At 41.8% G+C, this 288358-nt stretch overlaps 1 protein-coding gene and 1 pseudogene across 7 annotated transcripts; both read left to right on the forward strand.

Moving 5' to 3' along the window:
• The first annotated feature begins 64724 nt into the window (after positions 1-64724).
• On the forward strand, positions 64725-209473 carry AMOTL1 (angiomotin like 1). Of its 7 annotated transcripts, XM_019037200.3 has the most exons (14): positions 64725-64870; positions 74669-74719; positions 128512-128661; positions 132908-133832; positions 154420-154711; positions 162948-163092; positions 164346-164435; positions 183024-183169; positions 186874-187023; positions 192468-192658; positions 197663-197788; positions 198870-199096; positions 202012-202287; positions 203503-209473. In XM_019037200.3, exons 3-14 carry the CDS (start codon positions 128625-128627, stop codon positions 203607-203609), a joined length of 2712 nt encoding a protein of 903 aa, XP_018892745.3. In that variant the 5' UTR covers positions 64725-64870; positions 74669-74719; positions 128512-128624; the 3' UTR covers positions 203610-209473. The 7 variants fall into 7 exon arrangements, with proteins under 7 accessions (XP_018892745.3, XP_018892746.3, XP_018892742.3 ...); XM_019037201.3 differs by lacking the exon at positions 128512-128661; XM_019037197.3 differs by lacking the exon at positions 64725-64870 and having other exon boundaries at positions 74116-74719.
• A 36582-nt stretch (positions 209474-246055) lies between these two features.
• Positions 246056-246827, forward strand: LOC101143424 (hsc70-interacting protein-like; annotated as a pseudogene).
• Positions 246828-288358: the final 41531 nt, after the last annotated feature.

Below are 288358 nucleotides of genomic sequence, written 5' to 3' on the forward strand. Positions count from 1 at the left end.
CCAACCTTAGCCATTATGAGCTGCTACTACTCTGCTTTCCTGAAAGATTATCCTTCCAGGTGTTTCCCCTGGTTATTTCCTATTCAGCAGTTGCCTCCTCCAGGGAGCCTGTCATAATCCCCATAATCTGGGTACCCCTTCTCTAAGTTCCCATAGCTTCCTTTTGCATACTTCCCTCAAAGCAATCATCAATTGGCTATTTGCTTAGCTGTCTTGGTAATCTTGTCAGTGCCACCTCCAACATAGATTTACAATTAAATCATTCCACTTCTACTAGTAAAACTCTAGGCTGAGCCATCATCATCTCTCACCTGACGACAGCCTCACCTCAGCTCTTACTTCCTTTAGTCCGTCCTCCACATGGCTGTCAGAAAGAGCTCTCTGAGTCTAAACGAGAGCATATCACTCTGCTGCTTCAAACCCTCCATTGCAGGCAGGCAAACTACAATTGGTGCACTGAATCTGGCCTGCCAAGTGTTTTCATAAATAAAGTTTTATTGCAACACAGCCATGCTCATTTGTTTAAGTATGGTCTGTGGCTGCTTTTGACTATAATGGCAAATTGAGTCATTGCCACAGAGACCATTTGACCTGCAGAACCCAAAATATACCTGGCCCTTTACAGAAAAATTTGCTGACTCTTATTCTATTGGCTTGCCGTCTGTTTTGGTGATCCACTGTTATGTAACAAACCAACCCAAAGCGCTCTCCCTTTTTACTTCTTCCTACCTATCTCTCAATCTTGATTGATTCTGAGGCTGTCCTGAGGATGTGGGTGCTATAGATTGAATGTTTATATCCCTCCAAAATGTATATGTTGAAATTCTAACCCCTCCTAGTGATGGTATTAGGGGGTGGAGCTTTTGGGAGGTGATACCCCATGAACAGGATAAATATCCAGGAGGCCCCAGAGGGCATCCTTCCCCTTCTACAGTGCTGGGACACAGCCAGAAGACAGCCGTCTATGAACCAGGAAGCAGGCCCTCTCCAGACACTAAATCAGCCAGTGCCTTGATCTTAGACTTCCTGACCCCAGAACTGAAAAAAACAAAGTTCTGTTGTTTACAAAGCACCCAGTCTATGGTATTGTTACAGCAGCTTGTGCAGACTAGGTCAGTGGACCTAACTGAGAGCCTGCCTATGGTGTTGGGTGGTCCACAGGGTTTTGATGGTACTCTGTGGTTGGGGTCTCCACACGCTTCAGATACCTCTGTTAGTCCTAAGACCTCCCCAAGTGTTTGGATTTGTCCCAAGATGAGCTTGGCATGTAGCGTGGGGGCCCTTATGATTTATAATGGGAGAGTTCCAGGTCCTAACAGTGAGTAGCTCTGCCCACCAATGTTTGTTGAGTGAAGAATGAACATGAGGGTCAATCCCAGCCTCACCCTGGTCAGAGATTCTCTATCCTGACCCCTGGTATGAGATCCCAGCCTTTTGGCTTCTCCCACTCCTGCTTGGCCCTTCCTTTCCTGCCCTTGCTGGATGTACCTGTCTGTCTCCTCTCTGTACTGCCCCTTGCACGGGGGAACAGTGAACTCTGCTACTGGAAACCTTGGAAAAGGACAGCATACACATATGTACATTGTAGAAGAAGAGAATAAAATGGGTCAGAATATCACCCCAGGCCCTTGCTCCAAAAGATGAACAGTTTCTTTCTCCTTCAAAAAATCTACTCAGTAAGGCATAAAGCAGAAGAAACCTGGCAATTCTATTTGAAATAGAATCCTCTTCCCAAATTACCATATTTCCAATTAGAACCACATCTTCCCCCTGGCCTCTGCCCCCTTGCTCTCTCTTCTGTGCAAAGCTGTAGTGGGGAAATGTGGATTCCACTGATTAAAAGGAGCCTGTGACGGGCCTGCCACCAGTGGGTTCTGAAGAGACACATCCAATTAAAACAGACAACATTTTCAAAGACCCTAGTCAGCATTTCGTCTCCTCAGCACTTTCTCCAACATGTCAGTGTTACCTGTGGCAGTTCTTCTCGCCCCCCCACCCACCCCCTGGCAACATGAAATTTAGGTCAGTAACTGCATAATCCACAAAAGCAACCCTGGTTGCCTCCTCTCCCTCCTCCCACCTTGGGAGTTGTATGTTTGGAAATACATAACTGGCCCAGCCATTTCCCCCCAGCAGACTTCAGGGTCTGGCGTGGGAACTCAAGCCTGGCAATGCTGGGAGGCTGATGGCACCTGTGATGAGACAGAGACTGAAACTGATGATGTGATTCAAGAATGAAATAGAGCCCAGCTCCCACCCAGGGGGCCAGCTGAGCTGTCTCATTGTAACATTAAACTCTATACTCTACCTTGCAAATCAACTGTGTGACCTGGGAGAGCCACTAACCCACTCAGGGCCCAGGTTTTCATCCATGAGATGGGGTGAGCTGGCTGAACCTCTAAGCCTCCCCTGCTGCTCTAGTGCCAATACTTCTCTGCTTTCACAGAGCCTTTTGGAGGCAAATACTCTTTCTCAGGGGTAATGGGGGTGCAGGTCACCCCAGTAATCAGCTGAGTGTAAATCTGTGTCCACTCGTTTCTGGAGATGCCTTTATGAGACCTGGGCAACCCCATTTCCCAGACAGAGAAATGCCACTTAGCCAAACTAGCAGAGGGAATTGGCTTCCTCCCTAAGCATCGCGCTTGCCATTGACACAGTACTGTTTTCTCAAACAGGAAAGTAAATTCTGTGCTGGGAAAAGTGAGAGACAGAGTAGGCAGGCTGGAGCCAGCCCAGGGGAAGAGGACGTAGAAAATGTCTCCTCATACTCCTCCTCCCTGAAGCAGGCCTCTCCTGTGCAGAATTCCTGGCATTTATCAGAGAAAAGCTTTTCACTCTACATTTTTCCACAGTAAAAAATAAGAGAGACAGACCTAGGAACAGCCACCCTAGTTTTGTCTAAAAGACCATCTGACCGCAACTGCAGCCTGGAGAGGGCACACGGGGACACACTGGGTTAGGCTACGGCCATTCATCTTCATCAGTTGGGTCACACTTAGCTACAGGGACACAGAGCTGGAAGGGATCTTAGGTATTATCCAGTCCAACCTCCCCAGTCTCCAGGTGAGAAAATAGGCCCAGACAGGGAAGGTGACTTGCCCTGTTCACACAAGTTACTGGGAAGAAGGTGGACTAGGTATTCCTGACTGGCAACTAAGGTACTATCCATTATCTTACAGCCTTCATGCTATCCTTGTTTTCTTCTTCCCTGTTTGAGAATGAATGCAACTCAACAGGTATTTATGGAGCCCTTGCTTTGTTCCAGGCACCATGCTGGGCATTGGGAATGGAGAAATGAATGACCCAGACTATTACCTCAAGAAATTCACTGTGTCCTAGGGGAGATATTTATGTAGAGAAAGAAGTCTAGGTGAGCATGATAAACCCAGGCCACACCCCTCACCTGAGCTCCTGAGCAACTGCCCCTTCCTCAGTAGTTGCACTGACTGCACTGAATTATGAGTTGATTCCACTCAACCCTGAGATCCTGGAAGACAAGGGCTGGCTTATTAATTTGTGCATCCACAATGCCCACAGCAGTGTTTAATACATGGATGGTGCTTAGTAAATATTTTTGAATAAATATGTAAATGTTTCACTTAAAACATAGTAACTAGGGAAGTTATTTAACATTGCTATGATTCAGTTTCTTTGTATATAAAATAAAAATAAGTATTTTATTTTCCAACTCTCGTGGACTAGCTTGAATTAAAATAACCATGTTGCTGAGAACTATAAAAGTATGTGTGTGTATATATATATATATATAAAATATGCACACACATATAATATACATGCCTTTAAAATAACATATACATATTATTTGTATATATGTTTTAAAATTAAATATACATACCTTTAAAATAATATATAGATAAATATTATTTTTAAGTGTATTGGCAGGAAGGCAGTGATGACCTGAATTGTCAAAATCCCAAAGAGAAAGAAAATGTTACCCCAACATTTGGAACCAGTTTTCCCCCTTGATATGGTTTGGCTCTATCCCCACCCAAATCTCATGTTGAATTGACATCCTCAATCTTGGGGAGGGGCCTGGTGGGAGATGTTTGGATCATGGGGTGGATTTCCCCCTTGCTCTTCTTGTGATTATGAGTGAGTTCTGATGAGATCTGGTAATTTTAAAGTGTGTAGCACTTCCCACTTCACTCTCTCTCTCCTGCTCTGCCATTGAAGACGTGCTTGCTTCCCCTTCACCTTTCAACATGTTTGTAAGTTTCCTGAGGCCTCCCCAGAAGCAGAAGCCGGTACAGCCCACAGAACTGTGAGCCAGTTAAACATCTTTTTTTAAAATAAATTACCCAGTCTCAGGTAGTTCTTTATAGCAGTGCAAGAACAGACTGATACACCCCTCAAGGTATTTTCTGACTTCTAAGAGGCAGCCAAGAGACCCAAAAACTGGGCAGAAAATGGTGGCTAAAGAGCTGAGAAGCTAAGCAGAGCTTTCAGTGGTCATTTTTTGGAAGTTAAAAATTGGGATTAAGAGCCCACCAAGGTGGAGGGACACTGGTAAACACATGGAAGATCAACACTCCAGGAGCAATGATGAATTGGAAACAGGCTGGACATCACAAAGACTAAAGCACAGATTCAAATCGGTTCAATTACTGAGTTGATTAACTGACTTGTCTCGATCTGGATTGCCTTCAGAAGCAGAAGCAAATCCTCTCTGGAAAAACATAACATCATCCAGAGCCTTGAAAGGTCTCCACCATTTTCATGCAAAATTACTGGCATTCAACTTCAGATCATCAGATATACTAGAGATCAAGAAGAAAGGATGAAAACAAGAGAAAAATAGACAAGAGAAACGACCAATAGAGGAGCCAGTTACTGGAATTATTAGACATAAATGTTAATATACAAAACAGGTATAACAATGATGGCTACTGATGGCAGTGGTGGCGCATCTGGAGTGGCTGCTGTGAAGACGCTGGCTGCAGCTGGGGAGGCACAGCAGGGGCTACACGCTCTATAGAGCCCATGGGAGCTAGGAACAGGTGGGAGCCCTGTTCCCCTTTGGAGTTGGCTGGGTGGGAGCCCCACCCTGCTGGGCGCAGCTGCAGCCACCCAGCCATGGCTGCAGACCTGGGCATCTCTGTGCTCTCAGGGGCCTGGGAACCCCCCTCAACCCCCACAGGCTTGGAAGTGCCTGCTCCTGCTGCCTGGCCTCTTCCTGCTCCCAGTGCCTGCTCCGATTTCAGAGCAAAGTTGTGGCTGAGCCCAGGTGCTATTGTGACTCAGCTGGGTGTGCACATGCTCCGGGCAGCACTGACATGCCAGTCCCCTGCTGCCTTGGCCCTCTCTAGACTTTGGGCACCAATGATCATGGAAGGGAGGCCAAAGGCAGGGCTGAGGATAGCTCAGAGCAGGCCTGCAGGAACCCCTCAGCACAAACAGCCTGTGTGCTGTGGACAACATGTTGTTGGCAACAGGAGGCAGACAGGCTCCTGGGCAGAAAGGGGCATGCCCCATGTGATGTCCCACCTTCAAGCAAGGGATGACCTGAAACATGAGGGCTGGGCTGCCAGTTCCTGTTGGAGTTCGTGGCTGGGAGTGAGAACTTATGATGCTTTATATAGGCCCACTTATGGCTACCTATGGATACGTTAGCATGCACTTGCTCCCTTCAGAAGCCCACAAAAACCCCAGACTTAGCCAGACTCACAGAGATGTTGGGATGACCTGCCTGCAGACAGGATCTAACCACTGCAGGTCTCTTTTTGGCTGAGAGCTGGACACTAGTCAGGACGACCTGCAGAAAGGAGCTACCCACTGCATGTCTCCTGAGACCTGTTCTGTTACTCAGTGAAGCTTCTCTTTGCCTTGCTCACTCTCCAGTTGTATGTATACCTCATTCTTCCTGGATGTGGGACAAGAAATCAGGACCTGCCAAATGGCAGGACTGAAGGAGCTATAACACAAACGGGACTGAAACACTCCCCCCGGCTCACCACATTGCAGGCAATGAAAAGGAGAGAAGAGTTGCAGCCCTTCACAGAGCTCAGACCTAGGGGCTCCCTGAGCCAGGGCTATGACACCCTCTTTGGGGCTCTGCAGTCCCTGATGTCTCCAAGATTCCAGGCACCACTGTGTTCCCTTCATTCAGAAATGGGTGCCCGCAGTGGAAGCTGCATGTGGTACATCTGGTCCAGCTGGAGTCTCACATGGAGCCAGCACCTGTGCCAGCACCTGGAGCTGCCTGCTCTGCCACAGCAGTCAGCACGCCTGGATGTGCACAGTGGCCGGACCCCACACTCACTCGCCCACGCACCCCTTGCCACTCTGCACCTGGCTTGCCCTTGGCAGGTGTGGGATCAGGGCTGAGAGCGTGAGCCAAGCACAGCCTGCCAGGCTGAGTGGGTGGAACGAACCCAGTCGGTGCAAGCAATACTCAGGCAGAAGGCGCCACCAGCCACAGAGGTTTCCAGCTGGCAAAGCGACACCCCAAGGATCCCGTGACACTACTAAATGTGTTAATACGTGTTTAATGCTAAGAATAATGCCTGGTGCATAGTAAATTGATGTACTTGCTTGTTAAATATAAAAAATTATTTCAGAGTCATGTTCTGTTTGTGGAAAATATCAATCTCTTATTCAATGGACACTTATTGGGTCAGGTAGGTACTATGCTAGGTTCTATGAACAAAAATAAGGGGAGGGTCCTGACTTCAAGATGCTCACAGTGGAATGAAGATAGCAAGGGAAGATCTTAAACGGTTTTTCTAAAGAACAGAGAGAGAGTAATAATCAGACGAGAAGTATATTGGGAAAATAGATATAGGTATACAGAATAGACAGGTAAATAATATGGCAGATACTGTGGCCAAAGATATGGCCAGCTGAAGTCTGATGTCTCATCAAAGCCTTTGGGCATTGGGTGGGATCATCTCCCATTCCCGGGGTAGCTAGGACAGTACCCCATTTTATATGGCAGAAAACAGAGGCCCAGAAAGGTTAACGGATTTTCCCTGGGCCAAAGGAGATTTGGCACTGAGGCCAGGATAGCCTTCTGACTGCCAGCCAGTGCTCTTTCTCTTTCCTCATTATGGCACTACTTCAGAATATGTGACTCCAGGCCAAGGTGAAGGAAGACACATATAGCAAGAATCTCTCCAGTAGTTTTCTTTAATCCTCCTTGGCAGTGTGAGTCTATATTGCTTTTTCTAAGACTTAGCTTTTAAAAGGCTGAAGATTCTGATTACTTCCCAGCTGAGGGTCTGCAGGTGTGAGAAACCCTGGCTGAGCCCCTGTCCAGGTAGGAACCCCTCCAGGACATTGATGGGCAGCATGGCTTCATTCCAGGAGGCCAGCTGTTAGAGCCATTGACCATCTGCAGCTCACTCAAGTTTTGTAGAATGTGCCCACTGTCAGAGGGCCATGGGAATCACAGGCCCAGGCCCCTTGAGTTTTCCCCACTAGCTTGCTGCTTAGAGAAACAGGCAGATCATAACTGAAGATTTATGGTTCTTTTGGTTGGAAGGCTCCCATCTCTCTTGGCCCATGTGACCTTCCCTGTAGTTGTCTCCATTTGCTTTTGGCTTCTTTGCATGGAAAAAAAAAGGCTGTGCTCAGGAAGCTGTACTCCAAGGGAATAGATAGGACAGCTCAGAACAGCATCATGGCCCCACCTACCAGGATAAGAGCAGCATACCCCAGAATGGCATTCGTGGAACGGTAAGCCTATTTTGAGTAGATGCCTGCTGTCTCTGTGAATGCATGAGACAGTCTCCTTGCATGGGACCAATGCCAAGTCCTTTCAGGTAGTGAAATATCAAGCACAGGCTGTGCTGGAGGAAGCTCCCCTGGGAGGGCAGGTGGAGGCGACTCCAGAGTGGGTGGCTAGAAAGGAAAAGTCATCCTGTCTCTATTTAAGACATGACAGCAATATGAGATGGAGGAACATGAGAAATACCATGGGAGGTCACATGCATGACACACTTATGCCCCACACTCTGACATTTGTTGCTAGGGCCATGCTGGCCATGAAGTCATTACTCAAGTCAGTCTCATTTTCTTCCTAAGCCATTGATGAAGGAGAAGAATAAAGGGCTGGGAGAGCACTCCTGGCTTTAAATCTCAGCCTCCCTGCTCACCAGTGGGGTGATGTGAACCTTAACCTCTCTGAGTTTCAATATCCAACCTGTAAAGTGAGGATTATGATACCTGCCCTGACAACTTCAGAGGATTTTTTTTGAGGGGCAAAAGAGCTTGAACTTGTGTGAAAAGCACTTGGTTAACTATAAAGCAGTGATGTAGTCTCCTGATCTGCTGCCTGTTCACAAACGATGTTTCCAACTCACAGAAGGGCCTGGGCCAGAATGCAAATCAATAGTCACAAACACACTTTAGTTCAGGTGACAGTATTTTTATAGTAAGACTTTCTCATTTAAGGATGTAATGCTGGGGCAAATTCCTCATCTCATTGTGGATCTGGACTTTGAATAGCACTGCTGTAAACACAATACACATGGACATCTCTTGCCTTAAATTCCCTTATCCCAGGTCCCCTGCTCTCCCCTAACCCTGTCAGCCTATCCAACTGTTGAACTCTTACTCATTTTTTAAGATACAGCTCAAACATCTCCCAAGCAAGATCCCTGTAGCAGAACCAATTCCCTCCCCCTTGGGCCTCCACTGTGTGGCAATTATGAACGCAATATCTGTCCCCCAATTAGGCTGTAATGTTCTTGATGTCATCTATGTGTTCAGAGACTGGCACAGAGGAGCTTCTCAATGCGTACTTGTCTAGTGAATGAAAGTTAAATTATACAAAGTGTTGTGTCCGCTCTGCCTATTTCTCAGGTGGGTGCCACCTGTTCAGGGAGCCTGAACAGCTGCCAGGTGTGGTGATTAAGATACAATCCTGCCTGAAGGCTGAGAAAGGAGCCAATAACCCTTTGAAATTTAAAGACTTTATGGAACTTGATTCATTCACCACACAATTATTAGTCACAACCACGTGGCAGGCTTGCCATAAGGCACTGGGGATACAACTATGAATTAAATACAGTATCTGCTCTTCAGAACATGCAATACCCAGCCTACCTGTGTAGGCATATGCTCATAGAAGGTGGAGTAAGGCCTGTCTCTGGTACCCGGAAGTCCAGCATCATGTGTCCACCCCTTGATTTTGGGTTAGGCAAGCTCTTTGTAGGCTGAGGCATTCATAATATGGAGTGGGTCAAAGTCTTGATTTCTGAAGAATCCCTCAGAGCCTCACTTGCAGGTGGGAAAAAGGATTGCTATTTAGATGACAGGAGAGAGAGGTTAGGATCAAGGAAGGGCAATCAAAAGACAGGGGTCCAGCAAGGGAGGGCTCAGCCTAGTTCTCAGGCCACAGTACCTTTCCCTCGATCTTCCTGGTTACGCCTTGTCCTATCTCTAGATGCAGCTCTTGCATTTGGTCCCTCCTTCCTTTGGACTGCCTCCATTTGTTTAGTTTACATCATTCTGGCACTTACTCAGCTCCTTTATAACTATTGGTTTGTATGCCTGCTTCTCCTCCTTAGCTGTGCACTCCAGACGGCACAGACCATATTTCCTTCCTTTTATCTTTGGCCCCAAATGTGTATTTCTTGAATAAATGAATAATTATCTCCATTTATACAAATGAAGACCTAGGCTCAGAAATACTGTGCCCTCCTGACATTACAGGCTGGGTCAAGATGTGAGCTGGATCTTCTGACTCCTGTCTGGGGCTCTTTCCCTGAGGCCCAGCCACACCTGCAGGATGGCCCCACGACCATCATTGGAACACTACTACTCTACATCATCTTTCCTATCCTGAGAAGTAGAAACTGAGGCCTAAAAGCAGCTTATGGTCTAAAAGTTTGAAAATAATGGCAAAGTGAGGGCCTGAATTAAGTTTTCTAGTCTCTTAAGTCAGCAAATCTGGAAGTCATTCTTGACATCTCCTTCACAAGTCATCTCCTATTCAAATTGTTGCAGAACCCAGCTAGGGTCCACTTGCCCAGTGCAGTAAGCCTAAACATCCACACAGAGGTTTGCAGCAGGAGAAAGGAAGGCATTTATTTTCAGGGCACCAAGCAAGGAGAACTGGGCTGCTCATGCTTAAGACTCATCCTCCCTGATGGCTTGCAAGTAAGGGCTTTTAAAGGTGGGGAGGAAGAGATTACAGGCAGTCATATATCAATACACAGAAGCTATCCATTGATTTAACCTAAAAAGGTGGAACATCTCAAAGCAGGGGCTTATAGGTCATAGGTAGATTCAAAGATTTTCTAATTTGCAATTGGCTTAGGAGACAAAGCTTTGTCTAAAAATGTGAGGTCAGAAAAGAATGTTGGTTCTTGCTCAGGGGCATAGCCTTACCTCCAGGTCCCACAGGAAGAAATTTAGACCAAAGAACAGAGGTCAGAGTTCAGTTCTCAGCCCTCCCTTATCTGAGGCCTGTGTGGCAGTGGGTCTATTTGATGGGGGCCTGGGGTTCTGCAAAACAGCTCAGGGACATAAGTTGAGTCATCTTTAGTTTTTAGAGGGAACATCTCGTGACTCTAACTTCCTTGGCTCTTGTTTTAAGCTATTGTTACCTTCTAGCTTATCAAGTTGCTCATTTACTTCTCAGGACTACCTGGGTGCCTGGAATTTCCCCTGAATGAACCCAAGATTTTCCTTTATTTCCATGCTTAGATCTGGGGACAGCAGGCCTTTAAGAGGAGTCCCTACTCTGTCTCAAAATTATTACTAAATCCAGTGGATTCTGCCTCTTTCCTGTCTCTCATTTCTCTGTCTCCACTGTCACTGAATGAGGCCTTCAGCAGCCTCCTTCAGCCTTCTCCTGCCCCTTTTACCCCATCATTATCCTCCATAGTGCAGCTACAGTGGCCTTTCTAAAAGGAAAACCCAGGCATGCCCTTTCTCTTTTTGTCTGACTTCTCACTTCTCCAGCCTTCTTTTCAGCATTCAACCCCTAACTTAGGGGGTTTCCCCAGACTGCCTCCCCCTTGCCAGCTCCAGCCTTTAAAACCCTCTCACCCTGCTCTGGAGTCCCCAGTGTCAGTCCCAAGGCCTTGAAACCACATTTTCCTCTGACCAGTCCCTTTGGGTTAATAAACTGGTTGCTCATCTGCCTGGCTTTGATTATTATCTCAGACTCACCCTGATGCCTCTGACAATCTCTGTGGGTTGGTCCAACAGCAGCCTCATCCCTACCTTATCCTTACCTCACTCTCTGAGCGACTCTAGCCCGAGTTATCAGTCTGGGTCTGATCATTTTAGCTCTCACTTGTCTGGAAGGGCTCCCAGAATGAAGGAATAAATGGCTCTCTCCACTTTCTCTCCTACTTCTTACTCAGGCCCCAGGATCCTCATCCTAGGCTGTGGTTCTTAGACAGTCCTCCTGAAGCTCCCTCACTGTATACCTATCCTCTCTGAAGTGACCCATTCTCCAAAGTAATATCACCCTTCCTTTCTCTATCCCCAGACCAAAACTTCCCTCTCCAACAGGGTGGCTGATACAGAGAAAGAGTGCAGGCGTGGGCCTCAGGAGGCATGGGGTGTAGTCCCAGGTCCTGTCCCTTAGTTCCTGTATTCCTGTGTAGCTCCTGTCAGTGAAAGCTTTCTCCTCCTAGAATTGAGGTGAAGCTCAGCAAGACCATAAATGTGACAGCTCTTTGTATAAAAAGCTCATGGCTGAGAGCAAAGCTGAAACAGTGGGAGATGGATTTGCAAGCAAGGCTTTCCTCTATCGTGATGCCCTGGGCCTGCCAGTCTTCCTGAATTGAGGACCACCAATCCACTGCTTCATTTCTGTCTTTCCAACGCCTATGCCAAAACCAGGGCTGGTGTTGCAGCCCTCCTGTTAAGAACTACTGATAGAGAAAGTCCCAGCCACAAGGCTGTCCTAGGCTTACAATAAGGCACTTAGCATTGTTTTATCTTATGTGATCTTGGCAACATTTTTACGAGTCAGGCAGGGAAGGCATTAATATCTGCACTCTATAGCCAAGGAAACCAAACTAGAAAATGTGGAAATACTTGTTTACAATCACAGAACTAAATTCAATGCCAGGTTTCTTAAACCTAAATCTATATTGCTGCTCCTTGTAGACCAAAGTAATATAATTGACGAGGGGGCCTCACTCCTTCAGTTTTTCCTTTCCTTCCTGCCTTCTTTCCATTTAGTGGAATACTGGGAATAAAAAGAGACAGGCTCAGGGGCATGGGACTTAATCCAAGGTAATGAAAGCTAGCTTTAATAGAGATTCAGATCCCACAAAGAGCTTTGGGGCCCAGGGTAGGGAGCTGGGAGATAGGAACATGCATCTTTCAAAAGGACATATGAGCTCTATACAAACAAATGTGCATAAGGAGGAGAGCAATCATTACCTGGGAAGAATGTGCTTCAAGTTGCCCACTTCCATTAGGCTCTATTCTAACTCCACGTGAAAAGCTCCTAAGGGTGACAGTGACAGGGAGGTATCCATTTTCAGTCCCCTCCTTGGAGGCTGTATTGAAGAGTGGCCTTTCAGCATGGTACTGAAGGATGACTAACACCCCTCTTTTAGGCTAACTTGGAGGAATCTAGACCTGTCCCAATAGCTATGATTTAACATCCTTGGCCCTCTGTCATGCAGAAAAGATTGGGGTAGGCATGTGCAGACAGATTCCGGCAGCCCCCAGGTAGCTCTTAACATGAGCCCTAGGCACCAAAAGAAAGGAAAACGCTCAGAATTTCTCCCTTTCCAATGAATCCCCCATAGTCTGGGCCTCTCAGCCCAGCTCCCTCCCGAACACTCAGCTCCCCGCTCCTCTCTGAGAATCACCCCACCCACTGGCCCCTGGGCTTGGAGCCCCATAGCCTGACTGAGTCAGCATGTCCTACCTTCATTCATGCTTGGTTCTGAAGGGGTCCAGTGATATCAGTAGTAACCCTGAGGCAGCCACTAGCCAGCTTCACTTCATAGCTTTATCTTCAGTTTCCTCTGCCGTAAAACAAGGGAAATGACTATACCTCCCCTGCTCTTCTCACGGGCCTGTTGTGAAGATTAAATGAGATAATTCAGGTGAAAGTGTTTTGCAAATTCTGAACTATACTTATGCTCACAATTATTAATATAGTAGTATGTCCACTGCCTTATTTGGGCCTTGAGAGCCAGGGAATGAATCCAGGTGGAGTCTGCAGACCATTTGCAGGAAGTAACCCACAAGGGTCATGGGGATGTGCTGATGAAAACGCACTGATTGACATTTTAGGGATAGAGAGTGAAGGGTGCTGCTTTACTCTCAGAGAGCTATGCAAGGTAGCATTTCCATGTCTTCTGTTTAGAGGAAGAAAGATGTAATGGAAGCTCCACCGTAATTAGTTCCCTGACCACTTCTGACAATAGCCAAACAGAAAATTCAAATCAGAACTCTCCCACCCTGGATGGTGCAGTTTGCTTTTCCAGAAACACCTGAAATCCCAGAAGGCACCAATTTTTTCTTCAATGCAAGTTTGGCTGCTCAGCAGAAGCACTAAACAGCTGGGAAGAGCCCGTGTTTCTCAGCCTCCCAGAATGGGGCCAATAAGGAAGAGGAGGCTAAGAAAATGGCCATGCCCCTGGAGTTTCATTCACAGAGCTGGGCTGATCTTAACTGCTAGAACAGATTCTGTCCATACAGAATCTAGGGCTGTCAGTGTAAACGGACCTAGAAATATCCATTAGTTCCACAGCTTATGGGGCCATCTTTATGAGCCACACCAATTGGGTAGATTTAAGAACTGATTCAAAGGAGACTTAAGTTCAAATCCAAGCACTGTCTCCTAGAAAAGCCTAATAATAAGATTCCAGGATCTAAGGTAAGATACACTGAACTCAAATTCTAACTCACCCATTTGCAAGTTATGGTATTTAGTGTAGTTTTAGATAAGAAGCCAAGTGGTAAAAAGTAACAGTATTCACTTCTTTGTCATGTTGTAAAGAATGAATGAGATAATAAATGCCTGACATGTAGAAAGTATTCAGTAAATTCTTGCAGTTCTGAATTGCTTCACCTAAGAAGCTTACACCTTGGAAGGTAGATAGACAAGGCACAAGACTATAATTATTTGTCATAAGAAAATTAGTTCAATAGCCCAAGCTAGAAGCCCAGGAGTCATACTTAACTCCTCTCTGTCTCACATTCATCAAGGCCAGTAAGACAGGTCTAACGCCCAAATATCTCTCATATCTGTCCCCTTTTCAAGTTCTCTTCACTAATCAGCCATTATAATATGCAATATATATTGCAATACTAGCCTCTTTATTCAACGAAGACATGCATGCCTGACAATTAGAGTTCATCATGTGAGATAACCAGTGTTTCCAGAAGGAACCAAACAATGAGGTTCTGAGCACCATTGCCCTTGGTAAATGTATCATTTCAAATAGATGGTTAAAGCTACTGGGCATGGCTTGGAGATCCCCTTAACTTGTGATACAAGAAACCCTTCATGATCTGGCCCCTGTCACTCTCTGTGGTAATTTGCACATTTATCAAACAGAAGTATTTGCTGTTTTTTAGACAATCCATGCTCTCTCTTTCCCTCTTTGCATATGCTATTTCCTCTGCCTGATACCTTTCATCTTTTCATCTGGGAAAACACTAATAGCCCTTTGGGCTCAGCTGAAGTGTCCCTTCTTCTGGGAAGCCCACTTTGGCTTCACCTACCTCCACATCAAGAATAGGTTAGGTGTGCCTCTACTAAGCTCCTGGGACATCCTTTTAATTCTTTCATAGCACTTGTCACACTCAGTTGCCATCAGCTCTCTACTTGTCAGTCTCTCCCACTGTAGATGATGAGTGGTTTGAGGACAAAGACATCTTAACAACCCTTTGTGTACCTGCACTCAGAGCCATGCCAAACACATGAACAAGTGATGTCAACATGTCTCATTAAATGACTGAACTTTGTGGGGAGCATATCAGGTCTTCTAGAGTTCCTGCAAAGGGCTGTCTTTGTGAACTGTGTTAGAGCCTCTGCCGATTTTTTTTTTTTTTTTTTTTGAGATAGAGTCTCGCCCTGTCACCCAGGCTGGAGTGCAGTGGTGCAATCTTGGCTCACTGCAACTTCTGCCTCCCGGGTTGAAGCGATTCTCCTGCCTCAGTCTCCGGAGTTGCTGGGATTACAGGTGCACGCTGCCATGCCTGGTTAATTTTTTGTATCTTTAGTAGAGACAGGGTTTCACCATGTTGGCCAGGCTGGTCTTGAACTCCTGACCTCATGATCCACCCACCTCAGCTTCCCAAAGTGCTGCAATTACAGGCATGAGCCACTGCGCCCGGCCACCTTTGCTGATTTTTATAACCAGGGTTCAGTGGGCAACAGCAACCAAGTGTCAGTTTACAGCCAAATCAGGGATTGGACTGACTCAAGGCTGCAGTTCAGTATTTGTAAAACTAGGTCTATTTCTGAGTTGTCCCTATGATTGGGAATGGCTCTTGATTTGGCAAGTGAAAGCCTAGGTGTTTTCTAGATTACCTCCTGCTCAGCATGGTGAGATTGTGGAAGCTCTGCTTAAGCCAGCTTCTTATCAAATGCTTTCTGCTTGGTTTAGCAGCCTGACTATGTGCTACTTACGCATAGACAAATGTTTTGAGAAGAAAAATATCTCCTATTATTATACTCACTTCTTTGTGCTGCCTTCTCTCTTAATCCCTCTCTCCTTTGGTAACCTTAAGCTCCAATTATGCCCAAACCTCTGCTTAGCCACCACTTTCTGCTTGGCAGCTTAACGTCTCATCCTAAACTGATTATAAGCCAGCAAATTCCTTGAGAAGGAAAGGAGCATAGAATGTCAGGCTAGGCTCACCTCAATGAGTTTCCTTTTCTCTCAGACACTTACTTGGCCCCTCAAGTCCTGGCTTCCGTTGGTAACACTCTAATGCTTTCAACCATTTTTAAAATTAAGCTTTTCTGTTGTTTGTTTGTTAGTAGGAGGTTTGGTCTGTTGTAAATTAGTCTGATGCAACTGACACAGCTGAACGTAAAGTCAGTTGTTTCTCTTAAAAAATCCACATAATGGCCAGGCGCGGTGGCTCATGCCTGTAATCCCAGCACTTTGGGAGGCCGAGGCGGGCGGATCACAAGGTCAGGAGATCGAGACCATCCTGGCTAACACGGTGAAACCCTGTCTCTACTAAAAACACAAAAAATTAGCTGGGCGTGGTGGCCGGTGCCTGTAGTCCCAGCGACTCGGGAGGCTGAGGCAGGAGAATGGCGTGAACCCGGGAGGCGGAGCTTGCAGTGAGCCGAGATCGCGCCACTGCACTCCAGCCTGGGTGACAGAGCAAGACTCCATCTCAAAAAAAAAAAAAAAAAAACAAAAAACAAAAAACAATCCACATAAAGGTTTTTACCTAAAGAGAAATTCTAGTTAGGTCTTAAGATGATAAAAATGCAGCTGAATCCCATAGTAAAGGTTCAGTATGAAGCAAATTCAGTCACATACACTTAGGGTTAGAGAGGGAGAACAACCATTTAAATATTGTGGGAAAATCTTCTAACCACTCTATTTAATGAATATATGCTTCTGATTATCAGATAGGAGACATAAATCTTTTGTTCCCTCAGTCAGTTTCAGTGCAAACTACTTGCCATGCTGAATGTGATTCTAGAATAAAAAAAGACAGAACAATGTTTACACAACATGACCCCTACAAGCCAGTTGTTTCATCTTGTGTTTTACTTCTGTACAGTTTGTAACTCTTGGCTTGGACTTAATGAAAATGGTATTTCGATTTCCAACATGATACCTTTATAAAAGAGTTTCTATGCTATTTTGAATTCTATGCAATTTTCACCTTGCACGCTAACTCTCAAGGTCTATCTGTGTGTCCATGTAACTCTACCCATGGGGCACCCATTTTTCTGCTCTAATTACCTTGCAGTCCCTCTGCTGAAGCAAAGAACTTTTATGGGAAAAGGGTCATCATGCCCTTCTATGAAGAGTATGAGATGAGAGCCACCCTCAGGAATAAAAGGAGAGAACAAAAATCCAAAGGCATTTTCTGTTTCCATGTCAACATGGAGCCAGAGGCTGAGAAAAACAACTGAAACCTTAATTTTTGTTAATCTCTCACATTTATCTTTTTGATGTTTTCTGCCTGCTTTCATTGGGTGATTAAAATTTGTAAAGGCCTCTCTGGATGAGAGAAGAAACTCAAGGTTTGGGTAGTAGCAGTTCTGAAGAGCATCAGTAGCAAACTGAGTGTCTGGGGCCTGTAAGGAGGAAGGAAAAGAAGGAAACCTCAGCAGTAAGCCTGGGCTTCATCAGGTGGTACCTTGATATCTGTGCATTTATATTATAATCCTATAAATATGTACTTAAAAATAAAATTTGATAAGCTGTTTCAAATGGGAGCAACAACTTTATGCCTGTTATAAGAGAAATTTTGCTTTTCTCTTGAGAGGGAGGCAGGAGAAAAAATGACAGAATCATGGAGGGATGGGTAGGGGAGATGGTGAGAAAGAGCCAGCAAGGTGGAGAGAGGATAGGACAACATAACTGGAAGGACCTCTGCTACTCCATGTGAAGGTTTGCTGAAGATCATGTTTGGTAGTATTCCCTTTAAAGCTCTTGTATTAGTTTGCTAAATCTGCCATAACAAAGTACCACAAACTGGGTGGTTTAAACAATAGAACTTTATTTTATTGTCAGGACGTGACATCAGTAAGATGGCAAAATAGGAGTTCACTCACTCATATTCCCTAATAACAGCTAGAATTCTGCACCCATTCACGGACAAAAGTCTCCTTGTTGGAGCCTTGCAATTTAGTTACAGCCTACCTCAGCCACAGACTAGGGCAGTAAAGTAAAGAACCATCCAGTCATCCAATGGGAGGCTTCCCAGAGGTCTGCAGGAAGCTACACCCATCAGCACACCTGGTAATAGGCCCACTGGCTGTGAATCCTGCAATGGAGCCTCACCTTAGCACCAGCCCCAAAGACCAAGGTCCTGGAGACAGTCCAGGCCACCCAGGGGACAGACCTACCAACTGTGATCTCCACTATAAAACTAGCATCAGTCATGTGACTCAGGCCCAACCCAACTCAACCACTATCCCAGAGGCAATCTTATCAGCCCAGAGACATAACAGAAAACAAATTTAACTTGCCGAAACTAGTCTGTAAAAACTGAAAGAAGAGTTCACTTCAATTGCACAGACACCAGTGCAAAGATACATGGATATCAAAGAATCAGACATATACAACACCACCAAAGGAACTTCATAAAGCTTCAATAACAGACCCCAAAGAAATGGATATACACACATTGTTTGAAAAATAATTCAAAACAATCATCTTAAAGAAGCTCAATGAGGCTGGATGCAGTGGCTAATGCCTGTAATCCCAGCACTTTGGGAGGCTGAGATGGGAGGATAACTTGAGCCAAGGAGATTGAAACCAGCCTGAGCAACATAGGGAGACCCCATCTCTACAAAAACTACAAAAATTAGCCTGGTATAGTGGTGCCTGTAATCCTAACTACCTGGGAGGCTGAGGTGGGAGGATCATTTGAACCTGAAAGTTCAAGGCTGCAGTGATCCTTGATTGAGCCACTGCACTCCAACCTGGGTGACAGACTGAGACCCTATCTCAAGAAAAAAAAAAAAAAAAAAAAAAAGAGAGATGCAAGAAACTATAGACAATTAAATAAAATTAGAAAAATAATTCATGAACAAAGGGAAAGGTTGAAAGGTTTAATAAAGAAATAGAAAATATAAGTAGAACCAAATAGAAATCCTGGAGCAAAATAATTTAATTAAGAACTGAAAAATTCAATTCAGAGTTTCAACAACAGACTTGCTTATGCAGGAGAAAGAATTAGTGAACTCGGCCAGGCACGGTGGCTCATGCCTGTGATCCCAGCACTTTGGGAGGCTGAGGCAGGTGGATCATAAGGTCAGGAGATCGAGACCATCCTGGCTAACATGGTGAAACCCCGTCTCTACTAAAAAATACAAAAAATTAGTTGGGTGTGGTGGCGGGCGCCTGTAGCCCCAGCTATTCGAGAGGCTGAGGCAGGAGAATGGCGTGAACCCAGGAGGCAGAGCTTGCAGTGAGCCAAGATCGAGCCACTGCACTCCAGCCTGGGCGACAGAGCAAGACTCTGTCTCAGAAAAAAAAAAAAAAAGAAGAATTAGTGAACTCAAGTACAGGTCACTTGGAATTAACCCATTAGAGGAATAAAAAGAAAAGGAAAACACTGAAAAAGAGTGAAGAAAGCATAAGGGATCTACCCAACACCATCAAACATTTGAGTACACAAATTATGAGATTACTCAAAGAAGAAGAGTGAGGAAAAGGGACGGAAAACTTATTTAAAGAAATACTGCCTGAAAGGCCAGGTGTGACGGCTCATACCTGTAATCCCAAGAATTTGGGATGCTCAGGTGGGAAGATTGCTTGAGGCACAGGACCACAGGTTCAAGACCAGCACAGGAAACATAGCAAAAAATTACAAACAAATAATGAAAGAATATTTAAATAATAATGATAATAAAAGAAATCCTATTGGAAAAGCTTCAAAATCTTGGGAGAGACATATACATACAGATTCGGTAAGCTCAAAGGACCCCAAACAAGATAAATTAAGAAAATAACACTCTGAGATACATTATAATCAAATTGTCAAAAGTCAAAGACAGATAATCTTGAAAGTAGCAAAGGAGAAGAAATTCATTACGTATAAAATATCCACCATAAAGCTATCCAGATTTTTCATCAGAAACCTTGCAAGCCAGAGGGAGTGGAATGACATATTCAAAGTGCTAAAAGAAAAACAATGCCAACCAAGAATGCTATACCTAGCAAATCTATCCCTCAGAAGTGAAGGAGAGACAAAGAAATTCCAAGACAAACAAAAGTGGAAGGAGTTCATCACCATGAGTCCGCCCTTACAAGAAATGCTAAAGAAAGTTTTTTGAGTTAAAGCAAAAGAATAGGTAGCAATATGAAAATATATGAAAGCATAAAATTCACTAGTAAAGGTAAATACATATAAAATTTAGAATACTCCAATACTGTGAAGGTGTTGTGTAAATCCGTCTTAACTCTAGGATAAGAGTTAAAGAGACAAATGCATGAAAAACAGTGATAAACTTCTGATTAATAGATACACAATAAAATAGAGATAAATGGCATCAATAGTATAAAATGTAAGGGAGAGAAGTAAAAGTTTAGAGTCTTTGCATGTGATTGAAGCTAAGGTACTATCAGCTTAAATTAGGATATTATAATTATAAGATATTTTGTATAAACCTCACGATAACAATGAAGAAAAGAACCTCTTGGCTCATGCCTGTAATCCCAGCACTTTGGAAAGCCTAGGTGGGTGGATCACCAGAGGCCGGGAGTTCAAGACCAGCCTGGCCAACATGGCGAAATCCTGTCTCCACTAAAAATACAAAAATTAGGCCAGGCGCAGTGGCTCACGCCTGTAATCCCAGCACTTTGGGAGGCCAAGGTGGGTGGATAATGAGGTCAGAAGTTCGGTACTAGCCTGGCCAACATGGTGAAACCCTAATCTCTACTAAAAATGCAAAAATTAGCCAGACATGGAGGCGGGCGCCTGTAATCCCAGTTACTCGGGAGGCTGAGGCAGGAGAATGGCTTGAACCTGGGAGGTGGAGGTTGCAGTGAGCCGAGATCATGCCACTGCACTTCAGCCTGAGCAACAGAGCAAGACTCCATCTCAAAAAAACACAAACAACAACAACAACAAGCCTCCCCCACTCCCAAATTAGCCGGGCATAGTGGTACATGCCTGTAATCCCAGCTACTTGGGTGGCTGAGGGATGAGAATCGCTTGAACCTGGGAGGTGGAGGTTGCAGTGAGCCAAGGTCACACCACTGCACTCTAGCCTGGGTGACAGAGTGAGACTCTGTCTCAAAAAAACAAAAACGAAAGAGGAAAGAAAGAAAGAAGAAAGAAAGAAACAAAGAAAGAAAGAAAGTAAGAAAGAAAGAAAGAAAAGAAAGAACCTCTGATGGACACACTAAAGATAAAGAAATCAAAGCATGGCACTACAAAAAAATACAAGAAATTACAAATAAGGACAACAAAATTGGAAGAGAAGAACAAAAGAACTACATAACAGTCAGTAAAATATTAACAAAATACCAGAAGTCCTTACCTATCAATAATTACTTTAAATGTAATGGATTAAATTCTCCAATAAAAAGACATGGAGTGGATGAATGGATAAAATAAAAACCAAGATCCAACAATATGATACCTAGAAGAGACCCACTGTAGCCTGAAAAACATACTAAGACTGAGAGTAAGGATTGTAAAAAGATATTCCAGGCAAATGGTATCTAAAATAGATCAGGGGTAGCTATGCTTATATCAGAAAAAGTCGACTTTAAGTAAAACACCGTATAAAGAGATGAAGAAGGTCTTTATATTATGATAGAGGTCAATACATCAAGAGGATATAACAATTTTAAAAATATATGCATCCAACATCAAAACACCTAAATACATGAAGGAAGTATTCACAGATCTGAAGGGTGAGATAGACTGCAACACAATGATAGTAGCAGACTTCCATAATCCACTTTCAACAATGTACAGGTCATCAACACAGAAAATCAATAAGAAAACAGAGTACCTGAACAACACCTTAGACCAAATAGACCTAACATATATGTATATAAAATATTCTATCCCAGAGCAACAAAATACACATTCTTCTCAAGCACAGAACATTTTCCAGAATAGATGATATGTTAGTGAGCAAAACAAGTCTTAGCAAATTTAAGAATATTAAAATCATATCAAGTATATTACCTAGCCACAATTGAGTGAAACTAGAAACCAGTTACAAAAGAACTTTTAGAAAACTCACAAATACACAGGAATTAAGCAATATGCTCCTGAATAACCAATGGGTTAAAAAAGAAATTCAAAGAGAAATAAAAAGTATTTTGAGACAAATGAAAATAGAAGCACAATGTATAAAAACTTATGGGATGCAGCAAAAGCAGTTCTAAGAAGAAAGTTTACAGCAATAAATGCCTACATTGAAAAAGAAGGAAGATCTCAAATAAACAACTTAACTTCCTTACACCTGAAGGAACTAGAAAAAGAAGAAAAAATTAAACCTAAAATCAGTAGAAGGAAAGAAATAATAAAAATCAGAGCAGAAATAAATGAAATTGAGAGAAGACAATAGAAAAGATCAATGGAACTAAGAGATGATTCTTTGAAAAGTTAAACAAAATCAACAAACCTTTAACTAGACTAAGAAAAAATGAGAGAAAACTCAGTATCAGAACTTGAAAAAGGAGACATTACAACTGATATCACAAAAATACAAATGATTATAAGAAACTACCATGAACAATTAATTGTATGCCAACCAATTGGATAACCTAGAAGAAATGGATACATTCCTAAAAACATACAATCTACCAATACTAAATCAAGAAGAAATAGAAAATTGGAATAGATTAATAAGTGAGATGATTGAATCAATAATTTAAAAAAAACCTGCCATCAAACAAATGCCCAGAACCAGATGGTTTCACAGCAGAATTCTACCACCAAATATTTAAAGAAATAATACCAATCCTTCCAAAAAATAGAAGAAAAAATACTTCTCAACTAATTATCTGAGGCCAATATTCCCCTGATACCAAAGCCAGACAAGGACACTACAAGGAAAGAAAATTACAGGCCAATGTCTATGATGAACATAGATGCAAAAATCTTCAAACTAGCAAACCAAATTCAGCAGCACATTAAAAGGTTAGTATACTATAATCAAGTGGGATTTATCCCTGGGATGCAAAAATAGTTCAACATATGCAAATCAATAAATGTGATACATTATACTAACAGAATGAAGGACAAAAACATATGATCATCTTGAGAAATGCAGAAAGTGAATATAACAAAATTCAACATCTTTTGATGATAAAAACTCTCAGCAAATTAGGTATAGAAGGAATATATCTCAGTACAATAAAGGATATATATGAAAAGCCTACAGTTAACATGGTACTCAATCATAAAAAGTTGAAAGCTTGGCTGGGTGCGGTGGCTCATGCCTGTAATCCCAGCACTTTGGGAAGCCAAGGTGGGTGGATCACCTGAGGTCAGGAGTTTGAGAGCAGCCTAACCAACATGGAGAAACCCCGTCTCTACTAAAAATACAAAAATTAGCCAGGCGTGGTGGCGCATGCCCATAATCCCATCTACCTGGGAGGCTGAGGCAGGATAATTGCTTGAAGCCAGGAGGTGGAGGTTGCTGTGAGCTAGGATCACACCATTGCATTCCAGGCTGGGCAACAAGAGCGAAACTCCGTCTCAAAAAAAAAAAAAAAAAAAAAAAAGTTGAAAGCTTTCCCTGTAAGATCAGGAACAAAACAAGGGTGCTCACTCTCACCACTTCCATTCAACATAGTACTGGAAGTTCTAGCCAGAAAAATTGGACAAGAAAAAGAAATTTAAAAAAGAAAAGCGAAATTGTTTGTTTGCGGATGACATGATCATATATAGAGAAAATTCTAAAGGCTCCACCAAAACATTGTTAGAACTGATAAACTAATTTCATAAAGTTGCAGGGCACAAAATTAACACAAAAAATCAGTAGTGTTTCTTTACTTTAACAAAAAAATTATCTATAAAAAAATTAAGAAATCAATTTCATTCACAATAGCTTGAAAAAATACATAGGAATAAATTTATCCAAGGAGTTGAAAGATCTGTTTGTTGAGAACTATAAAATATTTATGAAAGAATTTGAGGACAACACAAATAAGTTTTGTCTGTTCATGGTTTGGAATAGTTAGTATTGTTAATATGTCTACACTACCCAAAGTGATCTACAGATACAAGGCATTCCCTATTAAAATTCCAATGTCATTCTTCACAAAAATTTAAAAAAATACTGAAATTTGTATGGAATTGCAAAAGACCTTGAATAGCCAAAGCAATCTTGAACAACAACAACAACGACAACAAAAAAACAAAACAAAGCTGGAGGCATCACAATACCTCATGTCACAAAATCTATTCCAAAGCTATTGTAATGAAAATCGAATGGCAATGGCATTAAAAACAGAAACACTGACTAATGGAATGGGATAGGAAGCCTAGAAATAAACTCACATATTTATGGTTAATTGATTTTCATCAAAGTTGCCAAGAATACACAATGGAGAAATAACAATTTCTTCAGTAAATGGTGTTGGGAAACAGGACATCCACTGCAGAATAAAATTGAAACTTTTTCACACTGTATTAAAAATCAGCTTGAAATGTATTAAGTATTTAGACATAATACCTGACACTATAAAACTACCAAAAGAAAACATCGGGGAAATGCTCCACGACATTGGTCTGGGCAAAGATTTCTTGAATATGACCCCAAAACTACAGGCAGCAAAAGAAAAAATAGACAAATGAGATTGCATCAAACTAAAAAGATTTGGCACAACAAAGGATACAATTGATGGAGTGAAGAGACAACCCACGGATTAGGAGAAAATATTTGTAAACCATACATCCGATAAGATGCTAATATTCAAAATATATAAGGAACTCAAGCAACTCAATATCAAGAAGGCAAATAATTCAATCAAAAATAAGCAAAGAAGCTAAACAGACTCTTTTGAAAGAAGATATACCAATGGTTAACACATATATGAAAAAATTCTCATTATAATTAATCATCGGAGAAATGCAAATTAAAACCACAATGAGATATCACCTTGCACCTGTTAGAATGGCTATTAATGAAAAAGACAAAAGATAACAAGTGTTGGTGAGGGTATTATATATACCACATTGGCCAAAGGAACCCTTGGCATTGTTAGTGGGAATGTAAACTAATACAGCCATTATGGAAAAACAGTATGGAAGTTCCTCAGAAAACCAAACATAGAATTGCCATATGATCCAGCAATCTCACTTCTGGGTATATACCCAAAGAAATTGAAATCAGTGTGCTGAAGAAATATCTGCACTCCCATGTACATTGCAGCATTATTTATAATAGCTAGGATATGGAAGCAACCTAGATGTCTATCATCAGGTGAATGGATAAAGAAAATGTAAGTATATACACACAATGAATATGGAATATTATTCAGCCTTAAAAAAAGGGAGAAATCCTATTATTTGCAACAACATGGGTGAACCTGGAAAACATTATGCTAAGTGAAATAAGCCAGGCACAGAAAGACAAATACCACATGATATCACTTATATGTGGAATCTAAAAATACTGAATTCATCGAAGGGGAGAGTAGAATGATGGTTACCAGAGGCTGGGGGAGAAGGGTGGTTGGGAAAAGGGGAAATGTTGATCAAAGCGTAGAAAGTTTCAGTTAGACATAAGGAATAAGCTTTAGTAATCAATTGCATGGAATGCTGACTATAATAAATAATAATATATTGTGGATTTCAAAACTGCTGAAAGAGTAGATTTTAAATATTTTCACCACAAAAAAATGATAATTATGTGAGGAATAGAATTAGCCTGCTTTAATTATTTCATACCAAACATACATCAAAACATCACGTTTTGCCCCATATATATATATACACAATTATTATGTATCAATGAAAAATAAAACTAAAAAAAGAAATTTATTATCTCTTGGTTCTGGAGGTTAGAAGTCAAAGACCAAGGTGTCAGACCAAGGTGTCATCAGGGCTGGTTCCTTCTGAGGACTGTGAGAAAGAATCTCTTCCCCTCACTTCTGGTGGTTTGCTGGAAATCACACACTCTCTGTGTTGTAGAAGCATCCCTCTGATCTCTGCCTGCATCTTCCATGGTATTCTCCCTGTGTGCATGTCTGCCTCCACATTTCCCCTTTTGACAAGGACACTAGTCATATTGGATTAGGGCCCACCCTAGTCACCTCCTTTTAACTTGTCTGCCTCTGTAAAGACCCTATTTCTACATAAAGTCATATTCTGAGGTGCTGAGACTTAGGATTCCAACACTTCTTTTTGTGGGGGGCACAAGTCAACACATAATAGCCCTACTCTCACTCCTTGCCAAAGAGCAAGGGTTTGGGGGCTGGATTTTAGTGGAACTCCCATGGCTAGGGCCATATGTTGCAGCTAGAGAGAGCACGTGCACAAGCAGGAGCTCAGAGGACAATGGGCCCACGAACTAAGAAAACTTGAGGAAGTCCTCACATGTCCACTAGCCATTGACCAAATGGTGTTATAGAAAACATTTCAGAAAATCAATTTCAAAGCACATGTCAAAGTTTCATTATAGTCTTACTGCAAGTGAAAAGGCCACTAGAAGCCCAACTCAAAGATTCAATTTTGTCAGGGACATTTTATAGGACAAGAGAATGATGGATTATTATTAAGCTAAGATGCAAAAAGAAATGATTTTTTTCCCCGTAAACAATTGCCTAAACACTGAGACAATTGACTGACAGAGCAGGTGGGTGGGTGGATGATTAGATTCCCAGAACAAATCTTAATCTCATTAAACTTAATTAGAAAATTGATTAAGTGTTTTATCAGGAAAGCTCACTTCTTCTCAGAAGTAGAGTTTGAACTATATCAGCTAAAAAGTTTCTGTCCTAGACTAGATTTAGAATGTCTTTTCTCTTACAGGGGTTCAAACCTTTTTGCCCCCTGTTGACATCTGGGCTCCATTCTAAGGATCCCATGTCCCAGTGGCATCTATTCCATAGAAGCACCACATAAGCACCTCCATAGGAGCAGCTCCTGTCCATCCTGTCCTCTCTCTCCAAGAAATGGGAACTGTTCTCCCTTTGCAAAACCCAGACTCCTTCTTTGGGCCCAGTATGATCACCCTCACCTTGTCTCAGAGAGATCTCTTCTTGACTCACTCCCCTCCATCCACATTGACCCCCTTTCTATTCTTCAGAACTGTCAAGTTCTTTTGTGTTTTGGGCTTTTGCACTTTTTTGTCCGTCTGCCTGCAGTGTTTTTCCACAGAGTCGGCTCCTTCTCACATTTGGGGCTCAGTTCAATGACACCTACTCACAGAGGCTTTCTCCAGCCAAATTACCTGTCTCGTTTTATCCTGCTTACTTCCTTCATGGCACTAAGCAGCACCCACCCATATGTTGTCACTTATTCATGCCCTTTTCTCTTGTCTGCATTTCCTACCAGATTGTTAGATGCATACAGGCAAGACATCTGTCTGCATTGTTCATTCCATTGGCCAAATGGCCTGTAGCATATAGTAGACTCTCAATAAATTGTTGATGAATCTTGAAAAGTTGAATTCATATATATTGGTGAACACTATAAATGTATGGGGGACCGTGGCTCAGAGAGTTGGGTAATTGACATAAGATCACACAACTTTAAGTGGTGGAATGAAGAAACTAATTTGACTCACTCAAAACCCTCTACTCTTCTCACTCTTTCTCTTCGTCTTGTTTATCTCTTAATCCTAGGAGTGCTCAACCCTTCTTTGTTGTTAGCTATCCTCATTCTGTGGGCCTGACCATGCAAGAGCTAGTTTACTTTGACCTAGAGGACACAAATCTCTTCTGATGCTTTAGGTCCCATGGACAGCCCAGCTGGCTCTAAGCTGATTGCCCTTCCTTCCAAAGCAACCTAGATGCTCACTGGGCAGCCCCAAAGCATCTCTTCTTCGCCACCTTAGAAGCCCTTCATTCCACACTTGTGCAACAATCATCAAACCTCCTCTGGGCCAGGTCTGTCCTAGGAGCTACGATGCTGTCCTTGCTTCTCCTAGTGAGGCTTTCTGTCTCTGCACTGCTCCATCTGATTTCCTTTTTAATTTATCTAAACATAAATAAGTCAATAACATTTTCTATCTTTTCTCTTATCAGCCCTTTTCCTGCTGAATCTCAGATCCTGCTCACACCTGCCTATTCCTGTCCCTGGGTTAGGCAGAAAACAATCTATCCTAGCTCAGTACTAGCATTAGCATATCAAAAACTCCAGGTTACATTGTGGTTACTCCCACTCAGTACAGCACCTGAGACTCAAATCCCAACAGATGTTGAGGCAAATGGTTGCATATATTAAATTTCCATATAAGGAGCCTGGTGTGATACAGACACACAAGCCCTATAACAAAATCTCCCCAAACTTTCTCTCCAAATTCCAACCCAAAGGTACTGAGGAGGCAGGTTGGACTTGCCTGGCCTTGCCTTGTCTCAGATGCTAGTCCAGGACAAGTCTAAAATTAGCCACACCCCCTCCTGCTGCTAAAACTCAGCTGGAGCAGCAGCAGCAGCACGGGGCTCAGCTACTTTTAGAAACCATTTCTTTGTGGCTTAGTGCTGAGCAACAGAAACAGGTGATGGAAACTGGGCCCGGAAAGAAGAGCTGGATCAAGTTTAGAAGCTGGAATCAGGATGCCAGATCCAGGGACCAGGGATGCAAATCCAGGCTGATGTGGTCATGGTCAGTCAAGGAGAAATAGCTCAGAAACAAGCCGGAATTGTCCATAGCTCTTATTACAATGCTGAGGTCAGGGGGAGGAGGTGAGGAGTGCAGAGACAGAAGGGAGCAGATATTTATTGGTACACACTGCGTGCCAATTGACTTATATATGGCATCACATTGAGCCTCATTAGTAGGTACTATTATTTTGCCTCTTGTACCATTAACTAAATGGAGTGTCAGAGATGGTCAGCAACTTAGCTAATGTCATACAGCTAGTCAACGGCAAAGCAGGGATTCAAACCTTAGCCTATTTAACATAAAGCCTGACATTTTTCTCTATGTTATCTCCAGGAGTAGCAGGGAAGGGGATTTCAAATGCACAACCCAGAAGAATGGCCCACCAATTCACACCATCAATATTTCTCACCTTGGATCAAATCCTAATCACCTGAGGAGCCTGGAAAAAGATACCAGTTTTTGGACCTCATCACCCAGAGGTTCTGAGTTAATTATTGGGGTGGGGCCTTGGAATAGCTATTTCACGATATTCACAGAGATTCTTTTGTGTGGCTCAGGTCAAGAATCACGCTGTATGCTTTGTTGTTGTCCAACTCTCTTGGGCAAGGTGGAGAAGTAGGGTGGCCATAGATTTTTTTTTTAATTTTTATTTATTTATTTATTTTTTGAGACAGAGTCTTGCTCTGTGGCCCAGGCTAGAGTGCAGTGGTGCAATCTTGGCTCACTGCAAGCTCCGCCTCCTGGGTTCACACCATTCTCCTGCCTCAGCCTCCCAAGTAGCTGTGACTACAGGCGCCCACCACCACTCCTGGCTAATTTTTTGTATTTTTTAGTAGAGATGGGGTTTCTCTGTGTTAGCCAGGATGGTCTCGATCTCCTGACCTCGTGATCCGCCCTCCTCGGCCTCCCAAAGTGCTGGGATTACAGGCGTGAACCACCGTGCCCGGCCAGATATTTATACTTAACTCACCTGGGTTCCACAGCAGACAGACAGAACAACTGGCCAGTGACGGCACATTTCCACAGAGGCTTCTCTGGTTGAAGGTGGTCTCAAATTCTGAAATCAGGTAAGGAATTAAAACAGCATTCCCACAAAGAAAGATCAGAGGCCAGGAACCTGGGATCTTGGGATTTTATAAAGAGGAAATGTTCAAAGAAGACAGGAATAGAATCTGTGCCACCTGTCATTCTACTGTGTCACTGTACCCCTTTCTTCAACCTGCTGCTAGAAACCTCTAAGAAAGAAAAGACTCCCTCAGTGTGGCAGGTGGGGCTCCACCAAGATGAGCCCACCTCTGATTGCACTTAAGGGTGTCTGCCCTCAGAGGCTCAGCTCACAGCTTCCATACACATTGGCACCTAATTTTGTATATTTGCTGTCCTTTGGTTTCTAATTGTTTCATGTTTAATTGCTTCAAGTACTGTCCTGTCTGAACTCTCTTGGAGGACAGGATCTGTGCCATGCAGGAGATAGAAACTCACATCTGAAAAAGCTCTGCTATCCTGGCTATTACATCTTTAGGTCCTCTTGAATGCATACTGGTGTCATCTTGGGAACTTTAAAAAACACAAATGTCTGTGTCCCAATCCCTGAGAATGTGATTTAATTAGTATGGGTTGTAGCATGAGCATGAGGACTTTTCAAAGCTCCTCACGTAGTTCTAATGTACACCTGGGGTTGAGAATGAAAATTTGAAGAATAACAAGGCACTATGTGGAAAAGATAACAATGGTATGTCTGAGAGGGAAAAAATGGGTTGGCTTGATTTATTTTTGCTAATTTTTATTCTCCATGTATCTATGTTGATTATTTAATTTTTAAAAGGGAAACTAAAACAAAAATTAGGCTGAATGAGGTATTCCTAAGCTGTCTACTTTTTCTGGGATAGATCACTGATGATAAACTATACTAAATTGGGATGGGTCCTGGTTAGACACTACTCTCACTCATTCACTATTTATTGAGTGACTACTATGTTCCACATGAGAGACATTGGGCATATAAGAGTGAATTTCACAAGCACAATCCCTTCATTTAGTGGGGAATATTAGCCATCAAACAAGCAAATATTGTACTCTTACTTCAAGGATATGTTCTAGTAGGTACAAACTTCTGAGTATTATACATTGTTTTGTAAGTAACTATTAACAAAAATTGCAACTATCTGGTCCTGTGCCCAAGGCAGGCAATACTTATTGATTATGTCACCCTTTTCTGCAGAAGCTCCATATCTTATTCAGCATTACTAGGAAAAGGGTGAGATGCAAGGTAATTCATAGCAAAAAGCTATAAATTATTTTGTGGAAGATAAACTAAGTGACTCAAAATGTAACTGGAGCTTTTGGTATGTCCATATAGCTCTTCTGAACCAAATCTCTTACAGATAACAACTATAAACTCTGGACAAAATATGAGACCAACTGGTTGAAGACACTGGAGAGAGAACAAAAGCAAGCAGAAACTAGAGGAGAAATAACAGTTGGGAGAAGAGTAAGTTTTATGAGGTGAGTTTTCTGATTTATAGCTTTTAGTCTAAGAACAGGGCCGTGTGTGCAATATACAAGGCAGAGAAGAAGCCTTACATTTCATGAATAAGCTCTGCTCAGATATCTGACTGACCCTTGAGGCACATATGTAAGGAACAGACTTTAAGAAGCCCAGGTAGGGCTTAAAAAACCGAACTGAAATTTCAGTTGCTACCAGGGGAGACAGAGTTTTGGAGTTTGTGTTCAGCCACATTAAAGTCCTAATTAAAGAAAAGTCAATACTCCTTAGGAGAGCATGATAGAATTCAGGCTTTCTACAACATATCATTCATCATAACAAGGATACGCTCCAAAATTATCCAACATAAAACAAAACAGGAAAACATGATTTGTTTAAGGAGAAAGAATAATTGACAGGGATCAACTCCAAGATGACCTACATGCTGGAATTAGCAGACAAGAATTTTTAAAAAGTCATTGTAACCATGCTCAAGTACATAAAAGAAAATGTGTTCACAATGAATATAGAAATATAGAATATGGAAAATCTTAGCAGAGATATAGAAACTATAAAAAAGAACCAATGAGAATACGAGAACTAAAAAAGACAATATCTAAAATAATAATTCAGTGGATGCTTTTGACAGCACAAGGGAGATGAAAGAATAAAGAGTCAACGGACTAGAAGATAGATCATTAGAAATGATCTGGATAGATCAGCACAAATGATCAGATTGAGAAACAGAGATTTAATATTAATAAATGTGCAAAAACTTAGGGATCTTTGCAGCAATACCAAAAGGTCTAATATGCATATAATCGAAGTTCCAAAAGGAGAGGAGAGAGAATGATCCAGAAACTAATTTAAGTAAATAATGGGCGAAAAGTTCACACATTTGGTAAAAGACATACATGTGCAGATTCTAAAACCTCAAGAAACATCAAGAAAGATTAGTATCAAAAACAAAACAAAAATAAAAACACCTAGGCATATCATAGTCAAAGTGCTGCAAATAAATCACAAAAAGAAAATAATGAAAACAGTCAGAGAAAATGACATTGCCTGAATCATTTCAAAATCCACTAACAATTATTTCTTATCCACTGATACCTCATCAGAAACAATGGAGCCCAGAAGGCAGTGGATCAACATCTTTAAAGTGCTGAAAGAAAAATAGCCTATCAATCAAAATTTTATATCCAGTGAAAATGTCCTTGATGAATAAAGATTAAATAAGACAGCTTTAGAACAATTTTTCACTTGCATGGCATGGAATGCAGGGTAAAGTAAAACAAAACCCAATAGAGACTCGATTACTCAGGAAAGAGTAAAATACATTCGATGGTAAATATGTGTAACTGTAAAGTATTATTATTCTGCTTAATTAACTTAAAATATGATTAGTTCAAGAACAAATATGACATTGTATTGTGTAGTTTATAGCACATGTAAAGAAGTACATATGATAAGGATAACATAAAGGATGAGGAGGGGGCAGTCAATGAACCAAATTGGTTGCAAGATTTCTACATATTTATGTGAAGTATACAATATTAACTCCCAGTAAACTGTGAAAAATAGAAAATATATATACATATATATATTTAATCCTTAAAAGCAACCACTAAAGATGTAATGCAAAGAAGTATACCTTAAAAGCTCATAGATAATTAAAATGGAATTTTAAAATATACTTAATCCAAAAGAAGCCCACAGGGAAAAACAGAGAGATAAAAAGCCAAAGAAGCAAGCAGAAAACAAATAGTAAAGTTGGATTTAAGTCCAACCATATCTTGGACCTCAATCCAACCATGTCGGTAATCACATTAAATGATAATTAATTAAACATACCAAATGAAAATAAAATATTATTAAAATGAAATTTTTAAAAAACACACCAACTCAATTATATGCTGCCTGCAAGAAATCCATTTTGAACATAAAACCACCAATTGTTTGAAAACAAATGGATGAAAAAATAATATTGCATGTATAGTAAGTATAAGAAAGCTGATTGGCTTAGCCGAGCATGGTGGTGGGCGCCCGTGATCCCAGCTACTCAGGAGGCTGAGGCAGGAGAATTGCTTGAACCTGGGAGGTGGAGGTTGCAGTGAGCTAAGATTGCACCACTGCACACTCCAGCCTGGGCAACAGAGGAGACTCCACCTCAAAAAAAAAAAAAAAAAACAAACAAAAAAAAACACTGATTGGCAATATTAATATCAGATAAAGTAGACTTTAAAATAGAGTGTATTAACAAAAATAGAGGGACATTTCATAATGATAAAAAGGTCAATACATCAGGAAGAAATAACAAAAATAAATGTGTATGTATCCAAAAACAGAGGTTCAAAATAAATGAATCAAAACTTCACAGAATTAAAAGGAAAAATAGAAAATGCCACAATCACAGAGAATTTAACATCCTACTCTCAGCAACTGATAGAACAATTGAACAAAAGTGCTGTGATGACACAGATCTGAGCAACACTATTATTGTGGGTTAAATTACGTCCTCCTAAGAAGATATATTGAAGTCTTAACCCTCCAGTCCTTCAGGGTGTGACATTATTTGAAGGGCCTTTACAGAGGTAACAAAGTTAAAATGAGGTATTAGAGTGGGACCATAATTAATTCTTATAAAAAGAGGAAATTTGGACACAGGCACAGGCTGTGGGAAGGAAGATGATGTGGAAGGGAAGATACTGTGAAGACACACTGGGAGAAAGCCATGTGAAGATGAAGTCAGAGATTGGACTGATGAAGCTGCAAGCTAAAGAATGCCAAGGATTGCCAGCCATAACCAGAAGCTAAGAAGGGTAAGGAAGGACTTTACCCAAAATCTCAGAGGGGCATGGCTATGTTGATACCTGATTTTGTTGCCAGAAAAGGGATTCCAGAACCCAAGAAAGGGTTCTTGGATCTCAGGAAGGAAGGAATTCAGGGCAAGTTGCAGAGTGCAGTGAAAAGAGGTGGTTTATTGAAAGCTACTCAGTTACTGAGTAGGGTGTCCTCAGAAAGCAAGCAGAGGAATACACCATCTTACCATCTTCGTTTTAAGTTTTTCTTTAACTTTTTAAAAAGTTATATAGGGGTTTTCTCTATGTAAAGACTAAGTGATGCCTACATGTAGGTGGGCTGACAGCATGACAAAATTTATTATTCTGTTGATTTAAAGAAAACTATCCTTGAAATTTTAGTGTGTTAAGTACACCAAAGCATAACTATAATTATCTGTAAGCATATATTTTTATGGGTATTGGGACATCTGGACCTTTTGTTGTTGTAGGAGTTTGTCCTTGCAGGCATTACCAAGCTGCTTCCTTAGCTGTAAACATCTTGGGACCATGGGTCATGACTGACAAGGAATGTGTCTTGCTAGTTTTAAGACGGAGTTGATTTTAAAATGGCATTACTTTGGCTCTCCCAGGCTCCTGCTTCCCTAACAATTTCAGACTTCTAGCATGTAGAATAGTGAGACAATAAATTTCTGTTGATTAAGTCACTCAGTTTGTGGCAATTATATGGCAGCCCTAGATAGCTAATACAAGTATAAATCACTTTGATTTAATTGATATTTATAGAATATGGCAGCCAACAAGTGCAGGATACATATTCTTTTAAGTACACAGGATATGTTCCTCAAGATAGATCATGATCTGGGCCATAAACTTAAAAGAACTGACGTCATACAGAGTATGTCCTCTGGCCACACGGAATTAAATTAGAGATGAGTAAGAGATTAAGAAAAATCCTAAGTTAAACAACATACTTCTAAATAATCCATGGATTAAAAATAAATCACAAGGAAAGCTAGGAAATATTTTGAACTGAAAGATAATAAAATACATTTCAAAATTGTGGAATGCAGCTAAAGCAGTGCTTGGGGGAAATTTTAGCTTTAAATCAAATAATATGTTAGAAAAGAAGAACGTCCAAAGCCAAAGACCCAAGACTTTACCTTAAGAATCTAGAAAAAGAAAAGCAAAATAAACCCAAAGTCAGTACAAGAGGAAAAGCAGAAAAAAATTAACAAAGCTGGATGGTATATCTTGGAAAAGTTAACAAAGTTGACAAATCCTGAGGTAGATTGATCAAGAAATAAGCAGAGAGAACACAAGTTACCAACATCATAAATGAGAGGGGGGTTTAACATTCAGAAATGTATGCTATTAACACTAAAGAATAATGAAGGAAAATCACATAGTCACTTCAGTAAATGCAGAAAAACATTTAATAAATTCAATGCCTATTTATAATTAAAACACAGGATATTTGAAATAGAAGGTAATCTCCTTATTTTGATAAAGAGCACTTACAAAAGGCCTTCAGCTAACATCATACTTAATTGCAAAATATTGAACACTGTTTCCCTAAAGTTGGGAGCAAGTCAAGAATGCCCAATCTCACCACTTTGTTTAACAATGGACAGGAGGACTTAAGCATATTTAAAAAATTAAAACCTGCTGGGCGCGGTGGCTCATGCCTGTAATCCCAGTGCTTTGGGGGGCCGATGCAGGTGGGTCATGAAGTCAAGAGATTGAGACCACCCTGGCCAACATGGTGAAACCCTGTCTCTACTAACAGTACAAAAATTAGCTGGACATGGTGGCGTGTACCTGTAGTCCCAGCTACTCGGGAGGCTGAGGCAGGAGAACCACTTGAAACTGAAAGGCGAAGGTTGCGGTGAGCTGAGATTGCGCCACTGCACTCCAGCCTGGTGACAGAGCGAGACTCTGTCTCAAAAAAAAAAAAAAAAAAAAAAAATTCCAAAAGGCATACAGAATGGAATTCAGAATTCAGAATGGAAAAAGTAAATGTAAAACTATCTCTATGTTAGATGACATGAGTATTCTTACAGAAATTCCTATTGTATTTACATAACAACTACTTACCTATTAAGTGAATTTAGCAAAGTCACAGGATAATAGATTAATATACAAAGATCAATTGCATTTTTATGTATTAGCAGCAAAGAATTGGACAGTTAAATTTAAAAAATAATTTTATATTAGTGTCAAAAGCAAAATATCTGGGAATAAATTTAGTGAAAGACATGCAAAATCTCTATACTAAAACAACAAAATATTGCTGAATAAAATTGAAGATATAAATCAATGGGGAGATAATCATGTTAATGGATTGAAAAACTCAGTTTTCTTAAGATGGCTATAATTACCAAATTGATCTAAAGATTCAATAAAATCATAATCATAATTCTACTATTCCTTTTGGTCAAAATTGACAAGATGATTCTAATTCTAAGAACCTAGAATATTCAAAGAAGTCTTGAAAAAAGAAATTTAAGTTGGATGATGTATTAATCTGTTCTCACGCCACTATAAATAACTACCTGAGACTGGGTAATTTATAAAGAAAAGTGGTTTAATTGAGTCACAGTTCCACAGGCTGTACAGAAGCATGGCTGTGAGGCCTCAGGAAACTTACTTACAATCATGGCAGAAGGTGAAGGGGAAGCAGGCACATCTTACCATGGTGGAGCAGGAAAGAGAGAAAAGGGGAGGAGCCACACACTTTTAAGCAATCAGATCTTGTGAGAACTAACTCACTATCATGAGAACAGCAAGGGGAAGATAAGAGGGAAATCTGCCCCCTTGAGCCAATCACCTTCCACCAGGACCCTCCTCCAATTTGATATGAGATCACATGACTCACATTGTTGGACGTCAAGACTTACCCTAAAGCTATAGTAATCAAGAGAGTCTGCAACTGGTATAAGGATCAACAAACAGACTGATGGAAAGAATAAGGAACCCAGAAATAAAAATAGACACATGCTTATACATTTATTTTATTTTCAACAAAGGTGCCAAAGTGACCTAATTGGGAAAGGAAGTCTTTTCAACAAATGGTGTTGAAATAACTACATTTTATATGGAAACAAATTAACCTTGCTTTAACTTATGCCATCCACAAAAATTAATTTGTGATGGACAATAGACCTAAATATAAAAGCTAAAATTTAAAAAACTTCCAGAAGAAAATGTAGGAAAATATCTGTATGACTTTGAATAAGGTAAAAACTAAAAAAGCAAAAATATTATAAGTTAGATAATAAAAATTTAAAGAAGTGAAAAGAAGCACAGAAACATCATTAAGAAAATGTATAGACAAACCACAGGACAGAAGAAAATATTTGCAAAACTTACCTTAAAAAGTATTGGTATCTGGCTGGGCGTGGTGGCTTATGCTTATAATCCCCACACTTTGGGAGGCCAAGGTAGCTGGATTGCTTGAGCTCAGGAACTCAAGATTAACCTGGGCAATATAGCAAAACCCTGCCTCTACTAAAAATACAAAAACTAGCTGGGTGTGGTTGCGTGCACCTGTAGTCCTAGCTACTCAGGAGGCTGAGGTGAGAGGATCACTTGAGCCTGGGAGGTCAAGGCTGCAGTAAGCCATGATCAAGCCACTTCACTCCTACTTGGGCAACAGAGTGGGACCCTGTCTCAAAAAAATAAAAAAGTATTGGTGTCCATGATATACTAAGAACATCTAAAACAATAATAAAACAATTTAAAAATTTTTTAAATGGTCAAAAATTTTGGACACTTCACAAAAGGTAATAAGTGAATGGTCAATAAACACATGAAAAACATGAAATATCTTTAGTCATCAAGGAAATGCAAATTAGAACCACAACGAGATACCATTCCACATCTACCAGTGTGGCTAAAATTAAAGGCTGACAACACTAAATGTTGGTGACGACATGAAGCAATTAAAGCTTTTATACATTGGTGGTGGGAGAGGAAAATTACATAAGAATGTTGGAAAAGATCTTGCAATTTTGTATAAAATTGCATATAGCTACCCTAAGAACCAACAATTTCACTCTTACGTATTTACTCAAAGGATCTGAAAACAAATGTTCACAGGGACATGTGCAAAAATGTTCACATTAGCTTCATTCCTAATAGCCCTAAGCTGGAAGCCCAGGTATCCATTACTAGAATACTGGCATATTCATAGAGTAAAATACTATTCAGCAATGAAAAGAAACCAACTTCTGATACAAGCAACAACATGGATGAATGAACCCCCAAAACATGCTGAGTGCACACAAATTTGCATAAAAGAATACAATTTGTATGGTTCCATTAATATAAAATACTAAAACAGGCAAAACTCATCTGGTGAAAATCATCAGAAGATTGGTTATCTCTTGGGATGTGAGATAGGGGTTTGCTAGGAAGGGACATAAGGAAACTTTCCAGAGTGATGGTTATGTTCTGTATCTTGGTAGGAGTTTGGATTGCACAGGTGTATGTGTCTAGAGGAACTTGGAAATGATACACTTAAGATCTGTGCATTGCACTGTATACAGATTTTATCTGAATAGAAACAAAGAAATTGTAAATAAATATTGAACTCTGGCTAATAATATTGAAGTATTTGGGGGGAATATACTAATGTCTGAAACTTATTTTGAAAGACAATAACAAAAATAATTAAATGAGTTGCTGGATGGATAGAGAAATGAGCAGAGAATCAACATGGGATAAAACTAATGTGGCAAAATGTTAATTGAAGAAACCCGGTGGCAAGTATATAGGTGTTCACTGCACAATTATTCTGACTTTTCTCTAAGTTTGAAAATTTTAATAGGCTTTTGAGAACAAAAAAAAAATTGAAGACAATTGGCATATTACCCATTGGGTTGAGTCCCGGCCTTAGGAAAAGACATGAGAGTCTAGCTTATAGGCAAAGGAGGCTCCTGGGGAGGAAAGGAAGCTCCTGAGTCCAGCAATTGGCCTTCTTTGCTCCATTCTAACTTTGGCAATGAACCTAGAGGCTGAGACAAAGCAAATAACCAAGTTCTTTTTCATTCTACGAGACCCACTGGCTCATGCTCTCTCCAAATGCCTCACCAACAAGATGGTGACTTTAAGCATTCTCAGCAGATCTATTCTAGAGACCTGGAATGGAAAAGGACTGACACCATTCACTCTCCTTCTGCTGAGCACCTACTGTATGGTACTCTCTTTGCTAGGTTTCAAGGACATTATGATGAACCAAATAAAAATGACTCCTGCCTTCATTGTTCTTACCATTGATGAAACGCTGCCCGTCTTTTACTCCTATCATTATTCACACCCCAAACAAAAGATTTGCAAGTTCCCTTTGTAAGCCACTTTGACATGTCTTAAATCTGTGATTTCGAAAATCTCTGATGTTGGATCTGAATACCTCTATCTAAATAAAAAGGGCATTTTTTCTTGTTTTAACCTCTTCGGAGTGAAACTTGACACAGGAAAATCTCAAAGCCTCAAAACAGCTGAGCAAGAAATTAGATAGAAGCCTAATGACCCAGAGTCACCTTATACTCTCCTGAAATAGAAGCCTGGGAGAAAGGGCAGCCGGCTGCTGAGCTCAACCCTCTGCCCCACTTCCAACAGAGATCACACTCATTACCATTCCTTTCCCTAGCACCCCAGCCAGAACTCTTGTCCAAAGTTTAGACCAAGGACTTGGCATCAAGAGTAGGTGATTGGCCCACTGGGTAGCTTGAAATGACCTTGAATCCCATGTTACAAATCTAATTCTTCCAGCCTCACCTTTAACATACAGAAGAAAAAAAATCCTGTCTCTTTCTCCAAATCCTTCTGTTTAGAACGCAGGCATGTTTTGAACTGATATGTTAATATTACAAATGACCCCATATTGAATGAGTGGCATTATGTTCAACAAAAAGAAAATAAAAATTGGTTGCATTTTTGAGAAAGGCTGTCACACTTTTTCCTATAGCAACTAACCTCCTTTTCTTAACTGAATATTTTTCCCTTTGCAAAGTCCAGTCACCTGTTTGTCACCTTTGCTTACAGATTCATAGCTCTGAAAATTTCTTAGCAATTTGGTCATTTCCAGCTTCTTACAGCCCCTCCTCCTGGCTGAAATACCTTCGCTTCTTCTTCCTCCCTGCTTCCACTTCCCCAGTAATTTTCACCTCTCAGAAAGTCTAAATATCTATTTTCCTTCCCTAGAGTACTGTTTTTCAGAGTTGGATTTGGGGGAGATAATGACATGACTCAAGGAAATAAGTGCATAATTTTTCTTTCTCTGGTGCCAGTTAAGGCAATTGGTGCCTTAGGATTTTCTGAAGCTCTTTGAAAACAACAGGGTTAGTCAGATTCCAGCAATTTACCTTCTGAAGGCTGAGCATGTCTGGGCAATGGCTGCATAATTTGGATGGAGTCATCACTGATGAAGCAGAGTTGGCTCAGCCAGGCAGCACTCGTTGCTCTTTTTAAACTCCACGGCACCAGGGATGAAGTCACCTTTCTTCTTTTAAAACGAACACATTTGCTCTGTGAGTCCCTGTCACTTCTGTTAGAACTTAGTATTTTTTCCACTGCCGGTCACCAGGACTTCTCACAGGTAAGAAAATTCTTATTTAGTGGGTTTCACTCTAGGGAACCTTAACACGAGGGGGGGACTTTGGAAGGCATCTATGGGCAGAGTTGGAATTAGATCAAGAAATACTCCATTGGGTGGGGAGGGTGGCTGTTTCCATGGCAGCTGGTCCCCACCTGGTGGGGTGGCAGACCATGGCTAGGCGAAGTCAACTTTGAGCTGCAGTCGTGGGCTCTCACAGTGGGTGTGGGAATCTAATCAGGGCTTAGTATAAGGTGCCTATTCTAAGAGGTATATAATGAGCATGTTAGTGAAGCAACTGTAAGTGGACTCCTTTGGGCTAGGGCCATCCATACCTCCTTCGCCTTCCTACTGATTGGGTAGACTCTTAGAGAGTTGATTCTTATAAAATATGTGCAGAAAAGCAGCTCTCTGGAGAGCCTTGATTTGCTGTTTAGCTGGTGTGAATGCTTCCCTTCTTTCTCAGGAGTGTAGCAGGAAAAAAAGGGGCCCAGGATGCCTGTTCTGACATGCAGGTACCTTGTTCAAACAATGGCTGTGCTGCCGCATGCAGGGCAGAAGTGTACAAACACATCTTAGTGCCTGACCCTATGAGTTCTTCCAAGAAAATATACATGAGGTCTCTGTGTGTGTGTGTGTGTGTGTGTGTGTCTGTGTGTGTATGAAGGCAGACCCTGTGCTCCTAGAGACCACTGAAATCTCCCTGCAACACTTCCTATGAGTTATATGAGTCTCTGTCACTGATTGAATCATACAACTCTTATTAGCTTTGGAAGGCTCAATAAAGACATCTTGTTTATGACAGAGGTGCCTACAGGATGATAAACGGCTTTTGGAAAGAAAGTTGAACCACTGTCAAATGAAAACGTTGAGAATTGCAGAGCCCTTTATTTCTTGGCACAGAACCCTGCCACATATAGTATTTGGCACAATCATCTATAACCTATACAGGGAGCGAAGACTCATTTAGATAAGAGATGTTTGCTTTGTTTTAAATACAATTGCATACTGGCTGCCAGTGCCTGGTTATACATTCACCTCAGACTAGACCATATCCAGAATTCATCCTCACCTGAAATCTGCGCCCCCTTCTGTGTCCCCTAGGTCTGTGAAAAGTTCCTGGTGGTAGATTTCTGGATTTCACCCTAAACACCCCTCCAAACTTCCTCACATTTTCACATCTGATTTGGGAACACATTCAGCAGATTCAAACTCCATATTATTTCTCAAATCCATCCATTTCTCCCCACCTCCACAGATATTACTCTAGTTTAAAGCCCTTATCATTTTTTTCTAGGAATACAGAAACCTCACATCTGGGCCTCCTCTCTTCAGTCTTACCTCCCAGCAGCAGCCAGAATGATGGTTCTAAAATAATTGATCAGCACCTGCACAATCCAATCAATCACCAGTCTGTTGAGTCAGTCTTCTTAATATCTCTCCAAATTGTTTACATCTCTCTACCCCACCACTACTACTTTGGTCTAACCCATCAACACACTTTGCCTGAGTTATTGCATTATCCCCTTAGCTCGTCCCCCCTGCTACCAGGCTCACTCCACTCCTAGTATAAGACATTCTAAGCTTCTTGTTTTACTAAGCTTTCTAAGGACATTTTTACCAGAGAAGAACTTGAAATGCTTATTACTCTATTTGGAGTTTAGAAGCAATAGCATTTTTATGACTCTTGTAGGTGCTTTAGGGAGAGAGGCCAGAATGCGAGAGGATAGGGAATGTAGAAAGCAGTGGGAAGGCAGCCTGAAGAATGTGTAAGCCTCAGACCTTGGAACCATGTGGGTCTTCATTTGAATCCCAGCTTCTCCACCTCCCAGTATGGCTTGGACCAAATGTCTAAACCTTCTTGAGGCTCATTTCCCTCAACTGTGAAATGGAAATAATACCTGCTTCGTTAGGTAAATAGAAGAGTTAAATGAGAACATTTATGGAAGGCTCTAAAACATAGCAATTAAAAAATTTTAGTACCTCTCCTTCTTTCCTTCACTTTTAAGGGTTATAATCTCTAACCACCACCTATGTTGTAAGTATTCATGTGTATGTGTTTAAAACTATCTGTAGTTGGCATGGTAGGAAGGAGGAGTGGCAAAGAAATACATGAGAACTCTCTTAAGAAACTTGCAGTTTACTTAAGGAAATAAAGCCAACCTAAACAGCACATCTATAAACATCTATAAAGCAAGCAATCTGTGATTGTAATGTGTGTAGTACTACCAATTGAGTATAGGAAACCAGTACAGTTAACCAGGAAAGGCCTGAGTAAACAGGTCTGCAAATACCTGCGGACAGAGTGTAAATAGATCTATATCAAGCAGTTTTAGAGTTAGGCTACTCAGAGATTTAAAAATCGTTGGTTGAAGTAAAAGTTTCAAAAAGGACTTGTGCATTTAGAGTGGCTTAAGGATGTGCAGATCAGTGTTTAAAATGACTACACACTCATTCATTAATCAAGCATTTATTGAGTGCCTACTCTGTGCCGGCTCCTAGACTATACAAATTCTTTGCTACTCTTCCCACAGGAGTTTAATGCTAATTCTCCACCTCTTAAATATAGGCTAGCCTTAGAGACTTGGTTGACCAATAGAAAGAGAAGAAGGCAACATTCTGGGACAACCATTGCTAGGTTCTATGAAGGTTTACATCTTCCTTCTGGGTTTCTTGTCTCAGTCACTTTGGCAGAAGCCAACTACCATGTAGAGTCATGTGCTAGTAAACTGGCTCTCTGGAGAAAAAAAAAGGTTCCTAATTTGCAGTGTTTGCCAATTTTCATGGTGTAAATACTCCCACCATGGCTTCCAAAATGATAGCACTGAACACAGGTTTGGGAGGAGATATGCAGAATCAGCTCTTATAAGCCAATACTATCTGGCCCAAGCCCATGACTGCCAATTACTCTGAGACCAGCATACTGTGAGAAAGTCCAAGTTGGCCACATGGAGAGGCTACAAGGATTGAATCCCAACCAGTCCTCAGATTTTCCAGCCATTCAAACTTAGCCTTCAGACATGTAAGGAAAGAAACTTTTAAATATCTCCAGCCCCCACCACTATCTGACTGCAACTATATGAGAGACCCTGAATGAGAACCACTCAGCTCAGCCCACTCAGCCCATAGAACATTGAGAGATAATAACAATTTATATTAACTAAGTTTGGGGGTGGTTTTTATGTAGCATTAGATAATGGGAACAAGGTGGTAACCTTGTTTACTCTGAAGCCGGCTGAGATCAAGCCCCTGAGATGGTGTCAGAAATAGAAGAATCCAACCAGGTAGTTCTTTGTCCTTGCATATTTCCTGGCCTTATACCACTAACTCAAATGTTTTAGTTAAAAAGAGTCGAGAAAGAGACTCATTTACTAACTCGTTTTACCGTTATAATAAAATCAGGGATTATATAATAAAACATTTCTCACACTCACACATACACTCTTCTCTCATCATCTGCCTCCATACCTACCCACCCAACTCTCCTCATACAAGGCTCTGCTGAAGATCTGCCTTGCCTGCTATATTGGCTGTGCCCCATCCTCCACACGGAATTTGTTAGGGGAAGGAGGTAGAGCAGAGACAATATGAAGTCAGGGAACTGCCCAGAGGTGCCACCTGAGGCCTGGTGGAAAGCACCTGAAGCCATGAGAAAAGAGTAGCAAAGAGGAGGGTTTTAAACAGGCTTTGGTGAAGACACATAGACTATTGGTTAAAAGTATGAATTTTGAAGTCAGATGACCCGGGTTCCTATCAGGACTCTGACATTTTCTAGTTGCTGACCTTGGGAAAGTATCTAGACATGTCTTCTCAGTTTCTTCTTCTTTAAAATCTGGATAGTAATGCCATCTCACAAGGTTCGTGTGGCGATTATATTTGTAGATGATATTTGTGGAGTGCTTAGCACAGTGCCTAATACATCTGTGTTATGTAAATGAATAACAGCTAACAGTGGCAGTAGTGACAGCATTGGAGCAGTACTAATGATACTGTTGTTGCAAGTCCCAAAGCCACAGGCTCCCTGGCAAACCCAGAGCTTCAGTTGGTCATCACTCTACAGGTGCTCAAGATAAGTGTTCAATAAATACTTATATCACACTGAATATTTACATTCTGAATATCTCTTCTACTGCCATTTTTTTTCCTCTTTTTGCTCCTAAATGCATTTCCAAAAGCTTAAAAACAATCTCTGCATCCCATCCTCTGTATCTAAAGTAATATGAATTGGGACCACATTTTCTCATTTCTTGTGAGTCCTGTTCCTACCTTCCACTCTGTAGCAGGTAGTTGAATAGTTCAGTGCTCAATATATTATAACTATTTATTACTATTTTTAAAGTTGTGTTTAAGGAGAAACTGAAGTTAGATGACTTCTACGGGGATCCAAAGCCCAAGGTACTCCAAACATTTTAGGATTACCAGTATACAGATAGATGCTACCACTTTGGTAGGTCAGGGTGAAGGATAAAATCACTCTTGAAAGCCAAATGTGAATATTAAGTTTTCTTGAGTTATTCAGACCTTGTGAATACAAAATTTTAATCTGTGTAATTTTAATATATGAATTGATGTTTGACAGATCCATCTCATTAAATTTATGGTTGGTCTAGTTGTGGATTTTGTAAACAAAGAATCATGCAAACACTCTGGCTGTTAAAGAATAGCTGGCTTGTATATTTTTAAAAAACATTATGAAATATTTATAGATTCATGAGTCTATGAGTACCCCCCTTCACCCAGCCTTCGCCACTGTTAACATTTACATACCTATAGTACAATATCAAAACCAGGTAATTGACATTGGCACAATCCACAGACCTTATCAGATTTTATCAGCTATGCATGTACTCATTGTGCGTGTGTGTGTGTTTGTGTGTGTGATTGTATACAGTTTTTGTCACATTAGCTTCATGTAACTATTGCCACAATCAAAATATCACTAACTATATCATCACTGCAAGGCTTCTTTATACTTCCCTTTTAAAGCCATGGTCCCATCCCTAACCCTTTGAGACTACTAATCTGTTGTCCATTTATATAATTTTATTTCAAGAATGTTATATAGTCATGCATTATGTAACCTTATGATATTGGCCTCTTCCATTCAGCACAATAATCTTGAGATCTATCCAAGTTGTTATGTGTATCAGTAGTTGGTTCCTTTTTGTTACTGTGTTGTATTGAATAGTATGGATGTACTACAGTTTCTTAAGCATTCACTCATTTATCCATTGGAGGACATTTGGGTAGTTTCTAGTATTTGGCTGTTACAAATAAAGATGCTATGAACATTCATGTACAAGTTTTTTGCATGAACATAAATTTTCATTTATTTGGGATAAATGCCTGAAAATGTGATATCTGGGTTTTATGCTAAGTTTTTAGTTTAAAAGAAACTTCAAACTATTAATGTTTATACAGAATGGCCATAATATTTTATGTTACCGCCAGCAATATATGAGTAATAGAGTTTCTGCATCCTTACCAGAATTTGGTGTTATTACTATTTTTTATTTTAGTCATTCTGATAGATGGATAGTGATATCTCATTGAGGTTTTAATTTGTGTTTGTGTAATGGGCAATGGTGCTGACCATCTTTTCATGTTATCATCTGTATTTCCTCTTCAGTAAAATGTCTATTTATGCCTTTTGCCCCAATAAATGGGATAGCTGGCTAGCTATATGCAGAAGAATGAAACTGGACCCCTGCCTTTTACCATATACAAGCATTCACTCAAGATGAATTAAAGATTTAAATGTAAGACCTCAAACTATAAAAATCCTAGAAGAAAACCTAGAAAATCAGCCTTGGTAAAGAATTTTTAGCTAAGTCTCCAAAAGCAATTGTAACAAAAAGAAAAATTGACAAGTTGGACCTAATTAAACTAAAGAGCTTCTGTGCAACAAAAGAAACTAGCAACATAGTAGACAGACAACCTGTAGAATGGGAGAAAATAGTTTCAAATTATGCATCTGACAAAGGTCTAATATCCAGAATCTCTAAAGAACTTAAACAAACCAAAACACAAATAACCCCACTATCTTCTAATTGGATTGTTTTGTTGTTGTTGTTGTTTTTCACTGTTGAGTGTTGTGAGTTCTTTATATATTCTAGATATAAGTCCTTTATTAGATGTATGGTTTGTAGATATTCTCTCCCACTCTGTAATTTTTTATTCTATCCTCTTGAAAGGGTTTTTCACAGAGCAACAGTGTTTAATTTTCATAAAGTCCAGTTTATCAATTTTTCATTTAATGGATTGTGCTTTTAGTGCAAAGCATAAGAACTTTTTGCCTAGCCCCAGTTCCCAAATATTTTCTACTTTTTCCTAAAAGATTTATAGTTTTATACTTCACATTTAGGTCTTTAATCTATTTTGAATTAATTTGTATATAATATGTCAAGTTTAGTCAAATTTAGTTTTTTTTTTGTTTTTTGTTTTGTTTTGTTTTTTGCCTCTGTATGTCCAATTTCTCAAGCACCATTTTTTTAAAAGGCTCTCCTTCTTTCTTTGGATTGGTTTTTCAGCTTTGTCAAGAAATCAACTGGGCATATTTGTATGACTTTATCTCTGGGTTCTCCATTCTCTTCCATTGATGTGCCTATCTCTCTGACAATACCACACTCTTTTGAGTATTTGACTAATATTATATAGTAAGTTGCATGGTAGCTTTATAATAAGCAATACACTAGGTAGAGTTCTTCCTCCCATTTCAGGGTTATTTGTCAAAAGTTTTAGAGATCCTTGGGACTTTTACTTTCCACATAAACTTTAGAATGAACTTGTCTCTATCTACAGAACCTTGCTGGGATTTTGATAGGAATCCTGTTAGACATGTAGTTTAATTTGGGGAGAAATGACATTTTTACTATGTTGAGTCTTCCAATCCTTTAACATGGAAAATTTCTGCACTTATGTGGGTCTTCTTTGTTTTTTTTTAATGAATATTTTATAATTTTCAATATACAGATTCTGTAGGTATTTTGTTAAATTTATACGAAGTACTTAACTTTCTTTGGAGCAATTGAAAATGATATTGCATTGTTATACTTCAGTTTCCACATATACATTGTTAATATAGAGAAATGCAATTAATTTTTATGTTAATATTAAATCCTGCAACTGTGTTGAACTCATTAGGTCTAGGTTTCTTCTTCTTTTTCTTCTTCTTTTTCTTTTTTCTTTGGTAAATTCCTTGGGATTTTCTACACAGACCATTATGTAATCTGAAAATAGCGCATTTTATTTTTCCCTTTCCATTCTGTATGATCTTTCTGGTTTCTTGCCTTATTGCACTGGCTAGACCTCTCAGTACTATGTTAAGTAAGAGAGATAAGACAGAAATCCTTTCCAATCTCAAAGGAAAAGCATTCAGTCTTTCACGATTAAATATGATGTTAGTTGCAGATGTTTTGTAGAGGTTCTTGATCAAGCTGAGGAAGCTTCCCTTTATTCCTACTTTGCTGAGGGGTTTTTATCTTGAATGAGTGTTCGCTTGTTACATGCTTTTCGTGCAATGATCAGTATGATCATGTGATTTTTTATATTAGTCTGTTGATATGGTGAATTACATTGAATGATTTTCAAATATTGAACCAGCCTTACATAGCTGAAATAAATCTCATTTGGTCATGGCTTATTATTCTTTTTTATACATTGCTGGATTCAATTTAATGAAATTTTGTTAAGGATTTTTGCATCCCAGTTCATAAGAATTATTGATTTGTATTTTTTCTTCTTTTGTACTGTCTTTTCCTGGTTTCATATCAAGGTAGTACTGGCCTCATAAAATGAGTTAGAAAGTGATTGCTTCTTTTCTATTTTGAAAAAGAGATAGTGTGAAATTGGTGTTAATTATTTAAATGCTTGGCAAAATTCTCCAGTGAAATCATCTGGACCTGGAAATTTCTTTTTGGAGAGATTTGTAATTATAAATTCAATTTTTTTAATAGTTGTAGAACTGTTCAGATTTTCAATTTCGTCTTGGCTGAGTTTTCATTGTGATTTTTGGGAATTAGTCCATTTCTTTGAAACTGTTGAATTTATGAGTGTAAAGTTGTTCATATATTTCATATTATTCTTTTAATGACTGTAAAATCTGTGGCAATATCTCCTGTTTGATATTGGTAATTTGTGTCTTCTTACTTTTGATCTTTACCAGTCTAGCTAGAGAGTTATCAATTATATTAATTTTTTCCACTAATAACCAGCTTTTTATTTCATGAATTCTTTCTATTGCTTTTCCTATTTCAGATTCATTTATTTCTGTCATTATCTTGATTTTTTTCCTTCTGCTTGACTTCGGTATATTTTGCTCTTCCTTTTGTTGTTTCTTGAGCTAGCGGCTTGAATTACTGACTTGCGATTTTTTCTCTTTTCTAATGTAAACCTTTGGTGCTATAAATTTTTCTTTTGCCACTTTAGCTGCATCTTACAAATTCTGATGTTGTTTCTTCATTTTTGTTAAGCTGTATTTAGTCTGTAAAAATGCCCTTTGAGACTTTCTCATTTACCTATGGCTTATTTAAAAGTGTGTCATTTAACTTCCATGTGCCTAAAGGTTTTTCTGTTTTTGTTTTGCTACTGATTTCTAGTCTTATTCCATAAGGTTAGAAAACATACTCTATTTGATTTCAATTTCTTAACATTTGTTAATAGCTGTTTTATGACCCAGTATATAGTCTATTATGATGAATATTCCATGGATGCCACCACTCCCAGCTAATGCTATTATTTTTCTTTTGTAGAACTGGGGTCTTGCTATATTGCCCAGGCTAGTCTCAAATTCCTGGCCTCAAGTGATCCTCCCACCCTGGCCTCCCAAAGTGCTGAGATTATAGGTGTGACTCACTGCACCCAGCCCCAGCCTTCCTTTGTTCTCACCTTCTTTCTGTTTGAGAGCTTCCTTTAGCCATTGTTTAATGGTAGGTCTGTTGGTGACAAATTCTCTTAGTTTTACTTTGCCTGATAATGTCTTTATTTCCCCCTTCATTCTTGAAGGATAGTTTTGCTAGATACAGGATTCATGGTTTTGGATTTTCTTCTTTCAGGGATTGAAATGTATTGTGCCAGGTCCTTCTGGCCTTCATAGTTTCAAACGAGAAATCCTCTGTCATTCAAATTTGTGTTTGTCTGTAGGTAATGCATCATTTCTCTTTGGCTGTTTTTAAGATTTTGTTTTATTTTGTTTCAGTTTTCAGAAGTTTAATTATAATGTGTCTTAGTGTGGATTTCCTTGGATTTATCTTATTTAGGTTCACTTGGCTTCTTGAATCTGTGCATTTATGCATTTCACCAAATTTGAAAGTTTTCAGCCAGTATGTTTTTTGAATACTTTTTCAGCAACACAGTCTATTTCTTCTCTCTCTGAGATGCTAATGATAAAATATTATATCTTTGTTTTGATCCTACAGAGCCTCTGAGGCTCTGTTAAATTTTTTGTTTATTTTTCCTTTTTTGTACAAGTAAATTCTATTGATTTATCCTTAAGTTCACTGATTCTGTCTTATCATCATCACTCTACTACTAAGCTCATCTGGTGACTTTTTATTTGTTATTGTCTATTTAAATTCTATTTTCTGCATTTGTTTCTTTTTTATGACTTCTATTTCTTTGTTGGAATTGTGTGTTTTTGATGTGTTTCAAGAAAATCTGTAACTGTTTGTTGAAACATTTTTATAATGATTGCCTTAAAATCCTTTTCAGATAATTCCAACATCTGAGTCTCTTCAAAGTTGGCATCAGTTGATTGTCATTTCTCATAAAAGTTGTATATTTCCTTGTTCTTGGTAAGATGAATGACTTCCACTTGTACCGTGGACATTTTGGGTATTATTTTAGAACATGCTTCATACTACTTAGATCTTTTATTTTTAGTAAGCAGTCACCCTTTTGGGGCTTAGCGTATAAGTTCTGGTCTACTTTTGTGAGTTATAGTTCCATGACAATTTGTTTTCAGAGTTCTTGCAATGCTAATAGTCTACCGTGTTCTTCTGCTGCTATTTGGGCTCCTGCTTTATTACTGCAGGTGCCTCATGGGCTGTTTGATGGTATGGTGGAAGGGATAGGTCCTGTTCAGGTTTGCTAATGCTTCGCCTGAGGATGGATTGGCCTACCTGTTGTCTTGGATATGGGATAGGTACCCTACTGATGTTGATGCAGATGGAACCCACCACCATTCTATTATTGGATGGGGTTTGCTGATGTTGACACTGAAGAGAGCGCGGCTTGCCAGCATGTGCGGGGTGGGGAATGGTTCAGTCTGCTGTGCTACTATTGCTGCTGCAGGCAGATCAGTCTCTTGGTCCTGCCACAGATCAGCATGAGGACCAGAGGATTATTTCTCTGGTAGGACTCTTCTGGGCTTACCCTTTCCCTGCCTCTGGCCAGAGCCAGCAGGCTTTTAGTGTTTATTTTTCAATGCTATGCCTGTTGGTGGTTTGGGGTTGTAAGCCTCCCTCGTGCTCAGCATGGGATATATGGGAGATAAAAAGAAAACCCAGGGAAATCACTATGGTGTCTCACATGCTGAAATCCCTAGCCAGTCAACTTTTCTTTTTTCCATATTTCAGAGTCCTTTTACAATCATCTGTTGAGTTATTTCCAGAGTATTTAGTTATATTTAGAGGAGAGGGAGAGGTAAAAGTGAGTCTGTAACATCTTATCTCACAATAAACTTTTACAATTGAAAAATGGGAAGAGACAATTTCTGGCAGGAAAAGCAATATGAGAGAGGAAGTCTAGTCATACTAGATAATTAAAGCATGTCACAAAATATAATTATTAAAGTACGGGTACAAAACTGTAGAGATCAGTGGGAAAAAATAAAGAGTCCAGAAAGAGCCAACAAAAGTGGCAATATGGTGTTTCAACCCAGTGGTATTGAGGGAAATGACATTTGGAAAAGAAAGTTAAAGCTGGATTCCTGTCTCCAAATAAATTCCAGATTAATAACAACATATATTAAATATTAAGCAATAAAAAGAATTTTTAAATTGGTAAATTATTTAATAATCTTGAATTAGAAAAGAACTTTTTAAGCATGGCTCCAAACTCAGATGCTATACAAAGAAAAAACTGATACATTTAATTATCTAAAATATAAATAAAACATATGTGATGAAAGTAGTATAAATGAAATCAGAATACAACAATAAATAGAAAAAAGATCATTTGCAACATTTATGCAATGGAGCAAAATATACTTTAAAAATTTTAAATAGTACATTCAGTACAAAGAAAGAAATTGAATAAAAATGGGCAAAGTACATGAACAGGCTGTTCAGAAGAAAAGAAATAAAGATGGCCAATAAACGTATGAAAGAAAGATAAACTCAGAATTTATAAAGAACAAATTAAAACAGTGAGAAAACTTTCTTCCTCTCATTATTTAAAAAATTACAAATTTAATAAATATGCCTTATAAAAATATATAAAATATATGGTGTTAGTAAAGTTTCCTTCTATGCTTCATACTCTCAAGCTTGAAATCTCACTCCCTTCCCTAGAAGTATCTCTATTAAAAGTCTGCTATTCCTTGAAGGCCTTTCTCTATGTGATTAAAAGTGTGCATGTGTATCTTTCTTGGAAAAAAATTGGATCCTCTTTGTAAATTGTTTTGCACCTGGCTTTTTACAATTTACAGGAAATTTGTCAATTTCCTGACTTATCAGTTCTTATAGAGTCATTTTATTTGTTTTAATGGCTATGTGAGATTTACAATATAACTATACCTTACTTTAACTATTTATTGACAGTCATTAAAATTTTTTATTACAAAAAATGTCATATTACATATAACTTTGTGTGCACTTATTTTGTAATTGCTTTCTGTAGAATAGATTACTTAGAAGTGAAATTGCTAAATCAAATGACATATGAATTCGTATATTAGAGGATGTGGGGATGTGCCAAATTGCCATTTAAAAACTGTTTTTAGCATATTTTTCTACCAAAGTAAGAGAATATCTGTTTCTTCAAATAGTCACTGTTTCTTGATATTAATCTTTTAAAACATTTTGCCAATGTGATAAGTGAAAAAAAAGATATCAAGATTGTTTTGACTCTTTGAGTGTTGCATTGAATATCTTTTTATACTTTTATAATTAATATTTGTTTATCTATTGATTATCAGTTGATAGCATTGTCTAGCTTTCTGTTGATTGTCAGTTTATTGATACATAGAAACATTTTTTAATATGGATATTAATCTTTTGTATACATGTTATAAATTTTACCTTTCATTTTCTTATTTTTATTTTACTTTTCTTTACTCTTTCTTTTTAGAGAAAATTTAAATTTGATGTAGCCTAATCTGTCTATAGTTATTTTGTGACTTCTAGATTTTATGTATTATTTAGTAAGATTTTCCCATGCCAGAATTGTAAAATTATGTCCTCTAACATGCTTAGTTTTATTGTGAAGACTTTAATTCATCTTTAATTAATTTTTATATGCTGTGAATAGGAATCCACTTAAAAAAATGAATAGACAATTGTCCCAATAATTATCTCAATACTATTTATTGAATAGTGTATCCTTTATTTCCCCACTAATTTGAAATGCCAATTTTTTTCATATACTACATCAATTCTATTGATTATTTTTTGGACTTCCTATTCTGTGCTACCAAATAATTTATTTATTCTAGTAATAAGATCACACTGTTTTAATTACTTTAGTTTTACTTCTGTTTTATTATTTGGAAAAATAAGTACTCAAACCCCGACACTGTTTTCCTTTATCAAAAATGTCTAGGCTAGGGTAGGGTGTGGGGTGTATGACAAAAAATTACTAAATAAGTATAATGTACATTATATGAGTGATGGCTACCCTAAAAGCCCTGAATGCATACAATCTATATACATACTATACAATCTATGCATGTTACAAAATTAGACTTGTGCCCCATAGATTTATACAAAAAGAAATTCTAGGCTAATAACCAAGATATATTAGTAAGACAAAAAGCCAGAGTGAAAATGTGTGTGTGTGTGTGTGCGTGTGAGAGAGAGAGAGAGATTTAAATATTGGAAGAAACACAGGCAATATTTGGAGGACACATAAAAAACTGCAATAGTTACCTCTAGGGAGTGGAACCATTGGGAATACTACTGATGAGTGAGCCTTCTCACTTTGGATAATTCCTCACTATGTATTCTTTAAAAAAAAATAAGTACGCATTTCTTTTATAATTAAAAACAGAATCTGGTTTTCTGTGATAGAAACCCAAGTCTATGTCAGGGCACATCCGGTGTATCACACTGTATTTCTCAACTGTGGCTCCACATTAGAATTACTTCGGAGATTTTTAAGAAATACGGGCACCCAAGGACCTGTCCCCAGAGATTCTGATTTCAGAGTCTGAGGGAGGGCCTGGGACATCAGCATATTTTAGAAGTTTCCCAGACAGTTTGAATGTGCAGCCTCGGCTGAGAACCACTGCTGTAGATGATGTGAGACTTAAAAGAGTCCCCAGAAGGCCACTGTGCTGAGGTATTTTCAGAATATAATTACTTGGGGATGCGATCCAAAGTAATCCATCACTTCTGTGGCAGGCTAAGTCCTGGCATGAGATTGAGAGCAAACAAGTCCAAGGGGAGATGTGGAAAAGAACTTTGCTCGAATATATATGAAAATATCCCTCTCTGTGGAAGGCAATTGTGTTGAAAGGTAGACTCACTTAGGCTCCCTCAGCATATAAAAGGATTCTTGAAAACTAGTCATGACCATGAGAGGTACAGGAATCGCATGGAAAACCAGAAACAGCGAAACAGCTCCACCTCACAAGCCCAGACTGTGGCTGGTACCGGAAGGTTCTACTGGAGCTCCAGGAATCACAGTTATTTTGAGATCTCTCACCGGAGTCTTTCAAACGTCTTTCATCTGGAGAATCACTTTGTTAAAATGAAATGGCTTTTGGAAACCTGACGTGGAAACATGATTGAGGAGGAGCTATTCCAAGCCACATACCTCCCTCACCTAAAACCCCTCCCTGAAGAAATCTGAGAAGTGGCTGGAAACCCAATATTTGTAGCTCTCTCTTTCCCTCTCTGTTTTCTTTTGTGTGTGTCTTCTGGTGCTTCTCCCTATCTGCTGATTCTGCCTCTATATTCCTGACAGGGCATCTGATTAGCCCGTCAATTGTCTGCCCTGTTTGAGTGAGATTTTCCACACGAGGTGACTACACAGGTGGAGTCATGTGTCCACTCTTGATCAGCTGGGCTAGAGAGGTGGTGAGGAGCAGAAGAAGAAATGGGGTGCCTAGGGATTGAAGGAGGAGGGTGTGCGTAAGTTAGTTTCCCTTAGAAGAGAGAGTGGATGGAACATAAACCATGATTAACCTGTCCAGGCCAAGCATTAAGTCAGCCTTCAGTGAATATTGAATTGGAGGGTAAATTTCAACAGGTGTAAAATTGCTTAAAGTAAACATGCTAAGGGTAAACCTGTTGAGAATATGTAGAGATCTCTGAACACAACAATTCCAAAAGCCTTTTCTGGCTCTAAGAATCTAGGCTTTTAAAAGATCTTAAGAGCCTAGGAGGTCAGGAGAATAAAATTCATTTTCCTTTGGGATGGGGTCTGTACCATGTGTAGCTATTGAGCATTTGAAATGTGGATAGTCCAAGTGGACATGTGGCATAAGTGAAAATAGACACCGATTTCACCGATTTTGAAGATTGGGATGGAAAAAAATCTAACATTTTCAATAATAATGTTTTATTCTGATTGTGTGTTAAAATAGTATTGTGACTAAAGTGGATTAAATAAAATATATTATTAAAATTAATTTCACCTGTACTACTTTTTTTTTTAAATGTGGTGTTATGGATTGAATGTTTGTGCTATCACAAATTCATATGTTGAAGCCCTAACCCTTGAGGAGATGGTATTTGGAGGTGGGGACTTTGGGAGGTGAATAAATTTAGGTGAATCTTCAAGGTAGGCCCCCGTGATGGAATTGGTATCCTTATAAGAACTAGGAGAGTCCAGAGTGCTCTGTCTTTCCACTACATGAGGACACAGGGAGAAGGTGGTCATCAGCAACCTAGGAAGAGAGTCCTTGCCAGGGAACAGAATTGACAAGGACCTTAATCTAGAATTTCCCAACCTTCAGAACTGTGAGAAATAAATAATTGTTATTGAAACCACCTAGACTGTGGTATTGTGTTATAGCAGCTGGAGCTGACTAACACATGTGGCTATTAGAATATTTAAAATTATACATGCAGCTCACATTCTCTTTCTAATGGACAGTGCTGGATTGGTTGGCAACTGTGATGTTTTCACCTGTTCAGGTATGGCTGTAAAGATCTATATATTAACAACAGCCCTTTGCTGTGGGGCCCATGTCAATATCCTATTCTTGGCTAATAATCAGAGAGCTGTAGCCATTTATCTTATTCGGGCTCTTTGTCTCTTTGCCTCATAGACTTCAGCCTAGCTCCTTCTCTCACATAGCAACACTTAATCCTCTCCTGGGGTTTCCCAACCTCCCACACCCAGGTGGTGTTGTTTATGGCTCCATCTCAGCAAGTCCTTACAGAGCATTCCTCTGCCTCTTCACCTCTGTTGTTCTTTCCTGACTAGTTTTTCCCCTCCCTTTCTAGAACTAGCACATATCAATGGATTCTTGTTTGCACTCTCACCCATTTTTTACACATCTTTTTTTCAGAGAAGTGTCTTCTAGCCAGCAGCTTATCCTTTGAGATAAATGACTCCTCACATTTTATTCTGTTTCTCCATGGAATGCAGTCTGCAGATGGGACAACATCACTTCCAGAAGTGTATCTACTTCACATGCTAATAGTGATAATAATAGAAACAACTACTATTGTCATTTACTTAGTTTTTATTTCTGGCCAGGATCTGTACTAGGTAAATTACAGACATTTCTCACTTAATCCCTACCATAGCCCTACAAAGCATGTGCTATGATACCCTATTACAGATAGAAAAAATTAGGATGAGTGATGTTATATACCTTGCTCACAGACCACTGCTAATAAATGGTAGGTCTAAAATTTAAATCCAGATTTGTCTCCAAAGTCCTTGCTCTCATCCACGATATATATACTGCCTCCCACATTCTGTATCACTTCCCAAGTTAAGCAAGCAAGTTGGAATTCAGTGCTGCATAGCAAGTGAGCTCTATAAGCAAATTTGCTGAAATGATAACAGTACTATGTATTTGTGCACTGCTTTGATGATCCTCCAGTTGGCATCTGATTTTCACAAAACTCAAAGATGGAAGAATAAACTTTATGAGTTCTATTTCATACCCATGAAAAAACTAAGCTCTGGGGAGATAAGGTGATTTGTCCTGAGTCATTACGTTAAAAAGCCACAAACCAGATGAGAACCCAGTTCTTTTGGAATATTTATTTTCTTTTTTCTTTGCTCATCAGTGTCCTTGGGCATTGTGCTGCCTACTGGCAGAAGTTAATGACAAATCTTTTGTTATGATTTCCGATTTAACCCTGCTTTATGTGAGGAGTTTGCAAGTATAGACTCACTTGAGTTTCTCAGCTGTAGGTATGTCAGTCTCCTTCATCCAACAAGAATTGCCTGAGCCTGAGTATGGCCATGCACCGTGCTAACAGTGGGAACGGAAGAGTGAACAAGATGTGATTTTATCCTGAGGAGACAACTTCTAATGGAAGAGTATTATCCTGCAATGGAAAAATCATTGCCCTAATGGAATATAAAAAGCTGTGAGAAGCACAAAGGAAGAAAGAAATAAGTCTGCCTGGTAGGGTTTCATGGTAGAGGAGATTTCTGAGTGTGGTCTCAATGAACCAACTTCAGAGATAAAAAGCCTGAGTCGCTGAGAGTTCTGCAAAGGACCTCATAATTTTGAAACTTCATTAGCTTCCTAAAAATATGCTTGTTGCCACAACTCCTTAGAGAGAAGATAGTATAAATTATTTATTGGAATATTTAAAATATTAACATCAATAAATTCCCCAGCAGCTTCACAAATACTCTGCCCAGTTGGATAAACCAATCTGAAATAATGGTTTCCAAGTGACTCAAACTCTTCAATTCTACAAAGCCAGTAAGAATTCTTGGATACAAACAAGAAGCCTAGAATAAATATCTCAACTCTCTAAACATCAGCCATTTTAGTCAGAGGAGGAGTCTATCCCTCTAGCATTTCATGTACTTTTATTCATGTAAAAAGGTATTTTTTTTTCTCACAGTGAATACCTAGAATGTTTTTCTATTCCAAACAAGTGTAAGATTATTGTAGGTGCCACTGAAATTTTATCACTTGAATATTAAGAGTGAAGATAGATTCTGATATGTTTGGAACTATTTGGAGCTAGAAGGAAAATAACTTTTCAAGCTTAGAAATGGAAACTCGTCAGAACCAAACCCTTGGAGCAGCCCAGGAGGAGACTTCCCTCTGTTCTACTGTGGTCCACAAGCCACTGATGATTAGGATTTTTGGATAGCTGACATAAACTAGACCTAGATCCTAGATGACAGAGATCTTAAGTATTTCTGGTGGAGAAGGAAGATCCCATTGTGTGACCTCTTCCCTCTTGTGCTTCAGTGGGTTGTTTGGTTTGTCTTCTGGGTGTGACCTGGAAGATTTACAACCTCTACTTGTAACCAAGATGGACTATTCCTTCTGATTCCTGACTCACTGAAGAAGGAGGTCTACATCTGCAAGGCTGGAGAGCACCTTTCCTTCAAGCAGCCTTTGAAGGACAGAACAAGGGGCAGGAGTTCCGGGAACAGCTCAGCAGCACTGAGGATTGCTGGCGAATATTAATATTTTGTTGAACTCTGAAAGTGAATTGTTTCACAGAAGCGTTAAAAAATGTAATGGGCTATCTGGCGAGGGAGTGAGCTCCTTATCACTGGTAGTATTTAAGTATTGGCTGAATAAGCATATACTGGAAAGTCATGCATAAGGCAAGAGTTGGACTAAAGGCCCTGAGATCCATTCCAACTTCCAGATTTCATTATTTGCAGATCCCTGGTTTACCCTGTGCATGCATCTATGCTTGTACTTAGTATGTTGTTCTGTAATGATACGTTCATATACGTGTCTCCTCCTCAAGTTTGAAAGCTACTTGAAGAAAGATACAATATTTGTTGTTTGTCTATTCCATGTGTTTAGTGCAGTGACTAGTACCTAGGAGACACCAAGTTAGTATTTATAAAATGAATGAATGAATTCATTTTTGTATGTCAGTATATATACATTTATGTATATCCTGATTTATAGTGTAAGTTACCAGCAAGTACACTTGTTTGCTGTGATGGTGTTCATATGCGTTAGAACTAGGGGTTGCTTGAACATCTGAATGATGGAATATGCTACCTGATTCCCCAGACATGGTACTTCTAGTTAATTAATTCCCTCTCTACAGATGGGGCCATATAGAGGCAGTTAAGGCATAGTCAATGTACGACCAGGGTTTTTCTGAATTTGTATTTTTAGATCAAGTCTTCAGTGCCAGAAATGGCCCTAGAAGTGGTGGTTAGAAGTTCCAGTGTGACTTGGCTGCATTAGGTGGCAGGTGTATCCTGTAGATAATCAAGCATACGGATTCATCTCAAGCTTGGGGAAGGAGGCAGGAGTATGAGTGGCAGGGACTCCAGTGGCATGCTGGGTACAAGGGCAGGTATGTAAGCTGAAGTGTGAGAAGACGTGGGGGAATGTAGGCAAGTTAGACTGGATGAGGAGGCCAGAATGGGGCCTGGAAGCATAGGCAGCTTGGGTGTGGTTTTGAGATGGAGAAATTTCCAGAGAAGCTGAGGCAATGGGTGAGGTTGCAAACAGAATACTTTTCAAAAAGACATGTTAAGCTGAAATACACTTGTGCCAAACAACACTATTCATTCACATATTCATTCATTCAGCAAATCTATATTAAGTGCCTCCCTTATGATGACACTGTGCAAATGTTAGGGTCAAATAAAAATAAGGTAGGATCTTTGCTCTCAAGTGCATAACTATGAACTAAACTATAGATATATTAACAGAAAATTGCAATGCAGTGTGATAAATGCTATAATGAGGTAAGCACAGGGAGCCTGTGGGAGCCTCTGAGGAACACAGAACCAAGTCTAAGACGAGATGTGGAAGATAAGTTGTAGTTAGCAAGGTGAAGAGGGTGGGCAGGAAGAACAGTCTTGCTAGAGCTCTAGGAATGGCTGAATATAAAAAAGACTGAAGAAGGGAGCTTATTCAGGGACTGCAAATGCCTTGTAATAATTGAGCATTATATAGCATGTTAAATAGTCCAGACTTTCTCCTGGGAACGAGTTACTGGAGTATTTTAATCCAGAAGTGACATGATCAGATGCATGCTTTAAAAATACTACTACACCTAAATTGTGGAGAATGGGTTGGAGGAAATGAAGACCAGGGACTCACTGAAGTTGTCATAGTGCTTAGTGAGAGATGATGGCAGTTCAACAAAGGCTGAGGCAATGAAAACAGAAGCAGATGGATTATTGAGACATTTGAAAGAATGAACAAAGCATAGTGATCAGTTGGATGTGAGATGTAATAAGTCAAGGATGGCCAAGTTTCTGGCTTGGGCAGCTGGGTAGATGGACCCATAAAAGAGGAGGCTGTGTCAGTTTCAGGAGAGTTCTGGTCTATGGGTTTTAACAGGAGAGTTAAACCTTCTTAAATCCAAAGGTCCATTCTGCTGGTCTGTCTCACACCACTCTATAGGTGTAGACAAATCTCCTTTGAGAGCTTTGTGAGATCTAATACCTAGGTAGAGTCTTCACCCACACTAGGCATTTATTCATCCATTCAATCAACCAATATTTATGAAGTGCCAATTATGTATTCCTAGTATTCCAGTATTCCATAGACCCCAATGTCCATCTATGCAGGTAGCTTAATTCTAAAAAAGTGATTCTCAAAGCCAGAATTACATCTGTAAGTTTTTGATAGTCTTTCCCACTCACCCACCCCAACTTATCAGGCATATTAGTATTTGTGCTGTCATTAGCTGCTTCAGCGGAAAGTATTTCTTCACTTCCTGTTTCCATGGTTGCATTATGTTTTTCATTAAATTCTCAAGGTTGCATTATATTTTAGTTTCTTCTCCATGGACTTTGTCTATGGCAGGGTTTTGACTTGGATGGAGGTTAAATACCCGATAGAAATTCTTTAGTGAGTTATTTTATATGGCATGAGGCCTGAAAACTCTTTTCTAGGCTCCAGAATCTCCTGAGCAACTCTGGGGCTTCCTGTGGCTAAAGGGAGGTGGTGGAATTTCAGTAACAGGTGTGATGGATCAAAACCTTCCTCAAAATACTTGTGTTTGATGCCATTTCATTTTACATTTAGTGCTTGGTTTTCCCAAGCTGAAGTGAAATTCAAGCATCAGAGAAACCAGCAGGGGTTGCAGGTTGAAGTTAATAAAACACTCACCATGGGCCTATGTAGTTCAGATTAATAAAATAAAATCATGGATGTGAGAGCCTAACCTCACACATCCATATCATCTTGCAAATCTGTTTCCTGGAAGCCAGAGGGTACCTAGGCCACTGGGCCAAGAGAGATGGGAATCTACTTTGAAAACCACTCTTTGGTTAATCACTAAAGCCTATTTTTGTCAAACAGAGCTCTTGGAGTCTCTATTTCACTTCCCAAAGATACTGCAAAGATTAATGAAGTGATTTTGAATTACCCGTTGTAAATAAGTGTTGCTTTTTAAGGATGTAGTATTATTGTTAATATTATTTAATAATCAGCAAAGATATAAAATGTTGGATATTTACTTCAGTTGATTAAATGATGATACCAGTGTGATTATGGCCCAAGATTGGATTTCTACTCCAGACATGTTTTTAGTTTTGCACAGAGAATGTGTCTGGTTCAATGGCAGACTACTTCTAGCCTCAATCAGCCACCTCTTGTGTGCTGATGTCTCAATTGGCTAATGGATAAATAATGCAGCTTCCTCAATCCACTGACATGGGTGGATAGGTAGCCTTTGTATACAAAAGCATATTATTATAGGCTGCAAGTCTGGGAAGCCTGAAGAGGTCTTTGCAAGAGGAAATTAAGCCCAGAGAAAGTAACTGGTTTGCCCAAAGTCATCCAGTTAGTGCAGAGTCAGGGCTAAATCTGGATTTATTGATAAGTCTAACGTTCTCACTATTACACTGTGCCATATTCACTCTGGTCTAGAACTCCCTTCCAAAATTTTTGGGTAATTGGATTCAACACAAATTGCTAGAGAAGCAGTACCCAATAAAGTGCACTACATTCTTTGGTACTTCCTAGTATTTTATTAGATATTGTTATTTGTTTGGTGCATCTCCCATAAGTATCATATTTCTCTAGGCAGATAGCCAAAAAGCAACAAGTCAATCTACCATGTCTGCAGTCTGGCAGGCAGTGCAGGAACCCGCAGGGCAACTCTGAACAACATTCTAGAGACCAAATCAAGCCAGCTGGGCTGACTACAGCAAATGATGATTGGTGCCTATCCTAATTAGGCTGACAGGACTTCTGCTGTGTGGATGTCCCACTTGCTGCATTCACAGATGTGATGAATCAGTCATGTTCAATTATTCAATCACTTTCATTTGAGAACCTGCTACATGCAGAGCGTTATCAAGATCTCTTTGTAATATGGGCAAGAGTTTGGCCATGAGTTGTAATCAGCCCAGGTACAGTTTGCATATAGACAGATTCGTCAGGCTGGCCTTCTCAGTGGTGGCCAATGGAGTGGGAATGATCTTTTTACGAAAGCCAAGAGCCCTCGTGACTGTGCCTTTCTATCATAGTTTTCAAAAGGAAAAGGAAAATTGGTCTCCACTGTCCCTCTTGGCTCTGAAGTGTTCTTTTAAAATAATATTTATTGCATACCTTTTTGAGATTACAAAAGCAATACATGTTCATTGTTGAAAATGCAGAAAATTACAAGGAAGATAAAAAGTAGTCATAATTCTAATACAATGAAAACTGCTTCTAACTTATTAGTTCAAGTTTTTTTAGTCATTTTTTTAGGCAAATAGAAGAGTGTATATCTTTTAAATAAAATTGAGATCCCACTATATCCTGCCCTGAAATTCTAGGAGTCTATAAAGTATGCACAACTAAATAGTAAATTTCTTGCTCAAAGCCTGGCATACAATAGTCATTCCACAAACATTTGTTAACTGAATGGTGAGGAAAACCTGGTTTGTGGGCTTGAGCAACTTCACACTCAGGCCATACCCAAATCTAGACAACGAGCTTTGTGTGCCAAAGGAATGAAATGAGCTAGAAACTGACCACTTTCCTTCAAGAAAGCTTCTCTTCACAAAGAGAACATCAGTGGTAATTCAAATCCCTTTTTTGTATTCATTATTTATTTCAGGAGATTGCTTCCATTTGATCTGAAAGCTATACATACAAGGGGCTAGAAGCATGGACCTCAGTGAAAAATGGACTTTGGAGGAAGGAGCCTGGTTATCCCATGCTGGAATTCATCATTTTGCCAGCACCAGAGCGGGTATGGCCGTTTTTGATGTCCCTGATAGCATGGTACTCTTCAGCTTCTGCACCTCATTATGTCAATCCACTGTACTCAGTACGTGCCCGCACTGTTTGTCTTTTCAAAAGCAGCTGAGTGGAGAGGAAAGGGAATGGACTTTGAAGTCAGACAGACCTGGGTTCAGATCCCGAATTCACTATTTACAAGTTTTATGGCCTTGAGAAAATCTGTCATTCCCTGGGCTCTAACATGAGAGTAAGAATGCCCACTTTGCAGTGTTATGGTGAGGACCATCAGCTGTCATGTAATGAGCTCTTGCCCTGGCCAGGTGGGAAGCTGGTCAGACATCTTTGAGCACCTAACATGTGTTAGGCACTCTGTTCCTGTTTTGCTCATCTCTCCTCTCAGCAGCCTGTAAACATTCAAGTTGAGGATAAAGCAACCAGTATAAACAGAGTAGGTCAGCCCTTTCCCTTCTTTATGATTATCCAATTAATGTGACTCAGCATTAAATGATGGAGATATTGTTACTTTCCTGGAGCAGAGCATACAAATATAAGAACCATACCCTGACACAGAGCTGTGGTCCTCTGTCAGGTCTAAGAGTACACTCCCTCCTCCATCCCTCAAATCTGATAGAGACCTACTTTGATGGTAGGAGCCATTCTATAGATGGACGATGAAAGGTTGCTGAGGTTAATGCACTCACAGATGTTTTCACAAGGATATGTCTCCCATTTGTTTGTTGTTTATTCATTTATTCAACAAATATTATTGAGTATCTATTTTATGCCAAGCACTAGTAATACAAGAACGAGAGCAAGATAGACATAGAGAATAGCAGACTATACTCTCTGATGTGCCCACCTCTAAAACAGGGTAACTTATATGGCAACAAACATTTGCAGACCTTCTGCACTACACCAGGGTATGTCTTCCAACCAAGACTGCTGCACACAATGAGATAGTCTCCAAAGGGAAGACAGGAAGCTTTGAGAGAGGAAATTTGGATGCATTCCACCCAAAAACCAACTGTCATTTGTTCCTGTGCACTGTCATACTGTCATTCCAGCCACTTTTTAGAAGTTCTTAAGCCAGCATCTCTTCACACCCCATGGAAAAAAACTAAACCTCCCTAGTTCAACACACAGCCCTTCCAGATCTGACCTCTGCCTGCCCCTCTAGATTCATCTCCTGCTGCCCATCACTAATAGCAACCCCCTCCTTCTCACTGTATCAGCCTCTTCCTGGATCCCTGAATACATCCTGCCCTCACATGCCTGTGAACCTTTGCAAAGGCTGCTATTATCATCTCTCTTCCACTTGGCCAGTTCCTACTCATCTTTGAAGCTTCTGCTTAAGTCATCTGTTCTGGGATCTCTTCCTGCCACCACCTCCTACCAAACCCCATCCTGGTCTGAAGGAGAGTCTCTCCTCCCTCCTCAGTGCTGCCATAGCCTCTGCAGATTCCCATGTCACAGCACGTATCATCACACTGTATTGTGCTTGCCTGAATCCTGAACAGCCTGTGTGCTTCTTGAGACAGATGCCTTGTTTTATTCATCTTTGTACCCCTTTCACTGTTGCATGGCAAATTCATGGTGTATATTTGATGGCTGGCTGGCTGTGTGGCTGGATGAATGAATGAATGAATGAAAGACAGTTGGGACCACATCCTCTGAATATCTCTGCCTTCATTGAAAACCTTTTTTGGCTGTGGGAACCTATCTGATTATACAATTGCTTCTGGCACCACCACATCACTTCACCTTGCTTTCAGCACACCTATAGCATTTGATTCAATGACCCTAGGCTTGTTACCAAAGCCTAAAGGCAGAGGAGAGAAAGAAAGTGTGGTTTTCCCACTGGTGCTTGGTGCTTTTGTAACCTAGGCAATAGAATCATCCACCAGAGAATTTTAGAACTGAAAGAAGCCTTAGGGATCACTGTAACAAAGGGGTGGCTAAAAACTCCATACTGTGACCATCTCCAAGCTCTGCCTTATCCCTCTGTGAGTTTACCATGTCATCTATCTGCAATCTTTGGGGCAAGGCTGGAACATAGGAAGGGAAAGCAGACCTGTGTCTAGGTTTGCCTAAAGAGAAGGTACTGCTTTTGGGTAAGTGATGAGCTTCTGGGGCTGAGGGAAAAGCTTAGTTCTGGTAGGCAACAGACACCATAATATCTGGTTCCAGTTCAGATAATCAGTCTATATCCTGCAAATATGAAGGCATCCAAGACAAAGCAGGGCAGTGTTGTGGTGAAGTGGGTGAAGCACAGTCACCCACTGTCAGTGGGTGAAGCACAGACACAAGGAATCAGTGTGGCTGAAATCTGTAAATCCTTGTGGGCAGCTGATACTAAGGTGGTTCTCAGAGGCCTGGGATGAGATCCAAGAAAGGTGCAGGTCCTCAGAGGACAGAGTCAGGTGCCAAAATGAGAACCTCGTGAGGTCTTGAAGTAGGATGAGGATACTGACACTCGGAGAGGAAGTATAATGTGCCAGAGCTAAGTCAGAAATGGACGAATTATAGAAAAATATTTTAACCATTTATTAGATACATAATATTGCCAGATGTTACACTAAGCCTTTTTTGTATAGATATAGACTATCTCAATTAATTCTCACAACAGCTTTATTCTGAGTTCATGAATGAAAAAATTGGGCCTGAAGAGGCTGAGAAACTTGTACAACATCATTCAGCTCACAAATGGCTGAGCTGGAATTTAAACCGAGATCAGTCCAATCCTAGCCACCATAGGCTTCCGTCCCTCCAATTCCCTCTCCAACACTCCCTACTCTGCCTTCACAGCTTAAGGCTCTGGTGGTCCATTTACAAACTTGTATTGCTGGTTATTTGCTTGTCACAGTTAAAATGAGAACTAGCCCTGAGCAGGGCCAGAAAATAAACAGTGCTGTTGTAACATGTGCATTCTCATCCAAGCTCACAGCAGGGCTCTCCCCTACAGCCATCTCAGCTCATGCATAGCCAAGGCCTTGACCCACCTGCTTCAAAGCATCTTTCCTCGACACTCCATTTCCCCACCTCACCTCTCCCCACCACTGGCTAGTGCCAGCTATTCTATCTCTGAGGCTCAATATGGGCTGGTGGGGTTTGCATTTCTAGTGGAGTACCAGGGAAAGCCCTGGAGTGTCCAAACCTCGGGGTTTTGTTGTTGGCTTCCTGCAGTCCACAGAGAATTGCATTATCTTCCAGGGAGTCTCTGTCATCCTGTTGAGTCATAGGCCTTGAGGCAGATCCACACAACATCTGCCCTTGTATTATCCTCAGAGCATCTCGGGCTGCAATTGGGTAGGAGAGCTTCCAGGAAGCTGGCTGTGAACCCAGGATGTTTGGGGGTGATAAGGAGTTTCTGAAGGAAAGTCCCTGTTCCACTCCTGCTTCTGACACTCCTAAAAATATTCCCAATGATCTGGGCCACTGGGTTTTCAAACTCATTTTAAAGGTCTGGAGCACATTTTCCAAAAGAAATCACATGCAGTCCCTGACATATGAAACAAAAGGGAGACAGTGTTTGGCCACTGTCGCATTTCTGACTGTTGCATTTCAAGTTGATTGGGCTGTTCGGCCACCAGCCATATCAAGTATGTGGGGATTTGGTACGGAAGAGGAGTTCCTTCTCAGCAAATCTATAAAATATTTCTTCTTCCTCTTATAGCTGTGCTCACTCAGCTGTTTGGGATCCTGCTGTCATCCATGCTTCCCAGGGAACTCAACCTGCTTAAGCTCCTCTTTAGGGGAGAGGCAGGAAGTCTGGGAAACACGGCCTGGCAGCGTGGGCCAGGTGCGTCATAGAAGTTCAGTGGTACTGTTCCCATTATGGTTATATAAACAGGAAGGAGCAGATTTCCTTTCTGAAGCCTCTCAGGGTCAGGGAGAGTTTTAACACTGGTCAAGGAGGAAGGAGGCAACTTTTCCTGACAGCAGTCTGTGTGCCAAACATTGCCATGTACATGATTTCATTGCATTCAAACCCTTATTGAAATCTTGTGAAGTAGTTAGTCTTATCTCCATTTTGCAGATGAGAAAACTGAGTCTTGCAAAGGCAAACTAACTAAGCCCAGCTCAGACAGCAGATTCACACTCAGGTCTTCATACTCCAGAGCTGCGTTCTATCCATTTTACTCCTGTCTGTCAGTTTCTAAGGGCAACATTACTCTGCATCTCCACCTTTCTGAGAAGTTTGATCCTTTTTGTCTATTTTTCTTGCATACTCTGTATTAAACAGATGCATATAATGGAATCCATTATCTGTGATCTCCTACTGGCACTTGTTTCAATTAGTTCCTTAAAGTCCCTCATCTGTTTCAACTGTCGTTTTACAGAGAAGAGCACAGTATAAGCAGATTAGGACACTTATTAAAGATTAGTGGCAAAAACAGGGCTACAGCAAGGTCTCCTGCTTCTCCTTCCACCACCCACACTATGCTGACTGCTAAGGCAATAGCATCTTGGGAAAACCACTTTTCTGTGAAAGAAGAGAAGCCTCTGTGTGGTCCAAGAAGACTCGATTTGCAGCTCTGAAAGAAGCAATTCCCCCTCAGGCCTCTGCCTTAGATGCTGGGTTGGAAATATAAGATCATGGTCTCTGCATTTCAGCAGAAACTCACATTTATCCTACAGATTTTGTTTTTTAATAGTTTAGTCATAGATTTCAATTGCAGCAAATGTTTTTGTCCTTAATCTTAACACTGGGTATTTTGTCTGATTTCACTCAATAGATCTGAGTGTAAGTCGGAAGCGTATGATTGTCCTCTGCAGGGACCTTTTCTTGCATGTATTTTTGGAATCGTTCTTTATTCTGACTCATGTCCAAGTACACCTTCTAGTAGCTTCTTGGCTCTGCCAGATTTTATTTCCTTTGATATGATATTGAGTGAAGATTCTTTTAAATCTTCCTCTCTGGACTATACTTGGTAACAGGAATCTGGTGGGGAAGGCAGTGCAGGAACGGGACAAATTTAATTTATTTATATATTTCCCAAAACACCTTGCTTTTGTTGATAGCACCTCCTGCGTTGATATTTGGAATTTTTAGAGGACACATTTGGCATTTTTACCAAAATGAACCATTGGCTTCCTGTCAGAGTTAATTTCATTTCATCTCTTGGTCGCTGGCCTTGAGGCAGATCCATACAACATCTGTATTGTTTCTGCTTAGGATAATGATTTTTTTTAGGTGAGATATGGTTAATTATTCTTCTTATGGAGCCCACTCCTGTCTTCTGGAAATTACGAAACAAAGTAGTTACCTGAGGCCTGATTTTCATTTAAGGGAAATAAAACAACTGTGTTTTCTTTTTCCTTTTCATCAAGTCTTATAAAGAAGTGGAGTTGTGCTAAAAGGAAAGACTATTAAATCCTAGAGAACAAGAAATGCCCATTGGGCCAATTCAGCCTGGGAGCTAATGCTTCAACCAATCAATTGCAAATTTCATTTTGATGAAACCTTACTGATAGGCATGTGTTTGTCCTTAGTTTCACCTGTTGGCTTGTCCTAGGAAGTGCAGATAAGAGACAAGGATAACAGAATAGAGTCATGCTGAGCTCAGGCAGCCTTAGCCCCTCTTCCCTCTAAATCAGTCCTGCCCATGCTTCCCTGGGAGAGGAGGGGAGGAGGAGCGGGTGTTGCTTCCCCGCTCTGCTCTGCTGTTAACTAGCAGAGGGCCTCCAGGAGACAGGCTACCTGCAGAGAAGATGATCAAAGGGCAATACCAGGAAGGAGAGGAAGGCAGAGAGATGACTCAGCTCAGCTCACTTCTTTCTGTCTTTCATGCTTGAAATTGGTGATTTCCTTGGGGGCTGGGGATGGGAAGGCCATACACACATCCTAGTGGGCCCTAGCTACTGTCTTAACTTGTTATTATGGCATTTGTGCAGCTCTTTCTTGCAAAGAGAATTAATAGCATAATTTGGCAGGATAAAGTTTCTCCCCATGTGGCATTTAGCCCCTCACCCATCTCTTGGAGAAAGAAGCATATCTGTGTGAGACTCCGCCTCTTCCTCTTCTGAACACCATCAAGTAGCTATGTAACCCCTGGGGGCCCCTTAAGTGAGAACAGCCTGTAAAGGCCCTCCTGTTGTCTGCTCCTCCAAGTAGAGCCTGCAGTCAAAGCAGACCCTGCCACCTCTGCAGCAGAGGCTGGGCAGGGGCTTGATGGCATTCCCAGACTGCTACAGGGCAGGTTCACGGCTTACAGCTGAAGTCCCTGCACACTAAGCAGAATATCTGTGATGGGCATTGTACCCCAAAAAAGTATGTAGAGTGTGCTCTTAGCTCTAGAAATGCAGCTAAGATTTCCTTTGATCCTGGCATTATGTCCAGTGTTGCTATATAACCATACCTCATTTACTGAGGAACGAGGGAGCTGATTGAGTTTTCCAGATAACTGAAGCGTTATGTGTTACCCTTTAAACACTTAAATTTTGTTTAAGATTTTACTGTTTTCTAATGGTTGATAACACTTTTCTTCTATGACTTTTTAATATACTTTCTTGCCTTCCTAAACAGAAAATAGTCATACCCCAGTTTATGTTTGGGAGTGGAGCAAAATTTCATTTAGAAATTTTTGCCTTTAATTTGGAATCCATAATAATAATATCCAACTTGTTTAAACAATTTGTATACACATTTGAATATGCCTTAAAAATTCCTACTAGGACACATAAGAAGTTGTGGATGGTTTTTAGTTTGCGGATGGAGATTAGGAGAGGACAGGAAAGGAGACTTTTATTTTTCAGTTTATACTCATCTATACCAAATGTTTTTTCCTTTACAGCAAACACATTTTATTTGTTTATATTATAAAAATAAATTTAAAACATTTACAATAATATAAGGAAAGAAAGAACATTAGAGTTAGGAGTTGGGTTCCCAGGCCAGCTGCCAAAAGCCCATCAATTCATGATATATCATGGCAATAGTAACAGTGACCATTAGACACCAGGCCCCTGTATAATCTGTTTCTATGGTAAACTTCCTCTTGAGCTCCAGAAATATTTCCACCTTGTCGTTTCCTCCCCATACGTCCCACCTCTAATAAATATGCTTCCCTAGAAACAGGGGCAGGGACTCCCTCTTGCTGTCTGCTGGGGCCATGGCAGCAGGAGGCCCACCTGCCACCTGGGATGAAAAGGAGAGCAATCTGGCATGCTCTAGCCCTCTATGTGGGAAGAAAATGAATATTTATTTATGTATGTATGTATTTTGAGACGAAATCTCACTCTGTCACCCAGGCTGGAGTGCAATGGCACAATCTCTGCTCACTGCAACCTCTGCCTCCCGGGTTCAAGCGATTCTCCTGCTTCAGCCTCCTGAGTAGCTGGGATTACAGGCACCTGCCTCCACACCCAGCTAATTTTTGTATTTTTAGTAGAGATGGAGTTTCACCATGTTGGCCAGGCTGCTTTTGAACTCCTGACCTCAGGTGATCCGCCTGCCTCTGCCTCCCAAAGTGTTGTGATTACAGGCATGAGCCACCATTCCCAGCCAGAAAATGAATATTTATTATGTACCTATGTGTGCTAGACACTGTGCCTGGTCTGTCTCATACCTTACCTATTTCGCTGCTCCTAACAATCCAGTGAGGTATGTATTATTGTTAGGAAACTGAAAATGCCCGCCACCCAATATCCACAGAGCTGAGATGCAAATCTGTAAACTTGTGCACTGTTTATTATAACTCAGTGACACTCCAGCAGAACCATTTCTTTATAAGAGACCTATAAAAGTCAAGTGTGGGTAGGCACTTTGGACATTGCCCTGAGATTCAATAAGGTCTGTCATGGAATCCCTTATTAGAAGGGCACTGATCACCTCTGTGTCTGCAGTGCCTTGCACAGCGCTGGAAGCATGGTAAATTCCCAATAAATGTTTGTTTGATTAATATGAAACATTATTGTTGGCTCTATTCTAAGCCAACAATTCTATCTTATTTTCCTAAGATAGAAAATTGGAATCATTGACTTTAGAGAATTGTCAACAGCAAATACTGAAACAAGAGAGATGTTTTCTCATTAACCCTCAGTTGATTAGGAAATTCAAATAACTAAAATGTTGTAAGGATAGTTCCTAGTTTACAAGTCATCCATTTATATGAACAAATTGAAGGCAAGTCCATTGTGAGAACAGTTTGGCAGGCTCCAGAACCTAATCACCCTGTGGAGCACAGGCAACGCTCTTCATAGGGGTAAACCTGTTGCCAGCTCCAAGTAACCAGCTTTCAAGCCAACTCTTGGAATGCAAACTAAAAGTTGGAGACAATGAACATTCCTCTAATGCAAACATACTCTGTGGTTAGTATCTTCTTTTAGTAACTCAAAATTGTTAAGGGATAAAAAGAGTCCATTTGTGTCAGCTGTAAAGGAGCAAGGCATCCAATAATAACTAATGTTTATTTGACTTTTACAGTGTGACACTCTCTCTCCTAGGGGCTCCAAGTGCATTAGTTTATTGCACTCTCACCACATTGGTATGCTAGGTATGATTATTATCTCCATGTTTACACAAAGCTAAGGCTGAAAGAAATTAAGTTACTAGCTAGTATTGGAACAGGTATTAGAACCCAGGTCTGGCTGATCCCAAGGCCTTCTATAGGCCACCTCTCTTGAGACACAAATGTTATTTGCTTGATTCTATGGGAAACCAGAGGAGACTGATTCTGCAGACAGCCCATCTGAGCCCATCCACTCATAAGATCAGCAGGTCAAAACCTGCTGTTAGGATCTAGGACTGATAATTGGAATTGGCAATGGCAAAGCCATTCTTGACCTTGACAAGAGCTACTCTGGCAGAGTGAGGTAGAAACCTATTTAGGCTGCTTGTAAGAGCAAAATGGAGAATGGGTGCTATCAGTGTAGACAATTATTTTAATGAATTTTGTTGTAAAGGGGAGATGAGAATTGGAGTAATGGCTGGAGATACATAGAGTCAAGAAAGGATTTTTAAAAAGACAGGATCATAGTTGTATGTCTGTATACTGACAGGAGTGATCAAGGACAGAAGAAAATATTAATCCAGGTGGGAAGAGGGAAAAGCCACATAAATGGGATCTGATCCATACAGGAGGCCATAATGGCCTTACATGATTCATCCATAGCAACAAGAGAGCAGGAGAGTAAATAAACAGGCAAATGCAGAGTGATTGCTGGGCTGCACTAGCTCCATTTTATTTTAGTGGTCATGAATCGAAAATAAGACCAGAGAGCATAATTTTGTCCTTTTTTTGTTTTTTGAGACGGAGTCTTGCTCTGTCAACCAGGCTGGACTGCAATGGCGTGATCTCTGCTCACTGCAACCTCCACCTCCTGGGATCAAGCGATTCTCCTGCCTCAGCCTCCTGAGTAGCTGGGATTACAGACATGCGCCACCACACTTGGCTAATTTTTGTATTTTTAGTAGAGATGGGTTTTCACCATGTTGGCCAGGCTGGTCTCAAATTCAGGACCTCAGGTGATCCACCCACCTCAGCCTCCCAGAGTGCTGGAAATATAGACGTGAGCCACCATGCCCAGCCAATTTTGTGCTTCTTCAATCATGTTTAGCTGGGTGTAGATGGAAAGAAGGTGGAGAGTTATATTTTACTAGGGTTGTTTTTTTACCAGGTAAATAGCACGGAAAGAGAGCAGAACATGGATTTGAAGGTGTAAGTAAGAGAGAAATAATAATGAAACTGGAAACTAAAGTCCATAAGGAAGGAAGGAGGGTCATGAGGAGAGTGAGGGGCAGAGAAAAGGTCATGGATAAGTAAATTATAGATGCTGGTGGGGTCAAGGACACATTGGATTAAAATAACAGAGGGGATAAGCTGGAAAGGTAGGAGAGTGGATTGCTTCACTTTGATATTATGCATGGTGTCGCTATGACAGCAGGGGGCTGGTGTGGTTGGAGCAGGTCAAGAAAGGGATAAGATGCAGATGAGTTGAGAGATCAGAGTGTGACTATGTAGATGGAGAAAAATAAGAATAATCACAGGAATGATACTGGGAAAAGTGACAGTGAATCAGATGCCATTATCTTCAAGAAATGAGGTAGAACAACCAGAGGATCCATAGATGGCTGAAATAAGTAGAGGAGGCAAATAATGCAGCCTGTTATTTTCAAGGAAAGCCAGGTATGGGTCAGAGCACGACACTGAAAGAAACATTCAGAGAGGAGGCTGAGGATATACAGATTTTGCTAGCGATGAACCATGAGTTCCAGAGGACAAATGGGAGGATTCTAGGAGTTGGGAGGGGATGGAGTGATGAGTGCAAACCTTCACCCAAACATATTTAATTCCTGGATTTGGGAGCTCAGATTATAAGAAGCAGGAAAAAGAAGAGGTTGGAGAGATAGGCTCAGCAGCTCAAGAATGCTGCCTTGCTTGGGGAGGACAGCCCCACTCTTGCTTCCCTGGGCTCCCTAAGCAATGCTGGCCGAAGGGGCTTTCTGTCCTTCATGGTGATTTGTAAACCAAAAACTGACAGTGGAAAAGCCAGAGATGGCTGAGTGTTTACAGGATGAGAGCACATTGGCTCAGATCGGGGCCCTTAGGCTGCTGCAGCTGGTGCTCTGATCACTTTGAGACAACAGAAGGCCCCCAGGAGGCTGCCCAGACTGTTGACCCTCCAATAATCCTCCAAGGATGGAGAAAGGACAACCATTTCCATACTTGTTCCTTCCTTCCCACTGACCCTGTTATGGGCCATCAGCTGCGGGGCTCTCTCTGGAGCATACCCCAAGTCCAGCACCCTCGCCCCCTTAATGCAGAGCAGTCACAGTCAGTCCTGGGGACTGGGGGGAGATACATAACACATCTGTCCAAGTTATCAGGCTACTGACTCAGAGAGGGAGGTTCTCACAGTGTTACATTAATTATTTTAGAATTTACAGCTCTCAGAGCATAACCTTGCTTCTACATTCTGTATTTGAAAGCAGTCAATCTTTTATAGAGTAGAAGGAGCACTGCTCTTCTCTCCTCTCCCACTTCTCCCTCACATACCCCTACCATAATGATGTCACGCATAAATTAACAACTTCTCAGCCTCGGTTTCCCAACCTGTGCAATGCAGCTCATATTACTTTGCCCACTTGAGCCAGGTGATCTCTTGAAGAGTAGGAAATAATGTTGGACTGGAGTTGGAATTCTGGTTCCAAAAGGAGGGGATTGGGGGGCATTTGGATCTCCTCCTACCTTTCTGCAAGCTCTGAAAATCGTCCATCTCCTCAGGAGAAGCCCACAGAACAAACGATTTCCCAAGCATCAGAGGAGGGCAGACATAACATCAACAGAGCAGGGAATCGGGTTAGAACGGGTTATGCTCTGATTTTTTGGAAAATGGGCAAACGGGGCGGGGACTAGGGAGGATTCCGCCAGCCGGGAGTTGGGAGGCCGCGCGCGCCTCTGCGGAGCGTGACGGCCACGGTCGCCTAGCAACGAGCGGGGATGCGCGGGGCGCCTGGGTGGGCGAGGGGTGCTCGCCGCCGCCGCCGCGCGCCCTCGGGCCCCCGGGACCGCGGGAAAACTTCGCGGCTCCTCGGCGCTGGGGCGTCGGCGCCAGGCCCGGCAGACAGAGCAATGTGCCCCGCGGGCTGAGGGCAGAGGATGCGGCTGCGGCCCAGGGCCCGGCCGGGGGAGCCGCGGGGTGGCACGTGGGGAAAGTTGGCGCGCGCCTGACCGCGCCTGGAAGCCGCGCGGTGCCAGGGCCGAGTTCCCCCCCAAGTTTCTGCGGCGATTTGTCACTCCCTGGGGATCTGGCGGTCTGAATCCCGCGGGGCCTCCGGCTCACGGATTCTGAGAGCTGGGAGAGAGAAGCCCGCGCTTTTCCCGGGGACCTGCGCTTGAGCTGGTGCTTGGTGGGTTCGTCCTGAATGGTAGCGATTCGAGTTGTTTTCTGCTTTTCTTCTCCCCCAGACAGTGAGTTTGTGGAAGCCTCGCCCGCATCCTACAGCCCAGACGAGTTAGGTAAGTCTGCTCATTTTGTCTTTTATTTCTTGGTCGCAATTCTGCCCGAGAACTGCGAGTTTGGGGGGCGTCCGTATGAACTCAGCTAGGGATGGGGCTGGGGTTGGACGGCGGAGGGAAAGGGTCAGGGGACACCTGCTGCCTTCGCGGCCGGAACCGGCCTTTCCTCGGCGCTGTGCTTTCGGGGGTGGCAGGGCAAGTGTCCAATGAGCCGTGTGTGTGTGTGTGTGTGTGCGTGTGCGTGTGTGTGTGTGTGAGTGCGTGTGTGTGCGTGTTCGTCTGGGGCAGTGGTGCTGCTCCGAGGAGCCTGGCACAGCAAACTTCCAGACCTGGGGCTTCTGAAACCTGCGCTCATCTTGCCGGGAGGACACAGCGGCGACTGGTTCTGTCTTGCCAAGTACCTGGCACGAGAAGGACGTCGTGTGGGTCGTCCTTACCCTGAATTTAATGAAGTCAGGGGCTGAAAACGGCGGTGTAATCATTAAACTGTAAGACCTAGGAGCTGCTTCCCTCCCTGATTTCTATTCCTCAGTTAGCCTGTAGGTGTCTCGAAATAGGACATTCCATCCTCATGCCTGTCACGGTAAGTGGAGATTTGCGATGCGTGAACCGGGACACTCTTGTCAAGAGACAGGCTGAAGAGAGAGTGAAGAGAAAGAAATGCGAATGGGCAGGATCTCTCTAACTCTTCCTGCCACCCATTCTCACTCGGTGGCTTAGTGGCTCTCTTTTTTTTTTTTCTTCTGCTTTCAAGGTTAGTTTAGCTGCTACTGGTCTGGGCTATCAAGTCTCTCCTTACTGTTCTTTCATCACTAGCCTGAATATCTTGCCTTCCTAAGATGAAATGAAAGGATTTATTTTATGATATATGTTGACAGTAAAGGAGGAGGGGAACTGTCCACAAACAGCGGTTTAAATATGTTTATCCTCAGTAACACACTCAGCTGTGGCACCCTGTCCCTGGTCAGCTTCTTGTGCTGGGAAGAATGTCCTCATCAAGTCCCACAGGACCTGAAGCAAAATTCCACCTCAACAACGACTTTCATTCATTTCTAGGAACCAAGCGCCCAAAATAGATCTGGATCAAGGTTGGCATTCTGTGGCAGGGAGGAGTACCATGTTTTATTCAGAGGATGTGTTTCTGACAAGTTGCGAGGCAATCACATCTCTATCAATGGAACTGTAGACTAAATGCATGAGCAAAACTAGCTTTTAAGACATACTGTGGTGAATCATTTTATGAAATGAAAGTGACATCTAAACCATAGCTTTGCATGATGTGATTTATTAAGAGGACAGGTACTCGATGATCTGCTCCATGCATGTAGAATTGTATGTTAATGACACCAGTATTGACACTCCACAGTGTGACGAAGCCATTTGGTCCTCTTAAATTGTACATAAACATAAGCAATGGTAGGATGAGCATTGCTTGCTCTGGGAAATCAGACTGTATAACTACTAAATTGTTTGCATTCATGGAATGATTTGTGCTTCAGGAAGGCCCAGGTATTTGACCCTTTTTCATCTCCATATCTCCCTCTGGGACTTACAGACTGGACTGCCCCCAAGAGGCACTGATAAATATGAGTATCCTTTCAAATTAGCAGTAGAAAATAAAAAACAATGTTTTTTTCTCTTCAGCTCCCCTATGGTAAAAGCCCAGTTTCTCATGAGGAGATTAGAATGTGTGTCTTAGTCCATTTGTGTTGTTATATCAAAAACAGATTGGGTAGTTTGTAAACAGCAGAAATTTATTTCTCACAAGTTCTGGAGGCTGGGAATTCCAAGATCAAGAAACTGGCAGGTTCAGTGTCTGGTGAGGGCCTGCTTCCTGGTTCATAGATGTCTATCTTCTCACTGTGTCCTCAACATGGCAGAAAAGGGCCAGGGAGCTCTTGCAGTCTCTTTTCTAAGGGCACTAATCCCTCTGGTGAGAGCTCCACCCTTATGACCTAAACACTTCCCAAAGGCCTCACCTCCAAATACCATCACATTGAGGATTAGGTTTCAATACATGAATTTTGAGGGGATATAAATATTCAGTCTATAGCAGTGTGATGGGAACCATGAGGTTCCCTTCTGGGATCTGGGCTTGCAGGGTGATAGAGAAAATAAAACAGAAGCCTGAGAGTTTGAGATCAAGGTTCTAGCTTTCACCTGCTCCAGCTTCTTTAATAGACATGTTAACTAGCCTCAGTTTCCTTATCTGCGAAAAGCGGGGGTTGTGCCCGGTGATCCCTAAGGCGTCTTCCAGTTCTATTTTCACCTCTTAAAGTGCTGTGAGGGGCTGTAAGCCAAAGGAGGTCTATAGCCATTGGGTATTCATTGTTTATATTCATGTGCTGTGCTGTTTGGGTACTTGGTGTCCCCAAGGGTTATTCTCTCCATGACAGAGCAGCTCTCTGGATTAGACTGCCTTGTTTTCATGCTATTCAGGTCAAAGACGGAGCTGTCATTTCTCCCTTGGAAAGAGTCATGGTGGTTTTTTGGTGCTTTTCTTAGACACACAGCAGGAAAAATGCCTCTTACAGCAGTTGATGAGCTTGTCAAGCAGCCATTCTTTCGGGAGCACAGATGAGCACAGGTTCACTCCTGGCCAGAATGTAAGAAGAAGCAAAGCAAAGTTAAAAGAAAATTATTTCTCTACTCACAATACTTCTTTTTTTTTTTTTTTTTTTTTTTTTGTGATGGTGTCTCGCTCTGTCGCCCAGATGGGAGTGCAATGGCATGAACTCGGCTTACTGCAACCTCTGTCTCCTGGGTTCAACCTATTCTCCTGTCTCAGCCTCCCGACTAGCTGGGATTACAGGTGCCCGCCACCATGCCCAGCTAATTTTTGGAAATTTAGTAGAGACAGGGTTTTGCCATGTTAGCCAGGCTGGTCTCGAACTCCTGACCTCTGGTGATCTGCCTCCCTCTGTCGGCCTCCCAAAGTGCTAGGATTACAGGCATGAGCCACTGTGCCTGGCCTGTACTCACAATACTTCTGACACCCAATGTGTGGGTTTTCCACACCAAGTAATTCTTAAATATTTTGCAGCCACCAACCAGATGTCCTAGAATTTAATTAAATTTTACCACTACCCAGAGTTAGCACAGGCCCTATAGGTTAAGGGCTCAGTCCTGCAAGACTATCTGCCACTTCAGATATCAATGGCAAGTGGTGGGTCCACATATTACCCACACTTATGTCTAACTTGGCTACAAATCAGGGCTTCCTACAACCTTTTTTGGTTTCTGTAATTTACTTTAATAGCTTAGAGAACTCAGGGAAGCACTATGCTTATGTTTACCAGGTTATTATAAAGGATATAAATGAACAGCTGGATGAGGAGATGCAAAAGGTGAAGTCTGGAAGGGTCCAAAGCACAGGAGCTTCTGTCCTTTTAGAGTTGGGGTGCATCACCCTCCTGGCACATGGATAGGTTCACTAAGTCAGAAACTCTCCATACCTCCTCATTTAGGGTTTTTATGGATGTTCCATTAGGCATGATTGATTGAATCAATGGCCATGGGTGATTAACTCAATCCCCAGTCCCTTTCCCCTCCCCAGAGGTCAGGTATGTGTGTGGCAGAGTGGGGGTTAGTAGGTGGGGAAGTGGGGAGAGTAGGTTGGTGGGCTGGAAATTCCAACTTTTTTTTTCCTCAATGTAATTTTTATTAATGTATATCTGTAAGCACTATTTATTTCTGCACCTACAATGGTTCCTGGATTCTAAACAGTCATGGAGTTTAAGTTTGTAACATTGGTTTAATAACAACTTTTCAGAGAGCAAAAGATGAAATTTTTCACTCCATGAAATATCCCATATTCTATGAGTCAGCACATGTAAAGCACACATAACAGAACCTGGTACAAAGTAAGTGCAAGATGAATGTTAGCTATTACATCTATGATATTAAAATGTGAAAAGATGACACCTTAGCATTGAAGAAATATGGCTTTTTAAATCAATATTATAAAGTTACTTTTAGTGTTGATTTGTTGAAATTTATTATCTTTATCCCAGGGAATGCCTTCCTTGGCTCTTGATCTTTATTTTCCTTGACCTGCTAAAAAACTTTTTTTTTTTATACTGTAAGTTCTAGGGTACATGTGCACAACGTGCAGGTTTGTTACATAGGTATACATGTACCATGTTGGTTTGCTGCACCCATTAACTCATCATTTACATTATGACATAATGCTATCCGTCCCCCATCCCCCATACATTATGACATTATGACATAATGCTATCCCTCCCCCATCCCCCCACCCCACGACAGGACCCGGTGTGTGATGTTCCCCACCCTGTGTCCAAGTGTTCTAATTGAATTCCAACCTTTTAATAATATGGTTGGTTCTTCCCACAACCAGCCCCCGTCCTGAAGCTGTCTAAGGACTTTCGGCCACCAGTTATCTCATTAGCATAAACTCAGGTATGGTTAAAAGGTATTTATTATGAATTAAAAAAAGATGCTCCTGTCACCTCTATCACTCAGGAAATTTCAAGAGTTTTAGGAGCTCTGTGCTGAGAACCAGGGATGAAAACCAAATATATGTATATTTTTTATTATATTGTGTCATCACAGAAGTCCTAAAAATTTAGTTTGAATTCTCTTGCAGTTTCTTGTGACCTTGGGCAGGTGATTAAACTGCTTTAGGCCTCAGTTATTTAATCAACTCAACTGGGACCTTGCGTGGATATGGTAACTGGTGTATGTAAAGTCCATGTATTGAATGTGCTTGGAATTCAGGAAGTGCTTTTATTTTATTGTTTTATTATTATTATTCATTTAAAACATACTTATTTCCCAAGATTGAAGGATAAAATAGCTTTTATCAGTTATCCCACCTACTAATCAAGCGGTTTTTATTTCTGGAAGCTTCCCTACAACTTACCTAGTCTCCAAAAGGAGGTAGCCAGGAATGGTGATTAGGTCAGTGGAATTATTTAGTGATTTGTCCCTGGAGCCACATGTGGAATGGTTTTTCATCTGAGGTTTTGGTGATAGTTCCACTACTTTTTTGCCTCATGATTGATAGTCCATTCCACCTTTGAATTTTTATATCAGTCTGCAAGTGAATAACTATTGGCTCCTTGGGGGATTGTTTCTCAGTGTTGCAGCAAGATCATATAATAAAATTAAGTCACCAAAAAGGGGATTTTTTAAAAGGCAGTAGAGAAAGGGGTGTATCTCTGGATGAATGCTGTATCGAAGTGTCATGATGGAGTGTCAAGAAATAAGCTTTCTTTCTTGAGATGGTGGTACCATTTTCTGAGGAGGCAAAGCCCACACCTTTCCATAGCCTTTCTGTAGTTCCATGCATAGCTAGAAGTTACGGCCATCCGAGAGGGTTAGAAAGGATGTGTGGAGAGTTGGGATGAACCCAGATGTGACCATGTCTGCCCTGTGAATAACCTTGACTGACTCTCCTCTACCTGGAGGATAGATATTTGGTTTGACATAGGAGGAACACCATAACCTGCATCACTCATACCCACTATGACATTCTAGTTGTATGGAACTATGGGGCAATCCTCTACATTCAGCTTGGTTTCCTCCACCTGGATGCTCCTCTTCCCCCTTCTCCCTTTCTCCCCTGGCTTGCTCCTATCTAGCCTTCAACACTAATCCCATGTGTCATGTCCTCCTGGTGGTTTTCCATTTTGGCTGCACATTAGAATCAGGAGGAGCTTTTATAAGTCCTGAGACCAGTTCCCAATCCTGAATGATTACATCCACATCTCTGGGATGTGGACCCAAGCATCAATGTTATTGTGTTTTTTTGTTTGTTTGCTTGGGTTTAATCACATCTCAAGTGATTTCAATGTGCAGCTAAGATTGTGAACAACTGCGCTACACTGTGGCCACCTTATTCTTCTTTGTAAATCTAGCAGCCAGCACAGTGCCCAGCACAAGTTAATCTTCAGTAAATATTTGTTGAATGACGGAGTGAGGGTGTCACCCGTGAGACACTTTATCTTTTCAGTTGTATATCTCTAAGACTGGCCTTTCTGCTTGTTGTAACAGTGCCTTGAGGACTGGATCCTTTCTTCTGTGACCTCTATCTCCTATGTTTATTCCTGGGGCTTATCCAGCTTATTTTTTATCTTTCTTAAAACTTGAAGTTTTGAAAGTCCAATTTTTAAACTTTAGTTTTTTAGTATAAAAGCAGTATGTGCTTATTTTAGAAAATCTGGACTTTAGAAAGAAGAGGTGGGGGAGCTCACTCTCACCACCCACAAGCAAACTGGTTCCTTGTTTTCTTAACCCTTCATAATTTGTTGCCCTTTGGGGTTGCTTGACCCTCTGGCATGCCTCAAGGAGCTCAGTTGGTGCTGTCTCTGCTCAGACCTGGTGAACTGGCCTATGAGTGCCAGGAGAGGAGTGTGTCATGAGAATAGCATTCTTGGGAGCCACCAGGGCTAACTCCCCTGAGGGCCAATATGCAAGGAGAAAGTGTTTTCTTGTGCTATTCTGGCCTTCCTCATTCAGGCAGGATGTATGCTGGGTCTTATTAGGACAAATTATGACATTTGTATAACTTCTTTAAAATAATAACTTAAATATTTCCCAGTCTCCTCCTACCCCCTTGTCCTCCAAAAATATGGGATGAGATTGCAGCTCTGGATCACAGTGTTTATGCCTTAGTCAGGATAGGCTAAACCCTAGTGTCAGTGGCTTAACACAAGGAAGACTGTGTTTCTTGCTTGTGCAGTGGTCAAGTGTAGAGTTGTCAGAGGGCTGTGCTTCATGTGTCATTGAGGACCTTGGCTTCTTCCATTTCCTGGCTTTACCATCTTCTAGGGGCTCAGATTCTTTCAGTGATGCTTTGCATCCATTTGTCAAGTAAGTGAATCAGGTGAGCAAGAATGTTCACCCTTGATTGCCTCAGCCTGGAGGCAAAATACTCACTTCCCCTCATTTTCCAAGGGTAAGAACTAGTCTTACAGCCTCACCCAGATGGAATGGGGTGGGGTGGAAAAATGTAGTCTAGTTATATGCCAGGAAAAAGAGGAGAAGACACACATTGGTGATCACTAGCTGACTATACCAGTCATATTTCTGTTATTGCTCAAACCATTATGACTGAGCCTCATTTGGGCCATGTGGGTGCTTGGTCTTGGTATTATTTAGGATATAGGTTGGGCTGCTATAACAAAGGCCAAAATGACAGTTACTTAAACAATATGTAAGTTTATTTCTTTTTCATTTAGAGCATGAACAGTCCAGTGCTGATCTGGTGGCTTTAGGGTGCACTATATCCTCAAAAGTAATTTCCATGCAGTGGTTCAAGGTGACTGTTTCAGCTTCTACTATCACATCCGCATTCTAGTCCATAGACGAGGGAGAAGGAAAGTGGTGGGCACAACCTGAAAGCTGCACACATCTAATGGTGTTCACTTATATTCCATTGGCCTGAACTTTAGTCACGTGGCTACCCGCAGTTCCAGGAAGACTGGGAAAACTGGGTGGGGATAGGATGGAGTCTATTATCAGAGAATAGCTGGGTAGGGTACGGGAGAAAGAGATGCTGGATGACTAGCAATCTTCCTAACAAGTTATAGGAAGCACATCTTAGTGGTTAAGAGCATGGGTATCAAGCCATACTGAGTGATGAATTTTAGCTCCACCTCTTACTTGCTTTATGACCATAGACAAGTTATTTAATCTGCATCTTCTTTTCCTAAGCTTTAAAATCATGTACTATTTTCTCATGCTTTTCCAGACCCATTTACCATCCTTTATCACTCTTCTCTGTGCTCTGAAACACTTACCTTTTGGAATGCATCACCTGGATTCCTGTTGTATTTGACCAATGAGAGGCACTGGCAGGATACAGGAGGGTGGTAAGAAAGAGAACTCAGTGTACCTACTTCCTTCCCATCAAGCTGTGGGATAATATGGCTGTGTGATTCTGCTGAAGGCCACACATAACTATAGAATGGCCTTCTCTTATAGCATCCTGTCTTGCTGGATTCTGATAACTTCCTCTTCCAGCTTATGGGTTGTATTAGGGTTCTGCAGAGAGACAGAACAAATAGGATATATATAGGTATAGTTGGATGAGAGGGAATTTATTAGGGGAATCTGCTCTTGTGATTATGGAGGGTGAGAAGTCCCGTGACAGGCTGTCTGCAAGCTGGGGAACCATGGAAGCCATGGTGAGCCTCAGTCCAAGTCTGAAATCCTCAGAACCATGGAACATGATGATGTAACTCTCAGCCCAAGGCCAAAGGCCTGAGAACCTGGGTAACCACTGGTGCGAGTACTGGAGTTCAAAAGCCAAACAACCTGGAGTTCTGATGTCCAAGGGCAGAAGAAGAGCGTCCCAGCTCTTGAAGAGACAGCAAGGATTTGCCTTTCCTCAGCCCTTTTGGTTCCACCCAGGCCCCCGGCCAATTGGATGGTGCCTATCCACATTGAAGGCAGATCTTCCCCACTCAGTCTACCTACTCAAATGCCAGCCTCTTCTGGAAACACCCTCACAGACACACCCAGAAATAATGCATTGTCATCTCTCTAGGTATCCCTGAATTCAGTCAAGTCAACACCTAAAACTAACCATCACAGGGATGGTAGCAGCTCCTCATAGTGACTAGCCCCAGGGTGCTTCATCATCATTTGCTGTTTTCCTTTAACCCTTTTGTAAATAGTTGCTTCATTAGACTGTCTTCAGTCACTCCTTTTGCACATACCATCTATTTCCTGATAGGACCCTGACTGATACAATGGGGATAATAATAGTACTGACCGCAGCCCATGGTGGTGAGGATTAAATGTATTATATGAGAAATGCCTGATTGTAGTAACCACCATTAAATGTCTTTCTGTCTGATACCTCCAAGTATGGTCAATGCTTTCTGAAAGATTTGGCATATAAGTTAAATAATACTGTCACTTATCTCCTCTTTCCTATCCTGTTTCAGAAGGATGGGTTGAGATTCAAGACTTTTGAACAAATCTGTTCTAAGACAAATGTAAAGTTTCCTCCCTCTCATTTTTATGGGGATGAAAAAGGAGACAGGAACCAGGCTGGATTCACCTACTGTGTCAGGCACTTTGTACTTTATACATATAACCATTGTACCCAGCTTATGGCTTGGGTCATGTTACCCACAGTGGTACCCCCAAATATAACAATTTCCAAGCATTTGCCTGCCCATCTTACTAAGAAATGGAGTCTTTTTAAAGGCCACCCTGCAGTTTTATGGTCCAGGAATCCTTAGGTGGTGCTTATTTGCATGCACAGAGTCAGTTCTGGCTGCTCTAGTGTCTTGTCAGGGGAGCTGGGATTCAGAAACACCGTATTGAGGCCCGTGAACACCATGATAATTGCTCCATGCCCTCTCTTCTCCACTTGACACTGGCTGTTGCTGCTGCTGCCCCTACTCACACCAGAACTTGGAGGCTTGGCCTTTGCTTACTTGAGAGCCTGACTGGTTTCCCAGGGTCCTACGCTCTCCTGGCTGCAGGGATGAGGATGCTACTCTCCTGTGCACTCTCTGAGTGGGCCCAGGTCCTTCTGATTGCGACACAAGCCTACACCTGTCCCAGGTTTTGGGATTGGGTGGGCTACGCGTGCGTAGCCTTGAGCTGGCCTCCAACTGACAGGGGCGTCCCTATCCCCTGCCTTGCTCCCGTGATGTACCCTAGATCTCTCCACCCTTTAGAAGCCTATGTATTCTGCCATCCTCCTCCTCAAGCCCTGAACACAGCTTCTGAGAGCTAACTTTTTCTCAGGATGATTGACAGTGGAAAATTCAATTCCCTTCACAGGAAACCTCACCCTACCACGGGGGTGTGGTTTGGCCTCCTGTTCCAACAAAACAATCACAGAATAGTTCAGCGTTGTTACACTTCCCCAAATCTGAGTAACTCAGTCTTTTCCATGATTAATCTTTTTGGGCACATTAGTTTATTTCATTCTCAGAACAACTTAGTGAAGCAGATGAAATTATTTTCATTTTCTGAAGGAGGAAACAGAGGCTCAGAGAGGTTAAAGGATCTGCCCAGAGTCGTTTGGCTAGAGGCAAAGATTAGATTCAACATATAATCTCTGGCTCCAGAGCCAGTTTCGGTTTTCTAGGAAGGAGAATGTACAAGTTGGTCTCCTCCTAGGGAGACTGTATTGGGAATTGAAAAAATATGTTAAAGTATCCAGCACAGGGACAGGCAGTACAATACGTGGATATTCAGTACGTATTTCTTGAACAAAAAATGACTGGTAGGCACTCAAAACTATATATATATATATTTTTATTTTTTAGACCACCAAATAATGATCAATATTATCTGAATATTGATCTGAAACAACAACCATAAAAACTCCTCTTTGCTTCCTTCATTTATTTCCTGCCCTTTCTGCCCTTTCCATCCATTCATTCCTATGTATTGCAGCAGAGTCCCTGGGACACGAAATCTCCCCTGGTTTCCCATTAGTGCTGATACTATTTCTAAAAGAAATGAAACCTTTGCAGCAGCACAATTTGGGGCGAGGCGGTAGAGGCCTAAGGAGAATACAAAAGCACAATTCAGGGCAGGTGGACTCAAACTTGGATGTAAAATTGATCACCACTCCCCTAATATTGGTTTGCAAAGTGATATTACACATTGCTCAGGAAGTGAGTTTTATTTCAGAGTATTCTAGTTGGGAGAGAGAATGGAGTAGGAAGGGGGAAAATGACAATAAATTCTGAAGATAAATGGTTATCTGCTTTGGCTAAAAAAAAAAAAAGATCAAGGAAAGAGATCTGGAGTAATGGGATAAAACATATATATGCTCAAATGCATTCGCACAGCACACACACACACACACACACACGTGCACACACGCACACACACACATAGGAAAATGGGAAGGGCATTTTCCCTGCCAAAAAGATGTTTCTACTAGAAATAAATGAAAGAGTGGCCATTCATTCCTGAAAATTAAACACAAGCGTGACTCCCCAGAAATGATATTTCATCAGTTGTTAAGCACTAAGGGATTCTAAAGAGTGTATAAATTACTAGTGTGATTTGTTCAAGGATACTAGGATTATGGTTTCTGGGGCACGTTCTTGCTGGATGATCATTGTGGAATTTATCCTGTTTGTTTTTTATTACTCTCACACTCCTCAAATCAGTTTTGCCCAGTGTGGACACATTAAATTAATTTGACATTCATGGTTTGCTCTCTCTCTCCTGCTCACCCCCTCTCCTTTCCAGTTTCTCTCCTTTTCTCACTCTCTTCTTTCCCTCCTCCATTTCTGTCTCTGTTTCCCTAAGTCAGTTGCACCCTCCTCAGCCCCCGCTCACCTCCTCTTGCTCCCTCCTCCTTTTTCCATCTTATATTGGAATATGGACAGAAAAGGCAGTGCTTGCCTTCGTAGGGCTCTCTGCCAGAAAATGGAATAGGTCAGATTATAAAAGGGGATAAAAAAAGAATGTTCCTTGGCAAAATGGGGGAAACATGTTCAGGGATGGTTTGCTGTCTCTTGCTGTCTGCTGCCTGCTGAAATATACTCCTTACAGGACCGCTGCTTATGAACATTTATCCCCATGGCACATATGTGTGGTTATGTTAATGTCAAATATGTATAAACATTTATTTCTGCTTAATTCTCTTCCCCCTGTGACCTTTGTACCCCCAAATCTAGAGTGGACAAGATTACTGATCACCTGATGGTAAGATTTATTAACCTTTTCTCAGGGATTTTTTAAAAGATTACTGGGAAGAGTGGACACTGAGACTGCTTTCAGGTTGCTGTCTAACAGTCAATAGCTTTTGGAAACTTTAGGTTCTTAAGAAAACACAGAAGGGACATGTGGGTACAAAACCTGGTCTGGAATGAATCCTGTGGAAAATACAGGGTTTGGGGCCGGTGGGGTGGGGTACAATAGTCTACTGCTGGGATCTGTAAACCTGCCAGGGCTCCTTTGTCTATCTCCCAAGGGTTTGCTGTTTACTGTCTGTTGACCATGAATAAATGTCCATTATTGTTGCTCTTGTGGTTGCTCAGCCAGAGAGTTAGACTTTAGGCTCCTTTTATAAAAATATTTACCTCTTAGCTCTAAAAGTCATTTTCCCTCAAATTCAAACGGAAACTCCAGACTGAATATTTGCTGTGGACTAAGGAGTGTGGCAGGCAGTTTTATGTCGCTGTCTGGCTGTGGTGGGGGTTAACTTCAGGTGAACACCGGCTACCTCCCCCTCTATTGGTTCCCCTCCCATCTTGTAGGCGGGTGATTAGGATCAAAAGAATTAGCACATTTAAATCATTTAGAATAGTGCCTGAAAATGACTAGCATCTAATAAATATTATTCTCATTCTACTGCTTTCCTGGTTTTTTTTTTTTTTTCCTGTCTTCCCCTCCTTGCCTTGTCACTCTCAAGTATGGCTTCTTACCCTGAAGTCCATTTTGTTTCTACTCTCTTAATTCATTTGCTGACATTGAAAAAAGATAGAAAAAGAAAATAAATTACAAATGGCTTTATTAAATACATTATAATAAAAAGAGCTAATATTTATTGAGTGCTTTTCATGTGTTAGATTATAACATTATGTCAGTCATCTTAAAACAATCCTGTAAGACAGGTACTATTACTTCCTTCATCTTACAGATGGAGAACTGAAGCTAAGACAAGTTAAATAACTTGCCAAATCATACCTGGTAAGTGGTAGGGCCAGGGCTTAAACCCAGCCCTGCTCTTCTCTATTGCTAGGATTCCTAACCATCATCTTCAGTTCCAGAGCAAGTCACTAGAACCCAAACTCCTGATTCTCAATAACAGATTCTTGGCAGAACCCTAATTTGTGACTAGGTATGTTTGACTACAAAACCTTAGCTTGACCCACTCACAATACTGCCTACAACTTGCCACACACTGCAAGCTAGGCTCAGGCATGCGAAGGTGAGTGAGACACAGTCCTTCCCTCAAATAACTGGTAACTTAATTGGGAAGAAAGATCTATTAACAGGAACATTTACAACGTGGAGTTCTAGCTCCTTCAGGCCAGTGGGCACTGATGGGCTGCATGACCTTGGGCAAGTGATCTAACCCCTGTGGACTTCAGTTTCCTCATCTGTGATATGGGAAGGCAAATATCTACTTCATAGGGTTATTGGAAGGAGTTAAGTGAGATAATATATGTAGAGTGCCCAGCACATATTTGGTACTCTATGAGCAATTTCAATTATTGTTGTTATTATATGGTGACTGCAAGGGGGACATGGGACCCCAGAGAAGAGGAACCCGACTCAGTCATGGAGGTCAAGGAGAGGCCAGGCTGGCTTTCCAGATGAGATCCATCCATCACAGTGTGACCCGAACGGCATCATGTATGCCTCAGAACAGCTGGCAGCAGCCATTGTGAGCTCTTCCTCTGGGGTCCCTGTGACCAAATGCTGAATAATAAAGTGCAGAAGAATGAAGCTGAATTTTCTCTCCCATACAAACCCAGACTTAGCATGGGAACGCTCCAAAGTGGGACTGTAACCTTGTTATCTCCTTCCTCAAATGCTGTCCACACCCTCATGCCTCACAGTGTCTGTTTTGCTTACTCTTAAGAGATCCTTAAATTTGGCTCAGTAGTATTCAGCGGGACAAAGCTGTTACACCATGCTCACTTGCATTTCACTCCTTTTTCCATCCTTATCAGTATTGCTTTTTACTACTATCAGCTTCTTATAGCTGACATTCCACACTGTTTACCAATGAGAGACTAAGGGCTCCACTAAAGGAATTTTAGGGATATAACCTAGTGTAGGTAGGTTGGTATTTGCCAGACTTAGGAAATAAAACACAGGAGACCCAGTCAAATTTGAATTTCAGATAAACAGTGAATTTTTTTTTAGTATAAGTATGTCCACTACAATATTTTGGACACATAATACTAAAATATTTTGTTGTTTATCTTCAGTTAAACAGATAATTTGAATTCAGATCCAACTGGTGTTTCATCTGGCAGCCCTAGGTGTAGGAGCAACATCTGGGGATGCTCTGCTCTTTGCATTGGATTTTGGCTTGCTCTTAGTAGGTGTGATAAATGGTGACTCAGTTCCATGTCACCAGGTATTCAGTTGCCACTTGACTCCATTTAGGTGCTTACATCGATGAGACTTGATTGCTGCTATGCATATTATTTTATCACCTCAATTAGAAAATGGATGCTTGAAATTAACCCTTCCTACAGTAGAAATCCTGAACAACTTCAGGGATTTGATGCGTGCTCCACTGTGCTCAATATATAAACACAGAAGACTGCCTACTCCTGGACTGGTTATATGGCTTCTGGGGTCTGAATGTTAAGGTTTTGATTTTCTTCCATTCTTTCTTTTAGCAGAAGCTCATGTCTGATCGACTCCATTTTGGAGAGTCAGAGCATCTTAGTGTCCTCATATGAGGGAATACCCAATGCCGTCCTCCTTAATGCACCATCACTCAGCCTCTGCTAGAACATCTTCTGAGCAGGTGTTGTATGAGTGGAGGAGTAGCTCCTGCTTCCTGAGAAAACCTGGTCTATTGTTACACAGTGATCATTATTATAACGATTTCTTTATAGAGAGCTGAAACCTGACTTACTGTTTCTTACACACAGTTGTCCATGTTTTGCCTTCTAGAGCTTTCCAAAATTTATTTTACTGAAATGGGAGGAGTTCCCGTATCCCCGTCACACGGCCTGCGACAGGGGCGTGGCTCGCTTCTTCAGTGCCTCGCTGCTCAAACTCCTAGAGGCCGCATGCAGACAGGCAGGTTGTGGGGAGCGTTTTTGGGCTCCAACCCCACGGCAGCATCTAGGGTTGACTGTTTACAGCTCCCGAAGCCCCAGTGGGTGTGTGTTACAGTGTGCTCTTTCAGTTTTGCTGTCTGCAGGCCGCTTGTGTTCATCAGCTCAGTTAAACCCTCTGCCTTATCCCAAGGACAGAGGGCTTTCTGTATCCTGAGTTCTTGCCCTAGTGTACCAGAAAAATTGGATCACACGTGGGCTTGGAGGATGGGTGCAAGGTTTTATTGAGTGGTGGAGGTAGCTCTGAATGAGGTGGACGGGAAACCAGAAAGGGGATGGAGTCGGAATGTGGCCTTCCGCTGGAGTCAGGCTGCTCAGCAGCCAGACTCTCCTCTGACTGCCCCCAACCAAATGCCGCTGTCGATGGCCTGCAGTGTTGGATGGTGTCTGGTGGTGTGCTCTTCTGCTCCTCTCAATGTCCAGCCGCTTGTGTCTGTACCCGCTAGGGTCTCGGGTTTTTATGGGCACAGGATGGGGGGCGTGGCAGGCCAAAAGCAGCTTTTTGGGTGCAAAAACAGAAATGCCTGTCCTCATTTAGGTTTGTGGGCACAGGCCCGAGGATGGAGCCCTTGCCAGGGACCCCGCCCTTCTCTACCCAGCACCTCCCTGCCCTCCTCCTGTATCATTATTATGACCCAACATAAGGATATATTTTATGTTTAGACCCACAAACACAAATACAAATATAAATATAATTAAACAGAATTTCATGGAATAGCAATTACTCTTATTCGGCTGCATCTGGTATTTCCTATTATATTCTATTTCATTTATTTAAAATGTGGGTCAGGACCCCGTTAAACTGATTTCATGACCCAAAATTGGGTGACCAACTACTGTTTGAAAAACATTATTGCTATATAGTGTTACAGAGCAAATACAGAATAAGTCTATTCCTCATTTCTTTCTAAAAGATTTTGAAATATTTGAAGGTTGTCATTATTATTATGTCTTAATCTTCTCTTTTCTACACTAGATATGGCCGAGTTTCCCCATCCATTCCCATCCTGCTCAACACCTTCTGAGTGCTTTCTAGCTGAGAAACATTTCACTTAAAATTTGGCACTGAGACATGAGCACATCACCTCACATATAACTTGGCCAATACGTGGCATTGTGGGACCATTAGACCTCTTGATTTCAACTCCCCTGCCTGAGTTTATATCAATCAGTTAATTAATATTCATTTGGGTATAGTTATAATTACTAATTTACCTAAAATACCTAACCTAGCCCTATTTTTTTCTGTTTTGTCTATTTTGGTATCTTGAAATATTTTTCCTATTTGTTGGGGTGGGGGGATGGGGAGCTTAAATCAAGATGACAATTATTCATGTTTCCTGAATCTGCCCAAAACTCAGGAAATATAAACAAAAAGAAACTACGTGTCTAGCACAGTCTAGCACAGCAATAATTAAAACTCCACGAAAATGACCATATTTGGTAAGAAAATGGCTAACAGGTTAATAATAGTTAATATTTCTAGAACACCTGCTGCAAGTTAAGCCCTGGACTAAGAGCTTTACATGTAATTTACTCATGAATTTCTCACAGTCCTGTGAGGTGGATACTATTGTAACCACCGCTTATGAAATGAGGAAAAACGGCTTTACAGAAGTTAAGTCGTTCAGCCAATATCATAGGACTACTAAGTGGCAGAGGAGGGGTGATTCCAGGCCCATCTGGCTGCTAAGTCTGTGTTTTAAAATCTGTAACTGCTTCCTACAGAGAGGAAACCACCTCTGGTGGTTTAAAAAGAGAGAGTGCCTGTAACATGCCTAGAATAATGCTTACATGGAGGCTTAATAAATAGATCTTACTGTCTCCTATAAGAAAAGGGAACAGCTTAGTAGCAAATTCAGGCCACTAAGAGTCCCCAGGAGTCTGTGAAAACTGTCTAGATTCATCACTAACCACAATGGGGCAGGCCTCAGAGTGCTTTCCAGTCGGGAAGTAAGGTCTGGAGTCAAGAAACATCTTTCTTGTACCCATGAGATGGGAGGCAACATAAAATAGTAGTTAAGAGCAAGAGCTGCTCATACCTGTAATCCCAGCACTTTGGTAGGCTGAGGCAGATGGATCACCTGAGGTCAGGAGTTCAAGACCAGCCTGACCAACATGGTGAAACCCCATCTCTACCAAAAATACAAAAATTAGCCGAGCATGGTGGCGCATGCCTGCAATCCCAGCTACTTGGAAGGATAAGACAGGAGAATAACTTGAACCAGGGAGGCAGAAGTTGCAGTGAGCCAAGACTGTGCCATTGCACTCCAGCCTGGGCAATAGAGTGAGACTCCATCTCAAAAAAACAAAAAAGGCAAGAGTTCTGCAAAAACAGACTTGAATCTTGGCTCTGTTAATTTCATTTAATTAATTTCAAATTAATTTCAGGGTTTTTTGAGGCTTTTGACACAGTTATTAGCTAAAAAATCAAATGTTCAAAGATATGGAGCAGTGCCTAATGTCTGGAGAGCAGCACTACCATTTATTCTTTCATTTATAGTTGGGAAAGTTTTTGATGGTACTAACAGAACAAAGTGGTGGCAGGAGGTTTTGGAATGGCTGGTTTAAATGGCTTCAGGAGACTTCAGTTTTTTGTTTAGCTACATGATTGAATGCGTAATAAATGCTTTGTGCTTTTGACTATCAATGCCTAGAGAAAGTGCATCAGTGAAGAGATGCAGGACGTTCAACTGACTGGCAAAAAGCAAGCTTTAGCTTGTCTTAACAGGATGCTTAATTTGCCAGTACACTTCAGACCAATGGGACAGTCATAGATGGTGTGACAGTGTTTAAAGGCAACAAAAGGCTACATCTCCATGTAGCCAGCACTGTCATGAGCCTTACTAAGCTATTTTGAAGATTTTTAAGCAATAATATATTTAAAAAAATTAGACTCCACCTAAAGTAGTACATAAAGTATAGCAGGATTTCTGTATACTCTGCAATCAGTTCTTTGAAAGAAAAGTCAAAAAGTAGAGAATACAAGAAATTTTGGGGATATAATTTGAATGACTGTGAAAACATGACCTTTGATACTGAACTCATTTGCTCACTCCTTAACTTGACAGCAAAGCCCAGTATGTACAACTGTGTTGGCTGTGGGTGGTCTCCAAGGCCACGCTGCTCTCTGAATTGATTTTGAGTTTTGTTTGTAAGATGATCACAGTCATGTTACACTGACCTGAAGGGCATATATATATACATAACACTTAAAACAAAAACACTCTGCCTCATTCTTATTTCAAGATGAATTTCTATACAGATTAGATATGTTTTTTTTCTGAAGATCATATCAATTAGACATTTTGAAAATGACTTAAAATGTTTTCCTTAATGTTCTCAGAAAACAAATTTCTTTTGTAGTTTTAACCAAAAAAGTGCCCTTTTTGTCACTGGATTCACCTAGCATTCATAATTTTTTTTTCATACAATGAATTAAAATTTGCTAAAATCATGGACTGGCTTTCTGGTTGGATTTCAGGTGAGATGTGTTTAAGGCCAGAGCTTTTCTCAATATTTGATTTTTTTCCTCAATATTTGATTTTTAAAAATATACACATAGGTGCTGCATTTATATCTGCTGGTTTAAATTCTGTCATATTTCACTTCTAGACTTTTAGTATGGCAAATCATATTTTACTTTTACTTAAGCATTTGTAGTTTGGAGTATCTGGTACTAGCTAAGAAATAATTCTATAGTTGAGTTTTCTGCTCACCATATATGGATCACTCCTCATCTATAATGTGCCCCAAATGCAGCTTCATTTTCCAGATACCTTGACGCAGAGTAAAGTTTTTCATCTTTTAGGTGCAAAAAAAAAAAAAAAAGGGCAAGAGCTCTGCAAAAACCAGACTTGAATCTTGAATCTTGGCTCTGTCACTTATTAGCCATGTGATCTCAGGTAATTCACAGGACCTCGCCTAGCCTCCGGTCCACATGGGTAACACATGGGTAATAATATCTACCATACTGATGGAATGAGATAATGAATGAAATCATCTGGTTCAGAGGAGACACTCCATATGTGCCAGTTCAACATAGAAAACTGGATTATGATCTTTCTTCTTGTACAATATCATGTGCCTGTTTCCTTATTTAGGTTGAAATTCTGAATGCATAGAAATATAGGCCCTCAAATATCCTAAACCAGTGGTTCTCAAAGTGTGGTCCGTGGACAAGCAGCATCAGCACAATCAGAGAATTTGTTGCCAATGCAAATTCTTGGGCCCCATCCAGGCCTACCAAATCAGAAACTCTGGAGCAGGGCCCTGCAATCTGTGTTTTAGCAAGCCCTTCAGGTGATACTGATACAGCTAAAGTTTAAGAACTACTGCCCTAATGGCACTGAAGATTCTGAGTCTTCTCCTGTTTTCAACAGGACTCAGTTAAAGCTCTAAAGAGGCTGCATCTTTTGGGTAGATATTGTAATCAAATACATAGACTGTGGAGTTTACTTTCAGGTTGTTTCCATTTAATCTTTTTATTGTTGTTTATCCCAAACTGGCCATTTTCTGATTTCTCTTTCTCTCCTCTATTTAATTTGAAACCCCTATTGTATATACCTTCCATCACATAGGTTGAATAGAAAGGGGCCATTCCCAGACACCCAGGTAAAGGAGACAAGTAACATTCCTAAAGAGCTTTCCTGGGCCATCCCTGCATCCTCAGCACAGGGTACCTGCAGGGACTATAATTCCTTTGCCTCCTTTAAGTTCCTGGAACTTTCTGAGAATTTTTCTGCCACAAGATCTTTGCACATGATATTTGCTTGGCCTGGAATGCTCTTCCTGCCTCCTTTATGTGGCCAAACCTTCCTGTCTTTTAGGTCTTTACTTACATATCTCCTTGGAGAAGGCTTCCCCTTTCATCCTCTCTAAATGGCCACTTTCTCCCTAATTGTTAACCCCTCTGTTATTGCAGTCCTAGTCTGCTCCTTTTTTTCATTGCACATAGGCTAGTTTGTAGACTTCTTTATATGTTTTAGTAAGACAAAGCCCATACCAGGGTATTTGAGCATCTAGCAGAGTATGTGGATTATCAATGTAATCAATAATTTGTTTTGATGGTTTTGGGGGAACAGGGTGTCATTCTGTCATCCAGGCTGGAGTGCAATGGTGCCATCCTAGCTCACTGTAACCTCAAACTCCACCACACCTGGTCAATTTTTTATTTTTATTTTAATTTTTTGTAGGGACAGGGTCTGACTATGTTGCTCAGGCTGGTCTTGAACTCCTGGTGTCAAGCAATCTTCCCGCCTTGGCCTCCCAAAGTGCTGGGATTACAGAAATAGGTCAATGTGCTCGGCCAATATTTCTGAATGAATGAATGAACCATTATAGTTCTCACATACTTTGCCTTCTTTCAAACTTTATTGTGCTTTCAGTTAATCCTCCGTTTAGGACTTAATTTTTTTCTTTTTTCTTTTCTTTTTTTTTTTTTTTTTTTTAAGACAGTCTTGCTCTGTCACCCAGGCTGGAGTGCAGTGGCATGATCTCGGCTCACTGCAACCTCCGCCTCCCAGGTTTAAGTGATTTTCCTGCCTCCGTCTCCTGAGTAGCTTGGATTACAGGCACCTGCCACCATGCCTGGCTAATTTTTGTATTTTTAGTAGAGACAGGGTTTCACCATGTTGGCCAGGCTGGTCTCTAACTCATGACCTCAAGTGATCCGCCCGCCCTGGCCTCCCAAAGTGCCGGGATTACAGGCATGAGCCACTGCGCCTGGCCAGGACTTTATTTTTTCTAGTTATTTCTAATTTTTTCTAGTTATTTTTAATTATTCCTCTGTCTCTCCCAATCCATACTTTGGACTTTTCTGAAGACTTGTACCTAGCATGATACTGGCTCTATGGCTGAGATGCAATAAATGCTTTCTGATTTCTTGATCAATAACTTATAGAACATTTGAGACATGAATTTTAACTTCTTCCCTCACTTTGAGTTTATGCTGTAAAACAAATTTTTCTCCTGAATGGAACCATCTAGAGTGTCTGGAGCCATTAGGAATGGTGAGAATTTCCCCACTTCTCTGTCTTTCCTTGGCTTTTAAAAAGGTGTAAGACCTGTTGGTCTGTAGTGCATATTCTGGAGAGAGAAGAACTAAAATTGCTGTACAGGTTGTGGAGGGGTCATTTCTCTCACTGTTCTTTCTATGAACTGAAAATATATGTTTTCAGTATAAACATCCAATAATTACTTTCAAAATGGGGATTACAAGGGTTCTTTAGGGTGAACATTCTGAACTTCAGCTATTGTGAAACTCCTTATTTTTAATAGTGGCTTTATGTTGTTTTAGAAACTCAGTATGATTCCAGTTTTAGAAACAAAAATGTGTCTATATCATCACTGGAAATCAGAGAGGAAAACATGATTAGTTTTTTTGCTCATGAAAAGAGGAAAGGGAAGCAATCATAATAGAATGATATATTATAGGGTGGATGTAACTGAAGCTGCTATTAGTATGCAATTAGATTCACCCAGTAACTCAATGGAATGATCAATATGATTAGAAGCTTGGGAGCTTCTTTTAAAGTGGGCAACATCAATTAATCAACTAACTCAGTGGTTCTCAATCAGAGGCAATTTTGCCCCCTAGGGGACATTTGGCAATGTCTGGAGACAGTTTTTGTTTTCATAAATGAAGGTAGAGGGGGTGGTTGCCACTGGCATCTAGTGGGTAGAGGCCATCCCTACAATGCACTGGGCAGTCTCTCACAACAAAGAATCATCAGCCCCAAATGTCAGAGGGCTGGGGTTGAGAAACCCTGCAATAACATCAGCCAAAAAAGTATTATGAGTTTTCAGTACTCCCAAGGTTTCCGTAGTAGTAGTAGCAAATAATGTTTAGAATAACTGTCATGTATTGAATATCTACTCCATGCCGGGATCTTTATATTTACAGCTGGTCTGTCTCAGTCCGGGTCTGACACCAGTTTGTTTGGGGCCAACGTCTCTACTCTTCTTCCTTACCCCATTTGGTACAGGTGCATTTTCTCTGGACATCAGCATATCTATCCTCAGTTTCTTGTGTTTATATAGATAAAATTATGTGTTTAGTGCATATTAGGTAATATGCTTACAGGAGAAAGCAGTCAAGCAAGAAGAGACTGGTGTGTCACTATGGGTGTGAAACTAAAAACATCCCGACAAACAGGCCTCAGATCTATAACTTAACGATCCAGCCAAACTACCTATGTAGCATGGTAGCACAAAGCCTGGTCCTCAGTAGGTACTTAATAAATATTTGTTGGGAAACTTTTTTCATAATCCACACAGAGTCCTTGATAAGCTTCAAATGGAGCAGGGTGTTCAAATGATCTCTTCTGTTGCATAACATTTTATTTGTTCCAGGAGCAGTTTCTTCATCCACAGGCACCTGATATTTCCAGAACTACACAAGTGTCGTACCTTGTGTATCTTCCTGCTTGCCCTCCACATTGTCCTCCTTTTTGTTTTTCATTCTTTCACTCTGAGACCATCTGGTACTGACAAAGGCTCATCCCCTTGCCCTTTCCTCTCCTTACGACAATGTACACTCAGTACTCTCTGCTTTAGACACTGCCAGTATTCCCTGAATTATGCTCCTGCCAACAGTTTGCAGGGCAGGGCATGTGTCAGAATCTTCAGAGGAGACATGTGCTGTGTGAAAAAGCTTATTTGAGAATATGATTTTATATTTAGAAAAAGGCAGGAAAAAACACACTAGAGTTGACCCTTGAACAATGCAGGAGTCACGGGCGCTGACCCCCTCACACAGTTGAAAATCCAAATATAACTTCTGACTCCCCAAAAACTTAACTGCTAATAGCCTACTGTTGACTGGAAGCCTTGCCGGTAATATAAACAGTTGATTAACACATATTTCATATGTTATATGTATTAATACTGTATTCTTACAATAAAGAAGCTATAGAAAAGAAAATGTTATTAAGAAAATCACAAGGCAGAGATGATCATCATAAAAGTCTTCATCCTTGTCATCTTCACATTGAGTAGGCTGAGGAGGAGGAAGAAGGGGGTGGGTTGGGCTTGCTGGTTCAGGGTGGCAGAGGTAGAGGAAGATCTGTGTGTAAGTTGACCTGCACTGTTCAAACCTGTGTTGTGCAAGGGTCTGCTGTATTGCCATTGTAAAACAGAGAACTGAAAGAAAAGCTTGGAAAAAAACTTCTCACCTGGTGATCATATAGGGGTTTATTAACTCTGGGGTTCATGTGACCATTTGATGTTTATAAAAAGAAGAAATTAAAAGAAAAGGTGTTTAGAAGCATGGCAGCATATGCTTTGCTTCCTTGTGTCCATGCCTTTGCTCGAAATATCCTCCTCTCAGCACCTGGATTTCTTGGAACCTGCCCTTTTTTTTCCTGTGCATCATTCCTCTATGCTCCCATAATGCTTTGTGTCTAATCTCTAGTGTGTTCACCATTATTTTTTATCTTTCGCATACTACACTCTGATGTAGTAAATACTTCTGAAAGTGAATTGCAGGAGCACTGACTAACCCCAGTGAGCCAGCTGGAAACCTCAATGTGCTAGGAGTCATTTCGAGTGGATTCTAGGACTGCACCTTTAAAGATTCAGAAATTTGGAGGTGGAACATGAGGAGTTTAAATTTTTACATGCTTTGGTTTCATAAGTTACACTTCAGAAAGTGCTTGAAATTGAACTTAAAAAATATCTTTACTTGTTCTAGGAGCAAAACAAGCATTTTGATCAAAGCAGCCTGGGTGCATCAAATCATTGGTTTGTTCATTCAACAGTCATTAATGGAGAACTACCAGTTGTAGTGATGGTCCCAGGTGAGGCTGTGTGTAGTAGCTGTTCCTTACATAGTCATGTTCATCCACTCTTCTTTTGCTGTTTGGCTTCTCTGTCTTTGCAAGCCCAAGCCCATTCTTAGGGCCCATTCAGTGAAAGTATTAGCTGGTAAAGACTAAATGTTTGTCAAGAAGGGGTGCTGAGAAAAGTGAGAGGGGAAAGAGATTTGCATTTTAATAGAGTATTTAAATTCCTTGGTATTTCAAATTACTGGAGAAGAGGAGGGTTTCTAACTTTTACTGAATTCCTAGATGTGCCCAGCACTTGACCTGTATTATCTCATTTAACCCTTGCAATAAGTTTATGAGGCAAATGTTATTATTTTATAGAGGAGGAAGCTGAGGCTCTCCATGTCTAGAAATAGATAGAACACGGACTAGAAGCAGGTCTTATTGTAAGGGCCCTGCTCATTCTCCTCTATCCAGATGCCTCTGTTACTTCAACATTCTTCCCACCTCTATGCTTGTTGGGAACAGCTTGGTATCACTGGAACATCCTGGTACTCGTCCTGTTTTGAGTGAAAGACTGCTCTCTGGGCTGCCCCCAAAGAGCACTAAAATTGGCCCATCATCTTCTTAACTTTCTTAGGAATGAGTAAATGACAACTTGGGTCACTTTAGAAAGGATGCTGACCTTTAGGATGAGTGCATAGATCTAAAGAAGGCACAGATGTGGACTGGTTCACTACCTTGCTGTTAGTGAAGGTGTGTTCAATTTTTATTGTAAACATACTTTGTTTCCATTAGACACAAACCAGACATCAGAATCTCCAGCCAAGTGTGCTTACTGAAAGATGTTATTGATAACTTCTTGCTAGTGAAATTCAAAGTCTTTTTTTGCAGGCCTTAGTTCCTGAACAATAGATTCAGGAACTAAGTTAAGGCCTGAAAAGATTGTTTTCTGCATTTGATGTAGAGCTTATTCACAGATAAGGAAATTAAGGCACAGGAGGGAAACATTGGTCTCCAGCAGTGTTTTCTGCCTGTGCTTCCATGTATCTGATTACTGGGTATTAATTTGAGGAGTCTAGGCTAGGTCCACCTGATTGAATCAGAAGATCCTTGAACCCACAAGCTGTGCCTAGCACTTCATTGCAGGTCTAAGAATCTGTAACATTTGATAGAAGGACCCACTTCTTAAAACTTCTCTGGCTTCCATGCCTTTACCTTTTCCCAGCTCTTCTACTTCTCCAGATTCTTCCTCTTCTACCTCCTTCTTTCCCTATTTTCCAGTTGTGGACATTCTCCTAATGAACTGATCTTCAAAGCTTCATCTCTCCTTTTCTCTACACCTCTGTCCTCCACTTCTCACCCAGTCCCTTGTTCCTTGTTTCCTCTTGCCCAGAGGATAGTAAGTCACTCAGCATCTTTCTCAAACCGTTTCCTCTTCTCAACTGTGCTTCATCTGTCATTGGTCTAATGATCCATTCTTCTAAGACTGCAAGATCTATTCTTCCTGTGGCTGGGCTCAAAGCCTAGGTTAACTTGATTACTTTGTCCTTTTCCCCAGGATAAACAACGAGTCAATGAGAAGAATAAAATCTTGCTTCAAAGATTTGATACCTTTCTTTATGACATCTGGTATCTCCAAAGATATGGTATCTCTCATTTCCTTTTTATCACCTCTGTCAACCTCACCTATCATTGCTTCCTGCGACTATCCTAGATAGTCTCTTGAAATAATAATAGCAAATGTATATTGAATACTACATGCATTGTGCTGAGTATTTTACATTTGTTATTTTATTCAGTCTTCACAACCACTCTGTGAGATGCTATTTTCTTCATCCTGCCAAAAAGGATACTGAGGTTTAGAGAAGTTAGGCAACTTGCTCAGCGTCACGCAGATACTGAATGGTGGAGCTGCAACTCAGCTCATGCCTGTTTTGTTCTAAACTTGATGGTTGTAACTTGGAAATTTTGCTGCTTCCTAGACTATAGGATGGTATCTAGGAGTGGGCAATTAGTAAAGATTGGTTTCCTTTCTTCTTTTTCTATCCATCACTTCTTCCCCAATTTGTATTAAATTCGCGCAAATGTTAGGTGAATCAGTGGTCCCTTCACTGTCCATAAGATAACCACTTCAGCTCCTAATTTGCGATTCAGGGTTCACAATGTGTAATACAAGGCACATTGAGGCAGAGGTTGTTTCTATACCTGGCTTTGCTACTAAACTTGTTCTGTAACATTGGACAAGTCATTCAGTAGCTATGCCTGAGCTTCTTCATCCGGCAAGTGAAAGGTTTAGTTGACACTTTCTTCGATTCTTTCCAGGCCTACATTTTTGTGACGTTGTTATTCTGCCTTCCCTTGTTTTCTCCTCATTTCTGGTAAAAACGCTTTCCTCTATGCCTTCTTCCCAAGCACCCAGACCTTGTCATCTCCCTCTTGGCTGTTGCCTCTGCTTGTCCAGTGCTGCCTTTTCCTCTTTCTGCTGTGTCTGAACTCCACCACCCTCCCAGGCTTTTCCTTCTTTGTAGTCAGTGCCTCTCTCCGCCCTTCCCAGGCATCTGCAGTACTTGGATCTCCTGCTTTGTTGCTTGCCTGTTTTCTGTTCACACATCTTGTCTTCTTAGACAGATAACAGATTCTTGAAGGGCTGGTCAGCTGCTCTAAGTTTCTTTTGTGTGCTAAGTTTCTTTTGTGTGCTAAGTTTCTTTTGTGTGTACCAGGGTAGATGACTTTAAATGGAGCAGGTATTTCATAAATAATTGTTAAATGATTACATTTGGGCTTTATCTTGAGAGCAGAGTTTACTCAGTAGGAGGGCCCATCAGGGGAATCAGAATCAGGACATGCAACCCACCAGAACTGATGAGAGGTAAAACTGCTGGCAGTCTAGTTAGGGAACTGCCACAATCCAGGGAGGAGTCCCTGAAGGCCGGACCTAGATAGCAGGTAAACAGAGGCAGGGAGCACCAGATAAGAGAGGCTTGGTGTGCGCTAACTCTCCCACTAACATCCTGGGCAGCAACTGCACAGTTACCTAGCCTTCTCTTCTCCAAGCAGTAGAGCTGCCCGGAAAAAGCCAGGCAGAAGTGCTATGGGGCAGGCTCGGGCACCCCAGATTAGGGCTCCAGAGAGCCGCCAGTATAAACCAATATAATGAGGTGGATGAGTAGTTCTCAGCACAGCCTGATTTTAAGAGGTGGGGCAACATTTTCCCAGAGTCGCTTACTTTCTTTACCTCTACTCAGGCAGATAACAGCCTGGGGATTTATGCCCAGAGGATGTACGGTTCTGCGAACACATTTAATATCCGAGGCTGTCAGGTCTGTTTTGGCCCTTCTGTTTGTCAACGGAGCACATAGTAGCAGCTTATCGCCCAATCTCAAGTGCGTGATGGAAGCACTGGGGCCTGGGGAATGCTGAGAAAAGTGTGGCCACTTTCCACCTGGAAATTCCACTTAAGAAGAAAAAAAACCAACCTAAGCAGATCTAGACTTTTGGGCAGATCCGGAAACAGAATTTTGGCCGGCATTGGGCTGGTGGGGAAGGAAGACAAAGTGGAGGGAGAACTGGTGAGTCTGAAATTAATCAAAACCCGGCAGCGGACAAAGCAAGGGAGGCTGTCGCCCTCCTAAGTCTCAGGGAGACACGTCAGCTTGAGCTCTGGGCAATTTCAGCCTAGCAGTCTCGCGGCCCGGGGAGGGGCGGCGGGTGTCTGCAGACGGGCTCTAGGGCCCAGCGGCCGGGCGCCACGGCGGGGGTGGAGTGTAGGGTTATAGTGACGAGCCCGGGCGACCCTCCCCGGCCCGCGCGCGGGGAGCGGGGAGCGCGGACGGCGGCGGGAGCGCGCGAGAAGCTCTAGGACCCAGCAGCGGTTGTCGGGTTTGGGGCTGGAGGTGAAGCCCTGTGTGAATGGGGTTGATTGTCCGGCGCCACTTCCCCGCGCTGCCCCAGGCCATGTCCTGCGCGCTGCCCGGCGGCCCCCTTCCCCAGCCGAGGGACTGAACTAGCCATGATCACCTCATGTGGAGGGCAAAGTTGCGCCGAGGAACTTGTGAGCCTGCGGTGAAAGGTAACCAGCCCCCACCCGAGGTGCCGGGAGGGCGTCTCCGAGTCTCCCACGCGAAGAACCCAGTCGCCCCGGGCTCCCCGGGCCCCTGCTGCTCACGGAAGGGGGCAGCTTCTGGGGGCCCGGGGCTGAGATCCCAGATTGTTGTTTTTAAGCGGGTTCCCTTGCCCCGCTCCAGGTCCAGTTGCCTGCGGGCCGGGCCTCAGCGCCTTGCCGCCCCGCGACCCACGTTGACTGAAGTTGTGGCCCCGGGGTTTGGGCCCCGGGGTGCTGCGCATCCGACGCGGGGCTGGCCTTTCCTAAGGGGCGCAGCCATATGGCCAGACACTCCGAGGCGCGCCCGCGCGCGGGTCTCGCGGCGAGGGAGGGGACGGAAGGGGGTGTCCGGTGCCGCTTTCCCCGGCGCGAGACAAAGGCGCGCGCACCGGCCCGCCCGAGGGGCTCTGGCGCTCTGGACTGGACCCTTTCTGCCCGCCGGCCAGACCCGGCTCTGGCGGGTGGGGGCGACGAAAGGGTCGCACCCCAGCCCCAGACGCTCGGATCGCGTTAGCTGCTGCTCCTTCTTTGTTCTCTCCCCAGACAAGTTTCTTTGACAGACTGGAGAGTTACATCCAGCTCCCGCTTGCCTGTTAGGGCTGCCTTTACAATAATCTGCTTTCAGGGGGGAAAAAATTTAAACTTTCCAAATGGAACTGTTTTTTCTTGGAATGTGACATTTGTGGCAGGAGGGAGAGTGGCACGTCGGCCGATGACAGCCGAGCGGAACGGGGGCCTAGTGCCGGGACAGGGACCGAGCGTGCCCCATAGGCGGCCGGGCTGGAGGACGCGGCGGCAGAGCAGACTAGCCCTGGCGCGCACCTCTAGGGCCTCCGCTACCTGGACTGCGCTCGCGGCGACGTGTCCAAGTTTCCCCCCTCAGAGCCCCAGGCCGAGAATCCCGGGTCTCTGCGCAAAGCTCCCGCGCCTCGCCCACCCTACTCTTCCTATCTTTATTGATGACTAGGAAGACTTTCCTTTTCCATTTTTGTTCGAAGATTTTTGCCTTTTTGGCTTCGGTGTTGGTTTCCTGTCTCCGCGTGGCAAATACCTTTTGGCCGGGCTAGCCTGTGGATCACCTGGACTGGGGTTTCAGAGGTGAGCCCTGAGCGTGCGGCCTCCTGAGACGATGCGGTTTGGACCCAACATTTTGTCCCCATGGTCCCTCAGCTCCCTTTCTCTGTGAGGCCTTGGTTTCCCATTTTCTTCTCCTGAGGCATGTTATGAGAACTGAGTTTTTGTACTGCTTATAGAAGGCCTTGGTGGTGGTGGGGTACGTGGTCTCGAGAGCCAGTTGTGATACCTCGAAGATGCTTTCGGCTAACCAAAACAGTAACGTGCTAACCTGCTCACCATAAACGAATTAAACCAGAATAGAGGGATATTAATAGCTACAGTTCCAGAAAATTTCCTTCCTTTTCGGGAAGCAAAAAGTCAGGGCTTGAAGTATTAAACAATCATAGCTCCCTGCTTCCAAAACTGGCCTATGGGTCACTGCCAAACTGGCTAAGATTTCCCCTGGCTGCCTACCACTCCTGGGCCCGGGCAGCTGTGGAAGTCAGACCCAGGTTAACGATTAAGGAGCTCTCTAGATTGCAAGGTCTTAAAGAATCTAGAGCAACTGACATTTACTTCCTAGTAAGGTGCTCTGAGCCTTATAGTGTGTATCTACTTTGAAGGCTCTTTATGAGAATAATGTGGGAACAGTAGTTTAATATACTTTGAACTGTTAGTAAAGGGTGGAAAAGCACTGATTTGACTAGAATGAAGGAAAACACCGATTCGACCAGAATGAAAAGGGTAGGACATAGGTAGAAGGCTTTATACAGGCTCTACTTTTCCTTATGATGGTGGTGGGGGTTGGGGGGAGGGATGAGGATGTTTAGTTCTTGGAGTGCACTTTTGTTTTTCTGTGATGCATTTTTCAAGATAAATAAGGAAACCTTTGTAAACCTGCAGGTGGATAGGAGAGAAGGTGCTGTACCTGTAACGCCCCTTTGCCTCCCCCTTCTTTTTAACATGCACAGAAGTCTTGGTCTTTCAGGTTCTTTGCAGATGATGGAGGATGTAGCATACTAATTTTCCAAAGGGCATGTGGAGATCAAAGCATTTAAAAATACATCTTTTCACGGAGGCTAATGGAGGATTTTCAGTTTCAATGAGATTTTAAAGTGCTGTCGTTAAGAAAAACACATGAATGCAGAAATGTGAGTGATTTTATGGGAAGGCACTCCGCTGATCAGACTTGAGAGTGTCTGCCCTGGGCCAGTTAGTCTAGAGGCTGTTGTGGGTAGAGCTCAGCTTTTCTGATGTCCACCCCTGTGGAAAAGTGTGGACCCAGGGCCTAGGGAAAAGATGGCTGAACTAATTGAAATGAGCAGTCTGGCTGGTGAGAGTTCTGTTGAAAGGTACAGCCTCTAGGTATCAGTGCTGCATTTCTTCATAGTAATTTGTGAAAATGCTTTGAAAATGATAAAACAAAGACTTTTGAAAAAAATAATTAATGACATGAAATGGGAATTGCTAGTGAAAATTGTAAAAGTTTGATTTTTCGGGCCAATAAATTAAAAAGAAGTAACTTTATAAGACCTGCTAATATTTCTGATATATAAAATTCCCCCAAAGTAACCTTTTCTCTTTTCTTTTCTTTTTTTGGGGGGGGGGAGGTGCGGTGTGTGGCTATCTGCATTTTAAATGCATAAGGAAGCTCAGGTCAGAAAATTCTGCAGTGTTTTGAATAATTTTTCTCCTATTTTTCATTAATTTTGGCAGGTTCTTATGACTCAGAATTTAGTAGGTAATAAAATCCTCGAAAAGCAAGGGGTAGTGTGGAGGTCAAGTAAAGGGAGATATTTGATTACAAGGTTTGTTGGAAATAGTCTGAGGTTGTTGTGGTTTTATGTTTTGTTTTGTTTTTTTGTTTGCCTAGTGATTTTTTTAAAGTTAATTTTGTTGGCTTGGCTTTGTTTTGTCTTGAAGGAGAGGTACAATGTAAATCTTGGCCATTGTGGGTAGGGCAGTCCTCTACTTTTGCTGGAAGGAAGCCACTCCTGCTCTTGGTTTATGTGTTGGCACCAAGCTGAGTTCTACTTTAACTTGTGAGGCCCTTGGCTCTGCCCTCATGGCCAGGCCTTGTGTAACCTTAGGGTATATTCATTTTGGACACTCAGGACAGGACTCCTGGACTCCTAAAGGGGCTCACACATCAGGCATTTTCCCCGCATCTTTTAGGAGAGAGTAGGAGAGTAGCTCTAAGGTGTTGGAAATGTATCCCTGTTAAGATACTGAAGAATTAGATTTAAGTTTTCAAAAACTGTCGTTCTACGGTGTGTGTTTAAACCTGTGTTTGAGACCTCACTGGCCAATATTGCAGCTATATACCTCTATTTTTTCATTTTGTTTTTAAGTAAAATGTCTGCTGTTTACTTTTAACTTTTCGTTTTGAAATGATCATAGCTTCATAGGAAGTTGCAAAAATAGTAGAGAGGTCCTGTGTACCCTTCACCCAGTTTCCCCCATTGGTAACATCTTACATAACCATAGTACAGTAGCAGAACCAGGAAATTGACATTGGTACAGTCCACAGAGCATATTCAGATTTCACCAGTTTTACATGCACATGTAAAATTTGTATTTCTATTTGTGTACTTCTACACATTTTTCATGTGTAGATTCATGTAACCACTACCACAATCAAGGTACACACTATTTTATTACCGCAATGATCTCCCTTATGCTACACCTCTATAGTTGCACTGGCCCTCTTCTCCCCATCCTCACTCTGTTGCTAAATGCTTAGCAACCACTACTCCTGTTCACCATATCTATAATTTTATCATTTTGAGAATGTTACATAAATACAATCATGTAGTATGTGAGCTTTTGAGATTGGCTTTTCACTCAGCATAATGCCATGGGGATCCATCCAGATTTTTGCATCTCTCAATAGTTTGTTTCTTTTCATTGCTGAGTAGTATTCCATAATATGGATGTACTATGGTTTGTTTAACCATTCACCTATGGGTTTTTTCCAGTTCATGACTATTTCACATAAAGTTTTTATGAACATTTATATATAGGTGTTTGTGTGAACATAAGTTTTCATTTCTCTGGCGTAAATGCCCATGATTTTGATTGCTGGATTGTATGGTAAGTGTGTGTTTAGTTTTTTAAGAAACTGCCAAACTTTTCCAGAGTGGCTGCACCACTCCTATTAGCAATGTATGAGAGATCCAGTTTCTCTGCAACCTCACTAGCATTTGATGTTATCACTATTTTTTATTTTAGTTGTCCTAATAGGTGTTCTAGTAGGTGTTCTAATCTTATCATGGTTTTAATTTGCATTACCCTAATGGCTGATTATGTTGAATGTCTGTCTTTTTTATGTGCTTATTTGCTATCCATATATCCTCTTTGGCGAAATAACTATTCATGCCTTTTGCCCATTCCCTAACTGGATTATTTATTTTACTTTAGAGCTTTAAGAGTTCTTTATATATTCTAGATGCAAGTCCTTAGTCAGATTTGTGGCTTGCACATATATTTTCCCAAGTATGTAGCATGTCTTTTTATGTCCTTACCAAGGTCTTTTGCAGATCAAAAGTTTTTTATTTTGATAAAGTCCAGTTCATAGATTCCTTTTTTCTTTAAGGATGGTGCATTTGGTGTCACATCTAAGAACATTTTGCCTAGACCCATGTCTCAGACATTTTCTGCTGTGTTTTCTTCTAAAAGTTTTATAGTTTTACATTTTATTTTTAAGTTATAGTTCACTTTTGTCTGTCTTAAGAGTTTGTATGTCTTGCTGCTGAGCTTATAAACCATCTATTAGGTCTCGAATATGCACAGATGGACTATCAGGTGTAGTTCCCATTCTGAAGTGCTCACAGATTAGGGGTGTGGCATGTGGACATTACCATGTGTTACTACTATGATGGGGACACATGTGATGTACTGTGGGTGCTCTGAGGAGAGAGGGCTCACTTTGGTCCAGGCGGTCAGGGAGGGCTTCCCTGGGCATGCTGCCCAACCATGGTGGGAATAAAATTGGTTTGCTTTTGATCCAGTGTTTAGATCTTTATTGCCATGAATTCTTTAGAGTGTGTTACTCTGATTCTTGAGCACATGCTGATTGAGTTGGCATAAACTGAGTGGTTGAGGACCTTTTTGAACAGTACATGGCATGATAGCTTAAAAGAAGGTGAAAACACAGTACTTAAAACTCAGTAACATAAACAGTATGAATGAAGTTGAATAGATTAAGAGTTATGTATATGTTAAAATGAAAAAGGAGAGGTAGTATTTTGGATTGAGAACAGGTGTATCCTGGCCCTGCCGCCTCCTTGCTGTGTGACCTCGGAATTGTACATGCTGAAGCCTCATCAGTAAAATGGGGAAAATAATAGTTCTTCCCTCATGGAGCTGCATGAGGGCAAAGTGAAGCAATGCGCACAGTGCTGGGCACGTTGAAAGCATTCAATAAATACCTGCTACCATTATTATTATTAAAACAGCAGAGAAGCAAAACACTTTATAATGTTATGTAAATTCGCATGTATCCCTCTTCTTTGAGAACCTGGATCCCCGGTTCTTACTCATGGAAGTGTTCCTTTTCACAGTTGGGAGCGCTGTGAATACTACTTAGTGAATGAGATAGAAGCTAGGATGCCCTATTCACAATCTATTACTATCTATAAAATAAACCTTTCTTTGCTTCTATAAAAGTATGATTTCTGATGAAAGAATGATTTCCTCTGTGCCCTTGAGCACAGGAGGCAGGAGGAGGTGGGTCTGCATTCAGAAGGCTAGTTCAGAGTTTATGGTGCTTGGTACTGTAGGTGCAGTAAGTCAGGGCTGATGTCACCAGGCCGTGTCTCAAATTTCATAACTGGCAGCTCTGTTTCCTTCTTGATGACCAAGTTGTTTACTTCTCAGAGGAAATTAATTGGGTCTTAGATGTACAATTCCAGGACAGTTGTTCTCAAATGTGATTGAGCATCAGAATACCCCAGAGGGCTTATTGAAACATGGATTGCTGGGCCGCACCCCTAGAGTTTCTGTTTCCTTGGTTGATTGAGGATAGGGCCTAAGACTTTTCATTTCTAACACATTTCCAAGCAATGCTGATGCTGCTGGTCCTGGAAACACATGTTAAGAATGACCATTTTAAAACACAGCCCCTTTAAATTGGGCCTGGACTGAGATGCTTACCCTTTGGAATGGAGTTTGTTGATCTATAAGTAATTGAGTTTGAAACAGATCTACTTCTAAGGTTATTAGTTGATATAGCTATATTTCTTCCTCTAATCACTCTTCTTTTGTGCCTCACTTTCCTGACCATGACTTTTTCTTCTATCATTTGTCTCTCACTCCTTGGAAGACATGCCACAACTGGGTATATGGCTACCATATTGCCTTGGTAAATCACTTAGGCTCTATAAAATAAGTGTATTTACTAAATATTTATCTTCTAAGGTTATTGTGTGGCTTAAATGACATAGTGAATGTGAAAGAGCTTCATAAGAAGTAAAATTTTGTGTAAAATAGTTTTCTTAAAATTATTTTCTGCATCATCAGTATCTTTTTGGAGCAGTGTCTCTGACTGACGGTAAGTTTCATTGCTACTTGGGGGACTTGGTAACGATTGCATAGACATATTCAGGGACCATGGACATACTCAGGGACATCATGAAGAAGGTTCCTGCAGTGGATGGATGGTTAAGCTAGGGTCTGAGGGCCTTCCAAATGGAAATGTTTTGGAGGCTCATTGATAAATAGTTGTAGTAAGGACCAAAGGAGAGCCCAGTGCTGGAAAATTGCTTGAGCAGATGTTGAAATATTAGAGATTCAGCTTCCTCAGAGTAGAGAAATATAACTCTGTGACTTTTTTTTTTCTAGCAGTTTAGGACAGATGTGATCTGGCCCACATCTATTTTTTTAAAGTTCTAGACCTACGCTGTCTGTAGTAACCACTAGTCACTTGTGGCTATTTAAATTAATGAAAATTAAATGAAATGAAAAATTCAGGACCTCAGTCCCACTAGCCACAGTTCAAGTGCTTAATAGCGATTTACATCATTGCAGCAATTTCTGTTGAGGAGTGTTGTTCTACAGTGAGGTTGGCTCTGTTTTCTGATGGCAACACCACTGGGCTTCAGATGATAAGACAGGGACACATTTTTGAATGAAATGTACCACATCTCCCTTGGAGGGCTGGTATGAACTGATTGGGAATGCTCCATTCACTTGAACCCCATTTTACCACTTCTGTTTTTGGAGGCTCATTCCATTTGAAAGCTGGGTCAGCATGGCAACTGGGTTATGCTGGCGGCAAAGCTTACCAGGCCATTATCAGGAGATGTCTGCTGTTTCTAGGGATATTCCATTCATGGGATTCTTCCAGGGATCTGGTCCTTGAGAGGAGCAAATAGAAATGCTTGGGTGGAATTAGCACGGAAAGGTCCTCCTGAAGAGGACCATCAAAGGTCATCCTGAACTTCTCCACCTTGGATCTGTTCCACTGTTGAACCAACCTTTGTCAATGAGAGGCAGGCAGCTGGCGCTTGTTCATCTCTCCAGTGTTTGCACATGCTCAGATACCATTCCACACTTCATCATCCTATTGTCTCCTTTGAAAGTGTTCTGTAAACTGTAATAAGGTTCATCTCCTTGCCCACCCTACATCCAGTCAGTCTTTAGGTCCTGCAGTTGACCTCCAAAATACTTCTTGCATACTTTCCCTTCCTTTGCATGTCTCTACAGCTAAACCAGTTTAAGGGCTAATTACCTGTTTCCTGGACTATTGTGATAGCCACTCACATAACAGGTCTTCCCACTTCTGTTTTCTTGCACCTCTTCTGACCTACTCTGTCCTTCCTTCTTTCCCTGCTTCCTCCCACCTTTCCTCCACCCTTCTCAGAATAGGCCCAGCAAGACAGGGATGATAGATATCTTGTCTTCCAAGCTTGCTTTGCTTTCTCTTTGTGAGATAGGGCTCTGCACACGCCCTGTGGCCACGTGCCAGGGAGGAAGGAGGCATCTCACATTCAGCTGCTGCTTCTCAGCTGTGAGGGCTGCTCTGGGTGGTATGACCCAGGAATGTGACCCCTGAAAGCAGATGTGAAGCAGGCCTTTTCCTTTCTGACACGGGCGGTGTTCTGGAGGGCTCTGAGAACCAAGTGTTTTGTGAGCAAGCCTCCTCTATCTGCTGGTCTTGGGAAAAGTAGAGAATATGAAATCCTCTGGTAAGGCCCTGTTTCCTGAGGGACTGGCTCCTAAATATCACTGCAGTTATAGGTTGATTACTCATCCTGGTGATGTGGGAAAGGTTGGAAGATAGAAGAAGGGCAGACAAAGAGATTAGGAAATGTGCTTTTTATGGAAATTACTGGATGCAGCACTCAGTGCATATCATTAAATTCATTGCAGAAAAACACATGTAAAACCAATCTAGCTTCTTGAAAAGAGAAATGGTCTAATGGTCTTTTTCTCTAAAAGAGCAAAGAAAATGCCTTCTGAAATCACAGTAAGCTTCAATTAAGACACCTGGGAAAGTAATTTTAAAAGCATCACAAAACCATTTATACAAACATTGAAGATAATGGCGGTGTCAGGTTTGTTTAAACTAGTAGGTTTGGTAAAGGACATAATCCTGTCAGGCTTATCTTCCCGTGGTATTGACTGGCCTGACAGATCAAAAATGAGTGGTAAGTGGCATAAAAATGGTGAATAAATTTACCTTAGCTGACTTTTAGAGTTGATCCTGTATGATACTCATCAAAAAACTGAAGAATAGAGTCTAAAAAGTCTACTTTGAGATACATATTAGCTTAACCCTGAGTTGAGGCATTACATTTCCCCAAATTCTAACATTTCTTACTTTCAAATTTCTCCAAAATAAATTCCAGGAGTTTGGAGAAAAAAATTGAAATAAAGACAAATATTTATATTTTAATGACATTTATTAAGTGACTAAAATAACTTTATTAGTTTAGGAACAAAAAATGGGTTATGTGTAATTGTTTGTTCATAAAATAAAATACTGAATTTCTTGTATTAAATTTAGTAATTTATTTAGGCAGTAGTCACAATTATGCTAATTGAATTTACTTTGAATATTTTCAATTTCTCTTATAGAAGAGACTTGAGGGAGCATGACATTTCTTATTTTGGACAGAATATAAATTAGGCAGAAATTTGGATACAGAATCACTCACTCCTTAAATATCTGTTGAGTGAATAACTCTGGTTTGTACAAGTCAATACTGAGGTGGAGAATTTGATGGGGTTACAATAAAAGGATATATAGTTCATCCATCTGATATTTGAGGGTCTGTCATGTGCCAGGAACTGGGCTAGTGTGGGATATATATCCTTTGCTCCCCCATGGAATTCATATTCTATAAAAGGAGTGTAATGTATTAAGATGTTAGAAAACAAAAGACAAATGAACTGGGTTCGTTCTGCTCTAAGAAGAGAAGAAAGGATTCATAACTGTCTTTCAAGTATTTATTTTATTTTCACTTTGAAATGAGCTTAAATCACAGATATCATGACTTCTAGAAGCTTAGAAGAGTTCTCTGCTGGGGAGGGTGGATAAATACAGATTAGGAGGATATGGAGGGCAAAGAGGCAACCAAAGAATTAATAGAAGTGTGGGGGTATCTTACTAGAAATCTGTTTAAATTGAGAAAATATGATGTAATGTCCTGCCTGATGGTGGGAAGAGGACCCTAATAGGCTAATTGTGGTGTGCCCTTTGGATATCTTTTTTTGATTTCAGTAATTATCTATGGAGCTTAATGGTTAAGACTCCAGAACTGGAAACCTGTATTCACACCCAAACTGTGCCACTCACTAGCTTTATAATCTTGGCTAAATTACTTAACCTCTCTGTCAAGTAGAATTTCCTCATGTGATATATAGGGATCTTAATTACACCTACCTCAAAAAATTGTTAGGAGGATTACATGCTAGGTATAAGAGCAATATCTGACACATTGGAAGAGTTAAGTGTTAGTTATCATGGTTGTTGCAGTTACTATTGCAACATTTTATTATGCTTACAGATTCTATGGGTCTGGACTTCAGGCAAGGCACTGTAGGATGCCCTGTCTCTGCTCCATCATTCCTGGGACTTCTGGGGCAAGAAGGCTGAGAGCGCATGAGTGGTTTGTGACTGGATTCACATGTCTGGCACCTGGGCTGGGATGACTTGAAGGCTAGGTCTGCAGACCAGAGTGTCAACAAGTTGCCTTTCCACATGGCTTGGCTTCCTTATAGGATCGGGCTAGTTAGAATCTTATATGGTGGCTTAGGGCTCCAGGTGTGAGTATTCCCAGAAATTGGATGGAAACTGCATTGCCTTTTATGATTTAATTTTGGAAGTCACATAGGGTTACTCCTCTATTTTCTCTTGGCCAAGTGGAAAATAGATATAATTATAAGCCTGCCTAAATTCAAGGATGTGGACCCACCTTTCTACAGGTGTGTCAAAGAATTTGCAGACATGTATTAAACTGCTACAGTCATCATCATTATCATGTTATCATTAGATAAAGTATGAAAAACGTAGCCCACAGTAAGTCTTTAACTATTTGGATTACCTGGAAACTGCATTATTCTGAAGATGTGAATTTCTGTATAGTTGAAGGCAAATATTTTTGGTGGTGGTTTTTCTGTAAGATTGATCCCCTCCCCACTACTTTACCTCCTGCCTTATGTAACATTTTCTTGATGGTTCAGAAAATCATTATGAACATCAGTAATATGATGTGTTGTTTGAATCAGGAGTGGGGAGAGACATATAGATAATACAAGTACGCAAGATAGTTTTCTTCCAAGAAGATGCTTTGCTTTCCATAGTCAAGATTATGATTCCAAAATAGACAGTAACTGAAGGTACAAAATGATGATAGAATTAGTATAAAATGCATTTATATGCTCTATAAGCAAGAGGTAATGGGTAATACACTTGAAAGCCCTATTTTCATAATTTTTTTTTCCCTTTAAGACATTGTACTGTGAGACCCCTGGGCACTTGTCAGGTAGAACTTGATCAACACCCACAGAATAGGACAGAATCTCCAGAAATGTTATATTATGTTCTGGTCACATTGATTTAGACATTTTTTTCAAATAATTATTGTAAATCCATTTTGAGACCCTTGATTTGGAAAAATTATCCAGTTATCTGTTGCATAGGATACTAAAGAAAATGTTACACATTATATACCTTGAAGTGAGGTTGGCCTTTTTTTAAAAAAAATTTATCGTTTAATTGGCTAGGCCATTAAAAGACCCACCGTTTTGAGGATGAAAATAGGCTTTAAATTGCCATGTATGTTATGATTCTGAAGGAATAGACTTTTCTGCATTTTTGGTAGTAAAGAGTTTTTCCTATGTTGTCAGTGAAAGGAACAGATCACTGCAAAGAAGAGATTTGAAGTTCATGTTTTGATCTCTGTCCTATTATATCAGAGATGAAATGAAAGAAAAATTATGGAACAAAGGTGCTAGGGAGAGGAAAATTCTTTTCCTCTTGTTTGTAATGCTCAGTACAGAGGACAAATCCGTCACTCCCTCCCTCAGTAACTACCCTATTGTCACTGTCTCTGAAGATGGAGCCTCTTAGGCAGCTGAGGGGTATTCAGGCTAGTCTAGTTTCTGATACCTTCTCTAGGGCCACTTAGCCCTTGACTTGCATGCCAAGATGGCCAGGTAAGGAGACTTTGAAGAACCTTTTGACAATACCATGTAGCCTTTTATTTTGTTCTTTGATGGAACTGGACATTTTAAGCTTATTTTCTGAGTAATGGTGTATTATAGGTCTTCCCTCATCCCAAATTCTTGGAAAGTTGAAAATGTAATTTTAGCGTAGTTTGTTAGCTGAATAGTCTGACCTAAACAAAACTCTAAAAGCTTTCATCTCTTTTCTGCCTGAGCATCTTGCTGCTATTCTATTTTAAAGAGCTCACTGATTTGATCGTCTCTTGAAAGTGAACTTTACGGGGTGATTCCTGTTGTCTTTTCCTGTCTTCATGAACAGAAACTAAAATTTACCGAGCACTTCCTATGTGCTTGGAACACTGTTAATAGCCCTTTCTGTTGTCTCAATTAATCTTCATAACAGCCCTATGTAGTAGGCCCTATTATTATTCTCACTTACTAATAAGGCAACGGGTACCAAGAAATTAAACCATTTGCTTATGTTCACAAAGCTCATCAACAGCAGAGCCAGGATTCTTACATTGTTTAAAAAGCAGATTTGCCAAATGAAAACAGAAAGTATGGCATGTCCTTTCTTCCTGCTTGGTGGATATTTTCTCCTCTATCTTTTTTTGTTCTTTAAATCTTTCTAATAGTGTGGTCTTTTGGCTTGACAACATCATTCTCTTTCCCCTTCAGTCATCATGTCTTAACATCCTTCCCTTTGTCCAGGATCACCTGACTTCCTGCTGGGCAAGTTATTGCAATTTCTTTTCTCTTCACCTAAAACTAATCTCATGAAGCCTTTTTTTCCCCTAGTGAAATAATCATTGTTGACTTATATTCCCCTTTATAAGAATTCCTCAAGGACCCAAAGGTGCATTCTTGTGCAGGTGTTTTCTGGGTGGGCATCTAGCTCTCTCCAGATGCATTTTATTTAACCAACAGGGGTCCATTCGCCTGACTAATAGAGTTCAAGCAGTGCTTTATATCAAAGGGCCTCTTTCAGGTTTCACTGACTTCCAGGGGCCATGGCCATCTTCCTTTGCCTGGGCAGGGAGATAACTCATTCTCAGTTACAATTGATTGTCAGCATTTTCATCTTAAAATTCTCCATGACTTTTACATCTTTTGGACTTTCCCCATGGGGGAGGCTGTGTCATTTAGAACAATGTTTCTCAAAGTATGTTCTGTGGAACCCTATGGGAGGAGGTCTCTGAGACCTAAAAACTCTCTTCATAATAAGCTGGGCGCAGTGGCTCACGCCTGTAATCCCAGCACTTTGGGAGGCCAAGGTGGTGGATCACGAGGTCAGGAGATCGAGACCATCCTGGCCAACATGGTGAAACCCCGTCTCTACTAAAAATACAACAATTACGTGGGTGTGGTGGTGCATGCCTGTAATCCTAGCTACTCAGGAGACCGAGGCAGGAGAATCGCTTGAACCTGGGAGGCAGAGGTTGCAGTGAGCCGAGATTGTGCCACTGCACTCCAGCCTGGTGACATAGCAAGACTCCGTCTCAAAAAGAAGAAAAAAAAAAAAAAAAAGAAAAAAACTATCTTCATAATAATGCTAAGACATACTCTCACCATGAATCAAGACAGTGGTAGTAGTCAGTCAATTAGTCAGATACTCAGAATAACAAAAAAGCTCATTTCCACTTAGGAACGTTCTAGTTGAGGCAGTACAGATGATTATATTAAATCTCAAACCTTGAGTATGTCTTTTTAACATCCTGTGTGATGAAATGGGAAGATACATGAAGTGCTTCCGCTGCAAACTGAAAAAACCCCTTGTGTGATGGAATTGTGATGTAAATATGAAACTAGATGCTTTTCTCATGGAATCCATATTTACTTGAAAGAACAACTGACAAACTGTGGTTATTCTGGCTTGGGCATTTGGTAGATATTTTCTCCAAAATAAATAAAGGGAACTTGTCACTTCAAGAAAAACTACTATTTGCTGAATTTGATAAAACTCAAGCTTTCAAGTGAAAATTTAATTTTGGAATTTTTGGAAACTTGTATCTGCCACCGTGAACTGGACAACTTCCCAATATGTAAAAGACTTTTCTGATGATTGAGATCCATGGTATATTAACAAATGGGATTTCGTTGATATTATATACTTGAAATGTTTCAATGTATGGAAGATCTCTATAATTCATTGAACCATTGTTTTCCAGATGACCACATATGATGTTACATTCATATGTAAAAAATAACAACTCCCTTCAAAGTGAAAGACAGGCCAGTAGATTTTAATGTAATACAGTACAGAGGAGTATCCATGAAAAGACCACGGTCAGGGTTTCATATTTTATGTTGCAATTGCCTTTAAGAAAATGCCAGTTGTTGAGTTTTGGTGTGGTTTCACAGAATAGTCACAATTATCTGAAGAGGCTATTAAAATACGCTTTCTTTTGCCAACTACATATTTGTATGAGGACAAATATTCTTCATTTACTTCAATCAAAAATTATATAACAACAGATTGAAAGCAGAAGCAGATATGAGAATCCAGCTGTCTTATATTAAGCCAGATATTAAAGAAATTTGCAAAATTATAAAAAAATTCTCACTTCATTTTAAAACTTTTTTTCATAAAAATATTTATATAACATATCATGGGTTTATTATTGATATTTTTACATGAATTAACATGTACTTTCTAAGCTTCAGTTTCAAATGCATTAAATATTGATTTAGCTCACATTAACAATAACTCATTGGGTCCTCAATAATTTCTAGAGTATAAAAGGATCCTAAAACCAAAAAGTTTGGGCACTGTTGCTACAGTGGCAAAAGCCATAGACTCTAGAGCCAGGCTAGCTGGGCTTGAATCATAGTTTTATTCTTTACTGATGGTATGGCACTAGTCAAGTTACTCTCAGTGCTTTAGTATCCTCATCTGAGCAATGGGGATAATCATCATATAGTTGTCATGGGGATTGAGTGAGTTAATACAAATTGTTCAGAACAGAACAATGCCCTCCACATAGAAAATTCCCAGCAGTATTTGGTTACGTCCATTTGCCTGTAGTTGATTTGTCCCTAGAAAATTTTATTTTCCAGCATGTTTCCCTCTTAGTCTCCCTCTCAGCATCATGGCTGATGATAAATTAGGGGTTACTACATTGGGCTTTGTAGTGAACTCCATGAAATTGTACACAAAATATATGTGCGTACAACCTTCTAGACCTAGGGAGAAGCTCTGTTGCTTTAGACAGATTTTTTAAGGGGTATCATGAGCCAAAACAAGAAGGTCAGAGAGGAGAAAGAGGTAGGTATAGCCCCAAGCACAGTTCTAGATCCTGTGTGTGTGCTTTGAGATGAACGTGGGCACTGGTATCCCAGCTCACCACTCCACACTTCCTTGATCCTGTTATTTCTGCACTGTTAGACAGTTTTCTGCTTTATGTGTTTGTCTCTCTTGATAGACTTTCAGATTTGGGTCTTATATCTAGCACTGTCTTGCCCATGGCAGATGCTCAATGTCATATATCTTTGTGGAATGAATGACTGAATGGACAAATGGATAAGTGAATAATTCTGCCTTTTGCTGCCAACGACCCATGATCCTTTGTAACTCCTGCTATCACATGTATCTGTTTTTTGTTTTCTGTTTTTCTGTGAATGCTTTGGAGCAGTCAAAATTGAGTTTGCCTCTTAGCCTTATGGCTATGAGCCCTGTGACCCAGGGCCTGTCATTCCTGTTTTTGTATAGTACAAAGGAGAAAAAGAAACCTAATTCTCAGGAATATGAGGATTACCTGAGATAATGCTTGTAGCATGTCATGCTCAGTAATGTTTCTTTCTGTGTCTTCCTTCCCTATAACTAGATAGCTGCTTGTATTACTGGGACTTTTTGGCTGCAGTTGGCCACTACAACCAACTAGTGTGTAGTTGGTTCACATTAACTCACTTAAATCCTCATAACAACTTTATGAGGATTATCCCCCCATTCTTAGCAGAGGATTTTTGAGTTTCAGATTTATCAAGCATTTATGTATGGTATGCTAGGCATTTTCACAGCTTTATCTCATCATGTTGTTGAAATGAGTGTATAGTTTTTGTTATTAATATAATCACCTTTTTTCTGTTTAACAGTATTTTAGATGTGACTGAAATAGCCATATTCTCATACCCAGTCATTCAGGTTTGCACATATAAAATATAGGACACTAAAACTACTGACTTTAAATCTGAATTTATTGAAAAGTAATAAATTATAGGAAGTATTCTTCACATTACTAAAGGAATTATTGCAGGTTGGTTGGTTAGTTTTAGAAAGAGTTTAATCTCCTTTACTTATCCATTATTTTTTGGATTTATTAAATCCAACACATTTTGTACTTAAAATGTGATTGATTTACAAAATTTCAGTTTACCACAACTTTTCAGGAGTATATATGTTTGTTGTGTAAGAGCTTATATTGGCAGAGAAGTGCAAACTTCCCAAACCTGACTGCATTCAAATTGTCTGTAAAAGATGGTCCAAAAACATCATTTCTGGTCTATACTTGTGGTGAAGCCAGTGTTGCAGGTCTGATGTGGGGACTTGGAAGTGATGTTTTTAACAAGCTCCATGAGTGTTTCTGACACACTGTAAGTTTGGGATTCATTGTTAAAGTGGCAACACAGCCATGAAAATAATGTGCAAAAAAAAAAAAAAAGAAAAGAAAATAATATGCAGCCAGATGGAAGTGATGAGGAAGGGTGGTTTCATCAATTGTCTTGGTGTTCTGGTGTTTGGCAGGGAGTGCCCTGTTATTCCCTGAAGCTTTTATAAAAAATAACACAAAGAGAATGGTTCTGGATCCTTCTCTGCCTCATACATGGAGAGAAATAAACTTTCCCAGGACCTTTCCCCTTTATCCACAAGTTAAGAACATTTCATTAAAACTCTCCTAATTTTAATCTAAGAAATTTGGTGGGAAAAAAAGACTTACAATTAGTTTGCATTTATTGAGGGGTCTTTGGAGGGCAGAGTGGTGTAGTCAAAGGAGCTTTTCTGTTGGAGGGGCAGTGTTGCTGGCTGGTTTTGTAACTCTGGGCATTATGTAATCTCTGTGAGCTCAGTATCACTATCAACAAAATGGGAGTGAGTGGTGATAAATAATATGATTTTTATAACATCCTGGCACTAATAAGCACTCAATAAATGGTAGCTCCTGCTCTTATTGGTTATACTCTTTATTACTTAAGGGATGTTTAGTTTCTTGGAGATATTGGTTGTTTTAAATTATGTAATTCATTCATGAACGCATATTGATTTAGGAGCTGGGTGAGTGTGATTAGAAGCAATGTGCTTGCCTCTTGAGAGAGTCCCAGTCCCTGTGGGATGCCACTGCCTGACAGACATCCCAGTGTCACTCATCTGCAACAATACACACTAATAGGATCTGGAAATCTGGAGGAATCCGTGGCAGACAGGAAGTATCTCAACTGCTCCTTTCTCTTAGTGGGAGTGAGAGAGGGAGCTTTGCAGAGCATAATTATACAGACATATTGTCATTTCATGTCTGGGGGGTTATTTTAAAGCTTTCTATCCTGTTTGTTTTCCTTTGTTCAAAAAATATTAAGTACTTACTGTCTGCATTGAGTATTACATGCTGGTAATACTTGTTCACTCTCAGTGGGACCACAGTGTGTGCCAGAGCCACCCAAAAGAATACTACTGTGGTCCTGAGATACTTACTTCTAGATAGGTAAAAACAAACAGGTTATGATGAAAGATTATTTAAATTTCAGTAACTTAATTAAATATAGGGTTTATTTATTAAAACTTATCTGAGGAAAAGAATCTCTGGAGTTCAGGTACTTTCAGTCTTTTTGTTTTAGATAAGTTAAGCAACAAATATATCAACATAAAATATATATTATAATGTTACTATATACAATTTGAGTCAAGATATTTAAGGACCTTTGGATTTTATGTTAAAGGCTAAATTGTAAAAATTATTTTTGTAGAGAAAGCCTTTTTATTATGGATACTGCCACTGCATTCTCACGGTGACTCTGTGTGAGAGGTGGGACTGGGAATATTCCTTTTTTTATTTATGGCAAGTGAGAAGGGAGGACTCCTGCCTCTGCCCCAGTGCCCAGACCTGCGGAGGAAGCCCAAGCAAGGGCCGCATTTAGGGCACAGTCCTGTGGGCTCAGGACCTGCCTGTGGGGGCTGAGGAGGAGGGGAGCACGCCTCTCTCTGAAGTGTGAGTTTGTGTTCAAGCTACAGAATCCCTATGTGGTTGTTACTTCTTTTTTCTTTTTTCTTTTTTTTATTATTATTACACTTTAAGTTTTAAGATGTTACTTCTAACATTATGTACAAAGCCTTTGTGCAATTGGATCACAGCACACTTGTAATTAACCTGTTTCAGCACTAGGTGGCTTTCTCTTTTTCCCCCTCCCAACAGCTTTTACCTTCGTTTCCTGAGTAGCTTGAAGGGCCTTAAAAAAGGCAAACTTAACTTTGAGCTAAGCTCTGTAGTAAGAACATGCTTATAACTAGTTATTTTAAAATGTATCTGAATATATCTATTAAGCTAATGTATTTGTTGAGTCCACAAGATGTGTCAGAAACTCTTAGGTACTAGGAACATATGCAGACGATTCATTGGTAAAATAAATACGTGTTGAGTACTTGCTGTGATCTTATTTCTGCTAGTAACTGGAGATACAAAGGTGAATAAGACACAGTCTCTGTTGTTATAAACCTATGAGTTAAGGGGGGAGGGGTGGGAAAGAAACTAAATACATAGGCAATTTAATACATTATGATATCAGTATGCATAGAATGCTTGGGGAGCACTGAGTAGCATATAGAAATTGGGGGGAGGAGGGAAAGATGACTCCCTGGAGGAAGTGGCACTAGAATAGAGCTTCAAAAGACTTTCTCATAATTAGTATATATTTTAGCATTTAGTATGTGCCAAAGTAAAAGTTTCATAGATTTGTAAGGGTAGACAGGCCCTCTAGATGAAGAAGCCATCGGGGAACTACAAGTCTTTTTCACAGGTATTTGCACAAGGTTGGTGCCAAAGATAGGTAGAGCAATGTACATGAGTTACTATAATTCCAGGCAGATAGTGCTAAGTCATGTAGTACTTAAGATACAAAACAAAATGCTGTACTAGAATGACAATCAGAACAATTGCTTAACAAAATAAGTCTATCAGAGATTCTTGATTGTAAGAAGCACAAAGTGACATTGGGTAACTTAAGCAAAAGAGAAATTTATTGGAAATATATCGGGCAGCTCACAAATTAATTGGAAGGCTCAGAAAATGGGCAGGAATCTAGGCAGATAGCCACTGGGAACCCAGCCAGAGATACGCTACTTGTCTTGTTAGGATGAGGTCACCATAGAGACTGTTGCTGCTCCTGGACTCCAGGGGATAATGCTATCGCAGGTAGTTTATCAACACCTTTTTGTCCTTGCATCATTTCCTCAAGATTCAGTGCACATCCAGTTGACTGAGCCTAGGTCGTTCTAACTGCTGGAACAGGGTTGGCTTCTGTAATGGAAGGTAGATAGAACCTGCCCCTAGACTTAGACAGTGAGTTCAGTGTTCCCTAACATTGAAAGGATTTACTTAGGTGACTATCAGGAAGGGAATATGGTAGGTAATAGTTGGAAGTTGAACTACCTAATCCCTAATTTATTTTCCAGCTCTAACATGTTAGGAAAATAATGTACTAATGCTTTTAACCCCCTCCTCCTGCCAGTAAATACTCTGGGTCTACAGGTATAGCTTCATCCTTCTCCTTACCCATAACCAAGCTACACTGAACTCTCTATTCCTTAAAGAGACGACACTTTCATAACCCAGTCCTATGCTTTTGTTTTCCCATGTTGGGCCGATCTTCCCTCACTACCACCTTCTCCATCGCCCACAGTGGATTAACATCCTCCTCATTTTCCCTCCGGTTCAATTTCAGCCCACATATCTCTTTCTCCTTGTCACTGAAGCTCTATGTCCCTTCCGTCAGTCAACAGTCAGTCCCTTCCATGATTACTCATGGAACTCCAAAGCAGTATGTTCCTTTAACATACTTCGCAATAAAAATGGGTAGTTGTGTGCACGTTGGTCTCTGGAACCAAATCGTAAAATCCTAAGGGCCAAGGACAGTCTTACTCATTTCTTGCTATTTATAGCTCCACTCACAGTGATCTCTTGGACTCAATTGTTACTTTAAAGGTTAAGCATGTGCTCTGCATTTTGGTTTATATTGCTAATATCTCAAAGATTTTTAAGTAAGCATTACAAAGTTAAACTTCAGACAAGTTTGAAGTTATTCAACACACATTCCACTTTCAGAGAGAGAGTCTAAGTTAAATAGGTGTCGGGGTCTTGATTTCACTTGTTTTCTGGAACATATGGATTGGTCCAGGGTTTAGAATTCAAGTTTGATGCCCGTTCAAAAGACCTGCCATGTAGGGGTTGGGGATCTTGTAAACCCCACCCCTCAACCCCCAACTCCAAACCTCGGGTTTCAGGTAATGGTTGCTTGGGGGAAGAGAGCGTGAGAAAGCATATTCCAGGGAGTAATTTTAGTTTAGTGGTGGAGCTTACTGTTTCCTTTTTATTTATTTTTGTATTTTTATTTTTTGAGACAGAGTCTAGCTCTGTCACCCAGGCTGGAGTGCAGTGGCGCAATCTTGGCTCACTGCAACCTTTGCCTCCTGGGTTCAGGTGATTCTCCTGCCTCAGCCTCCAGAGTAGCTGAGACTACAGGTGCCCGCCACCATGCCTGGCTAATTTTTGTATTTTTAGTAGAGACAGGGTTTCACCATGTTGGCCAGGCTGGTCTCGAACTCCTGACCTCAAGTAATCCACCCTCCTCGGCCTTCTGAAGTGCTGGGATTACAGGCTTGAGCCACCGTGCCCGGCACTGTTTCCTTTTTAAAAACATGTGTTGCATGCAGGTGTTTGGAGGAGGCACTGCCACCTGTCAGTGCTGCCCTTAAGATTGTGAACCAGCTAATCCAGATGAGCTGGCTTGGTTTCACATGAGGACTCCCAAACAGGCTGGCTCTTATTTTTCAGGTACTGGTCATATCTTCTCCAGCCCTTTTGAAAACATTGTTTCCAGGGTATCCTTCTCCTTGAGCGGAGTATTCAGCTCCCTAGAAAAACCTCGAGTTCTGCCAGAATCAGAAGGCTTGATGGCTTACATTTAACTTTGAGGCCGCTGGCACACTCAGCAAATTCCTTAGCTCTTTGAAAGGTAAGATAGAAGCCACAGAATTGTTTGTTGCTGTGGTTAAAATCTCTGTTATAAAGTTATAGGAGGTTATTGTAATCTAGACAGTGAAATTGTTTTTAAATCATTAGGAGGTTTTGGATTACATGTAGCTGGCAGAAAGCTTTGCCCGTTGGTGACATAACACCTGGGAGTTGTTTTGCAGTTAGTGGTCTCTTTGAGGAATGGGTCACTGGCCTGTAGAGTTGAAAGCACTAGTATTTGCTGTATAGGGGAGAGTAAGGGCCCCCTCATCTTACGGAGCTGAAAGGTACAAGGAATTATCTGGAATTCTCATAGAGACTGGCTTTGGAGGGATCTTTGTCTTTTCTTTAACTCTTACTTGGTACTGAGAACATTCCAGAGAATACTGCCATGTTCTTGCCATCAGTCAGCACGTAGTAAGAAGCATGTGTCTTACATGCTACATGCTTGCAGAAATTAGCAAGTACACAGTACACTGCCTGTCTTCAAAGGGCTAATGACTTCACCAGGGCCATAACACCAGCCTATTAAATGACTACTGCAAAATACTAGGCAGGTGAAATTTAAGTACCACAAGTTTTGTGTGCCTCAGATCATAAGTGTGGTGACAGTTGAGGGAAGGGAGATCAGTCAGGGCATGGGGGGTGGTGTTGAGAGGCGTTCTAGAGGAGGTCAACTGAAGAGGTGCATTTACTAGGATGAACTTTAGAGTAGTTAGGGGTGCATGTGAAGCCAGAAGATGGCACTTGGAGAATGAGGATGACGTGTTCACAGGATGCTGGGATGCTGAGGAGACCAGCAGGACTATGCACAGCTAAAGGGGGGCCCTGTTTAGAGACAGCCTTGAAAACCACAAAAATTCCACCCTGAAGTTATGGCCCAAATCATTATGTGTAAGGGAGTGGCATGCCGGCAGTGGAATTTAAGGACAAGGGACTTCCTAGTTGTGTGTACTGTATGATAGTGGAGTGGCAGTTTCACGTCCTCCAGGGTTTAAACCTCATGGAGACTTTGAGCCTGTTGTATTATTGGCCTGTGGACAGATTCAGGAACTGACCCTTGGGAATTAATAGTTCCAGTGGCAGGTGAATCAGAGGAGTGGCTCACCACGGTTTCTGTTGCTCCTCTTGCCTCCCCCAGACAACTCACTTCATTCACCTTAATTCATTTTTTTTCCCTTCAACAATGAAGCCGTTGTTATTGCCACTCTTGAGCAGGGAAAACAGTCTTGCTCAGAGTCACATTACCTGAAGGCCTCTGTTACAAAGAAAGCAGTGCATAAAACCATATGGGAAGGAAGTTTTCAGTGCTTCAGAAAAGCAAGCCAAAAAAGCAGTCATACTCAAAGAGAGAGAAGCAAAGGAGTTTTCATGTTGACAAATGACGTGCAGATTTTTTAAGAAAAAGGAGCCATTCTTGGTGAAATGGGTCATAGGCAACATAAGGCAGAAATGTTGTACCCTTAAACTAGAATGTTAGAATTTCATCCTTTGTGGAGTGCAGCAAAAACAGATCTTTAGGTTTTCTTCAGGTTAAGGGCCCTAGGCACTGTACTTTCTCCTCCCCAGTGGGAGACTCCCCCAGAGAGCTGACTCCTTTACTCAGACCTTAGCTTGTTTTCCATTGCTTTTGCCACTTTCCCTATGCATACTAAAGCTGTGAGTGGTAATTCTTAGATAAGGTTCTGGTTTGAAAGAAATACCTAAAAGTTACCTACAAAGTCCAGAAGTGCTTGTATGGGAATGGTCTTTATGAAGCCCCTACAGGCAGCTACACTGTACACAGAACACACTGTAAAGCCAGGGGGGTCCTTGGCAGGCTGTGGGCTCCCCTATAAACTGGCACCGTTGCTCAGCGCCTGGTACGGAGCCAGGCTCTGCAGGGGCTTTCTGGGTGGTAATGGTATCTGGGAGGCTTCTGTGGTTTCTCCCAGCTCTCGCTCCTGGCCATGAACTTTTGACATAGAAAACAGCAGTCCCTCTCATGCCATAGGTTTCTTTCCAATTCCTCATTTCAGATATCCTTGACCTTGTCGCTTAGATCATGTGCCCTGCATTTTGCCTAAGAAAGTAGACTCAATTTGTGTTGCAGGAGTTCCCAGTGAAGACAGTGAATTAAAATAGGCAGGGAAGGATTAGGTACATGTAGAATGGAACTGCGACCTCTGTTAGATTTTTGTTGTGTGGCCCCGGAATCTGGAGTAGACTCTGTGACTCACATTACTGTCACGTTTCCTTGTCTTTCAAGTGAGAAAGCTAGCAGTTAAAGTGACTCGTAGTAGAAGTCCATCAATGATAGACTGGATTAAGAAAATGTGGCACATATACACCATGGAATACTATGCAGCCATAAAAAAGGATGAGTTCATGTCCTTTGTAGGGATATGGGTGAAGCTAGAAACCATCATTCTGAGCAAACTATTGCAAGGACAGGAAACCAAACACCACACGTTCTCACTCATAGGTGGGAATTGAACAATGAGAACACTTGGACACAGGATGGGGAACATCACACACTGGGGCCTGACACTGACACGGACTGGGGGAGGGATAGCATTAGGAGATATACCTAATGTAAATGACGAGTTAATGGGTGCAGCACACCAACATGACACATGTATACATATGTAACAAACCTGCACGTTGTGCACATGTACCCTAGAACTTAAAGTATAATAAATAAATAAAGTGACTCCTTCAGGCTGTTTCAGTGCTGGGACAGCTCAGCCGGTTGGTTGTCTCTTGGCTTTAGACGAGTGGATGGTACCTGGGCATGTCCATCTGCTGGGTCTGTTGTCATCTGCTCTGCTCTCCAGCCTTTCTTCAGCACTGAGGAGTGGTCAGCATTAGTGGGAGTGTAACTCAGTGGACTTGCGGGACCCTGGGTGTGTGTGAAGAAGTCCTAAGTGATCTTTGACCTGTCTTAATAGTTAGGCATCCTGTCCTTCAGTGTGAATTCAGGTGTGTGGGGGGGGGGGGTGTGAAATGCTTTAGTTCTTTCATAACACTGAGGAAACAGTGGTGAAGGGAAAAGGCATGTCTTTGGTGTCCTTTGTGCTCCAGCCCTGCTTCAAGGATTGCCCTGTTTGTAGTGTTTTGTGGTTTGGAGTTCTTAAACCCACTCTTAGTTGGCAGGCCATGAGATAAAGTGTGGAAAAGTAACTCATACTGACATTGTAGTGACAGTGAATGGCTTAGTGCTGGGATCCATACTGAGCTCCACATTGAAAGCACACACACACACAGCCCTACACTCTTCTTTATACACATATTCATATATATATACACACACATATATATTTTAGTTGGACCTCAGTTTTATTATCAGTTTGCTCTGTTTTCATTTAACATTCTTAGTCATGTGACTAGATAGAATCGCCCGAAGTTATAATATGCTGGCACATGGCATTCCTGACTCAGTGTCTATTTTAAGAAAACATCACACTTTCTTTGATTGAAGCATATGGGCTCTCAACTCCTCTCTTACTCTGATTTGGTAGGAGGGATGGGAATGAAGGCACAGAAAGGTGTTTTGGGGTTTGGTTTTCTTGTTGCTGTTCTCCCTCTTGCTTAGAGCTTCCCCAGTTTCGCTCCACATTGGAATTGTTGGAAGAGCTGTATAAAATACAGGTGCCTAGGCCCTATCCTCAGAGCTTCTGATTGAATAGATCTGGGTGGTTCCTGGGTACAGAGATTTTAACAGTTTCTTGAGTGATTTTAATGTGCAGCCAGAATTCCACCTTGTACCTTTTTCATTTTCCACTGTTTTCCACCTGCCTGAAAGAGGAAGCCAGATTAGGACTTGCCTTTGCATCCAGGTCATCCATGATTCCTAATTTTAGCCCTAGGCTTCTAAATTTATAGATGTAGAGGATGATGCCCGGAAAGGGGCTGAGTTTCTTTTCAGGTTAGTCTTTGTAGGTTGGCCAAAAGGAGAAGGCTGACAGATACTGTCATGCATTGGAACTGTAGTTTTAGACTGATCTTCATATTAGTATCATCCATACTCGATTTATGTTCATCTTTAAAGTGGGCATTACAACTACATTATTTTTAATTTATAAGAAAAAAATTCTTGTCAGAATCCTTTTTCTTTCTAGTCCAAAATGTGCCTGTAATACATGTGAGCACACACGCAAATACTGTTTCATATGTTGAGGCAAAGAAACTCAGGAAGGAGACGAGGACATTCCCATCTTATGGTCGTTTGGTATCAATAATTAGTCACTTACTACTAGCTATGGCCTTGTGGGAAATGGGTAGATAACAAACCTAGTGAGAAGTTTCAAATTACCAGTTGGAAGCCATTGCTGAAAAACAGGATTTTTCTTTTAATGGAATTTTCTTTTGAGCAAGGATGTTAATTTTTAAAAAAAGTACTATGATTCTTTCCCCAGAGTAAAATAAGTTACTTTAGCTGAAAAGAGCCTTAAACTTGGTGCCCAAGCAGAGGAATCAGTGCAGAGAGGGAAAACAGCCTGGGCCCATCCTGCTGAATGTTCCCACGGATGTTGTGTGTGCGGTATCGGTGTTACTGTAGTACTATCTCATGTTCAGTGACTGAAGGACTGAACACAGTGTCACATTTAATTGGAACAGGAAGCACACTCCAGTTTGTGTGTGAAGCAGATAAACTGGAGCTGAAAGGCCAGTGCTTGGCAGAAGACCAGACCCCATTGCCCCAGCTCCACACTGTAACATTAGACTCCAGAAGTCTTTGAGTGGGGCAGAGAGCACATTCTCTTGCTAACACATGGTGTGGCAGAATGACCACTCCTTTCTGTATCTTTTATGTATTTTGAAAGACAGCTGCTCTTCCTGTTTTGCTTTCCTTCAGTGGCCTCCCTGCTTCCCTCCTTTCTGTCCTCAACCTTGACCATTCAGAACTTTGTGACACATTCAGTCCCGCAGAGGACTTGACTTTCGCTGGTGCTGCTGCAACCCTTGGAACCGGGTTGTGTGAGAGCATTAGAGCATTCACGCCTTCACTCAGTGTGTCTTGAGGACTATTATGTTGACCTCACGGGTCATTTTGGTGGGTGGCTGGACTTGTGATAATTCTGAATAGTAACTTTGGAATTTTATGAATCAAAAAGACAGAGCTCCCTCTGCCAAGTTGAAACACTGTGGGATAATGCCTGGTGGGTTCTTGTGAGTCAAGCAGGAAGGAAGGAGGACTTGATGGGCACTCATATTCACTTCGCTTTCTTTCCCCCAGGGTCCCCTTCTGCTTGTTATAGCCCCAGTAGTCCTGTTCAGGTTCTAGAAGACTCCACCTACTTTTCCCCAGACTTTCAGCTCTATTCTGGGAGGCATGAAACATCTGCTTTGATGGTGGAGGCAACCAGTAGCATCAGGGAAAAAGTTGGTAAGTCCTTTTACCGGCACTTGTGTTGGAAAAGCAAAATGATCTTATGTTTCTCATCTTTAGCTGTTTTGCATAATTCAGATGTTTATTCTCTAATCTTGTTTTTTAAATCATCATATTGGATTATTGATTGTCTGTTCATAGATGCCTTATTTTTAATCATGTTTTGCTATGGTGTTAATAGACTGCTTTACTCTAATATGTGACTCTGTCTGAGAGCATCATACCTAAACATGTAGGAACTTCAGAATTATAACACTTATTTTCAGTTTTTCTCTGATTCCTAAATACTTTTTTCTCCCCTTTCTCAGAATCTCATTTCTTTTTTCCTTCTCTGCTTTTGTTTTTATCTCTTTTTGCAAATAATTTAGAAGTTAAAAGAAGTAATTCAGAACTATAGCAAGGAAGGAGTTGTCTCCTTTGTAAAAACTTCCTATCTCTTTTTGAGGGCTTTTGAGACTGGTTAAACTGTGAGGGAATCTTTAAACCACTTTAGGGAAGGATGTCATGGTTCTTGCTAAATGTGCTTATAACTCATCTCTCTCTTACTTCAGTGAAAGGGGAATTCAATAGTTCATGAGATCAAAAGATCTCATGCTTGTTGAGATCTATTCCTTTATTATTCATCCAAATACATCATTTTCCTTTGGAAATATATTTTGATTTGAAGTTGTATTCATTTTATTTTAAAATGTTTTAAAATTTTTTTATTTGAATGTGCTTGTTCCATTAAGTCTTTCAGATCAGTTACCCTGAGGGGAGGACTGTGTCCTCTTTACTCTCGTAACCCCAGCACCTGTCCCAATGCCTGAACTATAACACGTTTTCAGTAAATATGGTAGAGTGAAAGAGCAGACCAGTCCAACCCACATTGCTCTGTCTTTCCTTGGGTAGTTAATGGTTTATTACAAACATTTGGCAATTCATGTTGTGTAGCGTTTTAATAGTTTGTTTTTATTGTTTAAAATTTTTTTGCTGTTGAACTTTGGGTTTATATCTCAGTTACAGTATTGATTCTTTGATGGTAAGGGATAAATTTCAGTTTATTTCACATACGTTCCTATGAGGCAGATATGAAAGTTTCTCCATTTTTCAGAGGAGAGAGGTTCAGAGAAGCCACAGAGGTGAGATTTTGGGGGTAAGGGTGACAGGGAGAGCCTTATGATCAAAGTTGAGCTTCAGGAACCAGTGTGTAAACTCCCTTCATTTCCTCAACAATCATGTCCTGAACGCCTTCTGTGTATCGGGACAGGGTTCAAGGCACTGGGGAGGCAACACATAAATATAACAAACAGAACTCTCTGCTCCCTGGAGTTTGAATCTGGCAGAGGAAGACAGGTCATAATACAATATGGATTGAAAGGAGAAGGAGCCAGGTGCAAGAGATATTGAGAGGCCATTCAGGATGTCTAAATGGCTGGCAAGGAGAGTTGGAACCCGGAGTGTGGCTGAGGGCATGGAAGAATGGATTGGATGGGGGAGCTTGTTGGTGTAGAAACTAGGGCTTGGTTGTGATTTGTAACTGTTATAAATGTGAAATTTCTTAATGAAAATTAGGGGGCCATCACAGAGTTACAGTATTTTGCTATTGCAAGGACAGTAACAATGTCATCTGCTGTCACCTTTTTTCATATTTTAATACCAAAAAAGTAGGAGGGATGTGATCCTTGACAGTTCTTGCCCCAAAAAGGGCAGTTATGAACCTTCTAATGGCATATATCTATTTACATACACATATAGATGTATTAATATACATGTATGTATATATCTTGTATATAAGCATATCACACCACCTTTGTTTTTTTCTCATTTCACTGTAGACTGAGAAAAACGAGCGTGGCAGTTGATTAAATGTGGAGAGCAAAGGATAAAAAGGTCAAAAGTGAATATGACACTTCTATCTGGATGACTCATATTTGAGAATGCCATTTATAGGAAGAAAAGATGAACTTGGGGAAGAAAGATTGTTTTGGGAAAATGATGTGCCGTATGTACACATAAAACATAGAGCCATCATTACATGAATCTGTAAGAGTGAAGGCTGTCTAGAGATGATCTAGTTCAGCTCTCTCGGTTTACAGAGGAGGATATTGAGGCTCAGGGAGGGAAAGCGATTTGTTTAAGGTCATGCCAGTAGTTAGTGGTAGAATTTCTACTTTCATAATGCTATAATAATATCCTTAATGCACTACTTAATAGTCCTGTTGTGAAATGGGCTAAATTTTTTATTTCATGGAGCTCATGTAGGTATTCTTTTATTGGTTAAATATCTGAGCTCCTATGACATCCAGGCATTGGGCTTTGTTTTGCGGAGACCCAGATGAGAAGACATGATCTTTGCCTTTAAGGAGTTTAGACTCTTGTATAAATAAATAATTGCCATCTACTGTGAGAATTGCTGCAATGGAGATATATACAAATGGAGTGGGGACATTGGAGAAAAAGGCTCAGGCCTGCAGGGCTGCAGCAGGAAAGGTTTTACTCGGAAGGTAGTTTTGGAGCTATCACTTGTCCAATAATTTTCCCAAGAGATATGGTGAGATGTGTTTTTCTAGGCAGAGGGAAGGCAAGCAAAGGTCCAGAGGCTGGAGAGAGCTAGCATGTCTTGGAAACTATATGTACATAAGTATTGCTGGAGCTTAAACTCCAAAGGATTGCCAGTGGGAGTTGGGAGCAGCATGAAATGTTGTTGGATAGGTAGGTAGTACCTGCTACACCATATGATAGAATGTCAGTTTCATCCTGTAATTGATTATTGAGGAATTTTGGTGCAGAGGAGTGACATGATTAGATTTCTCTATTGGAACAATCTTTCAAGGTAGTGTGCCAGATAGATTGGAGTCAGAGGGGTGGGTTTGGAAGTGGGAATAAGATGAGTGTCAGGGAAATAGATAAGGAGGCTGTTGAAATGACCTGGGTATGTGTTGCTGAGAGCTTGTAATGTGGAATGAACACAGATTTGGTGTCATATCCCAGTTCTGCCTCTTCCCGCCTGGGGGCCTTGGCAATTTACCTTCTGTGAACATCTCTCCTCATCTGTAAGTTGAGGGAATTACTATCTACCTCTTAGTGTTATATGTGGAATGAATGAAATAACAGATGGAGAGAATTTAGTACAATACCTGGCACATCATATACATGTTTAAAGTAGTTCTTATGCTTGTATTGAAGTTATTAATGATGAACTTGGAGATTGGCACGGGAATAAGAAAGAGGGTTGGCAGAGATGTTGAGAAGGTTGAATTGACAGGCAGTGACTGTCTGGATGTTGGGGTTAAGGGAGAGGAAGGAATTTTGGAAAACCTTCAGTTTTCTGGCTTGACAGAAAGTAGATGAGGCAGGGAATACAGGGGTTGGGATGGGTGGTTAAGCATTTTGGGCGGGGAAGACATGTTGAGTTAGAAGGACTCAGGGCCATCGTCTGGCAGTTGTAGATGTATGGGTCATGAGTCAGTAGTTGATGACGAGGGGTAGGTGTGGTGTCACTGGGAGACACATAAAGGTGGAAGAGCACTCAGGACAGAGCTGTAGGAAACACCAGAATTTAAGGGACAGGTGGAGAGAAGGGAGCCAGAGATGGTGCATAAAGAGAGGCAGGAGCCAGGACCAAGAGGAGGGGTGACCTGGAGGCCGAATTAGGAGAGCATTGCAGGAAGAAGGTAACCAACCATGTCAAATGCTTCAGAAAAGTTAGGTGTGTAATATGAGGGCTGGAAAATTCTCACTGGATTTGCTTACTGGTCAGAGCAGTGGGGAGGTTAGTGGATGAAGCATTGGGGAAGGGGAGACAGCAAGTGTAGGGTACTTACCAAAGACAACTAGAAGAGAAGGAAAAGTGAGATACAGGGTGGTAGTTAGAGGTATATGGGAGGGCCAAGAAAAGGTGGTTTCTTTTGGTTTGATTTTGGTTTTCTCTTGTATTTTTTTTTTAAATGTGAAAGACTTGGGTATATTTATGTGATGAAGAGAAAGGACCAGTGGGGGAGATTAGAGAAAAGGGAGGGGTTGAAGGATGGAACAATGTTTAAGAGGAAGCAGAGGAGAGGGAGTGCAGAATAGTAGACTCGCTTTGAATTGGAGAAGAAAATTCCATGAGACATTGCCAGGTAAATGGAGGTGATGATGCATTTGAAATCTTATTTTTAAATGTTGCTGTAGTTAGAATGTTAATTATGTACCACATAGTCACAGACATATATCTCCTGTGGAGCTGCCTGATATCTTTTTTCCTATGTTTATCTTTTAGTTGAAGATCCTCTTTGTAACTTCCGCTCCCCAAACTTCCTGAGGATCTCAGAGGTGGAAATGAGAGGTTCCGAGGATGCGGCAGCTGGAACAGTATTGCAGCGGCTGATCCAGGAACAACTGCGGTATGGCACCCCAACCGAGAACATGAACTTGCTGGCCATTCAGCATCAGGCCACAGGGAGTGCAGGACCAGCCCATCCTACAAACAACTTTTCTTCCACGGAAAACCTCACTCAAGAAGACCCACAAATGGTCTACCAGTCAGCACGCCAAGAACCGCAGGGTCAAGAACACCAGGTGGACAATACGGTGATGGAGAAACAGGTCCGGTCCACGCAGCCTCAGCAGAACAACGAGGAACTGCCCACTTACGAGGAGGCCAAAGCACAGTCGCAGTTTTTCAGGGGGCAGCAGCAGCAGCAGCAACAGCAGCAGGGGGCGGTGGGTCATGGTTACTATATGGCAGGGGGCACCAGTCAGAAGTCCCGAACTGAGGGGAGGCCCACTGTGAACCGTGCCAACAGTGGACAGGCGCATAAGGACGAGGCGCTGAAGGAACTGAAGCAGGGCCACGTCCGCTCGCTCAGCGAGAGAATCATGCAGCTGTCCCTGGAGAGGAATGGGGCCAAGCAACACCTTCCCGGCTCGGGGAATGGAAAGGGCTTCAAAGCGGGAGGGGGGCCCTCCCCTGCCCAGCCTGCAGGTAAAGTGCTGGACCCTCGGGGTCCTCCACCTGAGTACCCCTTCAAGACCAAGCAAATGATGTCCCCAGTCAGCAAGACCCAGGAGCACGGACTTTTTTATGGTGACCAGCACCCCGGGATGCTCCACGAGATGGTCAAGCCCTACCCTGCTCCTCAGCCTGTGAGAACAGATGTGGCCGTCCTGCGGTACCAGCCACCCCCTGAGTATGGGGTAACGAGGTGATTATCAACTGCAGATGTTTCGTGCGGCTTTTCAAAATTCAATAGTCATGTTATTAGCATTTATTATTTTCAGAGCAGATTAGGTTTTTGTCATCAGGCTTTTTTCCTTGTGCATGATATTTAATAAACCACTTTGTGGCCAGAATATATAGGGTGAAATAGAGTAGAGGGCAACTGAGGGATTTTCTCCAAACATAGCAGCAGGCAGTTGGGGATTTATGAGTTTAGGGGAGGGACCTCACTTGTTAGCTGTCCTTGGGAGCCCTGCCTAGTGGCCTGGCAAAGTAGCAATTTTCCAATGGCTTTGTGGAGACCGTCCAAACTCCTGGAACATATTATTACCAGACAGTTTTATAGTCTTTTTTCATTGTAGATTTTAAAGGAAAATGTAGTCTGAATGCTAGAATGGAGGAGTTAAAGGGACTGTAGAAATCACATAGTCCCATCCCTCACTCAACAGATGAGAAACTAAAGCCTGGAGAGATTAATGAATTTCATAGACACAACTCTGAGGCAGCTGGGGGCTACACTCAAGTATCCTGACTGCCAAAATCTATTCACTCCCTTGCCCTAATTCTTCCTACAGCCTTCACTTGTATTTTTCCAGTTGATTGGTGGATTCAGCAGCACCTACTGAGTGTATGCTGTACTCTGCAGCCCTGTTCCTGGTTCAGAGATGGGGTCCCTGCCCTTCAGGACCCTGTAGCATTGTCTTGGAGGAAACCAGCATCTGAACAGATCATTGCCATTCAATGTGCTGTTCTAGGAGAGAAATGTGCCGAGGATGCTAGGATAGTATAACTCACAACTGGAGGGGCTGGAGAGAGCTTCCCAGAGGAGGTGACATTTGAGTTGGAGCTTGAAGGATAAATCAGAGTTGTAGGGTAGAGATGAAGTAGCAGTATGTGCTGTGTGAGGGAGTGCCGTGTCTTCAGACAAAGAGGTCATGAGGATTTTTGTCTGGAATGAGTGGCAATAATGCAGAGCACTGGTGGGCAAGGGTGTGGTAAGAAGTGACAGGAGATACGTTTGGACAGGGAAGTTGGGACCCGTTTGGTTGAGGTATGTTTGGACAGGGAAGTTGGTGATGATGGTCTCTGGGTGTTGTATTAAGGAGTTTAGAATTTATCCATAAGCAATCGGGAAAAGCGGTATTCTTAGGTAGGGATGGTAAGTGGATGTCTAACAGCTGATTTTGGTGGCAGTGCATGAATTAGAGGAAAGGGAGACCGACGCCACAAGGAGCTCCAGGGATGCTTTCAGTAGTCCAGATCAGAATTGGTGAGGGTGGCCAAAGCTTGGGCAGGGAGAATAGAGGAGCATTATGTGCTAAGAGAGGTAGGGAAATAGAATTGACAGGGTTTAGGGATTGGTTAGATACAGAAATTCTGGAATAGGGAAGATGGAAATAAGGGAATTACAAATCAAGCTCTCAGGAGAGAAATTGGGTCTGAAGATCACACTTTGGGAGTCAGAAATGTTTAGATGTTGCTGACATTGAAGGAGGGGCAGGGAACATGAACAGAAAAGACATGTGGCCACTGCCTATTATTGGATGTGTCATTTTCATGAAGGGCTTTATTTATCTGTTTCTAAGTTGAAAAAGCCAGGGTTTTCCCAAGCGACCTCAGTGGCTATGTGCAGGACATACCTTGGCTGTACATCTTCTGAAAAAGGAGAGGCTGGAGGTTGGCAGAGGGAGAGTGGCCTGATCTGCCACTGGCTTCCCAGCACTGACACATTTCCCCACATTAGGCTGAGAATGCCAGCTCGGAAGCAGCATAACCAACTGTGAGATCTTGGCCAGGCAGGAGAACGCATTCTCCCTAAGTGGGCATAACCCGACTCCTCCCAGGAATCCAAGATGGGATCCAGGAGGCTCTTCTTCCCCCTTTATAGCTCCTTGATCAAATCCCTGGTATTTGCATCACAGTGATTTACCACAGTTGTTTAAAATAAGCCATGATGTTATTCCACCATCATACCAGAGTTTGGCTTATTATATTTCACCCTTTACCCCGATAATTTAACTCAGCCTCTAGAGCTTGATAGAGGGGAAACTATCCTGAAATGAAATCCCCTTCCTCTTCTTTGCTTTACTATTTGTAAAGTAATATATACATACCGTGTAATGCATACAGTGGATCACTTTGCCTTTTGTCATTTGGTAATAGGTGTGATGTGAGGTGGGAGAAATGGTCAGGGGAGGAGGGGAACACTTTTGGAGGTCATTTTTCTCAAAGTTATGACGTTAGAAAGAAGAAGAAATGTGTGAGGGATTTGAGCTGACTGCCAGGCTTGGCAGCTGGTTAATATGACGCATCAAATGTCTCAGGAGACGTAACAGACAGGCCATTGAGGCTGGGCCCCAGAGCCACAAGGCCCCTTTGTGAACAGGGCCATGGCTAGCCAGCATGGCTCCAGTGGTGCAGCCCTTGGCTGACTGGGTAAACAATGTTGCATCCACACCAGCCCTGCTTCAGACACATTTAACGTGGCCTGAACTCCAAGGATTGGACCTGAAACTCAGCAGTGTGTCATGTTCAACTTGCCTGTGACCCAGAAGACAAGTAGGGCCCCTTTCATTTCACTGACACATTATCTAGTGCTTAAAGGGTTATCTGTTTGTCATTGATCGTGATGGTTTAGGAAGCTGCAGGCCGTTGTGTACATATGTACAACCACATAGACTCTTGGACTAGAAAGAGACGCCTCTGATGGAGATCATGGAGTCCATCTCCCTGGCTGGTGCTGCAAACGTGGGCTCAGTATGTAATGAGTATTCAGTAGTTTTGTCCAACCCATTACATTGTTGAGCCTTCACTCCTTTTTGCCTAGAGGTAGAAAGCTCCAAAGAGACAAGTGATAGAACTTATGAGAAGAATAAGAATTTGAGTTTTTTGTGATCACTCTTGACTCACCATAGCTTACAAATTCTCTCACCTGCTCTGATGCCCTAAAGATGGAGATGTCTGGTAGGTGATTGTAAGGCCCTTTAGGCTCCTTTCCTGGGAACCCTCTGGGAGATGAGGCCTTGACCTCGTTGACTTGACCCACCTTGGCCCATGTGGGTGAGCTACTGTGGCTGGTGGGGATGGGAGTGCTAAGGCAGCAGGGGCCTGCAGGGAACATGTGTTGGCTAGGGATGAAGGCTCTGGTTTTCCTCTTGTTCTACTATACTTTTTCCTCAACCTGAATGTGTAAATGGATAAGAATGAGGACAAGATGGGAATTAAACAGGTTGTTACTGTGGAGAATTGTGACCACTCCCAACCCCCCAAGCAAAGGCAAGCATTTGGATATTACTTATGACTCTTTGTGGAAACAGACCACTTCTAGAAGTAGTGACTTGGCTTATGCAATCTGCACTGTTAATGGAAATGAATGCATGAATGAATACCAAGGGATGATCTGATTTTTATCAAAGCAGTTTGGAGTATATTAGTCAACATGCATATTTGTTTTCCAAAGAAATACATATTTCAAAACATTTGGGAACTAAAGATGCTAAAAAAATTACTTAAAATATCCTACTTTCCTAATACACCCACTATCATTTTTCCTGTACAAATTAATTTTTTCACATTATAATGATAAATTATATTGTTTAGTATCCTCGCTTTTGAAAGATAGCATTGTATCACAAGCTTTTTTCCACAATCCTTTATTTTTTCAAAACCAACATTTTTATTGCTATATAATATTTCATAAAGTATACCATTTACACCATTTTCTCCATGATAGAGCGAACATCATCATGCATATCAAATTATCTATGTTTTGGCTTCCTTAGGAATCATTATTTAGAAATGAAATTATTGGGTAAATTATAATAAACATTTAAAAGCTTCTGATGCCAGAAAACCTTGTAAAAATATTACGGTGCCTGTTTTACTGCACTTTGACCAACGTTAGTTATTACATCATTATAATTGCAAAATCTTTGCTAATTTAATAGGCAAATAATGTTTTGTTGTTGTTGTCTTGAGATGCCTGTCGCTCAGGCTGGAGTGCAGCAGTGCAGTCACAGCTCACTGCAACCTCTACCTCCCAAGCTCAAGTGATCCTCCCGTCATAGTCTCCCCAGTAGCTGCGATTACAGGCATGTGCCACCGTGCCCAACTATTTTTGTAATTCTTTTTTGGTAGAGTTGGGGTTTTACTATGTTGGCAAGGCTGGTCTTGAACTCCTGGGCTCAAGCAATCTACTCACCTTGGCCTCCCAAAGTGTTAAGATTACAGGTGAACACTGTACCCTGCCTGCAAATGGTCTTAACTTACTATTTGAATTTGTTATAACTGGCTAGGTTAATTTTGTGGGGAGGGGAGTATGTTTTGCTATTTAGACTTAGTTGATCTCAAAAATAGGCTTTTTGTGTTTCTTGTTCCTAAGACTTATATATTATAATGGACTCAGCATAAACTAAAATCTGTTTTATCTAACACTTGCTCTCATTGTCCATTTTCTAGAACTCCGTCTTCACCCTTAGCAGGTGAGAATGGAGTAGTTGTGGTGGTGGTAGTCATAGCAGGAGGGTGAAACCTTCACTGAATGCTGACTGTGTGCCAGGCACTTTGTGTGGGTTACTTATCTTCCTTAATCTTTACAACTCTAAAGTGTGGGTACTATTATTATCACAATTTTTACATACAATAAAAACTTAGGCTTAGAGAGGGAGGTTAACTAACTTGATCACAGCCAGCAGCTTGGAAGTGCAGGAGCCAGGTGCAGACCTGGAATGCTTTGCTGCACACTGCGTCTCCCACGAGTGTAAACACTTGGCCACTGTACTTTGCAGTGGAGCCACAGATTTAAGCTTTCACTTGGGGTCACTAAATCTGGTGAATTTCTAATCAGATTTATAGAATATATCACATGTGATGTCCAGCCTGTGCTCTGCCCACCTTCTGTTTTTTTCAACAGGACCAGAATTCTGGTGAAGTATTCTAGACTCTAGGAAGAAAGCTGTCTGGATACCTCTTTTTCTTCAGATATCTGGGAAGGCTGTCACAGACCAGACTTAATGGGGCTGACAGCTCTGGGTGTGGGCTTTTGTCTGTCTTTTGGTTTGCTTTCATTTGGAGGTGCTTTCATTCCTAGGGTGAGGGTTGTGGGTTTTCTTTAGACATTTTTATTAGAATGTTTCCATTATGGAAGATGATAAATACTAACTTAAGACTAATTTGTATGTTTTAGGCAGTATCCATTTGGAAAAAGACTAAGAATGACTCCTGTCAATGAAAAGAACACTTAAGGCTCTGTTTCCACTCTCTCAGCCTGTGCATTGCCTTTTTGGCCTTTATCTTGGCTCAATCTTGTCTGTTCAGCATAGGGGATTTGATTTACTAGCTTCTTGGAAGTGGAGAGAAGAGTGGTAACTGTTTATTAATATTTTGTTCATCTATGAGTACATTAATTTGATTTTTTGGTATGTAGATAGATATTTTATAAAAGCATGACATGGTAGTGTTTGGCCCAGCCCTCCCATCCTAGGTTGATGAAAATATAAGATGATGTCAAAGCCAGAGGAGCTGTGGATTCCTGTCGTAGAGCAGACTTCTTTCCTTGTCCCAGGACAGCCATCACCACCACCTTCTTTCTCATCAGGGCAGGGGGCTTGCAGTGTCATACATTAAGTGAGGGAACCTGTGGTATGACCTATTCCCCAAATCACTATTTTCCTTTAAAAAAATGCATTATGCATTTTCCCCCAGAAAACCTGATTTCTTTTCATTGAGGATAAAGTCAGAGGCACTGACATTCTCTGGGTACATGCCCACTGACAGTGCAGGGAGGAGGGACAAGTAAAGTGGGGGCAGCCCAAGAGTACATTTGGCAAATTAAAGATAACGCCTGTCCTCAGGGAACCCTGTCAGCCCAGCAGTGCAGCAAGTCCAGTCTAAACATGAACAAGCATGAAGATATTTGCTAAATCACAGGCCTTACTCCTAGTGGGCTCTGTGTTTGGAATGTGCCATATTACAAGAAAGAAGGTTTGATGGTCCTGTCTTACTTTGTGTTGGACATGGCTGGAGGAGGGAGGAGAATCTTGGGAGTAAGTATGTGTTTCCAAAATGGGGAATTATTATTTGCAGTTTATGCAATCATGAAAATGAATTGCTTTGTGGAATGAAAAGGTAAGCCAGACCCATGGCTGTTGAATTAAAAATGATGCATTGCCCTTAACGAAAATGAGGCCATGGAGCCTTATTTAAATTCCACCAGCTAAACATGTGTTTTGAATACCAGCATGGGAACTCAGGAGTTTCTCCGGTATTTAGGCCGAATTATGGCTGGATGAAGGAAATAAAATGCCCTGTGTGTCCTGACAAACGGCTCTGCAGCATGGGTATTTCAAGAAGCTAGGGTCAAGTTCAGGTTACTTTCTCAGGAACCCTAACAATTCCAGCTGTAATGTATTAAATGAGTGACTTCTCTAAACAGGAGGGTTATCTGTAGCCACCCTGGATAGCAATGATTTTGATCTTAGTTTACCCAAGAGTAGAGTCTTCATTTGAACAGTTATGAGATTTAAGGTGTCTACATGACCAAAGGGGTCCAGGCGGGGAGTTCCATGAGTTTGGAAAAAAAATTTCAGGGGGTTTGGGTTCTGGCTCTTCCTTCCGGTAGCAAATTGCATAAGTTCTCAGAGCCTCAGTTTCCTTATCTGTGAAATGTTACAGCTGATTTTTCTTCCCTAAAACTATTAGGTTGGTGCAAAAGTAATTGTGGTTTTTGCCATAATAACTGATTTTCTTCATTCGATAAATAAAACATATTCATTGCACAAAATTTAGAAATACAGATAACTCCCTTTCCGCCCCCCAAAAGAAGGAAAATAGAAATTGCCTCAGTCTTATTATCCAGAGATACCATTGTTAAACCCTCTGTTCACTATGTTGCTTCAAGGACTAGAAAATTATAAGAAAATACTGTAAGTTGCAAAGCTCTATATAAATAAGAGGTATTTTTATTGAGTCAACTGAATTCAAATTCGAACCTCTTCACAGCCAAGAAGCTCTATATTATTTAACCTCATTTTAAATTTCATTTTGTTTACATTTTTTCTGAATATTAAAATAACAATGCTGATTTTTTGGTTTATCCATGTTTTCTAATTTTTCTATAATGTACATGTATTATTTAGATAATAAAATTTTTTAAGTAGCCATACATGTTCATTGTAGAAAATGTGTAAAGAACAGAAAAGTATCAAGAGTAGAAGAAAAATCCATAGTCCCATCACTTGCAGTAATAGCTCCTTCCAGTCTTTTTTCCTTTTGTAATAGTTCCTTCCAGTCTTTTTTCTCTGCATTATTTTTTACAAAGGCAAAAGCCTAATATATATTATATCTTGAGAAATTTGTTAATATTGATAAACTGAGAAATGTTTTGATTTTAATTTCTCTATTAATTTTCCATAGGAAAATGTGTATTTAGCCCCCTGCATTTTCTCCTTATGAATTACTTCACTACATCCTTTTTCAATTTACCCATTGATTTTTTCTTTTCCTGTCATGTTTTGCAAAATTTTTGTCAAACAAGCCATTTTTTATTACATATTAGCCTAATAGCCTAATTATAAAGGAACATAGAGTTTAATATATTGAGTGTGGCTTGCTGATCACCATTCACGCTTGAGAATCTGGGGACCCCAGAGTGGGAACAGCTAGTCTGTTGCATGACTTGCTCTGATGCTCACTGAAATCTGGAACTGGCTCTCCAGAACCAGGCCTTCTAGGGTACATGCACAATGGTCTAGAGCAGCTCTCACTGTTCAATAGAAATGTAACATAAGCCACATATCTCATTAAACATTTTCTAGCAGTGACATCTTAAGAAGTTTGAAAGAGACAAATTAATTTTAAAGCATAGTTTAGTTAACTCATTTAGAAACATTAAAAAAATTTAGTTAACCCATTATATCCAAAATATTGTCATTTTAACAGGTAATCAATATTAAAAACTCTCAGTGAGGTATTTTCCTTTTCTACCAAGTCTCTAAATTCTTTTTTTCTTTCTTTTTTTTTTTCTTTTTTTGAGATGGAGTCTCACTTTGTTGCCCAAGCTGGAGTGCAGTGGCTCGATCTCAGCTCACTGCAACCTCCGCCTCCCGGGTTCAAGTGATTCTCCTACCTCAGCCTCCCAAGTAGCTGGGACTACAGGTGTGTGCCACCACACCTGGCTATTTTTTGTATTTTTAGTAGAGATGGAGTTTTACCATGTTGGCCAGGCTGGTCTCGAACTCCTGACCTCAAGTGATCCACCCACCTCGGCCTCCCAAAGTGTTGGGATTACAGGCATGAGCCACTGCGCCTGGCCGTAAGTCTTCAAGTTCTGATGTCTGTTTTACCCTTAGAGTACATCTCAGTTCAGACTAGCCACGTTTCAAGTGCCCAATAGCCTAGTGGCTAGTGGCCACTGTCTGGACAGTGTAGGACTAGAAGGAATGTGAATCTGTGTCTGAGAGCGTGTGCTGACATGCACCGACATCAGTCCAGAACCATGCTCTGGTTGTTCATGGCATTGCATTCCGTGGTGCTGGATCATGCCGTGATTCCTCACACGGGCTGTAGGGACAGGGACTGTGATTCTTAGCTCATGGTCTCCGAAGAGGAAGGGCAATCCAAGGGTGGTGCTTCTTGCCTTTCTTCTATCATCCATTAGCAGTGTGTGATGATAACAGAGGCTAACCATTCATAACTTTATAGCCCTCATGCCAAATTTTTACATCTAGCAGAGATAAATATTAAGCCACTTTACAATGAATCTAAACAATAATGTATGTTGACAATTCTGAAGCCGTTTCTAATTACATTTCACGAATACTTTTAAAACTAGCTTATTTATTAAAAATTTACTTAAGTCACATAAACTTGAAAAAGCATTTGGCTCAAAGTCTGTTTTTTTCTGATAAAGTGTTTGATTTAAGCACTTTTTCCTTTAAGCCAATTAATTAGAGCTTTTATGTATTTTTAGTAGTGAAACATATACATGACACAAATACATAGACGTACTAGACACATAGATAGAAATAGATCTTATAGATTCATAACACCTCTTTTTTTCCTCCTATTTTAGACTTCCAATTTCTTGATAACCTGTTTTATTACTCCAGGCAGATGTCAGCTACATAGCCCTAAATTTGCACATTAAAGGGCCAACTCTTGTGAAAAATCAGATAGTGAAATTTATATCTCAAGGTACAGAGAGTAAGAGTTTGGTGGTACTACAGGGAGATTAAAAATGGATGCCAAGTCAAACATAAAATTACAGAAATCTATCATAGAATTGTATAAGGAAACCAATTTTATTTAGATAGGTAGTTCTAAATTTAGTCTCTGTCTTTTAACTGGATCTGTGAACTCTGGGCAGAGCCCACGCTGAATCCTGGGTCTCCAAAAAGAGAACTAGTACGGGGCTAGACCACGTGACGCTTTCATAGTGCACTTTTTTTCAAACAAAGACATTTCTCTAAGTGTCTAAACTACTCTCTTTCTTACTTTGAACACCCCAGAGTAATCTCTGCTACAATAACTATTTTAGTCCAAAAAAAAAAAAAAAAGAAAAGAAAAGAAATGAGGTATGAGGTAATACACTACTAAAGCAAGCAGTTTAAGATCTGAGACAAACTTATCTGTTTACACTCTTGGGGTTCCATAAGGAAAAACAGAGGTTTCTCCCCAAAAAGGAGTCTGGTGCCTTCTTTGTTTTCTTTAAGGAATCCTGGGCTATTAGAAACTATTTCAGGTCCCTTATGCAGCAGAGTGTGGCAAGAGAAAGGAGAGAGAGCAGAAGTAAATGGAGAAAACAGAATTCAGTCAACTGAGAAGAGAAAAAAACTTTTTCTCAAAAAAAAAAGAAAGATCCTAGGAGAGAAAAAAAAATAAAAGCCACACACACACACACACACACACACACACACACATGCATACACACACATATCTTGGATATTAGCTTTTAATTGACTGCTAACCATTGAGCTACTTAAGAAAAAAAAATTTTTAAGTCTCATTACCATATTTTAGCTAAAACAAATTGCTGATATTTCAAAACTAATACAAATGTCAAACCAGAAAGAGCCTGATTTAGGAACCAATCCCAGGCTATCGTGGTGACAAAAAATTGGGGGCAGAACCTTAGCTACCTTTAGCTACTGAACTGCAGCGTGGGGCAACAGCCTTTGCTACTTCAGTTTGGCTTGGCTTGTTATATAAATAAAGGTGCCCTTGTTATGTAAATAAAGCCCCTCAAGTGGTCAAAATCAAAAATCTTTCAGGCCTGCTGAAAGTGCTGTAATCCTAGCACTTTGGGAGGCCGCGGCAGGTGGAATGGCTGAGGTCAGGGGTTCGAGACCACCCTGGCTAACATGGTGAAACCCCGTCTCTACTAAAAATACAAAAAATTAGCTGGGTGTGGTGGTGCACGCCTGTAGTCCCAGCCGCTTGGGAGGCTGAGGCAGGAGAATCCCTTGAACCCAAGAGGTGGAGGTTGCAGTAAGTCAAGATTAATGCCACTGCACTCCAGCCTGGGAGAAAGAGCAAGACTCTGCCTCCGAGAAAAAAAAAAATTCTTTTTTTTACCTTTTGCTGGCTGTCATTTTCCTTTTCCCATTTTTTTTTTCAGTTGTGGGAATTTAGCCAATTCAGAGGCCTTGTTCCCCATAATTTGAAACTTTCCCTTGGATTTGATCAAGTCAGATAGAGCTGGTCAAACCCAATAGGAAACAGATGGAAACAACAACAGAAACAAACAAGCAACAACAACAACAAAACAGTTACGCAAAACAAACAATCTCACAATTTATACAATTACTGAGCACTTTAAAGTTAAGGAGAAATTAAGACCAGCTGGTTGTTAAGTTTAGCCAAGACAAAACCCCAGTTCAGCTACTTACCTAGGAGTGGGGCTCAGGCTAATGACTGCTCTCTACCATCCTATAAACAGGAAAAAAACTCTAACTTGCCTTTCCTGTTGGAAGCAAGCTAAAACTCCAGAAAGGAGTTACCTGCACTCCATCATGCAGAAAAACTTGCCTTCCTTGTTGGAAGAAAGCAAAACTCCAGAAAAGGAGCTGTACAGCAAAATAAACTTTAGATCTCGATCACATCTGGGGAGATCAGGGATTCTCCGGAGGGGAAGTTGCCAGGCCTCAGCAAATTGTCCTATTGATCCGAGCCATAAAGGTATCTTAAGCTGCTACGAAGCACCCATAGATTTGTCAAAGTACAGGGGAACCACCACTCAGAATACCTTCAGGTTTCCAGTTTGTGAACCCCAAAGTATCTGAGACAGATCTCAGGAAGTTTATTTTGTCAAGTTTAAGAATGCACCCATGACACAGCCAATGAATGTAAGATGTATATTGGTTTGGTTCAGAAGGGCAGGACAACTTGAAGTGGGGTAGGGGGCTTCCACATTATAGGTAGATAAGAAACAATCTGTTGCATTATTTAGAGTCTCTGATTAGCTTTCAACTGAATACACAATTTACATGTGAGAGGAGGGTAAAAGAATAGTCGCTTATGCCTTAGTCTTGCTTAGTGAAACAGTAGGGCAGAGGAAGCAATCACATGCATTTCTCAGGTAAGCAGAGGGATGATTTTGAGTTGTGTCTGTCCTTTGTCCATAAGGAATTTCCTTGCGGGCAAATTGTGAGGAAAGTATATAGTTTTTTGTTTTGTTTTGGTTTGTTTTGTCTTTGTAGCTATCTTATTTAAGAATAAAATAGGAGGCGGGTTTGCCTGATACAGCTTCCAGCTCGACTTTTCCCTTTGGCTTAGTGATTTTGGGGTCCCAAGATTTATTTGCCATTCACAAAAGCAAACAAAGTCTTAATGTGTAGTTCTCCAACCACAGCTGTGTCTCTTCTGCAAAGACTTGGGAAACTCATTTTTCTGTTGATCTCAACCACTGGGTCGCAATCTGGGAACTGCAGGTTAGATACTAAGCATTAGCATGAAATCCCAAATCATCCACATTCCGTATCAAAGGGCTGAGTCAGTCCTCTGAAGAGCCAGCTGCTTCTAATCAGTAACAGTGACATGTGCAACCTTCCATAACTTGTAGCCATCCATAGCAAAAGCTCTCAGAGCTACCCCCATTCTCCCCAGGAGGTCACCTAGCCTTATATTTTCCTTTTAAGTATGTTTGCTGAAATGTTTGTGAGCCTGTCAGCCTCTGTAGCTCTCATTTTGTAAGTATTTCTCATAGCCAGGTTTCCTCTGAATGCCAACTCCTAACAGCTGAATGTCAGACTCTAGAAGACAATTTGACAAGGATCACTTCAGCCCTCCCTACATGGATACACAGACCTTCATAGAGATGGTCTCAGAATAAGTCCAACAGATCCTAACAGAATAATTAGCCTCAGGCCTTGCTTGGTAACTGAACTCAAGACACTCCATCTGGGCTCAGGATGTATTTCCCAGCTGGATTTCCTTAGGCCTTCAATTTAGCAGCCCTCCCATTTCATGTTGAAATAACTGGGATCAACGTTCCCTAGGCAAGGTGAAGAACTGGAGAGCTCAATGCAATTCTTTATTCCATAAGTGACTTCACCTTGCAACCATCCGCAGTTTTCAGAAAGGAATGTTATCAGTGGGCACACCTAAACCATCCCTCCCCTCTCTCGCTACACACCCACTGCATAACCTGCCATCTCTTTAGACACAAAGCATTTCTGCATCTTGGTGAATTTGTGCCCCTTCCACACTGAAGTACGTGTGAATATACATGTCATCCCATGTGTACAAGGAAGTCCAACTCCACCACAAGAGTGAAATTCACAATGCCCTGCTTTCACCCCAGGTCACAGGAGCTTCGATCAGGAATGGACCCAAAACACTACACATCTGTCACTGAGCCAGTGCTTCCTGCAGGCTGGCTAAATCCTACAATAATACATTTTTCAGGGAAAAGAGGTTCTCTTGGTAAGAGCCAAAATGCCACAAATTACACCACTGCTTTTGAATGAAAGGGCAGAAACCCATTCCCACCTCCTGAGTATTCCCTTTCACACTTCACTTAATGTGAAGAGGAAACGCAGCTGTCTCCTACAGGCTGAGGGGCACAGATGAGTCTACAACTCCCTCCCCTCCTACTCAGGTAGCTTCGGGTGGGGCTTCTATCTTTTAACATTTATTTAACTCTGGGATTTGGAAGTCACTTATGGTCAATGGGAGCTTATCTTCTCCATCATCTTTTTATGTCAGGTAGCAATTACAAGGAAAACCAAGGAGAGAGGCTGAAATCAGGTGATAGTGCTTTCTTGATGCCAGCATACGTCATCAGTGATGGTGACTAGTTACCTGAATGACAGTGCAGAAAAGGCAGGTTTGCCAAGCTTAAGGGACAGAAAAGAATGGGCTTTTTCAAAATGGGAAGTTTTCTATCAAACAGAGAGCACTGGCCTCACAAATAACTCAGTTACGCATTCATGCTAATAAATACCACATTACGATGGACAATGTGCAGGCAGGAGAGAAACTTCTATTCCTTGGCTCCACTGCTCAGCCAGCTGGGGTGAGTGAGCTCAAAGGTCTGTACGAGCAGATCTGAGCTTAGTGTAAACGAGGGAGAAGGAGTGTCAGAAGGGAACAGGACAATTTCACAGAAAATCATACCAGTGCTATGAAACAGCCTATCCTTGGCTTGCAGAGATAATGTTATTGATGGGCCCCTATTACGATAAACACATGCAAGTAATGGGGACACAAAGAAAAGGGGAAAAGAGAGGATGGGAGCCCACACTTATTGATAAACTACTTGTGACTAGAACTCCATGTTCTAATTGTCTATTTGTGAGCCTGTTTCCCTATTAGATTGTGAAATCAGAGAGCAAGCTTACTAGACATCCTGTATCTCCGTTTCATGGGACTATAATGCCACTTATTCAGTTGTCAGAGTCTGATACATAGTAAGCACTGCATAAATGTTAGATATTCTCACCATGATTATAATTATTATCATTGTATCCCACACCCCCTAATACAGAGCCTAGCACTGGGCATTCATGAGAAGCCTGGTAAATTTTTTCTATTACAGCAAACATTTATTGAACACTTTTTACAATCCAGCCACCAGAAAAAAGTAGACTTTGAGCCAAATGCTTTTTCAAGTTTATGTGACTTAAGTAAATTTTTAATAAATAAGCTAGTTTTAAAAGTATTTGTGAAATGTAATTAGAAATGGCTTCAGAATTGTCAACATAAATTATCGTTTAGATTCATTGGTAAAGTGGCTTAATATTTATCTCTGCTAGATGTAAAAATGTGGCATGAGGGCTATAAAGTTATGAATGTAGCACAAAGGAAAATTATCTTTTTTTATGTAAACTTTGATAAATAAGGAATTCAATATTGTTCAGTTAATGAAAACAGCTAAATCCTGAGTTATTGGCAAAAACAAACAAAAAAAAATTTGTCTAATGTTAAGGTTCTTAGGAAAACCTGAACTCCACAGGTTATAAAATGGTTAACATTTTTAATGATAACTGTCACAGTTTTAATAAGTAATCTGGTTGAAAAAACAATTAATTAGATAAATGTAGTGGAATAAATGCCTATAAATAAACTTATCATATAATTTAAAATCTAAAGTTACATAATACGTATTCATTGAATGTCTGGGTCATTTCCAATTTTTAAATAAATTATAGAAAAATGTTTTTCTAAAAAAGAAATGTGTTCTTATTTAAAGGAAAATAATATTTGTCTAATTCAAAGTTTATTTAAAAGTTATTTATAAAACAAGGTAATGGTAACCAGTATATAAAAGCATTGTAAAGAAAGTTATAAATATAAAAAGGTATTTTTGGCAAGAAAGGTTAAAAAGGAAAATAATTTTATATGAGAAAGAATCTTGTATGGTAAATTTTTGTCCTAGAATAAAATGACGGGTTAAGAAAGAGGGATATTCAGGACAAACCAGAAAGTCCACGTATGCCATGAATGGTCTGTGTAAGTCATAATAAGGTTTGTAAAAGTAAAGTTTTATGGGGGAAGAAAAACTTTATATGATCAAGTTGTCTGTAATGAAAGAGAAATTATTTATAATGGTCTTTCTAGAGATTGTGTTTTGATATTTTAAAAAAACAGTTATGCACTAAAGAATTGGGTAGTACAATGAAACTTTTTTAAAGATACTGATTTACCCTTAACAAAATTACAAGACATTTTAATTTTTTTAACCCAAAGTTTAACTTTTATTGTATCTTGCTGTTTCAGCTTCCTCTCCCCTTTTAAAAGCCCCAAAATAGTAAATATCTCCTTCAACTCACTTTTGGCTCCCGTAAGTTTTATTCCTCGGGTGCTGTTTGTTTGTTGTGGCCTTACACTAAAAATGTTTTATCCTAAAGGCCTAAAGGAAATGTCTTCTCCAGCATAACATTCTGTGCTCTTGGCTTTAGATGGTTCTGTGAATCTAAAAATTTTTACTTGTTACCTAAGAAACACTCTTCCTATGTCTAATTGAAGTACGCTTTTTATTAGTTTGACTTTCAGGTTATTGATAATAAATGGATACCTCACAGGGAATAGCAGTGGCACTGCAGAAGATCTTTTCTTTTGCCTTTTGGTAACTGGCCTAACAAACACATTTTATATTTTATTGAAATAATTCCTTTGCCATTGTTATTAAGCTTTGGTTTGCTTAGAAAAAACTGAGATTAAATTTTTTTTTAATTAAAGTTATCACATCTGTGTAACTTTCTATATTTTGCTTTTGAAGTCCTTGTGTCATTAAGTTATAGAGCTTTGACTTCTGGGGCTAAACAGGACACCAAGTCCTCTTCAGTCTTAAACCCGGACACCAGTTAAAACCTCATCTTCAGATCCGGTAGAAGATGCCAACCAAAATAAACTGTGTTTGTGAGACACAGGGCCAGAAATTAAAACTATCCAACTCCTCAAGACCCAGAGACTATTGTGGAAGAGGTGGGCGTGAGATTGTAAGGGCCAATGTTGAGAGATAAAATTAGTTCAGTTTCTCTATAAATTAACCATTAATACCAAACGCACACTGATGCAAGACCAGCATATGAGCCTCTGTGTCAGATGAACACAATTTTTTTGGAGCATTAACTCACTCCTTAATAAAAGGTTATAAAGATTATAAAAAGATTTATGGAAATTATATCTTATGGTCAAGATAATTAAAATTTAATAAATTTACTTACAGAATTTTAAAAGACACATTTAATTGGCCTCATGCTGTCTTTATTAGGGCTTGTTGTTTGGGAAGTTAAATTGCTCTCAAAGAATAAAGGTTTATGCTTTTTTTTTGGAAATCATTGAGTTATCATTTTGGCTAAATGATTGACTTATTTTATAACAACTTGTGATCCTATTTTGTGATATGTTTTAAACTTTTTATATTTGACACACTTTCCGAAATCAAATTTTAACTTCAGTCCTCATTAATCTTTTGATATTCGGTCCCTTGAAGTCCAAAAAAGACATATTCAGCTTATTTGATGTAATAAAATCATAGAGGAAGTAGTGTCAAATATGAAATGGGGTTTAACCTTCTTTGGATTATATTTATATAAATGTGTTATTAGTATCTGTTCCAGAATTGTATGAGATTCCTGTGAGCCTAATATATCTTAGTAAATGTTATCAGTAGTAACGGTGATTCTGATATAAAATTGTATGCCATAGAAGTAACCCAATTTCCTTGTCATTTGCGTCTTTAACCATAACTTTTGTCATCTAGTTGTTTCACTTTTATTCTTTTCAAAAGGTGTTTTTTATAATCAGCTATAGGACTCTGACAGTTGTTCTTGAATGCAGGTTTCTGATAACTTTGGAGACTGTGACACTAGAATAGAGGAAAAACTTGCAAGACTCCCATAGAAAGCTAATGTGTTCATAAACATCGAGCAGAACATGACTTAATTACGTAGACTAATGAAAGACTGAAATAATCTTTTTTATGACTTTGTTTGAAATGTTGCTAATTCTTTTGTTTCTGCATCTAGAAAACCCTTTTTCTTTGAGCTATTTACAGCTTTTAATAATTGGGGCAGCTACACTCCTGTGAGCAAAATCTGAAGCATATATCTCTCTACCTGATTTCTCCAGAATTTGAAAACTATTTGCAAGTATATTTAATTTATAGCAGTATAGTTATTTGCATAAGTTCAATAAGAATCTTTTTCTTTGTAATAGGACACGATTGGAGACACTGGTTATTTTACCAAGGCTTTCATTGGAATGGCATACTTTTAGGTAGAACCAGATTGCTTTAAGGAATTGAGGTTGACTTGTAGAGCCAAATAAAACCCTTTGGGAAAGCTGGCCTTATACCATGTCTACACAGTCCCTGTACAGGTTCCTGACCTGCAGTAAGTAAAGAATGTCACTTTCTGACAGGCCCAGGAGCCGTAAGTTTTCTTGGGCCCTTGAGGTGAGGAATTCACCCAATTAGTACAGGTATTTGCAGGCACAGGCTGAGCTCAAAGCATTGAAGTCTAATCTGAGTTTCCTTGTGGAATAAAGTTGCAGTAAAGCCAATTAAAAAGAAAAGAGCCTATATGGCAAATAATTTTTTTTTGCTGACTTTATGCAAATACTCAGGCCAAGTATAGTAAGACCAACAGTTATTTTACACATAAATTTGTCTTGTGATTTGTCTTTAGTGAAAATGGGGACTGGAGAGAGAAAAATTATGTTTCAAAATAAACTAGACTACACCTGTTATTAGATTCTAGTCTTGTCTAATGTTTTTCAGTGTTTATTATTTTCTATAGTTTGGACTGAATTCTAAAGTTTTTCCTGGCTACACGTCTCCAAAGTAATGTTTTTAATTGATTTTTTCTTTCTTTCCTGTCCTATTTTCCCTCCATTTTTTTCTTGATTTAAAATCCCTAAAAATGAAGCTGTGCTTTCTTAAAGCCCTGCAAACTGAAGCTAGACAACTTAAGCTACAGAAGAAAATAACAGCAACTTATTTACATATGTAAACCACTTTCATACCTGCCTATTGATGTGTGGACTTCAGATAATATGGCCTATATCAATTTTCCAGGATTGTTCTTCATCTTTTTTGTTTGTTTGTTTGTTTCTCTTCCTCCTCCTATTTTCTCTTCATAGGATATGAGATTTCACAACCTACTAAAAATGATCTTTCCTAATAACCTGACACCTACCTTTCTAGGAGTAAACTGTCCTAGCCATGAGAGATCAGACAAAACCTGAGACCAGAGGCTCATTCATTTTCTTATAAAATGCTTTTTCGGAAAGATGTGAAAGCAAAATAAATCTCAGAACCCCGAAATCAGTAAGCCAAAGGGAAAAGTCAAGCTGGGAACTGCATCAGGCAAACCTGCCTCACATTTTATTCTTAAATAAGATAGCTACAAAAATAAAAAAAGCCACATACCTGCCTCACAATTTCCCCACAAGGAAATTCCTTGTGGACATAGGACAGACACAGCGCAAAGTCATCCCTCTGCTCACCTGAGACAAATGCATATGTGATTAGTTCCTCTGCCCTATTGTTTTACTAAGCCAGACTAAGGTGTAAGTGACTCTTCTTTTACCCTCCTCTCACATGTAAATTGTGTATTCAGTGAAAAGCTAATCAGAGACTCAAAATAATGCAACCAATTGTCTCTTTATCTACCTATGACCTAGAAGCCCCTTCCCCCACTTGGAGTTGTCCAGCCTTTCCAGACCAAACCAATGTTCATCTTACATACTGATTGACGTCTCGTGTCTCTCATGTCTCCCTAACGTGTATGAAACCAAGCTGTACCCAGACCACCTTGGGCAGATGTGGTCATGACCTCCTGAGGCTGTGTCATGGGCACATTCTTAACCTTGCAAAATAAACTTTCTAAATTGATTGAGATCTGTCTCAGATACGTTTTGGTTCATACCCTTTATATTTCTAAATGTTGTTAGGAGCCCTTGGCTTAGGTTGAAAGAAAATACAGCGATTCTTAGGAAACAGGTTAACTGAATAGTTAGGATGGACTTGTTAGGAATGGGGACGGGGATGGAAATTCATGATCTCAAAGATAGGAGCTAATACTAGGTATTTGAGCCATGAAGGGACACCCTTATGTGTTCTTTTTGACATGGCTAAAGTTAGACTCTTGAGCTCTAGACCTCCCTTACCTCAGCAAAACAAATCAGTTTCTCCCCAAGACTTCCCACCTCATTAAATGGTGCCCCTATCAATTTGTGTAGAGCCCAAAATCTAGGAGTAATTTTTAATTTTCCCAACTTCCCTTCTCCCCATCCATGATATATACAAAATGAATCCCAATCTCTGAGTGTTTCTCTTCTGCCACTACTCTGAGCTCTCCTCAGTTCTCACCTAGACCACACCTGGGCCTCACTGGACTCCACACGAGTGTTCCTGCCACCATGCACTGCATTCTGTGCACACCACAGGAGAGGCAGCTCCTCCCCTGGCCTCTGTACACTCCAAGGTAAAGTCTGGCTGTGGCACCTGCCCATCACTCTAGTCTTATCTTGCACTGCTACTTGCTGGCAGTGCTTCATACTACTTGCTGTGCCAGTGCTAATTCCTGCCTCAGGCCCTGTGCGCTAGCTTAGCATCTCCAACCTTCTTGGCACCAGGGATCTGTTTTGTGGAAGACAATTTTTCCGCAGACAATCGCGGGGTTGGAGTAGTTTTAGGATGATTCAAACGCATCACATTTATTGTGTGCTTTGTTTCTATTATTATTACATTGTAATATATAATGAAATAATTATGCAACACACCATAATATAGAATCAGTAGGAGCCCTGAGCTTGTTTTCTTGCAACTAGATCGTCCCATCTGGGGTTGATGGGAAACAGTGACAGGTTATCAGGCATTAGATTATCATAAGGAACAAACAACCTAGATCCCCTGCATGCACAATTCACAATAGGGTTCAAGCTCCTATGAGAATCTAATGCCACTGCTGATCTGACAGAAGGTAGAGCTTAGGCAGTAATGTGAACCATCGGGAATGGCTGTAAATATAGATGAAACTTTGCTCACTTACCTGCTGCTGTGTGGCCCAGTCCCTAATAGGCCACAGATGTGTACTGGTCCATGGCCTAGTGGTTGGGGACCACTGTGCTAGCTGACACCTCCTACCTGGAATACTCCTTTCCCCCACTTCTTCACCCGCTCTGTCCAAACCACTGGTTCTTGTCTGTCAGTGTGACTTCAGCTCAAACCACCCCTCTCAGAGACTCCTTCTCTGCTGTCTCAGTAGGAAGTAGCCATGGGGTCATTCCCTGACGCATGGGGTCATTCCCTGTCACATCACTCCACCTTATTCTTTGGAGAGTACTTGTTACGTTTTGATACTTGGCTTTATTGTTGGGTGGCTTGCCTTTCTCTCTCCCTACCGTGTAAACATCTGAGAGCAGGGACCTGGTCTGTCTTGTTCGCTGTTTCCCCAATAGCCAGAATGGTGCCAATTGAGATGGGAGCACAGTGAATACCTCCCACTGGGAAGTGCATTGATGGCCTCTGACCGTGGAAGCCATCAACAGTGCCAGTATTGTTGGGGCTTCCTTCCTGCTCCCACCATTTCCCCGGGCTCTAACTGCTGCCTTCCATTGCCTTGCAGCCGCCCATGCCAACTTCCGTTCCCGTCAACCATGCAGCAGCACAGCCCCATGTCCTCCCAGACCTCTTCTGCCAGTGGGCCACTGCACTCTGTCTCCCTGCCGCTTCCACTCCCGATGGCCCTGGGTGCTCCACAGCCCCCGCCTGCTGCCTCCCCCAGCCAGCAGCTTGGTCCAGATGCCTTTGCGATTGTGGAGCGAGCCCAGCAAATGGTGGAGATATTAACAGAGGAGAACCGGGTGCTTCACCAGGAACTTCAGGGTTACTACGACAATGCCGACAAGCTCCACAAGGTGCGTGACTTCCCTGGGGAATGGGAGGGAGACAAATTCTTTACCTGGTCATGGGGAGTTGATGCACTGACTGACTTGCCAACATTGCACTAGACCCCTTTTTATACTAGGCCCTGTGCAAGGCTTTAGGGAGATGAAAATAAATATGACCCAGTTCCTGCCTTGGAGGAGCTTACATTCCAAAAAGGGGAGAGAGTTGCATATGCTAACACCTTCAGTAAGAGTGTGAAGGGTCTACTGTAGGAACAGTAGAGGTGGCTCTTGACCAGAGACTCAGAGGCTAAGTAGGATTACCCCACCTGGACAAATGTAGAAGAGGGAACACGGAGAGTAAATAACACGGAGGAGGCCATGCGCGGTGGTCCATGCCTATAATCCCAGCACTTTGTGAGGCTGAGGCAGGTGGATCGCTTGAGCCCGGGAGTTTGAGACCAGCCTGGGCAACATGCCAAGACCCTGTCTCTACAAAAATTAGCCAGTCATGGTGGCCCATGCCTTGTAGTCCCAGCTACTCAGGAGGATCACATAAGCTTGGGAGGCATAGGTTGTAGTGAGTCAAGATCGCTCCACTGCACTCCAGCCTGGGTGACAGAGTGAGACCCTGTCTCAAAAATAAAAAATAAATAAAACCACAGAGAAATGAAGTGAGAGATACCAAATTTTCCTTTAAATTTAGGAATCTCAGACAGGAACCTTGTGTTGTCATGTTCATTTCATTAGCCGGTCTCTGCAAAAAGCAGCCTTGCCTCAACATGAGAGGGTCAAGAGTACGAGTTATTGTGTGCTTTCTGCATGTTTGTGACTTATCAGGTGGGGAGATGCTGAGTAATTCCAGCCTGTGTAGTTACTGTTGGAATATTTAAATGTATGGCAGCCATTATTCTTACAGATTTATGCTGAGAGCCAAAGTAAATAGGGGAACGTCCAGCAAGAACGAGCTGTTGCTGGGCAGTGATTTCATTATGCCCCTCAGGTCAGCATCTGATGTGCTACAGGTAGGATGCAAGGGGGTTGGGCAAAGGTAATAGGATGTTTTAGGGCAGGACAGCCATAGAGCACTTGAGTTTCCTTTCTGGGGGTGAGGAGGCATGTGTAGTAGTAGCGATCCTCTAAGAGTAAGTGCGGGCTCTTCCCTTGGCAATAAAGGGCTTCTGTAAAGTTAAAGCGTAGGAGTATAAACCCCATCTGACTACAAGAATGTTGTCACTTTGGCTCTATGTGACAGTTAATGCTCCGGCTGGCCAATTTAGTGTTAGTGTTCTTGACTTAGTGCTGATTTCACAGGTCAAGCTGGTCATTTTGCTGGTCAAGGGTTTTAGAGTAGTAGGCTCTACTTGCTTCCTGAGGGCTGTCAGGGAGCAGTGGATTTGATGGTGCATGTGTTTACAGACAATTTGTCCCAGCACGTTTGTGCAGAGCTTCCACTGAAAAGGTCTGGAGCTCCCTGGAGTCAAGACCAGACTTGGCTGAGGGAGCTCTGGCTGCCTTTATTGGAGGGGAAAAATGAGAGCCAGAAACAGACAGGGGCCGCCTAAAGATTGTGGCCTCACTCCCACCCCCTCTTGCACCCTTAGAAGTTGGGAAATAGGCGTGTTGTCTCACAGCCCTCAGCCTATAAGACGCTGCACAGGCCCAAGCTTGCCTCTGACATTTTTGGGCAGCTTCTTTTTGGTATGGTCTGAAAATTGGGAAGTGCAGACTCAGCACTTCTTGGGAAACAAGGGCCTCTTTCTTCTCTGCTAATGAAGCTTCAAGGCAGACATGTCCAGAAGCTATACAGACCCACTTGAAGGCAGAGTTTGGTGCTGGGGTTTTTCCCATGGCTGTTTCTGAAGAGTTACACAAATGGTGCAGAAATTGGAGGTCTTGTTATTTTTCATTGCCTTTTTATTAACATGTACTTTTTTTTTTTTTTTTAAGATGGAGTCTCACTCTGTTGCCAGGTTGGAGTGCAGTGGCGCAATCTCGGCTCACTGCAATCTCCGCTTCCCGGGTTCAAGCGATTCTCCTGCCTCAGCCTCCTGAGTAGCTGAGACTACAGTTGCACACCACCACACCTGGCTAATTTTTTTTTTGTATTTTAGTAGAGACGGGGTTTCACCATGTTGGCCAGGATGGTTTTGATCTCCTGACCTCGTGATCCGCCCACCTCGGCCTCCCAAAGTGCTAGGATTAAACATGTACTTTTTATTGACCTATAACATACATCTCTTTCTTGATTTTGATGCACATTTCCATTTTGAAAACTAAAGTGGCTTAATCTCCCAGTGTCTCAGTATTCCTGCACAGAGGATGGTTCTTAAAAGTTGTGGCCTAAAGGATTTTGATGACTTCTGGAAGAGGAGATAAATCAAAAGCTGTGTCCCTTCTTGAACCCAAAACTTTTTCAGTCCCTTGAATGTTATAAATTGTTCTACAAGTACAGTAAGTCCTCACTTAATATCATCAATAGGTTCTTGGAAGCTACAATTTTAAGCAAAGCCAATTTTTTCCTCATCAACATCACAATGAAATGATGTTATTTGGGGGCCTGCTATGTGTCATTTTACTTAAAGTTGCAGTTTCCAAGAACCTGTCAGTGATGTTACGTGAGGACTTACTGTACTACATTAATCTGTCATATGTAAAACCAGAATTATTGATTCAGAACCTCAGATTTTGATGGATACTTGCATACTCATCACAAGTTGGATAACTGTTCTCAACAACTAGGACCAAGAGACACAAGAGTTGCATGAACTTCGTGACATAACATTTTGTGCCTTGCGTTCCTAAGGTCACCCTAGTCCCAGATCTTCCCTCATCCCCAGCCTTGCCACTCAGTGTAGCTGCCTGAGCCTTAGGTCTGGGGAGAGGGTGGTCAGATGAGGTGACAACTTTGCTTTTCAGGGATGATAGCTGCCAGTTCTCCTGGCATGGATGTGACCCCTGTTTTGCTGTACAATCTTGTAGGATATGACCCCGCTATGCCCACAGTTTCATCCCATCTGAGTTCCTCGCAGCATTGGGAATGTTTTGGCCCTTGCAGAGATGCATTGTAAGGGCAGAACTAAAAATAGATGAATTTTTAATTGCAGAATTTAGCCTATGCATACTGTGCCAGCAACACAGCAGAAGAGAACGATTAAATTCAGAGACTATAAAATCCCAGCCTAGATATGAAGACCCTGTTTCCAAAGAGGCTCAAGGTAGTGATTATCACTGTTAATGTTGGAATGATGGTCGAGGACCCCCAGAAAGAGATGTTGTTTTCAATCTTTCCTTTTGGTTATGTTTTTTGCATCTTTTTCCTCCCAGTTTCCCTGAAACTTAATTAACTATGGAGTTTCTACCAGGGCCAGACTGGGCTGTTGAGTGGGTTGGCCTTGAAAGCCATCAGGGAATAGACGGGCACTTGATGGGAGAGGGCCAAGTATTAACAGTTACCCCAGGCTTGCTTTAGTGAAGACCCTCTTTTGTGAGTGAAACAAAGGTGGCTTTGATTGGGCAGTCTGTGGCTTGCACAGCAGGCCTTTCTTTGGTCCTGTGCATCCCTGAGTGTTGCACGTGAAGGTGCTCGGGGGAAAAAACCAGTATCTGGAGCTTGGAATGGCTGAGATTTTCTCAGGGCCTTCTCTGTCCATTTGCTTATTACAACAGTGCCAGTGGAAGTCATGCAGGGCTTTCTGCTCTGCTTGTAGTTCTGTCTCTGGGACATTGAGTGTATTGCTGTGATAGCAGGGATTCTTACGGCCTGGCTTAAGAGCTCCCTGACACCTAGGCCGAAAAGGAGAATGAGAGCTGGGAAGGTAAACTGGGATTCCCCTCCTGCACTGTACTCAGAGTCTGAGCTGGTCTGGATAGTTTTTGTATCAAACCAGCCTGTCTAACCCTCCCTGTATCTTTAACAAATATCAGAGGGTGCTTAAGATGTTCTGAACATGGAGTAATAGAAAGAAGAAGGTGTGGTTTTACTCTGAAGCAGTGTACAGTCAGAAATAAAAAGCTTTAGTTTTAAAATTCTTAAAATGAGTCTACTTCAACTTCCCATTCCTTAGTAATCCTTGCGTCATTCTCTGAAAGGAGGTATTCATCTTTTACTTGAATGCTTCCAGAGAAGAGAAGCTCACTAATGGGTATACTACACTTCTGGAAAATGTAGTTAGGAAATGTTTCTTTATGTTAAGTCAAAATCTACATCTTGGCCAGGTGTGGTGGCTCACCCCTGTAATCCAAGCACTTTGGGAGTCCAAGGCAGGTGGATCACTTGAGATCAGGAGTTTGAGACCAGCCTGGCTAACATGGTGAAACCCCATGTCTACTAAAAAAAAAAAAAAAAATACAAAAATTACCCAGCCATGGTGATGCACCCCTGTAATTCCAGCTGCCCTGGAGGCTGAGGCATGAGAATCACTTGAATCCAGGAGGTGGAGTTTGCAGTGAGCCGAGATTGTGTCACTGCACTCCAGCCTAGGTGATGGAATGAGACTGTCAAAAAAACAAAAACAAAAAAACCCTGCATCTATTTAACTTCCTGCATTTACTCATAACTCTGTCCTCTGTAATCATACTTTTTTATTCCCTTTTGTGTTGTTATAACCGAATATCTGAGACTGGGTAATTTATAAAGAGAAGTGATTTATTTAGCTCGTGATTCTGCAGGCTGGGAAGTTTGAGAAGCATGACGCTGGTATCTTCTTGGCTTCCAGCAAGGGCTTTTATGCTGTGTCACAACATGGCAGAAGGTCAAAGGGGAAGCGGAGATGTATAAAGAGGCAAAACGTGAAGAGCACGTCCTTCTTCATAACAACCTGCTGTCATGGGAACTAATCTATTCCTGCAAAATCCAGTCTAGTCTCACTACTGCGAGAAAGGCACCAAGCCATTCACAAGGGACCCGCCCCCATGACCCAAACACTTCCCACTAGGCCCCACCTCCCAGTGTCACCACACTGGAAATCAAATTTCAACATGAGTTTTGGTGGGGACAAACCATATCCATAGCATGCACTGAAGGGGATTAGTCTTTCTCTACCATTACAGCTATCAGTTCTCATAGGAATTACCTTGTTCTGAACTAAGATCCTTGTTTTTTTTTTCTAGGTCCCTTCTAAGCAGATAACCTTATGTCAGGTCTTGATTGTTTTAGGATTTGAGATAGTAAACTATATCATGGTAGGGATCCTGAAGTTTCCTTTGACAGTATGCAGAGGCAAGTTCTTTGAGTAAAAGGAAAGAATGCATGATTCAGTGTCCAAGTCTGTCTTTAGAAGTTATACATTTAAAGATTAATTAATCAGTCAGTATTTTGTCATGGGCAAGGCATAGTTCTAGGACAGTAAGAGCTATTCTACCCTCAAGGCGTTAGTAGTCGAATCAGAGCCATACAGTGCAGATGCAGATTAGAATTCCAATAAGGGAAATATAACAGATAAAAAATACTATAAAATCAGACCAAGGGAAGGGTCCCTGTGGGTGTAGCTAAGGAAGCCTCGCTAGTTGTCCTAGACTGGAAGCCTGAACACCACTCTCATGGTGGATGCCTCAAAGTGTGTGGTACTCTCAGCTTCCCTGGTGACTTGATGATGCCCTTTGGTCTTGATGGGGACTGTTCCTGTGACATGCCCAGCTGTCTGAAAACAAAGGCCACCTTTTATAGATAAAATCAGCAAAGAAGTGTTAGTGTGTCTGGGAGCCATCTCTTTTGTGAATAAAATTTAAAGACAGGATCATAATTCATGGTAAGGCTATGAACAGGATTTAGGACATACTGTCCTCTGTGCTGCTGCATTACCAGCGGTTCGTGATATCTGTGGACGAATCAGAAAGGCCTTGTTGAAATGAGGGGACCACAGAAGAACCAACTCTGGTATAAGGAGGCCTTTGGGAACATAAGGTGGTACCGAAAGGAACCTTGGTTATCTCAGCTCGGCTCCAGTTGGCTGCCGCTAAGCAGAAGGCCCCGTGCTCTCCAGCCTGTTCATCAGCCTCTTCTCAGCCATATCCTGGCTCCTCTGTAACCTCTCAGGGTGCTGACCACAGTATCTCTCATTCCTTTAAGTTTTTGGCTTCTAGGCTCCTACGGCTCCACTGGCTTCAGTTTTTCCCTGGTGCCCTGCCCCTCCTTTGGCGTGAATGCTTTTTTGGCCTTCTAATCTTCTGTTTACCTCCCTGAGTGGTCTCCGCTTTCTGATGTCATCTGTCATCTGTACGTTGAGGACACCCAGCCACTCTCCTGGCTTTTAGACTTGTATGTTCACCTGCTAACTGGAAATCTTTGCCAATATATGCAGCACGTTCCTCAAACATGGTATCTCCAAACCCAGACTGGTTTTCTTTCTTTAGTGAGCTTGTTTCTCTTATAATCATTTATCTTGGTTAAGTCTCCTTACCCCATCTTCTAAGCTGTGAATGTTTATGTTGTATTTGCTTTCTTTCTTCCTTACTGTCTGCACCCAGTCACCAAAACCTGTTGATTCTACTCATTAGTGTCTTTGGAATTTGCCCTTTTAGTGTCATAGTTCAGGCCTTTGTCATCTGTCATTGAGCTATTTACATTAGCTTTTTACCTGGATATCTCTTCTACCTCCTCTCCCATAAACCCCCACCCTCCAACCCCATCTGTTAGTTTTGTCTCTATAAAAACTTGGATGAGATCAGAGTTATAATCTTCCTTCCCCAGTATCTCTCACCCCCACTAAGCCTCCCCTGCCCATAATTTAAAGTCCTTCCTTCTGGCCCTACCTCCTGCCACTTCTACCTTGCCCTCATTCCTGGACTACCATTTCTTTGTAATATTTACAGGCCAACTTAAGACTCCTAGCTCCTAAAGGCCCAGAATTGCTGTCCTTATTTCTGTATCGTTGGCATCTGGAAAAACACCTGACATGTAAGCAAACAATGAATATCTGTTCAGATATTTATTATTTATAGGAGTCTTGGCAGGACTTTCTGATCTGGGCAGTTGGGGCTCAGAAAAGAGGGTCCCTGGCTCCTGGTGCCATTGCTGTCCTATGGAAGGACTGAAAACATGGCTGTGATCTGGGACCCAGTGAAGGGCACTAGTGCTTTCAACCCCATCAGCTTTGCCTTTGATTCTGACCTTAGCAGCATCTCATCAAGCATCCATCCATGTTTGCAGGCACCCTCACCTGGTCTTTACCCTTTCTCTTGCATTTATGTTACATAACAATACAATGGGATTTATTGATATCTACATCAAAATCACACTATTATATCAAACTCCTGTTAGAATAGAGCTATTTGTTATCAATTTATGTGTGCCATAGATTAAAGGCTTCCCCAGTTAGTTTTTGATTTAGTGAAATATTTTTTTAAATGATTTTAATTTCTTGGCTATCAGTTCCTGAATATAAAGAGATTGTCTGTGATATGTTTGTTTATGATTAGATACATGTCCATTAATCCTTTTCTTTTTTTTTTTTTGGTGAGACGGAATCTCACTCTGTTGCCCTAGGCTGGAGTGCAGTGACGTGATCTTGCTCACTGCAACCTTCGCCTCCCAGGCTCAAGCGATCCTCCCACCTCAGCCTCCCAAGTAGCTGGGGTTACAGGTACCCACCACCATGCCCAGCTAATATTTGTATTTTTAGGAGAGGCAAGGTTTCACCATGTTGGCCAGACTGCCCAAACTCCTGACCTCAGGTGATCCACCCACCTCAGCCTCCCAAAGTGCTGGGATTACAGACGTGAGCCACTGCACCATATAGATAATTTTATAGACAAAGGAATAAAAATACTAGGTAATGAAGCCTTTCCTCCAGTGGATTTTATGTTCCTTTGGGGACAGATAGAAGTGTCTCTGGAAAGTGCACTGTACTTGGAGTCTGGAAACTTGGGTTCTAATTATAGTCCTTTCTTTTTTTGTACTTTAATATTTTCCTGATGTTAACTGGGAATAATCATAATAGCTATAAATTGCCATTAAAAGTGTAAGAGGTTTAAGTTATGTTAGGTTTACCCCTTTCTAATATTGGTACAGAGGGACTTTTACAAGGTGACATCAGACAGTTCGGCCAGATTTGTGAGCCTGTAATTTACAAGATCCTAATGTAGTCTTTAGAGAGCAGGTGGGGGAGTGAAATCGATTATACAGTTTGGTACACATGAAGCTTGAGATGCAGAAAGACTGCATTGAAGATACAGCCTTCACACTAGCAATGTTTAAGAATCCGTTTTACCAAGACACCAGCATGAATGTCAAAGGTACCACTTTAATGCCAGTTCTTTCTTTTAGTTTGAAAAAGAACTTCAGAGAATTTCGGAAGCCTATGAAAGTCTGGTCAAGTCTACCACCAAGCGAGAGTCACTGGACAAGACGATGAGAAACAAATTGGAAGGCGAGATTAGAAGACTTCATGATTTCAACAGAGACCTCCGAGGCAGGTTTATTCATGTTCTTTCTATCTAAACTACCTGTAGAGTTTTAGTGTAGCTAAAAGCACGACTTCAAGGCCAGAGTGCTTTGCCACAGGTGCTGGTCTACCTGTGTTGGATAATCTTGTGTATTTCAATGATCTGGGGAAGGGAGGTGCTCAAAAAGCAGAATTGTTCTTTTCTGCCTTGTGGGTTGTATATTGCAGCATCGAGCTTTGGAAGTGACAGCCTGTATGCATGAGTCTGTCAAAGGAAGGGATTCTGTTTGCGGCTCCTTCTTGCTTTGAAAGTACTCAGCCACGATTCATGGCTATGAGAATCCAAATGTTTGAAAAGATCAATGTTAGACGCACAACCCTTTCCACATGGGGCTGTCATTTGGTAGCACACTTTGAAAAGCAGCACTTAACTATTGCTAGGTGGACAATAGAAGACAGAGCTAGACATATTTTCCCCCTGGGGGGAAAAAGTCCCCACAGTTGTGAAATAAGTAGACAATAAACTCGCGGAAAGATAGGAGCCACCTGCTGCTGGATTTTGGCAATCTCCAATATGCACAATGAGTTAACCTATAAATGTTACTTCACCTTCAGCCAAGCCATTTTCAGTTGCTTCATATGTCAAAACACTCAACGTCCTGGTAGTACCCAGTGGCTAGATCCCACCTTTTCTGTTGCTACAAACTCTTTTGGGTTGGGTATCATCTGCATCCAGGGAATACTTGTTGAGTTGGATTATTTATTGAATAATTAAAGATTTACCAAGTGGTTTGAGCAAACATAGAACTTGCTGTGTACAGTCTTCATACATTAGGTCATTTTGACTTTTTTTGGTATTTGTTATTTTTTTTCTTTGATTCTGAGATACAGAAAGCTGTCACTGGCTAAAATATACAGCTGATGATCAAGATTAGACTAGGGCTGGGTTTGAGGCCAAGGAGACTGTCTTTGTGAACACTTCAAATCAGGTTTGCTGGCCTTGGAGGCAGTGAGGTGGTTTTTCTCAGCACCTCTCCCTAGCTGCCTGCTGCTCGTGCATATCATTTGGCATTAGATCGCATAAAGACACAGTGTGGCATCTGAAGCTTTTCTTTTGATATTTTGGGACATAGTTACTGTCTGTCCCCAAGTTGTTCAGTTTTGGGCTCCTGCCTGAGCATCTCTTCCTCCCCAGCTCTTGGCACATATTTCATTTCTTGGTTAGATGATGACTTCAATCCATATACATTTCTTTGTAATCATTTCCTCTTTGTTCATAGATCGACTAGAGACTGCCAACAGGCAACTGTCCAGCAGGGAATACGAAGGGCATGAAGACAAAGCTGCAGAGGGGCATTATGCTTCCCAGAGTGAGTCTCCACTTATTTATTTATCCCAAAGTTTGTTTTTTTAAAAACGGGGTCCTGAAGGAAGAATCATATTAGTTTCAAGTGGGTTTTGTGCTGTTTGCTTTTTGTTTGTTAATTTAGCATACAACTTATTGATCTCAGATGAGGCCCTCCTAGGTCTGCCCGAGACAAAGCTGAGGTCACTATGTGTTGCTTTAGTAATGTTTATTCTGTCCCTCTGACCTACAGTTTCTCTCTCTCTATATATAATACCCTTCAAGCAATAGCAACATCACAGCATGTCCTGGCACTCACTACTTCAGATAAGTTACAACCCTTTTTCTCCAGGAAATGGAAGGCGGCCTAGTGGTGGGGTTTGGTTCTCTCTAGGGAGGTTTTGTCCTCGTATAGGTTGTGGAGTTCTAGACTGGCTGCCCCTTGCCAGTGTGCAAGCCATCTAAGTGATCGCATTATATATCTCCATGCGTGACACTCATTTCCAGAAGCCACTGAGACCATTTCAGCCAGGAATAATGAACAGTGGCTTTGTAAGCCTTGATTTATTGGGAGAATATTTTATTAATTTTAGCAGAGGCAAATGATAGAATCAAATGGATTTTGAGAAACCATTGGTCAAGGTTTGAATTTCTGCAGATTCATTGCACTAGCCAGAAATTTAAAAATCCAACTGTCTTTTTTTAAGCTGTTTTGAAAATGGAATTCATATCTATATCATAACTCTCAATAAGATTAGGAGTAAGTGCTCACAAAGTTAAGACAATTCAGAACAACAAAAAGTAATGTATTCAGGCACTAGCCATCTGTCTTATGATAGGGGTCTTCTGATGTGTGGGTTCCTCAGTGCAGCCCTACATTTTAAAGACTGGAAAATAATTGGTTAAATTTTCTGATTTCCAATACTGTTTGGTTAGGTTTAACCTCTTGTGTGTCCCCCAGATTGATTAATTATTGCATTCCAGCTATTAATACTAGCTCTATTTTTTAAATTCCGTTTTTTGCAAATGGACACTAATACTATCTAGGGCTTTTGCCTGGGATTCCTTTGTGGTCTCAGATGATTGGCCCATGTTCCAGATTCACATAAAAGGCTATAGCGGCACTTTGAATTACTTGCTTTTGTAACAAAATTTATCTTATATCTCTTCCTCTGGGTGCAATAGATCTCACCTTGGTTTCATTTAAAAGGTGAGTTGTCTTTACTACTTGCATTTAAGATCGTGACACATTCCTTCTGGATGACCGCATGCCTAGGTATAGTTAGTGTCTTTGGCAGGTATGTCAGCAATGCCAGTGTTGTACACTCTGTGGATACTTTGCCTTCTTGTCAAGGGACATAATTTGATTACTTAGTTCAGGTCAAAATGGAAAAGCCAGTCAGTTTCACCTGATGGGCATTGTTCTGGCCTCCCAGCCATGGCTGGTGTGGAATAATGGAGTAATAGGGTTTAGTGCTGTGTGAACTCAGAAATGTTCTTCAGAAAGACTTTAACCTTCTGGCTCAAAGCTGAAACATCAGTTATCAAGCAAAGAGGCCCTTCCAGCTTGACAAGGAATTATTTGTTCTGTGCAAATATGCTCCACTTGTGTTCTGAAGGCAAACACAAGAGACCAGAGGCATTTTTCAACTGCTTAAAGGATCTCAGTGTCGATATGTAATGTAATTGAATCTAGGCAGAGCATTTGAAGCAGGTTTGGTAATGGTGATACCTAACCAATTTTCTTACACCTAATCTTTGCAGGACACTTTGTGCCTTCACAGCTTTATAATTATTTACATTAGTTTTTCCTCTCCTAGTGTGGCCAAGGGATGGACTCAAGATATTATTTCAAATTTATAGTTAGGTTGTTTTCTTAGTGAGTTGTAAGAATTCTTTTATTAAGTAAATTAGCATGTCCCCCACATATATATGTCACAGATATTTTCTCCAGTTGTTTTTAATCTTTGTTCTTTATCTTATAGAAGACACTTTTAAGTGACCACATTTATGCCTTCTAGGTTTTCTGTCCTGCTTAGAAATACCTTTTACCCTCCCAGGTTATAATAATATTCACCAATGTTTTCTTCAAATTATGAGTATGATTTCATTGTTTCCAAGGCACATATTTAGGCAGCTAACTTGGGAGGCAGAGCAGAGGAGAAATTCATGAGGGACTATCCTAGAGGCAAGGAGACTAGTTAGCAGGTATTTCAGTACAGTATCTGGGGAGGAGACGGAGAGGTCATGAACTAAAGCAGTGGAAATAGCAAGGAAGAGTAGGGGACAGATAAACAAATGACAACTTAGTAGGACTTGGTTGACCAGTTGAATAATGGCAATGAGAAAAAGGGATGTGACTGGAGCAGCTGGGTGGATGATCACCCTTTACCAATAAAATGCAGGAGGAGGAGGTTGGGATTAGATAATGACTTAAGGTTTGAACATGTTTGTCATCTCACCTTGCAACCCACAGCTCAGTGAGCAGGTGCAAAGATACTCAGAAGGTTGGATGGTGCTCTCTGTCAGGCTTTCATTTTAGCATGTGGGTACAGAATGGCAGGCATGAATTACTGCCTGTCTTCCTAGTTATTAATGTGTTCCATTATCTGTATATTTGTTCAGAAACCCTATTGTTAGAGTAAATTTCAAACACCTAGTGATTATAATTATAAATATTGCCCACTTAAGGGAAGCCATCCTTTTCAAGTGAGTTTTTTTGGGATTCTAGCACTTGGTTAGAAGAAAGGCAAGACTGCAATAGAAGTTATGTCTCGGGCCGGGCGCGGTGGCTCACGCCTGTAATCCCAGCACTTTGGGAGGCCGAGGCAGGCGGATCACGAGGTCAGGAGATCGAGACCATCCTGAATAACCTGGTGAAACCCTGTCTCTACTAAAAATACAAAAAATTAGCTGGGCGTGGTGGCGGGCGCCTGTAGTCCCAGCTACTCGGGGTGGGGCGCTGAGGCAGAAGAATGGCGTGAACCCGGGAGGCGGGGCTTGCAGTGGGCTGAGATCGCGCCACTGCAGTCCAGCCTGGGCGACAGAGCGAGACACCGTCTCAAAAAAAAAAAAAAAAAAAAAGTTATGTCTTGGAGTAATACATACCAAGAAGCCCGGGTTAGGTTGTGAAGTTTCTGCCAGCCACCTTGGCAATGGGAGAGTCAGAGGGAAGGGAGAAGTAGAGAATAACATGCTCAGCTTTTTTGCTATGTGTTCGCACGGAAACTACCCATCCAAGTCTAAGAACACCCAAACAACTCTTGCAGTTCAAGCAGCAGGTGGGACTTGAAAGATCTCCCAGTTAATGGAGGGAGGAGCTCCTTCCTGGCCGGATTTAAACATTTCCCTCTGCTCAGGGTAGTTTTCTTCTAAAAACTGAACTCTGCTCTTAAGTTAGAGTTTTATGAAGCCCTTGGTGGACTGCCTGGGTAATTACTACTTAATTCTAAAGACTGAAGTGGACATGAAACAGGCTCATTGTACTCCCCCCAGTCATGAGATTTGTCTATACAAAAAATCTTGAGGAATTAAGTGCTTAGGAGCTTGATGCCCTTGAGGAATTTTTTCCCCTGTCACCTCATGGTATTGTAACATTCTCTTTGGAGGAATTCAGCTGTTTGTCTGTGAATTCTCTGGTCTTGCTTGTTTGTTTTTCCAAATGTTTTTGTAGCTTATAGGATGGTGATGTCAAAGCCAAATTGCTCCTGAAAACCAGGGCCTCTAGCCAACTCCTGTTTGGTCTGGCTGTGAGAAACTCGGGCTTCTTTGTCCCTCAACTTAACTAAGGTTCTAATTTTTCCCATTTGTTTGTCACATACACACATGCATACCAGAGGCGGGTTACTGTCTGCTAAAGGCAGAACCCCTGGAAATACCTCTTACCATTCTTAGCTGTGTCTTCTCAGTCACGGAAACTTTTTAAAACTGTTTCTTTCGAAAATGGATAGCGCTGCAGAATTCCCATCAGCTCTAGGCCAGAAAGCCAAAAATAAAATATTAGATGTGAAGAAACTGAACTGGTAGAAATGAAATTTCATTTTATTGGGGTTTTTAAATAGGTATGTTGGAGCTTTGTTGTATTCTTGAATTGAGTGGGACCTGATTAGCTCTGGCATGTTTGTGTTATTTTGGGATAAACCCAAATCATGTTTAAAGGTTGCACAAGAGCCTATCTCCACCGCTTTGGGATTTGCTGGGCACCACAGGTTCAACATATCTGGTTAAACTCAAGTTTATGTTAAGATTCTGGCTGTTAAATGATGTGCCTCTCTAAAAACAGAAGATTTCTTGGACATTCAATGATTTGTTTAAAACAACATATTGATGAGTCATGGGTGTAAATGAGTCAGAACTGTATGCATTTGATTTCCCTTAAAATTCTTGCGGGTCTAAAAATTAACAGAAAAAAATGTGTTGGACAATATTGTTTTAAAAATAATAATTTGCTGTTTTCAATGTAGCTGGCTGGCAATCATCATCTTACCCTTGAATCTTATTTTAGCTATTTTCGTTTTCTGTCTCTTATAGAACTTAAAGGAGACTAAAATCATTTCCTAAAAGAAAATGCCTCCTGGTTTTTGTATTTCTGTAAGGTCTTGTGTGAACCACAGATCAGAAATTAAGATGACATAAACATTTATTCTGTTGACCCACATAGAGCATAAGGAGATTATTTTGAATCCTCATTAGGTTTCATTACATCAGATGCTATGGGTTTCTATCAAGCATCATTAGGAAGGAAGGCTAGATGTTGTCACACGTGAACACACTGATTTACCTCCTCTTATGGGCCAACCAGCACTAGTGCTTGCAGCTGCTCCTGACTCTGGGCTCCTTGGGGTGAAGCTCCTGTTACAGCATTTATTCTGCATCCTGTAAGGTCATGATTTATTTGGGTGATGCTCCACTAAATGGGAGAACTATAGACATTCTTCACCAGTATTCATCCCCCACCAAAATCCCTTGCATGTTCATGTACCTGGCATTCAATAAATGTTTATTGAGAGAATGAATAAAAGTGGAAAATCCTGGTGACAATAGGCTTGAAATTATCCTTATGCAGTGTCAGTATCAAAATATTCTTTTAAACTCAATGTTCCAGTCATGTTGAGAGAAACCCCAGGTAATCCTCTGTTATTTCAAGATATTAGGACAAAATTATTAAACTACTATCAGAATAAAAGCAATTTAAAAATAGCTGAATTTCTTTTTTTGCATTCTTTCTTCCTTCTTTTTTTTTTTTTTAAGAATAGAAGAATATCCAGATAATAGGAGTCTTTCATTATTAAGAACAATAGTATTTCTCAAGAAAGGTGAGGTTAGTATAGTCCATTTTTGGCTCCTTTAACTCCTTCCCATTTACCCTGCTGTGGATATGTTGGAGGTGAGAATTGGTCTGGTAGATAAAAGTTTTGGTAACAACTGGCCAGGTGCTCACACCAACCAATCCATAGGCCATGCTGGACACTGCAGATCTGCACCATGAGCAAAGGGGAAGGATTGTCCAAGAAGCCTGCCAGGGTGACATCATTTTGATCAAGAAAGTTGTCTTAACTGATTCTCCTGAAAATGACTCTTACATGTAGTAGGACTATGCAGTTCTAAAAATCAAAGTTTTGTAGGTCCAGGCTCCAGCAAATTGTCTTGGATAAGCTGCCACATCTCCTGAGTTGTGGTGTCTTACTAACAGGCTCAGAGACCTGAAGTTAGATGCTTAATCTACCTGCACCTCTATTTCCTTTAAAGTAATAGAAGAATGAATCTCCCAATTTAGCCGCCAGAGCTCTGAGGGCTAACCAGTGACAGGAAATGTGAAGCAGAGTCTATAAAATACATGTATTCTGCAACACTTCTCCCTGCCTTCTTGCATCTATTTTGGCATGCACCTTCTCCAGAAGGACCTGCCAACTTTCAGGGTAGGAGAGTGGGCCATGTTCCCAAAGAATGCCTGCATGGTTTACTGAGCCTCACTGACTTTGGAAAGCAAAGCATGTGAGTGCTTAAGCCCACTTGATCAACCTTGATAGGCAGCACTGAGAAACGTCAGACCTACATGACAACCAGAAGTGCGCACAGCCTGCAGGGCATCTGTTTATGTTCAGTCACATCTCCTCCCCAAGTGTGAAAATTAATGTTACTCAATTTAGGCTCAAATTAGGCTCTGATTTGCCATGCTTAAAGAATGGAGCTGATTGAAGAAGTGCCTCTTGGTCATGTGTTGATATCTGGCATTTAACAACTAAACATGGGTTATGATTTTCACGTTGTTGGATTTAAAATTATTTATTTTTGGTTTTAAAATTATTTATTTGCTTGGCTTTCCTGTTATATATAAGGCTGAAAAATCAAGCATCTTAAACTTTTGAACATTCCTTGCACTACATAGCCAGATAGATGGATGGAGTAAGCACAAACTGGAAAACATACTGAAATCCATTTGCATTTCTTCTGGCATCAGGGAACCCTTGCTTTCCCTAATAATTCAGAACCAGGAAACCCATGTTCAGGCCTAAGCTTAAATTAAATGGCAGTTGCTTAGGGAGGAGTTCCTGAGATATGGTTAGATCTTCCTTTTATATACTCCCCCAGCACTGTGTACTTTTTTCCACTGTAAACACTCATCACAACTGTAAATAAGTAATTGTTTGGATAATCCTTTTCTATCTTCCCCCACTAAACTGTACACACCATAAGGGGAGGGGCCCTGTCTGTCGTCTTCACATTGGAGTCCCAACTCATTGTGTGTTCAGAACCTGGCATAGTGCCTGGCACTTAGAGGCATTTAATAAATATTTGCTGGACATCGAATGAAATGATCATTATCATTTATTCAAGCAAACAGTCATATAGGCTATCTACTATCAACTCACTGTGTTTTAGGCCATAAGTCAGCAAACTCTTTCTGTTAAGGGCCAGCTGGTAAATATTTCAGGCTTTGAGAGCCACAGCTACTCAAGTCTGTCCCTGTAGCCCCAAAGCCACCATAGATGATCCATAAACAAATGGGTGTAGCCCTGTTCTAATAAAAACCTTATTTACCAAAACAGGCTGTGGGCTGGGTTTGGCCTGCAGGTCATACTTTGCTGACCTCGGTTCCAGGAACCTAGTCATGGAAAAAGAAGAAGAAAGAACCCTAACAAAAGGAGAAAATATTGAAGGAAGATGCAAAATAAAGAACTTCAAAAGTATTCCCTAGATCTTACTTCATAAATTGCCTTAATGTATAAATCAAGATATAATTGTTATTTTCTCTCTTAATCCCACATCAGGGGAACATAATTATTATCATTTTAGAAAAACAGAGAATAGAAATGCAGTAAAAATTTTTAGTTTCCCAGTGAGGATTCACAATTAGCTAATGATGGAGAAAGGTCTGGGCAGGACTAGCCCTGTGGTTATCCATGATAGTTAATTGGCTGGATAGTGAAGTCTTAGGGGTGCCTCTCCCAGTGGTGCCATAAATTCTCACCATAAGGATCCTACTGTGAAATGAGGTCTGCAGATCTGGATATCAGATTTGGAGAGTACCTTAAAGGTTACAAGTGTGGTTACCAGCAATGCCTGTGTCTTCAGAACCAGAGCCCAGTAACCAGCCATCTGATGGCCGCCACAAGTGTCAGTGTCTTTGGAGGCTGTGGAGCTGCTGGTTACAAGTGTATCCTCAGGTGGAGTTGCAGGTTTGCTCCCCAGTTTCCATCCTTCAGGTCCTGCCTGGTTCAGGCCAGACCGGCTGTGGTCATTTAACAACGGTAACAGCTGCCAACACTAATTGAACACTAATTGAGCACTTACTGTTAGCCAAGCACTCTGCTAGCCCTCACAGGTACATTGTCTCTTTTACTGTTCCAAACAAACCTTTGAGGTAAGTATTGCAGGTACTTTACAGATGGAGAAATTGAGGCACAGGAAGATTAAGTAACTTGTCCATGGTCATACAGGCTGATAACTGAAGCAGACAGACTTTGAACCTAGGTCATTCGATTCTGGAGCCCAAACTTATACTGAACTGCCATGGGGAAGCCATCTCCTACGGACCAGGTGAGTGGAGAGATGTTAGAATGTGAGAGGTGGCAATGTTGAACTCCTGGTGATTTTAGAGCTCATTAATGTAGCGTTCATATTTTACAAAGAAGAAACTGCAACCGGAGTGATCAAGTGTTTAATGGCTAAACCATAACTAGAATTAGGACCTCCTTTTTCTTATTTTTTGCTTCCCCTTTTCCAAAAGGTCAATTTTGTCGGCTCTGGGATTGACCGAGGATTTCATGTTTTTACACTGCGAAGGATCCTGGATGGTAAATGAACAAAGTTTTTATACTAGAAAATTTTTATACTAGAAGTCTTAATTGGTTGCAAATTATTTAGCCCAGTGCTGTGACTTAATACTAATGTATTCAGATCTTCTCAAGTGAGTTCCAACTACTGGAATTAACATTCTGTGCCTTTGGCTTTTACATCTATCTTTGAACTAGAGCCAATTATAATAAAAGGCCTTGTTGGATAATCCAGTATATCCTCTTCAGATACCCCCTGCCCCAAATTTATTTTCTTGAGATCAGAATAGAGCTTAGAGTTAATGAAAGAAAGAAAGACAGAAAGAAAGAAAGAAAGAAAGAAAGAAAGAAAGAAAGAAAGAAAGCTTTCTCAAAATGTCTGTGAAATCAAAATTTATTCTCTGGATGATAAAAATTAAAAAATAAGCAGAATACAACGAGTAACTCCGTGGTGTGGTTTCTTACAATTAGTTTTCAAAACTATTTTTAGTTCGTGAATTATAGTGAGAGCCTACAGCTGTATCTTAATGGATTCAGAGAACTTTTGAGGGGACAAAGTGTTTGTTTTAAGTCCAGAAAATTTGGTCGTAGACCATTAAAAATAAGCTTGCATCTGTTACTAATTTTCTTTTTGCTTACAAAGACTGGTTTGGTAGAAAGAAGGGGAAAAAAAAGGAATCTATTCAAAGCAAGTTGCAAAAATGACAGTGGGAGGGGTTACAGAAGTTAAAAGAAGGGAGAGAATATAATTGTAGACAACACATTTCTTTATCCCTGATCAGTCCTAGCATAAACAACTTTTTCTGCCGGATGTAATGATTTCCCCAGCATAACTTCTATCTTTGGGGCAAGCTTTGGTTAAGCCATATCTGCCATTCAGAGGGGCCACTTAAAAAACGTGTATATATATATATACACACACACACACACACATATATATACATATATATGTACACACACATATAATAATGCCTTAATGCCTTAGTTAAAACAAATATAAGTATATACATGTTATATACATATTTATATACCTATATTTGTTTTATACCTATATTGATTTCAATTAAGACATTATTTACATCCAGTAAAATTTACACACTTAAATGTCCTATTTCCTGAAATGTAACAATGAGCAAAATCAAGGTACAGAACTTATATAGCTAGTATGGCTTCTCCTCACCTCTGTAAGTGAGCTGCTACTCCCCATCAGAAACTGTCTGCTTCTGTTCACATTTTAACACCTTCAGATCATTATTCTTTATAGTATGGCCAGGTTTTATGGTTGTTCTCTGCACAGGAGCCAAATCGTCCAGGAGGGTCTTACTTTGTCATATCTGCAACTAGAAGTGTCAGTTTTTTATGTTAAGAAAAGAGAAAGCAAGGCCAGGCACAGTGGCTCACACCTGTAATCCCAGCACTTTGGGAGGCTGAGGCGGGCTGATTACCTGAGGTCAGGAGTTCAAGACCAGCCTGGCCAACACCATGAAACCCCATCTCTACTAAAAATACAAAAATTAGCTGGGCGTGGTGGCATGCACCTGTAATCCCAGCTATTCTGGAGGCTGGGGCAGGAGAATCGCTTGAGCCCAGAAAGCAGAGGTTGCAGTGAGCCGAGATGGCACCACTGCACTCCAGCCTGGGCCACAGAGCCAGACTCTGTCTCAAAAAAAGAAAGAAAGAAAAAAGAAGGCAAAAAAGCACTTTTCTTCAGTGGTGGTTACAAAAAGTTTAAGTCTTCAGGTTTGATTTAAAATGGAATCACTAGTATGTATATAGTCGAAACCAAGAGCCCTGTGCATCCTATATTTATGTGGCATTATTAATTCATTGTCTAGTTTATTATGCTGTCAGCAGTGATGTCGAAGTAGCAGTACATTTTTATTTCAAGTAAAACAAAATAAAGTGAAAGGTTGAACAGTACATTTGGAAGCTGAGCTGGATGAATGGGTGTCTCCTCAGTCAAGCAAGTTTGTAAAGTGCATATGTAATAAACTTGGGTGGGTAAAAAAACCTCTGAATTACACCTAAATGTGTAAGCACAATTTCCAGAAGTAAAATGCAATGTGAAGAATAACTAGATCAGAGAAAATTGTATTTAAGAGAACTTCTGCAGGTAGAGAGTCAAATAAATATTTTACCAAATCCTACCTGAGATATTTTACTTTTGGTGCTTTAAACTCACTGCGGGTTCTGGATAAGAGCAATAGATAAATTATATAAAATAACAAAAATATTATAACTATGTTAAGACAAAAATGTGTTGTTTTCCTATATTAGACCAATAGAAGATTTTGTGGTTAGGCTTTGTTGCTTTTCAGTAACAAGTATTTGAAAACTGTTTTAAAGACTCTGTTAGAATTTGATTATATACCAATAGCATCCTCTTATTCAATAAGCTGTTGCCTAAACTTAATTTCTTCACATATAAGACACGTCGGTTATCTTAGATCTTTAGAGTCCTACGAAGATAGAAGGGTTTCGACGCACTGTGAAGAGAGCTTAGTCACTATGAAGAGGTCCAGTAGGAAAAATGAGACAGACGCATGTCAGCCACTGGACCTAGAGTGCAAGGCAGAATGTGGCAAGGACCTGTTAGAGAACCACACTCAAAAGAACCCCCACCTCAAAAAAAAAGTGGGTTGGGGGAGAAGCCTATAGCCTTTAGGGTGGGCCTTGAAAAGTCATTAACAGTTTAGAAGGGTTTTGCTGCACAGCACTGTGTCAACAGGGACATTCCTATTCTTTTACATTTAGGTGACACAGTTTGAATAAATGCATTGCACTTAAGGCTTTACCTCATTTTCCCATATTATCCATCTCTCCAGAAGATTTCTTCCCCACATTTTAACAGCAGCCATTTCCACAAATCTTTGTCTCTTTTGTAATGACTAAACTAGTAGCTTTCAAACTCAGAACTCTTGTTCAGATAGTGTGGAAGCGTAATATGTAAAATGAATGACAGCTGAAGAAATTTCTGGCTGAGATGGGTTCATCTTCAGAGCTCCTCTCCTTCCCGCTTGGCCCCAACGTCTCTTCTCTCCCTTCCCTCCCTTCCCTGTCCCTCTCCCAGGGTTCTGCAGAACAGTTTGGTTTGAATTCCCCTTCTTAATTTTCCTTATTACATAACTCATTTAAAAACACTCCACTCTCTCTGCCATTTAAAACCAGCCCTCGCTGGAGTGTTCCTGTTTGTGAATAGACCCACCTTAACCACCCACTTGCAGCCTATGTATCCAGCTGCCTGGCAGAACCCTGGTAATCTGCACCAGAGCTCAGGGACAGCAGAAAGCTGAAGACCCTTTCCCCAAATAACAAGCCTCCTTACCCAAGAAACCATCAGCAAATTTTAAAAAGACAACAAAAAATCAAACCAGCATCTTCTAAGGTCAGCGTTGTATCATATTGCTTTTCTGTTTGTGAATTAATGTGTGGCTTTAAAAAGTAGATCGTGTTTCATGTTGTTTTGCATCAAATAAGCCTCATGTGAATAGATCACTTGTATGTGTTGTAACCAGTGCTCTTTTTGGATTCTATTTTTTTTGAGTCTCTTTCTAGGTTCATCATTTTGACTCAAACTGGGGTGAGGATGTGGGGGCAGATGTTAAGAAGGGGCCCCTGAGTGTGGAATATCTTTGAGGCAGAAGGAACCTAAATAGTTTTGTAGACAGTAAAGTAAATGAAATATCTTCCTATTGTCTTTCCACTCCCACAACCTCAGAAAAAAAGAAATTACCTTTGGTATCAACAAGGACTTTCTAATAAATCTGACCCTTCAATTACCTTATAAACTGTAGCTGTCCCTTGGAATAGAATCCTCTCCAACATCTGTTTAGTATTATCAGATATGGTGCCAGGTATCTTGGAGCTGAGGGATCACTGAGGAAGAAGAAATGGAGGAGAAACATTAGGGAGGGATAATGTGGCAGATAATTATTTGGACATCTTTTCATAAGAGGAGTTCATTTCAGCAGCATTGTGGAGAAGTTTCTAGTTAACAGAATTGATGCCATTGGTGTTGATCAGCACTGGACTAGCTGGGCAGATAGCATGAAAGTTGTCTATTTCATAGAGCATTCCAGGTTAGGAAGCATTGGCCTCTTCACGCAGAGGTTCATTCTCTGAGTGAACCTCCAGTGCTGGACTTGGGGCTCTGGCACGGTACATAGAGGGCCTGGACACTGTTGTACATGGCTCCCATCAGTCTCCCTACACTGCCTCTCCTTTGTCTATGGCCTCTTCTCTGGTAATGCCCTTTAAGCTATCTTCACTCAGAGAGCCCCAGAGACTGTCCTCTAAAATCAGTTATTAGCATTTCTGAGGTTCATTGTTGTGCCTGCCTCCTCCTCCTTTAACTCTGCCACCACCACCCCCTCTTCCCACATCCAAGAACCTTCCTTGAGAAGTGCCAGAGAGATACCTGACTCTCCAGAAGCAGGTGCCAAAATGGGCTAGTTATGTATCACTATGGGAGCATTTGGAATTTGGAGCTTGAACAGAATTAGCTTGGCCTATTTTTATGCCTTCATACCTCTCTCTCTCTCTCTCTCTTCCTTTCTTCTCTCTCTCTCTCTCTGAGAGACCTAAACCCCCCAAATCCAGTTGGTTAAGGATCAAACCTTGATTCCAGCTGAAAAAGGAAAAGAATACTGTCTTAGTTCATTTTCTGCTGCTGTAACAGAATACCACAGACTAGGTAATTTACAAACAATAGAAGTTTATTTGGTTCACAGTTCGGGAGGCTGGGAAGTCCAAGAGCATGGTGCTGGCACCTAGTGAGGGCCTTGTGCTCTGTTATTGCATGGCCAAAGGGCAGAAGGCAGAAGTGATCCCATGAGACAGAATCAAGCAGAACTCATTTTTTAAATCAGTAGCCTGTTCCCACAATAACCAACCTACTCCTACAGTAACAGCATTAATTCATTCATGAGGGCTGAACCCTCATGGCCTAATCACCTCTTAAAGGCCCCACCTCTTAATACTGTTACAATGAGGATTAAGTTTCTAACACATGAAATTCGGGGAACCATATTCAAACCATAGCAAACACCTATGTTTTACCTACCAAGCACTCCAGTGACTTAGACACTCCTTGATCAAGCAGGCAGTAGCTGGACTCCTCTATCTCTCCAGCTACATGGGGTAGGGAAAAACTTCTCGAAAATCCATTATATTAGAAAGCCCTAGAAATTAATTCCTATGTAGGAAGTGCTGGCTTACAGGTTTGCTGTCCTCAGAAGCCCCAGCCATAAGTGGGAGCACTGAATATGAAGCTGTAGCACAGCACATAGAGCCCTGACCTTATACACACATCCACCCTCAATGTTTCTTAACTGAAGTGGCTAAGATGGTAGAACAGGGTCGTCTGTCCCATGGATCAGCTGGCAGTTAGGCTTAGTGCTCAGATAGTAATCACAGAAACAGTTTCAGCAGGGTGTCCACTTGGAACCTTACCCAGAACTGACAAAGGAGAAGGGTAAGACAGAAAGGGGACATCTTTGAATTATTAGGCCTATTTCTACTTTCCACCACTTGTGTTCTTTCCTCAAGCAAGGGAGACTAACGTACGGGTGGAGACACAAATGGGACCACCATTCGACATTGTACAAGTGTCATAGCTTGTTTTGCTTCAGTTTTCTATTTGTCAGATGGGGCTTATGTGAGGATTATATGTTGTAAAGCTCTTGGAACAGTAGCTGGGACATGGTAAGTCCCCAGGAATATATGTTAGCTCTTGTTGTTATTTATCAAGTATAGTATTATGTGCCAAGTCCTGTGGTAGGCATTTTATGGGTACTTATTTTAATCCTCACCCGCAGTTCTGCAAAATAGATCTTGTGAGCTTCATTTGAGGAGATGGAGTCTCAGAGAGGTAAAGTCATGTGTCCAAGGTGAGCTGCTATGTGAAGGTACCAAAGTCAAACCAGGTCGGCCTGGCCACACAGCCTGTGCCATCACTGTGGTTTCAAGAGTAAACAGTGTACGAGCAGACATCCTTCTATGTAAATGGGACCAGAGCCATCAAGCTAAACAGCTCCCTGCGCCACACAGTTCAGGGTAGTTCATATCCACTGAGTAAACAGACCATTCTGGGCAAGAATTCCCTTGTGTCAACTTGCCTGTTCTAGGAATTCTCAGTATATATATTGGAGCCCTACCAAAAATTCATCACGAGACTTGTCTTTCTTGAGATCCATCCTAAGAGGCTTAGCTAATAAACTGAAGGACCTTCTTATGAGGTGGTTTCACCATGGGACTCTCCCTTGTTATCTCCCGAAGGATGACTTCTTTGAGTGAGTCCGATACACTTCATGGTCCCCATGTCTCCAAGAGTTGGGGAGCATAGCTAGCCCACCTTGTAGGCTCACTGCCTTGATACCCCATCTTCCTCACTGCCTGCCCTGAATTAGCTGTCCTTCCTGTGTTCTCATAGCACCCTGTGCATGCATCTGTTAGAGCACCTTGTCACATTGCCTTTGCCCATGTCCTTACATCTTTTCCCACCAGATCAAGTGCAGAATGCTACATCCTACTCACCTCATAGCCCTAGAATTTATCATACTTCCTGTAACAACAATAATAACCAGTGTTATCGAAGTTGACATTCATCGGGAACTTACTATATGCCTTTTGAAATAGGTACTATTGTGATGCTTACTTTTAAAGGCAAAGAAGCTGAAGCACAGAGAGGTTTGTTTACTGCCTCAGTCACAGAACCATAAGTGGAAGAGCTGGGTATGAACCCAGGCAGTACTCTGATGCCTCTGAGTAGTAGATGCTTCATTAGTTAATATTTGTAAATGGATACACATGTGAATGTAATTGCTATGTTTTCAGAGATATATGACCTGTGACATAACTTTAATCTGTGCAATAATAAACTATGTTATAATGGGGCTCTTCTATCCCTATGTGTGCTTGGAGAGGAGGGGCAGTACCGGGCTGTGTTTGGGAACACGCATTAGATATAAATGCAACTTCTATTTCTGCCGTTGATGATCATCACCTCTGTGGGCAAGTTACTTACCCTTTTTTTTAGTGGCATTTTCCTCAGCTGGAAAATAAGAATTATGGTGCCTACTTCATACAGTAAACTTAGAATAAAGAGACTACTATAAGTAACCATTCCTGGAACACAATACTTATTCAACAAACATGGGAAGATATTGTTACTACTATTATCATGAGCATTGTTTTTAAAACTTTATAATTGACAACACTACTTCCTATCAGTGGACAAGGAGTTCTGAACCAGTGTGAGTGATACTAAATGGTACTGCTGGAGCTTGAAGTCTAAAGTCACCAAATTCAGGACAGAGATGTTTGACCCATGAATTTCAGAGGTCTACAAAACACCCCAGAAACGAATGTAGCTTTTGTCCAGTCTCCACATCTTTGTCTGTAGTGTACACTGTGGGGTTTAGGGAGCCTGGGCAGAGGAAGGAACCAGAGGTATCCATGGTCAGTACCAGCCATCTGATGTGTCGCGGCTTGTAAGCGAGCAGTGGGTTCGAAGGTCAAGTGGACAGCTGCATAACAAAGGCTGTTAGGAGGTCACGAGGATACTGAATACCTAATAGCTAACAGGAGCTATAATTTATTGTTCAATGGACACTGAATTTGGCACATAATAGAGACTCACTCATTCATTCAACAATATTTTTGAGCCAGATGCTCTTATTGGCCCAGGGAATCAATAATAACCAAACAAAGTCCTTTATACTTTATAAGCATCATCGTCATTAACAGCATCATCGTAATAACACTGTGATGTAGATGTTACCATTGCCATTTGATAGTTGAGGGAGCTGAGGCACAGAGAGGTTAAATACCTCACCTGAGGCCTCATAATTGTAAAGTAGTGAGCCTAGGATTTGAATCCAGGTCTCTCTCATGCTAAAAATCCTTTCTTTAGCTACAATATGATACTGCTTATCAAGCAAATAGCAAATGCTGAGATCATGTATATATGTGGTGGGGGGGGTGTTGGAGGTGGTGGGGTGTTGGTTGACTCAGGACTATCTAAATAGCTATCATTGTGACATAGCAATCAATAATAGTGATCACTGATTTGCAGAACATGAGAAGCTTTGGTTGTGGCTTCTATTCTTGAGCTCAGACTATCATTTTATTACTTCTGGTCAACATTAGTGTATACTTGGTGGCCCTCAACAAAGGGAAGAACTTTTATGCTTAGGTTGATAACCAGGTAGAAGCTCTGAGATCCTGTGGTTCATCTCCAGGATGCCTGCTTAGTAATACCTGAGTGCCCTCCAGAGCTTGGACAAGGCCAGCAGCCACTATGCCCATTGAGATGTTGTCCAAACCTAGGGTTAGGTGGTCAAATATCAGTGACTTTGCACAGAAAGAGTGAGGTGCTTTGATCCCTTCAGGGCTGTGGATGGGGACGGGCAGCGCTAGTGGGCTGCTACTAACCCCTTTGTTTAGGTCTCTCACATGCCTGTTGTTGCTGAGGTCTCACATGCCCGTGGATTGGGAAGGAAGTTTCAGAGGCACCATTTCAAATGCTGCAGAAAGGAAGAAGGGGCAGTGCAGTGGGTCACTGCAGTGGGGCATAAAGAGCCCAGAAGTAGTGCTGTGCTCTGAGTCAGGATCTTGGTGGCCTCATCTTGTTTTCAGGGATGCCATTGTTTCTAGGAAGCACAGCCACCACTTAGCTTTACAAGTCAGCTCCTTCAGTCTATCGATTCAGAAGCTGTTCCATTGCCCTCTGATCCCATCGACATAATTCGACAATGCAAGGGTTGTGCAGTCAAGAAGGAAGGACATTGTACTGGGACATCAGGAAAACCAGATTCTGGCCCTGGCTCTGTCCCCACTGGCTGGGAGACCCTGGACAAGTGCCTTTGTTCCTCAGGGCTTTCCTCTTCTCAGCAATGAAGCAAAAGAGGGAGAACTGGATGTTGATGTTTCCTGTGATCCTTTCTGGCTCTAAAGTTGTGAGTTTATCTGATATTTGCAGCCTTACAGTGTCATTTTAATTTCCATGCCCTGTATTTAAAACCACATTTTTCTGCCCTGTTAGTGTGCTGCATTCTTTCTATTGCTTCAGAACACATAGTGCTGGTCCTAAATAACTATTCGTTAAATTAACGAATGAATATAGACAGAAATATGAATGAATGCAAACACTGTTAACCACTGGTTAACCACTGATGTCGCTTCCAGACTTGGGTTCTCTATGGTTCAGCGTGGGTTGCTAGGAGGATTGAGATAGCCAGTATGGAACACTGAAATGGTGTGGGCACATAGAAATCCATTTCTAACTACTATTGTTGCTGCTACTATTGTAATTCTATGCCTCATTTTCTATAAATACGGAATAGTATGCATACGGTTTTGTAACTACCTGTTTTCAATAAGGAGACTTTTTTTCATGTCACTAGTATTCTCTTATTTAATTTTAATGGATGCATCCTATCAGAGAGTTTCTAGAAGTTTATTTGGCCAATCTCTTACATACTGTTTGTTCAAGTTTTTCCATATTATAAGCAACGTATCTAAATAGTCTTATTTTTAAAAAACAGCATATTGCTTCTGCAACATGAAAAGTATTTTCAATAAGAAATGCTCATCCCATGACACTATCGACGCTGCCTGCTTAAACTACAACAGTAGAGCAGTCTGTATAGGACGATGGGTAACTAAGAGCATACCAGCCTTGGCTTCCCACATGCAAAGAGAGGCAGTGATCACCATCATTACATCAACATTGAATGAGAGAAAAGCAGTGTTCCTAAATCTAAAGCCTTGTCCCTTCCCCCTTTTTAGCAGGAAAAGGGGAAATTGTGGGGCCAGGTCATATGGAAAGAGGATCTACCTGGAGATTGGAGGCCTGAGCTTGAAGCTCCCCTCTGCTGTCTAGCCTCAGGCAAAGAGCTTACCTCTCTGGACCTTGGTTTATTTTTCTATGAATGAGAATATTAATATTATTATTAATATTACCCACCCTTTCATCACAGATTCGGAAAATGGAAGCAGGGAATGTTGTAAGCATAAAATGTAATAGTAGATACAAGATTAATTTGAAGTATGAAAGTCAATGTTGTAGAGAAGTGAGTTATCGAGAATATAGGGTCACTGGTTCTTTGTGTACTGTTCACAAGTGTGGCCTGGAATGTATCTACCGTTGACCGTGGTTTTTGAGAAAACCATTACCTTCCATACCACCACTATGAAAAGGGAGCAGAAACAGCAATTCAGTCCTCCATTATTTGCATGCTTTTTTATTTTTAATCCTTGCCAGATGTCGACTGGCCATGAGCCCAGAGGGTGTGCAATTTCTGATAGAGGTAGTTTTGTTCTTGTTTCCCTTCTAGACAAAGAATTCTTGAAGGAAAAGGAGAAATTAGAAATGGAGTTAGCAGCAGTGCGGACTGCAAGTGAGGACCATCGGAGACACATCGAGATCCTGGACCAGGCTTTGAGCAATGCCCAGGCCAGGGTCATCAAGCTGGAAGAGGAGGTGAGACCAGGCTGTGGGGATTTGGTGGGGAAGAGGGGAAGCAGAGCCCAGAGGGCTTCCACTTTCTTTTCCTAACCCAACTACTTTAACCAGAGCCAATTCCAAGGAGTTGAGACAGGGGAGGGATATGGGAAACTTCTCAAATAAAAGTGAATAAAAACAGAGTCTATGCATTCTAGAGCCAGGCAAAGTATGAAACGCACACGGGAATCCCATCAGCAAAGCACTCACACTCGGTGTGAAGCCCAGCCTACAGCCCATCGGTTGACACGTGTCCTACTCAGGCATCATGCACTGCATTTAGTAGTTTCTGATGAAATCAACCCTTTAGCTTAAGCGTTATGAGGTAGCCTTTTCCTTAAAGCCTGACTGAGGAATTAAAATGACCATTTCCGAGGTCCAAGCCAAGGAATCCAGGCTATAGATGAAGAAGAAGAAAAGGAGCAGAGGCCTAGCCAGGCAGCCAGGGGCCAGCTGCCTCACACCTTCCAGCACCCTGTGGTGGTGGTGGCAGGTGCCTCTGTGTTACACAGGCTTACCTGAGCAGGATCCATTCCAAGAAGTAGAAGCCCAAAGTCTATAAGAGTCTTAACTGAGAAAGTCTGCCTGAAGTGCTTAGCTTATTGCTGGGCACAAAGGAAATAGTATTGTTACTAACCCAACTGTTGTTGAATTTAAAAAAACTGTCTCTTCAGAAAACCTCCCCCGATGCTAAGTAACAGGGATGTTTCATCAGATTTCAAACACAAGGATAAAGCAGCTGAAGAGGAAGATGATGGAGTAAACGAGGGTCTTGCCCATTGGAAGCCTTTAAAACCCCACAAGTCTTGCATAGAAACTACCATTTTAATACTAGCATAAGGATCCGGGGCAACAGCCTTCCATGTTGCCACTAAGGAACGTATTAAATATGAAAACACTTGCCACAGAAAGTGACCTCAACCCCTTAAAGACAGGAGATCTGTTATGCCTAAGGGAGGCTGGGGCTTCTCATTATTGTCATCACTGAAATGACATCTCCATCTCCATGAGTGGAGCTAAGGAAAATCATGGTTTTTAAAATCTTTTAGTTTTAATATTTCTATTAAAGTAAAAATTAGTTGTGAGCTTCTTGAAGACAAGTTATAACAACCAATATGGGTCTTTTTTAAAAATCATTATATTTATGTGAAATCTTTGGTTGGTTGAATGTTGCCTCTCCAGAATGTCTCATAGGTCTGCTTCCAGCATCACTCGTTTCTAATTAGAGTTTCCTTTAAGGGTCTTAATTCAGTTCAGATACTGAGAGCCTACTGTAATTTACCATGATGGGTAAGAGTGAACTCTAGAGCAGACAGCTGTAAATGAGAATCCTGGCTCTATGGCCTGTCAGCTGTGTGACCTTAAGCAAGTCACGTAACCTTGAAGACTTTTCTCATCTCTAATGGAGATAATAAAGGACTTTACCTCCTCTTCCTGTTGTTACTTGGAGGATTAAATGAGATACTACATATAAAGCACAATGCTTGGCGTGGTAGTGTTCCAACAGTGTTGGCTGATGTAATTACTGTTACTAATCATCCTCATCGGGATATATGCCTTGCTAGAATTAAGGTTGATACAAAGGTGAAGGAGACAGATTCCTGCCTTCAAGCTTCTTGCAGTTGCTTAAGGATAGTATTTATTCATTTAACAAATACTTATTGGGTGCCTACTAAATGCTGAGCGCTATTCCAGGCATTGGGTAAGCCCTGTTCACTCTGCCCAGTGGAGACCAAAATAGGCAAATCTCTTGGTGCTTATATTCTAGTAGCTGCACATTCAGAAAAGTATACTCAGTGGAAGATATGGTAAGTGGTGTATGAATCACACACACAAAATATTTTGTCAGATGAGGCTGCAGGAACCTTCACTTAGTAGGTCTTCAGAAGCCAGTGGAATTGAGCAATCAAAATCACAAGGAATGAAAGGGCCAGATGAAAATCAATCCCAAGAACAGGTGTAAAAAGTCTAAAGTTGCTCTCTCCTCCTTGAAAGGTCAAAGCATCTCCATTTTATTCCAGTGGCTTCAGCTAGGACAGGATATAGGTATAACTCACAGCAGTGCTGCCTGCTGAGTCAGAAAGCTCACCTAGCAGCTAAATCACTAGCATGTTCCAGCTTGCCAGTGTCATCACTGAACTTAAGATTGAATACACCCAGGTGCGGAATGACAGGAAATAGCATCTGGTGTCTTCTCACCCAGGACCAAATCAAGTTGATGCCTAAGCCTGATTTTTGGCACTAGCCAGTTCTCAGAATGCTGTCAGTATGCCCAGGATTTATGAACATGGGCCAAACTCCTAATTGGAAGAAAACAAAGTCTGAGAGTAAGAGTTGGAAGTTGTTGGTCATAATTCTAAATCCATAGCTGATGTGACATTTCCATAAATTATTTTTACCTTAATTTCCATCTCCTCAGTTATTGTGTTGTTGAATATTCACTATGCACTTCCCATCTCTTCAAGGCTCCAACTACCTATCTATAAAGGACTCTGAAATCTTTAGGACAAAGTTACTCCATAGATAACTGTAATAAGAAAATTTTTTTATTTATGCACACATACATAAATGGGTACACATACATATATAAATACATACCTAATTTCTCTATTATAAATGTAATTTATGCTTATAGAAAACTTGAAAAAATATAGAAAAGAATAAAGAATTGCCATTCTGTCATATAGATAAGCATGCTTAATGCTAAGTATTTCATTCCTGCCTTTTTTTCATGGATAGACATTGTTATGATAATGTTGTATATAATTTTTGATTCTGGATTTTTCACTTGACATTATAGAATAAGCATTTCTTCATGATGTCAAAAACTCTTTTTTTAATTCTATCTATTTTATGCTATTTTTAGTTTTACTTTAAGTTCCAGAATACAAGTGCAGAACGTGTAGATTTGTTACATAGGTCTACATGTGCCATGGTGGTTTGCTGCACCTACCAACCCATCATCCAGGTTTTAAGCCCCGCATGTATTAGCTATTTGTCCTAATCCTCTCCCTCCCCTCACCCCCAGCCCCCAACTTGCCCTGGTATGTTTTGTTCCCCTCCCTGTGCCTATATGTTCTCATTATTCAGCTCCCACTTACGAGTGAGAACATGTGGTGTTTGGTTTTCTGTTCCTGTGTTAGTTTGCTGAGAATGATGGCTTCCAGCTTCATCCATGTCCCTACAGAGGACGTAATCTCATTCCTTTTTAAGGCTGCATAGTATTCCATGGTGTATATGTACCACATTGTCTTGGACATTTGGGTTGCTTCCATGTCTTTGGATGGACATTTGGGTTGCTTCCATGTCTTTGCTATTGTAAATAGTCCTGCAATAAACGTAAGTGCAAAAACTCTTTATTTACCTCACTTCCAATGCCTGAAAATGCAGAAATTATTAAGCAATAAATGAGTATTGAGCTCAAAGCTGCACAAATTACCAAAAGCAGGTACCCCGGTAGAGTCTTCAATTTCGTACATCCTAGCCATTGTAGGTATAACTGGCAGTCTATGTGTAAATCTTTTCTGTTCCAGTGCACTTGAAGGATAGGAGTAGGGCAGTGGGAGGTACGTGCACCTGTAGTTTAAATAGGATCTCCAGGTAATCTGACCCCACCTCCTCCACCCCAGCTTTGAGAATCAGTGGTCTAAATTCTGTGCCCTTTTTTACTCTTCTCCACTCAGTTACGAGAGAAGCAAGCATATGTTGAGAAAGTCGAGAAGCTGCAGCAGGCCCTGACCCAGCTGCAGTCTGCATGTGAGAAGCGAGAACAGATGGAGCGGAGACTGCGGACTTGGCTGGAGAGAGAGCTGGATGCACTGAGAACCCAGCAGGTAAGGAACTGGGCATGGACTGGTGAAAGAATTAGATATGTTCACTCAGCAAACGTATGGATGTTCTACCATGGGCCAGATCCTGCACCTTGCTCCCAGGATTCAGAGGGAAACAAGAACTCCCTGTCCTCAGTGAACCCATACAACAACCAGGAGAGAAGGCGAGCAGTCCGCTCACTGGAGTGACAGATGTCCTCACAGAGAGAAAGTGGTCGCCAGCTTGGGGCTGGGGAGAGCGGAATGCAGCATTAGATGACTTCAGAGAGGAAGACATTTGAGCTGGACATTGACAGATGAGTTTTTGGGCATTCAAGGGCAAGAACATCATAGGTAGAGGGAGAATATGGTAAAGGACAGGGCCATGAAATGACATGGCAGGTCCAGGGCAGCAGGGTGCAGGTAGCTAGGGGAAAGTGCCCAGTGCAGTGGCTGGTGAGGAGACTAAGGCCACTTGTGGAGGACATTTGGTCAAGCTGAGATACTGGGCTTTTTCTTATAGTCAACAGAGTACCAACAACTGGGAAGTTTTTAAGCTGGAGAGAAACATGATGCAAGAGATCAGGGAGAGAGCCCTCTGATGTCAGAGCACCATCCAGAGGGTGGATGTTAAAGTTGCAGAGGCCAGCCTGAAGGTTGTCGGTGCAGCCTAGGGTGTAGTGACAGTGAGAACCCGTGGAGGAGTTGAAGGGAAGAGCCAATAAGGGGGTGACATTAGTAGCACATGATGATCAGTGAGTTTTCAGAAGTAAAGGAGAGGAAGGGATGTAAGACCATCCCTAGAAAATAATATTAGCCATAATTCCCTATTCCTGCTGCCTGTCCTTCTCTGCTGGTAACAGCTGAGCATGTAACTCAGCTATGAGTAAGCACAGAGTGAAAAGCCCAGCCTGGGGTTCACCTGCACCATAGCAAGCAGGAAGAAGACTGGTCAAAGGCTCCTGGCCCCAGATGAGCCTGTCCACCATCACCCAGCATGATGAGCAGAGGCCTTTATGTAGCTGGTGAAGGTGTTTTCTAAATTGGGATACCAGGGAAATGCAAGGCAGGGCCCCATGGAATTATCTACTGGATAGAGCATAGTGGTTGTGGTTGAAACACTTGAAAACACTTGAGCGCATGCACTCAGGCCAGCTCAGCCCTCTCACGGGGCAGGCCCATGCAGTTCCCTCTGGGTATGTGCATTTGGCTGGAGAAGGAGGTGTTAGTGAGATTGCCCAGAAAAGTAAGAAACCCACCTCTGCCTCCCACTGTCTTGGCTTGGTGGATAGCTCGTAAGAAAAGGCAGGTCTGTCTGTGGACTTCTAATACTGATAAACTGTGCCACATACTTTGGCACAGAGTTACACCGTTCAGCTGTTCTCTGTCACTCAGTTGCTGAGATCTTCGCTTCCCCACCTGGGGACGGGGGTTCTCCCTGGTTCCAGGTACAGCACTGGCCCACAGTAGACACTGATGAGTCTTTCTTTGGCTAACCAAATGGGCACATCTCGGTTCTTAGAGCACATAAAGAATGTTCCTTCCTGGTTAATATGTCGTCCACACCCTAAAGTTAGATTACTTCTCCTTGGCTCTTCTGAGTGCTGTGAAACCAGACTCACCTCCGTTATCCTTGTTATTTATCAAGAAGAAACATAATGTTAGAATTATTTGAAAAATATCTTAATTGCCACAGAGGATAGTTGGCTGTATGCACACTCAGACCCATGCACGCTCACCCACACAGTTTCCTCAGGCAGGCAAAAACAACATTCCTGCTGTGCATGAAGGCTGCTGACAGGCTGAGGAGCGCCAGTGGGGGACAGAAATTTCAGAATTGAGGCTGTCCCGGGAAATTACTCTGCTTTCATTTTGGATTTGTGTTCAGGAGCTGATGGCAGACCCCCAGCTGTTTATGGCTGACATGAGACCGAAGAGGAGGAGACAGTCTCTAAACAGAATGGTGATGCTCAGCATCTCTTTAAAAATAACATTGCAGTTTGTTGTTGTTGTTGTTGTTTTAATGAGAGCATTAATCTGCCTCCTATGATATGAAATACATTCAGGGATTATGTCCCTGTTGCTCCTGATACTCATTAAAAAGATAAGTAGAGGTTGAGTATCCCTTATCTGAAATGCTTGGGACCAGAAGTGTTTTGGATTTTGTATTTTCAGGTTTGGGATGCTCAATCTTACTATTTTTTTTTCCTGTAATGTTTCTTTATTTTCTAATGTTCCCAGTAAGCATACATTATCTTATAACCAAAAAAAGGTTAAAATGTTATTACAAAAAAATCCACTGGAAACATCTTGAGTTTTTTACTAGTTCCATGTGGCAGATACTGTGTAAAGGGCAAAGTGTATCTAAACTCATTTTTGGGGCCTGTGGGCTGGTCTGGGGGGCAGCTCTGCTGGTCTCACCAGGGATGACTCGGAATCCACTTGAGAACATGGAGTCATCTGAGGAACTCAGCCTGTCCAGGAAAGGGGATCCAGGGCCTCTCTGATCCCCTCCTCCTCATTCACCCTCACGCAACTCATGAATGTGCCTGCCAGTTCTTGGGCAGCAGCCTCGGGAAAGACTTCCGCCGTCCACACCACACCCTGTTCCTTCATCCCTGTGTCCAAGGCAGTTATCTGACAGCTTTAGAAAGCATGCTGGGGTCACACTGTCACAGAGCTCCTGGTCATCTCCACCCTCAGCAGAACAATAGACCAAACACACGGACTCACCACTTCCCATAGGGCATGATTCTGAAGAGACTTTTGAGAGCACAGCTTAGAGTTCTTGTTGAATCAACAGCCCAGACAAGGGCTCTGCCCTTTGACTTATGCCGGGACACAGCTGAGCCCATCTACTTGGCCCCCTCTAACAACACAGAGCCCTTGAGCAGCTCCAATTATTTCAATTATTTCTTCTGGACCTTTCCAGAAGGGCTGGTACGCTGAGGATGAGCAGTGAGGCATGGAATCGTGTGTTGATTCTGAGCATGGGCCCCAGGGTTAAACCAGCCACGGTTGAATCCTGCCTCCCACCAGAAAAGTAGCCTAGAGTAAGTCATCTTTCTGAGCCTCAACTTCCTTGTCTATAAAGTGAGGCAAATAAATTATACTTACCTCACACTTGTAACTACAAATAAAATCTGAACAAAGTGCTTTCTGGAATGCCTTGCACTTAGCAACTGATTAAAAACAAATCACTCTCACTGCTGTTCTCATTGCCATCATTACCTTCAGAGTCATTTGAAGTTTTAGGGCATTCGTAGGTACGCTCTCCCAAATTCCACCCTTATCCTGGATTTTCTGGCCTCATTGAAAACAAGGTCTACAGAAGTGTGGCTTATTGAAGGGGGGTGGAGAGAGAAAGATAGGTTGGGACAATAGGACTAGGAGAAAGAAAAGCTCTTAATCAACAGTTCCTGTTTTATAAGTAATTGCCCCTCTACCATGGGAGGTCAAATAGTACTTCAGCATCATTAGAAACTGGGAGGGAAGTGAAAGAGAAAACAGATAAAAGAGAGAGGGGAATTTACATTTTTAAGAACTCACAATTTTATCTCTTTTACAAAGAGCTCAAATTAATTTTCGCGTCTTACTTCCACAGTAGTCCTATGAGAAAGAAGAGAGAAGGTTCTTGAAGAATGTTCTTTGAAAGGAAAATGAGGCACAGGGAAGTTAAAGGTCATGTAGCTAATGAGGACATTCCTCCCATGTGAACACACTGAGGGCGAAGACTTAATCTGTAGTGTTCACTGTTGCATCCCTGGTACACTGTACATGCTCAGTCAATACTTGTCGTCTAGATGGCTGAATGGGCGGCAGTAGCTGGCACACCTGACCATCAATCTGTTTTTCTCGGTAGCACACTTACCCATTAGACCATGCTAGCTCTGTACCCTTGAATGTTGACATTCATGCATTTATGTAAATAACTCTTAATGACCTGAATTAGGGGGGGCTATGAAGAGTTGTCATGATCTCATGTGAGGTTAAGAGGATTCTGCAAAAATAAGCCAGCTGAGATGGTAACAAAAGGGATTTAGATAGAAACTGACAAGCATAGATGGCAGCTTAGTGAGGCCATGGGAGATTTTTCTTGGAAAGTTTCTAAAAATAAGGGAGCGTCTCATCTCGCTGGACTGGTTCATTTGTTCTCCTGCCTGAGGCTAGGTGCCTGGCCAGATGGAGTCAGTGCCCTTTATGCACAGTTCAGGTGAGGACAGGTATGCCCTTCTGCTCTGTTCCTACTTATAATGTTGGTCACTGGCAAGATAACACTTCCTAGAATAATTTATATTTGTAGCTTTAAAAAACTGAATAAAAACAAAATTTGGTTTACAAAAAGCCCATACACCCATTTCTTTTTTCCTCTCTGATAGGATTAGATTCCGTCAGTACAGCTTGAATGCCCAGCTGTTGCTCTGGGTAATTCCCCAGTCCTTTTCTTAATCTAGGGGATTATGTGGTTTCGGGTGAAGCATTCATGTGCCTCTCACCTTGCACCCAGCTCTGCATTTAAAATTTGCAACCACTGGAAAACAGGAGGGGAATGTGTACCCCAGGACATAGACTAGCTGGGATGAAATCATTCTCCCTGAAGTACTAAGGAGCCTGGTCCACACTCTGACTGGGCCCCTAACCCTGAGACCCCAAGATGACTTATCTCTGCTGCTGCTCTGAAGGCAGAACTTTCTCAGAGTGCCATCTTCTTCTGTGTCATGCTCTTTAGAGGAAATAGTGTACCTAATTAAAGGAAAAAGATTCTGAAGTATGAACATCCTCAGTTTGTGAGCAATCCAGAAAATGGCTTTATTTTCTCTTATTGACACAGATGAAAAGGCCGAAAAATGAGCTTGCCTTATGCTAGAGGTCTTCTGCTTTCATATGCATTATCTAGTTTGATTCTCATTCTCAGGCCTCTGAGTGGGGCAGGTGTGAATACCTCCTTTCCCAGCATTGCAGCTAGGGAGCATGCAATTTGGGGCATCTCCCACTTCCTTTGCCTTCCATTTCCCCCACCAGCCTTAGGGGAAACAAACAACTGGAATCACTTTGTGGAATTCTGGAGAAAGTACCCTAGACCAGGAGGCCAAGACTTAATTCCTATTCTTGCTTTTGGTGTAATTAACTGCATGCCATTAGACAAGCCACTTCTTGTCATGCAAAGGCCTTGACCTGTGGAGATAGACCCAGGTTTGAATCCTGACCCTACTACTGATAAGCTGAGAGACATTGCATCATTAATTTAATCCATCAGAAACTTCATTTCTCATCTGTAAAACTGGGATAATATTGTCGTTTTGCAGAGCGCCATGAGAATTAACTACAACAGAGGAATTTGGAGGTGAAGTAGCATGGTGTGTGAATTGCTGCAGGATCTGGGGAACCTCATGTGTTCTGTATGGGCAGTTGTGTAGACAGCATTGATGTGGTTTTGAGCATCAAAATGTTTTTTTCTACTCCTTCAGAAACATGGAAATGGCCAGCCAGCCAACATGCCGGAATACAATGCCCCAGCCCTCCTGGAACTTGTGCGGGAGAAGGAGGAGCGGATCCTGGCCCTGGAGGCTGACATGACAAAGTGGGAGCAGAAGTACCTGGAGGAGAGCACCATCCGACACTTTGCCATGAATGCCGCGGCCACTGCAGCAGCTGAGAGGTGAGACCAGTGGAACTCTGGTGTCATAAACCACAGTTAAAAAAATCAAAACAAAACAAACAGGCTATCCAGAGAGGTCCAAGGCCCATCCTAGGGAGTGAAGTCAGCTAAAAATTATTTTTAAGTAGTTACAGTGCTAGTTGGAGAGCAAAGTGGTATAACATTTCTAGAGGATGATTTGGCAATATATATCTTTCCTTTGAGTCCACAATTCTAGTTCTAGATATTTATCTTAAAAAAATCATAGACATGCCAGAAGATGAATGTCTAAAGAGTTAATCTCAGTGTTGTTGAAAATATCAATACATTTAACATAGCCTAGATTTCAACAAGAGGAGGTTCATTTAATAATTTAAAGTACATCACACAGTGGAATACTGTGCAATCACCAAGAATGATGTTGTGAAAGTATATTTAAGGCACTTTTTAATGCTGCGTTTATATCACGGGCCAAACTAGAAGAATAGATAATCCTCATAGCAGCCCTGAGGGCAGGTATATTATTATCATCTTCATTTTACAAGCAAAGAAAATGAGGCTTAGAGAGGTACAGTGGTTGATTCCTAATCACACTGGTAGTGAGTGATGGGGCTGTGTGTCATATGGAGATCTGCCTGGCTTGAAAACATTTCATTTAGTTTGAAATTCTTTTCTGCTGCTGTCAGTTTTTACCTCTGTTGCCTTACCTTCTTTTTGTAGGTGCATGGCTTATTCTGTCTTTATAAACTAGCTCAAAGTGTGCAGTAATTCACAAAAAAAGCTCCCAAATGTTCTGTTAAAACATACTGTTGTCAGAGTGAGCAAGGCACTCTTGACCTTTGGCCACTGGATCTCAGCTGCATGCAAAGTCGCTGCACACACATGGGTGGCTGTGCAGGGGACCCATCCAGCCCCTCACTGCCTCCCACCCAGTTTGCTTTCTGCCCATAAGTTATATTGTACATTTAACTTAAAGTTGTTTGGAATTCACAATTCAGGATCAATTTATGTGGAAAGGATCCTCAAATTTCAAAGGAGCATCCAGAAAATGGGACTTCTTAATAAATAAGGGCTATGGTACTATTTGGATGACAGGACATGTATCGAGAGAGGAGTAAAAGCCACATTGCCTTGGGATGGGTTACTATATTTTTAATGACTATGAGAAGGCCTGTTGGGGTACAGAGGGGATACTCTTGAAGTTATTCACGGACTCTCAGGCTCATTATCGAAGTAGGGGAGAATCCCCAGTGGTATGCTCAGATGTTAGCACCAGGAATTGGAAAAAGCATTGCCACCATTCGGGCGTTGTTGTCTGCAGTGGGTGCCACAGCACACTTGCACCGAGAAAGACCTACAGACCCATGTGGAAAATGACCGTTTGGGAATCATTTTTCTGTGCTTCCACGTTGTTTATGTGTGTCTACACTTTGATGGGAAGCAGCCCGCAGTGTCTATGAGAGTGAGGCTTTGGGAGTGGGGATAGACACTTGAGATGGTGCGGTGAAGCCCCAGGGTCCTGGGTTGAGAGTTGGAGGGAAGTTGCAGCCTCCAGTTCAGTCCCTGCAGTATATGGATGGGCACAGGGAAGCCTTTTGAAACATTGGTTGATTTTTACATAATTGAAATGGGTTTTTTTTCAGCTTTTTGTTTTCTAAGCTAGTAACTAAATTTCCTCTCTATTCCGAGGAAGAGAACAGGTCATCATAAAGTCACAGAGGGACCTGGTCTTCTTGGACATACGTGGTCTAGTGCACTGCTGTCCACGGTTGCCCTGGGAGTTTCCTTCCTCCCTGCAATTTTAATGGAAAGAATGCTTTAATGGAAAGAACGTTGCACAGGGAGGCAGGACACCTGCGCTCAGGGCTTCTCCCTCCCTTCCTGACTGTGCATGTGTGATCTGGGACAAGCCTTTCTGAGTGTCGCTTACATCACATGTGAAATATAAATGATGAGAGCAGGGAACCTGACCACATTGCTTTGGCTGAGGACACTAAAGCCCCAGTAGCAGTGTAAATGTGTGACCTTGGAGGAATGACACAGGGGCTTCCACGTGTCATTGTTGTTTCAGCGTCTGTGGGTTTATCATGTTAGATGTCTGTTTGGGATCCTGGGCCCTGAGGGTATGAATGGGACTAGAAAGTAAAATTCAGAAGTCGGGGAATGAATGAGTCCAAAGCATAAACCCTGTAGTGGGCAGAGGAGGGAGGGTAGGGAGCGAGTAGAACCAGACCCAATCACAATCACCCACTCACAGGATTCTAGGCCCAGCCTTGTTCTTATCCTCCGTGCAAGGGGAAATGACTCTTACCCCAGAGAACGGGAGTTCTGTGGGATTTACCCAGTCCCACTGTTCCCCTTCTCTGCCTTATTTGGAGTCTTGGATGGGCAGAGGGAGCCCCTTTCCATCCCCGTCACCCCGCCTTCTTTGCTTTTACACATATTTATTGAGCATCTAATAATTCTGTGAGCAACTACCCTCCCCATTACAGACTACCCCTTCTGGGTGGGGGAATAGGTTCAGAGAACCTCAGATAGCTCCAATCTTAATGTTCTTTTCAAAGAAAACCTCTGTCATTTCAGAATTGCTTTTTCCTTTTCAGTAAGAGAAAAAAGGAAAATGAAGCGTTTTTGAGAAAGGTACACATTTTGAGCTCTTATTGACTAGGTGCTAAATGGCCACAGACAAATTGGTAAAAATGACTATTTCCAGCCATTAGTTTTGTGACTTTTCAACCGCAGATGCATGCTTTATATTTATAATCAATGATTTTTAAACAAAGAAAATAACTTCTGTAAACCAACTGGTTTTCCCATCTTTATGCATCTTGATGGTGTTGGTCAGAATTTTTAGAGAGTCAGCTTATCTTTTATGTGTGCAGAAGGTTTGGAAAATTTTTTAAAATTTCAAAGCAATGTAATATTTCTTTCAGAGTTTTATATATTTACTTTCTAAGTTGCTTTCCTCTAATTGTGTTTGCTCTCCTTACTTGGCAATGTAAACATGAATTTTCAGATTTGTTTCCAGCTCCATGTAAAGTCTCCAAAAGTAAATTTGTTGAAAATGTTTCTAGCCACTAATTTCTATATTGATGATTTTGTGCACCATAGTGTGAATTTATAATTTTGCAAATATGTTTAAAGCTTTTTGTTTGCTTTCTACATCATTTGGCCTTTAGTATATTTTCAATGACACTTTGCACTTTTCTGAGCCACATTCTCACATATGCCCTCTGGTTTGTTTTTATCTTTACTCATCTTTGCTGAGACCTTCTTCTTAAAGACATATGAAACTTGCAGGAGTATAGAGCGATGGTTAGGGGCATGGACTTTGGAGTCATAAATACCTGAGTTAGAATCCATTTTCACTATTCACTAACTGAGTATTCTTGGAAATGTCACCTAACCCTGGTTTCTTCATCTAGAAATTGAGGATAATAATACCTTGTGCACAAGTTGTGAGAACTAAATGAGAGACCATGTGTACTGTGCCCTACCCAGTCCGTGTATGAAGTAAATGCTCATTAATGTTGATAGCTGTCATTAAAGGGGCCTCTATTTTTCTGTTTTGGGCTATTCTGTAAAAAAAAAAAAAAAAGCTTTAAAGTTTTCAGGCGGGGCGCGGTAGCTCACGTCTGTAATCCCAGCACTCTGGGAGGCCGAGGCGGGTGAATCACCTGAGGTCAGGAGTTCGAGACCAGCCTGACCAACATGGTGAAACACCATTTCTACTAAAAATACAAAATTAGCCAGATGTGGTGACGCATGTCTGTAATCCCAGCTACTTGGAAGGCTGAGACAGGAGAATCGCTTGAACTCAGGAGGTGGAGGTTGCAGTGAGCTGAGATCACGCCACTGCACTCCAGTCTGGGCAACAAGAATGAAACTCCATCTCAAAAAAAAAAAGCTTTTCAGTATGATTGTACATTGGAATATGAAGTTAAAAAGATGTGAAATACTTGGCTACATCATGTCTTACTAATTAGATACTCATGTAGTCAGAGCCATTATTGTGCCTTTCATCTTGAGATATATCACTTAGATGATGCAGTGATCTTATTTTTACTAATCATTGTTAGTTAGTAGTAATTAAATTGTCAAAACCAGTGGCAGGAATAGTTATCTGTGACTGGTTGTTTATAGTCAGACAGATGCTTGCAGTGAAACTGCTTCTTAATCTTCTCGTGTCTGCCCTTGCCCTCACTGCACCCACCTCACCTGAACTTGTCAAGGACAGTGTCTGCCTTCTTCTTTCTGTCCTGGACCCTGGCATGCCTATTACATTGTCCTGACCTGCATCCCAGGCAGGGCCCATGAAACAAGAAGTGAGACAGAATACGACGTGAAGGAAGACTTCAGCTTGGAGCCTCACTCTCTGAGAGGACCAGTCTCAGTTTTAAGTATTTACTGAGCCCCCATTTTACTGTAAAATACTGAAGTAGGCATTCTATGCTGTATGGATGATAAACAGAAATAAAACCTAAACTCTGATTGGAAAAGTGAGGTATAGGACAAGCATGAAAAAGTACAAGCATGGAAACACCAACAAATACAATAATAATAATAATAGTGTCCATAAGTCAGTAGATTAAATCTCTAGGTGCCCATTTTACATATTCATAACATGCCATGTAGCTACATACATAATGTAGTCAGAAGGGGGAGGGGACTTGATTTTTGAATTTTATTTTGTTTTCCTTAGATGCTGCTTAATTCTATCTAGTTAAGGAAGAGAATTGGACAGAATTCAGGAGAGGAAAAGTGGGTGAAGGAGTTTGTGGAGTTTTAGCACAGCACCCTGTGGTCACCTCTCCACAAGCATTTACACCTTTCTCTGTATGGGCATCAGATGAGATTGATAACTGAGCTGGGGAAATTGGGAGGGAAAGGCTTCATGAGCCAATGCGAGATGCAGAGCTGATCTCTGTTCCAGCATGAACACCAGCCTCTCCGTTCTGTGTCTGTTTGCATTGAGACAAAGCAAGAAGGTTTCCTATGATCAAACGCATATCCTTGTGTTGCCAGGGACACCACGATCATCAACCACTCACGGAATGGCAGCTTCGGAGAGAGCTCGCTGGAGGCCCACATCTGGCAAGAGGAGGAGGAGGTGGTGCAGGCCAACAGAAGGTGTCAGGACATGGAATACACGTAAGGGACGGCTATGTGTGACGTGTGGGGCCCGCTGCATTCACACTCCAGGCCTTCCAGAACAGATTGCTTCTCTGTCCTGTTCTGAAAGGCAGTGAGCATGAGGTCTCCAAAAACTCTCCTCCCCTATGCTGTGCCATGGAGAGAAGGAAAAGGTTCCAACCTAAGCACGTGGTTCCACTCAGCAATGGATCTGGTGCCGGAGTTCTCTGGGGGAAATTGCGTGTCACCTGCAGGTTTTAAGATGCAGGCTGAGTCTAGTGACAGAAGAATTTAGATGTCTGTGTTATTTCTTGGTGTCTATCTCTATGACATTATGAGCTGAAAGGGGGAAACATTATATCCCAAAGATTCAGAGTTTTTGAGCCAGAATTTATATATTCCAGTCCAAAATAAAGAACATATTTAGCTAATGCACTCTTCTGATGGGCTACACAAAATTTCCAGCAGACTTTTTGACATAATAAAACTAGCCTGTCCCCCTTCACTACCTAAGGGCTTGTGGAACCCTGGGAGCCCTAGGCCTCTTATTTTGCAGATGTGAAAATAGGGCTGAGTAGTTGAGCCATTGATAGATAGGCTCAGTGAGTTACTATCAAAGTTGTGAAAATAACTCAGCATTCTTCCAGAAAAATCATCTTCTACCAGAGAACCTGTTCATCTTGGTTCTTTTTTCTTAGAAAATAGAGAAATTGACTTTAGTTGAAAGCTCACCCTGTTTGAGGCTTTAGAGTTTTTATGCTTCCCTATGCCCTACCTACCCCCGGCCCCCACTGCCAGTGCTAGACCCTCTAAATATGGTCCCCAGCCGACTTCGGTCCAGGAATGTGGCCACGGTCATTCTAACTGTACCTCGCTGAAGTCCCAGTCTCCCAAGGTGCCAGAGAAGGTGTACTCTTTTGACATATGACAAAAGACCTGTCTTAACAATTTGGAGATTATCAACATTTGAAGACTCATACTGTGCTTCATCCTGTATCCCTAAATTACAATTATAGTCTTTGGGACAGCCTGAGATAAATGTTTCAAGTTTTTCTAGCCAAGTGGCTTTTTATGGAGACTGTTTTGTTTTGTTTTACAGTATTAAAAATCTCCATGCCAAAATCATAGAGAAAGATGCTATGATTAAGGTCCTGCAGCAGCGATCTCGTAAAGATGCCGGGAAGACAGACTCCTCCAGCCTACGTCCTGCCCGCTCCGTTCCATCCATAGCAGCAGCTACTGGGACACACTCTCGCCAGACCTCTCTTACCAGCAGCCAGCTGGCTGAGGAAAAGAAGGAAGAGAAGACCTGGAAGGGGAGCATAGGTGAGCCCCACACCTCTGTCAGACCATGATTGGAAAAGCAAGACCAGACAGCTTCTCTGCCACTCATGGGACACGGAAATGTCCCTGAATAGTTCCTGGTCTCAGTTTACTCATCTGTGAAGTGGGGAGGGAAATCAGTCATACTTCAGTTATAGATATGTGGAAGCATTGTGTAAATTCTAAAGACTGCACCACTGGAGTAGCTCTTAGCCATGGGTTGACTCAGATCAGAATTATCTATTATTGTTGTAAGTTGAGGTGACCCTTATAACACAAAAGGCTCTCATAGAAAAGCCTAGAGACATCACGCCTCTGAACTTGGCTCTGCTCTAGACCAGTTGTATGACGGCTCCACCTCTGCTTCCACGTCTGGAAAGGGAGGACAGTGTCTGCCTGCTTTACCCCATGGGGCGTGGGAGGGAAGAATGGGATAATGGGGGGAGGAGAGTGTCTGCCTGCTTTACCCCATGGGGCGTGGGAGGGAAGAATGGGATAATGGGGAGAGCACACTGGAAGAAGTGCTCTCTCGCATAAGGTAGGGGTGGTAAGTTTTTGCTGTATTGTTGTTGCATGGGCAGAATTCCCTAAGTGTGGTCTTAGCCAGGAGTAGGTTTCCTGGGGGCAGGCAGGCTTGTTGGCTGGCTGGGCTAGCCAAGCTGGAGGGGAAGCAGGCAGCATGCTCACACACAGGTCCTCCACATCCTTCCCCTGCACTCTGGCCGCTCCAGGGGTCTGGCCCTTCTTTGATGCATTTCCCCACATCAGATCGTGTTTTTGTTTCTCTGTGCAGCTGAGAGCCAGTTGTCCTCAGCATAAGACCCCAAAGGAGACTGGCTGCTCTGGGCCAGAGGGGATAAGAGCTTCCATATGAACCCGACAGAGTTGGGGGGATCAAAGGCTCCCAACCAGAATCTGTGTTTGAAGTCCCTCCACTGGTAGCTTCAGCAGCCCCTGCCCCCAAAGGAAATGCACTTCAAAGAAGACGTGTGTGGACAGCAGCTGAGATCATCAAAGACTGTCCCAAGGACATTTAGCTCCCACCCCAGCTAGAGAGCTGGGAGGCAGTGCTGAGCCAGGCCTGGTCAAGGAATTTGAAAATTTGCTCAGCTCTGGTAGAAACCTCCCTGGGAGTCCCCTGTTTGTGACGTGCAGCCAGGCAGGCATCTCTGGTGTCTGTGCCTGTATGCCCCAGGACCTGGCATGTCTAAACCAGGCCTGGGAGCCGGAGGACTTGTTTGAAGGAAGAGCTACTGTGTTCCCTGCACTGATATTCCTCCTCGTTGTTGTCATTGGTGTCCACGTGTCACAAACACAGGGAGGGACTCTCCGAGGGGCTGAGGCAGGTTCATGGGTGACTGCGCAGTTCCCCACATGTTGTCACCATTGCTTGCCTGATAGGCTCTGGAAGGAGGTGGAGGTGACAGCATATACCTTCCCAACTGCCCAGGGTATCCCAGGAGCTATGGCTGGCTAGTGACTTATTCAGCCTGTCACTCCCTACGAGGACATCCTGCAGACTCTGGAGTTTCCACAGGCTGGGTGATGAAGTGGAAAGAACATAGGTTGGACTCCAAGTCAGGCACAGTTGGGTTTGAGTCCCATTTCTGCTGCTTCTTAGCTGTGAGATGTTAGTTTTTGTGAGCTTCCATTTCCTTCTCCGTAAGACAGGATAAGGCCTGTCTCGCAGGAATGACATGCAGTATGAAGTGAGATGATGTGGGAAGCGCAGGTGAAGGCCTTTGCTGCTCAGCGTGGTCTGTGGACCAGTGGCACCAGCACCATCTGGGAGCTTCTTAGAAATACAGAATCCCAGGCCCTGCCTGCTGGATCAGGTCTTCCTTTTAACGGTATAGCCAAGTCATTGTTATGCACATTGCATTTTGAAAAGCACTGCTCTCGACAAACTGAACTGCCCTGAGTTCTAAATGGGCACCTTAAAACAGCTCTGGCGAGGATACTTTATGAATTGCTGGCTATCTAACCAGATAAGAGAACAAATACTTGATTGCGCTTACCGCATTTTCTATAGGCTAGCATTCTAGGGTGCTGGCACTTTCCCGCGTGTGTGCTGTATTTAAAAATAAAAAGTTATCCTCCCGCCCAGCTTTCCAGGAAGGCTCTGAGGAAAATGGACACCTCTGCACACCACGCCTCCCATTTCCATAGCCAGCATCCCCTCTTCCCCACCCCAGCCTCACTACTCTTGAGGAAGGGGGTAAGGAGAGGGCTAAGTGGCCTTTCCTAGGAGGCTGGCTGGCTTTCTGCTTCTGGGAGGCTACAGTTCCACCGCAGAAATGTGCAGGTAGCATGTTTATCTTTGAATCCAAGCCTCTGGGGGACCATCATCCATTACAAGGAGTGGGGTGGAATTGTGAACTATTCAGAAGAGCAGCAAGCCAATGGGAACATGTCTAGGACCGGGGAAGCCTTGTAGTTTTTCTTAAGCACACTGCCACGCTTCAGGCCAGCCCTTCTGGGCCACGTTGGTGACAGCAAGCATGGTCTCTGGAAAGCCTTGCGGGAACCTCCCTACCCCTCCTGCTGGCAATTAGGCACTTCTCTGTTCGTCCATACCACCCTATGAATAATTTATTTGTATCCTACAGTTTATATATTAAGTTATAATCAGTTTACTTGACAACTACTTCTCCACTCCAAAAAACAAAAACAAAAACAAAAAAAACAAAAAAAACCTACAATTTTTTAGGAAGGGGACTAGGTCTTCCATTTTTTATTCTCTCAGTGTTTGTTATTTTATCAGCCTTGTAATAAGTGTTTATTAAATGCTTGGGGAATGAATCAATGAATGAATGAAGCAATCATCAATCAACAAGGAACAGATCTGCAAGACTAGATTAAAAAAAAAAAAAAAGGCAAAAAAGAATGTCGTTGAAAAATCTGTTCTCTGCCCTCAGGATTGCTGCTGGGGAAGGAGCACCATGAGCATGCCTCTGCCCCACTGCTGCCACCCCCACCCACCTCAGCACTGTCCTCCATAGCCTCCACTACGGCAGCCAGCAGTGCCCACGCCAAGACAGGCAGCAAGGACAGCAGCACACAGACTGACAAGAGTGCCGAGCTCTTCTGGCCCAGCATGGCCTCCCTTCCCAGCCGCGGCCGGCTGAGCACGACCCCTGCTCACAGCCCCGTCCTGAAACACCCAGCGGCCAAAGGGACCACAGAGAAACTGGGTACGTGGGCTACCCCACCTTGATGCCCCTGAAAACTGTGGAACTGTCTGGCCTAAGAGAATCTTTTGTTGAGCTAGAGAGGAAGCAGGGGCACCCATCAGCTCTTACTCTATGGGGATGCTATTCTAATGCACTTAGGATATGTGTGCCCTTTCTTATTACGGGAATAAATATGCATATAGACACATCTAGTTTATTACTATTTGAAATGAGTGCACGGCTTGAGACTACCCTGGCAATGCATACTTTTTAACTAACCTTTCCCCGGATGGAGTGACAACAGACCCTCTGAGGGGCTGAATGCCCTCTGGTATGTTTGGGAGCCAGAATTAGGCACCAGGTACATCAAAGGCACAAGTTCACTGTTGCCTTCAGGGCTCTAACTTACCAGGGATTCTGGCCTCAGTGGAGGACATTGTGATGGAAGGAGAAGGTAGATTGACCTGCAGAGTCGGTTAACGTGTGGCACAGCACTTGGGCCAGGACTAACGAGCTGTTTAAAATATTTACGGGAAGACAACTTGGGAGAGGTGATCTTTGCAGTGAGTCCCTAAGTGTCCTGGGTAAGAATAGACCTGGCCTCTTAAGGCACTCCTCTTAAGCAAAGGAGTACCATGGCCATGGTCAGTGGGATCCCACAAATGTTCTTAAATGGGTAAGGCTTTAAGTAGCCAGAGAGTACCCGGCCTACCATTGGCTTCTCCACATCCTAAAACCTGAGACTAATCATGGTCATGGGGACCTCCCTTTTCAGGAATTCTTTTGAGGAGGTGCAGGCTCTGTGGGCCCTAAGTTAACTGCTTCCTCCAAGGGGGTTGTTTATTTCATTTTTCAAAGTAGACAAGTAAATACAATGTTGTCACTTTTTAAAGATGTAATTCTTTTCCAAGTAAGCCAGAGAACATGTCAAAAGTGCCTAGCTCAGAATATGCACCTGATAGTTTCGAGTAGAGGGTGTGAGGGGCTCCTGTACAGAGTCCCACCGTCATCCTCACCCTCTGAATCCTCTCCCTTCACCATCCTGGTTTGTATTTGTGTCTGAATCCTGGCCCAGTCATTCTGCATGTTCCCACTGTGGGCTGGATCATCTCACATGCCCTGTGGTGAGAATCCTGGGTGTGCAGTGGTATCGGACGTGGGTCCATTTTAGAGAACCTGGAAAGCCTATGCCCCTCCTGAGGAATGGGCAGCTGATGTTTCCCCTCTATTTGGCAGAGAACTCTCCTGGCCATGGGAAGTCGCCTGACCACAGAGGCCGGGTCAGCAGCTTGCTGCACAAGCCCGAGTTCCCTGATGGAGAGATGATGGAAGTCCTCATCTAACTGCCATCCCTGTGGAATTTCAGTACAGAACACTGACAAACAAGGAAAGCGGCAGAGAAAGAAGAAAGACCTAGAAGGTTGTAGATGGGAAATCAGGAATGATTTGAACTGATAAAGATTTCAGACTCTTAAGAACACATTTTATAAATGTTAAACACAAAAACTACATGACTGAAGATAGAAGAGAATGCGATGGATTTTATTACACATGGTGGAAGAGAGAAGAGGCGTGTAGGTTTGCAAACAAAGTTAAGAAATAGGAAACTGAATTTTTCATTGTACAGAAAATGTATCTCTTGGGGAGGGCCTGTGTACCCCCATTCTCTGATTATAAACAGATAAACCCAAATGTGGATCATCCTTGGAATACCCCCATTCTCCTTGCCTCTTAGCATGTTTGGTTTAAGAAAAGCCTCCAGGAAATCTTGAGAGCCTGTCTTGGCATAATGCAGTGTCACCTGTGCCAACCATGGGGTGTCCCGTGAGTGTGAGTGTGGCAGTGAGAAGAAGCATCGAGGGCGAGGGGAATATGAAAGTTGGTCTTCACCTAATTACCTGTTTGGTTTGGATTTTCAAGAGATGATTGGGCTTCTTAGCTTTTCTGAATTCTGCAGTATTTTCTAAACAGGATAGATTATGATCTCGGTCCCCATCCATCCTAACTTCTGAGTTCATCTCTGTCTCTGCTTTACAGTCTTTAATTTTTTGTTGTTCCTTCATTTTTTTCTTTTTAATAAGACATAGCAGAATTCCTTAGGTATGGGATTTATGAGACCAGTACCTGAACTGTCATCATTCCTACTGTGTTTGATAGTGACCAGTAGGACAAAGCCACGTGCCGACTTCCTGGCTGCTTCACCTTTGCATAGCTGGGTTGCAGCTGCGAACCTCATTCTGACTGTGAACTAAGCAAGCTTTGAGGAGGCAGGAGATTCTGTGGGTCCCTGTGACATATTGCATTAAGATCATGGCACTTGCTTTTTTGTCTCTCACATCGGCTGTCTTGCAAGGAGCTTGACATTTCCAAATTCCATTGCTCTGTTTGGGGAAGACTTAGGACAGCACTCCAGGAAACAGATGACAATTTACAGACAGTTGTCTCAGTGGTTTCCAGAATCTCACCAGCCTCCCATATACCTTCTTGTATTGAGGCTCATGAGCGTATTCACACTCTTTCCTCCCCCGCGCACGCCTCTGCTTGCTCTCGATCAGCATCCAGACCTCCGTGGCACCAGGTTGCCTCTGTTGTGAACTTCTTTTGTAACCTACCAGACCAGTTGTATATACAGTGTTGTCAGGTTTTTCCGGGTTTCAGTTTTGAGGCAGTTTATTCAAAGTGAGACAGAAGTGCCACGGAAAAGAGGCAGGAGTGTGTTAGGTGGTGGGCCCATTAGACCTCTGCTGTGACATTGCATATTCAGCTCTGCAGACACTGGCTTCCTTTACAAATCTAAGAGATGCTGGATTAGAAAAGAGGAGAAGCTCATCGGGCCATCAGAGAGATGCTCCTACAGGGTCCTGATGTTTTTGTCCCTCCAGGTCAGCTGGATCGCTGTTTTCCCAGTTCCCTTTGCTCATGCTTACTTACAGGAAGAAAGAAAGGGGGGTACCTTTTCCAAGTACCTTCTAAATGAAACACTCAAGAGAGTGCTACTCAGGAAACTTTGCTTGGATCCTAAAATGGACTGGTCTTGGGTGTGTAACCCCGGTGAAGTTATAGCCTCCCCAAATTGAGGTGATAGAAGGAAGACAAGAGGTGTAAGCTGGAGAGGGAAGGGAAGAGATCAGTGGCTTTGGCCAGCTTCTGTGCCACCCAGTACGACAGAGGAGTGGGAACTGGCCCTCTGGGGCTCTGCTTGGCCGTAGGCACTGCACATTGTGCCACCTGCTCATCACCTCCTCTAGTCTCACACTGAGCATCAGAGTACCTGTTGTGCAGACAGGAAAACTGAGGAGCTCTGAGAGGCTGAGCATGGAGCTCACCCCATGCCATAGGGTGTGGGAAGAGGGCACAGGAGGCCTCATCCATGGGGGAAAGGGTTGAGGATGGACATGGGTGGGGAGAGGGCATAGACATCCCTTCCTAATCTCTGTTCCCACCACATTTCATAGGAGATGAGGTTAGGAGATGACAGCTAACTCTCTTAAGGACATTTTGACCCCAGTTTATGTTGGGGATGGACCAGAAAGGAAAATGTCTAGAGATAGGAAGGTAAATCAACTCTGCCAGCCCCTACCATCAGGTCTGGGCCACCCCAAACTTGGGCTGCCTCCCTTAGACATAGGTTAGAGTGAGAGACCCAGCTGTTTCTCCCGAAGCCTCGTCTTCATGCCCCAGACACCTGATTGCCCCAATCAGGTGTCAGACTTGCTTGCTCTTCGAGGTCCCCCTGAGCTGCCAAGTGTTTTCATTGTAAACAGACACATCGCCATGTTTCAGGGCTTCAACGGCATTGTATTTTGGACTTTGACCGTATTTTTTTTCTCTTAACCTACTAAGACTCTTCCTTAAGAACGGGATCTATAGCTTTAAAATGTCTTCTTCTATGGGAAATTTCCTGCCAAGCCAGGGCACTAAATTCTTTCATCATTAGAGCTTTCCTGAAGTCCGGCCATATACTGAGCACCTGCTCCGAGTTCTGGGCAGCTTACAATATCTTAAACAGATTTTCAGAAAAATAATGCAACTATATTTTCTAGTGCCAACTGTATGCAAACAGTGTGGTAAGTACCTTTCAATTAGTCCTCCACCCACCTGGAGTACAGGGGGTGAGTTTATTATTCTGATTTCACTGATGAGGAAATGGGCTCAGAAAGGTTAAGTCCCTTCCTGAAATCTCACAGCCAGGAGAAGCTAGGATGATTTAAAACAAAGTTTGGAGAGGCACTGGGCGTAGACCCTGGCTGTACAGCCTCTAACATGCGGCACTGCATCTTGGCAGTCTCTATGCCTGTCTGTGATGTGTGTGTGCATGTGTAACTACACACACACACACACACACACACACAGCTATCACACATCTCAGAGCCTAAGAAATAGGACTAAGCCCAGAACTCCTAGAATCACCTATAAATGCTAGGCATAGATGGAAATTATTGTGTTCCACCAGAAGCACAGCTCCAAACTATACCTAAAAAATATTTCTGCACTTCCCAGAGACCTGGACTTCAAACTTTCCCAGTGGATCCTGATTATAGAACTTGAGGGTGCTATCTCAGGGTGAAGGGGAGAGGCCCTGGCTTCACGGGAAGGTATTCCAGCATTGTTCTGCTTCACCCTTGACTGCGTTGTCTGGCAGTTTCTGTGTGCTGCCAGGATATTATATGGAATTGGAGAAGTTGGAGTCAGGTCTCTGACGCTAGAGTTTCACTAATTAGATGCCTCTGTACATGAGAACTATTACTGTCTGCAGGTCCATATAGCTAAGCTGCCAGGAAAAACACATTATCTTCCAAAACTTTCAGAGCATGTGCAGAACCCTTTCTTAGCATTTTCTTCTCAGCATTTTCTCTGCCTCCCAGAGGCTGGCAGCCAGTGGCACTGCGGAGTTCAGCATGTTCTAACCATGCACGCAGGGCAGGGGCTGCCTTGGCCCTCCTCAGGCTTTGGTTGGGAGAGCAGGCAGTGGTGGAGCCCTTCTGGGTGCAGTCCTCTGGGGTTGCTCTTTGGAACTTATGTATGAGTTTGACTCCACAATGCTTGGCATGGATACTAAAACAGTTGCAACAAATTAGTTCTGAACCTGGAACAGAGAATTCAGTGCTTCTGTTACTCAGGAAGGAGGTGTTCAGAATGCCCCGTGCAGAGCAGCCAGTCATTACTCTTGTTTGTTCTCACCTGGGTGCACACCCTCATGATGCAGTGGCTGTAGCACCTTCATGCCAGGTGCTGAGAGAATGGGAAATTCTTCCTCCCCATTGACCTGAGTCCCAGAGACTTAGGGACACAGACTTCAGGTGAGGCTGCGGACCTCAGAAGCAGTGGATAATAGATTGGGGCATTAAAAGCTTTTGAGGCAGGGGGCTCATGTTTTGACTGCAGGGAGTTATGCTGAGCAAAGAGATGTGTTTTTCAAAACCAGGGTTCAAAACCAGTGTCCACGCTGGAGTAAGTGGAGCATGCTTCTCTGTGTTCTCTGAATGATCTTGCACTCCTCTTAAGCAAAGGAGTACCATGGCCATAGTCAGTGGGATCCCACAAATGTTCTTAAATGGGTAAGGCTTTAAGTAGCCAGAGAGTATCCAGCCTACCATTGGCTTCTCCACATCCTAAAACCTGAGACAGCCTTGGTATATGCTTTATAAATGTTTCTTTTCTTGTTGTTTAAGTAATTAAAGTGTTTAAAATGTCTTCATTAGATGTGACGATTGTTTAATGAGTTTGCCTCTGACGTATGGCTCCATGGGAGATAGGCAAAGTAATTAAGAAGTTACCAGAAATTGGTCGGCTGGGGAAATGCAAAAGTTAGCATTTCAGTAGTGAATTTCTCCTGGAACAAATGAGCAATTTTTCCTCTTTCTCTTAAGTAGTATACCCTTTTCTCACTTAGTAATTTAATGGTGTATAAAGACATGTGTATAAGTGAGTGCATACATATGAGGTATGACTATAGGGTTGTTTGTGGGAATTTCTTTTCCTAACATACAGAAGATCAAAGTGTTCATCTCACCCCGCCCTCCTTAAAAGGTGTCTTTTGGGAGACTATGTGCTCATTGACTATAGTGCTGCCAAGTAAAAATATCTTGGGAACTCTTCTACTAGAATGGCCTTCGGGGCTTGGCATGTTCCTTTGGTTTCCCCTTAGAGATGAGAAATCCTCCTCCTCTGAGGATGGATTTAAGTTCTGGAAATAATCTCAAGTGCTTGATAGCACAGTTGGATGAAAAAAGATGGCAATTAAGGTAAGTTACACCATTTTTGTTTCTAAAAAAATCCCTAAGAAATTTCTTGGAATGAGTCTTTGGCCTCAGAGCCTCTCAAAGTGTCCACTTCAAGGGGGGATCGTCCTCATTAGCACACAGATTTTTAAAAATCAATTCTCTTGCCATGCCTCCTATGTGTTCACATCTCTGCATACACTACAGACATAAGTGCATAATCATTCATATAAACATCGGGTAGGTATTCTGTAAAACCGTGTTTACTTTAGTGCATGTTATTGTCATGTTATGATGTGACTGGGGTGTTTCTTTGTCATGAAACTTTGCTTCTTCACAGAATTAGAATACTGCTCTCTCTGTATTGAACTACATATACAGCGTTTTCTTGTATCAGCTCCCAAAGTCTGGATGCCCAGTGTTGTGTTTACATGTGATTGTGCCTAGGAGTCTGTTCACATAGAGACACCTGTAAGTATTTATTACAAAACGGAATGTAAGCAAATATATCCACATTGGTTTTATTTGAATCAAGGTGTTTTTTTGTTTTTTGTTTTTTTTCCTTTTGAGGAGGAACAGGGAGCCTCCTCCTCCATGAGCACTTACAGAATTGTGTAAAATTCTGTGAAACAGTGGTAAGCATGGGCACCCGATTTCAGCTGTCCTGCTGCCGCTGCCCTCCAACCTGCTCTGTGTGTGTGTGTCGCTGTGCTTGGTGGCAGTGTGCCGTGCTCGTGCCAGCTCTTCCCAGCAGACTGGTATCTGGCTGTAACGTTTGACGTCTTCATATTGCCAGTCTGTATTGAGGGGTGATGTACATGGCCATACAGCCAAATGGGTCTGTGTACCAGTGTGGGGATTCCAAGAACACTGCCTGTCCCCCACAGCAAATATTGATGCTGTTGGTCAGCCAAAGATTTTCCTCTCCTTTGCTGCTTAAACTTGTGCCTTAATATTGTACATAATAAATGGATAAAATGGCAAAATGGCTCTTTTCTCTTGCTTGCTCTTTTCTTCCTTAAAGAACTTATAAACTGATGCTCAATAAATGTTTCATTTCATTGTACCCCACTTAATGTTTTGCTTCAGAGGCCCTCGGCTCCCCCCTTGTGGGCCTCACGCTGACACCAACATGCAGCTCTTGACTCTGAGGAGGAAATGAATCATCCAGACCATCGCAGCTTGCAGCCCGCCCACTCCTGGCTCCTCCAGACAAATAAGGAGAAAGGAAATGCAGGGAGACTGTGTGCCTGGGTGTCCACTTTGATCACATGTGAGTGTCCACTTTTGAGGTTCCTCAGTTCAGAGCCTGCAAATGATCACTGTAAACTGGCTCTGTCTCAGGAATTCACCCAGGCAGCCTGGAGTCAGCCATGCCTCTCTGAGCCCGAGGATGGAAATGGGAGATGGGAGCTGTTTTGTCAGTGTCTTGGGGTCACAGGAGAAAAAAGCGGGACTTTGGTGGGAAGGAGTCACACGGTAAATGGGCGAAATCCAGGCCAGGAGCCTCAGGGACTGAAGCAGAACAGAGTAAGACTCATGAGAATCTCCACATGAAGGCCCCCCCCCCACCCCGGGGATCACTGTGTTTAAGAGAGAGTGGTTCCTGCTGTTTATTCTCTGGTCATGCCTTTTCAGCGAAAGCCTGTCTCCTCACCCACCCCCAGCCCTAGCATAGGAAAAGCTTCCTTGATGTGAGCTCTGGGGGAGTGTGAAGGATGCATCTCTAGCCCCCCAATAATCATCAGTGTGATTTATATGCATTATCTTCTTCAGTCACAACAACCTTGTCATCATCCCCACTTTAAACCCCAGGAGACTGAAACGCAAACAACCCTGGGCAAGTAATGTGCAAAAGATGCCAGGGTGGGGATTTGAACCCAGGTCTACCTGTTGCAGAGTCAAGGGACTTGCATGTGCAAGGTGGGTGGATGCTGGGAGGCAGGAGGCTCATGCTCCTGTCTGCCTGGCTTCTTGTCTGTCCTGCTTCTACCCCGAGGACTCCTCTGCAGGGAGCGCCATCTGTGTGCGCGTGCAAATATGACTCAATTCACGTAAAGATGCTCTCTTGCAGCTCCCCAGCCTCCACCTGTCAGGATGACTCCAGGAAGACAGCTGGAGGACTGCATTTGTGTTTAGGGTTTGTATGACCCTTCCGAGTTGTCACCTTCCCACGCTGATCCCACACGTGTACACCATGCGAGCCACCCCCTGAGCTCTGACCTTTCTCTTGGCCCCTTGTACACCCCAGGAGAGAAGTTCTCAATCCCAGCAGTTCTGTGTAGTCATTCTAAGTGGTACACGTCTGTGCTCTGAAGGAACACTGGCCTCCATTCTGACATCTGGGCTGGGGCCTCAGGAACCACAAGAGATAGCAATGCGTTTTAAGTTGCGCAGGCCCATCATGATAAGGAATTAGGTCACAAATGGCAAATAAATCAGAAGCAACGAAATTCCTTTCTTAAAGTTCTGTGTTGTCAAAATAAAAGAAGCTTTCTGTCATAAAAAAATGTCATTATGGTTTACTGTTTCTGTTGCCTTTTTATCAAGCATGACAGTGTATCTTTGATGTGCTTCCTTTATCTGCCTCTGCTCCTGGCAGGTAGACATCCCGAGACCATTCCAAGTGAGCCAGGACTCCCTCTCTTGGTGAGTCTATCATCCTCAAAGTTCCTCTCTTTTTAGAATATTGGGAGATATATAGGTGATTTTTTAAATTGAATCTGGAGTTTATGGGAACCTGGGAAGCCCTCCGTATCTGATGTGGAGTTCTATCAAAGGGTAACTCTCCCCAAGTTTTTGGAGACTCATAATGTGTATACAGATAATATAAGGATCATAGACTACATCGTTGAGTGCTTTGGAGTATAGTAATATGAATTATAGTCCTATTGTTAGAAACTAACAGTGCCTAACTTTGTGTCCTGATGGGTTTTGCCTCTCTGAATGTGCAAGGGAGGCAGGATCTAAGTTTTATTGAATTGGCTTTGGAATAATATTTCATCTTAAGAACCCCAGAGGTAGGTATTATGGGACATTATTACCCCTGCACGTCAAATGAGGAAACAGACTCAAGAGAAGTGAGGTGTGCACTTGGGCTCTGCAGTAGAAGCCAGGCCTGCTCATTTCTAAAGCCTTTGTTCTCTCTCTGCACTGAATTGTTGCCTTTGACTTTAGTTGTGTGTTTTTGGTTTTTTTTATGGTTTGCTTGTGTTTGTTTTTAATCGCTCTAAAGAGAATTGGTAAGCAGATGGCTAACTGAAAAAACATTATTGAGGCCCTTGTTGGAAATGTGACTTTTTTTTTCGGCCAAAGTCATATACCGGACAGAAAGCCTGGATCAGTAGCTCTGGTCTGTGAGATGTATACTTAATCTTTACCTGCTAGATTTTGCTTACTAACATTCACCTGGTAGGCAGCATGGTGGAGAAGGGACCAACAGGCAGAAGCTGTGTCAGGTCTGCACAGGGGCTGGGGACCTGCTCTTGGTTTTCCCCAGTTACCTTGTGAAGCCACAGAACTTGTGGCCCAGGAGTGCTGAGTGTAAAATGGAAGTGTCTGTGAGTCTAATGAAATTCTTGATTGTACCTGACAGGCATCTATGCCTGGTTTCCCGATCACCTGAACCTTGGTGCCTTCCCTTCCATATACATGGCTCTGCTTCTGCCCCATCTACTCAGTCATCTCTGCTAGGGTCCCCAGTCACCTTGGGCTCCTCCCCCACTCTCTCCTTTAGCTAGTTGGTCACCTGTTCCTGCCTACTTCACCCTCCCATGTTGCTTCTGTACTTTTATTTTCTCCATCCCCATGGCCTTAGTTCAAGACTTCATCTCTCGCATGGACAATTACAGTAGCCTTCTGCCTACTGTCTCATCCTACTCTATTCTTGACAAGGACACCAGAGAAACAAGAGTAATAATGACATTGATTCATTGTCATTATGCACCCAACCTCCCGTGAGCCTTTCCCATATTAGCACATTGAATTCTTACAATCACTGTTATTATAGTTCCATTGTACTGATGGAGAAACTAAGAAGTAGGGAATTTAAGCCTCTTGCCCAAAGTCCTAGAGCTTGTGAGTGCAGGGCTGGGATCCAAGCCCAGATAGACTGGCTCCAGAGCCTCTAGACCACACTGTTCTTCCCCAACCCGAGTTTCTAGAGGGATGTCTGATAATGTCACTCTTTTGAGGGAAATTGCCACAGCACTATTAGCCCCCTGTGGCCTTCAGGATAAAGCTGTGGCATTCATGCCCTGCACAGTCTGACCCCTGTCCTCTTCCCTGACTAGTTTCTCTCCACTTCCCTTTCCACCCCTACCTTCAAGTTGCTCTAGGAACCACACTGTGTCCATAATCTACTTTGTGTGTTTCCATTTCTGCACCTATCCATGGGGTCCCTGGGATTGGGATGCCTCTGGGATTGCGATGTCCATCTGTCCAATCTAACTCATTCTTCAAGGTGAGGCTCAAATGTCACTTTTCTCAGGAAGGTATTTCCCATCACCAGGGTCAAAATTAATTGCTCCTCTTCCATTATTAGCTGAGTCACCTGGAGAAAGTTGTTGAACTTCTGAAAACTTCTTCTTTGCAAGATGTCATGGAGCAAGTACCATGTCTGTTTTTTCATTAATGTGAATCAGGCACCTAATTCAGTTGCTGGCATACTACAGGTGCTTGAGTGTTGACTGAATGAGTCAAGGATTTAATGAGAGAAGGGTTGTAATGTATCTAAAATGACAGTGCTGTGCATCATAGCATCCATCCAGCTCTTGCCCCAAGCCGTCTCCTGTTATAGTGAACTACGTACACAAGTGTCTGTCAGCTCATCTGTTTGGGGTAGGAACCCCGACTTGTACCTAGAGTAGATGCTCATTAAAAGTTAAACTGACTGTGAATTCTCCCAAGCTTCTTATTGCATATGTTCAGTGACTGTTGTCAGGGGAACTGGAAGCAGAGATCCTTAAGTAAAATTTTATTTAAAAATTACTGTGCAAGTAATGCTATTTGTTTTTAAAAACAATCAAATGAGAATACAGAGGAGAATACAAAGAAGCCACTACCTCCTCTAAATTGCTGCATGTAGCCATTCTGTTAAGTCTGGAGGATTTCCTTCTAGGCTCCTCTACAGATATGTACAACCAAATAAATAGATATGAGTGAATGAATATAAGACCATGCTACTCATACAACTAGGTTTTTTTCATTCAACAGTAGGTCATAGACAGGTTTCCTAGGCAGCACGTGTAGATCTCTCTTATTGTGGTTTATGGTGGTATGTGTTCCTTTGTGTGGAGGAAGGGGAGTTTACTGAAACCTGAGGGTGCTCCTGCACCACCACCCAGCTCCGCAGAGCATTTCCCCAGCAATAAGGGAGAGCTAAGAGCATGGGGAATCTGGGGAGATGTTTTCTCTCCTAAGAAAGAGCCCAAAACTTGCAATATATAAGTCAGGCCTGGCCAAATGCTGGCCCTGTGTTCCTCCAGTGCATCAAAATGTTTCCATTCGCCTGTCCAGGCACTAAAAAAATTGATGATTTACATGATGACATTGGGATCCCAAGGACTCAACAGCACCATGGCCCCAGCTTGATGGCTCAGCCCAGTCTGGCCTGGAATGCCCTGTTTCCATCCAGAAACCCTCTTTCAGCTCTCTGAGGGGCTGATTTTTCCATCCAGTGCCCTACCCTTTGGCCTAGAGAACACATTTTCCTGGCATAATTCGACTCAGCCCTAGTCCAGTCTGACTTTGTTCAGTGAGTTGATGACATTGATCCTTCCCTTGTCCCTGGCACTTCCATTTTGCAGAGCATCTACCAGAGTTTTACAAATATTTAGCTTTAGGAATAGCCTGTAAAAAGAAGCCCAGTTTATGATTCACTCATCAGGTTACTACTAAAAGTTAATTATGTGCCCAGCATGCTTCAGATCTTGGGGGGAAGCCAGATAATACAGAATGCCATGGTGATCCTGCCCTGAAGGTAGACGAGGGGCAGGGAAGTGGACTGATTTCCTACTGTGCGCCAAGCATTTTATGTCAACCGTGGCATTTGGTCCTCATAACAGCAAGGACAGTGAGATTCAGAGAGGCTAAGAAGATTACCAAGGTCTACACTTACCCAAGTAAGCAGCAGGGTGGCATTTGAGCCCAGGCCTGGATGACTTTAAAAGTCAGGACGTTTCCACAGCATCATGCAACCTCCATGTTCAAGTCTAATTGAGGTCACAAGTATGATAAACAATTTGATCTTTGTCCTTGTTGGAGGATGTACACCAGGATCTCTGGACATATCTATCAAGCCCCCGCCACCCTTGGCAGGCCCCAGCTCTGAGACAGCACGGTAGACGACCCGCCTGGGTAGAGCAGACAGAGGCCCCACCAAAGTTTGCATGTGGAAGTCTCACATTTGGATACATTTAGAGAACCCAATCTGAATCTTCCCCCACTTCTATCTCTGAGCGCTCCGTTGCCGCCAGCAGGGGCCATCTACTGCCTTGTCCAAGCCTTTCCAGAAAAGACACTGAGAGGGGCTCCTCAGAAGAGCCAGTGGTGTCCCCTGTGCTCCTCTCTTGCTAGTCTATGTAATTTCTCAATCTAATTTTACCTGGAAGAGAGTTAGTTAGAGGTGGTAACCATACTTTTTACCTTTAAAAAAATTAGGTGTCAATACTTCATATATTGATTAATAACAAATATGTTTTGTTGCATCACTGCTCCTCATCGCCATGAAATTCACAGGCTCAGGCTTGGGTACGTGATATAACTTTCCAGGCATGTACAACTTATGTTGGACATCAGTCATAAACAAGTAATGAGCAGAAACTGCAAAGCCAGCCACTTCTTTAAGTCTTAAGTGCCTCTCAGTCAAGACCATCACAGTGTTCTGGAGGGGAAGATGAAAGCCCACTAAATTAGGGCTTCTGGTAACAAGCAAACAAAAAACAGACTCCTGTTTCCTGTTTTCTGTAGAGTAACACTGGGCATTCAATGAGTGTACAATGAATGTGAAATCTCTGCTTAGTAACATCCCCAGCCTGTGCATAATGCCCTTCTTCTAAACAGCACAGGTATGTGTTTTATGCTATTCACACTGTTGGGAGAAACAGCTAGGGATGGCTGTCATGATTCCTTTTAACATAACTGGGAGAAAGGCAAACAGAGAGCTTGGGTGCTTTCCGAAGGTCATGGTGAAAGGCCAGCAGAGCCAATTAGAGGCGGGCCCTCTTGCAGCCCTGTTGGTGCTTTCTGGCCAAAGTAGGCCATCTATGCTAAAGTTTTGTGGGCATTGGGTCTTTTCTGAGCCCTGCACCTTACCCTGTCTGTGGATCAGTAAACTGAGAAGTGATGGGCTTGGCCTGGATTGGCCAGGGAGTCACCTCAGAAGAGCTTCATGTTCTTACTTGTATGTCTAATGAGCCAACTGCTTCCACAAAGCCATTGTTCAGGGCTGAGGAGTTGGGATTTCCCCCAGTGGCAGAGCCAGGAGGGGTGGGCCCAGTATTGTGAGATCACAGCAGAAAATGCGTTGGGACTCTTTCTTTGACAACCTTGAAACCCTTTACCTTACATCAGGGCTGAGATCTGAATGGTCATGGCAGCAAGGTGGCCGATTAAAACTAAAGGGGATCTTTCCCAGGGATAAAAGGGCTCATGGCAAATACAGTGCCCTTTTGCTTTTGAGATATAGGGTTGGAGAGATGCTAACTGTCACAGTCTGATCAATCCAGGTCACTTGGGACCACAAGTAGCACCTGGTTCCTTAGGAATCTCAGCATTTGAAAAATGTACAAGGCATCACAAATAATTCATGATGTAAATAATTCATACTGAGAAACACACTTAAGAGTAACAGACACACAGACACACACCTTGGTTTAACATTCTCATTATGTTAGATGAAGGGTGCAAAGATGAATAAGATGCTATGTCTGACCCCCCAGAAGCTCACAGTCTTGGCAAAAAGACAAGAAAGGTCCACAATATGGTGTTTACTGTCAAACTCATGAAATGTGGACTGTTCTATTGGTCTAAAAGAGTGGGGAAATAGAAAAGCAGGTGACATTTGAGTTGAACTTGGAAGGATGAGAAGGGAAATGGGGCTGAAGCTAGAGGGCGAGGGAACAGCATGCCCAGATGCATTTATTTTGCTTATAACTGCAATTTGAGCAGGGCTTGATGGGGGTAGTTCATCTCTGCTGGGCCCCACTGGGGTGGCTCAAAGACCAGGGGCTAGAACAGTGGGGGGTCCTGGGGCATCTTCATTTCATTGTGGTCTCTTCTCAGGGTCCCTCTGGCATAGTCCAGGGAAGCTGGACTTGCTGCATGATAGCTCAGGATGTCAAAGGGACATGTTGAGAACACAAGGCAGGAGATTTCTCCTTTCATGACCTAGCCTCAGAGGTCACTCAGCCTCACTTCTGCCACATCTACTGCCAAGATAGTTACAAAGGCCTGCCTGGGTTTGAGAGGTGAGGGTGAGGGGATAAACTTCATCTCTTTACATGAAATGGCAAGGTTCCAGAAAAGTACACAGGACCAGAAACACTGCTGTGCCCACTTTGGAAAACAAAGTCTGCTACAGTGGTATCAGCTGTGGGCCAGATGCAGCATCAGAAGTTTTACATACATTTTCTCATTTTCCTCTCCCTTCTGCCTGTGAGGCAGGCGTCATTCTCCTCATCTCATCTATCAGGAAGTTGAGGCTTGCAGATGGGAAGTGGCCTGCCTGAAGTCACACAGCCAAGAAGTGGAGAAGCCAGCCCCAAGTGCAAGACTGAGGGCCCCAAAGCCTCTTACCCTCTCACTGCTGCTGCCTCAGCCTTAGGAAGGAAAGCACAGAGACAGTCCCAGAATGTTGCTACTACTACATAGGGAAGAAGATTTATGAGCTGCACAGGCAGTTGAATCAACCGATCTTGCTGACCAATTGAATTCATACCGTATCTGCATCAGATATGCTATAGGGCAGACTTTTTATTGTGTGAGCCATTGTAAAGCACTGCAAATCCACTCCCCAAATTCACACCAGGGACTTAGAGCTGACAATTACAGATCACTTACCAAGGGGCTGGGCTTTGTGCTAAGCCCTTTGCAGGCATCATCTAATTTAATATTCACAGTAACCATTGAGATGGATATTATTATTGTTATTACTCTTACGCTTAAAGACCTTAATAGATGTGACATGAGAGGACATCACCCCAAGGGATCCATCCACCCACATGAAATCTTTCCACATCCAGCAGTGTGATAGCCTGAATGGATGCACTCTCAGCCATGGAGTGGTTAAGAAAGTCTCTCTCTCTGGAGTCAGACTGGGAGAGTTGGAAACCAGCTCCACTAGCTGTGTAACCTTGGGCCAGTCACTTAACCTTTCAGTGCATCAGTGTCCTCACCTATCAAATGGGAATAACGGCCCCCTTCTGACAGAGGTTCCCATGAGGAGCATGAGACAAGCCTGAACAGTATTCAGTGCAACCTTGGCACAGAAAGAGCTCTCCATCTGTTCAGCTATCATTATTAACATGGAGCTGATGCCCATGGCTGCTTGGGCTTGACTCACAGACCACGAGATTTCATGGTTCAGTGATCGGCACTGTTTTCTACAGAGGGCCAGGAAGCAACTTGTTTACACTCGCCTTGTTGGGGTGGAGGTGGGGGTAAATCTTCCTAGGCACACACAAAGGATCAACCAGCCAGTGAAATGGGGAATGAGGTCAGGGTGTGAAGGGAGGAATTTGCAGATGCACTGCAGCTTCTTGGATGCTGGAACCTGCAGAGAGCTGGCCCCAACCCCAGGGGTGCAACTGATGCACTGAGTCAGGGCCTGCACCCTTGTGCCTGGTGAGGGCAGGAGGCCCTGGATTTAGGCTTATGTGGTCTTGCTTAGCAAAGCAAGGACCTTCATTTTTAGCCAAACTCACTTCTGCTTTGAGGAGAAAAGAAGGGAGGTATCTTGATTATACACAGGGAGGCACAATGGAGCAAGGACCTGCTTCAAACTTTGAATTAGGTCCAATTTTTTTACCAGCTGGGACTCTATCCTGAGTCTTCTGTCACATGGGAAAATCATCCTGGCTGGGGTATCATCCTACTGTTAATAAAGCTGCACAGAGAGTCCCAGTACAGTGGCTACTGCCTGTAATTCCAGCACTTTGGGAGACCAAGGTGGGAGGATCACTGAGGCCAGGAGTTTGAGACCAGCCCAGGCAACATAGTGAAACCCCATCTCTACAAAAAATTTAAAAATTAGCTGTGTGGGGGCACTCATGCCTGTAATCCCAGCACTTTGGGAGGTCAAGGCAGGAGGATCACTTGAGCCCAGGAGTTTGAGGCTATAGTGAGCCATGATTGTGCCACTGCACTTCAACCTAAGCAACAAAGAGAGATGTGGTCTTAAATAAATAAATATATATATAAATAAATAGAGCTACAATGGAGAGGCTTCTATTAAGATCAGCAGGCAAGTGCCTCCAAGGAATCAGCCCACAGCCAGACTGAAGGGAGCTGGGCAGGGAGCTCCTCAGAAGAGCTTTACAGTCTTCATAAAAGCTTTTACGGGTACTTTCAGAAGAGTGAATAGAGAACCAAGACCCAGAGCTCCAGAATGTCCCTATTTTTTGGCTTACCTACCCTGGGGGACATCCATTGTTGCATTGCGGGGGTGCCCAGCACCTTTCCCCCTTTGTCTGGGCCTCTAACCTGATGGCTGGACTAGGGGCTGCTGTCCTCTTACAGACCACACTTCCTGTCTGTTACTGGCAGGCTCAGGGTACTTCCTTCACCACTCACCTCCTCTTTACCGCAGGTGATGCAGGTATCTATGCTGGACCTGTTAGGCAGAAAGTCCTCTGCTGGCATTCTGCATCCCCTCCATACAGAATTGTTCAGCTTGAACCAGGTTCCAGTCCTCTCTGGCAGAAGAGCTGGAATCAGCCATTGGACAGGTACCCAGCATTATGGAAGCAGGTCTGAGAGAGAATACAGCAGACAGAAGTGGAGAGGAGAAGCTAGGAGTATCCTGGCTATGTTCCTGCCCATAGTTCCCATCATCCTCAGCCCAGGTGCAACCAGGTGTCCTAGTTGATTTGGTTATGTGAACCAATACATCACTCCTTTAGCCTTAGCTAGCATGTTGGGTTACTCTCCTTTGGTGCCAGAAAAGGCCCAAGTAAGGCAAACACATGGAGGGCTGTATTAGTCTGTTCTCACACTGCTAATAAAGACATATCCAAGACTGGGTAATTTATAAATAAAAAGAGGTTTAATGGACTCTCATTTCCACATGGCTAGGGAGGCCTCACAATCATGCCGGAAGGTGAATGAGGAGCAAAGTCATGTCTTACATGGCGGCAGGCAAGGCAAGAGAGCTTGTTCAGGGAAATTCCCCTTTATAAAACCATCAGCTCTCGTGAGACTTACTATCATGAGAATAGCACAGGAAAGACCCGCCTCCATGATTCAATTACGTCCGACCAGGTCCCTCCCATGACATGTGGGAATTGTGAGAGCTACAATTCAAGATGAGATTTGGGTGGGGACACAGTCAAACCATATCAAGGGCTCACAATAAAGGGTAATTAGAAGATACATTATATGTCCTTGCCCCTCAGGCTTCCATAAAACCTCCCTTCCAAACACTTCAACACCAGTCCATCATGTGTAATCACAGTGGACTTCCTGTTGGAAGACCTGCTGAAGTAGCACTCCAAAGGCTCCAAAGGTGGGATACCCATCCCCTCCTTATGTATCAGCAACTCCTCAGGCTTTCTGTTCAACTACATCTACTTTTTGTTCCTTCCCTTTCTTCTCCTATTCCCATCCCTTCCTTTCCTTTCTGAAAAGAAAAAAAAACAAAAACAAAACAACAACAATAAAGAATATAGACATGCCTGGCTTAAAAACTCAGCCTTCCTAACAGGTGGCCACATGCTTCCTGAGATCTGGTGACAAGGAATGATCCTTTACTTCCTACAGTGCATTTCAAGTAGGAGTTTTAAAAGACTGTGTTTACCCAAAACTTTCAAAGAGCTCATCAATTTTGTGTTCTGAAAATCTGTCACTCCTTTTTCTTATCTCCTTTGAACTTCACTAGCATTTTGCTCAGTATATCCGAATATGGGCATTTTTGCCTCTCTCACATTTGATTGCTTGCTTGTGTTTTCTTTCCTTTTTAGTTGACATGTACTAATTGCAAATATTTACGGAAGAGATATATTTTGATTCTTGTATACAACATGTAATGATCAAAACAGTAATTAGTACATCCATCACTTCAGACACTTCTCATTTGTGTTGGGAACAATCAAAATCCTCTTTTCTAGCTTTTTGAAAATATACAATAAATTATTGGTAACTACATTCACCATACAGTGCTATAGAACACTAGAATTTATTCCTGTGATTTTGTATTCGTTTACCAACCTCTTTCTAGCCTTTCTTTTCCCCTTCCCCTTCCTAGCCTCTAATAACTGCAATTCTGTTCTCTACTTCAATGAGCTTGACCTTTTTTAGCCCCCACATGAGTGAGAACATACTATATTTATCTTTCTGTGCCTGACTTATTTCACTTAATTATAATTCACTTAACTATGAACTCTAGGCTTATCCATCTTGCTGCAAATGACAGGATTTCATTTTTTATGGCTGAATGGTATTCCATTGCATATATGTGCCACATTTTCTTTACCCATTCATCTGCTCATGAACATTTAGGTTAATTCCATGTCTTGGCTATCATGAATACTGCCATGATAAACATGGGGTGCAGGTATTCCTTTAGTATATGTATTTCTTTTCCTTTGGATAAATACCAGTGGTGAGATTGCTAGATCATATGGTAGTTCTATATATTTTTTTGAGAAAACTTCATACTGTTTTCCACAATGTCTGTAATGAATTTACACTTCCACCAACAATGTAGAAGATGTCCCTTTTCTCCATATCTTCACCAGCATTTTTTTTTGTCTTTTTGATAAAAGCCATTCTAACTGGGGTAAGATAATATCTCATTGTGGTTTTGATTTGTATTTCCCTGATGATATGTTTAGAAGTTTTTTTTGTATACTTGGCCATTTGTATGTCTTTTTTAGAGAAACGTTTATTCAGATCCTTCGTCCATTTTTCAATTTGAATTTTATTTGCAATTGAGTTGTTTGATTTTCTTATATATTTTGAATATTAGTCCCTTGTCAGATGTCTACTTTGCAAATACTTTTTTCCATTCTACAGATTGTGTCTTTACTCTGTTGATTCCTTTGCTGTGCAGAAGCTTGCTAGTTTGATATGGTCCCATTTGTCTATTTTAGTTTTTGTTGTCTGTGCTTTTGAAGTCTTACACATAAAATATTTGCCTAGATAAATGCCGCGACACATTTTCCCTATGTTTTCTTCCAGTAGTTTTACAGTGTTAAGCCTTACATTTATGTCTTTAATCCATTTGGGGTTGATTTTTGTATGTGGTGGTACATATTCTTCTGCATAAGAATATCCAGTTTTCCTAGCACCAGCAACTGAAGAGGGTGTCCTTTCCCCAGTGTATGTTCTTGGCATCTTGGTCAAAAATCAGTTGGCTGTAAACACATGGATTTCTAGGTTCTCTATTCTGTTCCATTGGTCTATGTGTCTGTTTTTATACCAATACCATGTTGTTTTGGTTACTATACTAGCTTTGTAGTATATTTTGAAGTCAGGTAGTGTTAGGCTTCTAGCTTTGCTATTTTTGCTCAGTATTGCTTTGGCAATTTCGGTTTTTATGTGGTTCCATACAAATATTAAGATTGCTTTTCTATTTCTGTAAAGAATGTCATTGGTGGCCAGGTGCGGTGACTCACCCTGTAATCCCAGCAGTTTGGGAAGCTGAGGCAGGCAGATCATGAGGTCAGGAGATTGAGACCATCCTAGCTAACATGGCGAAACCCTGTCTCTACTAAAAAAAATACAAAAAAAAATAGCCAGGTGTGGTGGTGGGCGCCTGTAGTCCCAGCTACTCGGGAGGCTGAGGCAGGAGAATGGCGTAAACCTGGGAGGTGGAGCTTGCAGTGAGCCAAGATAGCGCCACTGCACTCCAGACTGGGTGACAGAGCAAGACTCCATCAAAAAAAAAAAAGGAATGTCATTGGTATTTTGATAGGGATTGCATTGAACCTGTAGATTTCGGCGGCATGGTCATTTTAGCAATATTAATTCTTCTAATCCATGAGCATGGAGTGGCTTTTTATTTCTTGATATCCTCTTTAATTTTTTAAAATTATTTATTTTTATTTTACTTTAAACTCCAGGATACATGTGCAGATCGTGCAGGTTTATTACATAGGTGTATATGTGTCATGGTGGTCTGCTACACCTATTAACCCATCATCTAGGCTCCACCCCCTCACCCTCCGACCCCCCAACAGGCCCTGGTGTGTGTTATTCCCCTCGCTGTGTCCATGTGTTCTCATTGTTCAACTCCCAGTTATGAATGAGAACGTGGTATTTGGTTTTCTGTTCATGTATTAGTTTGTTGCATCCTTTTTAATTTCATTCATCAGTGATTTGTAATTTTCATTATAAAGATCTTTCACCTCCTTGGTTAAATTTATTCCTAAGTCTTTTTTTGGTAATTATTATAAATGAGATTGCCTTTTTGAAATCTTTTTTAGCTAATTTGTTATTAGTATATAGAAATACTATTTTTGTATGTTGATTTCGTATCCCGCAATTTTTCTCAATTCATTTATCAGTTCTGAAAGGTGTTGTTGTTGTTTTTTTTTTTGGTAGAGTCTTTAGGTATTTCTATATATAAGATTATGTTGTCTGCAAAGAGGAACCATTTGACTTATTCTTTTCCAATTTGGATGCCCTTTATTTTATTATCTTGCCTAATTGCTCTGGCTAGGACTTTCAGTACTATGTTGAATAAAAGTGGTGGAAATGGGCATTTATGTCTTGTTCAGGTTTTTACCTTTTCTTTGTTCAGTATGATGTCAGCTGTGGGCTTGTCATATATGGCTTTTATTGTGCTGATGTATATTCCTAATGTGCCTAATTTTCTGAGAATTTTTTTAAGATGAAAGAATGTTGGATTTTATCAAATGCTTTTTCTGCATCTATTGAGATTATCATATAATTTTGGTCCTTCATTCTGCTGATGTATCACATTTATTGATTTGTGTATGTTGAACCACCCTTGTTTCCTTGGAATAAATCCCACTTGATCATGTTGTATTATCTTTTTGATGTGCTGCTGGATTTAGTTTGCTATTATTTTATTGGAGATTTTTGTGTTTATGTTCATCAGGGGTATTAGCCTGTAATTTTCTTTTTTATTGTGTCTTTGTCTGGTTTTGGTATTAGGGTAATGCTGGCCTTGTAGAATAAAAAAAAATTCCTATCTCTTCATTTTTTGGGAATAGTTTGAGAGGAAGTGGCGTTACTTCTTATTTAAATGTTTGATAGAATTCAGCAGTAAAGCCGTCCACTCCTGGGCATTTATTGGGAGGCTGTTTATTACTGAATGAATCTTGTTACTTATTATTGGTCTGTTCACATATTCTATTTATTCATGGTTCAATCTTGGTAGGTTATATGTGCCCAAGAATTTATCCATTTCTAGGTTTTCCAATTTGTTGACATACAGTTGTTCATAATAGTCTCAGATGAAACTTTGTATTTCTGTGGTATCAGTTATGAGGTCTCCTTTTTCTCTGATGTTTTTTATTTAGGCCTTCTCTCTTATTTCTTCATCTAGTTAGTGATTTTTCAATTTTGTTTATTTTTTCAGCAAACCAACTTTTCATTTTATATATCTTTTTGCATTTTTTCCTATTTCTCTTTTTTGATTAGTTCTTCTCTGATCTTTATAATTCCTTTCTTTCTAATTTGGGGTTTGGTTTGTTCTTTTTTTTCTACTTCCCTGAGGTGCATTGTTAGCTTGTTTATTTGAAATCTTTCCACTTTTCTGATGTAGGCATTTGCTGTAAACTTCCCTCTTAGTACTGATTTTGATGTATCTCATAGGTTTGGGTATGTTGTGTTTCTAGTTTCACTTGTTTTAAGAAATGTTTTGATATCTTTCTCAATTTCATCATAGACCCATTGGTTGTTCAGGAGCACGTTGTTTAACTTTTAATTATTTGTACAACTTCCAAAGTTCTTATTATTGATTTTCAGTTTTGGTACATTGTAGTCTGAAAAGACACTTGATATAATTTCAGTTTTTAAAAATTTGTTGAGACTTGTTTTGTAGCCTAACGTACGGTCTATCCTAGAGAATGTTCATGTGCTGATGAAAAGAGTGTATTCTGCAGCTGTTGGATGAAATGTTCTATAAATGTCTGTTAGGTTCATTTTGTTGATAGTACAGTTTAAGTTTCATGTTTCTGTTGATTTTGTCTAGATGAGCTAACCAATTCTGAAAGTGGAGTGCTGAAGTCCCCAACTATTATTGTATTGAGGTATCTCTAACTCTAATAACATTTGCTTTATATATCTGGGTGCTCTGATGTTGGGTGCACATAATTTACAATTGCTATCTTCTCTTGCTGAGTTTATCTCTTTATCATTATATGATGGCCGTTTCTGCCTCTTTTTATGTTTTTGACTTAAAGTCTACTTTGTCTGATATAAGCATAACTACTCCTGCACACTTTTTTCTGCTTGCATGGAATATCTTTTTTCATCCCTTCACATTCGGTCTGTGTGTCTTTACAGGTGAAGTGAATTTCTTGCAGTCAGCATATAGTTGAGTCTTGCTTTTTAAAAATTCATTCAGCCAGTCTATATCTTTTAGCTGAGAGCTTTAAACAATTTACATGTAAGGTTGCTAATGGCAGATGAGGACTTACTGCTGTATTTAGTTAATTATTTTCTGATAGTTTTGCATATCATTTTCTTTTTCTTCCTCTTATTGTTTATCTTTTGTGCTTGGTAGTTTTTTATAATAATAACATTTGATTCTTTTTTCTCACTTGTATATCTGTTCTACCAGTGAGTTTTATACTTTTGTGTGTTTTCATGATGATAGATATTGTTCTTTTGTTTCCAGATGCTCACTTAAGCATTTCTTGTAGGACTGGTCTAGTGGTGTTAAATTCCCTCAGTTTTTGTCTGAGAAAAGACTTTATTTCTTTTTCATTTCTGAAGGATAGCTTTGCTGTGTGTAGCATTCTTGGCTGGCAGGGTTTTTTTAAAAACAAAACAAAACAAAACAAAAACCACTTTGACTTTATTATCTCCTGGCCTATAAGGTTTCTTCTTAGAAATATGCTGTTAGTTTGGTGGAAATTCTCTTACATGTGACTTGATTATTTTCTTTTGCTGTTATTAGAATCCTCTTTGTCTTTGACTTTTCATAGTTTAAGTGTAATATGCCTCTGGGAGGACCTTTTTGGGGTTGAATCTATTTGGGAATCTTTTAAGCTTCTTGTATTTAGATGTATCTCTCCGAAGACTTGGGAACTGTTCAGCTATTATTTTATTATATAGGTTTTCTATGCACTTTCCTATCTCTTCTCCCTCTGGAACTCCCAAAATGTGAATATTTGTTGCATAAGGGTGTTCTATATGTCATGTAGGCCTTCTTTATTCTTTTTTTCTTTGTCAAATTGGGTTATTTCAAAAGAACTGTGAGTTCAGAAATTTTTTTTCTGCTTGATGTGGTATATTGTTGAAGCTAACCATTGTATTTTTCATTTTATTCATTGAATTCTTCAGCTCTAAATTTCTGCTTGGTTTTTTAAAAATTATATACATCTCGATTGGATTTCTCATTCAGATCATGAGTTGTTTTCATGTTTTTTTTTTGTATTATCTACCTGTGTTCTCTTATATCTCACTAAGTTTCCTTAGGATTATTATTTTGAATTCCTTTCCAGGCATTTCATAGATTTTCTTTTCTTTGGGGTCTGTTACTGGAGAATTATGTTCCTTTGGAGGTGTCATATTCCTTGAATTTTCATTTTTTTGTGTGTCCTTATGTTGACATCTGCACATATAGTGTAATAGTCACTTCTTCCAATTTGATGGAGTAGCTTTTGTAGGAAAAGATGTTTTCCCATAGATGTATCTATAGTGTTGGCTGGTTGGGGCACTTTGGTTTCGGTTCTGGGTGAACACAGTAGTATAGTCTTTGTATGATTTCTTTGGCTGTATCCAACATCAGTGGTGTCTGCGAGCTCCTCAGTGGCTTAGTCTGTGTTTGTGGAAGCCATCAGGTAATTTTTCTGCGGTTGAGGCCCCTGGGCAGGCTTATCCTTTGGTCCTGGGTGGGGCATACATGGGCATATAGTAGCCCTGACACTGCAGGGGGCAGGATCACTGCTAGCAGTGGTAGCTCCAGGCGAGTGGCTCTCGGGTTCTGAGGAGCCCATGCTTTGCCTTCCTATATCCTGTGGGCAGCTTCCCTGATGTGCTGGACCACCTGTTACCCAGGATGTAGGGCACTGAATGGGCTTAGATGCCAGCGACACTAATTCACCACTGGGTCCAGCTAGTGTCATAATGCTGCAGCCCTTTGGATGAGTGATAGGGTGGATATCATTGGTGTCCCAGTGGTGTGGAGAGGCAGGGGGCTATTGGGGCTCAGGGCAAGATGAAGTTTGGTGGTGGCTCAGCTCTTAAAATTGTACCATACTGCAGCAGCCTGGGTCCCAAAGGATGAGGGGCACCTGATGTAGATTCCCACTCTGGGGCAATGCAGTCATATGGAGTCCGGGAAGCTCCCTATATCAGGCTCAGGGCCTGTGAGGGCTGTGGGGCTCTCCTGTAGTCAGGATTTCAGGTGTCTGTGGTGGGAATGTGGACTGCTGGGGATCTCCTGCCTACCTTTTCCCTGCAATGATGGGGCAGGGGGCTCTCAGCTCCAAGCCAGTTCTGGCTGGCTGCTTCACTTCCCATCCTATACATCTCAAGTTTCCATGCCTCAGAGTGTCTTTATCTCTTCTTTGCTGAATTCTTAGATGCTGTATTTAATGTGTGGTTATCTATTTGTTGTTTAATCCTTCTTTGTAGAGAAGGCAAGTGTTGGGTGGTCCATCAGCCATCTTGATCTTGCTTGCTTGTTTTTTATCTTTTATCTTTTCCACAAGGAATTGAGGGGGCTACCAGCAAAGTATACATACAACATGGTTAATAAAATAGAAAGAGAAGATCCTTGTTATTTGTGACTTAAAATCCCCAATTTCAGCTCTTCTTTAATAATACTAAAGATCAGTAACTTAATTTTGAAATCTCTTAAAATTTGAGCCACTCAGCTTCAGCCCTCTATTCCCAGGAGGTAGGAGAGACTGTATACTCCATCATTAATATACTGTTGCACCCCACCCCTCAAGCCAAAGCCACCCTGTAGGATAGAGCTGGTAGCCTGGCCAGGGGTACAACTCCTGATCCAACTCCCCTGCCTGCCTGCACTCATAAAGTCCCATCCAAGGCTATGTTAATGTCAAAGGGGACTTTTAGGGAGAGGGGCAGGTATTTTAATAGATTTCAATAAATTCTTTTTCTTTTACCCCACCCCTCATGTGTTTGATAGTCAAATGCAACTTCAAAATTAAAAGTTTTTAAATGACAAGTTCCTGTAGTCCCTCCTCTGAACCAGAAGATTCTGAAAGTCTCCTATCAGGGTCTGGAATTTTACCCTACTTCCAAAGTAATAAGCAAGTTTGTTAATGTGTTATGAATGTTTTTAGAAGACATGATACTCCTCGGTCTCTTTGTTATTCATAACATAGCCAGCAGCATGAGTACCATGTTGGCATCAGTGTTCCATTCCCCCAAGTCATACAGGGCAATGCAGGGGGCCCCTGGTAGATGCTATACATGCAGTGAGTTTGCATTATTGCTGAGGGACACTGAGCTTAAGAAATCTACTGCTTTTATAATGAGTGGTAAGCAAGCCTGCTCGTTGTCCAAAGGAAGACATTACCTCATCCCTCAAGATTGCTGGCTGCAAACACAACTCTGAGAAATGATCTGGGTAAAGAGCACTCAGGGACTTGTGTTCTTGGCATATCTAGTGGAAACTTGCAGGGATGCTTAGCACCCACATCAGATCATTTCTTCCCAAACCCTCCTGTTAATAATTGAGGGTGGGATGCGTGGATGGCCAGTTTTCCCCCAGCTGCCTAGTCTCTTTGGGCTACAACCAGGAATGCAGAGGGTTTCTTGGCTCTACGTCTGCGACTTCTCTATCCCCAGCCCAGCCCTCCAGGCTGACATCTCTGACTGCTGACCTGACATCAAATAGCAATACAGTGGCTGAATTTTAAAAAACCCTGACCATGCCTGGTACCATGTCAGATCCTGTACATGTATTGTTTCATTTAATCATCACAACGACCTTTGAAGAAGCATTCAGCCAACCACCCATCATTTACAGATGAGGAAACAGGCTCAGAGAAATCAGGTTACTCACTGCCTGTCAACCAGCTAGTGAGTAACAGAGCCTGGATTTGGCCCACCGTCTGGCTGGCTCTAGAGTCCATGTATTTTTGTCACCCTACTGTGCTTCTGCTCCTTCCTGGTCAAGAGGGAGTGGATTTTTTGTTCTTGTTTGGTAGATTTTTTTTTTTTTTCAAATTCTTCTTCACCAATGGCATCTTTCTCTGACCTCTAGCCTCTTTCCCTACCCAAAGGCCTGGCTTGGAGTCAGAAGGTTCTCAGTAGACTTTGAAATTAGTCTGCACAAATGTGCATGAGGATGCTGACTGAGCAGGAGCAGCCCTCAAGGCTGAGTTCCTGGGCTTTTGGAACAGCCTGTCATAGCTTCGCTTCCTTGTGAATAGAGGAGTGACGGCAGCCATACCAGGGCTACTGAGAGCTCAAATGGTATCTTTTGCAAATTAGACAATGGATATTCCTCCCTCAAGTCAGTTGATTGCCATTTGCTGGAAAATAGCGAATATATATATATATATGGAGATACCTATGTACATGTCACTTCCTGCTACTAGATAGAGAATAACCTGCACAACTGTACATTGCCAGGCTAAGTCACATAGACCCGACTGTAAATCTGGTTCTCCTATTTACTAGCTCAGTGGTCTTGGGCAGGTCATCGAGCAATCCAAGGCTCAGTTTCTGATAGAATGCAAGCAGTGTTGCCTCCCTGTCTACCTTGTTTATAATTTTGAACAGGAAAATAGGCAAGAAGTGTTGCTTAAGTCCTGGGGGAGAGTGTCTCCTCTTGGGATAAGATGGAAGTATTAAAAATCAGAGACTGTGGCCTTGTCCCAGGGGGACATGCAGTCCTCCCTATCCAGCCACAGGTAAGATAATTGGAGTGCCTTTAAGTTCTTGTGTGTTTTTCTTATTACAGTGAAAGAGGAATTAAACTAATAATAAGGCTTATCTTCATTTTCCTCCTCTCCTTTTTCAATGACCTAATTTTTCCATAAATTTTACCTCTTCACAACTCTGTTCCTCTTCCCATTACTCACTTGTTCTTTTTTCCTCCTATTCAAGCCTGCTTTCAGAAAATGGCTGGTAAGGCTTAATGATATTTTGGAAATTTGCCTCTAAATAACTTTAGGCCAAAAAACTGAACTTAATCAGTACATTTGGACCTCAAGGAAAGGTATTTTTGAGCCAACATCTGCAAATGACATAGAAATATTGCCAAGAAGTTAACCATCTGTTCCACCTTGAAAAGATGTGCTGCAAAGTCTTGGCACCCTGAACTATAAAGGTAATAACGAAAAAGAAATAATCTCGTGTTAGAGCAGCAAGCCCCCTCTAGTGGCCCACCGTGGGAATGACCACCATTCTCCCTAGGATCTGGACTTGGAAATTCTGCTACTCCAATGCTAGCTCCAGGCATCTGCTCAATCCTTTATACACTCATAGCAATGAGACAAGACATTATTTGGGCCTTATAGTCATCCTCTGATGGCTGGAGGGCAAGAACACCAGTCTCCTTAATTGTTCAGGATCCCAGGACTCCAGGCCCAGATCAGTCTTTAGCTGGGAACCTCTCTGGGCCTCAGATTCCTTATCTGTAAAATGAGATGAATGGTGCCTGGTATACATCTTTCACAGGACTGTTGTGAGGATCAAGTGACAATAAGGGATAAGAGAGGTAAAGCTCTTTGAAAAGTGCCTTCGTAATGCACTTTTAGTAGCAACAGTGTTTCTGCTGTTCTATTCAACACGGTAGCCACTAGTCACATCTGACTGCTTGAATTGAAATTAATTAAAATTAAATGAAATTTAAAACTGAGTGACTCAGTCACACTAGCCACATTTCAAGCACTCAGTAGCTACTTGTGGCTAGTGACTATCATGTAAGAGATCACAAGTCTAGAACGTTTCTGTCATCACAGAAATTTCTACTGGACAGCCCTGCAGTTTAGATAACTGATTTGAAGAACAAGCTCTATATTCTCTAATTCATCTCTGCTCTTGAAAAAGAAAAATCTCTATCAGCGTTTTGCAAATCTAGGAAGACACCTAAATTACAATGAACTGGGGTGGGTGCACAGTTCGGTTTACCGTGGATTCATTATGTATATATGTGTGTATACACACACACACAAACACACACACACACGGAGCACCTGTTCTGTGTCTGCCAAGCACCGTGTTAAACTGATTGTGGGCAGTTCTATCAAAAGATGGACCTGGGTTTTGAAATTCATTGCTCCATCAGGGTTCCTAGATAAAGAACTCAATGTTGCAGGGTAGTTTCACCCCCACATCAACCCCCTACCTCACCAATACACAATTGAAGTTCTTCTGTAGCTCCCATTGCCTCTGGGAAGACTTCCGGCCCTCTCCCCACTGGGTGGTAAGCCCTCCTCTTTGCTCCCATAGGCCCCTGTTCTTCCATTTGCATTGTAGCTATCATACTGTGTGGAAATTTGCCTGTTTGGTTGTTTTCTGTTAAAATGTAAGCTCTCAGAGGGTAGAGACCAGGTCTGTCTTACATTCATTTGAATTTTCAGCCTCCCTCACACAGGGCCTGGCCCATATGCAGTAGATGCTCAAAAACTATTAGTTAATGAATGAATGAAGTATATGGATGGATGGATGGATGGATGGATGGATGGATGGATGGATGGATTTCTTTGTTCCTTTATTTAGGGTCCTGTGTTCCCCTGCATAAAGCCCTCAGGTATGAAACTGCTAGAGATTCTCTTTGTGCTAGGCCACCACATCCTTTGACCACATTCCTTGCTCCAATTAGGTAGTACAAGCTCAGTGAGAAAAGCAAAATTTGATTTATGTTTCTGGCAATTCAGCTGATGAAAACAACTAAAGTGCTAGATAAAAATCTGCAAATATCATTTTAAAAACAAAACATTGCTAATCCATACAAAAACTTCTACACAAATGTTCATAGCAGGATTATTTATCATAGGCAAATGTGAGAACAACCCAAATGTCTCTCAACAGACGATAAACAAAATGTGGTATATTCATGCAGTGGAATATTATTCAGCAGCTAAAATGAATGAAGTAGTGACACATGGATTGATGAACCTTGAAAACAGTCTGCTAAGTGAAAGAAACTGGTCATAAAGTGCTGCATATTATATGATTTAACTTATATAAAATGTCTAGGATAGGCAAATCTACAAGGAGAGAAAATAAAGTAGTGGTTGCCTGAGGCTGAGGGAAGTGAGGTGTTACTGCTAGTGACTACAGGGTTTCTTTTGGGAGTGACAGAAATGCTCTAAAATTAAATTCTAGTGAGTTTTGCACAACTCTGTGAATATACTAAAAACTTGATGGCTTCTCTGATGAATTCTACCCAACATTTAAAAAAGAATGAATACCAGTCCTTCACAAACTCTTCCAAAAAATGAATAAGGTGGGAACATTTCCCAACTCATCCCATGAGGCTAGTATTACCCTGATGCCAAAACCAGACCAAGACATCACAAGAAAAAAAAAACTGCAGAACAATATCGCTTTTGAATATGGAGGCAAAAATCCTCAACAAAATACTAGGAAACTAAATTCAGCAACCTATAAGAAGGATTATATACCATGACTAACTGAGGTTTATTCTAAGAATGCGAGGTTGTTCAAAATTCAAAAGCAATCAATGTAATCAACCATATCAGTAGAACAAAAGACAAAAACAGCATGATCATCTAAATACATGCAGAAAAAGCATTTGACAAAATCTAGCACCCTTTCATGAAAAATACACTAAATAAAATCAGAATAGAAGGGAAACTTCCTCAACCTATAAGAACTACAAAAAAAAAAATCCACAACTAACATTGTACTTATGATGAAAGAATAAATGCTTTCTCTCTAAGATTATGGACAAGACAAGAATGATAGATCTTGCCACATCTCTTCAATATTGTATTCTAGCCAGGGCAATCAGGCAAGAATGAGAAATAAAAGACATCCAGATTGGAAAGGAAGTAAAATTATTTTTGTTCACAAATGACATGATCATGTATATAGAATATTCTAAGTAATCCACCATCACAAAAACAAATATTAAAATTAACAAATGAGTTCAGCTAGGTGCAGGATAGAAGATAAATATACAAAGATTGATAGTATTTCTATATACCAGCAATGAATAAGCTGAAAATGAAATTAAGAATATGATTCTGTATACAATAGCATCAAGAAGAATAAACTACTTAGGAATAAATATAACAAAATAATTGCAAGATTTTTATACTGAAAACTACAAAACATTGTTGAAAGAAATTAAATAAGGCCTAAATAAATAGGAAAATGTACTGTGTTTATGGATCCAAAGACTTAAAATTGTTAAGATGGCAATACAAGGAGATATTGTGGGTTTGGTTCCAGACCTCCACAATAAAGCAAATACTGCCATAAATCAAGTCACACAAATTTTTTGTTTTCTCAGTACATATAAAAGTTATGTTTGCACTCTAACCTACTAAGTGTGTAATAGCATGTCTAAAAACACAATGTACATGCCTTAATTAGAAATACTTTGCTAGAAAATGTTAATTAACTGAGCATGCAGCAAGCTGTATTTTTTTTGTTGGTTGAGGGTCTTGCCTTGATGTTGATGGCTGGTGACTGATCAGGGTGGTAGTTGCTCAAGATTGGAGTGTCTGTGGCATTTTCTTAAAATAAGACAACAATGAGGTTTGCTGCATTGATTGACTCTTCATTTCATGAAAGATTTCTCTGTAGCATGTGATGCTGTTTGACAGCATTTTACCCACAGTAGAACTTCTTTCAAAATCAAAGTCAACCCTCTCATATCCTGCCACTGCTTTATCAACTAAGTTTATATAATATTCTAAATATTTGGTTGGCATTTCAACAATTTCACAGCATTTTCACCAACAGATTCCATCTCAAGGAACCACTTTCTTTGCTTATGCATAAGAAGGAACTCATTTATCCAAGTTTTATTATGAGATTGCAGCAATTCAGTCAGATCTTCAGGCTCCACTTCTAATTCCAATTCTAGTTCTCCTGCTACTTCCACTATATCTTCAGTGACTTCCTCCACCGAAGTCTTTTACTTTTTTTAGTTTCAACTTTTATTTTAGATATGCGGCTACATGTACAGTGAGTGTAGTATCCAATAGGTAGCTTTTCAACCCACACCCCCATCTCTGCCTCTCTATTCTAGTAGTCTGCAGTGTCTATTGTTCCCATGTTTATGTCCATGTGTGCTCAGTGTTTACCTCTCGCTTATAAGTAATCACATGCAGTATTTGGTTTTTTCCTCTTACATTAATTCACTTAGGTTTATGGCCTTCAGCTCTACCCATGTTGCTGTGAAGGACATGATTTCATTCTTTTTATGGCTGTATAGTATTCCATGGTGTATATGTACTACATTTTTTAATCCAATCCACCATTGGTGGGCACTTAGGTTGAGTCCAGGCCTTTGCTACTGTGAATAGTGTGGTGAAGAACGTATGAGTGCATATATCTTTTTGGTAGAATGATCTATTTCCCTTTGGGTATATATCCAGTAATGGGATTGCTGGGTTGAATGGTAGCTCTATTTTAAGTTATTTGAGAAATCTCCAAGTGGCTTTTCACAGTGACTGAGCTAATTTACATTCCCACCAACAGTGTGTAAGCATTACTTTTTCTCTGCATCTTCACCAGTATGTGTTTTGACTTTTTAATGACAGCCATTCTGACTGGTGTGAGATGGTATCTCGTTGGGATGTTGATTTGCATTTCTCTGATGATTAGCAATGATGAACACTTTTCCATGTTTTGTTAGCGGCTTGAATGTGGTCTTTTGAGAACTGTCTATTCATGTCCTTTGCCCATTTTCTAATGGGATGATTTGGTTTTTGCTTGTTCAATTGTTTAAGTTCCTTAAAGGTTCTGGATATTAGGCCTTTGTTATATGCATAGTTTGCAAATATTTTTTCCCATTCTATAGGTTGATAGAACAATAGTTTATTGTTAGTTATTACTCTATTGATAGTTTATTTTGCTGTGTAGAAGCTCTTTAGTTAAATTATTTCCCACTTGTCAATATATGTTTTTGTTGCAATCGCTTTTGAGGAAAACCAAAAATTGTTTGCCAAGGCCAGTGTTGAGAAGGGTATTTCCCAGGTTATCTTCTAGGATTTTTATGTTTGAGATCTTACATTTAAATTGCCAATCCATCTTGAGTTAATTTTTGTATATGGTGAAAGGCAAGGATCCAGTTTCATTATTCTGCTAGCTAGTTATCCCAGCACCATTTACTGAATAGGGTAGTCCTTTCCCCATTGCTTGTTTCTGTCAGCCTTGTGGAAGATCAGATCCTACTGAAACTATTCCATAAAACTTGAGGAGGAGGGGCTCTTCCCCAACTCCTCCCTAATCAGCCTGATACCAAAATCTGGCAGAGACAAAATGAAAATAGAAAACTTCAGACCAATATCTCTGATTAACATAGATGCAAAAATCCTCAACAAAATACCAGCAAACAGAATTCAGCAGCACCATCCAGCACTAAAAAGTTAATACACCATGATAAAGTACACTTTATTCCAGAGATGCAAGACTGATTCAACATATGCAAATCAATAAATGTGGCTCCCCACATAAACAGAATTAAAAGCAATAACCATATGATCATCTCAATTGATATAGAAAAAGGTTTTGATAAAATTGAAAATCTTTTCATGATAAAAACCCTCAACAGACTAGGCACTGAAGGAACATACCGCAAAATAATAGGAGCCATTTATGACAAACCCACAGCCAACATCATACTGAATGGGCAAAAGCTGGAACCATTCCCCTTGAGAACCAGAACAAGACAAGGATGCCCACTCTCACCACTCCTATTCAACATAGTGCTGGAAGTCTTGGTCAGAGCAATCAGGCAAGAGAAATAAATAAAAGGCATCCAAATAAGAAAAGAAGAAGTCCAACTATCTCTCTTCACTGATGATATGATTCTATATCTAGAAACCCTAAAGACTGCCAAAAGGCTACTAGAACTGATACTTTTAGTAAGGTTTTGGATACAAAATCGATGTACAAAAATCAGTAGCATTTCTACATACCAATAATGTCCAGGCAGAGATTCAAATCAAGATAACAACCCCATTTATAACAGCCACAGAGAATATGAAATACCTAGGAATACAGCTAACCAAGGAGGTGAAAGATCTCTATAAGGAGAGGTACAAAACACTGCTGAAAGAAATCAGAGATGACACAAGTAAATGGGAAATTGTTTTATGCACATGGATTGGAAAAAATCATATTAAAATGGCCATACTGCCCAAAGCAATTTACAGATTCAATGCTATTTCTATCAAACTACTAATGATATTTTTCACAGAATTAGGAAAAAACTATTCTAAAATTCATATGGAACCAAAAACAGCCCAAACAGCCAAAGCAATCCTAAGCAAAAAGAACAAAGCTGGAATCATACTACCTGACTTCAAACTATACTGTAAGACTATAGTAACCAAAATAGCATGGTACTGGTACAAAAACAGACACATACGGCAACGAAACAGAATAGAAAACTCAGAAATAAAGCGGCACACTTACATCTACTGAAGTCTTGAGCTCCTCGTAGTTATTTATGAGGATTGAATGGAATCAACTTATTCCAACTCCTGTTAATTTTGATATTTTGAACTCCTTCCATGAATCATGAATGTTCTTAATGGCACCTAGAATGGTGAATTCTTTCCAAAAGATTTTCAATTTACTTTGCTCAGAACAATCAAAATAATCACTACCTATGGCAGTGATAGGCTTACAAAATGAATTTCTTAAATAATAAGATTTGAAAGTTGAAATTAGAACTTGATCCATGGGCAGTAGAATGGATGTTGTGTCAGCAGGCATGAGAACAACATTCCTCTCCTTGTATGTTTCCAACAGAGCTCTTGGGTGGCCAGGTGCATTGTCAATGAGCAGTAACATTTTCAAAGAAATTTCCTTTTCTGAGCAGTAAGTCTCAACAGTAGGCTTGAAATATTCAGTAAGCTATGCTGTAAACAGATGTGCTGTCATTGAGACTTTGTTGTTCCATTGAGAGAGCACAGATAGTCAATTTAACACGATTCTTAAGGGTCTTAGGAGTTTTAGAATGGCAAATGAGAACTGGCTTCAACTTAAAGTCACCAGCTGCGTTAGCCCCTAATAAGAGAGTCAGTCTATCCTTTGAATCTGTGAAGCCAGGCATTGACTTCTCCTCTCTAGCTATGAAAGTCCTAGATGGCATCTTCCTCTTATAGAAGGCTGTTTTGTTTACATTGAAAATATGTTGTTTAGTGTAGATGCCTTCATCAGTTATCTTAGATCTCCCGGATAACTTCTGCAGCTTCTACATCAGCACTTGCTGCTTTGCCTTGCACTTTCATGTTAGGAAGGTGGCTTCTTTCCTTAAACTTCATGAACCAACATCTGCTTGCTTCAAATTTTTCTCCTTCAGCTTCTTCACCTCTTTCAGCCTTCACAGAATTGAAGAAAGTTAGAGCATTGCTCTGGATTAGGCTTTGGCTTAAGGGAATGCTGTGGATGATTTGATCTTCTTTCCAGACCACTAACTTTCTCCATATCAGCAATAAGGCTGTTTTGCTTTCTTATCATTTGTGTTCACTGGAATAACACTTTTCATTTTCTTCAAGAACTTTTCCTTTGCATTCACAACTTGGTTAACTATTTGGCACAAGAGGCCTAGCTTTCAGCCTGTCTGGGCTTTTGATATGCCTTCCTCACTAAGCTTAATCATTTCTAGCTTTTGATTTAAAGTAAGAGATGTGTAACTCTCCCTTTCACTTGAACACTTAGAGGCCATTGTAGGCTTATTAGTTGGCCTAATTTCAATATTCTTGGAGAATATTGAAAGGAGATTGAGAGAAACAGGAGAATGGCTGGTCAGTGGAACAATCAGAACACACATAACATTTATTGGAACCAGTTTTAACATTTAATAGATGTTATTTACACATAACATTTATTAAAGTTTGTAACCTTTAATGGACACAGTTCATGGCATCCCAAAACAATCACAATAGTAACATCAAAGATCACTGATTATAGATCACCATAACACATATAATAATGATGAAAAAATTAAAATATTGTGAAAATTACCAAAATGTGACAAAGATAGGAAGTCGGCACATGTTGGAAAAATGGCACCAATAGACTTGCTCAAAACAGGGTTGCTGCAAACCTTCAATTTGTGGCAAAAAACTGCATTCAAAAATGTAGTCTTTGCAAAGTGCAATAAAATGAAACACAAAAAAATGAGGTATGTCTGTACCCCCAAATTTATTTACAGATTCAATATTATTCTTATCAAAACTCCAGTTATGGTTTTCTTTTGCAGAAATTGACAGGCTGACCATAAAATTCATATAAAAATGCCAGAGACCTAGAGCAGTTCAAACAACCTTGAAAAAGAAAAAAAGTAGGAGGACTCATACTTCTCATTTCAAAAGTTACTACAAAGCTATAGTAATCAAAACAGTGTGTTACAGGCCTAAATACAGACATGTAGGTCAATGGAATAGAATTGCAAATCTAAAAATAAACCCTTGTATTTATGGTCAATTAATTTTTGACAAGAGTTAAAGACAATTCAGTAGGGGAAGACGAGTCTTCTCAACAAATGATACTGGGAAAACTGGATATCATATGCAAAAGAATGAAGTTAAATCCATATCTCACAGCATATACAAAAATTAACTAAAAATGGATCAAAAACCCAATGTAAGAGCCAAAACTCATAAACTCTTAGAAGAAATGATAGAAGCAAATTTTTGTGACCTTGGTTTAGGCCATAGTGTTTTAGATATGACACAAAAAGCAAAAGCAGTAAAATAAAAAAATAAATTGGACTTCATCAAAATGTAAAACTTTTGTGCTTCAGACACTATCAAGAAAGTGAAAAGACAACCAATAAAATGGGAGAAGATATCTGCAAAAAATATATCTGATATATCTGATTAATAACCCAATTAAAAATAGGCAAATGATTTGAATAGACATTTTCCCCAAGAAGATATCCAAATGGCCAGTAAACATAGGAAAAGATGCTCGGCATCAGCAGTCATTAAGGAATCAAAACCACAATGAAATGCCCCTTCACACCCACTAGGTTGACTAATATGAAAAGACTGACAATAACGAATATGGTAAGGATATAGAAAAACTGGAACCCTCGTACATTGCTAGTGGGACTGTAAAATGGTGCAGTCACTTTGGAAATCAGTATGGCAGTTACTCAAATGGATGAACATAGAGTTAGCATATGATCCAGGAATTCCACTCTTAAATATCCATCCAAGAGAAATAAGAGCATATGTCTGCAGAAAACTTGTACAAAAATGGTCATTGTGGCATGATTTATAATAGCTAACAAGTGGAAACAATACAAAGGTCTAACAACTGATAAATGGATAAACAACATGTGGTATATTCATACAATGGAATATTATATGGCAATAAAAAGGAATGAAGTACTAATACCTGCTACCTCAATAATCCTTGAAAATATTATGCTAAGTGAAAGAAGCCAGTGACAAAAGACTATGTATTTTGTATGATTCCATTTATAGGAAATATCCAGAATAGGCAAATCTGTTCAGACTGAAGGAAGCTTAGTGATTGCCAGGGACTGAGGGCAGAGGGGAATAGGAAATGACTGGTCATGAATACAGAGTTTCTTTTTAGGGTGATGAAAATGTTCTTAAATTTGATACTCCTGATGGCTGCATAACCATGTGAATATACTAAAAACTACTGCAATGTATACTTTGAATGTACAATTTTATGGTATGTGCATTATATTTCATTAAAGCTGTTATTTTTAAAAACTACATACCACTATTAAAAAATGACAGTGAACAACGAATATGCTAAATATTGTATACATCCAAACATTGCTTATACTAAAAGACAGTGATAATAATGAATAATGACATCTAATTTGTATTGTGGAAAAAAGGGATACAACTTAAATATTAGACAAAAATAGCAGTAAGTTGGGAGAGGGTGACTACAGTTGATTAACTCTACAATTCTGTAATAGTTTGGGAGGAAGGTAATGAATGATATTATCATTAGGGTCTATTAAATATGCATGAAAAAAGGGCCAGGCTAACTACTTAAAGGACAGACATAGGCATAAAACTTCAAAACTCGTAAAGGGAAAAATGAGGGGTGGTAATAGTATCTTCCTGTCTCTTTCCCACAGTCCCCAAGAGGCCCATCCTCATCCAAGTCTTCATTGCTTTGTCACTGCTGAGATTTCCCTGGGGCTTCGGAGGTTATATTATGCGGAGGAAAAGGGAATCTACATTTATGATTCATTTAACAGGCATTACCTCAGTGATTTAAACCTCTCCATCCCTTGTGTTATGTACAAAACCATCCTCCATTTACAGAGAAGACGAGGCAAGGCCAGAGTGCTTAAGTCACTTGTCCAAGGACACACAGCCAGGAACTGGCTGGACTGGGATTTGAACTAGGTCTAATGCTAGAATCTGTGTTCTTTTCCATTGTATTGTGCCAGTTGTCTTGGCTGCTCTCAGCCAATTGCTCTTACTCCATCTGCATCTAAAGATGCAGTTGGCATGCTTCAGAAAGCACAGAAGCCCGCTCCCTGGGACCTTGTCGACAGGGCCTCTCCTGACACCACAGAACACACACCTGTGAAGTGGTTGCATTGTTGCCCCACATCTCTTTCTCCTGCCCTTGAGAGCAGCCTCAGTCAGTGGATACAGGCGCCATGTTTGTAAGGTGACATTGTTTTGGCCTAGAGGATGGGCTATGGGGTCAGAGAGACCTGGATTCAAACCTCAGTTCTGATGTTCCTATAAGCTTTCAGCAACTTAATCTGCGTTTCAGCTTCCTCATTTGTTTGGAGACATTTGTTTCCCAGGGCTGCTGTGAGATTTACACAGATAGCCAACTTCAAGTTCCCAGAAAAGCCCTGGCATGAATTGAAGATGCAGTAAATGTCAGTTTGTTTGTTTGTTTTGAGATGGAGTCTCACTCTGTTGCCCAGGCTGGAGTGCAGTGGTGCCATCTTGGCTCACTGCATCTTCCGCCTCCTGGGTTCAAGCGATTCTCCTGCCTCAGCCTCCTTAGTAGCTGGGACTACAGGCATGCTCCACCACAGCCGGCTAATTTTTGTATTTTTGGTAGAGACGGGGTTTCACCATGGTGGCCAGGATGGTCTCGAAATCCTGGCTTCAGGTGATCCACCTGCCTCAGCCTCCCAAAGTGCTGGGATTACAGGCGTGAGCCACCACACCTGGCCCAGATATTCTTATTACTTTTGCTCTACAGAGATTTGGCAAATCTGCTTGATGGCGGAGGGATGGCATCGGAAAGAGAGAAGAAAGCACAGTGAGATGGATAAGGTGCTTTTTTCTCTCTGTGCTCTGATTATGCTGCAGCTACTAATGAAGGGAATCCAGACAGTCTTTTCCTGGCTGCAGATTACTTATACAAAATGGGCCTAAAATGATCTCAGGTAGGCCCTTGGCTATTACAAGAAGTAAGTGCCCAAAAGTCTACCATATGTGTGTGTATATATATATATATATACATATATATATGTGTGTATATATATATATACACATATATATACACATATATATGTGTATATATATACACATATATATATGTGTATATATATACACATATATATGTGTATATATATATACACATATATATATGTGTATATATATACACATATATATGTGTATATATATATACACACATATATATATGTATATATATATATACACACATATATATGTATATATATATATACATATATATGTGTATATATGTATATATGTGTGTATATATATACACACACACTATATATAGTATATATGTATATATATATTAGTATTTTTTATATATATATACACACATACACACACACACACACACACACACACACACACACACACACACACACATTATTCTCAGTCCCTCCATATCCCAGGGAATACCAGTTTCCATTCAGTGTTCAGAGTTTGAGTATTTTTAAAACCTCCTTTTGAACATATCTGTGGGAAAATATCCCTAAATGTCTTGACTATTCCAAAGAACGGCTTCACCCATTGAATACCTCATTGTAACATGTTTCTCTTAATGACCCACCCATTTAAAAATGGTGCTTCTTCTTTAAAATATTTGTGGCTCTGAAATGTTGCTGCTTTCATTAATAAACAATGGCTTTTCAAGCCAAACCTTGGGAAATCTCTAGAAAGGGGCATTCGTTTATGAATACTGTCAATGGTGGGATTCTGATATTGATTTCCAATTCCCTGCCCACCTAAGATTTCTATTCATTGATTAAATGTCAATTACATCCCAAGAATTGTGCTATACCCTGAGCATACAAAGATGAGCAAGATATGCTCACATCCTACCCTGTGGAGTCTAGGTGGGGGATACAGACTCTCACATAAACAGTTGCAATGCAGAGTGATGACATGGTAGGGTGGGAAAAGAAGGCATGTTATCAGATTAGCCAGAAGAGGCATTTACCCAGAATGGGGCAGAAGGAGGTGTGAGATGGGAATGTGCTGCAGATGGAAGTCTCAGGAAAAAGTTGCTGAGACAGAGTCTAGGGTACAAGATGTTTAGTAGGGATCAACCCCTGTGAAAGGAACAGGATGAAGCCCAATCAGACAGAGGAAGAAACTGAACTGCAGTACAATCCTGAAGAAGCTGTGGCCAACCAGGCAGGGGTTCTGGAGAGAAGATTGCCTGCAAGAGGGTTATGAGTCAGGCTAAAACTGTGGGCTTCCCTGTCCCAACTGCCAGTCGCTGGATGTGGAGCTGACAGCCACAGCCACATGCTGCCTCCTGACGCTTTCCTCATGACTGGGCAGCAAGTCCTTCCTTGATGTGGGATCTGGGCCGTCCAATGTCACGTCTTCCCCAGAGAGAGGCGTCCTAGAGTAGGGAGCATCTAAACCAAGATTTGAGGGACAAACCACCAGGTAATAAGGTGGGATGGGTGGGGAGTGGGAAGTGGCAGAGGCGATAGCCTGTGTGACAGCTTGGAGGAGCCAGACAGGTTGCATGGAAGGGACTGAAACAGAGCTCAGGCAAGTGGTGGGGTGCAGTGTGCAGAGATGATACTGGAAAGGTAGGAAGAGGAAGAACCTTGCAGGGTCTTGTGGGCCACATTAATGAGTTTGGACTTGATCTGATAGTAGCTTGTAAGATGCACTTAGGGATGAGTTTTAGAACATCCTCTGTGGGCTCTATGAGGGAGGATAGGTTGAGAGGTGAGAAGGGTAGGCGAGAAGGGTGGGGCTTGGAGGGAAGGCAGGAGGCCCTGTTGGAATAGTGTGGGTCTCCGAGGACTGCCTCAGTGGCAGGTGCCTCCTGAGAACAGTGCCTCCCTCCACACTGAGGGAGGACTGGCCTGTGACTCCCTTTGACTATGAGAAAGAGGAAGAGGCAGAGGCCCCCTAAGCCTTTGGAAGGCCTGGCAAGCTTTCGCTCTTGCACTCTAGGAAGAAGTCCGGCTACTGCACAATTAACAACTCACAGCCAATCTCACTTCATCGGTATCCTCATCAGTTTCCCCTTCCTGCATTGTTCTGAAGCAAATCCCAGACATGATGTCATTTAACCCATAAATATTTCAAGATATATCCCTAAAAGATAAGGACATACCTTAAAAAATATAACCACAATTGTACTATCACTTAAGGAAACTGCACTGTTTCTTGATGTAAATAAATGGTCAGTGTTCAAGATTCCAATTGTGTCAGAAGTGTAATAAATGTTTATTTTTTACATTTGGTTTGAATCTGGATCCAATCAGGGTTCACTCACTGTAATTAGTTGGTATATCTTTTAAATGTCTTTTAATCTATAGATTCCTCTTCCATCTTCTACCATTCTCTTCCCTTCCCGCAACCCCTGCAATTTATGTTTTGAAGAGACTGGGTCATTTGTTTTATGTCATTTCCTTAAAGTCTGGATTTTGCTGATTGCATGCCCAAGGTATGTGTTTAACATGTTCTCTGTATTTTCTCTGAATCATCAGTTGGATGAGGAAAGTTTTAAATCATATGAGATGGAGTTTTCCACAGGACTAGGCTGGACTGGACTTTGAATGCCTCAAATTCACAGCTACACCACAGAATCTGCCTAGCAGGCTGTTAACAGATGGGAAAGTTGGATTTCATGGTGCACCAGTGAAGGCAGAGATGGGGATAATTAAAGCTAAAACATGTTTGTATTCTGTACAACTGTTCAAGCAGCTCATAAAAATAACTATGAATACCATAACATTGTGGTATTGATTTCCAACTCAATTCCAATTGATTTCTTGGACAGGCTCTGTGGATTCTTTCCTCTGAGTTCTGCCCTATTGCCCCCACTGGCATGCCCTGGGCAGCTATTTCCCTGTAGCAGAGCCCGTGTTACTAAATGAAGTTTTGCATCCATTATTAATCAAAATTCATTTTATGTAGCAAATATTATTATCTTGTTGCTCAGGAGGTTTGTTTCTCCCTGATACCCTCTGCATAAAGCTCCTATTGTGCTCATGGCAAGATTGTGGCTCTCCCTAAGCCCGCACTCTAGTTTTGTGATGACTTTGTTCTGCTTGCTTTTGATCAGGAAGGGTAATTGTCTAGACCAAATGTGAACTTAAAATGATGAAGGCCGGACGCGGTAGCTCACGCCTGTAATCCTAGCACTTTGGGGGGCCAAAGCGAGCAGATTGCTTGAGCTCAGGAGTTCGAGAGCAGCCTGGGCAACATGGTGAAACTCTGTCTCTACTAAAATACAAAAAAATCAGCCAGGCATGGTGGCGGGTGCCTGTAGTCCCAGCTACTCGGGAGGCTGAGGCAGGAGAATTGCTTGAACCTGGGAGGCGGAGGTTGCAGTGAGCCGAGATCATGCCACTGCACTCTAGCCTGGGCGACAGAGCGAGACTCCATCTCAAAAATAATAAAAATAAAAATAAAATAAAATAAAATGAATGAATCCTATTCTTATCATGAATGGAGCTTGCAGGACTAGAAGTTGTTCTGGGTGAGTCAGTGCATAGTGAGTAAATATGAAGGCCCAGGACATTACTGTATACTACTGTAGACTTTATAAACAATGTACACTAAATTTATAGAAAAAGGCTTTTTTTAATAATAAATTAACCTTAGCTTGCTATAATTTTACTTTATAAACATCAATTTTGTAAAACTTTGACTTTTTTGTAGTAACACTTAGAACACACTTTGTATAGTTGTACAAATGTATTTTCTTTCTTTATATACTTATTCTATAATTTTTTTCTACTTTAAAATGCTTTATTGTTATTTTTTACTTTTTCAACTGTTTTGTTAAAACCTAAGACACAAACACCCACAGTATCCTAAGCCTACACAGGTCAATATCACTGTCTTCCACCTCCACATCATGTCCCATTGGAAGGTCTTCAGGGGCAGTACCATGCATGGAGCTGTCATCTCCCGTAACAATGCTGTCTTCTGAAATACCCCATGAAGGATCTGCCTGAGGCTGTTTTACAGTTAACTTTTTTTTTGATAAGTAGAAGGAGTACACTCTAAAATAACAATGAAAAGTATAGTATAGTAAATATATAAACCAGTAAGTCATTTATTATCATTATCAAGTATTATGTGCTGTGCCTAATTGCATGTGCTATAGTTTTTAATATGACTGGCCATGAAGCAGATGTCTTTACAACAGCGTCATCACAAACATGTGAGTAATAGCTTGTTCTGTGCCCTTAAGGAAGTTACAATGTCAGCCGGCATTTTGGCAACAGAGAATTTTACCACTCTGTCATAATCTTATGGGACCACCTTTGTATGTGTAATTAGTCCTTGAACAAAATGTCATCATGCAGGGCATGACTGTACTGATGTGCTTCAGCCACTTACTTAACTGATGTCTGTTGCCTGCAGTAGTAAGATATCCCCAGCAATCAAACTACTGTTTAGTGAATCAGTCAAAAGAAGACTTGATCTTGTGCTTCTCTTTCTTTGTATCTCTCAAACACAATTTTGCTACAATAAACCCCTTTAAAAATAGTTACAGCTAGCCGCCCACTTCTGCGTAGTCATGCCGAGCCAGCGCCTGGGCCTGGAACCGGGCCGCAGCTCCTCAACTTCACCTACCGCCTCCCCACCATGAACAAGCTTCAGGCCTTTGTAAAAATGTGTAAGTAGGATCCGAGCGTTCTGCACACTGAGGAAATGCACTTCCTGAGGGAGTGGGTGGAGAGCATGGGGGGTAAAGTACCACCTGCTTCTCAGAAAGCTAAATCAGAAGAAAATACCAAGGAAGAAAAACCTGAAAGTAAGAAGGTGGAGGAAGACTTAAAGGCATACGAAACATCAAGTGAGGAAAGTGATCTAGAAATTAATAATTAAGGTGTGATTGAACCAGACACTGATGCCCCTCAAGAAATGGCAGATGAAAATGCAGAGATAACAGAGGAGATGATGGATCAGGCAAACGATAAGAAACTGGCTGCTGTTGAAGCCCTAAATGATGGTGAACTGCAGAAAGCCATTGACTTATTCATAGATGCCATCAAGCTGAATCTTTACTTGGCCATTTTGTATGCCAAGAGGGCCAGTGTCTTTGTCAAATTACAGAAGCCAAATGCTGCCATCTGAGACTGTGACAGAGCCATTGAAATAAATCCTGATTCAGCTCAGCCTTGCAAATGGCAAGGGAAAGCACACAGACTTCTAGGCCACTGGGAAGAAGCAGCCCATGATCTTGCCCTTGCCTGTAAACTGGATTAGGATGAAAATGCCAGTGCAATGCTGAAAGAAGTTCAACCTAGGGCACAGAAAATTGCAGAACATCGGAGAAAGTACGAGCAAAAACATGAAGACTGAGAGATCAAAGAAAGAATAGAACGAGTTAAGAAGGCTGGAGAAGAGCATGAGAGAGCCCAGAGCAAGGAATAAGCCAGAGACAGTCAGGAGCTCAGTATGGGTCTTTTCCAGGTGACTTTCCTGGGGGAATGCCTGGTAATTTTCCTGGAAGAATGCCTGGAATGGGAGGGGGCATACCTGGAATGGCTGAAATGCCTGGACTCAATAAAATTCTTAGTGATCCAGAGGTTCTTGCAGCCATGTAGGGTCCAGAAGTTATGCAGGCCTTCTAGGATGTGGCTCAGAACCCAGCAAATATGTCAAAATACCAGAGCAACCCAAAAGTTATGAATCTTATCAGTAAATTGTCAGCCAAATTTGGAGGTCAAGCCTAATGCCCTTCTGATAAATAAAGCCCTTGCTGAAGGAAAAGCAACCTAGATCACCTTATGGATGTCGCAATAATACAAACCAGTGTACCTCTAACCTTCTCATCAAGAGAGCTGGGGTGCTTTGAAGATAATACCTACCCCTCTCCCCCAAATGCAGCTGAAGCATTTTACAGTGGTTTGCCATTAGGGTATTCATTCAGATAATGTTTCCCTACTAGGAATTACAAACTTTAAACACTTTCTAAACCTTAAAACTATTTTAAACAAATTTAAAGGGACTGTTAATTCTTATATTTTTCTTTACTAATCATTTTGGATTTTTTTATTTGAATTATTGGGCAGGGAAGATATTTATGTATGTAAGATTATTGCTCTAATTTGAGTGAAAAAAGTTTATTACTGCGAGGCAAATATAACTCATTTGAGGATAAAGTTTGTGTTGGATATGTGGTTCCTGAAGCATTTTGACTTGTCTTTTTAAATGCTTTATCTTTTTCTTTAAAGATTTATTTCAATAAAACTAAATGGGACCACCAGTATTTCAGTAGGACCTGGGTAGGGACGGGAAATACTTGGCAGGGCAGCAGCAATCTTGCTGTGTTTTATATAATATGCATCCTTGGGCAGGTTGCCCTTAAATCTTACACTGTGGTGAAGGGATGATTTTTCTGTAATGCTGCAGTAGAGTTGGAGTACTTAGTTCTGTTCTTGTCCAGTATATCTAATAAATGTTTCATATTATCTCCACATAGGGGAAATAAGGGAGTACTCTTCTTTTTATACTTCTATGCTTAAAATTCTCTTTCCTAGTCAAAAAATGCCCAACTCTGTGTTTACTTTCTGCTTGTTACATTTTTCCTCCCTTACGTTTCTTGGGCTAAAGACAGGCTTTTTCCACCAGCATCATCACTGCTATCATAATTATACAAGTATATTTAATGCTGATTTTAGTATGTAATACGTATGGTAATTGTAGGGTAGTACCCACAACAACTGTAGTTTCTTACTTGGCCATGAGAATGCTTACTTAAGTGTTAAATTTCCACTCTGGCAAAATCTTGTCATATCAAAAGACATTGGAAAGAGGGATTCCCTTTGGTGTTTGGTCTTCTACTTAGAAAATACCTATTGCAATTAGAGTTTATCTTGTAGTATTCATCTTTGTATTTTGAAGATAATAAGGTTTGAATTAAATTGATATACACAGAGGGGAACCAATTTTTTTAATCCAATGTAAATTATAAATGAGATAATCCACAGTTATTCATTGTGGAGTTCCACTGTTGAGACTGTGGAAGACTCATTGTCTTTGTATTCAGCTCTTCCTTAAATAGTGTAACCATACCCCCACCTCTGCTTGCTTTCTTTCTCTCCCCTCCAATGATAAAGAAAATGATAAGTTAAAAAAATAGTTATAGCTACTGAAAATTAGCACTAGAGAGTAATTCCAGGCTCTTTTTGCTTTAAACTTCTCCTAGCTTAACTCACATATAACAATAGTATTATGCTTTTATATTATAGATCTTCCCGGTTTTCAAACTACATTTGAAATCCCCATGGCATGAAAATGAAATGATTAAACTAAAAAAATTTGAACGATTAAACTAAAAAATTATTCACATTTTATTGAAAGGACACAATTTTTTAGCTGCAGTTGCTGCATTTAAGGAGAACATTCAATGTCCAGCAAAGAAAAAGGCTCCTGAGAAATGGGGCAGCGCCCAGAAGTCTGGACTTCTTCCACTGTGGCTGCAGCCAACACTTGTGGTGGGGTTATTTGTAAGCATTTTGTAGGAGGCATTTTTCAATAACATTATTCATTCATTCAGTAAATACTCATGAAGCACCTCTTTTAATCCAGGCGTTCTCTGGGCAAAACACTAAAGACATCTCCAACATTCTCTTTTAATGCATGATGTTCTCTGTGCAATTGCAAACAGAAACTGAACTAGCCAGAGCAATTGAATTTTTTGCAGTTGAAAGCATCATCATGGCTAAGACAAGAAGTCTTTGAGCAATCCAGAGACTGAAACTATCTGTAGTAGCAGATCTACCATGACTCAAAGAAGTCCTCTGTGCTGTAGACTGATATGTACCAAAATGGGATCTGGCCTGGAGAGGGTGACCCAGAAATGGGATATTGAGAGGCAAGAGTTCCAACCTGGACATGCACAACCCTAGCCACTTGCATAACCAATTACAGGGGAGCCTTATTTCTAAGGCTTGGTACTAGGTATGCTTGTTCACTGTATGTAGATGGTTGTATGTTTCAATAACGATAGCTAATGTTGAATCAGCTAAGCACTATGGAAATACCATCATATTTAATATTCACAAAAACCCTACGAAGTATTTATTATTATTATTCCCGTTTTAGAGAACAGGAAACTGTGACTTAAGTAGGTAAATAACTGGCCCAAGGAGGTACAATTGCAGAGCTGACACTCAGCCCAGACCTCAGTGCCTCCCAGGCTTATGCTCTGCACCACCATGCAGATTGCCAACTCAGACTTAAAAAACCAACTGAAATTGATTTCTTAATATGTGTTTTTTCTCTGCCCAATTAATCCTTTTGCATTTCTCATAATATCCTGAATTAAAAGAGCCCTTTTAGACATTATTCAGGAAAATTTACAGACAGGATGGACCAACAACTATAAAAATCAACAAACAGCTAGAGTTGCCATCCCAGGGCCAAGATGGACAGCAGACAATGTAAACAGTGCCCCTTTCAGAACAATTCTGAACAAACATGTTTCATCACTTTCACGTGTATTTAGTCCTCCCAAGACTTTATGAGGTTGATCTTGCTATCACCAATGTGACAGCCAAGTAGGCTGAGGCTCAGAAAATAAATTCCACTGCTGGTAAATGGTAGCACTGGGTTGATAACTCAAGTCTTTACCTCTAGAGCGGCTCCCTTTGCACATAGTGAATAACAGATGCCTGTCATTTACATGTGTTACATGTGGAGAGAAAGTCCCCAAACACATAAATGTATAGCAAGCCAGGTGGGCTTTCTTTTTGTTTCCTTTAAAACTTAGAGATGAATATTGGGGAGTGTCTCCTGAATCTGAGCATGAATGAAGCTTTGGAAGAGATAAGTTTGGGGCTAAATTGGGGCACAGCTGGGTTAGTGCTCACTAAGACTTGGATATTTGTGCTTGGGCTGGTTATATAATCTTGGTAAATGCTGTACCGTACTGGGTATGGGTATTGGAGCCTATGAATTATAGGTGTCTTATTTTTCACAATTCAAAAATATACATCTTGGGGCAGCTAACTCTTCACCTGGGGGCTTTTCCTGCAGTGTGTTTGTCCATGGCTCTGTGCAGAGTCTGGAGCTTGTCCTGAGGCCTCACTTGACAGATTTACTTCTTCAGTCAACCAATTTGTCACCACATATTGGCTGAACACCTACTTGAGGCAGTATAAGTAGACACCAGACCCCATCTGCCTAAGCTAGAGTCCTGGCTTGGCTACTTCCTGTGCAAATTGGGTAAGTTTCTTAAACTCTCTGTGCCTCAGTCTCCACATTTGTAAAATGGCAATAATAATATATTCTACCTTGTGAACTGGTTTGAAGACTAAATGAGTTATCGGGGAAGTGTTCAGAATTAAAAGAGTGCTTTTAGACATTATTCAGAGCACTATTTGTGTTGTGGGCACTGTTTGAGTGCTTGCTATCTCTACTGCTGCGTGACAGGCTCTGTGTAACACAGGGAAGTACAACACAGTGTACCTGCCTCCAGGGAGCTGAGCTGCGGAGCTAACACAATGTAAATACTATCATACAAGTGTCAAATCAATGCATATCCTAAGACAGGAACAACAGAGTATTGTAGGGGGGATACTGAATTCGATGGGTTCTTTTTGTATATGTGTGTGAGAGAGACAAGATCTTGCTCTGTCCACCCAGGCTGAAGTGCAGTGGCTCAATCATAGCTCGCTGCAACTTCAAACTCCTGGGCTCAAGAAATCCTCCCACCTCAGCCTCCCGCGTAAGCAGGAATACAGGCATGTACCACCATGCCTGGCTTCTTTTGTTTTTTTCTAGAGACGAGGTCTTACTTTGTTGCCCAGGCTGGTCTCAAACTCCTGGGCTCAAGTGATCCTCCCACCTCGGCCTCCCAAAATGCTGGGATTACAGACATGAGCCACTGCACCAGGCCAGCTGTTTCTTTCTCTATATTTTTCATAACTGTTCTGCCATTCTCTTGCAGTTTCCATGATGCCATTTTCTGAAGCACAGCATTGTAGATGTTTAGAAAAAGCCAGTGATCTCCCAGTCCAAGTCCCTTAATTTACAGCTAAGGTAGTTGAGGCCCAGAGAGGTAGAGTGAATTGTCCAAGGTCATAGAGCTTCTGATGGTAGAACTGACTCTCAGACTACTGCTCCTTTCTGCTATTCTAAACAGCTTTTTAACGTGCAGAATTTCTAATGTGTAGAGCCTCAGAGTTCACCTTAATAGCCATCTTCAGCTGGGATATGATGTTAAAGGGAGACAGACACTTAAAATCTGTGGAACATCCACAGTCCTCATTTTGATTCAGAGGTTTATCCAGCACCCTAGGGGAAGCCATTTTCAAGACCTCTAAGGACATAATGGACCCTGGAAGGGAAGAAGCCATTGTATATAGGAACCTCAGCCTAGAAGGCAGGTAGAACAACCTAGTGGTTACAAAGGCCTGGTGTAAAGAACAAACTTTTTTCTCCTACTATATTCTCACTCACAGCATTCAATACTTCATTTCTGACCTAATAGAAGTATGAGTTTTTTCCCCCCATACATCAATTTTCTGCCCAATACCAGCTGGGTGTCCTACAATTTAATTTAATTCTGACACTACCTGGAGTTAGCATCAGATCCCACAGCTTAAGGGCTCAGTCCCCCAAGACTGAATTGCCCCCACTTTACATGCCGATCACAAGTCCAGACCTCCAGTACTTGTGACCAAGCAGTTGTAAATTGGAGGTTCCCACAACCCCTTCCCCAGGTTCAATCATTTGCTAAAATGGCTCACAGAACTCAGGAAAGTGCTTGACCTACATCTACTGGTTCATTATAAAGGACATTGCAAAGGACCAGATGAAGAGCCAGATGGAAGAGATGCATAGGGCAAGGTATAGGGGAAGGGGCATGGAATTTTCAAGTCCTCTTGGGGCACAGCATCCTCCATGTGTTCAGCAACCCAGATGCTCTCCAAACTCCATAGTTGAGGAATTTTTATGGAGGCTTCATCACATAGGCAAGATATATTATTAACTTAATCTCCAGCTCCTCTCACCTCCCCAGAGGATGGGGAATGGGAGCTGAAATTTCCAGGCTTCTGATCGTGACTTGGTCTTTCAAGTGACCAGCCCCCCATCCAGAAACCCACCAAGAGTTGCCTCATTAGAACTAAAGATGCTCCCAGCCAGGTGTAGTGGTTCACGCTTGTAATTTCAGTGCTTTGGGAGGCCAAGGGAGGATCATTTGAGCCCAGGAATTCGAGACCAGCCTGGGCAACACAGCAAGACCCCATCTCTACAAAAAGAAAATAACTAAAGATGCTCCTGTCACCCAGGAAATTCCAAGGGATAGAAGCTCTGTGTCAGGAGCCAGGGTCAAAGGCCAAATACCAGGAAAAAAAGGTATACCTGGCACCCCTATCTCTCAGGAAATTTTAAACGCTTTGGGAGCTCTGTGTCAGGAACTGGGGTTAGATCCCAAATATATATTTCTCATTACATCACAATGTCACAACTAGGCACCCATGAATTTTAATTGCTCAATTAGTTATTAGTACCCACTGTGGCCCAAGTACTTGGCTAGGCATTGGGAATACCAAAGTAAATGAGGTAGTCATAGCTCTGTTGCAGAGAGGTGGTTCTCAACATGGAGCAGTGTTGGCTCCCAAGGGCCATTTGGCAATGTCTGGATACATTTTTGATGGTCTTGACTTGGGATGAGGTTGCTACAGGGATGTTGCTGAACATCCTATAACACATAGAACAGCCCCCACAACAAAGAACTACACAACAAAGAAGCCACAGAATCTGCTTGTCAGACTGTCTCTTCTGCACTCCTCCTTTCAAGAAGACACACCAAGTTCCCATGATCACATACTCCCTTCCCCTGACCACACATGGCCTGGGCCCACTGAAGGCCCAGGAGGCTGGACGTGAGGCAGTGAGGTGGAATACAAGGCCCCAAATGTCAACAGTGTTGAGGCTGAGAAACCTTATTATTGAGCATAAGGTCTATGACAATTAAACACATAGTTAAAATGAAGTATGAACAGTGTTATGGTGGAGGAAGTTCAAGACACTGTCTGATTCTATAATAAGGGAACTCAGTCTAGGAATTAGGGCAAGTCTCAGCGTAGAGGATGTTTGAACTGAATCCTCAATGATGAGTGGGTGTTAGTAATACAAGGAAATCAGGGCTAAAGATCAAGACAACAGGAATGTACAAACGCTTGAAGGACAAGCAGAACTCTTGCAAGGAATCAAGAAATTTTTAGTATGTCTGGAGCAGAAATGGTGGTCGCAAAAGATAAGACATAGAAGTTTTTGTAAGATGTTTAGTTAGTATGCAAAGATGTCTACCAGGCACATGCCCTGTTCTCATGCTGGTGAGTCTTCTGAACCAACAAATATCACTGTCCTTGAGGATGGGCTAGCCTAGAAAAGTGAAGGATCTTGGCTTTAAGGACAATGGGAAGCCAGGGAAAGGCTTTTATCTAGGAGATGACAGAGTAACATCAACATCTTGGAAAGCATGTAGAGGATGCGTTTGAGGGTAGCAAGAGCAAAGGCAGGAGGACCAGTTGGAGTTGTTACCGCAATCCAGGTAACAGATGAAGATGGCTGAATTAGGAGAGACACATGGATGTGAAGGAAAGACAGCTTCCAGAGACATGCAGTATACACATGTGCATGTGCATAAGTAGTTGTTATTACATTAAAATTCAAGAATGTAACTATTCATTTCCAGACTTTATGGCCACCCCACATTTAGAAAGTAGATCATTGACAAGATTTGTTAATGAGCACTGACAATATTGACATCCCTTCTTTGTTCTGTTTTCCAGCCCCAACTGTTTGCATGGGCTGAGAAAGCTACTTGAGACCTCTGACCACGGCTGAGGTTCTAAAAGACCTGAAGTTCATGTTCCCCTTTCCCATCCCCCTCACCCCTGCCCTGGATATTCCATGGAAAAGAGGAGAAGGCTCTGTGTTCCTGAACACTGTATGCTTCCCCCGAAGTCTGGGCTCTTCCTCTCCTCCAGGCATCTCTTCTTCCATGATCCAGCACAGGCGTACTCATTTCAAGGGGCCTGTCCTGCTGTCAGGGGCCAGGCACATAGAGGTTTGGAGACTATGATCACTCACTGGCAGATTATTGTTTTCTGGTCCCTTTATTTCAACAATGATGACTGATGTCATTATAGAAATCAGTCCTGGTGTGAGTTTCCTATTGCTGCCACATCAAATGACCATAAACTTAGTAGCTTAAAATACTATGCACTTATTCCCTGGCAGTTCTAGAGGTCAGAAGTATAAAATCAAGGTGTCAGCAGGGCTGCCTTCCTTCTGGAGGCTCCAGGGGAGAACCCATTGCATTGACTTTTTCAACTTCTCGAGGCTATGGCCTCTGCCTCCACCGTCACATCTCTGTTTTCCTCAGCTTCCATTGACACATCACCTTCTCTGGCTCTGATCCTCCTGCCTTCTCCTTATAATGATCCTTGTGATTATGTTGAACCATGGGTGTAATCTAGCATTAGCTCCCCATCTCAAGGTTCTCAATTACATCTGCAAAGTTCCCTTTGCCATATAAAGTAACATATTCATAGATTCCAGGGATTAGGACATAGACATCATTATTTAGCCTATCACAGGTCCCACACAGCTTGCTATATTGTTGTCCATTGTGGTGAGCACCACCCCCAACCCTTGCAGGTGGGTGAGCCCTATTGGTTCTTCTGGAAAGGCCAATCCCACCTCTCCACAGTCGCTCCCTGCATGGGCTCTCAGGAATGGATCTTTTGGTTCCCACTAGCCTGACCAAGTGTTTTCAGAAGGATGCTCTGAGTCAGGGTGACTAAATGAGGGACTTCTTGGCTCAGATCCACATTTGCCCCCAAGATTCTATACCTGTGTGTTGAGTTGGGCTGTACACTCCCCCTTCCACGCATCTATTCCAGATTATGGAAGAGGCTGGGATCTAGTATGTCTTCAAGTGTTTAAAAAAAAAAAAAAAAGCCTCTGACTTAAAATGATCAGTTATCCTTTTTTTAAAAAGGTGCCATTGTTGCCATGGTGACCAGAGGCTTGAAAGAGATCTCACCTCTTTTCCATTTCCCACCCCTCTGTGCATTTTCTTTGCAAATTACATTGCATTCATTTATGCATATCTCCGGGGTACTCTCCTACCTAAGGAAAATCTTCTTTCTGCTTTCTTTTTGTGGATATCTGTATGGCCAGCAAATCCAGCTCCCAGGAGTGACAGGGCACAGGTCGGCACATCTTGACCTGCCTCCTCCAGGCAAATAGAGAAGGAATCAGCTGATGTGCTCTCAATGAATAAATAAGCATCTTGCAGCCCTGTGTCTGCATGCTGTGGGTGTTAATGCCTGCATAGAGGAGGGACAGAGGGAGAGAGCAAGGGAGGACAGAACTGATGCAGAGCCCAGAGAGAAACAGGAACCACAGAATCCGCTTGTCAGACTGTCTCTTCTGCACTTCTCCTTTCAAGAAGACACACCAAGTTCCCATGATCACATACCCCCTTCCCCCGACCACACACGGCCCAGGCCCACTGAAGGCCCAGGAGGCTGGACGCAAGGCAGTGAGGTGGAATACAAGATCTAGGAAGGAATGATCTGATTTTGTGTACCAGCTGTGTAACCTCAAGCAGAGCAATCTTCCAATCACAGCTTCCCCATCTGCCAACTGGGAGCAAGACCTCACCCCACCCGCTTAGTGAGACTGTGGTGAGGGTCCAGTCAGATCCTCAGTGTGAAGGTGCTTTCTGAATTCTGTGGGGTGGTAAACAAGCTGTGGCTGCTGCTACTGGAGACAGTGGCAATACTAAGAGTCACCTGCATATGTGGAGTTCTCTCCATGCGCCAGGCACTGGTGCTTTACATGCATTGTCTCATTTAACCTATCTGAAGCACGTACAATTGGAGCCCCCCTCTTTTATTAGCTGAAGCAACCGTGGCCAAGGTCATGGGGTTAGTAAATGGCAGAGCCAGAAGCCATGCTCCAAACTTGGTCTGCAGAGACCCCTGAAATGTGGAGGGCAAACAAACCTAAGGCATTGCCCAAAGAATATTTCCACATAGACCAAAATAGAAGCTGAAAATAATGACTCTGGTAAGACTGAACTGGGGGGAGGGATACCCTCTAGTTCCAGGCAGACATGGGGGTTAATACAGCAAAGGGCCATGCAATGCAGGAATTCAGGGCTCTGGACTCATCCTATTGACTAGAGTTGGAGGGCAGCCTAGCAGGAAAAGGGTCACCACGTATCAGAGGGTGTTGCTGGACTGAGGGCTGGGCCATGGTGGAGGACAGGTGCTCAAGCCTAGGGCAAGGATGCAAGGTCTGGATCCTGCTGAGCCCTGGCAATGGTGCGCATTCCACTGCCAGCTGCCCTCTGGCTGAAAGAGTTGGTGGAGGTAGAGGCATGCTGCAAACTTTGAGTGTATCTGTATTTTCTTCTGGACCTCTGGAATGGGCTGAGGACTAACACTCCCAGAGACTAGCCTGAACCACTGTTAGAAGAATTGACATGTGTGCCTTGGGCCAGGTTGCCTGGAAGCAGAGCCCAGTGCAGGGATTTGGGCCCATGTCATTTAATGAGGGAGTCTTCTCGGGTGAAACCCATAAGGGAGAGAGGCTAGGGAGAAGGACTAGGGTGGGGAATGAGAAAGGGCTGGGCAAAGATGTGATGTCAGGTGAAGTCTGTCCTCAGCCTGATGCAAAGGTCGGCTCTGGAGCATCAGCTGCACCGCAGAATTGTCCTTCCCCAACCCTAAGGCAAGAGGGCTGCCTTTGGTTTCCCACTTTAGTCAATTGTTGGCTGTCAGCCCCAAGTTGGGGGACTTCCTGAGCCTGGGCTTCTGCTGGACAGGGCAACGTTTTGTAGAATGAGGCAGCTGCAAGCTGTTAGCAGCCAGCACTCGCTGCAGGAGGGTGGGTGAATGGGATCTGGGACAGACATGACAGCATGCATGACAGAGATGGTGAAGAGAGTTGATGTAATTACGCCTGACAGGCTATACCAATCTGAAGTTTCTTAACATCCTCAAATCATGCACAGCCTGTTGCATCTTAAACACATTCAGTCACCTGTCACACACCCCCTGTAAAGGCCACACACGCTCTCACATGCATGTGAGCTTTAGCACCTGCGTTTAACCCATTTCCCATTTGCCCTGAGAATACTCTTGTCTCTAATCTTAATGTAACATTGTATACATTTCTGTTACATTAGGATTAGAGACAAGTTCTGTTTAGAAATAACTCCAAGAACAGTTTTTATATTTCATTTTCACTTTGAAAAATTAGTCAGATTTGCTTCAGCCTCAAAGAGCCTGTTTATGTAAAATTAAATTAGCACTGGCAGCTAGCTGCATTTTTTTTTCTAAACAGGAAATGGGTTAAATAAGACCGTTTGGGGCCTATAAACATCCTGGGCAGCCCTGTGCAGGCAGAACAGAGGGCGAGTCTGCAGCTACGCAGCTTTGTTCCTTGGGGTGTTATTATTCTCTTTCTTCATTCCCCCTCCTTTCTTTTCCTTGCACTTTTCACTACTCATATGGATTTTGTTACCTTCCTTTATCCCACCATTGTGCCTAGGTGCCTTCAAGCTGAGACATCAGTTTTCTTCTGCCTTTGGACTTGGACTGCAACCCACATCATCAACTCTCCTGATTCTCAAGCCTTCACTCTCAGACCAGAACTATACCATTGGCCCTCCTGGCTCTCCAGCTTGCCAACTGCAGGTCTTGAACTTCTCAACTCCCTGCCATATTACCCTGTTTTATCATCTCCTTGGTACCTATTACCAGAAATTACCTGCTTTGTTTACTTGGTTATTGTCTCTCTCCTCTATCAAAGACAAAAAACAAACAACTAAAGAAATCAACTTCATTTAAGATATTGCAACAGGGAGAATACCCCAGAACCGAGGCCAGAGCACTGCTGTAGCAGTCCGTTTTCACACTGCTATAAAGAATTACCAGGGACTGGGTAATTTATAAAGGAAAGAGGTTTAATTGACTCACAGTTCCATATGGCTGGGGTGGCCTCAGGAAACTTATGATTATGGAGGAAGGTGAGAGGAGGCAGGCACCTTCTTCACAAGGCAGCAGGAGAGAGAAGAGCGAAGGAGGAACTTTCAAACACTTATAAAACCATCAGATCTCGTGAGAACTCAGTCACTATCATGAGAACAGCATGGGGAAACCACACCCATGATCTAATCACCTCCCTCCCTCAATACGTGGGGATTACAATTCGAGATGAGATTTGGGTGGGGACACAGAGCCAAACCATATCAATTGCAGAAGGTGGCTTTGCCTTAGGTTTTTATAGGGAGGAGTAGGTGGGTTACAGGTGGGGTGGTTTACAGATGAGATGATTTTGCCATCGAGGGAGCCTCTGTGAGCTGAACAGGAAATGCTTATCTCTGTGCCTAATTAGTTTCAGGGAGACAAACTCCTAGTCTCAGTTAATCATTCATGAGACAAAAAACAGGGAGTTGGAGGGTCTGTGTCTGGCCTTTCAGTAGATTTCATCTCACTGAGAGTCTTAAGGGAGTCATGAGAAAGAGTGGACAGCAAGTCTTAGCTAAGTGTGGGGAAGGTAGGAGGGAATTTCTTAACCATTGCTGTTTTCAGGGTTCTGGTTAAGTTAAATTGAAGACTGCTGTGCCCCAGCACTTAGTGAATGATTATATAGGACAGTTGAATAACACAAGTATACAAGATGTCAGCATGACAGGCGGCTAATACAATTTGAGGAGGAGACCAGATGAGGTAGAGTCAATACTAAAATGATTCCTGGAGGAGGTGAGCCCTACACAAGGCTGAAGAAGGTGGGTGTGTGCAGGGGTGGGTTTGAGTCCTTACAAATAGCTAAAGCCCTGCTGAGGTTGGTGGAGAGCCTGCTTTCTTGTTCAGTGTTTAGCAGCAAAGGGGGTGTCAGGCACCACATGCAGAGCTGGGCTTGCAGATCCCTCAAATGAACACACAGAGAGACCCTCAGGGGAAGCAGGATGCCATGACTGTGTAGTCACCTAGAACTGTGTTCTAAATCCAGCCCCAGCACTTCATGGCTGTGTGTTAGTTCTCACATTGCATCTGTCCCAGCCCTGAGCCTCAGTTTTCTCATTTCTGAAATGGAAATAAAGTTATCTTCCTTGTAGGGCTCATGCATATACTATATAATATAAAATATATGAAGTACTCAGCCCAGGGCCTAATACAACAGAAGATCAGAAAATGAGAGTGTTCTCCCCAACACACATACACACCCCTCCTCCTGCTTTCCCCATAGGCAGGGCCACTGCTACACACAGACTCTCCTTCATCTTCTTCCCCACCCCCAACTCAAGATCCAGAGGCCAGAGGAGGGCACTGCCCTTGCAGGAGGAAGTGGGACGTCAGTGTGGGAACGGCCCCAGGGTGGAAAGGATTTCCTGAGTCTGGAGATGAGAAGCTGGTGACAGAGGAGATTTGGACCAGCTTCCTGACCCCCTAACCCCACTCCCCATGGGAGCTCCAGTTTCTCCACCCCGGCTATTTCTGGGAACCATGCCACCAAATATTTCTCCCTGCTTTCAAAGCCTCTGAATTAAAGTGTGCTAAACTACTGTGAACTAAGAACCCAGCTGGCTTCTTGTTTAAAGGTCATCTTAAAACCTTTAAAAGCAAAGAAATTTGACTTTCCTCTGAACACTGCGTCACTACTAATAATAACGCTCCTGGACAATTGTCTTGATGCCGTGCTTTTAAAAATGGCTTCACTGACCTAATCTCATGTGATTCTCACATAGCTCCACAAAGTAGCTGGGGCCTGTGTCACCAGCCTCCATTTACAGATGAAAAAACCAAAGCTCAGAAAGTTTGTGTATTGCAGAGGTGCTCAGTGGCAGAAATGAAATCATTCCAGGGCTCATTCCCTCTGCACAGGACAGGACCCAGGCCCACACAGCCATGTGGCAGTGAGAGCCAAACACCTTTCTGGGTAGCTGCTCTGCAAAGGGAGCCCAAACCTTGGAGGCAGACAGTGCAGGGATATTCAAGTGTCAGTATGATCTGTGCGACCCTAAACAAGATGCTGTGTAGGGCTCAGTGTTCTCTTTATAAAATGGGAATGATGGATGCCCCATGCCTGTCTCTAAAAATCAAACAAGAAGATGCCAATGTGAGTGCTTTCAGAATGTGGCATGCCAGCTCTATCATGGGATGAGGATGGATTGGGTTGTTGTTGAAGCCCTTATGAGTAACAGCTGCTTTGCTGGCTAGTTGGAGGATTGAATATATGCAGAGAGCCTGGTACAGAACCTGGCACACAGCAGGTATCCAGTAAATGGCAGTTATTTTCATTATATGCTGCAACATGGTAACTGCCCATTTGGCTTCTAGTTTTATGTCCCCCAGGGCCGATTGGAGATCCTGATTATCAGCTGGAGACAGCCTGGTGTGGCCCTCACAGCCTACATTGACGGAAATATTGACAATTTAGCAGCCAGTTGAGCAGTGATCCACACCCCTGATCCTTCAGAGACCAGCTGACCTGAGACCACGTCTGCTGGGCTAAGGGGAGTTTTCTTAGCCTCAAAATCCATAGAGTGAAATAATGTCCTCTAGTTACTCTGGATTTGTGGAAAATCTGCCCTTGGCGGTGCTTCATCCTCCTCCCAGCTTGCAAGTCTTATGGCTCCTTGGCCTCTGTGATTTGGTTTACAGAGACAGGGGAAGTATCTATTTGAAAGATAAATCTATCCCTCTGACATGAATGGTTTTACTATTTTGGGAGGCTTTGAAATTCTGGGCTTACATGAGGCTCTGGATGTCTCTGGAACTTTCCCTATTTGTGCCCCAATTAGCAGGAACAATCAAGAGCTGTTTCTCTTTGCTCTTCCTCATAGCCATGCTGGAGGCATTCATAGGCACATCCTGGTGGAGGGTGATTTGGGTGGGTAGGAATGGACTTGTTCTGTTGACATTGGCATGAAAGGACTAGAGTGCATCCATCATTCTATGGGTATTTATTGGGCCCTATGTTGAGCTGTGTTCTGGTAATACATTAGTAAAAATAGAGTCCCTGGCCCTATTCAGAGTTGACTGTGGAATGCCAATAACTAGGCAAGCAAGTATAATACAGTAGGATAGGTGCTCTAGAAACAGCAAAGTGGTGTTTTACTCAACTTTGGGGTGTGTGTCAGGAAAGGCCTGGGTGAAGAGTATAAAAGGAACTAAAAATAGAATCCAATGGCATAGTCAAGAGACAAGCAGAGCTCAGAAAGCCACAAAGGAAACTGAAGAGTAGCAGGAAAACCAGGGGACAATAAGATGTATAAGCAAGGAAGGAGCGAAAATCAAAGGGCAAAATGGCTCATAGGAAACTACAAACTGAGAAGTGCCTCCTAGATGTGGCCATCAGATCAATGGAGCTACCTGAGCGCACTTTCACTAAGGCAGTGAGGGGAAACCCACATCTCAGGGTTAAAGATGGAGTAGAATTTACGTATCAGCAGCTCTTTCAAGAACTCTGGCTGGAAATGTGGCAAAATATTGAATCTGGGTGAATCAGGTACATGGGTATATATTATACTCTTCTATTTTGGTTTGAAAAATTTTATAATATGAATTTTATTGTATTGGCTGAAGGAAAGGATGGCAGTAGAGCAGTGGCTAAGTTGAATATAAGTTTGGGCAGAGGGTTGTTTTTTAATGAAAGAGACTCAAACATGTTTAAATCCTGGTAAAAAGATGTGGCTAGAAAGGGAAAGGAATGAGGATGACTGAGGTAGGAGGGGATGGAGTCACAAAGACATGGGGGGAGGATTTGTCTTAATGAGGAGAAGAGACTCTTGAGAATGGGGGACAATCTGTTCTCAAATGGGGGACAATCTGTTCTCAAATGGGGATGTAGATACAGGTAAGTTTTTAAAGGTTGGGAACCAGAAATTTGTGGAGCTAACCCTTGATTATCTTTGTTTTATCTGTCAAGTAGAGGCAAGATTGCCAGTAGAAATGATGGCCAGAGGAAATTTCTAGAACAGTTATTGAAGGGAACCAGAAAGGCAAAAGACGTTCTTCCAAAGCACTTGCAGCCCTGCACTAAGCCCTGAGTTCTGCATAGCCCAGGAGAAGGGGCCCTTTGTCATTTGCACCAGTGTTTTGGTGTGATAGCTGTGACCCTGGCACCAGGCTGCTGACCAGGGACCTCTGAAAGGCTTGGCAGAGAGCACTGAGGCCCTTCTAAACGTGAAAACCTTGTGCCCACTTGTGATGACCTCAATCTGCACATGCATGTGACAGTCTCTTGCCATGTTTAGAAGTCTGAGTATAAGAAGGAAGAAAGCAGATAGGTTAAAATCATCCATAGTTGAAGATTTGCCAGGTCAGTGCAAATCTTGTCAATGGCATAAAGGAGTTGGAAGTGTTAAGACAAAAGCTGGCCGGGCCCAGTGGCTCACACCTGTAATCCCAGCATTTTGGGAGGCTGAGGTGGGCGGATCACCTGAGGTCAGGAGTTCGAGACCATCCTGGTCAACATGGCGAAACCCTGTCTCTACTGAAAAAAAACATACAAAAATTAGCTGGGCATGGTGGCAGGTGCCTGTACTCCCAGCTTCTCGGGAGGCTGAGGCAGGAAAATCACTTGAACTCGGGAGGCAGAGGTTGCAGTGAGCTGAGATCATGCCACTGCACTCCAGCCTGGGTGACACAGCGAGACTCTGTCTCAAAAGAAAAAAAAAAAAAAAAAAATGAAAATTAGCAATAGAGCTGAGTGAGGTGGCTGTGCTTATTATCCCAGCTACTCAGGAGGCTGAAGCAGGAGAACGGCTTGAGCCCAGGAGTTTTAGACTAGCCTGGGCAATATAGTGAGATCCTGTCTCTAAAAAGAAATGTTAGTGATGGGCCACAGGATCAACACTGCAAAATGGGGAATGGGAAGACAGGCTGATAGATGGGGAGGTGGGAGAATGAAGGAGTGGTGGAAGGTGAGATTTTGGTGAGGTCAAAGAAAAGGTGAGGGTGTGCAATCAAGTGAAAGTTCAGGAAGGATGCAAGATTAGGATGAGAGATTGTAATTATTTAACAGGTAGGAGCTGTGATATTCCTTTCATAGAAGAGTTCCAGGTATGGCAAGTTCTAGGTGTGGCCATGGAGTAAAGGGGCTAAAGTGGGCTAAGGAGGTGAACAGTGATGAGATTGTTAGTGTTGTGAGCTGGGCATTGGATGGCCTGTCTACAGTGACATCAAGCTTCCCTGGTGATGGTGGGAAAGGAGCAATGAGTAAGACCTGGGATTAGATGCAAAGTTGTGTGTGTGTGTGTGTAGACCATATAAAGGTTGAAGATGTTTCTTGACCTTTCCATGGAAAAAGTATTAGTCACACAGGTGGGAGAGCTGGAAGTCAAATCCAGGTATGTGTGATCCCTAAAATTGAGCTGTTATTTCAGAAAACTGCAAAGTAGAAAATACTTGTTTTTGGAGTACTCTGCTGTTCTTTTAAAACATGATTAGTTTTGAGTATAGTCCTATAACTATGACCTTTATCCAAGGGTTAGGACATATCTCTTGGGGGGCCAACATTCAACACAATACAGGAGGCTAAGGCAGAAATTCAAGCACAGGGTGGGATGAGCTTGATGTGAGCAGCCAGAGAGCAGCCAGCAAGCCTACCAAAGAAGAAGAGAGCCTCTGAGAAAACCTTCAGCCAGGCTCCTAGAACTTATCATCTTCCACCATAGCTTGCTATTCATCAGTCTCTGCAATAATTGATGCTTGCTATTCGTCAGGCTCTGTTGGCACCCAAGAAAGGATTCACCAGGCAAGCCCCCAAGGTCCCTTCCAATTCTGAGACTCTGTAAGACTCCCGAGATTGATAAATGTTTTGAACAGATAATGAATTCGGGGGATAGGGAACTGAGAGAAAGCTGGCAAACAATTGTCTAAAAAGATGAAAACCCCTGTGTTTGCCGTCTAGCTTAGGTGAGACTCCTGAATAAGGGAGCTCACTTCTGGGAGGGACGTTGAGGACAGGTGGGCCTTTCAGCAGCCGTTGAAAGCACCAGGTGGGGTTTCTTGGCTGGCCAGCATGGCCACCTCCAGTGCTTCTTGGCTGTATGCATGGTGGTATGCCACAGCTCGCTGGTTTTCCACTGTGTCTCCTGGGGCCAGCAGCAGCAGCAGCACCATTACCTGGGGACTTGTTAGAAATGCACATTCCCAGGGCCACCCAAGACCAACTGAATCAAATACTGTGGGTGCAAGGCCCAGAAATTGTTGGTGCAGCAAGGTTTGCAGGTGATTGTAATGGCTGGGACAGGCTGGGGACCAGTGGCACACTGGCTAACAGCTCAGTTTTAGGATCACACATACCTGGATTTGATTTCCAGTTCCCTCACCTGTGTGACTCCGGGCATCTTACCGCCCAGAATCAGTCTAAGCTCTAATTTTTTTTTATAAGTAAAATAGCAATAGCTACTTTATAGGCTTTTCAGAGAATCAAAAGAGGTAATAATATTTGTAAAGAACTTTCCACAATGCCTGGCATGTAATAAGCAGTCAACAAGCAATTCTAATAACAACAAAGTATTATTGCAACAACAGTGACTATTATGATTAGGCCATTAGTAGTCATCAGTTTCTTCTACACTGTGTGCTTAGAATGACTGCCTTTAAATCTGTGGCTCCACTATTCACAATAGTGAAGACATGGAATCAACTTAAGTGTCCATCAACAATGGATTGGATAAAGAAAATGTGGTACATATATACCATGGAATACTATGCAGCCATAAAAAGAATGAAATCAACTGGATAAAAAAAAATGTGGTACATATACACCATGGAATACTATGCAGCCATAAAAAGGAACAAGATCATGTCCTTTGCAGGGACATGGGTGGAGCTTAAAGCCATTATCCTCAGCAAACTAATGGAGGGACAGAAAATCAAACAACAAATGTTTTCACTTATAAGTGGGAGCTGAACAATGAGAACACATGGACAAAGGGTGGAGAAGAACACACACTGGGGCCTGTCAGGGGATGGAGAGTGGGGAGGAAGAGCATTAGGAAAAATAGCTTATTACCTAGGTGATGGGTTGATAGATGCAGCAAACCACCATGGCACACATTTATCTATGTAACAAACCTGCACATCCTGCACATGTATCCTGGAACTTAAAATAAAATTAAATTAAATTTTAAAAAAAGAATGGAATCATGTCCCTTGCAGCAGCATGGATGCAGCTGGAGGCCATAATCCTAAGCAAATTAACTCAGGAACAGGAACCCAAATACCACATGTTTTTACTTATAAGTGGGAGCTAAACAATGAGTACTCATAGACATAAAGATGGCAACAATAGACACCGGGGACTACTAGAGTCGGGAGGGAGGTGGGGCAAGGGCTGAAAAACTAACTGTTGGGTACTATGCTTACTTTCTGAGTGATGGGATCAATCAATCCCAAACCTCAGCATCACGCAGTATACCCAGGTAACAAACCTGCACATGTACCCCCAGAATCTAAAATAAAAGTTGAAATTATTTTAAAAATTAAAAAAGAATGGTAACAAATAAAAAAAAAAAAACCTTTTAAGCATCTGTGGCTCCAGCTACCAGGTTCCAGGCTTTTCTATGCCTCTGGGGCTGTTTCAGACAAGGCTTCCTGGCTGATACTCGACCTGCCAATTCAATTCTGCCTAAAATTCATCTTGACTTTGTCCATAGGTGAAAAGCAGTTGGCCTGAACTATCTCGATAGATTATTAAGTTGGTGCAAAAGCAATTGCCATTACTTTCAATGGCAAAAGCCACAATTACATTTGTACCAACCTCATAGTTGTGAAGGGGCTGCTTCTCCTGGGTCCTACACAGAGTTACAAGCCAGTGTTGTGAGTCAAGAATCGGTAGCCAGCACCAAGCAAAACAGCAAGGCCAGACTGTGACTAGGCAACCAAACTGCTGCTGCTCAGAGTGGCTTTTGCTTCCTGCTACCAGATTTATTATCATCTGTTTTTAATAACACATTTTGAGTGATTCAAAGCGCTTGAAAAATCTGTTTTGTTTGTAACAGACATCCACAAAGAACTTCAGTGCACATTTTTTTCTTGTTTGATCATCATCTTGACCACTTCATTAAACAGGCAAAACAAGACATATTTTCTCCATTTCATAGATGCGGAAACTGAGTCCTTGAGAGGTTTAGTGGCTTGTCTAATCTAAAGTCGCGCAGCTAGTAGGTGGTAGAACCAGATCTAGAACCCACTTTTCCTGACTTCTGGTCTAATTCTCCTTCAAGTATTGCATGTGTCTTCCTAAAACAGAAATGAAAGCTCCCCCAAACCAGGTGAACTGAGCTCTAGAAAGTCCTCATTTTTTTGGTCTGAAATTCCCTTTTCTCTAATGGAAATCACTTCTTGCTGCTATTTGACCTAATTTCCTCTGGCTTGGGTCTCGGTGGGGAAGAGGAAGCCCTTTGGGACAAGAAAACAAGAAATTCCTTCCCAGCACGTCAGATCTGGGTCACCATCTGCTCCCCTCACCCCATGACCTTTGACTCCCTGGAGAGCTTAGGAAGGGTCAGGCCAGCCACAGGACATGAGGTAAAAAATGAGAAACTTCTTCTGGAGGTCTGTTTGCTTTGCAAGGAGCCTCTGGGACAAGGGGGCCCTATGATCTTATTTTGCATGAATTCAACATCTCATGGGTGAGTTTTTTTGTTTTTGTTTTTGTTTTTTACTGGATCCATATAATCCTCTTCTCTGTAACAACCTTTCTGAACTGACCTGAATCCCTGCAGTGATGTGGGGTCTGGTGGGGTGAAAGGGCTGAGGAGCAGAGCTCAGCCTGTGCTGACAGAGAGACACTGTCTATTCCTTGGAACAGACATTGGCATCCAGGAACATGCCAAGCCAGGTTATCAGCCTCCCTAGAACCCACTGGAAAGGCAGGAACTGAAAGCTGCTGATTTTGTATGCAACCTCTTCAATCTCCCACTTCTCTCAAACATATACTATCAGCTCCTTGGCTCAAAAAGCCAGAGGGAGCCTGGCTCTAGGCTGTTCTATAGCAAGATATCTGAGGATGGGTTGCAGGGTTGGGGCTGGCACATGACCATCCTGGTTAGCAGGCGGTGGGTGAGTCTCAGTTCAGGCCTGAGCCTGAGCCTGCAGTGCCGTTGCCATAGCAACTACTACTTCCAGCTGCTAAGAAAACCCAGGCCTAGGTCTACACAGGCCAGGAGGAAGGTGGTTTCGGAGCTGAGTCCTGGGTCTTACCCTCTCAATTTCACTCCCGTCTTTGTCCTTGATTGCCCTCATCCTTCCAGGCTAGGGGGTAACGTGTGGGTCAGGAGACTTGTTCTCTATCATCCGAATTTGACAATTACTGAGAATTTGTTACGAACATTTTAGTAAATGTTAAAAACGCCAACTTTAAAAATTAAACCCAATTGTAGTCATTTATTCATTTTTAAAGACATAGCAAAGTTCTTAATATATATCCAGATGAAAGAGAAAATGTTTCCTGTCCTGCGGTCAGACATGCATCCTTCCTGCAGAAGGAAACTCTCTCACAGGATGTGAAAGGATAAAAGGAAACAGCTCACTTGATCAAATTAATTGAATGCAGTTGATTTCCGCCTCAATCCCCTTCCTTCCTTCTAAGAGTCCTGGCAGTGAGAGTCAGGTTAAATTACCCATGAGATAAAACAACTGGGCAGAAAACTCCAAGGCCAACAGCAAACTTGTAGCTACTGAGATTTGATATTCTGAGTCTGGGGCAGTGAACTTGGGGCTGGTTTAGTCACATTTTTCCTTACCCAGGAAGTTGTATTACCAACTGGATGCTGCCCCATCCTGGGCTCTGGGAATCTGTGACTCCAGCTACTCCCTGGTAGAAGGAGAAGAAAATCAGGAACCTGCTGTGCATGTGCCCCTCCCCCAGCAGGACCAGGCCCTGTTCTGCCCCAGTTGTAAAGGGTGACATCGAGCTGAGCTGCCACTCTGAGCCCCGGTAACCAGACCACTATGGTTTGGATGTTTGTCCCCACAAACCTTATGTTGAAATTTGATCCCAATGTTGGAGGAAAGGCCTAATGAGAGATGTTTAGATCATGGGGGCAGATCTGTCATCAGTCGATTAGTGCCTTCCCTGAGCAGGAGTGAGTGAGTTCTTGATCTCCTAGTTCTCAAGAGAGCCGGCTATTCAAAAGAGCCTGGCACCTTCCTCCTCCCCTAACTCTCTTCCTTGCCATGTGATTTCTGCACTCGCAGACTCCCTTCTGCCTTTCACCTTTCCCCAGGAGGGGAAGCAGCCTGAGGCCCTCACCAGATGGCCAACCTTCCAGCCAGCAGAATTGTGGGCTAAATAAACCTGTTTTCTGTATAAATTATCCAGCCTCAGGTATTCTTTTATAGCAACACATATGAACTAAGACATAGACTGACCTCCACTGCCTGCTGGGCTCATGCAGGTAAGATACCTCCCTCCCCATGCCAATGACTGACTCCCATCATTTAACAAGCATTTCTTCAACACTTGTTGTGTATCTGTGAACATCTATTAAGAGCTCATAGTCTAGAGAAGGAGACAAATCCGTAAACAATTTGATGCAGTGCAGGAATGCATGCAATAGGAACAAAGGGAAGAGCCAACCAACCCAGGAGGAGGTGACACCTGACATGAATAGAAGGAGAGAAAGGCCTTCCAGAAAAAGCAGAGGTAGAGGGGTAACCTCATGGTGTGTTACCATGGTACATCTTATAACAAAATGGCTTCTTGAGGATGACTGAACTCTCTAAGGAATAAAAAGCATAATTAGTTATAAACATATACACACACGCACACACACCCTACACACATACCTATCATAAACTGTAACGTGTTCCCAAGGTGCCTTCCATTATGGAAAGCCATCCAGAGGAAGTCATCCAAGCTGACCAAGTGCCACATTCATTCTGGCGCCTTGTCTCCTTGTCAGCTCCTGCCTCCTGGGGTCTAAATTTACCCAAGGACTCTCTCCTCCATTCACCCCTCTCACCTTTGCATTTCAGCCAGTTTAGGCTAGCCTAGTCCTCGATCTTGCTCCTGCTCCCACTGGGCGTGGCTTGCTACACTGACTAGGTTGCTGTATAGTCTGTGTTAATGGTGCCCCTGATCCCACCTGGGCCGCCCTGCTATTTTATTAGCATTCTCCCATCCCTCACTGGCAGCTTTAAGTGGTCTTGCCCTGGCATAGGGCTAAAACATGACCTGCAGCTCTGTTAATCCACTTTATAGAATCACAGCTACAATGAAGCTAAGTATATGGTTTCTCTAAGTGACTCAGGGGCCACTGCAGTAGGGTCAGGGCACCCCAGCCCCTCAGTCAGAGCTTTTCTCTGTTCCCTCATTGTATATGACTCCATGTAAAATTTCATTCAAAAATCACTGCTCTGTACAATGATCATTTGTTAGTATTCAATTTATAAAAAGAAAAAGAAAAGCATAATTCTGCTGCAGTGTTGGAGTCTTTTATAAACCTCCCCAACTAGCTAGAAGAAAACCTGTCAGAGCTGAGGGCTGCTTGGAAGGTGATTTCTGACCCTGCTTTTCCGCCTCTTTCCTTCTCATTCTACTGCTCATGCTGCCCCTGCCCCTGCAAATTCATTATTGTTTATAAACCCTTTATCTTAGGGGTATCAAAAAGCTTCAGATCCTCACTACAATGGTTCAAGTTGAATACTTTTCATTCACCGTTTTTACGTAACTATTTAATTATATATGGTTTATATCAATGTTCTCAAACTTGAGTGAGCATCAGAATCACCTGCAGAACCTGTTAGAACCCTGAGCACTGGGCTGCACTCAGGTCGGAGGTGGGGCATGGGTTTGCAATTCTAGGTTTCCAGTTGACTCTGATGGTGCTAGTCCAGGGACCACACTTTAAGAAACACGAGTTTTCATGAATACAATCTAAAGTTAGCACAAATCATTCTTAAGGCACCAAGAACACAGATGAATTCAAGAACACAAGGAAAGGATGACCCTGAGCAGTAGATAGTAATTTTGCTCAGCTTGGGGTGGACCTGCAAGGATGAGATTGTGAGAAGAAGGTTAATAGAGACAGGTTGCAGGGAGGTGAGGTTGGGGCAGGGGATAGGAGGTAAGCTGAAAGGTTAAACGTAATATTCCAGAGAAAGTGCTTGCACAGCACCCTTTACATTGTAGACACTCAACTTGCGCTAGGTCATATCCTTGTCATAAAATTATGTAGAGCTAAAGATGATTTTAAAATATTATTGGGCATGTTCATTCATTCACTTATTCCACAAAATATTTGTGTCTACTACTACTTTCAGAGCTTAGTGAGCAGCACTGTGGATACAAAGATACAAAGTCACTTTCCCTGCCTTTGAGTTGTGCTTCCTGCAGTAGGTGAGCCAAGTACATGAATGGATGAATGCCATGTGGGATGGCACAGGAGGTGGTGGTGCAGGTGGAAGTGGTGATAAAGATGAAAATAGTGGTAGAGGTAGAATGGGTGGTAGTGTTGGTGGAGGTTGTGTTGTTTTTATTGCAGGTGGTGTTGATGGTAGTAATAATTTTCTCTACCAGGCTCTACCTATGTGCCAGGTATTGGGATAACACCTTCTGTATCTTATGTACCCACTCCCCCGACAACATACCAAGAGACAGGCATTCTTATCCAAGTTTGATAGATGTGGGGACCCAACTTGTCTGTAGTCAGTTAGCTCATAATTAAGTGGCATATCAAGATTCACAGACAGGTCTGTCCAACTTCAAGGTACCAGCCCTTAACCCTCTTGACTGCCACATTGGTCTGTGCTACACTGTTTGCTATGGGCAGAAGACCTTGAACTCTGTCTGGAGAAGATTATGTTAGGTCACCTCTCCCAAAGAATGTACTGCTTCTGCTGTGGCTCTGATAGACAAAGTGGAGGAAGGCACTCCAACAAAAATGCAGCATTTAGTTTGAGATTTAAGTCTACGTAATAAAAATAAAAGTAACTTTTTGCTCACTAAAAAATAAATAACGCAAATATGACTTGGCTAAATAAAGAATGCAAATATGACTTGGCTAGTCAGGACAGACTTACTTATAGAGACAGTTGGGAGTCGGCTTTGGTGCGTGACGAGAGAGGTCCCTGGGAAAGCAGAGAGGAGCTGAAGGTGGCCCAGAGCCAGCTGTGCTCACATGAAGAACAATCAGAGCATCCATCAAAGTGAATGTGGCAGTCCTGGAGAGGCCCGGAACTCAGAGCCACAGGAGACTCAGTAAGGACACCAGCCAAAGAAAATAGTAATCTAAAATGATCCGAGAGAGAAAAGATCTTTCTAAAAGATGTGTTCCACAGATGAATTTGCTGAAGCACTTCCGTATTTGTGAATGGAAATTCAGTTACTGTGACTGCCTAACAAATCACTTTAACCTAATAGCAAAAAGCAGCCATTATTATGCTCTCAGTCTGCAGGTCAAGAATTTGGACAAGGCATGGCAGGAACAGCTTGTCTCTGCTCCATGCTATCTGAGGTCTTAGTTGCAAGGCTCAAAGGCTCAGGGCTTAGAATCATTTGAAGTTTCTTCCTCATACATGTTTGGGGGATGATGCTGTTTGGGGGTCTTCAGTTCCTCTCCACTTAAATATTTCCCTGTGATCTCTGCATGGGTTAGTTTGGGCTTCCTTCCAGTCTGGGGTCTGGGTTCCAAGAGTGAGCGTCCTGAGTGAGAAAGAATTAGGTAGAAACCGTATCACTATGTGGACCTGATCTTAGAAGTTGTGCAGCACCACATCGGCCACGTTCTATTTGTCAAGGTAGTTACAAAGGCTTCCCAGGTTCCCGATTTACTTGGTGTGAATGTCAAGATTTTGAAAAAATACGTGGGACTGGAAATACTGCTTTGCTCATCTTTGGAAAATACAATTTGTTGAAATGATAAAAAGAGTTTTAAAGGGGATACTATACTGAAATTAATCCATAAACATACCTTTGTCTTCCCTCTGACTTGACATAGGTTAGGTCTTCTAACCACATGCAGGCTGCTGCTTATATATTTTGGTTAGCCTGTATGAAAGGCAAGATTTTGGATTATCTTGAACAATCAGAAATTCTAGCAATGCTGAGCTGAAATTCTCGCATATCAGCAATTTGCTGAAGCAGAGTAATAGCTGCTCTTTTAAAAACGTGTGTACTCTCCCCTTTACCTTTTTACTGTAGACCTGTTTACTTGGTGGTTTTCCATGCATTTCAGCCCCTTTCATTATATGCCTGGTCCCCACAGATTTTTAATTTAGATCCTTGCCTAGGGGACTTGGCTGTCCCTAGTCCAACTACCTATGATGGTGAGAAAAAAAAAATCAGATCTCAAGTTGGGCTAAGAAGGTATAATATAAGTGAAACTGTTACATTTACTACATTTTAGAATGGGTTACGGGTCTACTGATGTTTGTTCTAAGTTTGCCTCCCTGAGAGCTTGTAGTGAGAACATTATTTGCTGTTAGCTCTAATTGTCTTTAATTTGAACAATGATCTGAGGAGGCTTTTTGGCATGGGTCTGACAAACTGGGGCTTCAAGACCTGAGTTGCTAGAGGTGAAGGAAATTAGTTTGGTGAACTTAGAGCAAGACTTTGTTAACCTGGGACCGGGGATTAGGGAGTCCATGAATCCCTGAAATTATATACATAATATTATGTATATATAAGTGTATGTATATACATTTATATATAATTTTATGTATGTGGATAAAGAGCACATATTTATACAGATTTCTCAAAGGGTCCTTGACCCCAAATGGTTAAGAATGTCTGTAATATCTAGAGGCAGAAGATCAAAGCAGTGACAAAAGGCCTCAAGGATATTTGTTGCATGGAGAAGCTGAATGAGACCTAGTAGGCAAAGGGCTGGAATCCAGGCGGTTAGCACACCAGAAATGTAGGCCCAGAAGCCAGAGAAAACTTACCTGAAGTTGCTCTTGTCAAGGTCACCAATAACTCCCATGTTGCTAAATCCAATGGTCAATTCTCAGCCCCCGCCTCACTTGACCTATCAGCCAGTTGATCATTCTTCCTTCTGGAAATGATGCTTTCTTTTGGCTTCCAGGACTCCAAGTTCTCCTAGATTTTCTGTGTTTCACTGGCCACTCCTTGTTAATCTTCTTTAACTGGGTACTCTTCTATTCCCTGACTATAGAAGGTCCTGGGGCTTTTCTTCTCTATAAACATTCATGTCCTTATCTAGCCCCATGGATTTAAGTAAGACTTACATCCTAAAGGTTTCCAAATTTCTCTCTTTCTGTAAATATTAGCTACAATAACTTTAACCTTTTTCATAACTTTGTATTTAGATACCTAACTGCCTACTCTTTACCTCTACTTGGGATGATTTAAAAGGATCCCAATCTTTTCCAGACTGAATTCTTCTTCCCCCTGCTCATCCCACCATGAGCTCCCCATCTCAGTGAAAGGGACCTCCAGACAGCATTGCCAAGAGTTCAGTGCCCGCACTTGCCTCACAGAACACTGCAGGCTTCCCTGCATTTTCCTTTGATTGAATCAGGACTGTCACAATCAAATCTGGGAGCCTAAATGAGATCCCCTGGCCAGTTCAATGTCTCCCACAGTTATTAATGGTGGACAGAAAAAACCCTGAGTTTCCTGCCCTTCCACAAAAGGGACCCCAAATAGGGGCAATTATAATGTGGTCAGTAGCTGGCCCATGGTGCTGGAAACGTCAACCACAGCAGTCACCAAGAGGAGACTTTGAAGGACAGACACAAGTGATGTGAGCCCTCAGATTGCATTTATTTCAGAAGAAGCCTAGTGGGGGAGGAGTGTGAGGTAGAGTCTGTGAAGGCAGAATACGAACAAATCCAAAGAGTGTAACAGAATTTCAGGCAAATTCAGGCTGCGCAGGAGGCAGGCACCATTCCGCTGAGGGATGGTGTCAACATCCTTAATTGGGCACTGGCACCTCCTACAATTATTCTGTTAATGATCTGCAACAAAAGAAAAGAAAGGGCCCTGATGCACTTCTCCATGTGTCCCAGAAAAGCAAGCTTTCAGAGGTGAACATTACTTATAGAATGCTTAAAGGAACAGATGACAGGCTTGACGCAATCATTGTTATTATTTCTGATTCTCTGTGTAATTCTGCCATTTATATTTATAATGCGATTTGAGAGGTTGCTATAAAGCAACACCTTCCTGTAACACATATAATATTCCTCTAGTCCAGGGTACAGCAAATGATAAATGTGATGCCCAGTGTTTTCCCCTTTCAGAAGGGCTCCTTACCTGCCCTTGTCCAGGCCCTGTGGGTTTAGAGCTTGGCATTTAAAAACCAGGTGGAAGTAATTTCTCTCTCTACCCTCTTAGCATGTTATCTAGCCCTCTACTAAATTCTCATGACGTTGCACTCTTTATTATACTTACTTTTTTTTTTTTGCTGTTGTTCCTGTACCTTCTCTCCTCTTACAGTTTGGACTTGTGGAGAGCAAGGACCATGTCTGATTTATCTTTGATTCTCTGGTATTTACCACGGTGCCTGAAACCCACAGATGCTTAATAAATGTTTGCTGTGTAAATGAAAGAACGAAAAAGAGTAAGTGAAGGCAGAGACTAAGTTTTAACAGTGAACATAATAGAAATAGCTACCATTTTCAAGTTATTTTTACATGTTAGGGCTTATGCTAACAATTATATGTTGGACTCCAAAGCCAGGCAGAATAATCACTAGCCTGCATGAAATGGTCTGAAGAGTTCCTGAGAGCCCTTGGCCAGTCTGTCTGAAATGCATACTCTAAGTTTGCAAATGTGATACTCAAGTTGAAAGGCAAAATTGCAAAGGCAAAAGTGTTAACAGGAGATATGTCATATTAGCTTTGACTGAGAACATATTATTACCAAAGCTCTATACTAAGTGCTTCTGGTTTTTTTCTTTTTTTTGAGGCGTAGCCTCGCTCTTTCCCCCAGGCTGGAGTGCAGTGGCACAATCTCGGCTCACTGCAACCTCCACCTCCTGGGTTCAAGTGATTCTCCTGCCTCAGCCTCCCCAGTAGCTGTGATTACAAGGATGCACCACCACACCTGGATAATTTTTTTTTATTTTTAGTAGAGACAGGGTTTTGCCATGTTGGCCAGGCTAGTCTCGAACTCCTGACCTCATATTATCCACCACCTTGGGCTCCCAAACTGTTAGGATTACAGGTATGAGCCACCGTGCCCACTCAACTTTATAAATTAGGAAATTGAGACACCAAGTTCAGTACTTTGCTCATGTTCCCACAGCTAGTGGGTGGTAAAGTCCAGGCTATGAACCCAGGCAGTCTGGCTCCAGACTCCTAACCACTGTCTTAGGGCAGTCATTTCCTGGAGAAGGCATCAATGTACCCAGAAAATGATACACCAGTGGTACCCAACCTCTTTGGTACCAGGGACCAGTTTCATGGAAGACGATTTTTCCACAGATGGTGGGTGGGATGGTTTTGGGATGAAACTGTTACATCTCAGATTATCAGATATTAGATTCTCATCAGGAGCGTGCAACCTAGATCCCTCACATGCACAGTTCACAATAGGGTTCACACTCCTATAAGAATCCAATGCCACCACCAATTTGACAAGAGGCGGGGCTCAGGCATTAATGCTCACTCACCCTCTGCTCACCTCCTGGGTGCGGCCTGGTTCCTAACAGGCCACAGACCAGTAGCCCAGGAATTGGGGACCCCTATGGTACACAATATCTTAAAAGAACTGTGTACCAAACAACTCAGTCTTGATGCTAAGGGGAAACGGAAAGGTGGGACGCTCGGGCATTGCTTGAAGTGACTTCCGAGTCAGAGTGTGTTGAGTTAGGAGGCTCTGTGGGGGTGGCAGCCACTGTGGTGTGCAGCTCGGATCTCCTCAAGAGGACCTGCCATGGGGAGGTCGCTGGTCAACGGCTTTCATCCATACACATTTAGGTCCATCCAAGCCTTCATGCTGCAGCCATGCTCTCCCAGGCTGCCCCCAGCCAGTGATGTAGGCATGGCAGGGGGACTGTGGCCTGGCCATCCCTGTTCAGTGCAGATTTCTCTGGTGAGAAGGGTCTCCTTTCACCTGGTGCTGCCTCCTTCCTTCCCTCTCTGCTTTCATAGGTGTCAGACCTCTACCAGGGACTGAGGCCTTCCCCACCTGCTCCTGCTCCTCTCCTTATATCCTTTACAGTGTTTCCCAAATAAACCTCCTGTACATCTCATTCTCTCTTGACATTGGCTTCTCAGAGAACCTGAACTGACACATGAGAGACATAAAAGAAGTGAAAAATATATATATATGGCTTTCTTGTTTTAATGATAATCTATTTAAGAAGATTAAATGTACATATTTAATGTAAGAAACCGTTAGTGGCTGGGCATGGTGGCTCATGCCTGTAATCCCAGCACTTTGGGAGGCCAAGGTGGGTAGATTGCTTGAGGCCATGAGTTAGAGACCAGCTGGGCAACATGGCAAAGCCCCGTCTCTACTAAAAATACAAAAATTAGCCAGGCATGGTGGCACACACCTGTTGTCCCAGCTACTGGGGAGGCTGAGGTGGGAGAACCATTTGAACCCAGAAGGCAGAGGATGCAGTGAGCCGAGATCACACCGCTGCATTCCAACGTGGGCGACAGAGCCAGACTCTGTCTCAAAAAGAAAAAGAAAAAGAAAAAAAAAAAAAAGAAAGAAAGAAAGAAAGAAACTATTAGAAACCATTCAAGGCATCCTCTAATTTCTGAAATGTAGCATTTATTCTTTTTACCATAAAGGTTGTATGCTACTTACAAAAATACATATGACTCAAAAGACAAAAATAGTGGAGGGAATCCAGACAAAGGGAAAATAAGGCTGGAGAGTGACTAGCAAAGGAAGACTGGGTTGAGTGGGTGAGGCGTGAGGATCCACTTGGAACCCCATAGCTGGTATGAAGATTATTTTAAGCTGAAGATGTTTGAAATTCAACAGATGCAGAAATAAGTTTTCTTGGAGCTTCCTTTATCTGATTAAAATCAGCAACTTCTGGGAAATGAGGCTGCCATAAATTCCCTCTTCAGGAGGGTCTACTTTCAGAAGGAAGAACTGAAATATACCTACCATAAATCCCCTGGAGTTTTATGGCCCTGAAAAAGACCACTTGTAAGTACCTACAGAAACAAACATTGTCACAAACTTTCTTTTTCTTGTTCTCCTAAAAACCCAATTTGTCTTTCTTAAAAAAACGATTTGTTCTTCCCATAGGAAGAACTTCCCACTTCCTCCCCATCCCAACTTTAACTTTAATGAGCTAGTTACTTTAGTTACTTCTTTTGTTAGCTCATATGCATGTGAATAAACCTTTTTTCTCCTGTTAATCTGTATTTTATTATTTTAGTTTGCAGACCCCAGCTCCTGAATCTAAAAGGGTCGTAGATATTGCAAAAATCTTTGCATATGAAAAAATAAAAAATAAATTAAAAAAATAAAAGAGTGGTAGAAAAAGTTTTCTACCTCATGACAAAAAGGATCCATAGAGATTTGAGACCTTCTTAGTGACTGAGCAAAGAGGAGCATCTAGCCTTTATAGGACTCATTGAGTCTGTGGAATAAAACCAATCCGGTTTCTCTAGAAGATGCACTGCTTTTCCTGTTGGAAAGACCTGGCGCCATGGGAAATACTCCCATGACTCCTCATCAGAAAGACCTTGTTGTATGCAGTGTGGAAGATGGTCCTAAACAATACCCCATAAAAGCTACCATAGGATTTTGCCCAGGGCTGCTTTTCATGATATTCCACAGTGGAGAACAATTGCCTACCCTTGGGCAACTGTTCAGCAAAAGTGAATCTGTGGGCATCCAACTTATTGGTCTAAGAGCACAGCTATTTCATGACCTAGTTTCATCCAGTGATAAAATTCATAATATGTAGATGAATGAAGAAATAAGGTATTTTTATTCATTGCTCCATTAACTTGATTTTTCATAAATCAGGCTCTTATAATGACTAAAATGTGGAAAAGCTCATGGTGGTAGCCTTTGGCAGGACCTTGAGGTATAACTACTACAAGTGGCTACAAGGGGTAAATTCTTGTGCTTTGCCAATTCTTGTGCTGCCTGGAGAGAGCAGGGTTAAATTTATCCTTTGAACATTAAGAGATTGAATTAAGACATGTGTCTGGAAGGGCCTTATGTGCCTGGAAGAACACATAAGCACTAAATCTGCATTTACAGGAGATGTGAAGTGAAAGAAGGGGGAAGGGAATAAACCTTAGCCAACCTCACTACTGAAGATCTGTTTGGGGTTACAGTGAACCTAAGGGTAAAAATGATATTTGGGGACTTAAGACTATGAATTAAGCACTGTCCCACTGTCGTTCATAATGTAGAAAATGGTTGCATTGCTCTTTTTCTCATGCACCCAAAATATGAAGAAGCCAAACAGAAACTGATGCAAATTGATTTTGCTTGTGTCTTAGTCTGTTCTGTGCTGCTATAAAAGAATATTACAGACTGGGTAATTTATAAAAGAATATAAATTTATTTCTCACAGTTCCTGAGGCTGAGAAGTCCAAGATCAAGGTACCAACATCTGATGAGCTGCCCCTTGCTTTCACAATGGTGACTTGAATGCCATGTTCTCTTGTAGGGAATGCTGTGTCCTCACACGGCAGAAGATGGAAGGGTAAGAAGAGGGATCGGCTCCCTCTGTCAAGGCCTTTTTTAAGGGCATCTAATTCCATTCATGAGGGCAGAGCCCTTAAGACTCAATCACCTCCCAAAGGTCACATCTGCCAGTACATTGCTTTGAGGATTCAATTTCAACATGAATTTTGAAGGGAGACAAAAACATTCAAACCATAGCAGCTTGCTTGTTTTTTGTTTGTTTGTTTTGAAAGGGGAAGAGAGTATGGAATCACTTGCCATATTCAAGCAATTAATCAAATATTGAGGACCCTCTATTTTTCTTAGGGATGGGAGGAGGTGAGAATAAATAACACTAGGACTCTGTGAAAGGTCAGGAGCTCATAATGTGGTATGGAAGAGTTAGACCCACGAGATCCCTGATACACCAAAAAAGAAAATACTGTGGAAATATGAAAGGAAAGGTGCTGATTGTATAATTGGCATCTAGGAAAGTTCCTGAGAAGATAATAGATTTAAGCTGGACCATGGAGGAATGAGCATAACTTGGAAAGACAGTTTGGGATGAGTGAGTTGGCAATCAAAGGAGAAGGAATAGTTTGAGTGAGGTCAAGAAGCAGGGAGAGTGACAGAATACCTGAGAAACTACAAGCAGACCAACATAGGGCCTGAGTTAAATGGTGGTATTATTATCTTGAAGAACATTATTTAGGAAGCAGGGAATAGAGAGGCTTGGAATAAGCCACAAGTGGCAAACACTGGCCTCTCTAGACAACTGTTCCTAATGTAGCAGGATTCTCAAAATCAAAGCCTTTAGGGTTGAAAGGGGTAAAGATCCTCTCTCCCCTCCCCAGCACGCTACACTTGAGCGCCCTCGCCCAGAAACCCAACCTGAAACCATTTAGCCCACATTCTCACTCCTTGCCAGCACACAACACTGCCTCCCTGCACCTTGACAGCCCTGCCCTCAGATGGTGCTTTCTTCCCCCAGGCTGAAATCTGTCTTTAAGTCCAGACTCATCAAGGCTCATTGCCTGTCCACACAACAGTCTTCCAGACAGATGAGTACAGGCATCAGTTCCCTTCTAGCCAACCCCTGAATGTTCTATTTTCTGGATTAAATATGGGATTTCTTCAACAGTCCCCTAAGTGGTAAAATTTTAAATCCATTCTCCATTCTTCTTGTACTTTCTAATTTACTTATTTATTTTTAAACTTTTATTCAAGCCAGGTGCAGTGGCTCATGCCCGTAATCTCAGCACTTTGGGAGGGAAAGGTGGGAAGATCTGTTGAGACCAGGAGTTCAAGAGTAGCCTGGGCCACATAGTGAGACCCCAACTCCACAAAAAATTAAAATTAAAAAATCAGCCAGGCATAGTGGCATGGGCCTGAAGTCCCTCCCAGCTACTCAGGAGGCTGAGGCGGGAGGATTGCTTGAGCCCGGGAGTTCCAGGCTGCAGTGAGCTGCAATCACACCACTGTACTCCATCCTGGGAGACAGCAAGACTCAGTCTCTTAAAAATTTTTTTGTCTATATTTTACTTATTTGTGTATTAGAGACCTGGTTTTGCTATGTTGCCCAGGCCAGAGTGCAGATGCTATTCGCAGGCTCGATTATAGCTCACTACAGTCTTGAACTCCTGGTCTCAAGCCATCCTCCCACTTCAGCCTCCTATGTAGCTGGGACTATAGGCGAGTGTCATCGCACCCAGCTTCTTGTACATTCTTGTTCTCCTTTGAATATGTTCATTTATTTCTCCTAAAGTGAAGCTTTACTATTTGACACTCTGCCTTCCTCCTGCATGCTACTTTGCACTCCTTTAAGCACTGGGAATACAGCAGTGAAGAAAATAGATATGGCTATTGTTAATATGAAGGGTGGGAGTAGGTGGGGTGGAGGCAGGAGCAAACTAAGATTTGCTGATCATTTACTAAATACCAGACAGTACACAGTATGCAAATAGCTATATATATGTTATGTCTTATTCTTACAAGGATGGGATAATTATACCCATTTTGCAGATCAGTAAACTGAGGCTGAGGGAGATAAAATGGCTGGGCCAGTCAGTGGTGGAGCTGCGACTTGAACCCATCTCTGTTTGATCCAAGACAGGCTGACAGTCATGTCAGAAGACAGCATTATGTCTTAAACATCTTTCCCCGCATTTAACATGGTGTCTTGCACATAGTAGGTGCTCAGTTTTAGAACACATTTTTAGGCCTGTCCTCTAAAGAGAGTGGTGACTCACTGTTATAAGCAAAGCCCCATTCCAACTGCATTTCCTCTCTCTTTCTCCTGCTCTCTTCCTCTTTCTCCCTCTGTCTCCCTCCCTCCCTCTGCTTCAAAACCACAAACTTTTCCACACGAATGATCTTTCACTTTTCTTGGTATGCTGCTGAGCCTCGATACTCTCAGCCTTCTGACAACCTATTAAATTATTATGTTCTGCCTTCACATGTTTTATGAGCTCTTTTCCAATGACCCAGCTCAAGAGATAATGGGAGGGTGGATATAGTTATGTTCATCCAGGGCTGATGGTTGGGTCTGCTAGTCTTCAGTAATTTTAAAGTGTAAGAAAAACAGAAACTCAACGGAACCCTTTTTTTTTTCTCCGATTTACATGGCCTCAAACAACTCTATTTCCCTCAGCCAGGCTAGAGTCCTAAGCTGCATAATTGCCTCCAGGCTGCTCTGACCTGGAGCCCCTTGTTGCTGGTGGCAAGAGAGTCAAGAAGAGCCCAGTCTGCTTCTCACTACACATCCACCTCATCGCCTGCCGCATCTTGCCTCTCACTTGAGTCTTGGTCAATGACAAAGTGGTAAAAGGTATCAATTCTGAGTGTCACTTTCCTCTCAAGGCTCTCAGACTTGGTTTATCTCTAAAGAACATTTTTTTACCTTAAGTGCCAGCACATTCTCTTTGACAATTCTATGAACTTTTCCCCTAAATTGAGGGTTTTCTTACTTTAGAAAGAAGAAGGAAGGAAAGGAAGGAAGTGAGAGGGAAGAAGGGCGAGAGAACTAACATTTGCTGAACACCTAAGCTTCTTACGTGCATAAGATCATTTAAATCCCCACAAAAATTCACGTTCCCAGGATAAATACAAATGAAGAAATGGCAGTGCTTCCCAAAGTCATGATACCGGATGGAGAGATGAGGGGTTATATTTTGGAGATGTTTATTGAATTTTCAGGGCTTTTGGGCCATAAGTGGAGATGCTCATTAAAGAATTGGAAATAAAGAATAGGAGTTTGGAATATAGATCTGGGCTGGAGACATAGAGATCAGCGGCATAAAGCCTGTGTCATCGTCTTCTGAAACAGCTTAAACCAAGCGGAGAAAACTTCTTCCCATTTCCACTCAACCTCCCTATCACCCACAATTCCCTAAGTTGCTGAATTTTCTTTCTTTCTTTTTTTTTTTTTCTGAGATGGAGTTTCCCTCTTGTTGCCCAGGCTGGAGTGCAATGGCGCGATCTCCGCTCACTGCAACCTCCGCCTCCTGGGTTCAAGCGATTCTCCTGCCTCAGCCTCCTGATTAGCTGGCTTTACAAGCATGGGCCACCATGCCCGGCTAATTTTTTTGTATTTTTAGTAGAGACAGGGTTTCTCCATGTTGGTCAGGCTGGTCTTGAACTCCCAACCTCAGATGATCTACCTGCCTCGGTCTCCCAAAGTGTTGGGTTTACAGGCATGAGCCACCGCACCTGGCCGGTTGCTGAATTTTCAAAACCCTGGGGACTGTGACCTGGCTATCCTATGTGGATCTTGCTCACAATGTTAAGGGTAGGGGAGGCAGCCTAGGGAAGCAGGCAGGAAGAGCTTAAGTGGAAGAGGCAATGAAATGAAAGGAAGAAATGAAAGGTCAACATCATGGAAAACCCTCATTGGAAGTGTCCATGCAGGGCATTCTCAAAACTTGAGGCAGCAAGTCCCCTTGTTTGTAGCATGAAAGGGAACAAGAAGGTTGTCGCAGCTGGGGGTGATGCCTGACATTCCTCTGTTCTCCTGTCCAGCCAGTACTTAGTATGACTTTGTGGTGACTGCCCAAACCTCTTCAGTACAGCACTGCTCAAATCCTCTTTGAGTTTATTACCACACTGTTCATATGAGGGGGAAACAGAAAAGAAATAGAAAAAAGAAATAAAATGAGCACTTAATCAACAGGTGATTGCTTGCGTAAATTATTGTAAACTTGCTCCAGTGATATACTGGCTCCCTGAAAAAACTGAAGACCCTGATTTATAGTGTTTTCATTATATAAAAACTGAAAAGCAAAAAGAAGGTGAAGGATCTAAAGCTGAAGAATATAATGCCAGGAAAGGATGGTTTGATAATTTTAGAAAGACAATTGGCTTTAAAATGCCAAGAAAACAAGAGAAGCAGCGTCTGCCTGCCAAGAGGCAGCAGACGAGTTTCCAGACCCTGTTAAGAACATCACTGAGGGCCGGGCACGGTGGCTCATGCCTGTAATCCCAGCACTTTGGGAGGCCAAGGCGGGAGGATTACCTGAAGTCAGGAGTTCAAGACCAGCCTGGCCAGCATTGTAAAACCCCGCCTCTACTAAAAATACAAAAATTAGCTGGGCATGGTGGCAGGCGCCTATAATTCCAGCTACTTGGAAGGCGGAGGCAGGAGAATTGCTTGACCCTGGGAGGTGGAGGTTGCAGTGAGCTGAGATGGTGCCACTGGACTCCAGCCTGGGCAACAGAGTAAGACTCCCATCTTAAAAAAACGAAAACAACCCCCCCCCCACACTTTTAAATGGACTATAACATTATTAAAAATACATTTGTAGATATGGGGCTGGGCACGATTGCTCATGCCTGTAATTCCAGTACTTTGGGAGGCCGAGGCAGGTGGATCACCTGAGGTCAGGAGTTGGGAGACCAGCCTGGCCAACATGGTGAAACCCATCTGTACTAAAAATACAAAACTTAGCTGGGCATGGTGGTAGATGCCTGTAGTCCCAGCTACTTGGAAGGCTGATGCAAGAGAATCACCTGAACGGTGGGGCGGAGGTTGCAGTGAGGTGAGGTCATGCCACTTCACTCCAACCTGGGAAAAAGAGTGAAACTCCACCTCAAAAAAAAAAAAAAAAAGAATGTGTAAATATGAAAAATCAATCTGCATAGTCACAACATCACTAAATTCCAGAACTGAATTTTTGAGAACAAATCACTTTGTTGCCTTAGGTACAACATGAGTGAGAGAATGCAGCAGCAATAAAATTTTTCCCCTGACCTTAGGACATTCTCTCAGGGTCAGAAACACAGATCTCCTAAGGCCTTTGGGCTTCCCTGTGGAGCCAGAATTCCCACACAAAATGTAGTCAGTGTACCTCTGGACGAGCTATACTTGGGGTTTAACCAGTGAATTAACTTTGAAGAATGCCTCAACGTGAGTTAAAAATACATTCAGGACCTATATGTTTTTCTAACATGATAGAGCACCTTATCCTTGCTGTTCTAAAAAATATATTATAAATACCAAAAGTGCATGAATTGCTGGAGGGAAAGGCAGAGTTGAGTTTGATTTTCCGCCTTGCCAACTCTAACCTCACCATCCTCCCTGGGGTCTGGGGAGTCCTTTCTCTCTGTCCTTTCTTAGGGAGTAGTCAGTGCAGCTGTGACATCATGCCACCTCCCAGATCGTGGAGAAACAACTGGGATGGTAAGATCTTCATGCACTGTGGCAATTTGGGGTAGGTTGAGGAAAACAGATTGTGTATGTATGTGCATGTATGTGCAGGTGTGTGTGTGTGTGTGTGTGTGTGTGGAGAGAGACAAAAAACAAATGTATATGTGCACATGGGTGTGTGTGTGCCTGTGAGAGTATTTTATGATGTCTACTTTGAACCCAGACTAGCCTGTGTACACTTGCCCTGATATATATACAGAAACATGCAGAATTCAATTTTTTAAAAAATGACTTATGGGTAAGATATAGTGCTGGGAACTTTAGAAGGATAACATGGGATTTCTTCTTTCAAGAGGGAAAAATACAGTCTACTATATGGCAAAGGCACAAGTAAACTTTTATAAAAGACAGAATATATGTGTTAATATGTGTATTGTATCTGAACCAATGAGATCCCATTTCTGGACTCCATAAAGAAAGTTAAAATGAAAACCAAAATGTTGATGATCTCACTTCAAAATGAATAATTTATTCAATAGATGTCTTGGTTTAAAAATAATGACCAAGCATTTTATCTCCTCTTTCTAGTAAGTAATGTGAGAAAGATTTTTTAAAATTACATGTCTAAACCCAGAACTGAAATAAGTTTGAATTGACTAAGATTGCATTTCTTATTTTGGAGAATAGGGGTAGGAAACACAAATTACATTGAATTATGGTAAAACAAAAGTAAATATATTTTTGCATGCCTGAGAGTGTGGCCTGAGAATTATTTACCATATAGAGGGCAGGAATTGTGTTTAAATAGATATTAATTTTATATATGTATAGTATATACACACACATACACACACAATACTGAAGAAAAAGATTTTGGTGGTTTAAAACATAGGCAAAATTATGCAAGTTTTCAAACTAGGAAATGACGCAGTGGTTTTCAAACTAGGATAAGTATTGGTATTAACTGGAGAGCTTTATAAAATATTGATGCCTGGGTCTTATCCCCAAAGATTCTGATTTACAATTGACCCCCTCCCTCCCCTGTGCAGTTAGAAATCTGCATATAATTTTAACTCTTCTAAAACTTAACTACTAATAAGCCTACTGTTGACTGGAAGCCTTACCAATAATGTAAATAGTCGATAAACACATATTTTGTATGTTATATGTATTATATAGTGTATTCTTACAATAAAGCAAGCTAGAGAAAAGAAAATCATAAGAAAGAGAAAATATGTTTACCGTTAAGTGGAAGTGGACTGCTATAAAGGTCCTCATCCTTGTCATCTTCATGTAGAGTAGGATGAGGAGGAGGAAGAGGAGAGGTTGGTCTTGCTGTCTCAGGGATGGCAGAGGCAAAAGATGTGAAGGAAGTGGAAAGGGAGGCAGGAAAGGTGGGCACATTAGGTGTAACTTTGTGGAAATACAGTGTAATTTCTGTCTGACTTTTTTGCTTTTATGTGTCTTTAAAAATGTTTCTACACCATACTGATTCTTTCACCGTTTGCTTTAGTTTTGGTACCCATATCATAGAAGGGTCCACGTTGTAAAAGAAGTCAAAAGCAGTCTTGAATAATGAGAACTCTTCTGACGGATTGCTTAATGTCAATTTAGTTTTTGGCTCTGCTTCTTCTACATCTTTCTCATCATCTGGCACTAGTTCAGAAGCTCTCACCTCCATCAAATTGTCTCCTGTTAATTCCTCTGGTGTCTATTAGCTCTTGAATTGCCCCAAGATCCACATCTTGAAACCCTACCCCCCACTGCCCCCAACCTTTTTTGCTATGTCCACAATCTCTTTCATGATTTCCTTGATTGACTTTGTCATAAATCCTGTCATGCACAACATCTGGACACTTCTTTTTCCAGCAGGAATTTATTGTTTTGGGCTTAATCGCTTTCATGCTTATGCTTTTTTTCTGTAAGAATAACATCTCCAATGGTATAATCCTTCCAGATTTTCATGATGTTCTCGATCAGGATTTTCTTCCGTAGCATTGACCATCCTTTCCATAGTGTACCCTGTGAAATTAACCTTAAAGGTCCTGATGACCCCCAATTTAAAGGCTGAATGAGAGATGTTGTGTTTGGGGGCAAGTAGACCACTTTCAGTGTTGAACTCATGGAGTTCTGGGTGGCCAGGGGCATTGTCTAATATCAAAAGAATTTTAAAAGGTTGCCCCTTACTGGCAAGGTACTTCCTGACTTTAGGGACAAAGCATCAATGGAATAAATTTAGAAAAAGGGTTCTGCTTGTCCAGGCCTTCCAGTCCAAAAGACTGGAAACTGGTGTTCATCTTTTCCCTTCAAGGCTTGGGAGTTAGCAGCTTTATAGATAAGGGCAGTCCTGATCATAAACCCAACTGCATTTGCACAAAACAGTAGAGTTAGCCTACCCCTTCCTGCCTTAAATCCTGTTGCTGGCTTGTTTTCCTTACTAATAAACGTCCTTTGTGACACTTTTTTTTTTCTCAGAATAGGGCACTTTTGTCTGCATTAAAAACCTGTTCAGGCAGATATCCTTTCTCCTCAGTGAATTTTTTTTTTTTTTTTTGAAGGAGTCTTGCTTTATCACTCAGGCTGGAGTGCAGTGGCACCATCTCAGCTTACTACAACCTCCGCCTCCTGGGGTCAAGCAGTTCTCCTGCCTCAGCCTTCGAGTAGATGGGATTACAGATGCCTGCCACCACACCCAGTTAATTTTTGTACTTTTAGTAGAGAGAGACAGGGTTTCACCATGTTGGCCAGGCTGGTCCCAAAATCCTGACCTAAGGTGATCTGCCTGCCTCGGCCTCCCAAAGTGCTGGGATTACAGGTGTAAGCCACCACACCCAGCCCTCAGTGATGTTCTTAACAGGTCTGAGAACTCGTCTGCTGCCTCTTGGCAGGCAGAAACTGCTTCTGCTATAATCCTGACATTTTAAAGCCAAATCTCTTTCTAAAATTATCAAACCATCCTTTCCTGGCATTACATTCTCCAGCTTTAGATCTTTCACCATCCTTTTGCTTTTATCATATAATGACTTTGCTTTTTCTCAAATCATATTAGAGTCTATATGTATGCCTTTCTTATAGCAACCCTGTACCCACATAAAAGCAGCATTTTCAATATGAAATGAAGGAGTACTTCCCAAAAAGTTCAAGGTTGTTGCACTTGGTGTCATAGCAACAGCCACAACGTCACAAATCGCTCTTTTTATGTACCTACGCTGTATTCATTCATTTTGAAATGGCTGGTAAGTGCAGCTGCAGACCTCAATCTACAGTGCATATCAAGAAATCCAACTTTTTCTTGTAATGTCATCACTTTGCTTCTTGAGAACACTTCCAGCACTGTTAGTGGCACTTTGTATGGGTCATATATTCAAGCTTTATGGTACTGCACTAAACATGATGAAAAATATTCAAGAACTGAGAGATTATTTTTTATTGCAACCTGCAATTTACTGGAGATATGAATTGCTCAAGAGATGATCAGCATCACACAGCACTTTAGGTGGATACTAGCAACACTTAAGCCCACTGCAGTAGCAGCAGGAGGTGACTAAAAAATTATTACAGTAGTTCAGTATATACTACAACTAATTTTATGCAGCTGTAATTTAATACTACATCTTTGTTTACGTTTCTCTTAACTGTGAATGGCATAATGTATGGTCTGTTTGTGTGCATAAGTTTTGATCAAT

The sequence above is a fragment of the Gorilla gorilla genome, chromosome 9 (genome assembly GCF_029281585.2).
Source record: "Gorilla gorilla gorilla isolate KB3781 chromosome 9, NHGRI_mGorGor1-v2.1_pri, whole genome shotgun sequence".
Lineage (NCBI taxonomy): Eukaryota > Metazoa > Chordata > Mammalia > Primates > Hominidae > Gorilla > Gorilla gorilla.

Excerpts from the sequence above, each read along its gene's own strand:
- AMOTL1 (XM_019037197.3), top strand. The coding sequence starts at position 74,626 with ATGGTAGCGATTCGAGTTGTTTTCTGCTTTTCTTCTCCCCCAGACAGT. Across the intron at positions 74,720-128,511 it reads CTACAGCCCAGACGAGTTAG|GGTCCCCTTCTGCTTGTTAT; the intron begins GTAAGTCTGCTC and ends TCTTTCCCCCAG. Across the intron at positions 183,170-186,873 it reads TCATCAAGCTGGAAGAGGAG|TTACGAGAGAAGCAAGCATA; the intron begins GTGAGACCAGGC and ends TTCTCCACTCAG.